Below are 217,325 nucleotides of genomic sequence, written 5' to 3'. Positions count from 1 at the left end.
AGGCCATGCTTATACTGGATAAAAGTAAAGTGTGCCTGGTTTAGAGTCTGACCCTGCCTCTGGATAGGCCCTCAGGACTATGCAGGTATAATACATGAAAGATCTGGTTCACTGAAAGTCGAATATACAATATTTCAGGCCCATCTACAGTCAGTGCATGGAGGACCACACAGTCACATTGAACTGTCTGCAACATTTGTGATTTGACAGGAAGACCAGCTTTCCCCTCTGAAATTGGGGGTGGGGGTGCAGGGGTGGGGCCTGGGAAGAGGGATGTGTCTCTGCCTTCCCTCCACCAAGCAAAGCCAAATCCTTCCCGCGACTTTGATGCTTGGTGCAGAAGAGAAGAGAGGGAAGTAACTAGAGAGTAAGAAGAACAAAAAGGATGGAAGAAATGAAAGCTTACTTTCTGCTGTACTCTTGGGGGTCAGGGAGGTGGGGAGGCCTTAGAAGGTGCCCGGGTGTTCCTAGGAGGCCCTGACTCAACACTGTCCACCAGCACCATTAAAGCTGTTGGCACCTTCTTCCCTTCAAAGGGTGGGGAGCAAAAAATTTGCCTCTCTCCGGTGCCCTGTGGCAACCATGGAGGAGAGGTGTTTTAAGAGGTTATCCCAAATGAGGACAATCAGGCACAGAAAGGCATAATAATGTATGCAAGATCACATAGTTTATAAAACTCAGATCTGTGATATTTTCAATTAGGTCAATAGAGGCCACAAAATTTTCAAAACAAACTTCATGTTAATTCACTCTACTTTGGGAAGTTGTGATAATACCTCTAGAATTACGAGGGGAGTAGAGGGCTGGGAGGGCATCTTTGGGGCCAGGGGTCATCAGAACAAATGAAGCCACAAGGTGGCGGTGTCTGGAGCTGGTAAATGCAGCCCACGATCCCACGCCCAGTTTTCATTCTTGAACGAGGGCCATTTGCACGGTCAAAGCCTGTCACAGTTTCCCTCAAATCATCAGAGTTTATCCTGCTTTTCCCCAGCGAAGTACAATCAATTCGGGATGTATTTGATTTTCATATAACAAATATAGGGTCTTCAAAGCAACCATCCTGCCTGTCTCGATTTTTGTCTGTTCATTTAATTACGCTGTCTAAAATTCCTGCAGCAGAAAGATGGCACCGTAGTTAAGACCATTCTGCTGAATTGCAAATGTCTTCCATTGCATTTGGCAGCTTCCACCCCTACCACATATCTTTAGCAAGGCACCATAAATCAGCATGTTCTAAACAACTGAACCAGAAATAACCGAAGAGGATGTTTGGACCAAATGGAGAGGGAGGCCAGGATGAAAGATTTAAACACTAAGGGAAAAAATGCACGATGAAGGAACAAAGAGATAGGAATTAAGCAGAAGCTGTTTTTACAGTACATGAATAAAATGATATCTTTGCAAAAAGCTTGATGAAGTCATGACTGATACTAATTTGTTTGTTCTCCCCCCTCTGACTCACCCAAATTACTATCCTCAGGGTCGCTGTAGCATTAGCCTAATTAGAGCCAGTGACAAAACCGATGTCTAGTGTAGAAAGGCCAGGCCACATTCTTGAGACCTAGTGCCTGATTCCATTGCTGGCTTCAAGAGGACTCTAAATGTCCCATGGAACAGAATGGGGGGAAATTGCCTCTGCAGGGGACAAAAGGAAGAGCTCTTACTTCTAGCCATTTCCAACCTTTTGCTTTTCATTGTTATGACTAAAAAAATTCTAAAATCATCTAATAGGTTTAAAGAGAAAATATATGCATCGTTCACTTGAACAGCTACCCTTTCATTCACTGAGCATCAACTACCTGCCAGGCACTGGGCTAAAATCTTTGTAACCATTCTGTTTTTAATCCTCAGAACAACCTGGTGTGGTGGGTTTTATTTTATCTGTGAGAGGACAGAGATTCAGTGAGATCTGGTCGGCTGTCCAATGGCCTACAGTTAACCACTGGGTCAAGTCTCAGACCCAGGTCAGTCTGATCCCAAAGACCAGGCTTTTCATCACTACCTTGTGCTTCCTCCTCACCACGTGATTAGAAGTAGTTCTTAGCTGTAAACAACAGAATCCAGCCTCCCAGCTGAATCTGGAAAGAAATGTCTTGAAGGATGCCCAGCGGAACTGAAAGTCTCTGGAAGGGGCAGAGCCCCAGGTCTGACTGCCACACAGTCAGGAATAATGCAGCCGGGATGGATGCCATCCAGCAGAAACACCACTGCTGCTCTGACCCGTGACTGACACAGATCATACCTGGGACTGGACACCAGATGCTCAACTAAAACTGCCCCAGAAGAGACAGAGGCCTCTGCCACCAAGCTTGACAAGAGATCAGTCTCCCTGTGTTGCCTGCCATCACCCACTTTCCATTCATGTCTTCTGTGAGCACTTCTAACTAACAGACTTTGAATCATGTGGCCACACCAACATGGAAAAGGGGAGTCTGAGAGATGTAGTCTGGGGGTGTTTTTCTTGGGAAGGAGAGACTCACAGTATGGAAACTAGGAAAATAAGAGGGTAAAAAAAAGATAGAGGCCCACTAAAAATAACCTTAAATAAACAGTTACTGAGGGCCTACTATGTGCAGAACAGGACACTAGACTCAAGGCTTTCAAGGATGAAGAAATCTGGTCCAAAATCTGGTCCTTGGAGGAATAGAATCTGTTCGGTTAATGTAAGTGACCAACCACCCAAGGCAGCCACCCATGGAAGAGCCAAATAGGCAGAGAGCTGTGTGCAATTTCTGTGAGCTGGGGCATTAAGATGTAATGGATGAAAAGAAATATCCAGAGGATTTTAATTTGAAAGGACAGATGTCATCCACAAAGAGGAGTAATGGGTAAAGATATTGGCCCTCTTCTCCATGCTAGGCTTAAGGTGTATGGGGCCGGGAAGAATGACTACAACCCCTGGAAGGGTAGGCGGATCTAAGGTCTCACTTTGGTTAGACAGTGGTGGATCCACGAGTGCAGGAACTCACTTATCAGGACATAGTGTTTCTTTAGGGATCACTGAGCTGGGTGGTGAGGGGAGAAGGAGGCCACCAATGGGGAGAAAAAACACAGGACACTGTGATCATGCAAGCATGGAAGAGGACAGAGGTCCAAAGGGTCCTGCATTTTGGACAGTCACTTAAGGATGATAGACTGTAAGTCTACACCAGGCAGGGTTATGAATGACAAACAACAGTGCCCACTCTGGCTTGTTTAAATGGCCAGGATTTGTGCAAGAAATTAGTTTGCTCACCAAATCTCTGGGAGTACGGAAGGGTCAGGTTGGAGGTTATGCAGCCAGGAGCCAAGCCCAGACTCCAAACCTGAGACAATTTCAGCAAAGACTCTCTGCTGCTGAGAGATAACCTCACAGTCCCTCAATGTTTACAGTGCTGTCTCCACAGCCAGACCACCTTTCTTTCCAGAAAATGGATTCTACAAGTACCATCTTCCTCACATGCTCTGATATTGGCACATCTCTCTGTGGGTGCCTTTTTCACATTCCTATGCCCTCATTTTCAGGCTGGGGAAAGGAGTTCACCCTTCTCCCTTGGAGAAGAATATTATTCAAGGATATGGGAGGCCACATTTATAACAAATGTTTGTGGCAGAGGCACAGTGTGAGCTGACCTCTTGTGTCAGCTGAGGGCCTCACTAGACTTGGCTTTGCATCTCCTGACCAGAAGGGAGTATCTCCTGCAGCCACAGAGAGAGTTCAAGGGTCTTGGGCTCTACATGGGGTACTTCTGGGCAACCAGACATTGAGGGAAACTAAAAATCTATAAGTTTTCTCACCCTGAAATATAAATGTCCAAGAACACTTATATGCTACCTTCCCAAGGATTCTGGTGTTTTTTTTTTAACAGAAAATAATACTTTAAGTAAAAAAGACAATATAATAATTGGGCCAATTTTTGAGAGCAGGCAGCCAGTGGAGCAACTATTTTCTAGTTGGCAAGAGAGGAGGCTGTGGTGAACAGTTGCATTAGGCGATAGACATTGGATTGTCTATCTAATATCCAATCTCATTTTTTTCTTGTTAACAGCATTGCAGTTTTGGGAGAAGGGGCTCTTTAAAATTAGTCACCAACAGCAACAAATCATCTAACAAGGAAATCAGTAAAACAATCCCATTTACAATAGCATCAAAAATAATAAAATGCTTAGGAACAAATTTGACCAAAGAGTTAAAAAATCTCTATCCTGAAAACCATTAGATACGGATGAAAAAAACTGAAGACACAAACAAATGGAAAGATATCCCATGTTCATGAACTGAAAGAAATAGTATTGTTAAAATGTCCATATGTTCCAAAGCCATCTACAGATTCAATGCAATCCCCAGCAAGAGTCCAATGTCACTTTTACAGAAGTAGTATAAACAATCCAAAAAAGGTGGGGGGACAAAAGACCTTGAATAGCCAAAGAAATCCTGAAAAAGAAGAAGAAATGGTGGCATCACACATCTGATTTCAAATGATAACAGGGAATTTATCAAAACAGTATGTTCCTGGCATAAAAACAAACATACCAACTGAACAGACTCAAGAGCTCAGAAATAAATCCATGCATATAGTCAACTAATATTTGACAAGGGAGCCATGCATATACAAATGGAGAAAAGATAGTCTCTTCAATAAATGATGCTGGGAAAAAAATGATTATTTAAATGTAAAAAAGTAAAGCTAGACCCAGACCCCTATTTTAAACCACTCACAAAAATTAACTTGGAATGGATTAAAGACTTCAATATAAGACCTGAAGCCATTAAAACTCCTAGAAGAAAACATAGGGGAAAAGCTTCTTGACATGAGTTTTGGCAAAGATTTTTTTTTTTTTTTTGGCTAGAATACCTAAATCATGAGCAACAAAATCAAAAATAAGCAAGTGAGACCACATCAAACTAAAGAACTTCTACACAGCAAAAGAAATGATAACAAAATAAAAAGACAACCTTGAATGAAAGAAAATATTTGCAAATCATATATCTGGTAAAGGGTTAATATCTAAAATATATAAGGAACTTCTACAACTCAGTAGCAAACAAACAAAAAAAATGAAACAAATAACTCAATTTAAAAATGGGCAAAAGATCTGAAAAGACACTTTTCCAAAGAAGACATTCAAATGTCCAACAGGTACATGAAAAGGAGCTCAACATTGCTAATCAAGGAAATGAAAATCAAAAATCACAATGAGATCACCTCATACATGTTAGAGTGACTATTATCAAAAAGACAAGAAATAACAAATACTGGTAAGGATGTAGAGAAAGGAACTCTTGTACCCTACTGATGGGAAGGTAAATCAGTCCAACCACTATGGAAAACAGAATGGAGGTTCCACAGAAATAAAAATGAAACTACCATATGATCTAGAAATTCTACTTCTGGTTATATATCCAAAGGAAATGAAATCACTATGCCAAAGAGATATCTGAATCCCCAGGTTTATATAGCCAAGACACGGAAACATCCAAAGTATCCATTACCTGATGAATGGATGAAGATATTATATATATCTTCATATATATATATATATATATATATATGTGTGTGTGTGTGTATACACACACATATATGTGTGTATATACATACACATATACATACATATATATATTATATAATAATCTACAGTGGAATATTAGTCAGCCATAAAAAGGAAGGAAATTCTGCTATTAGCCACAACACTGACAGACCTCAAGGATATTATGCTAAGTGAAATAAGTGAGAGAAAGAAATACTGCAGGATCTCACTTATATGTGAAATCTTTTTAAAATTTTTATTTATTTTTGAACAATTTTTAATTTTAATTTATTTTTAATTTTTAAATTTTTTTTTAAATTTTTTATTATTAACATATGCCATTCATTTCAGGGGTACAGGTCTGTGATTCATCAGCCTTACACAACTCCACGCTCACCACAACACACACCCTTCCCAAGGTCCATTACCCTGCCTCCCCATCCCCCCACTCACTCCCTTCCCCTCCAGCAACCCTCAGTTTGGTTCCTGAGATTAAGTGAAATCTTAAAAACAAAAACAAAAGGAACTCAGAAAAAGAGGTCAGATTTGTGGTTACCAGAGGTGGTGGGGGAAGGGGTGGGGGTAGAAAGTTAGAAGAAAGTGATCCAAAGGTACAAACTTCTAGTAAATATGTACTGGGAATATAACATACATGAAGACTATAATTAACACTGCTGTATGGCATGTGTGAAAGTTGTTAAGAGTGTAAATACCAAAGTTTCTCATCACTAGGAAAAAAAATTACCCCATGAGGAGATGAGTGTTAACTGAACATAATGTATTCATTTATAACATTTATATTAAGTCATTATGCAGTATACCTTGAACTCATACAGAATTGTAGGTCAATTACATCTCAATAAAACTGGAAGGAGAAAAACGTACATTAACGAATTAACTAATTATAAAATAATCACTCCCTGGCAACCTGGGATAGTCATGTGACCCAGTCTGGGCCAATGAGAGACAAACAGAAGACTCCTAGGTGGGGTTTCTAAAGAAGTTATTACTTTGCTGATGAGAAGGGACAGACTCAACTGGCCTTTTTTTTTTTTTTTAAAGCAGATTTTTAGAGCAATTTTAGCTTCACAGCAAATTGAGCAGAAAGTACAGAGTTGCCACACACCCCCGGCCCTTGCTCATGAACGTGTGCCAGAATATGGTACAGTTCTTAAAACTGATGAAGGTACATGGATACATCATTAGCCTCTGAAGTCTGTAGTTTAAACACCCTGTAGATTTTGGCAAATATACAATGACACGTATTCACCATTATCAGATCACACGGCATAGTTTCACTGCTCTAAAACTCCTATCATCTGCCTATACATCCTTCTCACCCCTCTGTCCTCTGGCAACCTCTGACCTTCTTACTGTCTCCATAGTCTTGCCTCTTCTAGAATATCATATAGCAGAATCATACAGTATATGCAGCCTTCTCAGACCAACATCTTTCACTTGGCAATATGCATTTAAAGTTCCATCAAGACATGAAAAGACATGTCTTTTCATGTCTTGATGGCTCACTTCTTAGCATTGAATAATATTTCATCCTCTGGATGTATCACCGTCTGTTTACCCAATCACCTGCTAAAGGGCCTCTTGGTTGCTTCCAGTGGCAACTATGAATAAAGCTGCCACAAAAATCTGGGTGCAAGTTTTTGTGTGAATGTAAATTTGTAACTCATCTGTGTAAATAGCAAGAAACATAAAACCTGGATCATGACCCATCATTTTGGACTTTGCCTGTTGCCCTTCTTCTTGTCTGCAACTCGAGGGCAATGCCCAGAGGAAGGGCAGCCATTTGGCTACACATGTTCCAAGTAGAGGCAGGCCATGCTAAAGAAGGAGCTGGAAACTAGATGGGATCTGGGTCCATGGTAGCTTTGTTGAGTAGCTAGATCAGCCCTGGAATGTCTACACCATAAATTTCTTTACTTGAGGAAAAACAGATCCCATTTGGTTATGCTACTGTATCAGCCAAGCTCAGTCCTCACCAGTACAGAAGTCTTCCCAGTGTTCCTGAAATCACCTGGAATTGGCATCTTACAGACAATAGGCTTGGTTCTTAAAATATTGTCAGCTGGGAAACAACTATGCAGCTTCCTTCCCAGCCAGCCCCCCCCCCAATCTAAATTCCATCTAAATCTCTAATCTTTTACCTTTGTTTAAAATAGAGTTTTCTCCTTCCAGTCAATCTCCAAGAACAGAGGAAGTGCATTGCCAGTGTCAATGGCAGGGAGAGGGGAGGAAAGCTAGACCCCTTTCCTTCTTCATTAAATACCCAGTTGGGAATGTAAAACACCATCTGCAAGTCAGTCCCTGCTGGGCAGAAGATGTGCATTCCGAGCAGAGAATCCATTTGCTTTTATGAGAGGGTTTCTTCTTCTCCTGTGAAAGTCCTATTATAAAAACAATTAGTCTCGTTAAAGGATTCTGTTCTGCAAAAGAACTAATTCTCTGCACAGCTGCTCATCCTTAGAAATGGCCAAGCCTAAGTACTAGAGGGAGGGGGATCCTGACACTGCGGTAGAATCTGCTTCTGGAGCCAGAACCAGCTTAGTCAGGCCAGAGTCTGCCCCCGGCCTGAGTCCAGCCAAGGCCTCTAAGCCCATCAGCACAGGTTCGTGGTGGAGAGGCCACAGCAGCTAAATCTAAGGGGTGAAAAGGACTTGAGACCAACTAGATCATGCTGGGGAACAATTCTCGAAGACCTTAACACTTTATCATGTTCAACAGCTCTTGATTTAAGTGGGTCCTTTTTAAAACCTATCATTGTGCCGAGATCTACAACTTGATGGTGGGGCTTCAATTTATGAAATGCAGACATGGCACAGATTGTTTTTCTAATAAACCATTATTCTTTGCCAAAATCTACTCTTCTACTGGGTAGTTGTCTCTCTGAGGACCTTTCAGACCCATTCACAGCTGTTCAATCACTTTCTGTTATTAACATAGTCTCATTTGGGTCACTCCGCCTTAGCCTGGTCCATTTTCAAATCAGAATTTCATTTTTGCCTTACCTGCTTCCCTGCCACCCCATGTAAGGTTCCTGGTCCCAAAGACTTGGAGTTGGTAATATGCTGCTTGGTATTAGATACCCTAACACCCATCTCAACTTGGAAGAAAGGGGAGAATCATCGATTCTTTGCTTTTGCTGTTCTGGTGGTGTAAACAGTTCCACCAGGTAGGCAGATGTGAAACTACCAAGGTGAGATCACTGAACACACAGTCATTGCAAGTTAAGCAGCCCTGTGTAGAGTTAACAAAGGGATTTATGTGGCCCCCATGCCATTCCCCTTTGCTGGGCCTGCTTTCTTGGTGTTGGAGTAGGAAGGAGCGTAAGAGGGCCAAAGGACATTGCCTTAGCAATTGCTGGTGGTAGGACTGAAGTCACTCTCCACCTTTTATTGGTCATTCTCACCCATCTAATTTGTGGTCGCCAAACCTTGCTGGCCAGGGACACATCCCCGGGCAGCTCCCCACAACTATGCACAGCAACATGACCCAGGAGCCTGGTTGCCCCTAGTCTGTGACTACACAGCATCAGGTGAGCCTCTTTGCCCCATGCTGCTGCCTGGCAAACATACAGACCCCAGTTTTGTCTGGCTTCCTAGGTCAGAACACCTGGGCAGGTGACATCTTCTATATACCCAAGAACGGGGACATCAAGAGGGTACCAGTGGCTCCCTCCAAGCCTCCTCCCTCTGTCACATAGACTGGACCTAGTCAGCAGGTGACATGGAAGAGCAGATACCCAGCCAGGGAACAAGGGGATACCTTCTCCCATACACCTCCCTCATCCTCCCCCACCTGCTCCAACCACACTCAGCACCCCCAGAAAATGTGATCTCTCACTCCCTTCTTCCAAGCTTCTTCTATCCTGGGGGTTGTTCTGGGTGGTTCTTTGCAATCCCAGTGGGGGAGCTGGCTTGCCTGATGGTGGGCGGCTTTCGAGACTTAGAACATAAGGTACTCAGAGCCTTTTTTTCTTTGTGGGTTGTAGCCACAATTTTGGAAAAACAAAGCATACAAGAGGGAATATCTTATTATTAATGTCACCTGTAACACTCTTTATGGCACATAAGGCTTTCATGTGCATTATCTCACTTGATCCTCCCCATCGGTAGTCTTTAAACTAGAGTACATGTATCACTGGGGAATCTCCAAGGACTTTCCAAGAGGAACACTGAGCACAGATGATTTTAAGAGACTCAATTTTTAGCTCTCAACTTTCTCTGCCCTCTTCCAATAACTGATCTGCTGATCATTGATCTCCCTTTTGTGGAGGTGTTAGAAGGAACCACTTTCCACCTATCTTTCTCCTGCATGCCTCGCACCCATCTGGAACCTTGTATTTAATTTTTATTATAGATCCCCCAAGGGGATTTTTAGCACAGAACTCAGAAAGGTCCAAAGAACCACCTGAGCTTGCAGTTATAAAATGCTTTCCATTTCCATCAACTTATTTAATGAGCGAGGTTACTCGACACCTAAATCCACAAAAACACGAAAATTAGAAAGCAGTTGGATCTAAACTCTCTCCCATTCCAGAAATAAAAGACACTCTTCTGCTGTGTGTGTTTTAATAGCATTAAGAAATACATTGCCGGGCGCCTGGGTGGCTCAGTGGGTTAAGCCACTGCCTTTGGCTCAGGTCATGATCTCAGGGTCCTGGGATTGAGGCCCGCATCGGGCTCTCTGCTCAGCGGGGAGCCTGCTTCCTCCTCTCTCTCTGCCTGCCTCTCTGCCTGCTTGTGATCTCTCTCTGTCAAATAAATGAAATAAAATCTTTTAAAAAAAAAAAAAAGAAATACATTGCCGATAAAACGGCATTATTACCAAACTTTTTGTACTATATGTTGTTTTGGTCAGTTGTGTTCTGGCCAGTAAATCTTAACGATTCAAAAGAAATGTTTGTAACCAGACTTATGCCACAAGAAATAAATTTTTTATATTTCAAGTTACAGTCACATTCTTGCTTCAGGAGAGTACATGAGGCTCTTGGATCAAACATTCAACTGCCTGCCTCCAGTCATCCCTGCTCCCCACTTAGGTAGCATAAATAGAGTTTCTCTTCCACAGCAGAGTCTCATGTTCCCAGGCAACTTACAGCTAAGGCATAGGCATGTAATTCAGTCAGGCCAAAGAGACATGAGGAAAGTCTGCCAAGAGGTTCTAAGAAAGATTTTCCTCCTTGGTTTAAAAAAAAAAAAAAAAAAAAAAGATACCTCTTCCCTTCTCACATTTGGATAGATGAGAGGGTATGAAGTCTATAACTATAGGGGACAAGCCAAGAGAATTAAAGCAAAGGCAAGCCAGAATCTTGACATTGTTGAACTGCTAAACTCACCTGGAAACACCTTCCTCCAGATTTCCTGTTATGAGAGAAGACCAAAGGCCTAAATTTACTTTTTTTAATTTTTAAATTCTTTTAAATTATTTTTAGTCAGGAATTCGATTTTCAGCCAAAACAAATACTGATATAGCTTCTACCCTATGCTAAGGGTTTGGGATTTTTAAGTGTCTAAGAGCTAGCAGATTTTAAGATTTGAAACAGCAGAATGGCCTTTCAATGACAGCCATTTGAAGAATGGGTTGGTAAAAAGAGAGAATGAAGACAAGGGACCATTTACAATCACTTGTCACTGTAATTTCTACCTTCACACAGAGTACTTATATGGTAATTTAGCATATTCTGTAATCCTGGTCCTCATTTTTAACATTTTTATTAAAGAACAGTCCAAGCTTCATAGGAAACACTACAGTCCACTGGTGAGTGGTCTGGGGGAATTGGAAAGGGGCATATGGGGTAGTTCACAACCCTTGGTATATGGCTTACAAGGTTACTCCTGTCTTTGCCCTTTCTCGGTGCTAGGAAGAGGAAAGAGAAGCCAGAGCAGACTTTTTTTTTTTTTTTTAAGATTTTATTTATTTATTTGACAGAGAGAGATTACAAGTAGGCAGAGAGGCAGGCAGAGAGAGAGAGGAGGAAGCAGGCTCCCTGCCGAGCAGAGAGCCCGATGTGGGACTCGATCCCAGGACCCTGAAATCATGACCTGAGCTGAAGGCAGTGGCCTAACCCACTGAGCCACCCAGGCGCCCGACAGAGCAGACTTTTTAAATAGAAACCCTGAAGCCGTATACATTATTCCCAGTCATATCCATTCACCCTATGGCCTATCACTGCAAAGAGGCTGACAATTACAGTTTAGAGCTGGAGGGTATCTAGTGTAGGACCTGTGCCAAAATTCACCTAGCTCCATTACCAAAAGAAGGCAGCAAAATGGATATCAAAGAACATTTTATTTTAAGACTATCCACAAGTATAATTTAAAGTGTTTCTTGAGATTGGGCATCAGATTTCCTTAAAGTTAATCGATCTTTTAAGAACAGGTGACGTAACCCTTTAAGTACTTATTTGAAGTAATTCTCAATTCATTGAATAATTACTAGTATCACTAATTCAACAACATATCGCTGAATTGGCCTCTGAATGTAAGGCCAGGGGTCAAGAATAGAAACAAAGTGTGGCTCAGGGTCAGGACCCAAAATAAGAGACAAGAAACATGAGCAGACCCAGCAACTGATGGTGTTTCAATCTGATGGTGCTTTCAATCTCTACTAAACCATGAGGACATTAAAAAAAAAAAAAAAAAAAAAGCCAGAAAAAGATGTAACTTAACAGGAAGGAAAACAGAGTTCCCCAAACGCAATGAAATTCAGAAATGGTGGCTGTGGAAGTCGGATATCCTATGGCAGGCACATCCTTCCAGCAGGTATCTGACTTACTATGCTCTCATATGTATCTGAAGTGAAAAGCCATTTACTTGAGGCTTCAAAATGAAAAAAAGAATAAGAAATTGAGGCAGGAAATCCCAAAGACAGAGAAAGGACAGCTTGTGAAAGAGCTATCGCTTTAAGCTCTGTTCTTCTAGCTGCAAGAAATCATGAGCATATCAAGGGAAAACTTTGAAAGAGCCCATGAGTTGTCTTCTTTTAGCAAAATAATGCTGTGCTTCCCAGCATGAATCAGTGGTCCTCCTTGAAGCTAAAAGTCTGCTGGTGTCCAGGTTTTAAGTAAAGGATCCAATTTAACAGAGGAAGCAATCCTAGTGCTATTAAACCCAATTTAATATTTATTTATACCCCCCAGGGAGCAGAAGCACTAAGTAGTTTCCTCTCCTTGAGAGGATATATTTGTAAGAGTGTTTTGTAAATTATAAATCATTCAAATGCTATAGAGAAGTATGCATACATACCACATACATATTAATGTGTATTAATACTCCCCAGGAGCACTGAGTAGTTTCCTCTACTTAAAGGGTCTCTTGGAGATATTATATATAATGGTGCTTTGTAAATGCTAAAACCCAACACACATGTAACCAACTGGTAGTCTTCTATTTAATTTTTTTTTTTAATCAAGAAAGACAGTATATCCTACCTCTGGCCTCTGCACCCAGACCTGCCCATCAGAGGCACCATGCAAGAAAGGGACAAACCAATGCCCACATACCAAGGACTCTGAGATCCTGATGAAAACCAGGATCTTTAACTATTTGATAAATAAGACTCTTATATATCCTAAGAAGCTATGATTTGCTCCTTTTTGTGCTCTGACAGGCACAAGGATAGTAAGGTTTTCTTCTCTGTTTAATGAGGTATTACATTTACCTCCAAATTTAATTGAACAATTAAAGCATTTAGCATCTTAGACTCCTGGAGATCAATGGCGAATTAAATAATCCAAGATAATCACACTTGATTAAACTGACTTACTGTTTCTAAGTCCAGGGGCACCTACCCTGCTACCAAAGCTGTGAAATATAAGAGAAGGAAAAAAGCTAGGAGACACATAATGAAGCACTTAAAGCACACTGTCACTAGACTGTCTCAGAAGTGACAGATACTGCAATGAAAAAAGGAGTATAGGTTCAAAGCATCCTTGTAAACAGTCTTTCCCATAAAAATAATTATAGTGAAAAGTTATGAGTAGCCAAAAATGTCAACACCAGCCAGCAGTCCACTCATGTCAATCAGTATTAAATGCCACCTGGTTCAGGTGTAACCAAAAGTACAAACCACCCATTGGAATTTGCTGGGATAGCCCTTGACCCTGAACTCTATCACACTTCACAGTGGCAGGCCTTATTTGTAAGGGCTGCACAAGGGCAGCTCCCTTGGGCGGCTCACTGAAGCCAGCTGTCCCTTCGGGTTATGAGAGTATATGTAGCCAAGTCACCATATAAAGGGTCTGGCCCCTCAGCCATCCCTCCGGGATCACTGAGACCCTGCCAGGCCCTCAAATTCTATATGTTTGACTCCTATCCAAGTCAAACTTTTTCACACTCTAACCTGAGACTCCTAAGCCCAGTTCCTAGGCCTGATTTGGCCTTTGAGTCATTCTTGGAGCTTTTACCAGCAGTTCTAAGCCACAACCATTCAATCCAGCCAAACATCACCTTGGAACTCAAAAGACTGCATAATTATTGGATGTGTCATTGCATTCTGCCTTTATCTTATATAAGTTACTGGAACATAAGAATTTAAATGTTGATATTGTGCCATAGGAATGACCTTCACCAATATTGATGCTGGGGCCTTTTCCTTTAACACTGCTTCCTCTGCTCCCCCTCCCCATGTCATTTCTTTTGTTGAGGGGTCCTGACAGTATCCTGGGTCGTTAGAAAAGCTGTGGTCACATATGGAAGTCAAAATAGAATATGGCTCTCAGGGCCAGAGCAGATGTAACTTAACAGCAAAGGAATCACATCTACCTCATCACTAATGGGAAGGACAATCATTACCTCTCCCTCAGCACAGGAGACATGTAAGTCTCCCTCAAAAGTTGGTGGAGACCTACATGTATGGGGATAAATGTGAATTCTCTGTAGTTTCTGTCCAGAGTTTTGCATAAATCTAAGATGCTTCAAGGAAATAAAGTTGGTTAATTTTTTTAAATGTCACCAGAGATTCTATAGGCACTGGCTTGGCTCATATGGCTTCCCAGTGTGCATATTGTGCCAGACTGGGATCATCCCTCAATGCTAGCCACCTTCTCTGCTCCTCACATGGCTCCCTCGGTTTTGGTTCTCTCCGTTTAGACTCTATAGACCCCTAAAATTATGCCACTGATGTTAGGCTGAAAAATGATCCCCAAAGATGTCCTAATCTCTGGACCCAGTGAATATGCTGGGTTACATGCAAAAGGGAATTAAGGTTGCAGCTGGAGGTAAGGTTGGAAACCAAATGATTTTAATACTGGGATGAGCCCAATGTAGTCATGATAGGCCTTAAAAGTGGAAGAAGGAGGGAGAGAACCAGAGGAAAAGTTGATGGCAGAAACAACGTCAGAGATATGCTATGTTACTGGCTTTGAAGATGAAGGAAGGGGACCCATGAGTCAAAAGGGGGACAAAGGGACAGCTGGAAAGAAAACAGATTCTCTCCTAGAGCCTTCAGAGAGGAATACAGTCCTGACAACACCTTGACTTTAGCCCAGTGAGACCTATGTCAGACTCCTGAATTACAAAACTGTAAGAAAATAAGTTTATTGTTTCAAGCTGCTAAGTCTGTGATGTTATAGCAACAATAGGACACTAATATGCCATCATTCAATCATTCCTCTGCTCCTTTGCAACCATCACTTTCACTTTGATAATAATCCTTCTGAGTAATATGCATGCTTCTGACCAACTGGTTGGGAGAGGCAGGTGGGTCACAGTAAGTAATACATAAAGGGATTCTCTTGGTTCTCTAGCGATATAAAGTAGAGACATCATAAGTTTAATACACCTGGAAGGTTTGCCATGTCAAAACTGGTAAATGAAGAATTGATTCAAATCAGGTGTCTCAGTCAAATGTTTAGTCACTCTAATACACAGCCAGGCTGTATATTTTGTCAGTGCTTACTATTGATATAAAACCTTCATTACTTAAAGAAATAGATATATACTTCTTTAAGGTAATAAAAGAACCCCTTCTTCTCTTTCCCTTTCCACTTTCTCCCTCCCTTCGTGGGTCTAAAAGCCAGCTTAATTAGTAAATACTAGAAGAATGCTCATAAAGATCAGAAACAAAACAACAAGATTATCCACTATAAACTTAATTATTTATCTAACATTGTTCTGGGGCACTAGTTAATACAATCAACTAGTAGAAGAAAAATTAGAGGTATAAAAATTGAAATGGAGAAAATAACTATTGGCAGATTATAAGATTGTTCACATGAGAAAAACTAAAAGAACCAAAACTGTTATAAACAAAAAGAATTCAGAGGTTCCAGTCCAAGATGGCAACATAGAAAGCTCCTGAACTCACCTCTTCCCATGGACACATCAAATCTACAGCTACACATTGAACAATTCCATCTGTAAGAATCCAGAATAAAGAAACTAGCTGAGTGACTCCTACACATTCAGTGAACAAGAAAAACCCAGACTGTCAGGAGTAGGGAACACGGAGACACACTTTCACCATAAACCCCACTCCTGGCACAACAACATATAATTAGGAGAGAACCCACAACTCCAGGCTTCTTCCTGAGCAAAGGATTTGGACTCACATTTAGTCCCTTGGTCTTAAAAAGACTTCTACCTGAGGAATGGGGCCCCAAAACCTCTAGTTCTGAAAACCAACACAATTTGCATCCATAGACTGCAGCAAACAAACAGTTAATAAGCTTGAAAGAACTTGCCATGCTTATCCCACACCCCAGGGCTCAGGGTAGTGACAGAAGACAGAAATGCCCATCTCTCAATCTTGCCCAGAAATAAGACTACTTTTTTACTTTAAAAGCTGCTGACTGAGGGTCAGGCATATATCCAGTGACAGTCTGCAATTCTCTCTGGAAACTGAGGAGGCTGGCAGAAACCATCTTCATATACTCTCTCTGCCCAGTTCTAGATTGCTGGTGTCATCCTGAAAGGAACTTGTAAACACACTTGCTTGCCCTTTTGCGGCCACTGCCTAGAAAGTGCATCTCTTTATAACTTGGCTCTGGTGGCCAGTGGGACCAGAGTTCCAGGTCCAACAAAATAGTAACACGCAAACAAAGAAATACTTTTTAATCAGCTATACAATGCTCAGTACAAAGGGAACATACAGATATACCCAACCTGCCTTTCCCTAAAAGAGGTCTATTTGCACACTTTAAAAGTTGCTGCCTGGAGGTCTGGCTTCCAATCAAACTGCCTCTAACTGTTAAGTGAGATCCTCCTCTTGGAATACCAGCCAACCTTGGAATAGCCTCAACTATTGGGAACCACTATGAACAAAGAGGCAGCTTGGATAATCACAAAGTTTTGAGGGGAAAAAAAAGACAAGACATAAATCCAGTTCATCTCCCACACAAGACATAGTTCATCTTGGTGTTCCCCCTTGGAGGAAGGGAATGAAACTTTTAAGACACCAAGACACCATCAATTGAAAGCATCCCTAATGTCTTATTTTTCCACTTCCCTTTATTCTTCATATAACCCGAAGAGCATTGTGTTAATCTGATTTTTAAAGATCTTTTTATGTGTTATGTGTTAAGAGTTTGTTTGGTATCTCACTGAAATGTACAATGCAGACGAAACTCTGCTTATGTCAGGGGGATGGGAAAATTGCATCGTTAGCCGTTGTCAAAAAAATACGTGGAGTGGTAATTTAAAATGTAAAGTTGTAACATATGTATGTTTAAAATAAATGCAAACCGAAAAGCTGTGAAATGTCTTGTGTCTTTCGTTCTCTGTATTTATGCAGTTGTTTTATCAGTCTGTTACTGAAGCATGGGTTCAAGGACTCATCTCCAGCCTGTTGGCATCTGTAATCCACCAAGACTCTGGTATCTGCCACTTCCCTCTTCTCTGTATTATCAGTTTGGTTTCAATAAACTATCCAGTAACAATGAAGACCAAAAAAAAAAAAAAAAAAAAAGTCTCAAGACCTGTTTTATGTAATGCACAGAAACCAAGAGTGAGAGTTAAGAAAAATGAAGAAACAGAAGAATAGGTTACAAACAAACAAAGAAAGAAACAAACAAAAAAAACCTCAATAAACAGACCTTAATGAAATGGAGACAAGTTATTTACCTGATGAAGAATTCAAAATAATGATAAGAGTGAGGTCAAGAGAACAATGAGCAAAGTGAAAATTTCAGCAAATAAATAGAAAAGGTAAGTAATATCAGTATCAATGGAAAATAAGGAGATGAAGAGTATAACAGCTGAACTGAAAAATTCAATGGAGAGGTTCAACAGCAGACTAGATCAAGGAGAAAAAAGAATCAGTGAACTCGAAGATAGGACAGTGTAATCCATCCAATCAGAGGAGCAAAAAGAAAAAAGAATGAAAAAGAATGAAGATATGTTAAGAGACTAGGGACACCATTAAGCAGCCCAATATTCTCATTACAGGGATCCCAAAAGGAGGGAAAGAGGAAAGAGCAAAAACGTTATCTGAAGGAATAATGGCTACATCATTCCTGACCTGGGGAAAGAAAGAGACACCCAGATATGAGAAAGCTCTAAATAAGAGGAAGCTTAAAACATCCACAAGAAACATTATAATTCAACTGTCAAAAGTTAAAGACAAAGAATCTTAAAAGGTGTGAGAGAAAAACAATGTGTTACCTACAATGGAGCCCCATAAGATTATCAGCAGCAGATTTTTCAGCAGAAACTTTTCATGCCAGAAGAGAGTGGTACAATGTGTTCAAATGTTGAAAGAAAAACCCTGTCAATCAGCAATACTCCATCCAGCCGAACTGTTCACCAGAATTGAAGGAGAGTTTCAAGACAAGCAGAAGTTGAAGGAGTTTGTCACCACTATGCCAGTCTTGCTAGAAATGTTAAAGGGACTTCAAGCAAATACAAAAGAATGCTGATTAGTAACCAAAAAAATATGAAAGTATAAATCTTAACAACAAAGGTAAATATATAGTTAAATTCATAATACCCTAAGGTTGTAATGGTGGTGGGTAAATCTCTTATAAAACTAGTTTGAAGGATAAAAGACAAGAGTAGTTAAAGAAGTATAATTACAATATTGAAAGTATACACAAGGTAAAACAATGTAAATTGTGACAACAATAACATAAGACATGAGGGGAGAGTGAATATATATGCTTTAGTATGCATTTGAACTTAAGTTGTTAATCACCTTAACATATACCATTATAAATATGCTAAATATAAGCTTTATGACAACCACAAAGCAAAATTCTATGATAGATACACAAAAGAGAAAGAGAAAAGAAGTTAAGCATACCACTACAGAAAATAATAAAATCACAAAAGAAGATACAAAAGAATAGAGGAGAAATGAAGAAATTAAAAATGGCCAGAAAGCAATTAACAAAATGGCAAGAGTAAGTCCTTACCTATCAATAATTATTTTAATTGTAAAATAAACTAAATTCTCCAGCCAAAAGATGCAGATTGGCTGACCTAATCTTTAAGAAAACAAAACAAAACAAAAAAATCAAACAAACAAACAAAACAACAACAAAAACCAAACAGGTAACCATACATTGCTTATAAGAGATTCACTTCAGGTTTAAGGCCACATATTGACTGAAAGTGAAGGGATGAAAAAAGATATTCCATGCATACAGAAACCAAAAGAAAGCAGGGTTGGGCATACTTATATCAGACAAAATAGACTTTAAGACAGAGTATAATAAGAGACAAAGGTCATTATACAATGATATTATATAACATTATACAATTATACAATGATATAATTATACAATTATAAAATGATATACAATATATATGTCATTATACAATGATAAAGAGGTCAAAACAATGGGAGGACAACATTAGTAAATATTTAACATCCAAAAGAAGAACACCTAAATACAAAAAGCCAATAGTAACAGACCAGAAGGGAGAAATAAACAGCTGTACAATAATAGAGGACTTTGATACCTCATTTTCAACAATAGACAAATCATCCAGACAAAGAAATTAATAAGGAAACATTGGAATTAAACTATACTTTAGAGCAGATGGACCTAACAGATGTTTATGAAACATTCCATCCAATAGCAACAGAATAATTCATTCTTCTCAAGCGCACATGAAATATTCCCTAGGATAGATCATATGTTAGGCCACAAAACAAGTCCCAATAAATTTAGAAGACTGAAATCATTTTAAGCATTTTTCTCCAACCACAATGGTATGAAACTAGAAATCAATTACAAGAAGATTGAAAAATTCACAAATTAGTGAAGATTAAAAAGCATGCTACTAAACAACCAATAAATCAAAGAAGTAGTCAAACAGATAATTTAAAAAAATACCTTGAGACAAATGAAAATGGAAATATAACATATCAAAACTATGGAAGACTGCAAAAGCAGTTCTAAGAGGAAAGTTCATAGCAATAAATACCTACCTTAAGTTAAAAAAAAAAAAAAAAGCTCAGGACACGTGGGTGGTTCAGTCAGTTAAGCATCTGCCTTAGGCTCAGGTCATGATCCCAGAGTCCTGGGATCAAGTCCCCCATCGGGATCCCTTTGGCAGGTGGGCTGCTTCTCCCTCTACCTGCTGCTCCTCCTGCTTCTGCACTCTTTCTCTCTGGCAAATAAATAAAATCTTGAAAGTAAAGAAAAGGAAAGGGAAGAAAAGAAAAGAGGAAGAGCGAGCTCAAACAAGAAACTGAATTTTATAACTTTACACTTAACTTTATACCTAGTCATACCTTTACAAGGACAAACTAACAACAAAATTAGAAGGAAGGAAATAACAAAAATCAGAGCACAAATAAATAAGATATAGACTGAAAGACAAAAAACAAATCACTGAAACTAAGAGCTTGTTTTTTAAAAGATAAGAAAAGGGACAAATCTTTAACTAAATTTAAAAAATGAAAAGACTAAAACTCAAATTAGAGAAGAAACATTACAACTGATACATAGATACAAAGGATATAAAGTTACATAAAAGACAAGGAAAAAGTATATGCCAACAATTAGTACAACCTAGAAGAAAGGGATAAATTCCAAGAAATATAAAGTCTACCAAGACTGTACCAGAAAGAAATAGAAAATATAAACAGACTGATTACTAGTAAAGTGATTGAGTCAGTCATCAAAAACCTCCCAACAAATAAAAGTCCAGGACAAGGTCGCTTTTGTTAAAATGTCAATACTACCAAAAGTCATCTACAGATTTAAATGAAATCTCTATTAGGTTTCCAAAGGCATTTTTTATAGAAGTAGAAAAAAAAATCATAAAATTTTCTTGGAACCACAAAATAACCCAAACAGCCAAAAAAATCCTGAGAAACAAGAACAAACCCAGAGGCACCACACTTCATTTCAAGCTAAACTATAAAGCTACAGTAATCAAAACAGTACACTCTTGGCATAAAACATATACATACACATAGACATAGACCAGTAGAAGAAAACAGAGAGCCCAGAAATTAGCCCAAGCATATATAGTTAACTAGTTTTTGCCAAGGAAGCCAAGAATTCTTTATGAAGAAAGGACAGTCTCTTCTTCATGGTGCTGGAAAAAACTGGATATCGACATATAAAAGAATGATACTAGACTCCTACCTTATACCACTCAAAAAAAAAAAAAAGACTCAAATTGTATTAAATTAAATAACTTAAGTGGTAAGACCTAAAATCATGAAACTCCTAAAAGAAAACATAAGGGAAAAAAGCTACTTGACATGGCTGTTGGCACTGATTTTTTTTTCTGGATATGAAAATTAAACTACAAGCAACAGAAGCAAAAATAAAGGAGTAGGGGGGCGCCTGGGTGGCTCAGTTGGTTAAAAGTCTGCCTTTAGCTCAGGTCATGATCACAGCATTCATGGATTGTGCCCTGCATTAGGAATCCCTGCTCACCAGGGAGTCTGTTTCTCCCTCTGCCTCTCTCCCTGGCTCATGTTCCCTCCCTGTCAAATAAATAAATAAAAATTTTTTAAAAAAATAAAATAAACAAGTGGGGCCACATCACACTAAAAAGCTTCTGCACAACAAAAGAAATGGCCAATAAAAATGAAAGACAACCTATAGAATGGGGAAAAAAAATACTTGGAAGCCATTTATCTGATAAGGGGTTAGTATCCAAAGTACACAGAAAACTCCTATAATTCAATGACCAAAAAAAAGGACAAAAAACTCAAATAATGCAATTTTAAAACAGGCAAAGGGCCTAAACTGATATCTGTCCAAAGAGGATATATGAATAGCTAACAGGTACATGAAAAGATGCTCAAAATCACTGTTCACACAAATGCAAGTCAAAACCACAATAAAACACCATCTCACATCTGTTAGTATGGCCGTCATCAAAAAAACAAGAGATAACAAATCCTGGTATGGATGTGGAGGAAAGAGAACCCTTGTGCACCACTGGTTGGATTTTAAATTTGTACAGCCACTATGGAAAACCATATTGAGATTACTTAAAAAATTAAAGAAAACTACCATATGATCCAACAATCCCACTTAAAAGAATACATTCAAAGGAAATGAAAGCACTCTATCAGAGATAACTGTACCTCCATGTTCACAGCAGCATTATTTACAATAGTCAAGGCATGTAAGCAAATTAAGGGCTCATCAACAGATGAAGGGACTACAAAGTTGTGGTATATACTAATACATACACACAATGGACTATTATTTCACCATTTCAAAAAAAGGAAATTCTGCCTTGGTGACAATATAGATGGATCCTAAGGGTAACATGCTTAATGAAATAAGCCATACAGAGAAGCCAAAAACTATATGATCTCATTTACACATGGAATCTGAATTAAAAATATAACAAAACAAAATCCATAGAGATGAGACTTTTGGTTACCAGAGGCAGAGGGTGTAGGGAGGGAAAAGTGAGTGAAGGTGGTCAAAATTTGCAGAGTTACAGTTATAAGTACTTGGGATGTAATATACAACGTGATGGCTATATTAATGCTGTTTGTAGTATATGTGAAAGTTAAGAGAGTGGATCCTAAGAGTTCTCATCATCAGGTTTTTTTTTTCTTTTTCTTTAATTCATATCTGAATAAGATAGAGGTTAATTAAACTTACTGTGATAATCATTTCATGATATATGTAAATCAAATCAGTATTCAGTATTCCTGTATTCCTTAAACTTCTGCTATATTAAAACTGGGGGGGGAGGAACCACAGTGAGATATCACCTTATACCTGTTAGAATAACTATCTTCAAAAAAGACAATAGATAACAAGTACCAGCAAGGACATGGAGAAATGGGAACCATTGTGCATTATCAGTAGGAATATAAATTGATGCAGCTACTATGAGAACTATTTGATGGCTGCTTAAAAAATTAAAAATAGGTTTTGGGTTGAGATGGGGAGGTAGGAAGACTGTAAATGCACTAGCTCCACAGACACACCATATCTACAACTATTCATAGAGTAATTCCTTCTGAAGAACTGAAGGCTGACTGAACAGCTTCTACACACCAATAGACTACATAGAGAGCAGTAAGAGAGTCAGAGACACAGTAATGAAGGGAACCTCTGCCCCAAGGCTGGATACTGAGGGACCGTAAACAGATTATCTGCTTTGGAGCACAGAATCTGCCATGGGGCACAGAAGAAAAGCTACAGTTTAAAAGAGCAAATATAGAGGCACCTGGGTGGCTCAGTGGATTAAGCCACTGCCTTTGGTTCAGGTCATGATCTCAGAGTCCTGGCATCAAGCCCCATGTCGGGGTCTCTGCTTGGCAGAGAGCCTGCTTCCCCCTCTGTCTCTACCTGCCTCTCTGCCTACTTGTGATCTCTGTCAAATAAATAAAATCTTTAAAAGAGCAAATATAGGGCAAATATAGGGTGGCTAAGTCAGTTAAGCGTCCAACTCTTGATTTTGGCTCAGGTCATGATCTCAGTGTTGTGAGATCAAGCTCTGGGCTGGGCCCCGCACTCAGCAGGGAATCTGCTTGAGATTCTCTCTCCCCCTCTGCCCCTCCTTTCTCTCATGCACTCATGCATTCTCTCTCTCTAATAAATTATATATTATATCTACATATATGGACAATTAGACTATAAAAGATCCAGCCTAAGAACCCAGTCAAATGGAGGGGAGCTGTTTGTGCTCTCTCCAGATGTGAGGAGCTGGTGAGCGTCATAATTTATGTCTTCCCTCCACCTTGATAAAATTCACAGGAGCAGGGTCTGGGTGCCCTAGAGGGCCGAACACCTCAGTGAGCCCCAGACCCATAGCCCACACCAATTCCAGACATCCTACCAGAGTGGCCCCAGTATAGTGCACACCAGGGCACCCTTGGTCAGCACTAATTACAGTTCCAGCCATCTTGCCAACATGATACAGGTGCAAAGCAGCTTGCAACACTCCAAGCCCATACATTTCAGCTTCAGATGACTTGTCAGGACACCCCCAGTAGAGAATGCCCAAGACCTCATGGCTCCCATCTTGGCTCCAATTGCCCCACCAAGGTGCTCTGCATGGAGTCCCCTGGGACCTCCGGGCCTGCACCCACTCCAGCTTCAGCTGTCCAGCCAGGGTGTCCTCTATATGGAGAATCCCAGGAACTCCTCAGTCTATCCCACTTCAGCTTCAGCAGCCTGCTAGGCCACCCTCTGCATAGAGAGCCCGAGGATTCCCTGGCTTGCAGCTACTTCAGCTTCAGCTGTCCTGCCAGGGTGCTCTCCATGCAGAGAGCTCTGAGACCACCCTGGCCCACACCCACTTCCCCTCCAGCCATCCCACCAGGGCAGTCCCAGCACATAATACCCCAAGGCCCCCAGTCCACATCACCCACAGCTCCAACTCCCCAATCAAAGCAACCAGATACACATAGCTTACATAGGAGATGATTATAGGCAAGACTATTTCTCCAGTTTAGGAGAAGTAGTTGTTCTGCTTAATTCATAGGAACAAACACAAAAATCAAGCAAAATGAGACAAAGGAATATAGTCCAAATGAAGTAATAAGAAAAGAACCTTACGGGGGAGGAGTCAAGATGGCGGAGAAGTAGCAGGCTGAGACTACCTCAGCTAGCAGGAGATCAGCTAGAGAGCTTATCTAAAGATTGCAAACACCTGCAAATCCATCGGCAGATCGAAGAGAAGAACAGCAATTCTAGAAACAGAAAAACAACCACTTTCTGAAAGGTAGGACTGGCGGAGAAGTGAATCCAAAGCGACGGGAAGATAGACCCCGGGGGGAGGGGCCGGCTCCCGGCAAGCGGCGGAGCAACGGAGCACAAAATCAGGACTTTTAAAAGTCTGTTCCGCTGAGGGACATCGCTCCGGAGGCTAAACCGGGGCGAAGCCCACACGGGGTCGGCGTGACCTCAGGTCCCGCGGGGTCACAGAAGGATTGGGGGTGTCTGAGTGTCGCAGAGCTTGCGGATATTGGAATGGGAAAGCCGGCTGCAGAGACAGAGCCGACAGTAAGCTCGCAGCTCGGAGTTGCCTTGAACCAGTCGCAAGCTCGGTGAGCTCGGAGCGCGGCCGAAGGTTAGGCAGACGCGAGTTACTGGGAGCTGTTCGCTGAGGGCGCACTGGGGAGCGGGGCCCCGGGCTCTCGGCTCCTCCGGGCCGGAGACCAGGAGGCCGCCATTTGAATTCCCGTCCTCCGGAACTCTACGGAAAGCGCTCAGGGAACAAAAGCTCCTGAAAGCAAAGCCGAGCAGATCACTCAGCCCGGCCCCTGGTAAGGGCGGTGTAATTCCGCTGGGGAAAAGACACTTGAGAATCACTACACCAGGCCCCTCCCCCAGAAGATCAATAAGAAATCCAGGCAAGACCAAGTTCACCTACCAAGGAGTGCAGTTTCAATACCAAGGAGAGAGCAGCAGAATTCCAGAGGAGGAGAAAACAAACCACGGAACTCATGGCTTTCTGCCTGTGATTTTTTAGTCTTGCAGTTAATTTAATTTTTTTCTTTTTCATTTTTTTTTCTCTTCTTCTGCTAAAATTTTTTATAACTTTTACCCTTTTCTTTTTTAACGTTTTTTAACTAGATTATCTAATATATATATTTTTTCTTTTTTATACTTTTCTTTATTCATTTTCTTTTTTTTAATTCTTTTTTTTTTCTTTTTTTTTCTTTCTTTCTTTTTGAACCTCTTTTTATCCCCAAATCAGAAGAGAATCTAATCTCTTCAATCTTTTTTTTTCTTAATTCTTTTTTAAATTCTTGATTGAATTTTTAACTCAATCTCTTTTTTTTAATTCTTTTTTTTCTTTTTTTTCTTTCTTTCTTTTTGAACCTCTTTTTATCCCCAAATCAGAAGAGATCCCAATCAGAAGAGATTGGGAGATCCCAATCAAGGGAGATCCCAATCAGAGGAGATTGGGGATCTCTTCTGATTTGGTTAAAGCATATTTTCCTGGGATTGTTGCCACCCTTTTAGTATTTTACTTGCTCCTTCATATACTCTTAGCTGGACAAAACGACAAGGCGGAAAAATTCACAACAAAAAAAAGAACAAGAGGCAGTACCGAAGGCTAGGGACCTAATCAATACAGACATTGGTAATATGTCAGATCTAGAGTTCAAAATGACAGTTCTCAAGGTTCTAGCCGGTCTTGAAAAAGGCATGGAAGATATTAGAGAAACCCTCTCCAGAGATATGAAAGCCCTTTCTGGAGAAATAAAAGAACTAAAATCTAACCAAGTTGAAATCAAAAAAGCTATTAATGAAGTTCAATCAAAAATGGAGGCTCTCACTGCTAGGATAAATGAGGCAGAAGAAAGAATTAGCGATATAGAAGACCAAATGACAGAGAATAAAGAAGCTGAGCAAAAGAGGGACAAACAGCTACTGGACCATGAGGGGAGAATTCGAGAGATAAGTGACACCATAAGACGAAACAACATTAGAATAATTGGGATTCCAGAAGAAGAAGAAAGAGAGAGGGGAGCAGAAGGTATACTGGAGAGAATTATTAGGGAGAATTTCCCCAATATGGCAAAGGGAACGAGCATCAAAATTCAGGAGGTTCAGAGAACGCCCCTCAAAATCAATAAGAATAGGCCCACACCCCGTCACCTAATAGTAAAATTTACAAGCCTTAGTGACAAAGAGAAAATCCTGAAAGCAGCCCGGGAAAAGAAGTCTGTAACATACAATGGTAAAAGTATTAGATTGGCAGCTGACTTATCCACAGAGACCTGGCAGGCCAGAAAGAGCTGGCATGACATTTTCAGAGCACTAAACGAGAAAAACATGCAGCCAAGAATACTATATCCAGCTAGGCTATCATTGAAAATAGAAGGAGAGATTAAAAGCTTCCAGGACAAACAAAAACTGAAAGAATTTGCAAACACCAAACCAGCTCTACAGGAAATACTGAAAGGGGTCCTCTAAGCAAAGAGAGAGCCTACAAGTGGTAGATCAGAAAGGAACAAAGACAATATACAGTAACAGTCACCTTACAGGCAATACAATGGCACTAAAATCATATCTCTCAATAGTTACCCTGAATGTTAATGGGCTAAATGCCCCAATCAAAAGACACAGGGTATCAGAATGGATAAAAAAACAAAACCCATCTATATGTTGCCTCCAAGAAACTCATTTTAAACCCGAAGACACCTCCAGACTTAAACTGAGGGGGTGGAAAAGAATTTACCATGCTAATGGACATCAGAAAAAAGCAGGAGTGGCAATCCTTATATCAGATCAATTAGATTTTAAGCCAAAGACTATAATAAGAGATGAGGAAGGACACTATATCATACTCAAAGGGTCTGTCCAACAAGAAGATCTAACAATTTTAAATATCTATGCCCCCAACGTGGGCGCAGCAAACTATATAAACCAATTAATAACAAAATCAAAGAAACACATCAACAATAATACAATAATAGTAGGGGACTTTAACACTCCCCTCACTGAAATGGACAGATCATCCAAGCAAAAGATCAACAGGGAAATAAAGGCCTTAAATGATACACTGGATGAGATGGACATCACAGATATATTCAGAACATTTCATCCCAAAGCAACAGAATACACATTCTTCTCTAGTGCACATGGAACATTTTCCAGAATAGATCACATCCTCGGTCCTAAATCAGGACTCAACCGGTATCAAAAGATTGGGATCATTCCCTGCATATTTTCAGACCACAATGCTCTGAAGCTAGAACTCAACCACAAGAGGAAGTTTGGAAAGAACACAAATACATGGAGACTAAACAGCACCCTTCTAAAGAATGAATGGGTCAACCGGGAAATTAAAGAAGAATTGAAAAAAATCATAGAAACAAATGATAATGAAAATACAACGGTTCAAAATCTGTGGGACACAACAAAGGCAGTCCTGAGAGGAAAATATATAGCGGTACAAGCTTTTCTCAAGAAACAAGAAAGGTCTCAGGTACACAACCTAACCCTACACCTAAAGGAGCTGGAGAAAGAACAAGAAAGAAACCCTAAGCCCAGCAGGAGAAGAGAAATCATAAAGATCAGAGCAGAAATCACTGAAATAGAAACCAAAAAAACAATAGAACAAATCAACCAAACTAGGAGCTGGTTCTTTGAAAGAATTAATAAAATTGATAAACCCTTGGCCAGACTTATCAAAAAGAAAAGAGAAAGGACCCAAATAAATAAAATCATGAATGAAAGAGGAGAGATCACAACTAACACCAAAGAAATACAAACTATTATAAGAACATACTATGAGCAACTCTACGCCAACAAATTTGACAATCTGGAAGAAATGGATGCATTCCTAGAAACATATAAACTACCAAAATTGAACCAGGAAGAAATAGAAAGCCTGAACAGACCCATAACCAGTAAGGAGATTGAAACAGTCATTAAAAATCTCCAAACAAACAAAAGCCCAGGGCCAGATGGCTTCCCGGGGGAATTCTACCAAACATTTAAAGAAGAACTAATTCCTATTCTCCTGAAACTGTTCCAAAAAATAGAAATGGAAGGCAAACTCCCAAACTCATTTTATGAGGCCAGCATCACCTTGATCCCAAAACCAGACAAGGATCCCATCAAAAAAGAGAGCTATAGACCAATATCCTTGATGAACACAGATGCAAAAATTCTCACCAAAATACTAGCCAATAGGATTCAACAGTACATTAAAAGGATTATTCACCACGACCAAGTGGGATTTATCCCAGGGCTGCAAGGTTGGTTCAACATCCGCAAATCAGTCAATGTGATACAACACATCAATAAAAGAAAGAACAAGAACCATATGATACTCTCAATAGATGCTGAAAAAGCATTTGACAAAGTACAGCATCCCTTCCTGATCAAAACTCTTCAAAGTGTAGGGATAGAGGGCACATACCTCAATATCATCAAAGCCATCTATGAAAAACCCACTGCAAATATCATTCTCAATGGAGAAAAACTGAAAGCTTTTCCACTAAGGTCAGGAACACGGCAGGGATGTCCATTATCACTGCTATTCAACATAGTACTAGAAGTCCTAGCCTCAGCCATCAGACAACAAAAGGAAATTAAAGGCATACAAATCGGCAAAGAAGAAGTCAAATTATCACTCTTCGCAGATGATATGATACTCTATGTGGAAAACCCAAAAGACTCCACTCCAAAACTGCTAGAACTTATACAGGAATTCAGTAAAGTGTCAGGATATAAGATAAATGCACAGAAATCAGTTGCATTTCTCTACACCAACAACAAGACAGAAGAAAGAGAAATTAAGGAGTCAATCCCATTTACAATTGCACCCCAAACCATAAGATACCTAGGAATAAACCTAACCAAAGAGGCTAAGAATCTATACTCAGAAAACTATAAAGTACTCATGAAAGAAATTGAGGAAGACACAAAGAAATGGAAAAGTGTTCCATGCTCCTGGATTGGAAGAATAAATATTGTGAAAATGTCTATGGTACCTAAAGCAATCTACACATTTAATGCAATTCCTATCAAAGTACCATCCATCTTTTTCAAAGAAATGGAACAAATAATTTTAAAATTTATATGGAACCAGAAAAGACCTCGAATAGCCAAAGGGATATTGAAAAACAAAGCCAAAGTTGGTGGCATCACAATTCCGGACTTCAAGCTTTATTACAAAGCTGTCATCATCAAGACAGCATGGTACTGGCACAAAAACAGACACATAGACCAATGGAACAGAGTAGAGAGCCCAGAAATAGTCCCTCAACTCTATGGTCAACTAATCTTCGACAAAACAGGAAAGAATGTCCAATGGAAAAAAGACAGCCTCTTCAATAAATGGTGTTGGGAAAATTGGACAGCCACGTGCAGAAAAATGAAATTGGACCATTTCCTTACACCACACACAAAAATAGATTCAAAATGGATTAAGGACCTCACTGTGAGAAAGGAATCCATCAGAATCCTTGAGGAGAACACAGGCAGCAACCTCTTCGACCTCAGCCGCAGCAACATCTTCCTAGGAACATCGCCAAAGGCAAGGGAAGCAAGGGCAAAAATGAACTTTTGGGATTTCATCAAAATCAAAAGCTTTTGCACAGCAAAGGAAACAGTTAACAAAACCAAAAGACAACTGACAGAATGGGAGAAGATATTTGCAAACGACATATCAGATAAAGGACTAGTGTCCAAAATCTATAAAGAACTTAACAAACTCAACACCCAAAGAACAAATAATCCAATCAAGAAATGGGCAGAGGACATGAACAGACGTTTCTGCCAAGAAGACATCCAGATGGCCAACAGACACATGAAAAAGTGCTCTATATCACTCGGCATCAGGGAAATACAAATCAAAACCACAATGAGATATCACCTCACACCAGTCAGAATGGCTAAAATCAACAAGTCAGGAAATGACAGATGCTGGCGAGGATGCGGAGAAAGGGGAACCCTCCTACACTGTTGGTGGGAATGCAAGCTGGTGCAACCACTCTGGAAAACAGCATGGAGGTTCCTCAAAATGTTGAAAATAGAACTGCCCTATGACCCAGCAATTGCACTACTGGGAATTTACCCTAAAGATACAAACGTAGTGATCCAAAGGGGCACGTGCACCCGAATGTTTATAGCAGCAATGTCCACAATAGCCAAACTATGGAAAGAACCTAGATGTCCATCAACAGATGAATGGATCAAGAAGATGTGGTATATATACACAATGGAATACTATGCAGCCATCAAAAGAAACGAAATCTTGCCATTTGCGACAACATGGATGGAACTAGAGCATATCATGCTTAGCGAAATAAGTCAAGCGGAGAAAGACAACTATCATATGATCTCCCTGATATGAGGGAGTGGTGATGCAACATGGGGGCTTAAGTGGGTAGGAGAAGAATCCATGAAACAAGATGGGATAGGGAGGGAGACAAACCATAAGTGACTCTTAATCTCACGAAACAAACTGTGGGTTGCTGGGGGGAGGGGGTTGGGAGAAGGGGGGTAGGGTTATGGACATTGGGGAGGGTATGTGCTTTTGGGTAAATTGGAAGGGGAGATGAACCATGAGAGACTATGGACTCTGAAAAACAATCTGAGGGGTTTGAAGTGGCGGGGGGGTGGGAGGTTGGGGTACCAGGTGGTGGGTATTATAGAGGGCACAGCTTGCATGGAGCACTGGGTGTGGTGAAAAAATAATGAATACTGTTTTTCTGAAAATAAATAAATTGGAAAAAAAAAAAAAGAAAAGAACCTTACAAAAAGAACAAAATGTGGGGTGCCTGGGTGGCTCAGTGGCTCAGGTCATGATCTCAGTGTCCTGGGATCGAGCCCTGCAAGGAGCCTGCTTCCCCTTCTCTCTCTGCCTGACTCTCTGCCTACTTGTGATCTCTCTCTCTGTCAAATAAATAAATAAAATCTAAAAAAAAAAAAAAGAACAAAATGAAACAGATAAACAATATTCTGATAAAGAACTCAACATAATGGTTATAAAGATGCTTACTAGACTGTAGAGAACAGTGGATGAATCCCATGAGAATTTTAATAATGAGATAGAATATATAGAAAGGAACAAAATGAAGTTGAAGAATATAATAATTGAAATGAAAATAGACCAGAAGGAATCATAGTAGATTAGAAGCCACAGAACTGATTAGCAATTTATAAGATAGGAAAATAGAAAGCACCCAGTCTGAACAACAAAATTAAAAGAACTTTAAAAAATTAGGAGGGACACCTGGGTGGTTCAGTGGGTCAAGTCTCTGCCTCTGGCTCAGGTCATGATCTCAGGGTCCTGGGATCAAGCCCCACATCTGGCTTTCTGCTCAGCAGGGTGCCTTCCGCCTCTCTCTCCCTGCCTGCTTCTCTGCATCCTTGTGATATCTCTCTCTCTGTCAAATAAATACAATCTTTTTAAAAATTTAGGAATAAGAGTAAGTTAAGGGATCTTTTGAACAACATCAAGCAGACATTTACATTATAGGGGGTCCCAAAAGGAGAAAAGAGAAAGAAGGGGGCAGAAAACTTATATGAAGAAATAATACCTGAAAACCTTCCTAACCTGGGAAAGGAATCAGACATCTAGGTTCAAAACACCGAGTTCCAAACAAGATAAACCCAAGGAGGTCCACACCATAACACACAATAAGTAAAATATCAAAAACTTAAAGATAGAGAATTTTGAAAGCAACAGGAGAGAAGCAATTAGTTACATACAAGGGAAACCCATAAGGCTCTCAGCTACTTTCAGCAGAAAATTTGTAAGCCAGAAGACAGTGGTATGCTACACTCAAAGTGCTGAAAGGAAAAAGCCTACAACCAAGAACACTTTACCCAGCAAGAGCATCATTCAGAATTGAAGATAAAGAATCTCCCAGACAAACAGAAGTTAAAGGAGTTCATCACCACTAAACAGGCCTTATGAGAAATCATAAAAGGACTCCTTTAAGTGCAAAAGAAACAGCCATACTTAGAAGAAAATTATGAAAAGAAAAAATTACATGAGTAAAAGCAAATAGATAAAAAACCAAAAAGGTAGTAGAGAAATCACTTATTAAGCTAGTGTGAAAGTTAAAGACCAAAGTAGTAAAATCAATTATATATAACAAAATGAACTAAGCAACTCACAAAATAAAAGATGTAAAATATGATGGCATACACACAAAATGTAGAGTGGGGAGTAAAACGGAGTGGTTTCAAAATGTATTAGAACCTAATACCATCAACTTATTTTGACCATCAACTTATTTTAGACTGCTATATACTTAAAATGTTATATATGAATCTCATAGCCATACACATACTACACAAAAAAAATGTATAGCAGATACACAAAAATAAAGAGAAAGGCAAGCATAACACTACAGAAATGCAAGTGTAAGAAAAGAGACCAAGAAGAAAAAACAAAAAGAGAGAACCATATAAACAATTAGCAAATTAGCAATAAGTACATACCTTCAATAATCACTTCGTATGTAAATGGCTCCAATTAAAATCACAAGGTGGCAGAATGGATTAAAAAAAAACAAGACCCATATATATATATATATATATATATATATATATATATATATGGTCTATATATTGCCTACAACAGACCCACTTCAGACTTAAAGACATACATAGACTGAAAGTGAGAGGATGGAAAAAGATATTCCATGCATATGGAAGTGGAAAAAAAAGCCAATACTTATATCAGACAAAAAAGGAGTTTAAAACAAAAACTAAAATAAGAGACAAAGTAGGACATTACATAATGATAAAGGAATCAATCCAACAAAAGGATATAAGAATTGTAAATATCTATGCACCCAAAGTGGAAACACTTAAATAAATAATGCAAATATTAACAGACATAAATGGAGAAATTGATAGTAGCAGATTAATAGCAAGGGACTTTAACACCCCACTTATATCAACTAATAGATCATCCAGGCAGAAAATCCATAACAGAACAGTGTGTTTGAATGACATGTTAGACCAGATGCTCTTAATAGATACACACAGAACATTCCATCTCAAAACAACAAAATACACATTCTTCTCAAGGGCACATGGAACATTCTCCAGGGTCTATCACATATTAGGCCACAAAATAAGTCTCAATGAATTTAAGAAGACTGAAATTATATAAAGCATCTTTTTCAGCCACATCAGTAAGAAGCTAGAAATCAATTACAAGAAATAAAACTGGAAAACACACAAACACATGGAGGCCAAACAGCACACAATTAAACAACCAGTAGGTCAATAAAAAAAATCAAAGGGAATTTTTTCAAAAATATAAGGAGACAAATGAAAATGAAAACCCAGTGGTACAGAATATTTGCGACAGAGCAAAAGCCATTCTAAGAGGGAAGCTTACAGCAATACAGGCTTATCTCAAGAAACAAAGAACCCAATCTAAGTTTATACCTAAATGAACTAGAAAAAGAACAAAACCCAAAGTTAGAAAGAAATAAGATCAGAGCAGAAATTTAAAAAAGAGACTTTAAAAAAATAGAAAAAATCAATAAATGTAAGATCTGGTTCTTTGAAAAGATAAAGAAAATTGTTAAACTTTTACCAGACTCTCCAAGAAAAAGAGAGAAAGGACTCAAATAATAGCAAAATGAAAGACGAGAGGCAACAACTAATACCACAGAAATACAAAGCATATGAACAAATGATATGCCAACAAGTTGGACAACCTAGAAGAAATGAATAAATTCCTAAAAACATATAACCTTCCAAAACTGAATCAGGAAGAAATAGAAAACCTAAACAGACCAATTAGTAACAAAAGGGAAACTGTAATCAAAACTCACAACAAGCAAAAATCCAGGACAGGGTCTATCAAACATTAAAGGAAAAGTTAATACCCGTCTTCTCAAACTATTCCCAAAAAATAGAAGAGGAAAAAAAACTTCCAAATACATTCTACAAGGCAGCATTACCCTGATATCAAACCAAAAACTACAAAAAAGAAAACAAAAGACCAATATCCCTGATGAACAGAATATAAAAATCCTCAACAAAGTATTAGCAAACTGCATTCAGCAATATATTAAAAGGATTATTTGCCATGATCAAGTGGGATTTACTCCAGGGATGCAAGGACAGCTCAGTATCCACAAACTCAATTGGCATGATTTACTACATTAACAAAACTAAGGATAAAGATAATGATTATCTCAATAGATGCAGAAAAAACATTTGACAAAGAACATCCATTCATGACAATAGCTTAGAAAGAATATACCACAATATAATAAAGGCCATATATGACAAACCCACAGCTAACATCATACTTACTGGTGAAAAACTATGGGCTTTACCCTGGAGATCAGGAACAAGATAAGGATGTCAAATTCTCATGACTTTTATTCAACATAATACTGGAAGTCCCAGCCATAGCAATCAGATTTTTTTTTTAAGTGTATCCACATTGGTAAGGAAGAAGTAAAACTGTCACTATTTATAGATGACCTGATACTATCCATAGAAAACCCTAGATGTTTAAAAAATCTTTTTATTTTATTTATTTGACAGACAGATCACAAGCAGGCAGAGAGAGAGAGGGAAGCAGGCTCCCCACCGAGCAGAGAGCCCGATGTGGGACTCGAATCCAGGACCCCGAGATCACGACCTGAGCCGAAGGCAGAGGCCCAACCCACTGAACCACCCAGGCGCCCCAACCCTAGATGTTTAAAAAAAAAAAGAAAAGAAAGAAAGGAATAACAAATGAGGTGCCTGTGTGGCTCAGTCAGCTAACTGTCTGACTTCAGCTCAGGTCATGGTCTCTGGGTCCTGGGATCAAGACGGTAGAGGTTCCAGATCAGCAGGGAGTCTGCTTCTTTCTCTCCCTCTGCCCCTTCCCCCATTTGTGCACACACTCTCACTCTTGCTCTCTCAAATAAAATCTTCCCAAAAAAGAATAAATGAATTCAGTAAAGTTGCAGAATAAAAAATTAATATACAGAAGTTGGTTGTGTTTCTGTACACTAATAACATAACAGCAGAAAGAGATTAAGGTGAAAACTGTACCAAAATGAATAAAATACGTAGGAATAACCTTAACCAAGGAGGTAGAAGATGTTACTCTGAAAACTATAAAATACTGATGAAAGAAATTGACGAGGACACAAAACAAATAGAAGGCCATTCCATGCTCATGGAATAGAAGGTTAAAATTTCTAAAATGTCCATACTGGGACACCTGGGAGGCTCAGTCTGTTAAGCTTCTGCCTTCAGCTCAGGTCATGATCCCAGGATCCTGGGATCCCCACATCAGGATCCCTGCTTTGCCAGGGAGCCTGCTTCTCCCTCTCCCTCTGTCCCTGCTTGTGCTCGCTCATGCTCTCAAATAAATAAATACAATTTTTTTATTTATTTAAGAGAGAGAGAGAATGAGAGAAAGTGAGCATGATTGGGGAAGGTCAGAGGGAGAAGCAGACCCCCTGCTGAGCAGGGAGCCCGATGCGGGACTCAGTCCCAGGACTCCAGACCATGACCTGAGCCAAAGGCAGTCACTCTAAAATCTTTCAAATCTTTAAAATCTTTAAAAACAAAGATTTAAAATCACCCTAAAATCTTTAAAAATAAATAAATAAAGTGTCCATACTACCCATTTCAATCTACAGATTCGACGCAATCCCTATCAAAATAACAACAGTATTATTCACAGAACTAGAATACTAAAATTTGTATGGAACCACAAAAGACCCTGAGTAGCCAAAGCAACTTGAGAAAGAGCAACAAAGCTGGAGGTATCACAATTTCAGATTTCAAGATATATGACAAAGCTGTGGTAATCAAAACAGTTTGGTTCTGGCACAAAAACAGACACACAGATCAGTGGAACTGAATAGCCAATGCAGAAATAAACCCATGCCTATCTGGTCAATTAATCTATGACAAAGAAAAAAAAAAGACTCTATAATGGGGAAAAGACCATCTTTTCAACAAATGATGCTTGGACAGCTACAGGCAAAAGAATGAAACAGGACCACTTCTTACACCACACGCAAAAATAAACTCAAAATGGGTTAAGAACCTAAATGTGAGACCTGAAACCATAAAACTCCTAGAAGAAAATTTAGGCAGTAATATCCTGGGCATGGACCTCAGCAACATTTTTCTAGAAATGTCTTCTCAGGCAAGGGAAACATAAGCAAAGCAAAACAAAACAAACAAACAAACAAAAAAAAAAAAAAAACTATTGGGACTACACCAAAATACCAAATACAAAGCTTTTGCACAAGGAAATCATCAACAAAATGAAGGGGCAACACACCAAATGAGAGAAGACATCTGCAAATGATAAATCCAATAAGGGGATAATAACCACAATACATAAAAAGAACTGAATACACACACACACACACACACACACACACATACACACACACACCAAATTATCTGCTTAAAATAGGGGCAGAGGACCTGAATAGACATTTTACCAAAGACGACATCCAGATGGCCAACAGACACAGGAAAAAATGTTCAGCATGACTAGCCATCAGGGACATGCAAATCAAAGCTACAGGAGATACCACCTCACACCTGACACACAGAATCGCTACTATCAAAAAGGTCAGAGGGGCGCCTGGGTGGCTCAGTGGGTTAAGCCTCTTCCTTTGGCTCAGGTCATGATCTTGGGGTCCTAGGATCGAGCCACGAGTCAGGCTCTCTGCTCTGCAGGGAGCCTGCTTCCACCTCTCTCTCTGCCTGCCTCTCTGCCTGCTTGTGATCTCTGTCAAATAGATAAATAAAATCTTTAAAAAAAAAAAAAAAGGTCAGAAATAACCAGTGTGAGCAAGAATGTGGAGAAAAATGAACCCTTGTGCGCTGTCAATAAATGTAAACTTGTGTAGCCACAGTGGAAAACAGTATTGAAGTGCCTCAAAAAATTAAAAATGGAAATAGCACATGATCTAGAAATTGCACTACTGGGTATTTCTCTAAGGAAAACAAAAACACTAATTGAAAAAGATATATGCACCCCTATGTTTAATGTACCACTATTTAGCCAAGGTATGAAAGCAAAGTGAATGTGCAAAAAATAAATGGATAAGAGGTCTTTCTCATGCTCCATCCTCTCTCCCTCCCTGCCTCTCTCTCTCTCTTTCTCTCTCTCTCTCTTACACACACACACAAACACACACACAAATATTACTCAGCCATAAAAATGAAAGAGATCTTGTCATTTACAACAACAGCATAAGAAAATTATGCTAAAAATATAGCATAAAAATATTATGCTAATGAAATAAGACAGAGAAAGACAAATGCCATATAATTTCACTTATATATGGAATCTACAAAACAAATGAACACACAGGCCAAAAAAAAAAAAAAAAAAAGCAGAAACAGGCCCATAACTACAGAGAACAAACTTGTAGTTGTGGGGGTGGGGTGGGGTGATGGGCAAAAGAGGTGAAAGGAAGTGGGAGATACAGGCTTCCAGTTAAGGAATGAATAAGTCATGGAGATCAAAGATAGAGCATAGGGAATGTAGTCAATGGTCCTGTAATAGCCTGGTATGGTGATGGGCAGGAGGTACACCTATGGTGAGCATAACATACAGAGGTGTCAGATCACTACACTGTACACCTGAAACTAACGTAACACTGTACATCAACTATACTGCAATAAAATGAAAACTTGAACTACCGTGTGATCCAGCCAAACCATTTCTGGAGATTCATGTGTATATATGGAAATGAAATTACTATCTCAAAGAGTTATCTATACCCCCAAGTTCAGTAGAGCATTATTTAAAATAGCCAAGACACTAAAAAAATCCTCAGCTTCCAAACTCACAGAAACTAAGACTAGTTTAGTGGCTGCCATAGTGGCTGGAAGGGCAGGAGGGGGGTTAGGGGACAACAGGTAGAGGTATAGGTGAAGGTGGTCAAAAGGTACAAACTAGGGGCACCTGTGTGGCTCAGTTGGTTAAGTATCTGCTGCCTTCAGCCCAGGTCATAATCCCAGAGTCCTGGGATTGAGCTCCATGTAGGTCTCCCCACTCAGCAAATAGCCTGCTTCCCCCTCCCCTTCTGACCCACACCCTACCTACACCACCACCACCCCCGCCCCCTCTCTTGCTGTCTCAAATGAATAAATGCAAAAAAAAAAAAAACTTTTTAAAAAAATAATAAAAAAAGTAAAAACTTCTAGTTATTAGAGAAATAATTTCCAGGGACATCATGTAAAGCGTGGTAATAATAGTTGACAATACTGTACTGTATATTGAAAGTTGCTAAGAAGAATAGATCTTAAAAGTTAATACATGAAAAAATTTTAACTACGTGAGGTGATAGATGTGTTAATTAATCTTATTCTGGTGATCATTTCACAACATATACATATATCAAATCATAATGCTCTATACCTTAATACAATGTTTTATGTCAATCATAGCTCAATAAAACCAGAAAAAAAGAATTCAGTAACGTGACTGGCTTAATATTTATATATAGGAATTTCTATCTATAATGTAGATATAGTAATCAGCAATATTTATAGGTAGCCTTCATGTATACAACCAACAATGAGAAGGTAAAAATGGAAGACAAATCCTATTTCCAACAGCAATAAAAATTCCTAGAAATAAGTTTAACAGAATTGTAAGATATAAAAAAAACTTTAAATCACAGAAAAGACTTGAACAGATGGAAAAGCCTAATATGTTCTTGGAGAGGAAATCTCTATATCATAAGGATATCATAAGTTAAGTTCTCCTGGTGTTAGTCCATAAATTTAACATGATTTCAGTTAAATAGCAGTAGTAGTTTTTAAGTGAACAGCCAATTCTAAAATTTATATGGAAAAGCAAACAAGAATGACCAGGAAAATAATGAGGGGAAGTCATCCCTATTAGATAATTTGAACATAAGGCTACTAAATAGTGTGATATTAGTGCATAAACAACCAACAGATCAAGACACTAAACTGAAATTAACCCAAATAACATAGAATTATTTTATAACAACAAAAATGAATCTCAAATCAATGTGGAAAAGATAATGGTAAATTAACTGCGTGGTCATCTGGGGGAAAAAAAGTTGGAGCCATTTATTCATTTTACACCAAAACAAATTCTAGGTGGTTAAAGTACTTAAATGTAAAAATAAAATAAACTATCACAAAAGCAGAAGAAATCACAGGAGAATTCTTTTGTAACCTCAGAACAAGGACGGAGTATGGCCAAACAACAACAACAAAAACAAACAAACAAAAAAAAACAAACCCAGAGCCAAAAAGAAAAAGCAAATAAATCCTATCATCTAAATTTAAGAGTTTTCGAGACAAGAGTAAGGGAAGTCATATGACAAGCTATGGGAAGGGCAAGAACCATCAGTAATTCATACCTCAAACAAAGGGCTAATTTTCCTAATACACAAAGAACTCCTACATGTCAATAACAAAAAAATCACTAGAGCAAATGTAACAATATAACATATGAGAAGGAGCCCAAATCACAACAGAATTGAAGTTGCTTATCAGCTGACCTTAAAATTCGGGTGGGCCCAACCAATCACAAGGATCTTTAAAGGTGGAAGGAGGGGGCAGAAGAGAAAGTGACAGGGCGCCTGGGTGGCTCACTGGATTAAGCCGCTGCCTTCGGCTTAGGTCATGATCTCGGGGTCCTGGAATCGAGTCCCGCATCGGACTCTCTGCTCAGCAGGGAGCCTGCTTCCCCCTCTCTCTCCCTGCCTGCCTCTCTATCTACTTGTGATCTCTCTCTGTCAAATAAATAAATAAATAATCTTTAAAAAAAAAAAAAGAGAGAGAGAGAGAAAGTGACAATAAAAAACAGGGTCAAAATGATACATTCATAATAAAATAGCTACAGTCATAATAAATGCATACCAAAACCACACTCCAAAATTATTTTTATCAGATTGGTAAAGATCAAAAAGTTTTAAGACGGTTTTTGCTGGCAAGGAAGGGAACAAAGAGGCATCATCGTATCCAGAAGGCAAGGGGACTAGTACAACTTCTGGGAATGACAGCTTGGGGATGACATTTCATAAAGTCTTCCTGTATTTAATGCTATTAAATAGCAATTATGATTCAAAGAAGTTATCCTATAGGCATTTTTGCACATAGGAGAAATAATGTATGCATTGAAACATTGTTTATAACAGAAAAAAATGAATCGAGCGTCCATTAATTGGGTAGGAGTTAAATGAATTCTGACAGTGTAATATTCTGCAGCTGTAAGAAGGTATAAGGAAGATTTTACGGATATGGAACACTTTGTGAGATACTGTCTTAAATGAAAAAGCATGGGACAAAATAGGGCCAGTGGTAGGTTTGCATTTATTTTTTTAAAAGGGGGAAGGGGCACCTGGGTGGCTCAGTCTATTACTAGTCTGCCTTTAGCCCAGGTCAAGATCCTGGGGTCCTGGGATCCCTCACAGTGGCTCCCTGCTCAGTAGGGAGCCTGCTTCTCCCTCTTCCTCTGCCCTTCCCCCCACTCATGCTCTTCCAGAAAATAAAATCTTTTTTAAAAAGGGGGGGAGATGACTATAACATACATACATGTAAAGTAAAAAAATTAAAAATATGAGTATGATTACATATACATATAATTGTTGGCTAACTAGAACTGAAACACTAGAGACCAGTACTATCGTGCCTCAGGAAAAATCTACCTCAGGAAAGCAGATTTGGGTGTTGGGGACACAGGAATGGGACTGTATTTTGCATATATTAACTTTTGTGATTGTGCAACCTTATAATACCTTTTCTAAAAATAAAATATAAAATTAAATATTGTGCCTAAAAAGAGAATATATCACTTGAGATTTTATTATTCTTGAGTCTAAAATCAGAATACCTCCTCTGCCCTTAGATCTCCAAGGACTGCTGTTAATTTTCTCACATTCAATATTTTAGCAAGATTAACAAAGGAACATCTTCTATGAATGGGGCATAGCCCACGCATTAGTTTCTCAGATTTGAGTCTCATTTCAAAAACACAGGCATTTCCCCTTTGACAGAGAAATTTCCCTAAGCCCTTCCCAAAGACAGATTGACGGAAAAGCACTCCTCATTTATATGGGCCCTTTGCCAGCAGCATGGGCACCGGTCAGAAACTTGGATATATTTGTCAAAGTAAGCTATTTTAACCACAAGTTGTTAATTAACATGAATGTCTCCTTCAACAGCAATTTCCCCCTCATTCATTTCCCTGACTGGGCAACTGAAAAGGCTACAAGTATTTCTGGGGATAACTCTACTGGGGAGTTAAACGGAGGGCACATTTCATTTGGGATTCATAGGTTGGACTCGGGTGGTGTTTCTCCATCCCTTCCGTGTCTAGTTAAGTCCTGGTTGCTGGTACAGTGGGGAGAATGGCTTCCAGAAAGGCCCCTATCAACCTACAGGGCAAGGGGTCATATTGGCATTGGAATTTTCTTTGGAACCCAATACCACAAACATTTGTGGGGTAGGGAGGAAACAAGATTTGAAAGGTTTCCTAGCCAGAAGCTTGTCAGGGGGGAAATTCTTCCAATCCCCAGACATGGAAATTCTCTGGAAGCAGAGAATTCGGTTCGCAGATGCTTCATCAATAGAGAAGTTCTCTCATAAGGCTTATACTCAATAACACTATATATGTGTATACATATGTAAAATTATGACTATACCACACTCTTCTTACCTATGGGAATTCTAGGAAAAAGAATTCGTTAGAATGTCTGTAACACACTTATAGAAATAACACAAATACTTCGTACTTTAATACAGGAGGCCACGTTTTATATATCCCAATCATCAATTAAAATTGAATTTTATAGGTCGACATCAATAAAACTGGGGGAATAATGTTTTGATCAAGCATGTCAGAGGAAAGTCTAAATTATCTTTCTTAAGTATAAAGGATAATATGATTTAGCAAGATCTTACAAAATCACTGTTACAAGAGGTGGACTAAAGTATGCAACCAAAAAACATGGGATAAATTATTACAGGAAAAAAATGTAGAATAAAGTCTTCTAGAGGGTGCATCAAGTACTTAGCTCATTAAAACATTACTTTTCTGCATTTTGTGATTTGTCCAATATTTCCATTTTAGAATTTGTTGTCATTCCTTTATCCTAAGTATTCATTTGATCACCTCATTTGTTTCCAATATTTTCTATTCTTTTTCTAAAAGGGGTCCCTACAGATTATGTAAGCTTCAGGCCCCAGAAAACCTGGACTCACACCTGGTATTCACAGTAATTTAAAATTTTAATTTGCCCATCTGCCGCCGAATGGTTAGAATAGCGGGACGGCTCCTGTTTTTTATCCCAGAGACTCCCACATCCAGATCAGAAAATTCTGGAAACAAAGCCCAGGTCTTTAAATCCTCCATTAACTCCCTTCTCCGCCTTTGTCTCTTTGGGGCATAGGAAACAAAATAGGTTTCCCCTCAAATCGGCATCCCCCTCCCTCTGTTAATCCTCGAGTGCGATCACTCTCCCAACATGCCCGAGGCCTCCCTGCACTCCTCATTGCATATCTTAAAAGTGGAGAATTAATTATAAGACTTAATTCTCTCAGTGATAGAACTTCAGCAAAGTGACACACTTTGCAGTCTCAACTGTAGGACTTGACATTAACCCAGCTTCTGCCAGGCAGCCTCCTATTCCCAGACCGCTGTGCTGCCTTAAATGTTTTCACATGAGAGGCTTTTTCTACCTACTGGCTATTATGCAAAATCTAATCTTTCCTAGCAGGACGTTCCATTGGTTTGTCCTATTCAGCTACTGAAGGTTTGATTCTAGCTATAACCTGAAATCTGTGAGAGGCCCTCAACAAATTTGTTTTTTTGGTTTTTTGGGGGGTTTTTTTGTTTGTTTGTTTGTTTGTTTCCCTGTGCATTTGGAGGGAATGGGGATTCTCTATATGGCTGACAATTACGGGAATGCACCATTCAGTTCCCCCTTCCAGAGAGCTGCTGCCACAGCAGGCAACATAGTTGGCTGTCAGCTGCTGGTTCAGGATACAAAGCAGTTCACAGGAAGCTAGGCTGCTCTCAGACAAAGCCTGGGCCCCCCTCCCCATCACAGGATCTTCTATTGGGCAATCACTGCTCTGGGGCTCCCTGTTGACTGGCAAAGACTTTCTTAGAGCTGCTGCAAACTGTAAAGCTCTCATCTCCTCTGTTCTTCTCCCAGGTGTCAGACCAGCATCCCAGTCCCAGGAGAGCTCTCCAACCTCCACTTCCTTTCCCCTTTATCCTTCATGGGTACTTCCTCCCAATGAGTCTTCTACAAATCCAACTCATCTTAGCATCTCTTTCTCAAGGATTGATACACTACCCTAGAACACTTAAATCATGTAAGTAAGAAGGAAAGAAATTAATGCCATTTTGTTTTTGCAAACAAAGAAGGAAAATAATATTTATGGGGCATCAACTAAGTATCAGATACTGCGAGGCATTTTAAAATACATTGTCTCATTAGTTTATAAACTAAGTATCATTATTCTCAGGTCTTAAAAAAAAATCTAAGTGAAATTCTGGTTGGTAAAGTGCCTGCTGATATGCTCAGTATTTACAGCCAGCTCTGCTTCGGTTTCTAGAATTCTAGATTTGGAGGATGCACATAGGTCACATATAATTTTCATTAGCCTAGGGTAAGGGGTAATAAATGCCTCATGTCCTAGGTTGAATGGGATGAGCACTATTACCTGCACTGGTCTCACATGCTTCTATCATCAAAAGACCCAGCTGGGCTTTTCCTCATTGATACAGCCACACTCTTGTTCTAAGAGTTCTCTGCCAAAGTTCAGACTGCATCTGAATCCACATGAGGGAGTTTCAATCTTCATATCAGGCAGCAAAAGTCCTATCCAATGGTAACTATAGAATATCATGAATGTGTCTCAAAAATTATTAAAGCTCCCTAGACTTTTCATTTAAAAAGAATATACCAAAAAAATCTAAAACTCTGAACAAAATCAATTAGAAGGAACATACCTCGACATAAAAAAGACCATATACAACAAGCCCACAGCTTATATCACTCTCAGTGGTGAAAAGTTGAAAGCTTTTCCTCTAAGATCCAAAATGAGACAAGGATTCCCACTATAACCACTTTTATTTATTTATTTATTTATTTATTTATTTAGACGGGGGAGGTAGGAGGAACAGAGAGAGAATCTTAAGCAGGATCCATGCCCAGTGTGGAGACCAACTTGGGGATTGATCCCACAACCCCAAGATTATGACCTGAGTGGAAGTCAAAAGTCAGATGCTCAAATGCCCAAGCGACCCATGATTCCCACTGTTGCCACTTTAATTCAACACAGTACTGGAAGTCCCAGCCAGAGCAATTAAGCAAGAAAAAGATAAAAGTCACCAAATTGGAAAGAAAGAAAGAAAATTGTCACTGTTTACAGAGGACATATTACATGTAGAAAACCTTATTAGGACTAATAAATTCAGTAAATTTGCAGGCTACAAAATATGCAAAAAATCTGTTGCATTTTTATACACCAATAATGAACTATTAGAAAGAGAAATTAATAGTCTCATTTTGTGATTGCATCAAAAGGAATGAAATACCTAGGAATAAATTTAACCAAGAAGGTGAAAGAATTATATATTGAAATCTATAAAACATTAATGAAAGAACTTGAAGAAGACACAAATAAATGGAAGATATTCTGTACTCATGGATTAGAATAATTGTTCAAATGTCCATTTCACTCAAAGCAATCTACAGATTCAATATAATCTATGAAAATCCCAGTGGCATTTTTAACAGAAATATAACTCACAATCTTAAAATTAGTATGGAACCATAAAAGACCCTGAATAGCCAAAGCAATCTTGAAAGAAGAACAAAGCTGATGACGACATGCTCCCTGATTTCCAACCATATTACAAGTCTATAGAAATTGAAACAGTATTGTACTGGCATTAAAAACAAACACATTAATGGCACAGAACTGAAAGCCCAGAAATAAACCCATGCATATATGGTCAATTAATTATCAGCAGTGGAGCCAAGAATATACAATGGGGAAAAGACAGTCTCTAATAAATTGTGCTGGGAGAGACACAAACCAAGAAACAGACTCTTAGCATAGAGAACTGATGGTTCTCACCACCAGAGGGCAGGTGGGTGGAGGAATGGGTGAAACAGGTGAAGGGGATTAAGAGTACACTTGCCATAATGCGCACTGAGAAATATATTGAATTGTTGAATCATCATATTGCATAATTGAAACTAATATAACAGTAGGGAATTCAAATAAAATTTAAATAAAAACTGAAATTTAAATTAAAAACTTAAAAATAATAAATTGTATTGGGAGAATTGGACAGCCACACATAAATGAATGAAACTGGATGGCTATCTTTCACCATACACAAAGATAAGCTCAAAATGGATTAAAGACAGAAGCATAAGTCCTGAAACCATAAAACCCCTAGAAGAAAGCACAGACAGTAAGCTTCTTGACATAGGTCTAGGCAACGATTTTTTTTAATCCAACACCAAAAGCAGTAAGAATAAAAATAAGTAAATGGGACTACATCAAACCAAAAGACTTCTGCACAGTGAAGGAATCCCATTTAAATGGGAGAAAATATTTGCAAATCACCTATCTGATAAGGGTCAAATATCCAAAGTATATGTAGAACTCATAAAACTCAATAGAAAAAAAATCTGATTAAAAAATGGACAGGGGCGCCTGGGTGTCTCAGTGGGTTAAAGCCTCTGTCTTCAGCTCAGGGTCCTGGGATCTAGCCCCGCATTGGGCTCTCTGCTCAGCAAGGAGCCTGCTTCCTCCTCTCTCTCTGCCTGCCTCTCTGCCTACTTGTGATCTCTAATAAATAAATAAAATCCTTTTTAAAAAAAAAATAATAAATAAATAAATAAAGGACAGAAGATTTAAAGAGACATTTTTCCAAAGAAGACGTCAGGCCAATAGGCACATAAAAAGATGCTCAACATTAATCATCAAGGAAATGCAAATCAAAACCACCATGAGATAACACCCCACACCTGTCAGAATGACTATTATCAAAAAGACTAGAAATAACAAGTATTGATGAGGACGTGGAAGAAAGGGAACTCTCACACAGTGTTGGTAGAATGAAAATCGATGCAGCTACTATGGAAAACAGTATGGAGTTTCCTCAAAAAAATAAAAAAATAGAACCACAGTATGATCCAGCATTTCCACTTCTAGGTATTCATCCAAAAAAAAACAAAAACAAAAACAAAAAAAAACCCTTATGAAACTCACAGAGGTATATAGAACCCCATGTTTACTGAAGTATTATTTATAGTGGCCAAGATACAGAAATAACCTAAGTGTTCATCAATGAGTGGATGGATAAACTGTGGTATTAATACATCCAATGGGGGGTTCCCCGGGTGGCTCAGTCATTAAGCAGCTGCCTTTGGCAGGGTCCTGGGATCGAGCCCCACATCGGGCTCCCTGTTTCTGCCTCTCCTGCTCCCCCTGCTTGTGTTCCCTCTCTGTTTCCCTCTCTGTGTCTCTGTCAAATAAAGATTTTATTTAAAATCTTTTAAAAAAATACATCCAATGGAATATTATTAAGCCATAAAAGAATGAAATCTTGCCCTTTGTAACAACATGTATGGACCTCAAGGGCATTACACTAAGTGAAATAAGTCAAACAGGGAAAGCTAAATACTATATGATCTCACTAATATGTGGTATGGAAATAAATAGCCAAGCTCACTGATAGAGATAACAAGTTGGAGAGGCAGGAGGTGGGGGATGAGAGAATGGGTAAACTTTTTTTTTTAGTGGGGAAGGGGGTTAAAGTCCTTTATAAAATGAATACATAAGTAAAATGGCTATATATATATATATATATGTGTGTGTGTGTGTGTGTGTATGTATACACACACACACACCTTAAAATGTGGGATGAATATATAAATTATGATAGCACCAATGCTGGAACCATGAAACCTCACTGGCTTAACCCAATAGAAGCTTGGGTCCTGCTTATATAAAGCTCCCCCGCAGGGGTGGCAAAGTGGGTGTGAGGGGTGTTAGCCTCATGTAGTCGATCACTAACCCAGGTCATGTAGCTGTGCCATCTTCAATACATGGCATCTCCAAGGTTGCCTTGGGTATCATCAGCCAGGTAATATAAGAAATGAAGGTAGAGAAGCCCTTGCTTCAGCATCAGTCCTGGTCACATTACAGCCATTGATGAGCAGGAATCCTGGGGCTGCTGCCCCTGAACGCAAGGGAGGCTGGGAATGCGTCCCTGGCTGGGCAATAATGTGATACTATGGAAGGAATGTGTGGGAGCAAGCCGGCCATCTCTGCCCCAGCGAGTGTCACTAGCTAGGGTGACTACCACCCATTAGTCTGGGACTCTCCTAAGTTTAGCACAAAGAGTCCCATGTCCCAGAAAAATTCTCACTCCCACACAACCTGGGACAGCTATCACCTTATTAAAAATTCATTAACCATTTAAAATAGTATCAGCTTAGAAAATGGTAAACAATTGTTTTTATATCCATTCAAGAGTTTTATGGATGGAACAGAAACCTGAGCAGCCGATCAGAAGCAGTTTTTTGCTAGTTTTAGCTGTTAGAATTCACTATCAGCAAAAAACACAGAACTGTATGAATTTGTGAAAACACTGGCTAGTAATTAAGAGTCATAATTGCCTGAAAAGTTCACTGGAAATAAAATACCACAAAAACAAAATCCAAAGCAATTGAAAAATCTTTAACATTCTATGAGTGGCATGCTTAGTAACACATAAAATATTGCCCCTTTGGTGAATAAAATTATCAAGGTCAAGGGAGGAAAAAAAAGGGGGGGCAATATTTTTATTAATTCACCATTTTCGCCAATGTGTCGTTCTAAACAAGTTTCAGCCACTGTTGCCACATGTAGGTCTCACACCACATCAGGAATCACTGCAGAGAAGCCTTCTCAAACCGACCCGCCACAGGTGATCTGTGCCTTAGCTCGTCCCCAGCTCCTTTTCGTTTTAACATCTGACCAGGTTTTGTTCTGGTCTGCATTAGCATTTCCCTCAAGTTCGGAGGCAAGGGGTTTTCCTTCTGCCACACTCAGCTCTCCTGGCCTCCCTAATCTCTCCATCCAAAGGGCAACTCAAAGCAATGAAAGACATAAAGTCCGAGAAGACCCACTTCCCCATCCTCCCCAGAAGGAAATGATGCTTCAAATTATTACCCCCACGGACGTATCCCCAGAAGGAAATGATGGGGGATATTACCCCCATGGACGGATCAGTGCATCACTCCCTCCCACACACTTGGGTCCTATTTCATTCAGCTGCTCCTGGGAGAGCTTTTCACGGCCACCCTGACTCCCTTAAGGAACTCCTTAGGAAGTCCACACTGCATCTTACTCTTCTTTAGGAGCACAAAAAGTGTGTAGCACCAATGTTTAATGTGAATAATATATTACAGGAAGAGGGAGGCCTGGCTGGCTCAGGTGGTAGAGCGTGCGACTCTTGATCTCGGGGTCATGAGTTGGAGCCCCACATTGGGTAGAGCCCCACATTGGGTATACTTAAAGTTTTTGAAAAAATATTACAGGAAGAATAGATCTGCAAAGTTAGTCTCTTAATAAAGGTGGAATTCTCTAATGAGACGAACACAATGGCATTCGCATTTAAACAATTTTGAATAGCCATTTCCGTGAGCAGTTTGAGCCCTGGAGGGCTAGACAGACAAAAATCAAGAGATTCCGGCTTCCGGCTTTAGCTTTTGGGAACCATCAACTTTTCAATTTTGTCCGATGCCTGTCAGTTTTCAGAGCACTGACTCCAGCTAAATTTCCTGGGCGTTTGGGGTTAGTTTGTTGAGGTCATTGCTGATTTAAAGAAAGTGAATGGGGCTGAAGCAGCTTTTCACAGCTGTGAATCCCAGCTGTGAATCCCCAGGGGCCTGAGAGAACAGTACTAGGAGCTAATCCAATCTGCGCTTTCCCCTGGGTCTGTCATTACTGCAAAATGAGGTGAACTTGGAGGATGAAAGGCACCAAGGCGGCTCCAAGGCTGTGGAGTGAGCAGTGATGCAAAAATCACATCCAGGGCATAATGAGGGGTTGTGATCTGACAAGAGGGTAACTACGGGGGCCTGGCGGCCATTCCAGGTCTACAAACATCCATCACCCCTGCTCATCTTAGGGCCCCAGCTCAAATGTGACTCCCGTGGAGAAGGCTGACCTCTCAGATTAGGTCAAGTCCCCATCCTAAGCTATACTCTCCCTGCACAGCAGGCTTCACTGTTTATTCTGTACTGGGTTATTATTTTGAAATCATATAGGTCCTCCCCAATAGACTGAATTCCACAAGGAAAGGGACCTTGTCTGATTTGCTCACCTTTGCATCTCTGAAGCCTGCCTATGGCCAGGTAGGTGAACATACCTAGCCATACCAAGCCATAGTAAAGGCCCGATTAAGACTGATTGCATGGATGCATCTGGGTTTCATAATAAACCCAGGAAGACACGATGTTGGTGGAGGAAAGGAGCAGACTCCTGCAGTGCAGAATTCTTCCAGGTGCCATGGATGGACCTCTTGTCCTCAAGCCTGAAGAAGAATCCCCTGGAGAACTTGTGACAATGCAGATTGCTGGGTGCCAGCCCCAGAGCTTCTACTTCCATCAGTCTGGACTGGAAATTTCCATTTCCAACAGGTTTCCAGGTGAAGTTGAGACTCCTGGTTCTGGGACTGCATTTTAAGAACCACTGTTCTAAGACACTGAGCAATTTCCATATACACAGCCTGCTAGAAGCAACCTGACCACTCCCACGCTCTTCTAGAAGGTGCTCCTGGGGTAACCAGCACAACAGCTCTTGGCAATCTCACTCTTGTTAGATCAGTGGTTCTCGACCTTTAGTGGGCTGCAGAATTACCTGCGGAGATCCCCCAAGCTCAAAACTCAAAGATTAAGTGTCCATTGATTTGTGTGGAAGCCCAACACCAAGAGTTACACATTTTCCTCAGGTGGTTTTTAAGTATAGCCAGGACTGAGAACCACTGATTGAGATCATGGCTGGTAAATTCAACCAAAAATTACAATTGTTACAGATGTCTAATAACCACTGAGGTTTTCCCAAGAACTAGATTGTGCCCCCTCGCTAGACTAGAGCCTAGCACCATTACTATGAGTAAAAGAGAAGCCTACCTCTTACTCCAAAAACAGTGAAGGAAACTGTGCTTGGAGACAGACAGGAGAGGGTAGGAGATCATTCATTCCTTCAATTCTATACCAGGGGATGACTATGCCAAGTAACATATTAGGTGCTGGGAACATAATGATGGATGGAACTTATAGTATCAGGCAAAGTTGCTGGAAAATTTCCAGGGAAGGATCCAGAAGACAGAGGCTGAGGACTGTGAACATCAGAAGGATACCGAGATGAATGAGAACAGGAGCCCATTTGGTTCAGAGAGGCAATCAGAATGGAGAGCACCTGCCTGGTGGTCTCCATGGCTTGGGGTATCCACTATGGTCGCAGGAAAGCCTAGATGCTGACTACAGGAACAGATACATCAGAGGCCTGAACACAAACCTGGAAACAGAAAAGACTCGACTGAGCATGCCTGAGCGACCTTGTTTGGAAGTCTGAGATACTGCGTTTCTAGGGTTAGAAGTGAAGTTTTGGTCTATTACCACTGGATTGCATCTTTTTTTTTTTTTTTTTTTTTTTGACAGACGGAGATCATAAGCAGACAGAGAGGCAGGCAGAGAAAGAGAGAGGGAAGCAGGCTCCTGGCTGAGCAGAGAGCCTGATGTGGGGCTCGATCCCAGGACCCTGGGATCATGACCTGAGCCGAAGGCAGAGGCTTTAACCCACTGAGCCACCCAGGTGCCCCACCACTGGATTGCATCTTGGTGGAGAATCACCTATGCCCTGGGATCTCCCCTCAACTAGGGGATTCCACCCATTAGAGAAAATGTACATACACGAACATCATGCTAGCAAAACTGGAACAAAAATGTCACTAGTGTGTGGGCAAGTCCCCATACCTTTAACAGGCAGGGCCCTCCGGAAGGAGCTGATTGACAGACTTCAGGCCAAATTGGAGCCTCCTGCTCCCCTATGAAGTTCTACCTTCGGGTAGCTCTAGATCCTGGACACTTGGAGGTCTGAGAGCAGGCCAGCATTCCCCAGGAGCTCAGCCCAGTGCTGCTGAATGGGAATCTGGTAGCCAAGAACAGCCCAGGGGATTCGCAAGCTGCTGAAGTGTGAGGAGCCTGATCTCTCCCACTGAGAATCACCTGAGAATCACTGAGGACTGGGGAAGCCCAGGTCCCACCTGAGACCCCTTTACCCAAAGCTGTCAGGGTGGGGCCACACGTGGGTTTTCTGAGCCTGTGGAATTTTCCCAGGCTGGTGCCTCACTCCTTGGGAGAGGGGGTGCAGGAGAGCCAGCCTTTCCTATTGCCCCGGGAGGCAGGCAGGTGTACATCTTGGCTCTTAAAGTCAACTTATTCATTCCTATTCCTGCCGAGTGGAGAAAGACAGGAGTGTTGGATCCCCTACCTTGCCTTAGGACAGGCAAAGCCCCTCCCCTCCTCTCCGGTAAATGTTGCCCTTCATATATTTATCCAGCAAACATTTGCGGGAGAAGAACGCTAACATTTACTGAGCACTTACCTGGTCAGGCCAAGATTTGGGGCTGAGACAGCAGGGAACAAGTGGGTGTACCCATAGAAAACTTATTCTAGAGCTGAGAAACACACACAAATGTATAAACGAATAAACGCACATTTCAGAGAAGTGCCCCAGGGACGCGGGGCGTTACTCTAGTGACTGGAATCATTTGAAGGAAAGAGTTTCTCGGGTTGGGTGGTCAGTAAAGGCCTTTTTTCTCACAACATGACATTTGAAGAGAAACCGGAATTGTAAGACACTGACCACCCTGAGGCCGAGAGTCCCAGGCAGGGGAAATAGCAGGACACAGGAAGATGCCAAGGTGGAAATAGCTTGTATCCATGGAGCACAAAGAAGGCAAGGTCAAGGAGAAGGTAGGGGTCTGATCATCCACCGGTAGTAGGAAGCCACAGAAGAATGGACGGCATAGGATTTGTACCTTTTAAAGGTCACCCTGGCTGCTGTGCCAAGAACGGAATACAAAGGACCAAGGGAGGAAGCAAAGGGACCTGCACAACTGTCTGGTCCAGGGGTAGCAGGCAGTGGCCCGTGTGTGTGGTGTCAGCAGCCTGATGCTGTGTGCACCCACGGAGGCCTTCATCGGACACCATGCAGAGATCTGGGGCCTTATTCCTGGCTCCATACCCAGCCTGGTTCTCTGGCCCTCCTGAGGATTTTGGGAGCTACCAATATCCTTTATATAAATTCTATCTCTGCTCAAAGGAGCCAGGATTCGTTTCTGTTGCTTGCAACAAAGGACTCCAATATGGCTAAGCATATATTTTTTTTCTTCTTTTATTAACATATAATGTATTATTTGCTTCAGAGGAGCAGGTCTGTGAATCAACAGTCTTAGCAATTCACAGCACTCACCATAGCACAGACCCTCCCCAATGTCCATCACCTAGACACCCTATCTAAGCATATCTTGAGGTCAGTAGGAAATCAGAAGTTCTTGTGTGTTAAATGTCAAGTGACACATGGACATAACTCAATGCAGGATTTTGGAGAGCAGAAATGTATGGTAACAGGACTTTTTAATAAGTTTGCCGGACAATACTGGTCTATTCTTGTTGATACCATAAGATTATTAAGCCCTCTTTCAGTCTCAAAGCGGTCTGATTTGGAAGATAAGAATCCTCTTACTTATTAAGTCCTGGGGCATAACTTTGATTCTAGGCCACCCCCAAATCAAAGTTTATTGAGAGTCCTCTATCTTAGATCCCACCCATGAGAAACAAGCTCCTTTTACAAGCAAATGTCACAGTGGTAACTACTGCGGGGTGGGGGGGTACATCTGTGATAAGCCCTTTTTGGTAACCATTCCAATGATTTCATTGTTGTGGGGCTGAAGTACGTCCCTCCAAAATTCATATGCCAAAGTCCTAACCCCAGGACCTTAGAACATGTTGGAGGTAATGAAGTTAAAATGAGGTCATTAGGGTACTGACAAATAAATAAATAAATAAATCTCTTTTTCTTTTAAATTAAAAAAAATAAAATGAGGTCATTAGGGTAGACCCTAATCCAGCCTGACTGGTGCCCTCATTAGAAGAGATCAGACACACAGAGATACACACAGAGGAGAGACCATTTGAAGACTCGGAAAACAACCATCTGCAAGCCAAAGAGAAAGGCCTCAGGAGAAATCAACCAAGACCTTGATCTCAGACTTCAGGCCTCCACAACTGGGGGAAAAGTAAATTATTGTTGTTCATGTAGGACTTTCATTATGGCTGTCGGGACACACGAATACACTCATGTAACGCAACACAGAGCAGAATCCTCTCCAGACCTCGACCTTGTACAAGACTTTCCACTGCCCTGACCTACAGTTAGCTCCACTCAGCTGAGGGACCCTCAGCTGCTCCAACTTGGGTCAGTTAATCTGCCCAGGCAGATAATCCAGACCAGTTAATCTTCAGTACCTGGCAGCTCACTTCTGTGCAATGACCAAGTAGGAAGAGTGAGGGGTTAATTGGGCTCCTTTAATCCATGCTGACTGCCTGTCTGTGTGTACAGGGCATAGGAAGGTTAAAAAGTATTAAGAACTTTAGCCATGAACTTGACTCATGCTCACTGTTACTGGAAAAGCAGGTTTCCAGGGCTACAGACTTGATGCCCAATCCTGTCCTCAAACATAATACTTGCTTTCATCTCCATGGCCTGGAGCCAACTCGTGGATATGAAGTTTCTCAAAGAGAAAGGCTGGTCATGAGACCAGTCAGCTGTCTGATATCAATCAACAGCCATTTATCAGTGACTCCTGGCACTGTGGGAATTTCGAAGAAAATTGAATATTATATTTGGTTTCTGCCCTCAAAACAGTGACTGTATCGTTGGGATGGATGTGGCTTAAGAAGTTCAAAAGTTAAGTAAACAAGAAAGAACTAAGAAAGCAGAGACCAGAACATATTCCTGAGTCTGCCCCCAGCTAGCTGCCAGACTGAGGCAAACCCCTCAACCGGAGTCTCAGGGGTCTTCTTTGCCAAATGGGAAGAAGAGTCCCTTCTTCACAGGGTTCTTGGAGAAGGACCCTGAACAGGAGATGTGGAAAGCTTCCAGACAAGTACCCAGTACCCAGTACCCAGTAGGAGCTCCTTTTTAAAGGGGAAATCAACAAGTATTGGCCATACTTGCTAGGATAGCAAGAGTATGTTCACAGGGAGCTAACATGATTAAGACCTATGTTCTTACATTTGCACAGTATTTACTGAGCACCTACTAGGTGCCGGAAACCCCACTGTATGTTGGGAACACAAGACCAGGTCCCAGGATGCCCCCAGCCAGCTGAACAATCTATAACCAGACACATGTGCAAGGGTAAGGGGTATGGGAGGGTAAGCTCACCTGAGCTCCTGGGATGCCGACTGATCAGACAGTGACCTGAAAAGAACAATCAGGCCACATGTCCTTTCAACACACACACCCTGCAAAGATTTTTTTGAAGTTCTCGCTTCATTTTGAAATTCACCGTTTTGCCTGTAATGGCACCAAGAGACCCACGTAGATTTATATCCACTTTTCAGTTTCTGTAACAAGATGGGTTTTTTCCTTCTCTCTCCTGCTCTACCAAAAATGAAAAGTGGGAGGTCAAGGAGGAGTCAACACGTGAAACTGTTACAGATGGGTCGTCTGTCGTTTCCTGAATACCAGCATCCTAAAGCAGCGAGTAAGGGGTCACAGGGTCTGTTGAGGTCCCAGTGGCTGACCAGGGTTGGGGGGCGAGGAGGACGGTAGGTCTCAACCAGATCCAGCTGGAGTCAGAGTGGACATCACTAACCAAAGCAGGGAGAGAATTCAGTTCCATCACCACGGTCCTGCTTCTGAGCAGTCCAGTCTGGACAGGCGAAATACCTCAAGTCACATGGGGGTGACACGGTAGCTCTCTGGAGCCTCCCCAAGTTCAGGAAAGGCCCCAGGCAGATACGAAGTGAAGGGTCATCACTCAGCCCCAGCAGAGGCAAGATCCAGATATAGCACTGGCTGTGGGGGGCGGGGGGCACCTGGGCCAGAAGTTGTTAGCACAGGGGGGCACATCACAAGAAGGGGGGGGTGTTAAAGGTGACAGTAGCCCCCATTAGTCTGGGGCTTATTTTGTGCCAAGTGCTTGCTGCAAAGCATCTCACGTGAGCCTCGCAGCGACCTCGAGAGGTAGCTCTTCCTTAACCTTTGTTCTGTGGGCGAGACACGAGGCTTGCAGGTCAAGAAGCAGCCCAAGATCTCAGTCAAGGGGTAGAAAACAGCAACCCAGACCAGGACTGACTCCAAGGGTCCACAGTCCACCCCCTTGAAGCCAAGCCCCTGGGCTTTCAGAAAACGAGGGGTCATAGAAGCAACAGCGTCAAGCTCCAGGGAGTAAGCTGAACTCCAGGCCACACCCACTTGGGGGGAGGGGGCAGGAGAGAGAGAGAGAGAGAGAGATTCTTCCTATTTATTGGCCCGGCCAACATCGGCTTAACAACCAGGTGGGGCCACGTCCACCTGTGCCTCACCTCAATGACTCCAGCTGATGAGGGTTGGGGCAGGCAGGGGTGAGGCGCTAAGAGCAAAATCAGGTAAAAAGTGAAAAATTCAGGGCCTTTACATTTCTTCTACCGCAAATATATAAAATAAACATTAGGATGGCAGGCCAAATTTTCTACTATCTCCCTGGGTGTTTTGGCAAACAGATTACAGACGATCTCATTTTTGCGGGGACGGCATCTGTGAGGGTTGCCACCTGGTTCGGGCGCATCCGAATGTGATTCCAAAGCACCTCCAGCAGTGGGCACCCCCAGACCTAGGGTGCTGCTGCCGTGTCTTAGAGTCCTGGGACCGCCAGAGCAAAGCACAAGTGGGTGGATCAGGACAGCAGAAATGCATGGTCTCACGGTCATGCAGGCCAGGAGGCCCAGCGTGGATTCCGTCAGAGAGCTGAGAGGGAGCTGGTCTGCTTCTGTTGGTCTCCCCGCAATCCCTGGCGTTCTGTGGCTTGTGGAAGCATCAGCCCCATCTCTGCTTCATCTTCATATGGCATTCTCCCTGGGCATGCTGTCCCTAAATACCCCCCCTTTTATAAGGATACCAGTCAGATTAGATTAGGGAGCACCATAATGACCTCGTTTTTGCTTCACGACATCTGCCAAGACCTTCACATTCGAGTTCACATTCTGAGACAACAGGGGTTAGGACTTCAATGTACCTCTTGGGAGGGACACCGTTCAACCTCTGACACCACTTTTTCCCAGAATTTTGAGAAGTCCATGCTTCTTGGACTCAGTTGCCCATTAGGTATTAAAGAATATCAACTACATCCCTTGGCTAATTGAATTTCAATTTAAAAAAATTAAACAAAAAAACAAAACCAGCATCTGTGGGCACCCGGGTGGCTCGGTCAGTTGAGCATTCAACTCTTGGTTTCAGCTCAGGTCGTGATTTCAGGATCTGGAGATCCAGCCCCATGTGGGGCTCCCTGCTCAGCGGGGAGTCTGCTTGAGATTCTCTCTCCTTCCCCCTCTGCCCCTCCCCCTGCTCATGTGCTCACCCCTGCTCTCTCTCTCTAAAATAAATAAATAAAATCTTTAAAAAAAAAAAAAAACACCCACCCCCTAGACTCCACCCCCAGGGAGTCTGATGCACGTGTGCTGACCAGGAGCCCAGGCCTCTACTTTCCACGAGCACTTCCAGGTGGTCTAAAAGCACGGCCAGCTTAGAGCACTTCTCTCCTGGGGGTAAAGCCAGGCAAGGAGCCCGAGACACGAGGGCCCTCCTGCGCCTGGGTGAGGCCTGCAGCTGTCTCTCTGGCGGGAGCACCGTGCCCACGATGGTCGTGCTGGGGAGCGCAAGCAGCGCAAGGAGAGCCCTGCGTTGAAAACATCAGCGTGCTTTCCAACGACCAGAGAGAAAAGGCATAACTTAATCTTTCTTCTATTTGCCTCGGCCTCCCCAAAGGATAGTCCACTACTGGGTATTCACCCAAAGGATACAAAAATAATGATGATTTCTAGAGCAAGAAGATTGCCTGGCTGGCCAAAAAGCTGGGGGGGTTTCAGTGAAACAGAATATGATAGAGAACATTAAGGCTGACTCACCTTTGCTGCAGGGCAAAACGGGAGATCACAGCCACGTTCCCGGGACAGAGAAAAGCAATGAAATCTAGATTACTGTGACAAGCTGCTTGAACACCTTCAGGCCTGATTGTATGCTAGTCAAAGTAATTTTGCTCTATTTTTAAACACCGGTGACATCAAAACTAAATTAATATGGACTCAAATTTGAAGAGGGAAAAGGCACCAACAACCATAATGAACTGACAAGCTAATTAATGTATCCGAATAGAGTAAGGAAACCATAGAAACAGATTGAAAATCATGAGGATTTCATTCATATGAGGGACAAGGCAGTGAAATATTCTCAGGCAAATTAATTAAATTTATAATGCGTCCAGCATGCACATTGTTCCGGCTTCCGACTGAGTTCTATGGTAGAGGCTTACGTTGCCTTCTGACCAATACGAATTTCTAAAATGCATTAAGAATTTCTAAAATGCTGCAAATGTGTTTTAGAAGCAAGGCAAGAAGACAAGCACACAACTGGATCTTTGTTACCTGGCCTGAGTATATACAAGATCTTCAAATTCAGGTCCTGGCAGGGTCTAGGTCACACTCACGGAGAGCTGGTCCCCCTGATGAGGAGCAGACCCACACTGGCTGCTGCTTTCTCCTTATGCCCTCCACCAACCACTGGCCGTGCAGGCTCACACCGGACCCTGGGAGTAACCAGGCCCCACTGATGCTGAGGCCAGGACACCTGGCCCCTGGCCAAGCAGGAGCCCCCCATCCATTCTGAAAGTTTGCCCATGTCCAAGCTGAGGTTAGCAGGTGATCTTGGAAGAACGGCAGATTTTGTAAGACCAGGGAGTTAGACAGAATTTGGCTAACCCAACTTTTAGACAAAGGCGTCTGAAATTGACTTTGGAAAGTCTATTATTTTTGCTTTGCAAATTCACCTTGGCCAGTGAGTACTAGTTAATGTTATTTTGGTTATAAATAACAAAAACCTGCTTTAGGGGAAAAAAAGAATTTCTTGGAAGAATAATCTCAGAGAATTTTAAGGGGAGTTGAATAACAGGGATTTTAAAAAGAGAGCCATGACCACTCCAGACCCAGAGCAGGACATTGGAAATCTTCACTTCAAAGTTCTGCCCCATATGGGGCTCAGCTCCCACCCCCAGCCTTTGAGTCTCCGGGTCCACATCACAGAAAGACAAACGGACAGGCCAGTGTGGGTCAGATGTGCGCCCTTGGCTCTCACATGGTTCAAACCTGGCTCCCAGGGTCCTGTCCCCGTGAAGCTGGACAGGCTCTGGAGGGGGCTCCCTGACCATCCCAGCCACTGTCTGCAGAGTGCACCAAAGGTGTTCACGCAGGGGGTCATACGTGACTGCCCCCGTGTCTGGTGTGTGCATGCCCACGCCCCCAAAGCCCAGCCTTCCCAGCAGCTTGGGGTGGCCGGGAAGGGGGGATGCGAGGCGGGGGGGCGCCTGGACCCATCCCTCTGAGGCAAAACCAAGTGCTCCTCCCGCTGGCTCCCCCAGGGCCTCGCTCCTGTCCCAGTTATCACTGTGTTCAGCCCCCAGCTGTCCTCCTAGGGAGTCACCCTCAACCCAGCTTCACAGTAGCCTAGGTCTGATCAAGCTGCTCCATCCCTCTGCCCAAAACGCGCCGGGCCTTGTCTACCACCACTTTCCTGCCCAGTGCCCTGGCCACAGCCTAAAAATGGGGCACGGGCACTGCCTCCCTCCCCCTCCAGCTCCCCCAGACGGACCAGATTTGCATTCCTCTCCAACACCTAACCTGGCGCCTTAGCCTCAAACTGATGCTCAAAAGATAGTATCCGGAGAATAGGTAAGTGAGTGGAAGCTTTGTTACAGTCAACTCATTCCAGGTCTTTCTTTTTTTTTTTTTTTTTCTCCCAATTTATTTATTTTCAGAAAAACAGTATTCATTATTTTTTCACCACACCCAGTGCTCCATGCAAGCTGTGCCCTCTATAATACCCACCACCTGGTACCCCAACCTCCCACCCCCCCGCCACTTCAAACCCCTCAGACTGTTTTCCAGGTCTTTCTTTTGCACAAAATGCTAGGCTTTTGTGATAGGAGAGGGTGTCCTGGTCAATTCATTTTCAGCATACGGGCACAGAGGAGTGTGGTGTGGAGGCCTGCAGCTCTCAGGACACACTGAGAGAAAGGACACACTCGGAGCAGGTGCAGGCATGGCTGCATCCCTGAGGCTCTGTCCTGGGAGCCCCTCCGCTAAGGCCCGCTAACAGCAACCTACACTCTGGTATTAAATTGCTCCTGCTGTTCAGCTGGAGATTGTCCTACAGTCACAGCCCTGGCTCTGGGACACGGTGGCCTCCGCAAGTACCTGGTTACAACTGGGGTCGGTGGCAGGGGGGCAGGAGGGGGGGTAGTTACTGTCTCCTTTCTCCCTGCCTAGCAGGCAAGACCCAAGACTCATGAGTCAAACAAGGGCTTTGATCCTCCCCAGCTAAGTGACCTTGGTCAACACCCCATACTGGGCGAGAGCCCCCCTCCCAGTTAATGCTCTCGTTGTACCCTCTACTTTACCTACCATAATTAGTAATTATATTAGTTTTGATGCTGTTTGTGTTCTGAGTGTCCCCTCACTGGGCTGTAAATCCCTCAGTGACAAGGGCTCACTGCTAACTCCTAGCACCCAGTAGGGTGCCTGGCCTGTGGGAGGTGCTCAGTAAATATTTGTTTACTGTAAGAACTAAAAAGAGGAAGGAAAGAGAGAAAGGCCCTTGGGGTGGAGGGAGGGGAGAGACAGAGACAGAAAGCAGATTAGAAGGGAGGAAGGTGGAGAGGAAGGAAATTTCTCTAAGTTCTGTCTCCTCATCTGTAAAAATGGGCCAGTAATTCCTATCTCCCAACGTTGTTGCAGGGATCAGTAACTATTTGTTCTCTCATTTGTCTTCCAGTGGTTTTTGTACACAGTCCTATTCTAGAACTTACCATGCGTTTTTATTTGCATGTCTGTTTCCCCTTAACCCATGTACCTCCCTGGGACATAGGCTGTTCCCTTCCCCATGTGATCCCGCACCAGGCCTGTTGGGGTCTGGCAGGTGGCCAGTGTTTCACACCGGCCCGCAGCATCCCGCCCTGTCCAGGCAGGCAGAGGCCCGTTGCACCCTAACTGGCAGGGGACCCTTGCGGGGGTGACAGCCCACGTGTCCACACCCATCATCACCCAGTTTTGCAGCCACTTCTGGGCAGCCCCAGCTGCCTCCCTGAACAAGACTAAATGAATGCTCTGCTCAGGCCACAGAGGGAAGCACACAGGGAGAAGCAGAAGCAGAGACTAGTGAGGAACCAGAACACTGTTGCTCTGGTGGTAGGAGGAAAAGGCCAGGACTCAAGGGCCCACCTGTTAGTTTGCATAAATTTGCATCCCAGACTGAGCTGGTCCTCCCCCTCAAGGGCATTGCACGGTCTATGCAGCTCTCCTATTTGTTGAGCTTGGTTGGCCTCACTCTTCCAAGAGCTGGGGGCCTGGCCGCCACCACTGGAGTTCACCCCACTCAGCCCAAGAGCTGTGGATACCATTGTCCCTAATGAGTGGAGAGATTACCTGTACTTCCCTATCTATGGCAGGTTTTGCCCTTGTCCAAAATAGCTTACTTTCTCAGCCTTTATAGTGGCTAACAGAGGGTCAGCTGGTCCCCTCACAGACATGGGTTAAGATCTGGACATTTCAGAAATTGAGATTCATTGCTGTGCCATTTCCTGCAGGGGTGTTCATTTTGTGTATCAACGTGACTGGGCTGTGGGATACCCAAATATTCGGTCAAACTTTCCAGGTGTCTGTTTTGGATAAGATTAGCATGTGAATGGGTAGACTGAGTAAGGCCATTTGCCCTCCCCAACGTGGGTGGGCCTCCTCCAAAAGTTGAAGGCCTGAATAGAAGAAAAAGGCTGAAAAAGCAAGATCTCCTCCTGCCTGGCTGCTTGAGGTGGTCTTTCCTAGCCTTTGGATTAACCCTGAAGCATCAGGAGTATTGGGGTCTCAGGCCTGCCAGGCTTCAGACAGGAATCTACCTTATCAGCTCTCCTTGTTCTCAGGCCTCCAGACTAAGACTAGAACCACACATTGGCCCTCCTGGGCTTCCCGCTTGCCAATTGCAGATCTGGGGACTTGCCAGCCCCCATAAGTGTGTGAGCCAATTTCTCAGAATGATTTTACACACATATACACACATCCTGTCGGTTCTGTTTCTCTGGGAACCCAGGCTAGTGCACCTGCCTAGGACAACAGAGTGGAGAATGTAGACAGCAGACTCAAGCCCTTCATCCTGCCCTTCTGCAGGACAGCCTCCTGTCCTGGAGGCTGCTTGCACCCTCCTGAGTCCCAGTGTCCACATCCCCATGCTTGTCCCCTCCTTACGCAACCTGCTCTCTGGAAACAGCCTCATACAGACTACTTTTGTAGATTTCCTCCTGCCTCTTCTCACTCCAGATGTGCACATTTTACCATCCTCTGCCATGCCGGGCACCCTGCCAGGAATGCCCTTCTCTTTTCCTTTGAGCCTTGCAGAAGCAGCCTTTTTCAGGCCACTCTTCATTCCCCCAGCAGGGTATGTTCCTCCCATGGGGACCTTGGCCTCTCTGGTCTCCCAGCTCCCTGCACAGGCCATGTGGTATCACATTATTTAAAATCTGATTTTTCAGGGGCGCCTGGGGGGCTCAGTCAATTAAGCACCTGCCTTCAGCTCGGGTCATGGTCTCAAGGTCCTGAGATTGAGTTCTACATCTGGCTCCCTGCTCAGCGGGGGTCTGCTTCTCCCTCTCTGTCTGAGCTCGCTCTTCTCTCTCTCTCTCTCAAATAAATTAACAAAATATTTTAAAAAATAAAGTCTAGGTCTTTACCTGGCTCCCCGCAACCAGGCCCAGCTACAAGCCAAGGATGGGCCTTATTTAACTCTGTATCCCATGTCCAACCATGGTGTCTTGCACAAAGTAGACTTCAATGTCTACTCAGTCATTGAAACAACGACTGAACTCTTTAACAATGAAGTGAGAACCACGGATAATACAGCACACCCCTTCTACCCAGAACATTTCTATCTTGACTAAAGATAAAGCAGCATAGCCAAAGAAATTAACTCACCTGTGCTTTGGGGGGATTCCGTAACCAGCTCTTAGAAAAAAATGGCAAAAAAGAATGAACTGAAACATGCAGGTTCTCTAACATAAATGAGGGACATGGATATTGTGCGTTGAACTGCAGGCCCCCCAAAAAGATATGTTGGAGCTCTAATCTCCAGTACCTGTTGAGTGTGACCTTGCTTGGAAGTAGGGTCATTGCAGATGTAATCAAGGTCAAATGAGATGATACTTGATCAGGATGGGCCCTAAATCCAATATGACTCGTGTCTTTACAAGTAGACCATGTGATGACAGAGGCAGAAACTGGAGTGATATGTCTATAAGCATAGGGGTGACAAGGGAGGCTGCCAACCACCAGAATCAAGGAGACAGAGTGTGGGACAGATTCTCCCCCAGAGACTTTACAAGGAACCAAGCTTACCAAATGCTTGATTTCTGACTTCCAGCCTCCAAAACTGCGAGACAATACATTTCTGTTATTCTAAGCCACAGAATGTGTGACATTTTCTTACACCAGCCCTAGGAAGTGAATACTGTGTGGGTAGTAATTTTTTGAGTGTGTACATGGAGGGAGGGTGGGTTAATGATTTGTCCACGTCTCAAAATAATAGCAATTATTATTATAACTAACCCTTATTGAGCACATTCTGTGTATTAAGCACTAGACGTACCTGACCTCATATAATGCTTCTTTTTTTTTTTTTTTTCATATAATGCTTCTATTAATTCTTCCCACCTGTCTGGGAGGTGGACACCATTATAAGCTCCATCTTCCAGATTGAGGAAACTAAGGCCTAGCAAGGTGAGTACTTCGCCCGAGCCTGGAGATCAGGTTTGCTGACTCCAGCACCTAATTCCCCCACCTCCTCTTCCCAATTTTCCAAAATATTCATGCAGTTGGTGACTGCCTTCCCCACCAGCCCGCCTTGGAATGCATCCTGTGGGACTGTTTATTTCAGCTGGAATGAAATGGAAGAAAGAGCAGTTGCTGGCTGCCACCGGCCACATCGCCCAGGGCCCTGGAGGTCGTCCATTCAGCACTCAAAGGAGCTGACTTCTACTCCTGGGTATTTACCCCAAAGATACAGATGTCGTGAAAAGAAGGGCCATCTGTACCCCAATGTTTATAGCAGCAATGGCCACAGTCGCCAAACTATGGAAAGAACCAAGATGCCCTTCAACGGATGAATGGATAAGGAAGATGTGGTCCATATACACTATGGAGTATTATGCCTCCATCAGAAAGGACGAATATCCAACTTTTGTAGCAACATGGACGGGACTGGAAGAGATTATGCTGAGTGAAATCAGTCAAGCAGAGAGAGTCAATTATCATATGGTTTCACTCATTTGTGGAGCATAACAAATAGCATGGAGGACAAGGGGCGTTAGAGAGGAGTAGGGAATTTGGGTAAATTGGAAGGGGAGGTGAACCATGAGAGACTATAGACTCTGAAAAACAGTCTGAGGGGTTTGAAGTGGCGGGGGGGTGGGAGGTTGGGGTACCAGGTGGTGGGTATTATAGAGGGCACAGCTTGCATGGAGCACTGGGTGTGGTGAAAAAATAATGAATACTGTTTTTTCTGAAAATAAATAAATTGGGGAAAAAAAAAAAAAGGAGCTGACTTCTAAAATGTACCCTCTTTGGACAAAAGTACTTGAAACCACATAACCCAACATAAGTCCCTGCTGGCAAGTAGCAAATGTACATGATTTCTGTATTCAGGGGCCTCTGGCTGCCCAGGAAACAGTGATCTACCAGTGGTGTTAGACACACCTTTTTCCTTCTGGCTGCAAACAATCCCCTCATGAAGAGAGATATCCCACTAGACTGGCTGCACAGACCCCTCATGAAGAGAGATATCCCACTAGACTGGTGGCAAATGCAGATTTTAATGGGCCACTCTTCTTGAGAGACATAAAGGTTGTCAGGGTCTTTCTGTCAGAGTCTGGTGAGGTTTAAACCTGGGTACTGATACTTTACAGAAGGTTCTGAGGGCAAATAACCTCTCTATGCCTCCATCTCTGGTCTGCAAAGTGGGCATCAGAGCTGACATCTGCCTTCTAGATATTGTGAGGATTCATGAGATACAGGCAAGGCTCTCCCCCAGGGCCTGGAACATGGTAGGAGCTAAATAATGGGAACTCCTTTCTTTTTTTGAATACTCCCCCTCTCCTGGGCTTGGAGGACACCAAGTCTTGCTTGATCTTTTTCCTGTTTTGATTGCCAGCGCCTGGCAAACCTCAGGGTAGAGGACATGATAGCTCCTCATCCCTGCCACCCACCCCCTCAATTGCCTCTAGAGTCCGTGGCCAGCGTGCAGACCTTGAGCACAAAGGCCTTTCCCGAGCCCCTCTTCCTGACCTCCCCAGCATCAGCATTCCAGAGGAAGGAAGGAAAATTGAAACATCACTGGGTCAGGGGAATCACAAGTGTTTTTAGTTCCCTTCTTGACATTTTTCTGTTTTATTAAAATATTCCACCATGACCAAGCAGCTGACAAGATGATCATAAAGATTAGATGAGATGATGCTTGTAAAAGGCTCAGCACAGCACCTGTCTATAAAAGTTGGTTCTCATTTTTAAAAAGTCTTAGCTAAAAGCAATAGTATATTTGTATAGGACTTCATGATTTACAGACTCCTCTCATATACTTTATTTCACTTAGAAAATCACACCTCACTTGATTTATTATTTCTGCTTTACAGATTGGGAAACTGAGGCTCAGCCACATTAGAAAGCTGGGCCCCAAGTGACCTACTGAGTAGCAGCGTGGCAGAGTCATGGCATGCTGCCGTGCTGTGGGACCACGGCAGTTATCCTGCTCATGGACTCAGTATGGTGGGCCATAGTGCAAAACTCCTGCTCTTGGGGTCATGGCTCCTATCCCTTTGGCTCACAGATAGCTCCCTGGGTCTCTCGGAGAAAGAAGTCCAGCATTGCCTGGCCCTGATCCCTGATGCTGGGCTCCCTGTTTGTTCCCGAGTCTATAAACCAGACGTCAGTCCCTGATCCCAGCAAGCCCCTCTCCACCTGCGGAATCAGGACAAGCCACAGGCCTGAGGGGAACAGGAGGACCTGGTTTCCCCAACGTGGTTGGCAGAACGCTGAACCCTAGAGCTGGCCTGCTAGGAGAGACTGCCTCTGGCAGGCAGGCTGCAGCTCACAGCTTCCCTCCCAGGCTGTGTGGGCCAGCAACGTGGAGCATGGGAGGAGGAGCCAGGAGATCCCACGTGACCACAAACCCACCTGGGAAACCAAAGGCAGATTTTTTTTTTTTAAGATTTTATTTATTTATTTGACAGAGAGAGAGATCACAAGTAGGCAGAGAGGGGGGGGGGAAGCAGGCTCCCCGCTGAGCAGAGAGCCAGATGCGGGGCTCGATCCCAGGACCCTGAGATCATGAACTGAGCCGAAGGCAGAGGCTTAACCCACTGAGCCACCCAGGCACCCCCAAAGGCAGATTTTTAAAATATTTCTTTCTTCTTATTTGTATAATGCCTAAAACACGTGTTCTTCCTATCTCATGAAAAATAAGTTTTTGAGTAAAAGGTGAGATTTTATGTAGTATTTGGAACTCCTGAACAGTGGGGGGGTGGGAATGGGCAAGGTGTCTGTTCAAAGAGTCGTTCTTCCAACCATTCATCCATTCAACCATCCATGCATTCATTCATTCAACAAATATGTACTGAGCACTTTCAAGATGCCGGAGGCTATTCTCCGAATCAGGAATATAGTGTGGAAAAAAAAAAAGAACTTCTCCCATCCCCACGGAGCACAGTGTCCAGAAAACCCACACCCAAACCACTAGTACCCAAAACAATCAGTTCACCATTATTCTCCTAAGTATTTTTGGTACCATGTCCCATGACTTGTTCCCAAATGAAAGTGGCATCGTGCTGCTTCTAGGATGAGAAGGTGGGTGTACTGGAAAATGCAAATGAATACATATAAAGGCAAATAATAGGCAGTGAGGATAATCCACTGCCTGGTCTGGGAAATGGGAAAGGATATCTCGTCCTATATTTTAGCAGGCCTAGACAAAAACCTGTTTCCTGTGTTTAATACTGATAAACAAGCTTTTCTACCAAAACATGATTCCTTTGCTTGTAAACATGCTTATCTCAAAAGCAGTTAGAGTTGTGAACATCCCTACTCCATTACAAATAATCATATGGCTACCTCCTTCCAGGGAGATAAACATCTGTTGTACCCCAAAGTCATAAACGTGGATCAGATAGTACAGAAAAGTTATGGAATATACTAGGAAGTTGAATCAACTTGGAAACGATGTCCTGGCTTATGTCATCTGGGGTATGACCAATACAGCCGACGTAACTGCAAACTAACAGACCACAAAGTGAGCCCAGTGTCTCCAGGCTCCCCAGCTGGCATACAGTCCCGGCCACCAAACCATGTGAGTGCCGACAACTCCCTGCCTCTCCTTGGCATGATCTGAGATGGTGGACCGTAGGGGACCATGAAGGACTTCTGCTTCAAGGGAAGATGGAGACCAAAACCTCTGATGGAGACCACCAGATGGGCTGGCTGAGATTCAATGGTGGCCAAAGAAGAGACTAAGACGGGCCAATCCAGGACATGCCCTCCACCCCTACCTCTCTTGCTGGTCCACAGGGTCCGCTGAGCTTATGGAAGAAAATCAATGCATGAACCCTATTGAGGCTACGTGGTATATGTTTAGGATGGCTCCTTCTCCTTGACCTCCAGAACCTAGGTTCCTGTTTTGACTTGAGGTGTAATTCCTCAGAATAAATCACCAGCCACATTATTATATATATCTTCAAACCCAACAAAGAAGTTGCAGGGAACCTCCTGGGTGTGACATTCCCCCCTTCTTCATCAACAACCGGCTTTGAGCGCTGATAGAGTGAGGGCATTCCCAGGGACGATGCACTGGGCTTTTAACGAGCTTTATTGTTTCCAAGGTGTGTGACCTTCTGATCCACCTGACTTGGCCACTGACACCCGGACGCCTCACACCCTCAGCTAAGGGACCATCATCCAAAAGACTAGCCCATCAGTCTCCCACAAAGGCCACCGCCGGGTTCGCCTTGTGTCCAAAGCCCACCACCACTGCCAGCCCCATGTGCTGACCATAAGGTTTCCCTGTCAGTTGGCTGGCTGGCATCAGAGCACTGGGGGCTGAATCTGAGCTTTTTTTGTCATTGCTATTCATACAAACATTACATCTCTGGCTTGTGTGTCCAGAAACATTCCAGAACTGTGCCAGCATTTGAAGTTTCTTCGGTCTGCCTCCCCGCCTCGCCCCCCCAGCACTCACAGGCTCTCCCGTCCTCTGCTCTGCGGCCAACCAAACCACATCACCGCTACCGCCGTGATCACTGTTGTGTTGGAAATAGAAATAATACTTTCAAATCTCACTCCCACATCCCCACCTCTTCTCACCTCCTGATCCCCTGAAGGGGCGCATTAACTGAATGTGTGTGCTGGGAATTCTGCCTCTGCTTTTAAAATCCCCTCCTCGCACTGCCACTTCAGGGCCTCTGCAGCATCTCGGCAGCAGGCTGGAAGGAGGAGGGTGACCTCCTGGGGTACCCACAGTGGGGGCGGTTCTGAGAGCTGAACCCCCAAGTGTAGGACACAGACCCCACATGCCGCTGTGCCAAGGGCTGCTTTTGATGGTTGAGCTTTGACAAAATGCTTGAAAACTGGTTTTATTGTTGTTCTCTCCACCCTTCACCCCTACATCTTCTTTCTTCTCTTCCCACCCCCCCAAAAGCTGATAATTTGCTTTAATGTGCAATTTGAACATAAAATTATAATTGATTATATTGATGTATCCCTGTGGCATTCTGATCCCAGGCTCTTCCTTGGAATCCTCAGGGTCTGCCCAGGAATCCCACCACCCTCTCCTTCAGCCCCAACCCCTGGCCCCCTCTCAGGCAGAATTTATCTAAAGCCACAACTTAGAAGACTTGTGCAACTCCCCCAGCCTGGCCGTTCTCGCTCTTGGCACAACATTTCAGGGGCTCATGATTTTCTTTCTCAGATGGCAGCTTCCGTGTGAGCAGCAGGGGACATTTCTGCTGTGCTTGGCTCAGGCCTCGAGGTCGATGTGCAGGGAACAATGAGATCACGACTGCGCAGCCTCCCTAGGAATCCCAGCTCCTGCAGTGGCCAGCCAGGGCCAAGGCTCCCTCTCCGGAGCTCCCTCTCCTGGTCATGGGTTTCAGGGCCACCCAAGGGTGCCTGCGACCCACCGGAGTGTCTCCGGTGTACAGTGATTGTGCGTAGGCAGCTTGCCCACACACCTGTCTGGCCACGTCATCCAGTGGCCAGCAGAGTCCTGAGCTGCGTGGGCAGGTTGACAGGAGATCATCGGGTTCTCAGAGCCAAGCCAAAGGGTCCTTTTGAGACCCTTCAGAAGTGACCAATATGTTTCTTCTCGTCCTCTATCAGGGACTGAATGTTAATCCCGCTCAAACGCATTCGCCGCAGCCTCGATTCCCACTCTGATGGTACTGGAGGTGGGGCTCTGGGGAGGTAATTAGGTCACAAGGGGGGTGCCTTCAAGAATGGGCTGTAAGAAGAGAAACTACAGAGATGATCTCTCTCCGCTGTGTGAGGGTCCAAGAAGAAGGCGACCACCTGCAAACTAGAATATAACCTCTCACCAGACACCAGATCTGCTGGTACCTTGATCTGGAACTTCACAGCCTCCAGAACTATGAGAAATAGATGTCTGCTGTTTGTTTAAGCCACTCGGTGTGTGGTATTCCGTCACAGCAGCCCACGCTGACTAAGACATGGACCAACGACAATAAATTAGAAGTGGCTCCGTCAAGTCCTACTCTGAGAAGACTTGTAGGTCAAGGCCAAGTGCATGGAAGACTGCTGTAATAAGTCAGTGACGCCCACGGCTCCCTGGGTGAAGGAGGAGAGGTTAATTTTTCCTACTCACTACACCTACCAATTCCCCAGCAGTCAATCAAGCTGACTCCATGGGAAACAGCTTCACCTGTCTAGTGATCCTAGCCTGAGTGCTAGAAAGGAAGACATGGACGGATCCCAGGTCTCCCTTCCTTCCCCTAATTTCTAAATCCAACCATACAAAAATTGCCAAAATTTTAATTATACTGAAATGTATGAGAAAGTAACACTGAAAGCAAGATATAAAGAACCAGAACAGCCACAGTTTGATGTGTTTTTTTGTTTTTTGTTTTTTGTTTTCTATTCTCAACCTTAGTTACTCTTGGCTTAATTTGCTCTGTTTCTAGGGTTTTTATCCGAGCTAAGTAATAATTGCTCTTAGCTCATCCTAAAATCTTATCTGGAACCAGTTTTTGAAGCAGAATTACTATTCACTCTGGTGCTGCTATCAAACTGAACTACACAGCAGCTGGGCTGGGCCTTCGTGCTCGTCGTAGGCACAAACCCACAACAGGCTCTGAGCGCATAGCCCCAGCATCGCTTATGTCCCCAAACCCCTGCCACCCCCTTGTCCTATCACTCAGTCCCTTACTTCCAATATACAGCCCATGGCTTCCTGCACCATATCTACACTTTGAACTTCTTATAACCACCAATGTCATTCTTTCCAATCAGAACCAAAGTTCTGGTTCTGGTAAGAAAAACTCACCAGGAATCCCTCTAACACATGCCCGGCCCAGTGCTGCCTCTTATTCAGTGACATCCATCTTCCATTACAACGGGCAAGACTGTGCCAACCACGCATTGATCACATCATCTGCTTCTTTTTGACCCTTGAACACATTTACCATTTGCATTCTATAGATTTTTTCAAGGAGAAAAAGTTGAAAAGCAAGCCATAAATGGGGAGAAAATATTTGAAGAACATAGCCAAGTAAAGGACTTGTACACAAGAGATACAAAGAAAGCTTAACACTCAACGGTAAGAAAACAGACACACTGACAACACCAAATGCTGGCAAGGTTGTGGAGCAACCAGAATGTTCATGCATTGCTGGTAGGGAGACTGGGGGTTCAAATGGTACAGTCACTTTCGAAGACAGCTTGGTGGTTTCTTACAAAACTAGATAGGCTCTTTCCATATAATCCAGTGTTCATGCTCTCAAGCATTTACTCAGCTGAGTTGAAAAATTATGTCCACACCAATACCCACACATGAATGTTTATAGCAAATTTGGCACAACTGTCAAAAATTGGGAGCAATGAATACATAAGTGAATGGATACATAACTGTGGTACAACCATACAGTGGGAGATTATTCATCAATAAAAAGAAAAGAGCTATGAAGCCTCAAAAAGACATGGAGGAATCTTAAATGCAGACTGCTAATGAAAGAAGTAGTCTGAAAAGGGTATGAACTATCTGATTCTACCTCCATGACCTTCTGGAAAAGGCAAAACAATAGAGACGGTGAAAAGATCAGTGGCTATCAGGGGTTGGGGGTGGGAGATGCAGAGGAAAGGACACATAGGCAGGGGGGTTTTAGGGCAATGAAACTATTCTGGGGGCAGGTGGCTGGCTAGTCAGTACAGCATGCCACTCTTGATCTCTGGGTCGTGAACTGGAGACCTAGCATAAAGTTTAGTTTAAAAAAAAGAAAGAAAAATTATTCTGCATGTTACTATAATAGCAGACACCCAACATTATGCATTTGACAAAAGTCCTAGAACTATACAGCACAAAGAGGAAATCTTGACATAAACCATGGACTTTAGTTCATGTATCACACCTATGTAGTATATTAGTAAGTAAAGAAGCTGGGACAGAGGGCAGGAAGTCAGTAGTGGTGGGGAAAGGAGGGGGGAAGAGTGGTGTGTGTAGGGGGAAGGCTGTGGAGTGGAGGAGCTATTTGGTAAAGGACTTTATGAGAACTCTTTTGTACTTTCCATTCAATTTTTCTGGAAACCTAAACCTGATTTAAAAATAGCCTGTTATTTTTTTTTTAATGGCAGTAAAGTATAACCTGGGAATTTAATCAAGAATTATGTACAAGATCTCTATTTTTGAAACTTTAAGGTTTTGTTAAAACAGTCTATTATAGAAGATAATTTTAATAAATGAAAAGACCACAGTCTTGGATGGGATGATTTAATATTGTTAAGGCATTTATTCTTTCCAGATTAATCTATAGATTCAGTGCCATCATGATCAAATTTTAGTTGGGTATTTTGAGGTAGTTAATAAACTTACTTTAATATTGATTTGGAGGAATAAAGATGGAAAGTTGACTCAACCCTTAAAAAGAATAATGAGAAGAAGGACCTTTCCCTATCACATAATAGATGCATTTTAAAGCCATATCATTGAAAACAGTTTGATAAAGACAAATATACCAAAAAGAAAGGAGTAGGGAGCTCAGAGATACACCCATGTGTATATGGGGATCTAATATACGAGAAAATGGGCACAAAAAGCGAGTGGGGGAAATGATTTGAACCCATCAAAATTAAGGATTTTGTTTCAACAAAAGACATCCAGGAAATAGTTAATGCTTGGCAGAAAGGGAGAAGGTATTTATAATACTAATATTAACAAGGGATTTATACTATCTATGTAAACTGCAAATCAACAAGAAAAAAACCCACTATATAGAAAAAAAATGGATAAAGGTTACAAGTAGATAATTCTGGAAGAGAAAACAGATAAAAGTAACAAGCATACAGGCAGGTACTCAAATCATCGGTGATCGCGCCCTAATGCAAATTAACAAAATGAGATACAATTTTGCACCTATTACACTAGGAAATAAGGGGAGCTGGGAAGTATCAAGGTAGTGGCAGGGATGTAGGGTGGTGGGGTATGGAGGGGTGCTACCTCCCACAGCTTGGCCGGGAACTGTGTTGCTAAAGGAGAGGCATGCACATCTTAAGGCACAGAAATTCGCTTTCCGCACAGTCCACAAGAGCGCATGCGTAGTAGGCCGTCAAGGGCTGTCGGTGCGGAGGAGGACGGGAAATGGCCTGAACCTCATCTCCAAGAAATGGGTAAACCAAATGCGGTAGTTGCACATGGGGTGTTACCAGCAGCTGGAAGCAAGGGTCAGATCTATGCCTAGAACCACGTGGACAGATCTTAAAAAGATAGTGTCTGTTGAAATACATCAGGGAACATGAAATATGGAACGTATAACCAAGTGTGTAAATCTAAAATGCATGTACACAAAACAACAATACATAATTTTCAAGAGCACATTCCTAAAAGGAAACAAAATAACAAAGGGAGGCCTTACATGGACAGGCAGGAAGGAAGGACTAGCCAGCCTTCCCCCTCTAAGGTCACGACCCCGAATGACTTCGTTTTTACAAGTTGGATAAAAATGAGCTTGGAATTTAAGTTCATTGTCCCTTGTTAAAGTCTCCAAACTTTTTCTTACAAGACATCAAAAAAGATATTTTGGGATTAAACAGCATAGATTCACCCCTAGCCAATTACATGGTGATTCTCAAAGCCCCTTCCTGTGTGAGCACCAATGTCACTTCAAAGGTCCTTTCTTTAGATAAGGGAGGGGGGGGGTAGTTGGGCACATAATCCAAAGAACCTGGTTTTTTCTGCTTATCAGGGACCATGCTGGGTGCTTTATAGACTCTCTCATTTAATGTTCACAGTGAGAGGTTGGTATTATAATGCCATTTTGCAGAATCAGTAACTAAAGTTCAGGGCAGTTCAGTAATGTGCTGAATGTCTATAGTTAGTAAGAAGCAATTCTTTATTTTTTATTTTATTTTATTTTTTTTTTTAAGTAGACTCCATACCCAGTGTGGGGTTTGAACTCACAACCCCAAGATCAAGAGTCACAGGCTCTGCTGGCTGAGCCAGCCAGGTGCCCCAGGGAGCAATTACTTGCCGTCAGGCCTTTGTGCCGTCTGCACCACTCCCATACTGAAAGGTGCTGGAAGGTGGGAAGGTCCAGTGGCTCATTTTGAGTCCATGCACTGGGTACCTGTGAAGAACTTGAGGGCTGGGTGTCCGCTGTCACCGGTGATTGGGGGAGCCAACACAGCACCCTGCACTGTCTCCTTCCTGGAGGGGACAGGCAGGGCCACCTGCCCAGTTTCCCAGGAAAGACTTGCCGGTTTTGTCCAAGTCTGTGGCAGTGGGTGCTGGGTTCCCTCGAGTTCCCCGGGTTGACTCTAGCAGTGTCTGAGATTTCATTATTGTACCCCTGGGTCTCAATTTGGTCACAGTGCTCTCTCGCCTTGGCAAACTCCTCAAGGACAGAGGAGTACAAATGGGGACTGTCTCTATACAACCCCAGACAAGCAGCCCAGCCACCAGGAGGAGATGTCCTTGTATTAATTATGTTCTCACAGGATTAAAATGCAGTACTCCTCTCCACCACATTAGTTTGGTAGACCCCTGGGTTCAAAAGCAATTTGTTGATGTCTGTAAGAAATCAGGTTGGGAAAATATAAAAATTATAATCAAAGACGCTGCCCCTCATGCAGTCTCTCTACAGGCGATTCACCGTAGCCTTCCCAGTGAATGTGGGCAGAGTGCACGAGACATCGGAGTCGGGGCTGGCCACCCAATGTCCCGGAACCCCCTAGCCAAGAGGGATTTCAAGAGCCCTGGCAGACACCAACGAGACTGTGGCAAAGAGCACAAGCCTTGGAGTCAAGGATCCCTGGTTCAAACCCAGCTTGGCCTCTGACTGCAGGAACTTGGGCAAGTGTCTTGAATTCTTGAAGCCTTACTTTTGCTATCTGCAGAAGGGTATAATAATACATTCCTCCTAGCAGTGTTATAAGGACTCACTGCAACTGTAGATGTAAGGCATATAACAAAATATCTGGAACACAGTAAGTGCTCAACAATGCTCACTATATTTGTTGTCATAATGAATAAATATCTCCAAGGATGGAGGCTCCCTTATCAGGGTCACCAACATCCTGCAAGGTAGAAATGAGCATGATTACCTTTCTTACAGTGGGCAGGAAACACTGCGGCTGACCCAGGTGCACAGCTGAGCCCACAAAAGAAAGATCAGTTGCAGTTCATCTTTTGTTCATCCCCCCCTTTAAAATGTTTAGCACATATAGGAGATATACTTGTATGCTAAGTTTCCCTAGCATTTTGCCTTGAGAACATTTTTTAAAAGCAATTTAGAATGATACACTGTTAGAGTTAGGAAGGGAAATGTTAATAGAAGTCACGCGGCCGGACCTTTTTGAAATTTGGGAAATCTTATAAGCATCCCCTGAAGCCCACCACTGGTAAATAGTGAATCAGCTTATGCTCAGGTAACTCAGCTACGAGGAACTCACGCCATTGGGAGACAGCCCTTGCCATGACCATCAGCCTCCTTATCATCAACTCTTTCCTCCTTAATTCTTTTTAACTTTTTAAGTTCTTCTTAATTTAGCCTAGAGCCAAGCATCTGGGTCCCGTGAGAGCTGAGCCCGGGTTGCTGGTTCACTGCTTCACCCACAGGAACTAACCCAGTGCCTTGGAACCTCGCAGGTAAGCAAGAGATAGTTGTTGGATGTATGGAGGGAAGGATGGGAGGAAGCAAGCAAGCCAGCCAGCCAGCCCTCTCTGAGTGCTATAGAATGGGAGATATATATATATATATATATTCCACTGTTGTTCTATGGCTTAGAATCCAAAACATGCAAACAATACACTTCATCTCAATTCAAAATTTGGGAAGATTTCTAGTAGAGCAATTATAGAACTGCAACTACCCTAAGACCTAAAAATTACCCCAGGCTTGAGTGTCAGCAATAAAACTGCTTTGAAGTGAATTGCCAACTACAGGCACCAGAGTGGCTCAGTTGGTTAAGCGTCTGACTCATAATTCCAGCTCAGGTCCTGATCTCAGGGTTGTGGGATTGAGCCCCACATGGACCTCTGCACTGGACATGGAGCCTGCTTGGAATTCTCTCTCTCCCTCTTCCTCTGCCCCTACGACCCCACTAAAAAAAGAAAGAAAGACAAGAAAGAAAGAAACCATTTAAAAAAAATTAAAGTGAATTGCCCACTAAAATAAATAAACAAATAATAAACAAATTGGCCACTGATTATGAAGTTATGAGTAGTGGTCAGATGGAAAACAGCCTCATGGGTTTTCAAATAGGAATGCTTAATGCATGCCTGAGAGATAATTACAAAGAATTTCATTCATTTCCGAAGGTCTTTTTCTTTCCTTTACATTGTAATAATTTATAGCCTATCATCTATTTTGAACTTAATACAGTGCTGAAGACCTTAATAGAAATGTATGGAATTCTGAACTGGTCACAAGGACAGACTTCTGACAGAATCTGCTTACACTTTCCCCAAAGGCGCATTTACTCATGGGCAACATAGTCTCTTTCTCAAATTAAGTCATCGGATTTATTAACTATTGTATCTAAGAAAAACAAGATGGTTATTAGTGTCTGTATTACATATAAATACATGCGTTCACTTTTACTAGTAATAAACAAGGCAAGTGGCCCTGTCTCAATCTTATTATGCTCTATCTTGGATTGTTTTTCCTTTCTCTTCTGCAGAATCTCATTTGCTCCAAGTTTCAAGTGCCCAATGACTGATTTATTGTTTCTTTCACAGGAGGAGGGGAGTAGCATTAGGTACCTGGTACCCAGCAGAAGCCGGGTCGGCAGTTATCAGTGGAATTCCTCAAAGTGACAAAGGGCTGGATGAGGGGTTCCTTGCTGGTACAACCAGGTCACAAGCCTAAGAAGGCTTGACGGGTGTGGCTGGCTCCCTCCCCACGACCTGCTCTGTTTCGGATCTGGGCTTTGCCACCCCGGGCAGTGCTCCTGCTCCTGGCTTTCTGCAGGACCTCAGGCTCCAGGAATTTGGACCGAGTGGTAGAGACATCGCCGGCAGAGACGGCCACTGCCAGGTTCCTCCCTGCGCTGTCTTGTGATTCAAAGCAGACTCTGCTCCACTTTTTAAAAAGGGGAGCCCGTTAATGCTGGAGACACACAAGAACAGAATCAAGTAAGAAGACACCACAGTCTGAGGCAAGAGTCCGTGAGTAAGCAGCTCATCCGTGGTGAACCGTGGTGGGGACGTGGCCACAGGGAGCCCCGGGGCACTGGAGACTGATTACTGAGAGTCCTTGTGGGAGGTCACAGGAGCTTCAAGTACACTGGGACTTGGTCATTGCACAGATGACCCGGGGCTGGGACCTGCTCCCTCCAAACACACAGAAAGACACCCCCCCCCACACACACACCATCCACCCCTCCAGTATGAAGCCATCCAGACCCTGCATTTGTGTCTGGCTGAGAAAAGGTGCTTTTCCATCTTGCACCTTCATCTGAAGTAAACACCGTTGAGCCTGGTGGCATTATTTGCCAACTCCTCATAGGACGTGACTTTGGACTGGGCCTCTCTCACGGCCATCCTGTCTGACACCAAAGTTAGATAAGGGAGCAGAGACTGCTGTGGGCCGTCTGTGAGGCAGAGTCATTGACTACACCTTGGCCTTTCTGTTCTCTGCATTAATTTCCAGCTAGAGCTCTCTCTTCCTTGGAGGGGTACCATTCTTTTGTAGGAGCGATACTGGTCTAAGTCTACTATCTATGGGGTGCCTGGGTGGCTCAGTGGGTTAAAGCCTCTGCCTTTGTCTCAGGTCATGATTTCAGGGTCCTGGGATCAAGCCCCACATCGGGCTCTCTGCTCAGCAGGGAGCCTGCTTCCTCCCTGCCTCTCTGTCTATCTGTGATTTCTGTCTGTCAAATAAATACATACAATCTTAAAAAAAAAAAAAAAGTCTACTGTCTGTGACAGTGCTTTTTTTATGAGAATAGTTCACATCACAAGAATTCTGGTATTCTAGTTACAATTAGCTCATTTATCAATATTCTCAGGTGTATTTCTATCTTTAGTGTTTTATATTCCACTCATGGAAGACCAGGGCTTGCATCACATGTCTTCTTTCTTTTATCTACATGTATACTGATTCAGCACTTCCATCCATCACCCGGTGCCCATCGCAAGTGCCCTCCTTAATCCCCATCACCTGTTTCACTCATTCCCCCAACCACCTCCCCCCTGGTAACCGTCAGTTGTCTGTATTAAAAAAAAAAAGCCTGTTTCTTGATTTGTCTTTCTCTCTCTTCTATTCCCCTTTCTGTTTTGTTTCTGAAATTCCACATGAGTGAACTTGTATGATATTTGTCTTTCTCTGACTGACTTCTTTTGCTTAGCGTCATACCCTCTAGCTCCATCCTCTTCAATGCCAATGGAAAAAGTCTCATTCTTTGTATTGCTGAATAATGTTCCATTGTATAAAGATACCACCTCTTCCTTATCCATTCATCAATTGATGGACACTAGCCCCTGTATTTTCTTTTTTTTTTTTTTAAGATTATTTATCTATTTATTTGGGAGAGATAGTGCACATGAGCAGGGGGACAGGCAGAGGGAGAGAGAGAATCAACTCCCCACTGGAAAGAGAGGCTGCCCGACCAACCATGGGGTTTGATCTCAGGACTCTGGGATCATGATCTGAGCCGAAGGCAGACACTTAACCAACTGATCCACTCAGGTGCCCCAAGCCCATGTATTTTCTTAAATGATTCACCAAGTACCCTAAATCTCATTCTCTTTGTATTGGAAATACAGCTACCTTGTAAGACTGCTGCAATGATTAACTGAGAAAATACAAAGTCTTCTGTAATGTACTATATAATGTATTATTATTATTATTATTATTATTATTCATGACAGACATAGCGCAGCTACAAGCTGGCTAAATACCAAGAAATATGAGTAGAAGGTACTTCTTACATTTCTTTTCCAACGCTATGGTTTACTTCTGACCAGACCAGAGCCTTGGCCAAGGTCATACATTTAGTAAGTGACAAAGCAGCCTAAAAGCCTTCCAGCTCACAGTGTGGCTTCATGGTATGTGTTTCTAATGCAGAGACAACAGGGTGCAGCAGAGCAGCGAGTGTGGGATGAGGCTGGGGACAGGGAAGGAGCAGGACCCCGGGAACACCTCCCTCGGCCATTGTCAGCCCTGAACACAGACCAGTTCTCTGCAGGAGGGAACTGTCTGCCTCACCCTGCATCTCCTCCTTCTCAGCTGCAGGCAGCCTGCCAGCCTCCATGTGGCCGGCCCTGGTTACGCTCCTCCTGCTTCACTCCTGCCTCCATGGACAGGGCGACCTCCGCGAGGACCTGACCTTGCTGAAGACCGAGTTTGCGCTTCGCCTCTACCGGGACGCTGCAGACCCTAGAAATGAAACCAATGTTGTCATTTCTCCTGCCGGTGTGTCCCTCCCTCTGGAGATCCTGCAGTTTGGAGCCCAAGGGAACACTGGCCGGCAGCTGGCACAGGTGCTGGGCTACACCGTCCATGGTAAGAGGGCTGCTCACGCTCCCGTTCACTCTGCTGCTCCCACTCCCCCTCCCGCTCAGGCTGCCTCAGGAGGTGGGGTATCTCTGAATCCAGCGGCTGGCACCAGATGACCAGACTTTAAACTTTGAATCACGATCCCCTTGATGATCTTTGAGTTTCCCTTCTAACCTCAGGTTTCATGGCAATTTTTCAATTTCATTTTACTGACCCTTCTGCAAAGCCTACCAGGTACCAGGAAGTGTCCAATCACCTTGTAATTTAATGTGATTTAATTAATTTTCACAACAACATAATTGTTGTCATGGGTTCTGATGCTCAGAGTAGCCATATACAATTGCTAAGACTTGAGAGAAATTATAAATCATCCCTATTTGAGAGTTGAGCAAACAGACACCGAGAGCTTCAGCCACTTGCCCAAGGTCACACATCTAGTAAGTAGCACACTTGAGACTCAAGCCCAAGTTGTCTGGTTCCAGAGCCCCTGCCCTTGACCCGGCTGCTTTCATAAACCTGTGATTTCTAGCCAGTGCCACCGCTGCCAACATACCTCTGTGATTACATAGTTTGGAGCAGCTCTGTCGGCAGTGGCCCAAGGCTTGTGAACGCCTGGTCAACCACAGCTAGCCTACACTCAGCTCCTCTGACTGCATGGCTGGCCCCAGGGCCCAGCCAGCAGCCCCATGCTAAACACAGACACCCATGCACATAGCTTTGGTTTCCCCATCTTGCAATAAGGTAGCAATAAAAAAGGATGGGGGTTGCAACTGCATAAATTAACATGTTCCAGAGAGTATAAGAACAAATACCCACACAGCCTGGGTGAGAGCTTCCCTGGAGCTCGAATCTCGAGGTGGCAAGTGAAGGTTAACCCTGAAGGTATCAGGCACAAGGCACCAGCTGTACATCCCGTCCCCCTTCATCCATGCCCTGTCCCCTGCCAAAACCACTCTCATGATGCTGCCGGCCAGCTTCATTTTTCTCAGCGAGAGTATCACAGAAATGTACGTCCCCACGGACCATTCTTCAACCACATTAGATTCAGTACAAGGCAATCCCTGAGCGTCTGTTGCGGGTGCTGTGCTAGGATCTCAGCATCCAGAAACACAAGGAAAACTCTGAACACAAGTGGCTCAGTCTCATAGGAAGGACGCACACAGAAACACTGCTCTATGCGATGCAATGAATGTATTTATCTGAAGTAAGTTAGTACAGGGGAGGGAAGCATTTATCCCACTGGCAGGTCAGGAAGCCCCCCTCCCACTCCCGAGAAGACATGGAATCTGAGCGGATTTATGCAGAATAAATAGGCATGTGTAAGAGAGACAGGCATTTCAGCCTTAAACAGAGCCTCACGGGGTGCCTGGGTGGCTCAGTGTGTTAAGCCTCTGCTTTCAGCTCAGGTCATGATCTCAGGGTCCTGGGATCAAGCCCCACATCGGTCTCTCTGCTCAGCGGGGAGCCTGCATCTCCCTTTCTCTCTGACTGCCTCTCAGCCTATGTGTGATCTCTGTCTGTCAAATAAATAAATAAATAATCTGGGGAAAAAAAAAACAAAACCAGAGCCTCCCAAAAGTCAGGATTCAGGGACAGAGAGAAATCCAAGTGTAGGTCTCCTGCAGGGAAAGGGAACTGATTACAGTTCTTTCTCTGTTATCAGGTACAGTCAGGGTCCCTGGCTAATCAAATATGATGATTAATAGGGTTTCCGTAGACACCATTCGAGAATTATCAAATGTCAGGAACACTTAATGGTCAAACCCTGTGGACCGTCAACGCACCCTTTTTCTTACTCATAAACTCCTTTATTATCTTACAGATTCATGGTTAATTATGAACAGGGATGTGCCACTTCTAGGGTTGCAGTTAATCAAATACCCCTGTGTTTTGGTTTGTCCCAACCTAGCTCAGAGAACCATGTGCACTGTTTAAAATAACCTGTCAGTGCCCGGACCCAGGTTTCCTTTTAAAAGTCAAGGCAGACCCAAAAAATGTATAAAAAGCAGCATCAAGCACATTCCAGGGTCATTTCATTGTTCCTGTTTAATCAACAGAAATACCTCTCCACCTTTGCAGTGGGGCACGTCAGCATTGTCTTGTTCTCACTGCATTTCCAGCCAATACGTGACCACCAGGAGCTTTGCTAAGATTCCCACCTGCTGGTCAGACAGCACAGCGTGAGACCAGAATGGACACCAGCGGTATCCCTAAAGACCACCTTAGTTTCCGCTACACAAAACACACAATTTCCTAGTGTTCCAAGTTCGAGGGGGTTCTGGTGCTTTTCTAGGTAAATTGATAAAGGATACTTGACAGCTTTCCATTAAGCACAAGAATAATGCCCAGAACAGAAGCCTCAGAAATGAAGGTGGCCTGGCTCTTGGGAAAAAAATTCTGTGTGATGATGGTATGGATTTCACTTTTCCAGTCATTATACCGTTTGATCCCCATAGAAACCGCAAAGATTAATAATCCCCTTCTTACAAATGAAACAGGGGTTAGTGATCTGGCAAGCCTCGGCAGGTGGCAGAGCCAGAATTCAACTCCCAGCGTCTCCGACCCCAAATCCTATGTTCTTGCCCCAGATGCACGAAGACATAAGTGCCTGGCCTTTTCTATTTTTAACCAGCGATATCCCCATTATTCTCTCACCCAACCAAACCTTTTGACTCCGCTCTTAACTTAGCCCTCTTGTAATTCTCTAGCACGTAAAACATTAGCATCACTAAGTTTGTAGTTTGAGAATTTTATATTCATTAACCTTACAGAGTCAGGTCCCACCAGATTCCGTGTCACCTTCGGGAAGTTCAGTTCAGCAAATTGACTCAAAAGGAAGGCATTCTCCGCCCTGGTCTCGCAAATGAGCTAAAATGCTCATCCGTAGCAAGAGAAATTCACGAGAATATACCATGTGTTCTTCTAGCATGTTCCTCCCACTCTGTGTCCGTCTGAGAGCCCCTCTCTTCAATCGCGCCTCCCTCGCTCCATTCCTGATCTAAGGCTGTGCCCAAAGCTTTCCTTCCTTCAGCCCTCTCCCCTCCCACATCCTTCTGTGGGATCTCCCTAGCCTGCCCTCCAGCAAGAAGGATGCTCTCTGGAGGGGGAGGGAGAGGGAGAGGGAGAGGGAGAGGGATAAAGCCAGCAGTAACGCAATCTTCTCTCAAAGGCTACCAGGGAGGAGCAGCTCCTCATGGCTCACATCTTTAGTCCTTCTGGCCCTGTCATGGCCAAGGGCGTGGGAAACTCACAGTAACAGCCAACCAGGAGTCTCTGTGCTGCAGAGCGCCATAGAGAAAGGGGCTCTCTGGAGCAGAGCAGAGGGTCCTGTCCCTCACCAACGGGCAGCAGGGTGGTGAAGGGCCCCCTCCCACCACACAGTGACACTGAGCAAGCTTATCCGTTTGTCTGGGCCCAGCTCCTTCGTCTAGAAATGGGGGTCACAATAGCAGTGAAGTCACAGGCTTGCTGAGAGGATTCAGTGGGATGGTGAATGTAGCCCGAGTCTGTGAACACCGTCAGCAGTTCTCACACTGGAGACGTATATTCCAGCAACATCTAGAAAAGCCCTCCTCATGTGCAAACGGGCAGGCTCAGGTGGAGAAAAGCTTTCTCCAGCCAATTTGCATTGCTCCTTTAACGTTTCCGGATAAAAGAACAGCTGGTCGCCAGACCCAGATTGGGTGAGAGGACAGAGAGGAGGTCACACGACACTGTGGACCAGGGAAGTGTTCCACACTGTCTCACATTGTCCCTGCAGAACAACGTTTTACAGGGACATGGTTTTATAAATACACATGACCTCCTTCAGTGAGGAAAATCTGGCCGGAAGTATTTTTTCCATTCATTTCTTTATTAATTAAAATAAGAAGCCTGTGGGGCTCCTGGGTGGCTTAGTTGGTTAAGCGACTGCCTTCAGCTCAGGTCGTGATCTTGGAGTCCCAGGATCAAGTCCCGCATCGGACTCCTGCTTGGCAGGGAGTCTGCTTCTCCCTCCGACCCTCCCCCTTCTCATGCTCTCTCTCTCTCTCTCTCATTCTCTGTCTCTCAAATAAATAAATAAAATATTTTTAAAATTAAAATAATATAAGAGCCCTGGAGTTAGGCTGCAATTCACAAGATATATAAGTCAAGTCACAGTTGCAGATTCTAAGAAGTAGCTTTGCTCATGAAAGTTTTCTGGGTGAGATCTGTCCCCAGCTGTGATCTTTAGACCTGAGGCAGAGGCCCTGGCTAGGGTGTATTCTGGGTGCCTGTGCCCCTCCAGAGAACTTTGGCCAAGCAACCTGAGGAGTTTGCTGCCCTCCCCTGGCCTGGCCTCTGACACGTAGCAGGTGTTGCAGTGGAGGGACCCCAAGCCACGTCAGAGACTCCTTCCAACACGTGCCCTAGGGGAGCCAGGACAGGGCAGTGTAGGAGGAAGGGGCAAAGTATGTGTCTCCCAGGGCCAGTTTGTGAATAGCCACACGGCTGTGCCTAAGAAGAAGGGAAGGAAAATGAGACAAGGAAAGGGCTTTGTTCCAGAAGCAGCCTCAGGTGGAGACCTGACAGCTGGCAAAGCCCAGCTTCCATGTGTCTGGGACAGCCCCGGATACTCAGCTGTGCCCTGACTCACCAGTGGGTAAGATGCCCTGCTCCAGCTCCAGAGTCTCTCCTACAGGAGACTAAAAACCACAGCCAGGGAATAATATCGAGAAAAAGAAATCCGCTATTGGTTATGGAGAGAAGGAAGCAATCTCCTGTGTAAATCATAAATAAATAGAAGTCCAGCCACCATCCAAGAGGGTGGAAACTATCGACTCTCGGCGAATGCTTATCATTTCCTAAATGTTCTTGCAGGTTCTGGCACATTAATAGCTCCAGCTGTCTGCTGGCTCTTAGGGAGATGGGGGATGGGAGGCGTTCTTAGTTTTCCGCTGTGTTTCTCACATCGAAAACATCGTTCTAAAAGAGGCCACATCGGGCGCCTGGGTGGCTCAGTGGGTTGAGCTGCTGCCTTCGGCTCAGGTCATGATCTCGGGGTCCTGGGATCGAGTCCTGCATCGGGCTCTCTGCTCGGCAGGGAGCCTGCTTCCTCCTCTCCCTCTGCCTGCCTCTCTGCCTACTTGTGATCTCTCTCTGTCAAATAAATAAATAAAATCTTTAAAAAAAAAAAAAAAGAGGCCACATCTAAACATCCCTTGGACTTATGACATGCAGTCGTGAGAATGGATGTAAGGCCCTGTACGAGGTACACGAACAATTCGACACCGTGGCCACCATCTGTCATTGTTATTTATGACACTCCTCGTTAATCGACTGACTTCTTAAATATTCGAAGCCCCATCGCCCTGCACATCAGACCAGCAGCTTTCCCAGCCCTCTGGACTCTCATGAAGTCTGCTCAACATGTCTGACTCAAAAAGTTAGGGCGGGAGAGTCTCTGGGGTGTTGGTAGTGATTTTCTGTTTGACTTCATCCCGGTTTGATTTCTCACACATCTTGCGTGGCTTCCCACCCCCCACCCCCAGCTTTTCGTCTGCAGATCCAGGCCAATTCCTGGGCAATTTAGTCATGACTTATGCAAATAGACTGTAACCGGTAGAGGAGCCTGTGAGACGAGAGTGGAGTTACTGAGGCCCCACTTCCGTGCACTGCATAAAGACAGATGGTGTAACTCCTTACCTACACTCACCGCTGTCCATTTATCCCAACACCTTTTTCCCAGACCGAAGGGTGAAAGAGATCTTACGCACTGCTTACACCACGCCGCCCAACTCCGGCCAAGGCACCAGGATGGAGCTGGCCTGCACCCTTTTTGTGCAAGCTGGAACGCCACTCTCCCCCTGCTTTGTGGAGCAGCTCTCCCGGTGGGCCAACAGCAGCGTGGAGCCAGCCCACCTCAGTGAACCCAGCGGCCCCAGCATGCAGGCCAAGGAATGGGCCTCCTGGAAGATCGCAGGTAAAAGAAACCATTCACCTCGGTGAGGCTGATGTCGGAGGGCTATGAACACAGGTACCGGGCCTTGCCGGTCAGAAGCCACATGGATGGATACTCAGGTCACCCTCGATTGCAACAGAAGTTTGTTCTCCTGGGAGACTCTACCCTTAAATGACATGCTCTATGAAGCAAGCAAGCTCACATTTGGCCTCCTTCTGCCCATCTTCCCACACGCACACGCAGAAGGGAGCTCTTCAGAGCCTCCTACCTCCAGGAGAGCCCTGCAGGCTTTGCTGTAGGTGAATCCTGGACCATCTCCGCCTCCCCAGCTCTGCTGTCATCTACAATTAATTTCTGTGACAGCAAAATAAAGTAGGAGTCAAAAAAGTTCTTGGAATTCAAGCGGAGAAAAAGTTACATGTAATAAGACATTGGGCCCCAATGTCTTTGATAAATGTTATCGAAGAAAAACACTTAGAAATAACCTAACTGCCCAGAATTCCATGAATTATAGGACCTACATGTCATGCAATTGGAATTAGTAAAGATGGTGAAAATTAGTACACTTACTGAGGATCCGTTTACTGATTTAATTCTTTTCTAAGTGCACTGTGTTCGTTATCTCTGTTTATCCTTATAGCAATCCCAGGAGCTAGGTGCTGTTCTTGCCTCCAGTTTACAGGTAGAGGAACTGAGGCATAGAGCCAGGATCCCAGCCCAGGCAATCTGCCTCTAGCATTCCTGATAATTACAAGGGTTACACAAAAATAGGGAGAATATTCAAGATATATCAATTTATCAATAACCCCCCCTCTGTCGGTTTTCTTCAATGCTTCCCAACATCTTTTCAGTGTACTTAAAAGTGTTTAATTCACTATGCTGTGGGGTGGGGGTGGCACAAGGCCACACAGCTGCGGTCAGGCACCCCCCCACCCCGGTGATCATCCTCCATGGAAGAGGGGCGGCCAGGGAAGAGCCTGGAGTCTGGGGCCGGGCTACTTGTGTTCAAATCCAAGGTCTCTGTCTTGAGCAGCTGGGTGGTCTGTGGCTTGATCACTCACACATATGTGACCTGGGACAACTTCTCCAGGCTTTGGTGCCCTCTCTGTAAAACTGGGAATAACAATTGAACTGATGGGAGGTGTCGGTGAGGGTTTGTTAAAGCATTTCAAACAGAGCACAGTATCTGTTTTTATTAATAAAGGGCCGAGGCAACAACCATCGCGGAGCCTGCTGTCTTCTCTCCAGTAATGCATGGAGTTTGAAGACTGTGCCCTGGATGTTACTGTCTAAGCAAAGACTCTGCCAGGGATGAGTCCCAATAGCGGGCGTTTGGGGGGGGGGTGAGGTGGGCGGGAAAAGGAGGGGGTACACCATGCAACAGCCCAGCCACAGCACCCAGTGCGCCTCCCAGGCCCACCGGACAGTATGTACCTAAGGCCCCTGGGAAATGCCCAGCCAGGACCAACGGGAGCCTCCCAACCTGTTTTGCAAAGGATGAAAGCATGGTCTTCAGCAACAGCTAGTTACACCTCCTATAATTCCCCAACTAATGCACTGACAAGCAGGCCACAAACCCAAGCTCAGGGATGCCCTGGAACCCTCCAGGACAGGTACGCCGATCTCAGCAACCCCATCGTTCTCTCACTTGCAGGTGACGACCCGGGTGGTCCAACGTGGGAGCATGGTGGCGGGGCAGGCCTGGCCCAGCTGGCACTAGTGAGCATCATGTCCTTCCAAAGCACTTGGCGGCAGAAATTCTCCTCTAGGGACACCCAGCTCCTGCCTTTCACCAGCGCCCAGGGCCTCATCCTCCAGGTCCCCATGATGTACCAAATGGCCGAGGTCAACTACGGTGAGCTCCTTCCCCACCAGCGGAGCCGTCTTCCATGAGAGGAACACAGGAGTGATATGGGCAGGGAGAGGAGGGCAGTGGGCGATCTAGAAGGAGCCACAGTGTTTCTCTGCCTTCCCTCCGCTGTGAGATGTGTGCGGAGTGAGGAGAGCCCAGAGCGCCAGAAAACCCAGAGAGGACAGTGAGGAGAGGGGGTGGTGGGGGAGAAACCTAATTTCGCGCTTGACATTTCCCTCTGCACCTACTAAGAGGCGTTAGTGTAAAACCAAAAATGTTTGGACCAAACCACCCCCACCCCGGCAGGCACCCCCATAAAATGAACAGCCGCTTCACGGTTTGGTGCTGACATAGCGCAAAAGATTGAGAGTCCAGTCTAGAAAGCTCTCGAGAGCGCCCCACCGTGGACCTGACATCCGTCATCCCGCCCTGCCAGGGTGGTCACTCATCCCAGCCCATGGGGGTGCAGGTGCCAGGTCAGTGCCAGGAGACCCCGCCCTGCAGGCTGGCTCGTGGTGTGGACACCCCCGTGGAGTCCCAGCAAGGCAAGAGCAGAAGAGAAGGGACCCAGTTGCCTGTCCCCACACCTCCCTCTCCCAGCCCTCGTTTGCAGGCTCAGCCCTTCCAGCTCTGGGACTAATTCTGTTCCCATTCAGGGAAAAGCCAGTGAGACAGTGTTTTAGGAACGCTGGCATTTAGAAAACTTGCTGTCGTCCTGCTTTAATCATTTGTTGATTCATCCAGTAATTATTAACTGAGGTCAAGTAAGGTGAGAGCGGGAAGAACGTCAACCAGATAAGTGAATATGTATTTATGACTTTTATAGTTCTTGTTCCCAAAGTTTTCCCCATTGCTGCTGTGACCCATGCTGGTTGATCTGATTGTCTGCTGCATAAAATTTCCCAATTTTATGGGTTTAGAACTTTTGTTGAAAGAACGATCTAGCACGAAGAGCCTGGGTCCCCACATGGCCACAAATGGCCAGGATTGGAATGGCTTCTCCTTTAAGACAGGGCACCTGGGTGGCACAGTTGGTTAAGCATCTGCCTTTAACTCAGGTCATGATCCCCAGGTTCTGGGATCAACCCCCACATCAGGCTCCCTGCTGGGGAGTGTTTCTCCCTCTCTCTTCCCCGTTCATGCTCTCTCTCATTTTTTCTCTCCCTCAAATAAATAAAGTCTTAAAAAATAATAATAATTTAAAAAACCAACAAACAAAAAAGACAGTAGATGGCCTTCCCATGTGCCATCATCCTCACTGTACCTAGACACTGAAGACCCTGTGACTCAAGACCTACAAGGGTATCTTAGAAATCCTAGGTCTTAAGATCAGAAAGGGTGACAGTCTTTGGCCTCAATGGCTTTCGAAAGATGAGACAGACACCTATTAGTAAAATGTATTGTTTCCCGTTCTGCGAGATGGCCCTTCCCCAGCTCCTGGGACTGAACTAATCCCCTCCTCTACTGAATCCCTAGGTCAGTTCCAGGACCCTGCAGGCCATCAGGTGAGGGTGCTAGAGCTGCCTTACCTGGGAAGTACAGTGAGTCTGCTCCTGGTTCTGCCACGTGACAAAGACACCCCACTGAGCCTCATTGAGTCACACCTCACAGCCAGCATTCTCCACGTCTGGACCTCCAGCCTCAGGAGAGCCAGAATGGATGTGTTCCTGCCCAGGTGAGTGGCCGCCTCATCCTTACAGGGTGCTCTGCATTAGAGAACCCAGGTGGTCTGACTCTAGAGTCTGTCCTTATCCACTGGGCCCACTTGTCTAATGTACCCCTAGAGGTTAGGAACAAGGAGGAGCGACCCTAGAGTTGGGGTCCAGGTCAGAGTTTCTGCTGACTAGCTCATGATGCGGATAGAACAGACTTAATTTCCTGGAGTCTTCTCAAGAGAAGATACTCTGCCTTCACTGGGCCAGACTGGAGGCCCCAGGCTTCATGCTACAACCAGTTCTCTGAGCAGGGAAAGAAGAGCAGTATAGTTACCTTGGAGGAATGTGCCCCAAATCTTAGCACATCCTAAGAGTATACAACTGTCATTTTTTTCCAAAACCAAAGACACAAGATAATTTATGTCATTGAGCAAATGCCAATATAATTCTGATCAGAAGGCAAATTAAGTTAAAAAATTCAAGACTTGTAGTCTCTGTGCTGAAGGTTCTCCTTCTCTCTCAATAGAGTTGAGCTTTTCTTTAAGAAAACCCAATAGGTACAAATACAAATTGTTAAAAAGTGAAGGTTCTAGATTTTGCTTTTCCAAAGCAAAATTTATTTGCAAAGCTCATTACTTGACAAAGAATTCCGTATTGAAATTCTTTAAATGATAAGCTTCTCTCGTACATTTGAAATCAAAGTGAACTTGTAATTAGTTTGTAGACCAGTATCAAACAAGGACTGTTGTCCGAGGGCTTGGGATACGGATTCCTCATGCTCCTTCCTGCTGGCCACTTTGGCCTTCTCTGCTGTCCAGGCCCTCAGCACCACTGGGCCAGTGGTCTTGGCAGTGCTCCTTCGAGGAGTTAAAAATAAGCCCAGACTCTGAAATAAAAACACACAAAGAGAGATCCAGTGAGTTAAGGCCAAGGTCTAAAGTGGGATGTGGCATAACCAGGGCAGAAGGTGAACATAAATCTAAGAGAAAGCCTGTGTCTCTCCAAACCAAATATCTGGACCCCAAATAAAAGCGGAAAGACAGGATGCCAGCAGATCTCTAGCAGGGAACAGAAGCAACCCTAGTCTTCCTTTTCTGTTTGAGAGAAGCCCAGAGAAGGAAGAGGCGCTTTTGATGTGAAAAGTAGACAGAGAGTGCAACCCGGTGCAGGAATCTGTCAGTCTCTTCAGAATGAGGGGACAGATGGCTGTCCTCATCCTGGAGCAGCTGCTGTGAGGAAGAAGCCCCAGCAAGATGCCCAGCTCCTTCGAGAGGCCTCCACTGTCTAATTCCACCTTCAGAATGATCTGAAACACCCCAAAGACAGGGACAGGATGGGGCTGCAGAGATCATAACAACACACAGTATGAATTAACACTTGACCTTGTCCCGATATATTTCTTTTTTATCTCCCTTAGACTATGGAGTCTACCATCCAGAAGGTTTTAGGAAAATGAGGCTGTTTCACAAGCAAAATTCACCAAGTAAAGAAACAGCTTCAAACCCTTGAAGGAATACATAGAGAAAGAATTAAAATGAGGTTTTAGGTCTAAATTTGGGTAAAAACGTTGGACCATGGTAGACACAAGTCATTTTTGGACAAGAACTTATCTCTAGTTCTGCAGATCATTAATTCATCATTTAACATGATCTGCTTTATAGCCAGCCTGCATTTTTCATGTAGCAAGAGCAAAAACTTCTGCACCCTGTGGGTAGCAATACAAAAATTGTGTGGCGTTGAGGTGTGCCTTGGGGTTAAACATCCCCAAATAGTATATTAGTAGATTCTGGATGAATGATGATGTCTAGCTTCCAAAGTAATATTTTATTTATGAAGACATAAAATAAAATGTATAGGGACAATTAGTCTTCAATAGGGATATTAGTTAACCAAAAGAATAATCAAGAAAGCCAACAAGTGCTAACAAAGGTCATTTATATCCATAATAATGTAATACCCCACAAAAAAGACTAATAATGTCAAATATATATTAGTTTAATGAGTAAGACATTTGGTTATTAGATTGACATAGTAGGAAGCTAAACATGAGCATTTCTTTTCTGACAATAGAAGTGACATAGTGGTTTTTTTATTGAATATAATTAACATACAGTGCTACAGTTTCAGGTGTACAGTGTAATGAATCACAAATTCTATACATTATTCAGTGTTCATCATACTAAATGTACTTTTTTTTTAAAGATTTTATTTATTTATTTATTTATTTTTAAAGATTTTATTTATTTATTTATTTGACAGACAGAGATCACAAGTAGGCAGAGAGGCAGGCAGAGAGAGAGGAGGAAGCAGGCTCCCCGCTGAGCAGACAACCCGATTCGGGACTTGATCCCTGGACCCTGAGATCATGACCTGAGCCGAAGGCAGTGGCTTAACTCACTGAGCCACCCAGGCACCCATGATTTTTTTATTTATTTGACAGACAGAGAGAGGGATCACAAGTAGGCAGAGAGGCAGGCAGAGAGAAAGGAAGAAGCAGGCTCCCTGCTGAGCAGAGTGCCCGATACGGGGATCGATCCCAGGATCCTGAGATCATGACCTGAGCTAAAGGCAGAGGCTTAACCCACTGAGCCAACCAGGCGCCCCAATAAATGTACTTTAATCCCCATCACCTATTTCACCCACCTTCCACCCACCTCCCCTCTGGCAACCACCAGTTTTTTCTCTGTATTTAAGAGTCTGGGTTTTTTTGTATGTGTCTCTTTTTCTCTTTGTTTCTTATAAGTATTTTAAAAATCCACCAGATCTTATATATTCGGAAGTTTTGGCCTTCCTTTCAAAGGGCTGCTAATCATCGTCATGTGTGGATAATGTTTTTCTATGGGCATTTTCTTTTTTCTTTTTTTGGTTTTTTTTTTTTTCTTTTAAGGTTTATTTATTTATTTATTTGACACAGAGAGAGAGAGATCATAAGCAGGCAGAGAGGCAGGCAGAGGGGGAAAGGGAGAAGCAGGCTCCCCGCTGAGCAGAGAGCTGAATGAGGGGCTCGATCCCAGGACCCAGGCTCATGACCTGAGCCGAAGGCAGAGGCTTAACCCACTGAGCCATGCAGGTGTCCTCTTTCTTTTTTAACAAATTAAGATATAATTCACCTAACCATAAAATTCATTCTTTTAAAGCATACAATTCAGAGGTTTTTAGTATATTGGCAAAGTTGTGCAACCATCAGCACTATTTAATTTCAGAACATTTTCATCACCTCTAAAGGAAACTCTGTGCCCATTAGTAGTCCCTCCACATTCCTTCTCCTCACTAGTGTCCTAGGCAACCACTAATCTACTTCCATTCTCAATGGACTTGTCTGTACCATACATTTCATATAAATGAAATTGTACAACATGTAGCCTTCTACATCTGGCTGCTCTCACTGAGTATAACGTTTTCAAGGTTCATCCTTGTCGCAGTGGTACATCAATACTTCATTCTTTTTTATGGTGGAATAATTTCCTATCATATGGATATTCTACATTTTGCTTTATCCATTCATTGGTCTATAGACATGTAAGTGCCAGGAAACTTTTTGGCCTGTTTTTACATTTTGGCTCCTGAAATACATTGATGTGCACATTTTTGTGTGGGTATAAGTTTCTTGGTTATATACCTAGGAATGGAAATACTGAGTCTTGAGTTAACTCTACATTTTACACCTTGAGGACCTACCAGTTTTCCAAGGAGCTATACCACTTTACATTCCCACCAGCAATCTATGAGGTTCCAGTTTCTCCATACTCTTGTCAATACTTGTTATCATCCATCTTTTTTGATAAGTCCCTCTTCATGTGGGATGTGTGGTGGTACAGAGGTTTCACTTTGGTTTGATGAAAGTTTCCAGAGTGGATAGTGGTGGTTGGATAGCAATGTGAATATACTTCATGCTACCGAATAATGTCCTTAAAATGGTAAAATTCTATGTGGTGTATATTTTATTACTGTTTTGGTTTTCTTTTTTTTTTTTTAAGTTCCTCTGAATGGAGGGAAGGATTAAAAAGTAGGGATTTTATAGTGTTTACATTCAGAAACTACATAGTTTTCCTTAGTTACATTGGTAGGATTCACCAATCCCCTTGCCTTCCAGCAATGCCCTTCTCTGTGTTTTGGCTTCTCCCTCAGGTTGAAGGCAAGCTGGCTGCAACCTGTCTAACCTCACAACAGTGTGTAACAACAGCTTTGGAAAAGAAAACCCCCATTTTTTCTTGTAGCCATCCTAGTTGGTGTGAGGTGGTTTCTATGGTGACTTTCATTTGCATTTCCCTAATAACCGATGATTTCAAGCATATTTTCATGAGCTTTCTGGCCATTTACACATCTTTTTTGAAGAAATAGCTATTTGAATTTCCTCTCCCCTTCTAAATTGGTTGTCTTTACTGCTGACTTGTGATAGTGCTTTATATATTCTGGATGCTAGTCCCTTATTAGATTTATAATTTGCAAATATTTACTCCCATTTTGCGGGTTGTCTTTTCACTTTCTTGACGGTGTCATTTGAAGCATTTTAATGAGGATCAGTTAATTTATTTTTTCTTTTATTTCTTGTGCTTCTTTGATGTCATTTCTAAGAAACCATTGCCTAACCCAGGTTACAAAGACCTATGTCTATGTTTTTCTAGGAATTTTTAGTTTTAGCTCTTATATTTTAAATTAATTTTTGTATGTATTATGAGGTAGAGGTCCAATTTCATTCTTTGCATGTGGTTATCCAGTTGTCCCAGCACCATTAATTGAGAAGACTATTCTTTCTCCCATTGAATTTTCTGGGTACCTTTGTTTAAATTAATTGACTATAAGTTAATGGGTTTATTTCAATGGATTTAGTTTCAGTTCTAGTCTATAGGCACAAATGTCTATACTTTAGCCAGTATGACACCATCTTGATTACTATAATGTTTAGAATGCAGGAAGTGTTAGCCTTTCGACTTAGTTCTTCTTTTTTCAAGATTGTTTTGGCTAATCTGAGTCCCACACATTTTCATATGAATTTTAGGATCAGCTCATTGGTTTCTGCAAAAAAGGCAGTTGAAATTTTGATGATGATTGTGTTTAATATGTATATCTATTTGGGAATACTGCTAACAATATTAACTATTCCAATCTGTGAACACAGGACTGTTCTCATTTTATTTATGTGCTCCCTAGTTTCCTTCTATTATGATTTTTTAATTTTCAGTTTACAAGTTTTGTAATTTTTTTGTTAAAATTATTTCTAAGTATTTTATTCCTTTTGATGCTATTATAAATGGAATTTTATTTGCAGATTATTCATTGATAGTATAAAAAAGGTTGACTTTTGTACCCTGGTCTCATATCCTGCCACTCTGATTAACTCATTTATTCTAAGAATTTTTTCACTCTGTGTATGTATTCCTTAAGATTATATATGTACAAGATCAAGTTATTTGTGAGTAGAGACAGGTGTACTTCTTTCTTTCTAATCTGGATGCATTTTATTTCTTTTTCTTTTTTTTTTTTTAAAGATTTTATTTATTTGACAGAGAGAAATCACAAGTAGGAAGAGAGGCAGGCAGAGAGAGAGAGGGGAGAAAGCAGGTTCCCTGCGGAGCAGAGAGCCCAATGTGGGGCTCGATCCCAGAACCCTGGGATCATGACCTGAGCCGAAGGCAGAGGCTTTAACCCACTGAGCCACCCAAGTGCCCCTATTTCTTTTTCTTGCATAATTGCCCTCCATGCCCTTCAGGACAATGTTAAATAGAAATAGTGGACATCTTTCTCTTATATCTGATCTTAGGCAGAAAGCATTCAGTCTTCACCATTAAGTATGATGTTAGCTGTAGGTTTTCTGTAGAGGCCCTTTTAGAGACTGAAAAATTTCCCTTCTGTCCCAAGTTTATTGAGTAATTTTTGTTTTCATGAAAGGGTATTGGATTTTTTTTCCACATGCTTTTCTACATTTATTGAGATGATCATGTGGCCTTTGTCCTTTATTCTGTTAATCTGGTCTTTTACACTGATTTTCATATGTTGAACACACCTTGCATTCCTGGGATAAATCCCACTTGGTCATGGTGGTATTTATATCTTGCTGCATTCAATTCACTAATATTTGGTTGAGGATTTTGTGTCTATATTCATAAAGGGTATTAGTTTGTAGTTTTCTTTTCTCGTGATATCATTGTCTGGATTTGGTAAAGGGCAATTTTTTTTACTCAAGATATTTTTGTAGCATTTCTTCTGGGCTGGCCTTCATAGCCATACAAGAAAAAAAAAAAAAATCACTCTCACTGTTTATGGTCATGCCTCACTTTTACTATTATCTTTAGTTACTAAAAAATATTACCCAGTTTTATCACCTACCATAATCACTGTATTTGGCTTCAAACATCCCCGAGCTTTTTCTCAATATCCCTGAGAAACACTAAAACCACAGTGAGAACAATAAAGTGCGTGAGTTATGTTGGGCATTGTTTAGCACTTTACAAGAATTATTTCACTTAATCTTACAAATCTAATAACTAAACACTATTATTATGCTCATTTCACAAATAAGGAATTGGAGGCAAAGAGAAGTAAAGTAACTTGCCCCAGTTCCCTCAGCCAGTAAGAGGCTGTGCCAAGATTCAAACCCTGGCATTGGACTCCCAAATTCATGCTCTTAACCAATATGTTTCAGCATTGAGAGTTTTCAAAATGGATGTGTTTTAAGTATTTAAGAAAATTTCAGAAGAGGTGATCAAAATTTTTTGAGAATGTCAGCATAGTTGGAGGAAACATGTGTACCTTTTTGGAAAACTATTCTAAAGATCCAAAACATATATTTATGAGAAAATACGATACTTCTGTTTAAAATATTGGTCACCTTGTCTTGTATGGCAATGAAGATCTTGTCCAGTATTTTTACTTTCCTACAAGTTCTGCATAGTTTATAGAAAAAGATCATCTAAATTCTATTTCAATTTTTTTTTATTTTCAAAGAAAAATAACATGAGCAATCCTTTCAAAGGATCCTTCAACAGTAAAATTTTCAATGCCTTGCCCTTGGAGAAATATTACAAAGTTGGTGTGTTGATTCTTCCTGCTCTCAGGACTTAATAGGAAAACCAAAATTTTTACTTGCATTTCTTCCCTCCTGTGCATCAAAGACACACAATGAACACAGCAAACACAAAAATATGGCTTATCAAATATGAACATATTCAGTGACACACTCTATTAATTGTTAATCAACAGCTGCTTTTCTGCACCTACTATGTGAGATGTCTCACGACATGGGAGGTAGCAAAGGGTAGACGCCAAGAGCACAGGCTCTGCATGCAGACAGCCTTGCTTTGAGTTGAGTTCCACCACGTATTCATTACATCATCTTGGGCAAGTGTCCTAATCTTTTAGGCTTCAGTTTTCTTATCTGTAAAATGAGGATAATAATAACATAGTTATGTGAAGATGAAATTAGATAATCTACATAAAACACTTGTCATAGTATCTAGTACATTGTAAGCAGTCATTAATTAGTTACTGTTAGGAAATAAAGAATTGACTGGGATATCCTCTCTTCTCAAGTAGTTCATAATATCATAAATAACAGTAATAGGAAGGAGAATAGTACATACACCAAAAGAGCAGAACAAATGAAGTGTTAATGGGGACTTAGCAACCAAAGGACACAAAACAGCTGGAGAAGAGAGGAGGGGATAACAACTGAATGGAGCTTAGAGGAAATGGAGGTAACTCAAAAGCCATCAAAGGAGATGGGGTGGAAAGAAAGCAAAAACAAAGGTATAGAAGTGGAAGAGAGCCCTGTGTGGTCAGAGTAGTCAGTGGGTAGGGTTTAGAAGGAACACTGAAAATTAAAGCTGAAAATGAGGCTGGAGATCCCTGACTTCCAAGTTAGGGAGTTTGGCAGTCATGTGGTGTGTACGAAAATATTTTGAATGAGATTTTTAAATGAAAGTTGATGGTTTGTTTTTGTTTTTTAGATTCAGGATCCAAAATCATTTCAATTTAAAAAGCATTTTAAATTCTTGGGGAGTCACCGATCTTTTTGATCCACTCAAAGCTAACTTGAAAGGAATTTCAGGTAACATTTCTTCTTTCAAAATTTTTGGCATTGTGCTTGGGGGCAGCTTTGTCATACTTTGATTAAGGAATTTTCATCTACCAAGGCTTCAATGGTACAGTCAGTTAACATTATTTAAAAGAGGAAAGAAAGCTTTGCTTTATATAAATTCTTATATAAACATATAAGACGTATAAGCATATTCTATTGCTCCGGATAACAGCCAAATTTGGGTTGGACTTTGTGGGAGAGGAGTGTTTCTTGAGACCTCTAAGCCCTGTTTTGGAGACCACCTTCAGAGTGAGGTCAGTGGCCAGAGAACACAACACAACTCAACCTCCCTCTGCCTGTCATGACTGAGAGCATGCCAGAGACAGCAGGGCAGCAACAGAACTCTTTGTCCTGCCCTCCCACTGTCATGCTAGCCTCATGGTTGCCCTTTGTTTCTACCTCTTCCCTCTCCTGCCCTCATTGTGCCATTTCTGTTCTCTTCTCATAAACTAACCTTGAAACTCTCTCGTCCATCCAACTTCCTTTCTTCAAATTACTCACGTCCCTGTAATCTTGCCCTAAAGTTGTTCTCCTTTCCCAAGTCCATATTAAATTTCTTTGTCCCTAGTAGATGCGCTGCTACTAATCAATAGGAGCTGTATTTGCTTATGATCTGACAGGGAACTTACACCAAATATTAAAAAAAGAATGGAATGCCAAAACCTTATGTTCCAGAATCTTCTATTAGATTAGCCTTCTAATTAATCTTCTATTAGCCTTCCATTAGATAAACTATTGCTAACTCCAAAGGCTCAGGTTTGTTTCCGCTCTGGATAGTAATAAATTATTTGTATGAAGATGATGCTGTAGCGGGTATTTTCATTGGCCCTAATACTTTCTTTGCCTGATAAGCTTCAGAATCTCCATTTTAAAGGCTAGAACCTCATCACACAGAGTTTTCTAAAGCTTGCTCAAAATCTTATTAAGCAATCACACACATAAACACACACAAACAACACAGGAATTTGGTCCATAAAAGCAGTCTTGGCTTGTGTGTTAAATGTAACTAGACAAGCTAAAAGGCAGTTACTTATCAAATAAAGCATAGGAGGAAAGATCTATTCTAGATTTTTTAAAACCCACCAGCACTGTTCTCATTACCTAAACATGCAAAGAGATAAGCATAAGCAAAGCAATAGTCAAGTTTGGGCATAGTGCCCCCAACAATGCTTGATGCACAATGGATAGCCAATAAATATTGTTGACTTGGTTGAATGACACAACCAGGAATTTTCCCTGGTGACACAGGCATAATCTGATACTGTAGGGAAAAGAGAAAGCCTAGAGTGAAAGAATCAGAGGTCAAGGAAAGGGGAAGGGATAATGAACTTGAGTGTACTCTATCTTTAATAATGTGCAAAATCCAATCACAGTGTCTGTGACTCCAGAACTAGCTAGGGCATTCCTTTTGTTGATGATGATACCATTCTTCCTTTGATCATTCTAGTTCAAAACTTTGGGACCATTCTTAACCTTTTCTTCCACACCAATACACTCAATTGATCACTGTGACTCACTGATTGTTTCTTCATAGTTCTTAATCTCTCTGCCTTTATGTCCTAGAAGTACATCTCCAAGTACCATTAATCCTATGTCCTCAAATAGGACTGTGCTTAACCCACCCACAGCATCATGCAGCTCCCCTACTGATAAAGACTTCCAAGGCCCATAAGCTCTCTGGACAAGATATAACAAGCAACCTAGTTTAGAAAGAACAATTTTTCATGCCTTTTTTATGATGTAGTTAAAGTCTATGTAGATTTGTTCAAACCAGCAGAAATACAGGCCCATGGATCTAACTTGTTAAATAATTACCGAGCAGTTAGCATGTGCCAAATGTGAAGCTTAAATTAATGTCTGTTATTGATAAAACACATCAGCCTTATCTTCTCCCATAAAGTTTTGTTCCTCTAACACGGGCTCACCAAAAAATGATCCAATCCCTGTTTTTATAAATAAAGTTTTAATGAAACAGCCACTCCCATTTACGTACAGATCATCTGTGGCTGATTTCCTGCTACAATGGCAGAATTAGGCAGTTGCAACAGACTGCATATGGACTGCAATTGCTAAAATATTTAATATCTTGGCCTTTACAGATAAAGTTTGCCAACTACAGTATTGCTTTCCAATACCATTCTTTAAACATAATCAAGAGACTAGTCACTTCATTGCCTAAGTGAGCTATTGACTTAGTTACAGAGATATGGTGACTGAATCTTTCTAACAAATAGTTTCATCATTCCTAAAATGAGGTAGCTACCACCCACTTCACATCTTACTTATGGAAATAAAATTCTTTAACATATAGCAAAGCATCAGCTTTCCAGAAAATAAGTCATCTGAAAATGCTGGTCTCCCTTCTTATAACTAATGAGGCTATGAAGCAGTTTTGTGCTATTGGTAGAAGCTCAAACCACAGGGAATATTTGGCCTTTTCTTTCTATTTCGTTCCAGTGCCCAGAATCATTTTACTTAAGCTCTCCTTCCCCATTTAAGTTCTCCTTCCCATTTAAAAGTGACTTGTCTCTTCCTTCATGGCATCAAATCCTTTCCTGTTGCCTAAAAAAAAAACCTTGTTCAGTATGATCTCAAGGCCCAGCTGAGCCCAGGTTATAATTTTTCTCCCTAGACATCCTTGACACTACATGTTATAAAGCTTTTAAGAGTAATTCTAGTTTCACTTACACAAAAGGTACCAGCTGGATATATACTTCTTAAGCAATCAAAAGGATCAGCAGGCTTTGATACAAACCCATGCTTCCTAATCCAAGAAATACTACTTTTGCATAAAGTTAAAACTTCAAAGAAACATCTTTTTCTTGACTTTTATAAGTGAATAATTAGTTTCCAATGTCTGCTCAGTGAGAACTACAAGCTCCATGTTACTACAACTTAAATGAGAAAACCACTCATAGTTGTTTGGATACATACTAAAGTTAACTTATAGCACACCAGATGACTGATCAGAACTGCAATAGGGCATCAAGATGGTGAGATAGATCATTTCCAACTTCAGTCCCCCTCCTAAGAAGACCAACTAGCCACTGTCCATAGACAAGTCACCACTGTGTAAATCCCAGCACCCATATGTGAAGCTGAAGCACCACTCTGAACCACAGAGACTGAGAAGACCACATTATATTGGTAAATGGAGCAGCTACACTTGGTCTGTATCACTCCTCCTCCAGGCAGGCACAGCACTCACCAAGAGTGCCCTCTCAGGCCTAATATAATTTCTCCAGTGAGAAAAGAAAACCAAGGTGGACATCCAACTCTTCCAGTGTTGCAGGACACTTTCTGGAAAATCCATTCAAGTCTTGCCTCCTGGGGAAGACTTAGGAATCAGATAGAGAAGGAGAATGTGGGAGGCAAGACTTACACTAGTCAGCATTCAGACCTTGGCAGACCATATTCCTGCCTGTAGCAGTACCCAAGCAAAGACTCCAGCCATCAAGAATGCCCATCTGCAAGGCCAGGCTGGTAGCCCCAACTGGCCAGAAAGCATGGCTGGCAGTTCTGCCTGATTTGGACCCCTAGTCAATGGACCATACTACCACTCTACCTTGCAGGAAAGCAAATTCACAGCCCTACTCAACTGCTAGGAACAGTCTCAAGTCCCATCCATCAAGGAAGCCTGACAAGAGAACCAGTTAGTTGAGAAGCCCATCCTACAGCTCTGCTTGGGCAGAGAGCTTGGCCAGCAGTCCTTCCCAACTGTTGAGCATATCCCCTACCTCCACATAACCAGGGAGTTTGAAGAATGACCTTGGGGAGCCTTGTAGCCCAATCCACAGTGCTACTAAGTCACAGAGCCCAGCTTGTAGCCCCACCCAACTTCAGGACACAGATGGCAGCCCCACCTGAACGTGGAGCCCAACCAGCAGCACCATCCAGTTGGGAAGCACAGCATAAGACCATCTGACCAGGAAAGATTGTAGAGTCCCTCTCAGAGTTACCCAATTATGGTGTCCAACCAGTGGCACCACCCTGTCAGGGAACACAGCTACAACTTCATTGACTAAGAGTTGATTGTAGACTTAGGGACTCAACCTCACTGTGAGAGGATTGAGCCACTAACTCTGACATAGCCAGAAGTGCCACCCGAACAGCAAGCCCACCCAGCAGCACTGCTTGAATACAAACCCAACCAGCAGTCCCACCCAGCCACAGAATTCAGGCAGCAGCAGCCCCCTGCAAACTCAAAGCATATGGCGAGGTTTTGCCCACACAGGGATGATGACATTAAGCCCTAACCTGCCCACAAATTCTTCTACCAGCTGATTGGTAAATATCTTTCCTTACCAAAGCAATCCTGTAAAGCCTGGAAAAGGAGACCCCTTACTGAAATGCACAGATACCAATACAAAGAAGCAAGGACCATGAAAAATGAGAAAAATATACCATTCAAAGGAATTAATAAAGCTCCAATAGCTACCCTAAAAATGTGGAGATGTTTGAACTGTCTGACAAAGAATTCAGAACAATCCTCTTGAAGAAATTCAGCAGACTACAAGAACACAGAGACAACTAACAATATTAGGAAAACAATGCACAAAACAAAAAGTCCAAGAAAGAAATAGAAACCATCAAACAAAACAAAACCAAGAAAACCAAACAAATGGAAATCCTAAAGCTAAAGAATAAAATGACCGCACTGAAGAATTCAATAGAGAGCCTCAACAAGACTCAGCCAAACAGAGTAAACCATCAGCTGGAAGATAAATCATTTGAAATTACCTAGTCAGAGGAACAAAAAGAAAAAAAGAAGAAAGCCAATGGAAATTGGGGACTTCACAAAAGAAAAAATATACTCATTATGGGAATCCCAAAAGATGAAAGGAAAAAAAAAGGAAAGTCTACTTAAAGCAATAATGGCCAAAAATGGGGAGAGAAATGGGCTTGCATATTCACAAGGCCCAATGAATCCTAATAGGTTGAACCCAAAAAGGGCTACACCTAGACACATTACAATTAAATTGTCAGAAGTCAAAGGCAAAGAATTTTAAAAGCAGCAAGAAAGAAGAAACAAGCTAACTAACAAGGGAACCCATTTAAGATGATCAATGGATTTCTCAACAGAAACTGTAGGTCAGGATAGAGTGGAATGACATATACAAAATTTTGAAAGAAAAAAAATTGTCAATTAGGAATATTATACTACCTGGTAAAGTTGTTCCTCAAGTGAAGCAGAGATAAATCTTTTCCAAACAAAAAAGAAGCTAAGGAAATTTATCACCACTAAACCTGCCTTACAAGATATGCTAAAGGACATTTTTAAAGCTGGAATAAGGGTGCTAATTAACACTATAAAAAAGTATGAAAATGTAAAAATCACTAATAATGGTAAGTATATAGTCAAAATTAGATTCTGTAATATTGTAATAGTGGGTACAACTAGTCAACTAGTCAACGAATTCAGTAAAGTTGTAGGATAAAAAATGAAATACAAATATGCATTGTGTTTCTTTAAACTAACAACAAACTACCTGAAAAAGAAATAAAGAAAACAATTCCACTTACAGTTGCATCAGAAACAATAAAATGCTTGGGAATAAATTCAACCAAGTGAGGTGAAATATCTCTACATTGAAAACTATAACACACTCATGAAAGAAACTGAAAAAGGACACACATAAATGGGAAAACATCCTCTGTTCATGGATTGGGAGAACTAATATTGTTGAAGTGTCTGTACTACCGAAACCAATCTTCAAACTCAATGCACTCCCTATCAAAATTCCAATGGCATTTCCCACAGAAATAGAAAAAAAAATTCTAAAATTAGTGTGAAACCACAAAAGATCCCAAATAGCCAAAGCAACCCTGAGAAAGAACAAAGCTGGAGGCGTCACACTTCCTGAGCTCAAACTCTATTATAAATCTATAGTAATCAAAACAGTATGGTACTGGCACAAAAAGAGACATGTAGACAAATGGGGTAGAATCAAGACCCCAGAACTAAATCCGTGCATATAGTCAACTAATACTCAACAAAGAAGCCCATAATACCCCATAGGGAAAAGATAGTCTTTTCAATGAATGGTGCTGAGAAAACTGGATATTCACATGCAAAAGAATGAAACTGGACCCCATATCTTACAACACTCACAAAAATCAACTCAAAATGGATTAAAGACTTAAAATATCTGAAGCCATAAACTCTTAGAAGAAAGCATAGGGGAAAAACTCCTTGAAATTAGTCTTGGCAATGATTTTTTGGATCTGACACCAAAAGTATTAGCAACAAAAGTAAAAAGAAACAAGTGGGACTACATCAAACTAAACATGTATTCATATCAAAAGAAATAACAAAATGGGAAGGAAATTCTGCAGAATGGGAGAAAAGTTTTGTAAAACCACATACCTAAGGGATTAATATCCAAAATATATAAGGAACTCATATAACCTAATTACAAATAATAACAATCTGATTTTTAAATGGAAAAAGGATCTGAATAAACATTTTTCCAAATAAGATATTCAAATAACTAACAGGTACATGAAAATGTGCTGATTATCACTAATCATCGGGGAAATGCAAATCAAAACCACAGTGAGCTATTACCTCATATCTCTTAGAATGGCTAATATCAAAAAAATAAGAGATAACAAATGCTGGCAAGGATATGGAGAAAAGGAACTTTGTACACTGTTCACAGGAATTTAAATCAGTCCAACCATATGGAAAGTCCTATGGAGGTTTCTCAAAAAATAAAAGTAGAACTACCACATTATCCAGCAATTCTACTTCTGAATATGTGCCCAATGGAACTTAAATCACTAGCAAAGAAGTAACTCCACCTCATGTTGATAGCAGCATTATGTACAATAGCCAAGATAAGGAAAAAAACAATCTAAGTGTCCATCAGCAGATGAATGGATAGAGCTTTGGTATATATATTTTGATGGAATATTATTAGCCATAAAAAAGAAGGAAATTCTGCTATTTGCAACAACCTAGAAAAACCTAGAGGGCATTATGCTAAATCAGAAAGACACTGTATGATCTCACATGTGGATTCTAAAAAATATCAAAGTCACAGAAACACGGAGTAGAGTGAAGGTTGCCCAGGGCAGGGATAGGTAGGAGTTGGGGGGTTGGGTGAAGGTGGTCAGAGGGTACAAACTTCCAGTTATAATTCTAGGGATGTAATGTACAGCATAGTGACTATAGTTAACAATGCTGTATTATATATTTGAAAGTTGTGAAGACAATAGATCTTACAAAAATTGTAATTATGTGAGGTGATGGAGGTGTTAACTAATTTTACTGTGATGATCATTTTGCAATAGATACATATATGAAATCATCACATTATATACCTTAAACTTACACAATGTTATATCAATTATATCTCAAAAAGCTGGGTGGCAGGGAGAAGTAGGCTTGAGGAGAATAGAGAAAGCAACTGACCATAGCTTGGCTTCAGAGGCCATTTCAAATTCTTTTTAGCACTCTCTCTATATATCCGGGGCTGGGAGCTATATGACACATTCCACCTGTTACAACTAAGTGATAAGAAGATGAGAAAGATAAACTAGCAGCAAAATAAATGTTTCAATGCCACGAAATTTGCCAATAGTAAATAGTAATAATTGGAAGGACAAATGACACAGAAAATGATGTTTATCCTACATTTTGAGAACCTGAGGTTCCAATGTTGGGACATCAATTTACATTTTGCAATTCTTGTGTTTACACAGTGTCGTTATGAAGACTCTTAAACCCTTTGAGAGTATGATCAACCACACACAAAAAAATGATGGTCCCCACTAACAAAGGGGAAAGAGGCACCGAAACAATCATTTGGATGAAACTTGCCTAAGACCCATTCTGTGGTTTACCCCTATGATTCTATAGATACCAACCAACACTTCCTTACAAGTGACATCCAATTAGAGAACATTAAGGCAGCTGTTTTTATGGGGAAATGAAACAAATGTACGTGAGGAGTGTCTATCATTCATTCATCCAACAATTACTAAACACAATTATGTACCAAGCATTATTATGTTAGTTAAGTGAATTTAAAAATATTTAAAATTAATGAAACAACTTCTGCCTTCTAGGAGCTAACAATCTAAAAAGAAAGGTTGACATGAATACTTGTAGATAGTATAGAATAGTGGAGAGTATGCCAGGAAGGAGGGTAAAAAGAATCTTAAAACACTTGACTTTGGATATTGAAATGTAATATAGGAGTAAATGGGTTTGGGATGGACGACAGTTTTCCAGAACACTAATCTAGTAAATCTAGAGACAGGAGATGATGCAGGTCATTCCGTGGCTAAACATTACATATTATAGTTCTCCTGCAGAGATTCACCACAAACATCAGCAAATAGGCAGCTCTAAGAAGTTCACTACTAAAAACAAAAACACAAAACTATTCAACCTGCATTCCCTGTTTTAATTAATCGTGGATCCCTTTTAATAGCATAGCATCTATTAAAAATCTTGGGAACAAATTTGGGGATAACATGTTGCATGAACATGGCACTAAATAGCCACGAGCACTCGAGAAGATGAATGCAAAGCGGGAGAATGCCTTTGTGTCTGGATTCTTCTGCATTGCTTTCATTAGCTGCATAAAATAGTTACTTGACAGAAATAAGCAAATAGAGATCTGTCATACAAGATGAAGCAAGAAGAGAAACACAAACCTACAATGACTCCTGAATTCTTATTTTGATCACAAATGTTTATGATCTGAAATGTTTAATGCTTCCTAGAGAGAAAATTTAAGAGAGGTGTGGATGCTGGGGCAAGACAGGCCATGGGTCTTGGCTCAGTGTCTGTGCAAACATGTGACTGTCAACTATTGGACCACTCCTATTGTGATGGAGAAAAGCAATGCTATTTAATTGAAACTCAAGAAATTTTAATAGCCAAGCCTATCTAACTAAAGACTCATTCATACCAATTGGTCCTATTTTTCACATTGTGTCAAGGTGCCTGGACTCTATCACAACCACATTTACTGTATCTTAGTTGGTAGAGTTTCATAGTGAACCTCTGTTGACTTCATGGACGCTGATGAAATGTTCAGGTACCACAACACTATAATGAGGTCACAGGTAAGTAAAACCTCATGAGCATCAAAGAACCATTATTTAGCCAAAAAATTCTAATTTTGACACTGTATTTCAGTTTGCTCAATGAGCAAGTGAAAGAACTATGAATTAGAGAGAAATATCTTTTCTAAAAGATCCTACAGAAAAAGACCAACTGCTAAAATCAATCAGATTCTTCACTGGTTTTAGGACAAATGATACCAGTGAATGCTTCCATTGATTTTTCCCTTCCTCTGACTTTTGTCTGGTCCCCTTCAATGATGCTGGAAAATAACTGTTTCTTACAACAAATATAGCCAACTCACAATTTCCTGTGTATACCTTATTTAGAAGATGGATTAATTGCTGCATATCCTATACTCGGCTGGTTTTATTCTCTCACGACATTCATTTGCATCTCCTTGTATGTGCATGAAAAATGCAAAACAATTTAATTAGTCTAAGATGAAACAAAGAAGCTCTCTCAAAATACAATATGTAGATTGAAATGATTATTTTAAGACTCATGCCACAGATCCCTTCCCAGTGGCACGCTGGAGTTGACTAGAGTACTTCTTGCAAGGTGGTATTTTTTTGTGTGTGGGGGGGTGGAAATGGGTTCTGCACTGTCAGAAAACCTGCCCAATTTCTACTTCTTATCAAGTGTGTGACCTCAGTTCACTTAACAGCGCATTCTCAAATGAAAGTGTAGGTACTAACTAGAGTTTCTGCTATTTCTAAACATTCTTATATACCTTCGTTATGTCAAGTACAACATCACTGCAGGGAGTTGTTTAAAATGCTTAATGGTTAACTTGCAAAAAGCTATCAATTTCTCTAACTTAATCATTCATATCCCTGTTTGTGAAGCTTCTTCGAAACTGTTAGCACACAACTATTACAGTTCTAACCTCTTATTATCTTTGCAGATTCTAGACCATGGGGCAAATTATTGCATGACTGCATTCAGTATACTGAATGTATTCTGTACACTTAGTATACTGAATGTAGTCATGCAGCTTTTAGACATATTTTTAATACATTGAGTTATGACTTTTAAGATCCATTGAACAAACCTGTTACTGTCATTTAAAGGTGGCTCTTAAAACGCAGTCCAAGAAAACATTCAAGGGAAATCATCTCAGAGGTTGGCTGAAAATGCAGATTCTTGGACGCCAGAATCCATTTTAACACGTACTCTGGCAATTCTTATATGAAGTTTAAAAAGTACTGGCTGAAGTAAAGATTTCAGTATTAACTAGTAATTATTTTTGAAAACTATTTTAAAAACAGGGCACAGCTCTATATATTAATTTGGGAGGGATTATTTATTAAATTCACCAAATCTGAGGTCTTAGAAGTCACAAAAAATATTGCAGCTTAAGAATTTTCCAGACAAATCTCTCCCTAGCTATAGTAAGCAGCATGACACTCTAATTAAGTACATTCTTTAAAAATACACTCAAATCCTTAAGCTAAATGCATTAAAGATGGAAATAAGCAATTCACATTTTTATTTCCCGGGATTAGGCCAAGATGACTTTTATGTTTCTGAAGCAATCCACAAAGCCAAGATTGAGGTTTCAGAGGAAGGCACCGAGGCATCAACAGCCGCAGGTATGTTCAGAAAGGGGTTGGCAGCACTCAGTCACACTGCTTGCCCTTATCTGCCTTAGTCACATTGATCCAGTTCAATCTTCACATTTCTAAACCTTCCCACTGAAAAACCCCAAGTCCAGATGTGGTAGCATTTTCAAAAAAAAAAGAAATTTAATACAGAGCAAGGGCTTGAAAAATGATGGGAGAAAAGGATTGAAATCCTTGAAAATCCTTGAAAAGGATTTGTCCCAGGGTGCCTGGGTGGCTCAGTGGGTTAAAGCCTCTGCCTTCGGCTCAGGTCATGATCTCAGGGTTCTGGGATTGAGCCCCGCATGGGACTCTGCTCAGCAGGGAGCCTGCTTCCTCCTCTCTCTCTGCCTGTCTCTCTGCCTACTTGTGATCTCTGTCTGTCAAATAAATAAATAAAATCTTTGGAAAAAAAATGCTTTCCTTTAGGAAAAAAAAAAAGAAAGAAAAGGATTTGTCCCATCATCCCCATCAATAAGGAATGAAGTCATTCTGAAAAATTAACTTTAGTAAGGAATTTATTCCAAGGAGTACTTTGAAAATGGGACACAAGGTTGGCTAAATGTCTTAATTTTCCCATTAATTTCCCTTAATTTTCTGACATCTTAACTTTCCCATTTGTACCCCCAGCATAACACTAAACAATGAAATGTTATCATTAGGATGTTTTTATTTCTTCAAAAATCAAGGGATATAACTGACTTCATATCCAATTTTCATAGTGACTTTCCTCAAATGAATAGAAAATGCAATGGGATTCTTCTATTCTCTCTCTCTCCTGCAGCTCTGTTGTTACTGAAAAGGTCTCGGATTCCTTTTTTTAAAGCAGATCGGCCATTCTTCTTTTTCCTGAGAGAACCCACCACAGGTAGGACAGTATTTTTTGACAGAATTCAAATATATATCAACATCTCTCTAGCAACAAGCGCCCATTTGTCCGCTGTGGCCTAGAACAAGCATTCCTTCTAGCTAGTTTCTATGGTTTCATAATCTTCCCAGTTTCTTGTCGCGTATCCTGAGAAAGGGGTGTTCTATAACTACAAAGGAAAATTAATATCCTCCATGTTGTTTTTTACTTCTCCTTCAGCTCATTTTTAGTTGACATGGGTTTTTTAAAAATTCAGGTTTCTGCTTCTGGGGAGACTTAGATCATCAAAGTAAAATAAATGTAAATCTTGATTTTTCCCCCCCAAGTTGTTGCCTTGCTTTCTCATCTCTGTAGGACAAAATAGTTCCTTCAGGGGACTAGCATCTCCAAGGAGCCTTCTGACTCAGCAACCCCAGTATTCTAGTGAATGCACCAGGATTTCTAGTTTTTGTTGATCTTTCTCATGCTTGCTGAAATGCCACAAAAATCAAGTGTTTGCCCTAGTACTCCTAAGTCCCACTATACAATCTTGTCTTAAGCCAAAGATGGTATGGTACCGGCAAAGCCTTAGCACATCAGAAGGACAAGCAGAGGTCCTTTCAACTTCAACAATGAACAAATTATTCCTCTCAATGTTCCCCCTCCCCCGACAATTATTTATCAGCCTGGGAAGGAAAAGAGATTCTCAGTAAAGAGTTGTTGGCAAGTTGAAACAATGTGTTAAAAAGAAATAGGATGGAACAAGACTAACAAAATCAAGCAAAAGTGGATCTACTTTAACTAAACATCAGGCATTATTTTTATTTATGGAGAGAAAAAAGTCAAAAGTTAGAATGAGAATTACGCATAGGTTTTACACAAATTGTTAAGGAAATACTGTCAACATCATTTTATCTGAGAATCATTTGCATACTGCTGTAACTTGTGCTAGAAATCAAAGGAACACTTTTGTGACAAAAAGGATGAAGATAATCATTCACTAGGAAATAATCTATTTGGGGAGAAAAAGTCCATCAACAGAATATAATCCTCCTAGGATTTCACCATGATCATTCCAACCCCATATTTATTAGATGAAATTGTCTCTTATCACTCAGAACAGGCAATAGAGAGCCCTCTCTTAAGAAAGGATACATGTCAAAAAAATGAAAGATGAAAAAAATGACAGGTTCTACTTCCTCAAGAAACAGAGACAGGACTAAACGTGAACAGAAAGATCATTGTCAAAAGCTGATCGCCAATAAAAGTTGATGACAGTTAAAAGAGAACAATTTCTCTTTTGGAATTCAACTGCATAAAAATGACGTAAAACCTTTGAACTAGTGAAAGGACACACCACTATTTCAATGATAGGAGTTTTCACAACTGCCTCAATAAACAATGGAAATAAAAGCCTAATCCAAAACCAATTCCATAATCCACCGCACATCTACATATAGTCCTTGTGAGTTTATTTACTCTTTCTGGGAGGTATCTGCCCACATGATTCAAGGCAAAGTGACTATTCTTCTGGTGAGAGGGGGGGTATTAAAGAGATAGGAATCAGTCTCAACATTCAGTACACCAAACTGATAAATCTTACTGATTAGGGCAAATAATGAATCCACTGACAATACCCATATGGGAACATTAAGAAGAATGATCTTAATCTCAAGATTAAACTGTTGGAGAATATCCTTTGTCCAGCCTAAAGCCAACTGGTGATCTACAGGGCCTAAGAGGCATGATATTCCCCTGAAATATACTCCCTCCCTCCCCTTTGCTCACAATTCTATAGTATTTTACTAATTTAACTAATATGCCCAGTTTCTTAAAATTTAAAAAACCTTCAAGATGGGATATTAAGCTTGAGTTTCTCGAATGGTTTCAAATCTTGTGACTAGGTTTTGGATGAGGCAGGCTATAGAGTATGATGGCAGAGAGATTAAGGACAGAAAGAGGAGACAGAAGAAAACGTTTTCTTCCCAACTCCCTCTAGGGTTCATCCCAAAAAAATGTATAAGGTGAAGGTTTAGAGGATTATTACTTAATGAGCAATCTCTAAAATGGAAGTAAGAACTTCCTGATAAGGAAAGCTGCTAAACATTGGGAAAGACTGAATCCCTTTCCTAAATATTCTCAAGTATAAACTTTTATCTGAATGACTTGTAATCCCTTCTATTAATCACAGAATCAAAATATACATAAAGACAATTTAAGACCACACAGTGTATTCTGGATTTTGTGTAGCTCCTGAATTTAGCAGTGACTCAGGTAATTACCTTAACAATTCCATCTATTAAATGATATCCTGCTTTAAAGGTGTTTGTAGAGGTAAAAAAGGTTTAAAGAATTGCATATGAAAATACTATGTAACATTACATTAAATGCCTCTTTTTCTTGACAGGATTTGTCTTCAGCATTGGGAGAGTTTCAAATCCCCTAAATTAAGAGATCTCAAGCATATTCTCCACTTTCATCTATGCTTTTCTTCATAAAAAGTTACAATTGCATTCTGCTATACCCTTGAAATCTTAAAAATGTTCTGCTAAAGTGTAAAAAGATAAGGGTATGTGATTTTCAAATATTATGAAACTAAAATTCCATCAATTTTACTATAATTTTATAAATTTATTTTGCCCTCTTTTAATCTAATCTAAATGTATTTTAACCTTCCTTTCTATTGGTTACCCCAAAAGCACTACAAGGCACAGCAGTGATCTATGAAAGGTGAATGAGTGAGGCTGGTCATAGGGTCACATCCTCAGTGAAGACACATGAGGTCATGTTGGACTGAGCGTGGACAGTGAACAGTGTTGGTTTTTCCTTATCCTGGGTAATTCAGGGGGAATGCACAATGAGGAAAGTCATCTGAAATGTTTGCTTTCCATTTAGCCTCTAAATAAAATGGAGAGTTTATATATAAGAATAGCAGAGAAAAAAAAAAAAAAGAATAGCAGAGGAGAACAAAGAGATCCTCTTTGAACCCCCAATTTGTTGTGGGACTTTTGTAAGCATGGCATCAAGCTGCTAAAGACTAGACATTTCAGAGTATGTGATGTACCTCAAACTTACAACTTCCTAACTAACAGCTTCAACTTATTGCCATCCATAATCCTAGTGAGAAAGGAAAAAGGTGTTGGGACTAAAGAAACCAGTATTAAAGATGTCTGCTTTTAAACAGCTTTTAAAGTGTCTGCCTATTTGCCCCAGATACCATCATTTCTATTACCTAGGCAGAAATGGGAGGATGTTGGTGTGGCCAACAAAATCTAAGAACACAGAGTAAAAAGACAATGCAGGTTATGTAACAGGTAATTACAGTTAGCTTTAACAAATACGAACTTCAAGTGGTGTATTTTTCCAATGCTTAAAAAGCAAGGCCTTTAAAATTCCATTATCCTTAAGATGGTTTTAAATGATTACTTTAAATGTGATTATTTCCTAAACCACACAAGAGTAAAATAGAGCATTTATTGATGGAATAACAAAAGTGCTTTTCTTAAATATTCTTCAAAATACATTTGTACAACTTACAATAATATATCCAAAATAACTGTATATACAAAACATTACCTAGTTTTAATGTATGTGCTTTTTTCCCCAAAAATTACAAAGTAACTTCTTTTTTATTTTTTTTGGCAAAGTTCAACCTTAACAGAGGTGACAATTTTAAAGGTTGGTTTAAGAAAATAGAACCTGAGGGAAATTGACACGCAAGAGTCAATGACAAGCAAGAGATTTGGAGGAATATTTTTAGTTTGTTAAATAAAAATGTGTTTTAGAGTGATATTTTTCACATTACAAAAATAAACCAAAATGAAGAAAAGGTCACTGTAAAATGATGGAAAAAGGATCTGTAGACTTGCTCTTAGTATTTCAAATAGCCAACAATGCATGTCAAAAAATGAATGCAAGATCACAACAGTCTTGTATTTACTTTGTATTTGGAGAAGATAGTGAAACAAGTGGCCACATTCTGTTTTCTTTTAATTGCTATTAATATGGTTGATCTGATTGGCTCTTCGATGAATTTCATCCAAGAAGTTCTCCAGTTGTTCTATTAGCATTCGTTTTTTAAACCTGTATAAAAAAAAATAAGTAATAGCACTCTCAATTTCTTTTTAATGGATACAGATCAGTATAATTTGTTTTGTTTTGTTTTTAAGACAGCAACTGTCTTGGGAAGATTTTTCAAAGGAAAATGAAAATGGAAAAAAACAACTTAATGATATATAAAATTCACTTGAAGATAAGCAAATTATTTTATCAGTGCAGAATTACAGTTTGTTCCTGAAACAAATAATCTAGGCCCAGGTATAATGGAAGCAGGCTATTTGTTCTACATCCAAAAAGAAAAATAAAAAACCCCTAACATTTACAGGGTTATAAATATTCCACAAAATTTGGACTCCCAAAGCAACGACTCCCATAGCTTCTGATGCTCTTTAAAGTTGAATGTCTTGAAAGGAATGTGAAAAAAGTAGGAGTATAACCCCCACAAAACCAAAGAAGAAATGAATAGTTGGATGGACATTAAAAAACCCTTGGGTTCCACTATTAAATTTGAGAGCTAACAAATAAAGAATAATTAGGTATCTGTGGCTACAGGATATAGCAAACATTTAACATTCAAGGGGCAATTTGAAATTTTTTTCACTAATACAGTAGACTAAAATTGCATTCTCCCACATAAGTACTAATACTGCTGCTGCTCACTGTCCAATCTATACCCACTTCCTTTCTATTTGTAAATCCATATGCATAGCCACCATAATATTACCAATCTCCCTAAAAGGGGGCAGAAGTAGAGGGCAAGCACTAGGAACATAGCTAGATCCATGATGAAGTCTGAGTTGATAAAACATTACATAAAGAAAAGAATAGGTTAAATATTCAAAATAAATAACATGAAAAGTTATGGCCTTATCTTGAACCTTCAAAGTGGCCTATGCTCTAGCCACTCCAAAAAAAGAAAAAAATTAACTGCTCTATCTAAAAATACCTTTATGCGTACCATGGAAGAAACTGGGCAACCATTAAAGGGTGGGTATATTTAGAAGGTCAGATAACACTAAGTTTTCTTAAAATACTAAAGAAGTATTAGAAGAAAAATAAATGTTTTTTGTACTCCCTAAACTCACAACTACGATTTCTAGTTAACTGCACTTCATAGTTACCATTTATAATCTTGATCCACATTCTTTGTATTAAAGTACATAATCCTGGGCTACTGAAGCAATTAGAATAAGGCCCATTTGTCCAACTCTGCTCCCCTTAATTACACGTTTTCCCGTGTACAAATGAACTGCATCCAAATATTGTCTTTCAGGGTTATTTCTAATCACTGATTAATATTAACTATAATCCAAATATACAAAGGAGAAAAAAAGGCTAAAAAATACAGAGACCCCAAAAAGTCAGAGTAGGATAAATGAGAATTATGCAAGTATCTGTAATCTATAGGGAGAAAAAGTCCAAAATTGGCAAAGAATTCTGTGGCTGTTTTTAGTTTATTGAACTTCTTTCAATAAACTAAAAAAGAAGAACTTCTATACACATGAGTGTGTCATATATATGCATAATACCACAAGTACAGAATAGGTATTATTAAAATATTGACTGTAAGCTGGAGACTCATTTCATAATCATTTCAAAATGTGCAATAAATTCTTTACCTTGATGCTTCTTTAATGACATTTTGTAAAAATATTAGTCTTGTTTGTAAACTGCCTTGCACATGCTTCAGTAACGTGAAGATTCTTTCATATTCTTAAAATGAGAAGCAAAAAGAAAAATTTAAGTGGCTTTTCTACACACTCTTATTCAATATTTTTCTACTGCAGTTTCTGTATCAAGATATACTACACGAAACCAAGACATTCCACATAAAACTTTCACCACTAAGAATCGTGTGTGTGTGTGTGTGTGTGTGTGTGTGTATTTCCATCATATATCAGCAAAGATAAAATAACTTGTTAAGCTGTGTTCTTGGTAAAAGTTCCCATGAAGATATCAAACACAAAGCTTAGAAAAATAAGTGAAGAGCTTCCTGATAGTGAGTGCCACTGAAAAAGAAGCAAGGTACCTCCATCCTTGTAATTCAAATTCTAAAGTACAGTTCCATGGTAGGGAGGGGCAAATAGAGAGGTTGGAGAAACAGGTAAAAGTGCTATTTCGGTTTCCAATTTTCAAAATTTCAAAAACTCTGCCAAGGACTATAAGCAAGGATTGTGTTACCCACTTCTGAACCACCCGTGGGTCACTATGTCATTATAGTAGGTGGTCTGTCAACATCTTTTGAATGAAAGTTCCCATGAAGATATCAAACACAAAGCTTAGAAAAATAAGTGAAGAGCTTCCTGATAGTGAGTGCCACTGAAAAAGAAGCAAGGTACCTCCATCCTTGTAATTCAAATTCTAAAGTACAGTTCCATGGTAGGGAGGGGCAAATAGAGAGGTTGGAGAAACAGGTAAAAGTGCTATTTCGGTTTCCAATTTTCAAAATTTCAAAAACTCTGCCAAGGACTATAAGCAAGGATTGTGTTACCCACTTCTGAACCACCCGTGGGTCACTATGTCATTATAGTAGGTGGTCTGTCAACATCTTTTGAATGAATGCCAATAATATTGAAATTTTATCCCACAAAGTTCTTTAATATTCATGGAACAGACAGCTTTTATAACTTCTGTTTTTGTTTATTTGTTTGTTTGTTTTTGCTTAAACATATCCCTGGTCATTCTCATAGTTTAAATCTTAAAGGCAGTAGTAGATACTATGCCAGGAACTTCACAGTCCTGAAGTCATCCAATATTCACTCCATCTTTTTGGGTTTGCTGTTACATTTAATTGCAGCTGCTATGTAGAAAAATACTCAGGACTCCAGGTCCCTGTCATGGTAGGAACTGTGTGCAATTTATCTGTGTGTTCTTTAAGCTCTGCTCTCAGTCCCTCCTGCTTACCATATCTACACCATAATACTTTGGATATAGCAAATATTTAGTGTTTGTAGGTTGAATAAAGAACTAAATCTTTTATATCTATGTATCTATATCTCATACGTTGTTCGTCACTGATCTAGAATCAATCTATGTTTTTAGTTAATCTGACTCTTCTCTGAGCACAAACAGAAATCAAATATGAGGTTTGCCTCTAATTATACATACTTCTTCCTGGCTTTCGGATCTCTTTCATTATTTGTGCTTTTAGCTCAGTGTTGACTTCTTCATGGCTTCTGCAATGCATCAATTTCTTTCCTTTGTTGAGTGAAGATGCTGGTATATTCTCTTCAGGACACTGTTCCTTATCTCTTGGTTCCTCATGATTTTCTAAAAATCCACCAACGGTGAGGTCATTAGTTCCTAAATGGTCATGACCAAGAGCCTCTGTATGATTGGTTGGTCGTTCCAGTAAATTGGCTGGAGAAGGTGAAAATTCAGCATCCATAGCATTTGGTGTAATATCTGATGAAAGTTGGTCTGCAACATGATTTTCAACCACATCATCTATTGTCGAATCATTAGTGGCCTCTGAAACTAAAAACAAAGGTAAGGAAAAAATGATATGAGCCAACTGCAAAGAACACAGTAAAAAAAGCTACAAATAATATTACAGCAAATCACAATTAATCTCCTTGATGGATGCAAATTAACAAATATTACATGTTCTTAATAAGCTCTGCCAAAGAGATGGCAGAATTTAACATGAAACATTTATACTAGTTACAAATTCTGTATAACTTTTGCCCTTAGGAAAAAAAATAAAAGACAACTTCAAGCCAACTTTTAGTTCTCTGCTTTATTCTATGGTGATTTTACTGAACAAGCAGATTTCTTTTTTTTTTTTTTAAGATTTTATTTATTTATTTGACAGAGATCACAAGTAGGCAGAGAGGCACGCAGAGAGAGAGAGGAGGAAGCAGGCTCCCTGCTGAGCAGAGAGCCTGATGCGGGACTCGATCCCAGGACCCTGAGATCATGACCTGAGCCGAAGGCAGCGGCTTAACCCACTGAGCCACCCAGGTGCCCCAACAAGTAGATTTCTAATGCTTTAGAGAAATATACAGAGAGCCTTAGCTCATTCCAACCAACCTCTGCCTTATACACATACTATTATTCAGAGGCAAAAGTAAACACAGCAAGTCCAAACTTTTCAACACTCTGCAGGGAACATACCACCAAACAGGTCACTTTACAGTATACTCTTCTTATAACCAACCATCCAGTCTCTGTTACTCGAGCAACACAGAAGAGCCTGGTGCCCACAGCAGCCCATCAGATTACTTACTAGACTTAAAAAAAAAAAAAAAAAAAAAACCTTGCAAATTCCACTTCCCCCTCCAGAAAGCTGCTGAATTAGAAGTTCTCTAACTACTCACCAAACTTCCAGGACACTAGCTAAAGTCACCTCTACTTCCCTCATTTACTGTCCATTTCCACAAAAATCCCTTAAGACTTCTGACTCCCTCTCTAAATCCCCTCCCATGATTTGCATATTTTCCTGAATATTCTCTACAACTCCTGCTTTAACTAAAACCCAGCTCTCTGGCCAAGACACTGCTCTTCTTTTCAGACCTGAAATAGAAATTACTTTCTCTCAAACACTCTCCACAGACTTAAAATAAGGATGTGGAGTCACCTACTCCTTCACCTTCTAGTGCCACTTCAAGGTCCTTTCTCCATGCACTCTTACAACACTCTGGCTCTTTAGAGGCTCAACTATGCCACTCTGCTCATCCTCTCTCTTCTTATCACTAGCTTCATTGACCTCCAAGGCACACCTCTGTGGTCAACTTGGCTCAGGCTTCCTTCTACCCCCCATCCCTTGGGCATTCTCCTAGATCATTACTACACAAAGTATGGTCTAATACAAGCAGTATTAGCCCCAGAGAGTTTGCTAGAAATGCTCATCTTGAACCCTACTCTAAACAAGGAATTAGAATCTGCAGTTTAACTAGATTCCCCTAGTGATTCAATTACACACTAAAGTTTGGGAAGTACTGTAATATATGACTTCAGCGTCTACGCAGATCAGCTGCCAAGAACATGGCCTCTCAATTCTTTAATTTCTCATCTCGTTTGTCTCACAAATCAAACACAAATCCATGGATAGAGGAGTATAAGCCATCTCTTAGCAGGACTCCTGCTATTTTACTATAACTCAGCCAGACTCTTACTCCAACAACTCCTCCACTTTCTCCCTCCTATTCATCGATCCTACCTTCTTAAATGCCTTTTTCTAATCTATTCAACTTACACCCCATAATGTATTACTTTTTTATCAGCATCCTTAATTCTCTCATTCTGTTGTTCTCCCATGATACCTGCCAGGCAAAACTCCAAACCTGATGACTCTATCTGCTTGCCCTAGACCTGCATTTGGAATGATGAGCACCACTGGAGAAATATGATCCAGCTCTGCAGAGTGATCACCATACCCAGCCAAGTGTCACTGGATTTTAGCACTACCTAGCAGTCTTATTACCACCTTTTCTCCCTCTCCCACAAAAGACCATTCTAACCTTCTCCACTCTCTTAACATCTCTGACTTTCCCAATCTCTCCTCTCCATAGTATATGTCACCTTCAACTTCACAGAGGAAAGAAAAGGAGAGCTGTGAATAGGAACTTCTCTACTTCCCACTTGTGCCCACACTCATCTGCTTCAGTAGAAGCAACATTCTTTCATATGGGCTTTGAACCATTCCCTTCTGCCTTCCCAATGATTTTATGCTGATTATGCTTTCTCTTGTCTTCATTTTCAACCCCTACCTCCTGGTTCCATCGTACCAGCATTTAAACAAGCTCAACTCTGTCATTTTTAAGACAAAGCAAAGTCACTATTTTTAACCTGACTTCTTCCAGCTATCATTCATTTCCCATCTCCCCCATGCTGCATTTTAAACTTCTTTGTTTTTTTGCAACTATATATACGTAAAATTTTTATTTTATTTTTTTACGTTATGTTAGTCACCATACAGTCATCATTAGTTTTTGATGTAGTGCTCCATGATTCATTATTTGCATATGACACCCAGTGCTCATTATAACACCTGCCCTCCTTAATACTCATCACCAGGCTAACCCATCCCCCAATTCCTCTCCCCTCTGAAACCCTCAGATTGTTTCCTGGAGTCTCTAGTTTCTCATGATTCGTCTCTTCCTCTGATTCCCTCCCTTCAGCTCCCCTTCCTTCTCCTATGTCATATAATGTCAAGGATCTAGAATCAAGATGGCTTCATCTGATTCATCTCATATGTGGAATATGAGGAACATATGAGTGAAATCATATGAGAACTCTTTCTTTGTTTGACTTATTTCACTTAGCATAATCCCCTCCAGTTCCACGCATGTTGAGGCACATGGTGGGTCTTCATCCTTTCTGTTGGCTGAGTAATATTCCATTGTATAGATGAACCATATCTTCTTTATCCATTCATCTACTGAAGGGCATCTGGATCCTTTCACAGTTTGGCTATTGTGGACATTGCTACTATTAACACTGGGGTGCATGTTCCCCTTCTTTTCACTACATCTGTATCTTTGGGTAAAATACCCAGTTGTGCTATTGCTGGGTCATAGGGTAGCTCTATTTCTCAACTTTTTGAGGAACCTCCATACTGTTTTTCAGAGTGGCTGCACCAACTTGCATTCCCACCAACAGTATTAAGAGGATTCCCTTTCTCTGCATCCTCACCAACATTTGTTGTTTCCTGTCTTGTTAATTTTTGCCATGCTAACTCGTGGTATCTCAAGGTGGTTTTGATTTGCATTTCCCTGATGGCTAATGATGAACATTTTTTCATGTGTCTGTTAGCCATTTGTATATCTTCTTTGGAGAAGTGTCTGTTTGTATCTTCTGCCCATTTGTTGACTCAATTGTTTTTTGGATGTTGAGTTTGAGAATTCTTTATAGATCTTGGATACCAGTCCTTTATTTGTAATGTCATTTGCAAATATCTTCTCCAATTCTGTGGGTTGCCTCTTAGTTTTGTTGACTGTTTCCTTTGCTGTGCAGAAGATTTTTATCTTGATAAAGTCCCAAAAGTTCATTTTTGCTTTTGCTTCCCTTGCCCTTGGAGACATGTCATAAAAGAAGTTGCTGTGGCCGATGCCAAAGAGGTTACTGCCTTTATTCTCCTCTAGGATTTTGATAGATTCCTCCCTCACATTGAGATCTTTTATCCATTTAGAGTTTATCTTTGTATATGGTGTTAAGAGAATGGTCAAGCTTCCTTTTTCTATATATAGCTGTCCAATTTTCCCCACAGCTAAACTTCTTAAATGGGTTGTCTTACATTCATTGTCTCCATTTTCTCATCTTTCACTCCTCAAACCACTTCGTCAGTGTTTTGTCCTCTTTACTCCATCAGAATTGCTCGTGCTAAGGTGACTAAAGGCCATCAGAGCCTTTCCAATCCTCTGGACCAATCCATGTAAGTATTTGAGACTGCTAACCACTCAATTCTCTTTCCCTTTAGCTTTCATGATGCCACATTCTTCTCATCTCCTTATTTCTTGGATTCTTCCCTCTTAATCTCCTTTTTTGCACCTTATTTCTCTCCTTAACTTTGGCATTTTCAAAGTTCTGCTCTAGGCTGCTGCTTCTCATTGTTTCCCTTGCTGTGATTTAATTCACTCCAAGGAGGTTAAGACTGCCTCCTGCACCTCTCTCTTTTTCCCTGTCTCTTCTTCTGAAGTCTAAACTAAAATACCATCTTCTACCTAAGGATCTCCACATGGCTATTTAGTGGGTGCCTCTAAACTCACTCATCCTCTCTCCTTCCACTCCACTCTTTCATCCTTATCTACCCAGCATCTCTCAACCCCTCTCTTGCCCTGGCTCCAATATCCGGTCCATCACCACAGTCTTTACTGGTACATCCAAGTATTTCTCAAATACATGTTCTTCTTGAAACTCCACTGCCAAGTCATTAGCTCTTCCCTGGGTTTCCTAACTAGTTTCTGTGCAACCATAATAATTATTTAAGAACATAAAATATCCTATCAATGTCCCTAATCTAATTACCTTGCACATTTTCTATTTGTAGGGAAACTTTGATTTTATTTGTTTCAGGGTCCAAATCAGGCCCTGTACATTGTAATTAGTTTATATGTCTTCTAACTACCATTTAATCTGTAAGATCCTTCTGTAACCTCTCTTTTTGCCATGCATTTTTTTCTGGAAACATACAGACCCCATATTCTTTGTCCTATAGTCTTCCACAATCCAAATTATGCTAATTATTTCCCTGTTTTGTCATTTGTTTCTCTATCCTTTGTATTTCCTATAAATTGGTAGTTAGATCTAGAAGTTTGATCAGATTAATAAGGTTCAGGGTCTTTCTCCCTTTTTTTTTTTTTTTTTTTTTTTTGGTAAGAGTACTTCAAAAGTAGTACTGTATAATTCCATCAGGAGGTTTAGAATATTTGGTTTCTCTCCAGTTAAGATGTTATAAACTACAAATGATCAGTACCAATAATTAGTGCAATCATTAATTCATTAAGAGTTCCCCTAAATCCACTCTTGTTCTTCCCTAATAATATTTCACACAGTACAGTTGGCCTGGTCTTTGTAAAATGCTAATCAGATCAGGTCACTGGCTCTTCAAAACCTTTCAAAGATTTTCATTGTCCTTAAAGTCTACAATCTTTACAATGGCCTCCAGGGCCCTCCATGCTCTCGCCTCAGCCTATCTTTAATTTCTTACCATATCTCATTCCCAATATCTTTGCTATACGAAGATTCTTTCAGTTCCCTTAATACCTTCTTTTTAGTGTATACATTTGCACATATTCTTCTTACACTACTACTGTAGCATATAGTAGCACGTAGCAAAACTGCTTAGCACTACTACTAAATGCACGGCTTTTGCAAAACAATTCCCATTCATCCTTCAAATGTTGGCTTAAACCTAACTTCCTCAGTAAAGGGTCTTGACCTCACAAACTAAGATAAATCCTTTTACCACATGCTTCCAAAACATACCTGGACTTCCCTTTTATAATATGCTTCCCTTTTATAATATGCACCACACTTCTAATGAACCCTTCAATGACTGTCTTTCCTTACTCATTATCAATGAAGGCAGAGATCACTATTGTCTCACTGCTATACCTCAATGCCTAGCACTGTTTACAATAGTATATGTATGTGTGTGTGTGTGTGTGTGTGTGTATATATATATATATATATATATATATATATATATATAATTCGTGGCTGAATTAACCTGAAACTGAAAACTATCTTTCTATGGGTATTGATAATCTCCCTTTAATACTGTTATTCTGAAATATTTCAGACTTATGATATTTAGATCATGCTAGCTATAATCAAGCATAATAAATATACGAAATATCCAACAACTGTTCTTTAAAAAGACATAAAATGATTACATGCTAATTTAGAAGAAACAAGTATCTTTTCTAGACACTCAGTATTTTCTATGAGTAAAAAATCCCTTCCCCACGAAGAGACAAAAAGCAGCACTAATGTTTTTTGTAAAAACTCTTACTTTTATGAAGAGGAAGGGGTTTTATAAGATCTGGCTGTGCTTGAGTCATAGGTACAGGTGGTCCTTTCCCTCCAATATGATTATTCACAACTGGATTCTGTTGTCTGCCTCTTAGTAATGGAGACATACAGCGACGTCTTTTAGGGATCCCTTGCATATTTGGTTCTCCAGGTCGTTTATGTTTATTTTGAGGTCCAGCCACAAATTCATCTGCTTCATCTATCATCATACCCTATAACAAAAAAGAATATAATTTCCCTCGGTTTACATACAGTCTTTAAATGGTATAACTAATTCCAATCCCCATTAGAGCAACTATAATTATGTTGGTATTTATTAGTCTACCAAGAAAAGTAGCTTTCTTTAGTTAAATTAAGAACTGTTAAATCTACAAATGAATTATACAGTGGAACATTTCAAGTTTACCTTTTTATCTAGCTTAAAGGGGTTGCCAAATGTATGCAACCTCCGAGGCTGATCAGGATCAAGTTCTCTTAGTGGAGAAGGTACTTGCTTGAGGTATTCCTGGTAATTCCCCATTTGTGCTATAGGAACACTGTGCACTTGATCTTTTCAAATAGGAGAGAGCAACAATGAAAGTTAGCCTCACTAAAAACCACCGTTTAATTATCAAATAATATCCTCTTATATATGAATGCTACCTGGTGTTATTCTAGGAAGTCTCCCCTTACCATATATGTTAAATTAGTGTGTTGTCACTACAAATATTATGACAAAAATGAAGTCTTTTTAAAATTTTAAAATAAGGGGCGCCTGGGTGGCTCAGTGGGTTAAGCCGCTGCCTTTGGCTCAGGTCATGATCTCGGAGTCCCGGGGTTGAGTCCCACATCGGGCTCTCTGCTCAGCAGGGAGCCTGCTTCCTCCTCTCTCTCTCTCTGCCTGCCTCTCTGCCTACTTGTGATCTCTGTCTGTCAAATAAATAAATAAAATCTTAAAAAAAATTTTTTTTTAAATAAAATTTTAAAGAATTGATTTTATCTTCTAAACAAAGCAAAAATATTGCAGTTAACTTGAGTGTGCAAAATAAGCAATACGTGTTAACATTGCCATGAAAAAGAATTATTCTTCTCTATTCCAATTAAGAATTTAAATATAGGAAAATTTACAAAGAAGATGTATCACACATAACCTTTTTATATAAAGCTATAGTTGGAATGCTTACATCAGAGATGGCCAAGAGTTAAATTCTCACCTGACTTGATTTGTAGTACATGCCATGGAAACAGCTAAAGAAATAGAACATGTACGGACCAACTGAGTCAAACCACCAGATACCAGTGTATCACAAGAAAATGATTCTGTGTGTTAATGCATGAACAAAAAGTCTTTAAAGAGAAACGAAGCTGCTAACAAAGGTTGTCACCCCCGGGAGAAAGAATTTGGGACAACAGTGATGATAGAAAAAAATGTCAAGAATCAGGGATGACTTAGTTCTTATTTCATTTGTTTGAATTTACAAAGAAAATAATATATATATAATATAATACTACTATAGAAATTCTTTAAAAGCTAGATTAATATACCATGTTTTTTCAACATAAAGAAAGAAATTCACAAAAGAAATACCATTATTTAAAACCATGATCTAACCTTCATCCTGTCCTTTAAGAAATCTGCGGGTGCTCTTCAAAAGATTAGATCTCATTCTTGTTAAGTGATCCAAAAGATTCCGCCTTGGTATGTCATACGCATTTCTAAATGTCTGCGGTTTCAAATCCTGTTGAAAAACAAAGACAAATTTATTTTTATTTTTAAATATAAAATTAAAAGAGACTAAAGTCTCTAGCCTGCAGTATAGGTTTGGAAATAAGATATACAAGTCTCATTAGTTTTAAATATAATAAAGAATTATGATGCAATCTTAATGTATTATTTTGGGAACCAGAAGATCCAAACTGGTAGTTAAGTTCAATCAAATAAATTCACATCTTTCAAGATTTTGCTATATATTCTGGCTAAGGGAAGTAAACATAAAACGGATTTCCAAGAAACATAGCTTTGATGTATAATTCACATAAAATAAATTAACCCATTTTAGGTATACAGTTTGACGAGTGTCAGTAAATTTACAATTGTGAAACCATCACCACAATCCAGTTTAAGAACGCTTCCATCACCCCAGAAAAGTTGTTCGTGTCCATTTGTTATCAATCAATTTTCCTATCCCCAGGCATCCACTGATCTACTTCCTGTCACCCTACATTCCATTTTACAAATGGATTTGCTGTATCTATCTGGCTTTTTTCACTAAGGATAATGCTTTGAGATTCATCTACGGTTATTAATGTATAAGTAGTCTGTTCTTTTTTACTGCAGAGTAGTAATCCATTCTGTGGATATAGTCTATCTTTATCCATTTCCCAATGGATGAACAGTTTCCTTTTCAGTTTTTGGTGATTATGAATAATGCTGTTATGAACAGCATTTGCATACAAAGCCTTTATATGGATAAGTATCTTCACTTCTTTCATAGATACCTTTGAGTAGAACTGCTGGTTATATATCAAATATAGCCATTCTAGTGGGTGGGAAGTGGGATCTCATCATAGTTTTAATTTGCATTTCCCTAATGGCCATTAAGGTACAGCAACATTTTACGTGTGTTTGAATTCATATATCTTATTTGGTGAAGTAACTGCTCAAAGATTTTGCCCACTTTTTATTAGATGTTTATTTTTTTATCACTAAGTTGTAGTTCTTTACATATTGTGCTACAAATACTTTGTTCTATATATACTCTTCTCCCAGGCTGTAGCTTGCCTGTTCATTTTACAAAGTTTCTTTTGTAGACAAAAATTTAGTGTATGTGCTGCCGAAGCGAGCACTGTAGACAAAAATTTAAATTTTAATGAACTTTATCAAGTTTTTTTTGTGTGCTTTTGTGCTATATTTGAGAAATCTTTGATGACTCCTGACCCAATGTCATAAAATTTTCTCTTGTTTTCGTCTAGAAGTTTAGTTTTAGTTTTTACATTTAAGACCATAAGCACTTCAAGTAATGTGAGATAATGGTCAAATTTATTATTTTGAATATGGGTATCCAACTCTTCCAGCACTATTTCTGAAGAGATTATCTTCTGACCCACTGAATTGTTTTGGCACCTCTGTTAAAAAATTAATTGACTACATATGTGAGTGTCTACTTCAAGACTCTCTTCTGTTCCACTGATTTATATGTTTACCCATATACCAACAATACAACATGCTGATGATTACTACAACTTTATAGTAAGTTTCAAAATTAGACTGTACAAGTATTCTAAATTCATTATTTTGCAAAACTGTTTTAAGCTATTCTAGGAGCTTTAAAATTTCCATATAATTTTAGATCAGCTTATCTCTTTCTTCCAAAAAGGATACTGGGATGAAGATCTTTTTAATAATGAATATTCATAAAGCATTTTAGGACCATGCTATGTACCCAAGGTCATCAATATAAGTACCAAACTTCAGCAAACTGTAAGACTAGCTAAGTAACTTCAGGCAATCTTTAAGCCTCTGTATTCTTTCTTGCCCTTTTTTTTTTTTTTTTGCTTAAGTAATCTTTACACTCAAAATGGGGCATGCTCTACCAACTGACTGAGCCAGGCACCCCATTTGTTTTCTCATCTATAAAATGAATGTGTTGGTTTACTCATCAGTCCACCTATTCATCCACTCAGCATGCACAATGTCTTAATTCTAAAACTCTATGATTCAGTAATAGTATTAATGATCATTATTCTTCAGAGGTACAGAAGTACTTCTGAAGTTTGGACAAACTAAGTTATCAATTAATGGATAATCTGATTTATTTAACAATACCACAGAATATAACTAGAGCAGTGCTAAAAATTCACATAACTATTACCTTATTGAGCAAAGCAACCTGGAAGCCAGTGTATTCTTTCATGTTAAGGTCTAGCAGTCTGTGAGGAACATCTTCTGAAATCCCCTGGAGCAACTGTTGAAAATCTTTCCTATAAGCCATTGATAAGCCATGTGATCGGCTTCGGACTTTAATTCCAGTTTCCTGTACTACTTTTTTGCCTACAGATCCGATGACTCGATCAGATTCTATTTTGGCCTAAAAGTAAAAATAGTAAGATTTAGTTTTGACATAATCTAAATTAGTAAATTAAATACTAATAGTTTTGGTCTTCTATAAATTAAGTATTTATGTTATAAAAAGTATGTATGTAATTATAAACTCAAGTAGCATAGGTTATGTCAAGTTCTTGGTAAACTAAAGAAAGTTTAAATAAAAATGTCTTACAGTTTTAAATCATTACAATTATAACCTTTTGGAGAAGGGCAAACAAAAACAACTTCAATTTATTTTTATGTACTAGTACCCACTACACTTAAACCATGAAATGTAAGTGAACCCTAAATAAAAATATGGATTTCCAATTCAGAAGTCATATAAAATCAGAAAAAATAACTCATCAGTATTTATTTAAAGACACTATCATTAGCACGTAACTAAATGTTCACAGGTATAACAAACATGATGTAGCTTTTCACTGGAAAGCAAGTAGCAATATTTTGACTCTATCCAACCTACATCTCCATGAGCAGTTAAAGTAAAGGTGGTAGAAGTACTAGAAAAATAATGTACTTTATATGATCTTAATATCTTGGCAGTCTAACTGTATACTGCTTGACTACCAGAGTATCTATTAATGTGATTTATATTCAAAATGACTATAAAATACATTGCTTTTCACAAATACTTCAAAAGAAACTTCCATTTTTGAAAGAAAAAGAACTATAGGTTTTAAAACATAAAGCAAAAGAAACTGATTTTTGTCTAAGAAAAACAGCTTTCTAACACAAATTTCTCAAAAGAAAACATGAATTTTCAGTGGTAGAAAATCCAGGACCACAATAATAAAGCCATTTCCATAAATTAGGAATTATTTTTTCAAATTAACCTTCCAAAACACAGCACACCATGTGACTGAATTATGTTAATATATGATATATGTGGCTTTAAAACATAATATATTAATACAACCTAATTCCATTAGGACCACCTGTTAAGCATCTTAGCCAAAACCATTCAAAATACTTAATAGCTCTACTTCTTAACATTACCTGTTGACTCAATTTTTTGAGGTATGAAATGACACTGTAACTAAGTCCATATTCCATACTGTCTGCTATTAGGTTAGGTGCTCCCATCATTCTAACAGCTTTCTTCAAAGGCTATAGGAAAAGAGAAAACATCACTCAATCCTAAACTTGTCAAAAAGGTTAAGACTACATGTATTGTCAGTTTTGAAGATTTCTTCAAAAAAAATTCTTTTTTTCAATAAGAGAGTAACATAATCATATTTGTTCAATAAAATGTTTGCTAGTGGTACAAAAGGTAGCTTGAAATACTTAAAAAGGAATAGAGGCTATATTTTAACAAAACCTGGGACAGGAAAGGTAAAGTCCTAGACTCCTTAGTATCACTGGAGATACTAAGTTTGGAAGAAATGGGCAGGAGACTCAACACAGAGGGAGATTTGGTAGAAATTAAGACATGAAAAGGACACAAGAGAAATGGAAGATTTCTACCTTGGGTAACTATGTGGGTTATGGCTCAACCATTCACTAGCTCTGTGACCCCAGACCAGGTTATATATCCTCTCTGGGTCTAAACTATCTCATTTGAAAAGGACGATAGTATCTACTTCATAGGGTTGTCATGGGATTAAATGAATTAATACATGTAAAGCAACATACAGAAGCATCTGGTACACAGCAGGTATTCAGTAAGTGTTAATCACTATTAGCTGAACTGAAAAAATAGAAACAAGCTCTGAAGGAAAAAACAGTCTAATATTTACTGTGGATGTGGTATAGTAAAATAATTTTCAACTGTAAGGACAGCCTACCACTTTTGCTAAGAAAAATGTCACTAGCAGGACAGTCTAGTATGTGTGAGTGGGATGCAGTCAGAAAAGGATGACAGCTGGGTCGCTTGGGTGGCTCAGTCGTTAAACATCTCTCTTCGGCTCAGATCATGACCCCAGGGTCCTAGGATGGAGCCCTGCATCAGGCTGCCTGCTTAGCGGGAAACCTGCTTCTCCCTCTCCCACTAATCCCTGCCTGTATTCCCTCTCTCACTATGTCTCTCTTTGTCAAATAAATAAATAAACATTTTTTTAAATAAAAAAAGTAATCTTTTTTATGTTAAAAAATTTTTTTTAATTTTTTTTTAATATTTTATTTATTTGACAGAGAGAAATCACAACTAGGCAGAGAGTCAGGCAGAGAGAGAGGAGGAAGCAGGCTCCCCGCTGAGTCGAGAGCCCGATGCGGGGCTCGATCCCAGGACCCTGGGATCATGACCTGAGCTGAAGGCAGAGGCTTTAACCCACTGAGCCACCCAGGTGCCCCTTTTTAAAATTTTTTAATTAAAAAGAAGAAAAAGAAAAGGATGAGAGCCATTCACTGACATCAGAAAGTTTATAAGCAGTGGTGTCAAACTGCAATCAAATCCCAGCTCTGATATTTAAAATCCACGTAGCTTTGCCTAAATCCTGCAGGTTGCTATGAAACGTAAATGAGTTAACATATGTAAGAGTTCATATTCTGTGTTCCTTCCTTTTCACTCTTACATGGCAGGCACTATGTGCTAGACACAAAACTTATCTCTTACAACTCTAAAATATGATTTTCAAAGCTCAAGAGGCGCTTTGGGAGCCTGGGTGGCTCAGTGGGTTTAGCCGCTGTCTTCAACTAAGGTCATGATCTCAGGGTCCTGGGATCGAGTCCCGCATCGGCTCTCTGCTCAGCAGGGAGCCTGCTTCCCTTCCTTTCTCTCTGCCTGCCTCTTGCCTACTTGTGATCTCTCTGTCAAATAAAGAAATAAAATCTTTAAAAAAAAAAAAAGAAATTAATGCTTTTAGTAGAAACCATTTAGAAAGATTAGTTATTGTCAAATGCTATAGTATTCCTACATTAAAAGTAAAAATAATGGTTAAAAGTGCTTTTAACACTGGTCTCCTTAAGAAGTTACTTTTCATACAATAGATAATGCATTTAATAATATATACATTATTGGTCTTAGCTACTATGATACATGAGGTGTTAAGTACAGGTGACCTCTGAACCACATGAGGGCTAGAAGTGCCGACCCCACACAATCGAACATCCATGTACAACTTTTGACTCCCCCAAAACTTGACTAATAGCCTGCTATTGACTGAAAGCCTAGTAACATCATTAATTTTTGTATGTAATATGTATTTTATATATACTATATTCTCACAATAACCTAGGTTTTTCTTGATAATTTTTTTTTTTTTAGTATTTATAGGCTATATGGTTCATCTGTGACTTCTCCAAATTGCCAAAAATCTCAAAGAAAAACTTCTTTATATCTATCGGAAAAAATTCACATATAAGTGAACCGGTGCACTTCAAACCTGTGTTGTTCAAGGGTCAACTGTAATCATAAAGTTCTGGTTCTAAAAATGTATGATTCTCTGAAAATATATACTTATCTACCTAAAAACACGTTTCTGGAGACGTAGGGAATAAAGCAACAAAAATTACTCTGTACCCTTAAAGAAAAATAGTTTTAAAACTGCAATTTAACAAGGGAGTACAACAATTGGAGCTATTCTAAAAGCCAAGCTGCCTGGGATTAAATTCTAGTCTCCCACACATTGGCTATGCAGCCTTGGACAAATTATTTAATCAGTTAGTACCTTAGTTTCCTCATCTGTGAAACAGAAATAATGATTTCTACCTCATAGGGTTACTATATAAATTAAATAAGATTAATAGAACATTGTATCAAAAACTAATGAGGTTAATAAATGTAAAATGCTTAGCATAATATCAGGCCTAATGTACGCATTATATATATGTTATCATGATCATTATCATTGTCATCATTATTATACAAATCACCGAAACCTTTCTTTTCCATTATATCTGCATTGGTCATTGACATTGGTCAATGTTCAAAACATTTGTATATTCTGTACATTCTATAATAGCAACAAATAAGAATTTTAATACCTACAGTAAACCATAACCATAATGTAAAATTTTATAACAAGTTCTATTTTTAACAATAACATTCTTACCCCAAGATAGTAGGGAGGCATTGTCTTCAAATAACTTTCAAACGACTGTCTCCATTTCAATGTTGGTTTTGCTTTATGTACTTTAAACAAGTCATCTATAAATGTATAATGTGAACAAACTATCATCATCAATTGTTTTCACACATGAAAATCAAGTTAAATACATTTCTTTTTTTTTTTTTTTTTTTAGATTTTATTTCTTTATTTGACAGAGAGAGATCACAAGTAGGCAGAAAGGCAGGCAGAGAGAGAGAGGAGGAAGCAGGCTCCCTGCTGAGCAGAGAGCCGATGCGGGACTCGATCCCAGGACCCTGAGATCATGACCTGAGCCGAAGGTAGCGGCTTAACCCACTGAGCCACCCAGGCGCCCCTAAATACATTTCATTTTTAAAGTCCACTTTCTTATTTGTAAGACAGTAACATCAGACATCAAGTTTTTAACAAAATTAAAAGGGGCACAATTTTTAGTTCTGCCATTTTGAGTAGTAATATCATTTTAAACATAAAAAGATGCCAGTCGGGCGCCTGGGTGGCTCAGTGGGTTAAAGCCTCTGCCTTTGGCTCAGGTCATGATCCCAGGGTCCTGGGATCAAGCCCTACATCAGGCTCTCTGCTCAGCAGCGAGCCTGCTTCCCCCATCTCACTCTGCCTGCCTCTCTGCCTACTTGTTATCTCTGTCAAATAGATAAATAAAATCTTTAAAAAAAAAAAAAAAGATGCCAATCATGTATTTCATGTAACAATAAAGGCAGAATCAGAAAATACACAAGAAAATCTATACACTATCTACACTTAGACACAAAATAGATTTGAGGACAGAAGCAAAGTATGCACAAAATTTTCTATAAAATATACCTAATATTTTGACTATAACTTAAATCTGATGTGGTTCCATGGAGGAAAATTAGTCTTCTCCAACAGTACTGCTCAAAAATTATAGCCAGAGGATCCCCAGAAACTAACTTTAGGCTTTTATTACAATGTTTTAGAATAAATTCATTCATTTAGAAAAATTTTTGCCAAATGAAAATTAAAGTACAGGTAAATTCTTAGAAAGAAAATACACTCAGATTTATAAATATATGCTTCTACAAAATGTCTTGTTCACCAAATACAAAGCCTGTATTACCAATTCTAACCATGTAAGAAATTAACTTGCAGAAAACTTAGAATATTTAAAATTTAAAACATAGTATCTTCAACAATTTATAAAACCAGGTGTTTTGACAATGACTTTTAATTTACCACAGACAGACACAGGTTGCTTTAAAACCACCTTGGATAGTAGGTTCAATATTTCAGAGTTAAAAACAGTTCCATTAATTTTCACAAGACAGCAGAGCTTACAAAGAGATATTCCCAAACTCTGTTTTGAGGAAAGTTTGTATGTATGCTGAGCCACAGAAAACAGAACAAGAATACTTACCTAAAAGAGGAAGGAGGACTGGATAATTGTAAGGCATCACAAATAAGTTGACACAGTTCAGTGCTGTACTGGCTTTCAAGTAACCAAAGGGATGACCAAGTTCACTATACTTTGCACTATTGCTCACATATACCTGTTAAAAGGGAATGGTAAAGACAACATATTTAACGACCTTTACAAAATGTTTTATAAATCACAGATTCAATTTAACTTTTTAAAAGCACATTCAACTTTTAAGTCACTATAGTTTTTTGGCTCACCTGCCAACATGTTTGAGGAGATTTCCTTTCCAAGATAAATTGAGTCAGTGGTGAAGGTTCCAACTCGTATTTGTCAAAAGGCAATTTGTCAATAACCATCGGTTCACAGTCCGTACAGGAAAACTTCACTACCGGGTGAGACGTGCGAGGTGGCTGGAGGGGAAAGTCTTATTATTACTATTCACACAAAATGCAAGAAACAAACTAATTTTCAGTATCCCTCACTATCAGAATTTACTCATTTCCTCGATTTTGCTAGGTAAAAAGTTTAATTTACTACTGAAAGCACTATTAAAGCTGAAAGAAAATACTTAAAAATGTAATGCTTAAATTTTATATTCACAAGAAAAAGCCAAAGCATTTTTAAAATGTACATAGAATAAAAATCTTTTTAGATCTTAAAATTTATAGATCTTAAAGATCTGTAAGATTTTAAGATCTTAAAGATCTTAAGATTTTAGATCTTAAAATTTGCACTTTGAAGTGCAAAATTTTGAAATTAAGTAAGTAATCATTAATTGTTACATCTAAGAAATAACTAATACAGAAACCTTCCTAACTTCTCAGTTGTGGCAATTTAATTTCTTATAATGGAGTAGTAACTTCCAAACTGATTACATACCTTATTTAGTAAAAGTTTTTGAATACACAATATATTAGGACATATATACATTTATTTATAAATTATTTGTAAGTTAATTTATAGGTATATAATAAAATGTAAAATAAAATAATATTAAAAATAGGAGAAAAAGATAAACATAAATAGAAATTCTAATGTTTTCCTTCAGTTATTTCTGTGATAAATACATAAGACTTTGGACAACCTGATCCAAAGATAGAAAAACACAGTAATGTAAGGGGGAGAAAAAAGGCATGTTAATCTAGTCCCAGCTCTCCCCTCCCAATAGCCTCCTTCCTAAAAATCTCATGATTGAAGACTGATGAAGGAAATAAGAGCTATGAAGAAATAATTTGAAATTTTGCTGCTATAAAAGGCTCTTATTACTTTATCACTACCTATATACTCTCAAATCCAGTGTTGAGACCAAATCTCCCTCACTTCTTTTATGTTTCATCTGTCTACTAGATAGAACCAGAATCTTCTATAAATCCCTCCAACACGTTATTATACAATTCATTATTTCTCCCCCAAACTACAAAACCTGTTTTACAAACATAGGTGTTGGGGGAGCTGGGTGGCTCTGTTAAGCATCTGCCTTCAGCTCAGGTCATGATCTTAAGAGTCCTGGAATGGGGCCCCGCATCGGGCCCTCTGCTCAGGGAGTCTGCTTCTCCCACTGCCCTTCATCCTGCTCCTGCACACTCACTTGCGTGTGCTCCCTCCCTCTCTCTCTCGCTTTCTCAAATAAATAAATAAAATCTTTAAAAATAAAAACAATCTGCGTGTTATCCTTACTATCTCCTCCTTATCCTCATTATTTAACTGTCACAAAGAGCCAAATAAAATCCCACAAATTCTAAGCTAGTAGGCAGAACACAAAAACTTGGCAGGTGCTCAGTATTTAGTTACTGCCTTCTGTCAATAAATCCTCATCTCTCTAAAAACTTCTATCTTCTCTTTCTTAGTACTCTAATTTATTCCTTCATCATTTCTCAGACTAGACTAGTACAACTGCTTATTTTTAATTAACCTCTCTAATTAGCTCCCTCCAATCAATCCCATAGCCACAAAATATAAATATGATCATGTAATTTCCCTATCTAAAATTATTTGGTAAAAGTAGCAACCAATCACCTAAAAATAGGACCCAGACTCTTTTCTTTTTTTTTTTTTTAAAGATTTTATTTATTTATTTGACAGAGAGAGACCACAAGTAGGCAGAGAGGCAGGCAGAGAGAGAGAGAGGAGGAAGCAGGCTCCCTGCCGAGCAGAGAGCCCGATGTGGGACTCGATCCCAGGACCCTGAGATCATGACCTGAGCCGAAGGCAGCGGCTTAACCCACTGAGCCACCCAGGCGCCTTTAAATATATAAAGATCCTTGATGATCTGGTCCCTATCTCTTTCAACCACCACACCATGTATACCCTGTGCTCCAGCCATGCCTAACCACTTGCAGTTATCCAAGCAGATCAGCATCTTTTCATGCCCCTGGTTATTCCTGACTGCTCTATTATTTTCTCCCTTGCATATTACAAACAAACAAAGTTTTAAAGTCTGAATTGGCAAGTAAGACATCTAAGAGATTTCCTCCCTGGCACCCTTTCTTGCCCTGTCCTCCAAATACATACAGGCAGTTAGGCACCACATCCTCTGGGCTCTGCTCCATGCACCTCGTACAGTCAGCACACTGTTCTGTATTATGTTTACTGGTCTGACCTTCCTGTAGAATGGTAAGATTTCAGAAGGGAAGCACCATGTTTTACTCCATATTGTGCTCCTTCATTTCATATGTACCTGACACCTACCTTATTGAAACAGTCCATGAAACTCAATTTTATTTTTGAATGAAAATACTGAGATCCAAGGGGGAAAATGTGTACTAGCAAGAGAGGATGTCTTCTAGAACTTGGCAAAGAAAATTTTGCATTTATGACTTCATTTAATCTCCCAATCTCATGAGATAGCAGTTATCTCCATTTAACTGATGGGAAATTGAGTGGAGAAGAGAGCTGACCAAAACACAGCTAATAACTGGTGGAGCCATGATCTAATAAATTCAGAACCAGTCTCTTAACAAATCACATTTAATTTCAGTATCAATACATCTTATTTGAATACTATTATTTTTAAAAACTTCATTTCCCCTCTAATATCCTTCAGTTAACTTTGCCAGTTCTTTCCAATATTGTCTCTTTCTTATGATTCTCTCTTCAATCATCTTTTTTTTTTTTTAATTTATTTATTTGACAGAGAGAGAGATCACAAGTAGGCAGAAAGGCAGGCAGAGAGAGAGGAAGGGAAGCAGGCCCCCTGCTGAGCAGAGAGCCCGATGCGGGCCTCGATCCCAGGACCCTGAGATCATGACCTGAGCCGAAGGCAGCGGCTTAACCCACTGAGCCACCCAGGTGCCCCGATTCTCTCTTCAATCATCTTAATTCATTCTCTTAAAATCTCTTACATGAATCCTAGCAATAGCCATCTAGATAACCTGCTTACCATCCAACTCATCTCCTAATTCTGCTGCAGATAAAAACAACTGGATTAAATTTCCTAAAGCAGCACGCTTTTAAAAACATCTTCACTTATTCTGTGAACTCCACTGAAGTGAGAAAAGCTCAAATCCCCTAACCTTGCATTTAAAGTCATGAGCCAATTGGTTTATGTAATACTCTCAATGTCCAACACACATGTTATGATCCACCTATACTCAGCTATTTCTCCTTCCTCTAAATACACTTTAATCTTTTTGACTTCCACACTTGTTTTTTTAGGATTTTATTTCTTTACTTGACAGAGAAACAGAGAGCACAAGCAGGGAGAGCAGCTGGGAGACGAAGAAGCAGGTTTCTCACTAAGCAGGAAGCCCAGTGCAGGGCTCGATGCTAGGATCCCAGGACCACCACCCAAGCCAAAAGCTGACATCTAACTGACTGAGCCACCCAGAAGCCCTCATACTCTTTCCTCCCCCAACTGAAATCCCACACTTCAAAATCTAACAATTTGCAAAAGACCACTAGAGCAATATTAACAGATAATGCTTGTGACACTGGTTTTAGATTTCCTTCTATTAGGACTCAACAAATACTACACATACTCCTATAGGTGTTAAAATACAACAGAATGAACAACCAACAAGACAATATTTCATATAAATAAGGTATCTGTTCTATAAAAGGTGTAAGGGCTCTAGAAGAGAAAGTAAAATGACTAAAGAAATTAAGAGCTTCTCTAGAAAGGCCAGATTTTAAAACTATGATGATTCAATCAGAAAAAAAGAAAAGGAATAGAAGAACACTTCTTACAAAGCCTTAATTTTACGTACCACTTCACTAAATCCCTAATAAATAGAGGAAATATGTATAGAGTACAAATAAATAAATATTGCCCTGAAGAGCTGATATAGGTTTAAAGGTTTCAACTCATGCACTACAGGTGGGAATGCAAACTGGTATAGACACTGTGGAAAATGGTATGGAGGTTCCTCAAAAAGTTAAAGATAGAACTCCTCTACCATGCAGCAATCACATGGGTATTTATCCAAAGAATACAAAAACACTAATTCTAAGGGATACATGATACTCCTAGGTTTACAGCAGCATTATTTATAATAGCCAAGATACAGAAGTAGTCCCAGTGCCAGTTGATTAATGAATGGATATAGAAGATAAGGTATATGTATATTATAACGGAGTATTATTCAGTCATAAAGAAAATGAAATCTTGCCATGTGAATAACATGGATGTAGCTAAGAGTGAATGCTGAGCAAAGTAAGTCATTCAGAGAAAGACAAATACCACATGATTTCACCTGTATGTGGAATTTAAGAAACAAAACAAATGAACAAAGGGGAAAATGAGAGAGAGAATACAAGAAACACTCTTTAACCACAGAGAACACACTGATGGCCAGAGGGGAGGTGGATGAGGGGATGGGTGAAATAGGTGATGGGGATTAAAGAGTGCAGTTTTATGATCAGCACTGGATGTTGTATGGACGTGTTAAATCACTATATCCTATATCTGAAATTAATATAATACCATATGTTTACTGGAATTAAAATAAAAACTTAACAAAAATAATAATGAAAAAAAGTTTCAGAAAGGTTTCAGTTTAATTAAAAAATGGTATCTGCATGAAACTTTATTAAAACTGCTTCATGGGGGGCACCTGGGTGGCTCAGTGGGTTAAAGCCTCTGCTTTCAGCTCAGATCTTGGTCCCAGAGTCCTGGGATGGAGCCCCGCATCAAGCTCTCTGTTCAGCAGGGAGCCTGCTTCCCTTCCTCTCTCTGCCTGCCTCTCTGCCTACTTGTAATCTCTCTCTGTCAAAGAAATAAATAAAATCTTAAAAAAAAAAAAACTGCTTCATGGATCTCTGAAATATCATTATTATCTTCTAAGGGTAATATCAAAAGAACTACTAACATGTTCTGCCACAAAGTATGCCTAGATACTAGAAACTAGAAAAAAAAGCTCAGATACTACGAAAAAAGCTATTCTGAAAAAAGCATATTAATATCACTGGCTAGATACTAATTTGTATGAATTTATCCTTTAGTGTAAGAACCATAGAGTGAATACTGTTAATTCACAATAATCATTCAATAAACCTCACAATTTCTAAAAATAATTCATATAAACAAGACTAGAAAGTCGTTTCTAGAATGAAAACACTGGACATAACCTAAAACCATGGAAGTCAACATAGATTTCTAAGACTAAATCCTAAAAGATTATAAACAAATGGAATTATTTTCTAAACTTTCACTTAAATTCTAAATTGTATCCTAGAGACAAATCCTTATGTTACATTAATATTTAGAGACCAAAGAGAAACTCTTCTTACATTATGATTCTGCACCCAAATGCCAATAATAAAAACATAAACATAACAGATTCTAAAGGAGGGGGCACCTGGGTGGCTCAGTGGGTTAAGCCTCTGCCTTCGGCTCAGGTCATGATCCCAGGTGAGATCGAGCCCTGCATGGGGCTCTCTGCTCAGCAGGGAACCTGCTATCCGCCCCCCACCCCCTCTCTCTGCCTGACTCTGCCTACTTGTGATCTCTCTCTCTGTCAGATAAAGATATAAATTCTTAAAAAACAAAAATAGATTCTAAAGGAAACCAACACCTTTTTTCTACTACTTTATAATGAATGATACAGTATACTAAATCATGTAATAGCTTACCAGAGCACTTTGAACATCTGTCTAATTCCTGTAAATTAGCCACATCCTTAGTAACAGTACTTCAAACTACTATGAAAAGCAGTTAAATGGTGACTAATACAAAGTCATGGTCATTTTGGTACTTACTAGTGTTGGAGAATTCTGATCTGGCCAAAAAGATTCTGGAACAGGCCAATGGCCTATAGGAACCCCAGTTTTAGGATTTGGTCTGACATATATGAGTTTGTGACAGCTATGCCAAGGCTGCGATCCAAAAGGTCTTGATATATCTGGCTGACCATCTGTAGCAAAGAAATTAAAACAAAGAAAGTAAGTATCATTAAGGAAAAAAAGCCATAAAAAGTTAAATTATATCCATTGTTACTTAACCTAGTAAAAATGTCTGAATCTTGCTCAATTCTAAATTTTCCTGTTTCTTTTGAATGGTTCTACTATGACAACTTAACACCTAGATTAAAATTCACGAAACAGTAAAGGCTATAAATTCCAACTATGAATTCAACAGTTGAAAGGAGGTCCCACAGTATCCTTTACTTGCCAGTTCTGAATAAGTAAAACCTACTTTATGGTAGATACTTGTTTAATGAATGGTATTCTTCCCTATTATTAGATGATAGGGGAGAAAACCCAATCTCTTCATCATCCATTGGCTAAGTAAATACTAGGTAAGTATTGCTAAATTAAGATTTCTTTAAAATCATTTTTAACTGAAGCCTAAATATCAAAAAAATTTTATATGCAAATCAAACTCGAGGTATCTACCTTCAATCTAAAATAATTCTAGCAAAATAGCAATGGTCTTCAACAGTTTATTTAACATTTACTTGGTGCCTTACTCTAAGCCAAATATTAAAATAATTTAAAAATAAATACATTCTGTGTCTGAGTCAATTAAAGAAGCTTATTTTTTTTAAAGACACAGTGACACAATTTATATAACTTTGCCATTTTCTGTTCCTTCCCTATTATACCTCTCTGAGAGTAACCAGTTTTTTTTTCCTTATGACCTTTCTGTTCTCCCAATTTACCCACTCAATGGATCACTTCTGCCAAATGTCATTAATAACTCTGTAATTTTGTTATAAGCTATGCCATACTACACAGAGGATCACAGATATATAAGCTGTCCATTGGTTCTAGTGTAACGCCTCTAGCTAATATAAATAGTTCATGATCACAGAATATTAAAATAAAGTCAGGTGGAACTTAACTAAAATAGAATCCAGCTTAATGGCAAAGGCTGGTGGTTCCTCTTTTTTGTAACCACACAAACCATTTGTTTTTGATCAGACTGATCCTTAGAAAAAATGTAGCTAAGGAATTAAACACCTAGGATTAAACATTCTTGTTCAATTAAGGGATACAGGATAAACACATATACTGAAGAGAGGCAAAGTGGCCTTTTTTTTTTTAAAGGGAAGTATGAGGCTGCTAATTAATAAATGCCTAATAAGGTTTTGACTCCTATATGATTATGAACAATCAGTATAAAAAAAGTGATGCTAGTGAATCACTATCAGTTTATCTTCACTTTCCTGTTTAATCTTCCCTCTTTACCAATAGCCATTTTGTCATCTTAATAATTTGACCTTGTCAATCTTAAAGCCAAACCATAGTAATTTTTCAGTTCTAGTTCAACAATAAAGTTTAGAATGTCTATAAGAAAAGTACAATAATACCTTCTACAGGTGAAGGATCTGGTCCTGCTTTTTCAAAGTTTATTACCACCCCACTTTGCACTTTCTGCACCAAAGACTCCAGACACTGATTAAGCATTCTTGGAGAACATACAGAGTATGAGCGGCCTGAGATAAAAAGAATAAAGTTAGTTGCAGAAATTTCTACCTTTAGCAAGCCAGAACCCAAGCCAGTTGTGTTTCTGACACTATTAACAAAAGTTCAATGGCAAAGTTTGACTTTATTTCATTATCTTATGGAAAAATGAAAAAAAAAAAGTCATTTAACCCAAGCCAGTTGTGTTTCTGACACTATTAACAAAAGTTCATCGGCAAAGTTGGACTTTATTTCATTATCTTATGGAAAAATGAAAAAAAAAAGTCATTTTCAATCAACTAACAATTCCATCTTATGACAATATGTACAATTTTTCTTCTAAATGTAGATACACAGAAAACAGAAATTTGATCTGAAAAAAACAATAAGGAAAAAAATCACATTATACATATACTTATATATGTATATTATATAAAATATAAATTAAATATATATAAATAAAATTATCTTCAACTATTACCCAGTATAGTTTATCTTTAATACATATACCTAACATCTAATAACTAACCTTCAAGATCTTACTCCTAATAAATGAAAGTATTATCACTATGAGTAATGCTAAGCACATACTAATGCTAATGCTAAGCAATTATTTAATTGGAAATCAATCAATTAATTAATTAATTAGAAATTACTGCATATTTGACATATTGCACTTTAAGATAGATGGTAGCATGTGCTTTTCCTGAATTTCCTTTGGCTTATGTATTTGGGAATTAAACCTATCTTAAATGAATTTTCCTTTTGTATATTTTAACCTACAGAATTTTTAGTACAGAGCAATAAAATGTTAGTGGTTAAAAAAACTTAAGATCTCTTAAACAGGGATTTTCCATAAATGTATCTAGACCTGTGCTGTCCCATACTGTAATCACTGACCACATATGGATACTGAGATAGCTAGTCCATCTAATGGCTAGTCCAAATTGATATGTATAATAACTATAAAATATATAACTTATTTTGTAACATTAATACAAAAAATATAAACTATTTCAATTTTTAAATGTCAGTTTCATGTTGAAATAGTTTGTACTTACTGACTTAAAAGATACTGAGGTTAGTTTCACCTTTTTAATGTGACTACTATGATAATTATAATTATGTATGTAACTTGTGTCATATTTCTATCACATGTGCTGATCCAAGCCAATGCTGAGAACTAAAAGTCTAATCAAACATCTTAACAATGTCATTTGCAATAAGCTCAATATGGAAAAGTCCTACATTGTTTTTTCTGATTTTACCAGTTATTTCCAAACACAGCTATGTATCATTATATTTGACATATCAAATTACTCATATCAGTTTATACCTGACATGTGATTGTTAAAGGCTATTCAGAATAGAAAACATTAGGCAGTAGTGTGATTCAAATTGACCATCAGCTACACTTAGAAAAACAAGTATCAGATAACAACCTACCTACCTGTATACAGTAACAGTAGTCATAATCATAAAAATACCTACCAATTATTGAATGTCTACATGCCTGGCACTATTCCAACCACTTTATCATATTAATTTATTTAATCCTAGTAACAACTGTACGGCTTACTTTCTCCAGGTTATAAATAAGAAAACTAAAACATGGAGAGGTTAATTTATCCAAGTTAATACGCCCAAGATTCAAACCTTTACAGGACATTAGAAACTTTAATCTGGGTATACTTTGTTCCCTGGAAATTATGATGTTAATTTGAAATCAGTATTTAAAACAGAATGCCTATATGGAATCATACTTATTTGAAAGAATTGATAAATTAAAATACTTTTTCTGAGTCACAATACATATAAAGATTGATCATCTTGATACACAAAGTATCTAGAAGATTATATAAAGGTTGAATTATCTTATTTCTTGAAATTAAAGCATATTCCCAAGAAGTCATTAAAAAACAAAAAATTTGAAAGTATAAAATTGTAGCAATTCTCTCTGCTCCTCTATCCTGTGTCATCATCAATGATTAGGAAATCAATCATCAATCGATTAGGAAAATAGGAGTATAGGAGTTATAATCTTAGTATAAAAAAGAATTACAAAGATGCTTTATAAAAACTAAAGAAAGGGACACCTGGGTGGCTCAGTTGGTTAAGCAGCTGCCTTCGGCTCAGTTCATGATCCCAGCGTCCTGGGATGGAGTCCCACATCGGGCTCCTTGCTCGGCAGGGAGCCTGCTTCTCCCTCTGCCTGCCTCTCTGTCTGCCTGTGCTCGCTCTCTCTCCCTCTCTCTCTGACAAATAAATAAATAAGATCTTAAAAAAAAAAAAAACTAAACTAAAGAAAAAGTTAATAAACTTGAGTCACTTAAATAATAAATACCCATTCTTTTGAAGGTAAAGAGGAAATAGCAAATTTTGCCATCTTTACAAAGTAAACCTATACCCTATGTAATATTTCTTCTATTCTCTCAATCAAAACTCATCCCTTATAATGTACAACTCTCTGTACTGAAGCACAGTTTCTACAATCATGGCTTACAAGCACACACTTTCAAGTCAAGGAGCTGGCTTACTTACTATTATGTAGAGTCCACAAAAAAATCGAACTAAATACAGTGAATCTAAAGGCAGAAGTGGAAAAAAAAATTTCCCACAGAAGTCTACTACACCAGCATTTTAGTAAAATGGAGAAGAAGCAAAAAGAATATTTGTAATAAACTGGGCAACAATCCTTATAGAGGCTAAGAAAGTTAAATTTATTTACTCTAGATGTCTTACAATTCTCATAAAGTGCTTTTTATCTTCAGGACTTCCACCATCATATCAATTGGGCATTTTTTGCTTTGATATCCCTTCACCTCCTTCAAACCTGCATCTCCAGAGTGTCCCCATCTCAGTCCATGTCACAGCCGTTCATCTCCAGTATTCAGGCCAAGTGAGTCATCTAAGAATCATTCTTGATTCATTCTGCTCTCATTGCCCTCATCCTCAAGGTCTCCCTTACATCAGACCACCTCTCACCATCCCCCCAAATCCAACACTTTAAACCAAAGTGCTATCATCGCTTACTAGCCTTTCTGCCTCTATTCTTGCTACTTTACAGTATAGTCTATCCAGCACCTGAAGTGATCGTTCAGAAAAAGAAACAGATGTCACCCCCTAGAAAAAGCCCTCTAGTGGTTCCTCATCACACTTGGAAAATAAAAAATATTTATTATAGCCTAAAAGGCTATTCAATATTCAACCTTCCCCTACCGCTCTAAACCTATTACCTTCTACTCCTCCCTTAGGTAAGCCCCAGCCATATCAGCCTTCCTGTTGCTCACAAAAATATATACTGTGTTCCTTCCCTTACTATTTCCTTTGTATAGATCTTCCTATAGTTTACTCCATTATTCAGATCTCTGCTTGTATGTTAGGAAGACTTATTGTGGTGATCATGTCACAATATGCACAAATACCAAATCATTATGATATACACCTGCAACTAGTATGTTTTAGGTCAGTCCCACCACAATAAAGACTCAGTAAACACAATGTAACAATGATTTTAGAGGGATTAATATTTTTAAGACACAACTAAAAATGATTAAGCCCTGTTAAAACAAGAGTCCTTAACTTCAATATTAGAGGTATAGAATTTATAAAAGAATAAATGTTTTATTTCTTTAAACAAATATGATAATCTCCAAGGATAAGGAGCGCATTGATTCGAACCAGTATAGTTCAAACTTTTAGGTTCATGGTTTTAAAAAAAGTCACCTCCTCAAAGACCTTCCAAGAATATTCATTCTCTGCTTCAAGTTACTCTCTACATCCTTACCCTGCTTCTTCCTTAGAGTAAGTAGCACTCTCTAAAATACTAATACTTATTCATTTTGTGATTTTATCTGTCACATAGTCCAAAAAGTGATCTTTGTTTATTGTTCCTGCTGTTATTTCCAGCATTAAAAACAGTTACATAGAATGGACACTCACTAATTACCTAATAAATGAAAAATGCTTGCAATGACAATTTTACAATATTTTTAGAGTATACCTAGAAAATATAACAACTTATTAATGATTGTGACAACACAGGTACATTTCTTTCCAACTTTTCCTTAGTGACATAAATTACTCTATCATGGGAAAAATAAATGTACACACACATTAAGTTAAAAAATGCACATGAAATGTTAGTAGAAATTACTTATTTGGAAAGTGCAATGCCAGTGGATATTAGCTTTCCTGTTTTTTTCTATTTTTCTAGTGTTTTATCCTCAAAACTTTCTTTAGGAAATAGTCTTAAAATAATAAAAAAAAGAAAATATTATTCAGATCTATGAAAAGGTGAGTGGCATTTGAACAGCTTCTCAATATTCTTAGAGCAAGAGTAAGAAAGAGTCAAATAAACCACTACATCAAGGAGAGATTCAGGATGTGTATTCGGGGGAGCTTCCTAATTTCTTGACCAAAGTTTCTGGGTGATTGAAAGATATTACCAAGGGTCACTTCAGAATCTTCTCCTCTGGAGATGTTCCTTTCCAAGAATAAACAAAATAGCTTTAGTACATTCCTGCCCAAAGACAAGGATATTAACCACTACATGATGTCTCAGGTTCACTGCGGACCCTCTCTGATTATACCACTCACTTCATTTCCCACTCGGAATATTCTTGATCCTAGAAGCAAAAGTTATAGCACATATAGTCCTATAACTTTATCATAATTCTGATCTCAAACTAAGCATGTATAATAAAAAAATTTCCAAGGCAAGAGTGTAAATAAATTACAACTTTAAGGCCTTGCATCTGTTAATAAAAACCCTAGAGCTTTAAAAAAAAAAAAAAAAAAAAATCAGGATTTTAGCAAGTGGGTCCGTCCAAGTCTGAAAACTAAAATTTTCTGAATACAAATGTGAATCTACCCACAGAAACAATGAGGACTGTCACTGAAAAATATCATTCATGCACAAGGAAACAAGGCATTGTTAACAGTGGATTTTCAAATTTAGATAGATAGCTTTTCCCTTTAAAAATATATGTATATACCTTTTTAAGTAAACTGTGAAGGAATGACAAGAGTTCACCAGAAAGTACTTCTATAAATACAAACATTTAATAATGTGAAGAATAACCTCTTAATTTATTTACTTCATATACCTGTGTAGGGTACCCTTTCTGTCTGAGAATTTTAGAAGAAAGGCACCTAAAATATTAATTGAACCTTAGATTCTCCTTTAACTTATGAGCCTGTCTATCATGGAATCTCAATAAGGAGCACTGCCTGTGTCTAGAGACTAAGGCCACCGGCCCCTGACACAGGTGAAATAGTGGTATGTCAGATTTGGACATTGAGTGAGTACTAAATTAAATTTGTTACGTGAAAACTAAAATGCTCCGTGAAAGCAAGAATACCACTGCCTGTCATATCCACTACTGCAGTCTTAAAGCATAGAATAGACACTCAATACATAGCCGTATGAATTAAACACATCTGCTGACCAATTCCAGATTACAGAAGTTCTGAGTCTATTCACATATTATTTTTCCAGAGTATCCTTATTGTTCACTTAACAAAGTGACTACCTGATATAGCTGCATAAGACCTCACTACCTGTTCCTCTAACCTACTACATAGCTTCCTCTTTGCCTCTAGGGAAAACTGTACTTAACCAAGGAATCAATATTACATAGTTAATGGGATGATTTTCAAAATTCTGTTTATTTTCAGAGAAAATAGTTTTACTGCATTCATGAACCATTGGTTCATGAGGTAAGACATAGGTAAGACATAGGTAAGACAGAAGTTTAACAACTTCAAATACCAGCACTTTCTATATGGGTAGAAAGAAATACCATTCATTTCAGATCCAATCGTATTAAATCCCATTCAAATCAGATCACAGAAGTTCACTGATAAAGTTGTAATAGTTTTAATTCCTAACATTAACTCGTTGATCAAAAACAAACATGGAATTTTTGAAATGTACATTTAAAACATTCAGATAAACTCTGCCTTAAGTCACTGAATTACTGCCAGCAAAGAAACTTACCGCCTGTTACTTCACACATTGGTGTGATCGCAGAGTCATCTAAAGGCACACCTGTCAACTGTTCTGTTTCTACTGACATGGTGCCAGGCAACCGCAACACTAGTGCAAAGAGTCTCTGATCCCAACGAAAAGGTTCCTTGGTCAATTCACTTCCAGGCAAAGGAGAATTAAGAGGTAAATGGAGCTGAAAATAAGGGGGAAAAAATAAGATTCCACAGGCTGTTTTTCCCAAAAGGCCACATTAATTACACATATATTAAAACTAAATATCATCAGTCTCCTATCACTCAAAAAACAAATGCTTATAAAGAAAAGATACGGCAAAAATAAGCACGTGAGAGGCTGTTACATCAATTTTCTTAAGCTTTTCCTCTAAAGACCTCAACTGAAAAACATCTATTATTGTAATGCTTTTTAGGTTTCCATTCAACTAACCACCAGGTGCTGGACTGCTTCCAAATAAATTATTTCATTTAATCATTAAAACAAGCCTCTAATAAATATCTTACTATTCCTATTTTCTAGATTAAAAAATGTCTCAGAAAGAATAAGTGATCTGGCCTCCTAGGATCAAGTCAGTACTTTTTCTAGTATACCACGGCAGCCACAAACGTTTCCAGTTAATAATTTTAATTAGGCTTAATTTTTTGACAAAACATTTATTCCCAAAGCATCTGCATAAAAGAAAATTTGTCACTCTAATTACATATTAAATGTATTAAAAATAATGATTCTTACCACATCTGAGTAAAGGAAGAGGGCTTTTATTTTTCCATGTGTTTTTTAACAGCTATCTTTCCCCAATCCCAACAGACCTGCTAAATTTGGATCTTGGATTCTTAAGAATCTTCAGAGTTTGAAGTGATTCTAATGGGTATCTCTGCACCAAGTAAGTAACAGAGGACCAAGAGAATCCACACACAAATCTTAGCGTAACTAAATGGCGATAACCAGAAAGAATGTGTATCAAGAAGTGATGCAACAGCAGATGCGGAGTACTGAAAGGAAAAAGGGGAAAGGGAAGTAAAGGTTGAACTAAACCTCACCACGCCTTTTATTCTAGCTGCCAGTTTACAGGGACTGCTAGGGACACGGAATCAAGTTAAATACCACCACAAGAGGCAACAAGTCAAATCCAGCAAGCGGGAGACATCCTATAGGACAGATGATCTGCCTTCTCCAATAAATCAACAGCATGAAAAAGCAAAGACTGGGGAGTGAGGAGGGTGGTGGAACATTACACAAGAAAAGACAAAGAAATCAAAAGCCAAGATTTTTTGAGAAAATATGGAATATACATTACTGCAATTATTAATATTTTATGTGTGATAATGACATGGTGCCCAGGAAAACAAAAAACTTCATCACATATATAATTCTTAAAAATAAAAATAAAGCCCAGGATTACCATACTTGCGGATTTATTTAGAGTTTTCTCTAAAATACAGAAAATACTTTAAAACATCACTTCCAAATTAATTGCCAAAGTTCAGACTGCTTTGGTCATTCAGCAAACATAACTATTGTTTATGGCCTTTCTATTTCTCACCTCAAAGATTTCTGCACTTGATAAATTAGGGATTGAAGTCATTCTACACTGACTTAAGACTCAATTTTTTTTACGAGTTACCTTAAACCATTAAAAAAAAATCAAATTCTATTCTCAGAAGAGGATTCCTAGTGAAGCTCTTGCTAAGCTGGCATCTCTCTGAAAGCTTCATGCCAAGAGAATACGCTGCAAGATCCAAATCAGTCAAGGTTTTGTGACCATGGCCAGGAGTCTTGAGCCTTTCCTCTGGCACTGATCCTACTCAAGGCAGAAGTCAGAGGCAGTAGAACGGAATGTTGAAGAAATCTGGGCCAGGATGTTCTGTGAGGAAGGTTTTCTCTAACCTCTCTCTGTGACACTTGGAAAACAGCTGAGGAACTCCAAGCTCTTGCTAATATTACCACACCTTGCCAGAAGAGAAAGAGGAAAACACTGTTTCCATCATCTCCTTTACTCCAGACCAGTCACCTCTGCACCTGGGAAGCACAACCACCGAGTGTTCGGTCATTTTCTAAGATCACAATAACATGAGGGCACAAGTAGCAATGGAGGAAGGAGGAGGAATAGTTACTCTGGGATATAATCAATACATGGAACTGTCTCAAGAGTCCACAGGATAACAGCACTGCAAAGACCTCAGACATAAGCAGTGCATAGGACAATGACAGTTTCCGAACTGTATACACATACACACACAGCTAATCAGATTAATTCTCTCTCTCTCTTGCTTCTCCACACTCACAGACAGAAAGGCATACACATACACATGCACACACACAAATCAAATAATTTAATGATAAGCATCCACAAGGGAGACAATATAAAACAAAATAACTGGCCTTTGTGGAATGCCAGATCTGGAAAATATTTCAAGCAAAATAAACAAAACAACCAAGAATGGTCACAAACATATTTCATACACAGCTATATCACTTTTATAAAACTTGTCAAATTTTTATTTAGTTTTCTATCATTGCCCCTTCCCCATATCCCCTCTCACCAACAGAGGAGGGGGAAAAAAAAACCCTATAGTTGAAATGTGCCAGTAATATTGGAAGGAGCAATGGTAGGCAAACAGAGACAGTAAAAACACAAAGAGCCTGAAAGAAAAATATTCTTAAGAAGGTTCAATTATTCCAAATCTAAAGTCTACAACTGAAATTCTAGCAGCATGTTAAAATCAGAAATGGAGGCCTTTCCGAATATATGGACTCTGAGAATCAAGGCAAACTGCACATAAATCAAGAAATAAATATAAAATTAACCATAAGAAAAATGTACAAAAACACAAATGGGTAATTCTCAATAGTGAAAAATGGGAGAAAAAAATACTTAAAGGAAATCCATATGGCCAGACAATACAAATTAAAAATATGAGGGAGGGCATCTGGGTGGCTCAGTCGTTAATCATCTGCCTTTGGCTCAGGTCATGATCCCAGGGTCCCAGGATCAAGCCCCGCATCAAACTCCCTGCTCAACAGGAAGCCTGCTTCTCCCTCTCTCACTCCCCCTGCTTGTGTTCCCTCTCTCGCTGTGTCTCTATCAAATAAGTAGATAAAATCTTAAAAAAATATATGAGGGATATATCATTTTGCACCCATCACATGAGCAAAATTTTAAGGGTTGACAAAAGTGATGAGAAGTGTGTGTGTGTATCTCAATGGAAACTTTCCATCACTCATATATAACCATTTTAAAAAACAATTTGGTAAGATCTGATAAGCTGAAGATTAGCATACATCAGGAACCAGCAATGCCATCTCTAGTTATACATCTTAAAGAAACTCTCATATATGTTTACAGGAAGCCAGGTAAAATACTGTCTACAGCATTATTTGAAACAGGAACACAGGAAACAACCTAGAAGTCCAATAAGGGAATCAATAAACAAACTGTGGTCTGTTTATAAATCAGAGTTTAAATGAATAAACTCAACCTCTAAGATCCAACACGGATACATCTCAAAACAGTATTTTTTTAATATAACATACATACAATTCATGCATCCATACATAAAAGAACATAAATCACGAGTGTACAGCTTGGTGAACTTTCACAAGATGAATGTCCTCGTGTAATGAACATTTTTATCAAGAAACAGAAACTTAGTAATTTATGCCCCTCCAGTCATTCTCTCTCCAACTGACGTTTTCCTTGATTTTGAACTTTATATAAATGGAATTACAGAATATGGTCTCTTTGGCTTATGGCTTCTTCCATTTAATATTATGGGATTGAGATTCATACTGTTGCATATTTAAGTGTAGGTCATTCATTCCCATTGCCACATAGCATCTGAGTATAAAAGACAGAGAGAGGGAAAGAGAGAGAGAGACAACAAAGGAATAGAGAGAGAACATGTACTAGAGTTTATCTATTTTTTTTTTGTTGATAAGCATCTGGGTTGTTTCCAGTTTCTAGTATGAATAGTACAACTATGAAATTACGCCATGTCTTTTTATGAAAAACCTAGACACGCGCTTCTGTTGATATACACTGAGGAGCAAAAATGCTCAGGTCAAGTGCCTGCTAAAGGCTTCTGCCTGCTTTTTAAAAAACTGAGTTAACATTTTTTATTGATTTGAAAAATTAGTAATATATTCTGGATGAGTCCCTTGTTAGATATGCATACTATAAATATCTTCTCCCATTTTGTGACCTCTTTTACTATTTTAGTGGTATCTTTTGATAAACTGAATTTCTTATCTTAACACATTTTTTCTTCCGTGGTTAGTACTTTCTGTGCCCTCAAAGGTCCTAACAATTTCTTCTATATTCTTCTAAAAGTTTTACTATTTTACCACTTACATTTAAATCTGAAATTGAGTTTGTTCTGTGAGTAGTAGAGGTAGATTTTTTTCTCAAACATACTGACATACTATTAAAAAAACATCCTTGGGGCACCTGGGTGGCTCATTGGGTTGAGCCGCTGCCTTCGGCTCGGGTCATGATCCCAGGGTCCTGGGATTGAGTCCCGCATCAGGCTCTCTGCTCAGCGGGGAGCCTGCTTCCCCCTTTCTCTCTGCCTGCCTCTCTGCCTACTTGTGATCTCTGTCTGTCAAATAAATAAATTAATTAAAAAAAAAACCAAAACATCCTTTCTCCATACTGACATACTATTAAAAAAACATCCTTTTCTCCACTGTTCTAGAATACCACCTTTTTTCTTATATTGGGGGACAACTATAAGTGTGAGTCTATTTGTGAATCAAAACAGTATCAGATGAAAAGAAAGCAAGATGAAAAATGACACAGATAAGCATCTGCGTGCACTGTTAAATTATTACTTAATATAGTTTTATATATGTATAACATGTACATGTAGTAGAAGTGAGAAAGGTAAACTAAAAAGCTACATACCAAATTCATGATGGGGTGAGGTGGGGAAGAGGGAAGAAAGTTAACACTGAGTAGGGGAACAAAGGAAACTACAGCTTAACGATCTGCAGTGTTCTGTTTCATTTACTAAAATTTTAAAAATCTACAACAAAAAAGAACAAAATTTCGCAAATATGCTGAAATTTTTTATCATTTATCCTTATCTATCCAGAATACCTGAATATGTTAATATGAAGATAAGTGTCAAAAGCAGATAAAGTGTTCATTCAAGTAGTCAACTATTATGTTTTATACAAAATCAAAGACAAGAAAATTTCATACATGCCTCAACTTAAAGTAGATTAGATTATAATCACAAACCCAAAGGTCCCACATTTTTAAGGACTTCAACAAAGAGTTCTCCTTGATCAGTTATTGCAAGAGAGCAAAATACTCCCTGAAAATTATGCATGCTTCTTTCAGTCATCATTTTTTATTCACCTACCAAATATTAAGCATCTTTTAGGTTCTGGGTATTTAAAGATGCATAATAAAATGAGGTCCCATCACTCAAAGAGTTCAGAGGAAAGGGATCATGTTCCTAAAGGAATTTTTTAAGAGGTGTGTTGGGAGGATAAGCTAACCAGAAAACTACAATACTGGTTAGGAAGATATTTATTAGCTTATTTCTGAAAACTTGGCAGGAAAAGAGTTTCATAAAACTTAATTGCAAGAAACTTTACTATAAGAGTATTTAAAGTTAAGTGTCTACACTGAGGATGCTAAAAAGAATTGGTCATTAACAACACTTATAGAGTAGTTATTACTATACGGCAAACATCGTTCTAAACCATATATATGGCTCATATATATATAAAATATATATACATATATTAATTCATTATATATTAACATTTATATACATTAATTCATTGAACCCACAAAAATAAACAAATAAGATAAGCACCATACAATTCCTATTTACAAATGATAAAAACGCCTGTTTTTGCACAAAGAATTCCAATAACTTTCTGGAAAGTACACAGTAAATAGTAAGGAGACAGAGTTCAAACCCAGCCGGTCTGGCCCTTGATTCTGTGCTCTTAACCACTTCATTATACTGCCTAACCACTAGTGAAACCATTACCTATATTTTTAAAAAAATCAAGTGGTAAGATAACCACATGAAAAAAAACAACAACTTATTAAATAGAAAAAAGGAAAGTTTAATTATGAAAAATAACTACTTTTAGAAGCAAATTTTAAATCACCCCTTTAAAAATCTAGTGATTTTAAGCCACTAATTAGTAATATTTTATAAATAATTTAGATTGTTTTATGAAATGTTCTATGCTTTCCCCCCAAGTTACTCCTTTATCCAATGTAAAGATGCAGTAATATATTTTCTCCCTCCTACTGTTCTCTCCCAATTCCTAAGTACATGACTAATAACAATAATAAAAGCAAGCAAGAATAATAGCTAGGATATTGAGCACTTACTATGGGCCAAGCAAAATTCTATGAGCTTTTCATATATTTAATAACAAACCAGTACGGGTACTATTATTATCCCCATTTTAGAGAGAAGTTGTAATGTAAGATTCCATGTCAGAAGATACATATTTGGAGGATATATACTCAAATAATCCCTGCTATATAATCAAGTTTAGACCATGTAAGGACCGCAAATTTTAAGAACTGGCTTTCATATGCAATTCAAGAATAAACTCCCCATAATCATGACATTACTGGTCTTTATTAGGGTCTTCATTAGACTGTATTTGGCAAAACCTCAGTCTAATGGACTTATTAATAAGCAAAGAAAATTATTGTTTATAATAACAAAGTTTTATTTTTACTTGTATACAATTGAAGTTTTCTATATTATTTAATTTTTTTAAAGATTTTATTTATTTTAGATAGATGAGTGCAAAGAGGGTGAGGAGCAGAGGGAGAGAATCTCCAGCAGACTCCACACTCCACACTGAGCACAAACAAGGTCTGAATCGGGGTTTGATCCCACCACCCTAAGATTCATGACCTAAGCTGAAACCGAGTTGGATGCTCAACAACCTGAGCCACCCAGATGCCCCTCTATATTATTTTAAATGATTCATTTCACTGATACCACCATTCCAGATAACTTATGTAATTATCCTGGTAGTTGACAGAAAAGGAAATGTAACTCCCGCTTAAATTTAGGAAAACTGTCCTATTTCTCCTTCTTTCCTTTGGAGATCTATCTTACTGACTTTTTACCTTTGAGTCTTTCCTGAACTTCTTATTAAAAAGGAATAAATTTATTTTTCCACAGGTATCAAAAGTAAAGGGCAGATTAGGTAGGTAGGTCTGATGACAGTCTTATCATTAGGCTTGCTCAACCTTTGTTATAAAAGTGCAATCTCTCCTTCATTCAACCTTTTTGTTTTTGATTACGGTTCAAATCCTAATTATTTGTGACTGTGCTAAGAACGGACTAAGGCTCAACTTAAATTTTAATTATTCTATTATTCATTGAGCACCTACTAAAGCATGGCATTATGTTAAGATTTAATAAGGACTATACCAAGCCAAATAATATGAGATGTTTTAGTTAGCTCACTTTAAGAGAAACTATAAAACCTTAGATAACCAGAATTTATAAACTTATAAACTTATAAAACCTTAGATAACCAGAATTCTTACACATTAACTACTTATTTTTAGACCCACAGAATGTAAAAAATAAGTCAGCAAATAGTAAAAAAAAAAAAAAAAAAAGAAAAGAAATTTATTTTTAAAACATCTTTAATTCAGAAATCAAGCAGATTTCTCCTCGTATACAACCACCTAACTGGCTCCTGGATAATGTCCGCACCAGAGCCAACCATAAGAGTCAAGACTGACTGATCTGTACCAACACTTAGGAGGTTTCCCTTACACTTAGATATTCTGCCAACTGGTTCTATTACAGAAGTAACTCAAATAGTAAGTCCTTTAATAATCATACTTCCTACCTCATTTTTTTTTTAAGATTTTATTTATTTATTTGACAGAGAGAGATTACAAGTAGGCAGAGAGGCAGGCAGAGAGAGAGGAGGAAGCAGGCTCCCTGCTGAGCAGAAAGCCCGATGCGGGACTCGATCCCAGGACCCTGAGATCATGACCTGAGCCGAAGGCAGCGGCCTAACCCACTGAGCCACCCAGGCGCCCCCTACCTTATGTTTTAATGACCGATTTACCTGGCACCTATTTACCTATCCCACTAGTTTGAGGGAGGGCAAAGAGAAGGATCTTACTCTTTTCTGTGCCCCACCTCCCATCACAGTACTTGTCAAATGAAATAAATGAGGTCTTCCCCATTCCCACAGCAGAAGAAAAGTACCAGAGTAAGAGGGGTAGAGTGAGAGCTGTAGTCAGAACACAAGCACCTCTCAGTCCTGCCAATAAGACCTGTGCTCTCCCCATCCCAAAACACACACAGATGTGGATGCAAACACACAAACACAGAATCTGTGGTAATGTTTATGGAAGGTCACAAAACCAGGTAGTCTTATCTTCAAGAGCTGGGAGGATTACTCTCTTACTATGTATGTACTTGATCTCTATGCCCCTTGTATGTACCCACATAGGACACAAAAACATGAGCTGCAAAAACCTGACACCTAGAGCAAGGGGTGGAGAAACAGTCATTCCATATGTTGAAGCCATAACAAGTTCTTGGCCTTATATATAACTTCAATTTTACTTTGATCTACGTGACATTTTTATTAATGTTTGTCTTCTCAACTAGATCAATGGTGGTAGAGCTCCTATTTGTTTTTACTCACCATTTGAGACTCAGAGCCTAGCACAGTGTCTGATTCACAGAAGAAACTCAATAAATATGGCTGAATGAATAAATGATGTATGGATAAATAAGGTGACTGACTAAGTTGTGAAGGCCACTAAGGAATCTAGTGAACAATGGAAAGCAATCAAACATTTTTAACAGCAGAATAACACTCAAGTGGTGTGCTTTAGAATCGTTATTGCCGTGATATGACAGGCTCAAAGTACTTGATGATATAACATGTGTGAGTACAGGAGTAAGTGATTATCTGGTGGCTGAACCAGGGAAGGCTCACAGAAAAGCAGCATCTGAGTAAGTTAGGAAAATGAAAAGTTGACTAAAAATCTAGAACCTTTTGTAGATTGGGTGATGGCATGTACAGGGTGAAGATCATCATCAAAAATATAGGAGGCAAGAAATAAAAAAAATACTAGGATGAAAAACAAATTAAAATTCAAAGGTGCTGGACAGTAAAGTAGAAAGGAGAAACTGAAGATTTTAAGAAGGCCTTTAAGAGTATGGTAACGTTTTAAGGGCGCCTGGGTAGCTCAGTCGGTTAAGCATTGGACTCTTCATTTTGGCTCAGGTCATGATCTCAGGGTCATGAGAGAGACTGAGCCCCACTCTGGACTCTGCGCTCAGCAGGGAGTCTGACTCTCCTTTTCCCTCTGCCCCCTGCTCATGTACTCTGTCACACAAATAAATAAATAAATCTTTAAAAAAAAAAAAAAAGGAATGGGTAAGGTTTTAATATGGGGGAGACAGAGGAACAACATTCAGAGAAAGGGAATATATGAAGGAAAAAACCAGAAGTATTCAGGCATTTAGTAGCCTATTGAGTCAAGTTTAGAGAAAATAAAAAAGAATGACAAGAATTTTTTTCTTCACCTACTAGCCATTCCCTAGTCTTTTCAGTCCACTAAAACAACTCCCACACAAAGTCACCCATGATTTTTTTTGGTCATTGTGATAAATGACAAGTATGGAAAATGTTCCCGGCCTAAGTCTTAACAGGCCTCACAACTTCATTATCGCCAGCTCCCTCGTAAGGAAGATTGAACTTGACCACTGACTGATCAGACATCATATGGAGACAGAAGCCACAGGGACAAGCAGCAAAGTGCCCAGGCAACAACGAGTACCAAAGCCCCAGATTATAAAAAAGGCCATCTTCAATGTGCCAGCCGCAGGTTATGAAAAAGTCCACCTTCAATGTTCCAGCCCCAGTTAAGCAGCCAGCTGAATGACCTTCAACCCACAGAATCCTGAGAAATAATACAGGGTTTCAAGCCTCTAAGATTTATGATGATGTATTACACAGAAATAGATAATGGTGCCATTAAATCTAGAGGAGATTTTTCATAGTTAACTTCCCAGCAGTATTCAAATTACCACTCTTTAGACACTTCTCCTTTAGCTTTCACATTGGAATATTCTCATGGTTTTCCCTCCTCTTCTCTGGCTGTTCTGTCTTCTACCCTCAACACACAACCCAGACTCAACCTTCAATACCATTAAATGCTACAGATCCTCAAGGCTTAGTTTTAAGTCTTGGCCAATCTACATTTTAAACCTTCAACGCCTGCCCACAGCTTCATTTACTACCTATACTCAGATAAAATTAAACATTTTTATATATCCAGCCTAGGTCTTTCTTCTGAGCATTCTTCTGCCTACTTGATATTTCCCTTGAATGGCTCAAAGGTACCTTAAACTCAACCTTCAAAACTGAAGTCATGGGGCGCCTGAGTGGCTTAGTGGGTTGGGCCTCTAACTTCGGCTAGGGTCGTGGTCCCAGGGTCCTGGGATCGAGCCCCACGTGGGGCTCTCTGCTCGGCAGGGAGCCTGCTTCCCTGTCTCTCTGCCTGCCTCTCTGTCTACTTGTGATCCCTGTCTGTCAAATGGATAAATAGACTCTTTAAAAAAAAAAAAAAAAAAAAAAACTTATATGAGTTTAAAAAAAAAAAAAAACTGAAGTCATGATTTTCCTCCACCCAAAATGATACTCTTTCAACATTTTCTAGCTCAGTGAATGGTATCATAATCTCTCCAGCACTGCAAGAAGCCATCTCCCTCTTCTTACTTCTTCCTTATTATACCCTTCCTACCTCTTCCTTATTATACTCCAAATGTAATATAATGTATGTCACCAAATTTGGTTGATTTGACCTTACAAATATCTCTTAGGGCGCCTGGGTGGCTCAGTGGGTTAAGCCTCTGCCTTCGGCTAAGGTCATGATCTCAGGGTCCTGGGATTGAGTTCCACATCAGGCTCTCAGGCTCTCTGCTCATCAGGGAGCCTGCTTCCTCCTCTCTCTCTGCCTGCCTCTCTGCCTACTTGTGATCTCTCTCTGTCAAATAAACAAATAAAATCTTTAAAAAAAAAAAAATATATATATATATATATATATATCTTAAAATGACTACTTCTCTACCATCACCAAACTCCTCAGCCAATCCATTAGCAGAACTAATGCAACAATGCCTAACTGGTCTTCCAACATCCATTAGTCTCCCCTCCTCCACCAAGTATCTCCAAATAAAACTCTTGGATGGCCTCCTATTGCTTTTATTTTAATAACAACATGACTTGGCATTGCTTCGAGTCCCTTATGTGGTCAAGCCAACCTTCCATTTTATACAATGATCTCTTTTCTTTTAATGCACTAAGTCACATGAGCTTGTTTCTAGTCTTGTTCTCAAAACATACTCCTTTTGGTGGGGGTGGGGGAGCCTGGATGGCTTAGTCGGTTAAGTGTCTGCTTTCTGCTCAGGTCATGATCTCAGGGTCCTGGAACTGAACCCCACCTTGGGCTCCCCACTCAACAGGAAGCCTGCTTCTCCCTCTCCCCCTGCTTGTGCACTTTCTCTGTGTCAAATAAGTAAATAAATAAATCTTTAAAAAAAAAACAAAAACTCCCAATGGGAAGATTCTTTGCACAGTCTGATATGATCATATTTCCCACTTTCTGTGTAGTAAATCTTACTCATTTCTTCAGATCTTAGCTTTCTCTGAGCTCCCCGATTAGATCTAATGTGCCCTTATTGTAAGCTCTTATAGCACATACTCCTCCTTCTGCAGGATATATGGTAATTGCAATTTTACTTTGATCTATGTAACTTTTTATTTTTTTTAAAGATTTTATTTGTTTATTTGAAAGAGAGATCACAAATAGGCAGAGAGGCAGACAGAGAGAGAGGGGGAAGCAGGCTCCCCGCTGAGCAGAGAGCCCGATGTGGGGCTTGATCCCAGGACCCTGAGATCATGACCCAAGCCAAAGGCAGAGGCTTAACCCACTGAGCCACCCAGGCGCCCTATGTGACGTTTTTATTTAATGTTTGTCTTCTCAACTAAACCAATGGTGGTAGAGCTCCTGTTTGTTTTTACTCACAATTTGAGACTCAGAGCCTAGCACAGTGTCTGATTCACAGAAGAAACTCAATAAATATGGCTGAATGAATAAATAATGTATGGATGATGTATGGATAAATAAGGTGACTGGCTAAGTTGTGAAGGCCGCTAAGGAATCTAGTGAATGATGGAAAGCAAGCAAACATTTTTAACAGCAGAATAACACTCAAGTGGTGTGCTTTAGAATCATTATTGCCATGATATGACAGGCTGAAAAAAAAACAAGGCAAGTTAAGGAGTTAATGTAATAGTTAAGAAAAGCAGCAGGGTGACTGATGGCAAAGGGAATAGGAATGAGAGGAAGAAACAGGTTAATGAGAGCAAAAAGCAAAGGACTAATACCAAAAACAATTACAGACAAATAGAATATGCTATGTCCAGGCCCTAACACTTTCTCTACCTCTATTAAAGTGATGATATAACATGCTCAAAACAGAGTACTTTATATATGAAACATAATTTTTTGTAAAAGCCACAAAACTAAGTTTTAAATACGCACACACAACCAAAAAAGAGTATTTTTCTCAAAAGATGTACAATAACATGTAACTACTCACAATTATTAATATTAAAAATATCTCAAAAAAATAAAAAATAAAAAAATCTCAAAGTATAAAGAATACAACATTAAAACTATAATAAATTATAAAGTATTAGGTCAGAAGTTTAGTTTAAAGCATGTTGAAAAAAAAAAACTTTAGAAATGAATAGCAGGACGCCTGAGTGGCTCAGCTGGTTAACCATCTGCGTTTGGCTCATGTCATGATCTCAGGGTCCTGGGATCAAATGCCACATTAGGCTCCTCACTCAGTAGGAAGTCTGCTTCTCCCTCTGCCTGCAGCTTCCCCTGCTTATGCTTTCTTTCTGGCAAATAAATAAATAAAAACAAAACAAAATAAAAACTAAAAAATAGTAAGAGCTTTCTGAGTCATTTTGAGAGCTACTATTTTCTAGGTAGTCATTTTGAGAGCTACTACTATTTTCTAGGTAGTTTTAGTAACAAGTACGAAAACTTACCAAAAAACTTCCCACAGCATGTTTTATGTGTCCCTATCCTCTGGCAACAGACTGTACCCCCTAAAAATAATAAGCTTTTCTTGGTAATTCCAAGAAGCAGAGAAAGACAAACCTTAAAGATCTCTTGTTCATACCAAATATTGCCCCAAATCACAAAGCAAGTTAACAAGCTGACAATTCATTATTTGTTGAACTTTGTACTAGGGTTTCAATTAAACATCCTGTTTGGATCATCATTTAATCTTCCTACATACCTATTACTTATTATAACTTATGGTTCTAAAGCATATTATCAATTTAACATATTTCTTTGGTTCTCCAAAATTTAACATTAAATGTATATAAAAAGTTCTCCAACAACAGCACACAATTATCCATGCAGCTTCAGATCCTTCTTTCTCTCCTACCACCGAGTTTGAATTTGAGTATCATAGACTTTTAAGTGTTCTCCACACTGGGTCTAGAGGTTCTTCTGAATCCCTTTTGGCCTTCAGAAGTTAAGAACATCAGAGTTATAATTTATAACTTGTGCTTATGAACTTTACCTCACTAGCACCTTCAGTTTGAAAAGTGTAATTTCAAGGTATATTAAAGACTAGCAGTGCATTTGCATTTCCAATTAATTAACCTTAGAATATTTTTGTATTATTTTTACTTCAATTACAAATTACTAAATGATACAATGCTTCACTTTCAAAGGTTGCCTTTGGCCAGATGTTTGATTTCTCAGTAACAACTCTTCATAATCACAGAAGAGTTTTACTTCTCAGAAATTTGGCAATTTCTTAACTGCCTTTATTTGCACTACCTATCGTTCAGTAGGTAATCTATTGTATTGTCATATTATTAAAATTTCATTATTAATTCACTATACAGTAGTAAGTTCTTTAAAAATTTTCAAGCAAGAATTAGGAATCCAAATTTCTGTTAAACTTCTATGAAACTTCTAGTTAAAAATACATAGCAATTGGATGATCAGATATAATGTATGAACCATGTTTAGATTCTGGTTCAAATAACTGTCGACATTTCTGAGATGATTAGGGAGACTGGAATAAAGACCAGATATTAGACCACTATTTATTTAACACCTTAAAAATTCTGTGAAGCTATAACGATAAATTAAAAATAAAATTAACTTATTTAAAAATTAAATTTAGCGGCAGCTGGTTGGCCCAGTGGATCAAGCATGTGACTATTGTTCTCAGGGTTGTTGAGTTCAAGCTCCAAATGGGGCAAAGAATTTATTTTTAAAAAATTAAATTTAGGGGTGCCTGGGTGGCTCTGTCCTTTAGTGTCTGCCTTTGGCTCAGATCACGATCCCACGGTCCTGGAATTAAGCCCCGCATTTGGGATCCCTGCTCAGAAGGAAGCCTGCATCTCCCTCTACCACTCCCTCTGCTTGTGTTCCCTCTCTCTTGCTATCTCTGTCAAATAAATAAATAAATAAATCTTTATAAAAATTTTTAATTTAAATTTAACAAAATGTTAAAATATATTAAAGTTTCATTAGGCTATAGAACACTGCTGATGTAGACAGATAGATATAGATGTCCTTAAATGTCAAAGACACATACAGAAATATTTATGAGTGAAATGATACAGTGTTTGTAATTTGCTATTAAAATATTCCCAGGGCACCTGGGTGGCTCAGCCAGTTAAGCGTCCAAATCTTGGCTTCAGCTCAGGTCATGATCTCAGGGTTGTGAGATCAAGCACCATGTGAATGCAACTCTGTACTCCATGAGGGGTCTACTTGAGATTCTTTTCTCCTCCTTCTCCCTCCCATTATGCTCCTTCATCTGCTCACACATGTGGGGTCTCTTTCTCTCTCTGTAGGACAAATAAAATCCTTCAAAATAAATAAATATAATAAAATGTTCCTGCTAAAAATGGCAGTAGGGACAGAACAGATAAAAACAAGATCAACAAAATGTGTGTAAGAGTTGAAGCTGAATAAGGGTTCTTGAGGTTTATTAATTTACTTTCCCTACTTCTGTATATATTTGAAAGCTCCATAATATATGTTTTTAAAAACTGGATATATGTGAGTAGACACAATTAAAAATGCAAGTAATTAAAAACCTTTGTGAAAAGAAAATGAGAATGGGAAGGAAATCTTGCCTTTATTACTAGCTTTTCTGTAAATGCAGTTATTAGCCAAAGGAAGGAAATCTTGCCTTTATTACTAGCTTTTCTGTAAATGCAGTTATTAGCCAAATGTTCACATTAAACTGAAACATTTTAGCTCTATAAAATAGAATATAAAAATTTCACCTGACATGAGGTGCTAGCAAAGCAAACAGTTCAGCCTGAGTGAGAGCTTAATGACTCACGCCCCTGCCTAAAATCTGCACTGACAGACACTACCAGATAGAAGTCCATCACAGGTTACCTCCTTGCTGAGAGCTAATACAACTCTCCTGATTTCAGAAAAGTTGAGGAGGGTAGAGAATAGGCAAACTTTCTTAGAATCAAATAAACAGAATCATTTGTGGGTAGAAGGAGGGTAAAGAAACCTTTACACAAAGAACTGATACATTAGTCCAAATTACTGCAGGTTTAGGAAAAAACAAGATTTAAACCTCCCATTTTGCTACATTCTGTTACTTACCTGGATTCCCGTCTAATGTTTACACTGTGCCATATAAAGTCACCTTACTAAAATCTATTTTTCTGCTTGACTTTATAGCAAATAATTCAGACTACTGCTTTCTGGGTTCCTATTGTTTGCTTTCTTATATCACAACTTTTATGTATCAGCTTCCTCATCTACAGAATATGTAACAAGGACATACACACAACTATGCATATATATATGCGTGTGTGTGTGTGTGTGTAAACACACACATGTTGGTCTACATCAAAAATCAATTAATTCACTATATCAACAAGATTAAAAAAGAAAAGTCATGATGATCTGAACATATGCATTAAAAACATCTGACATTTCACTAGCCATTCATGATTTAAAAAAAAAAAAAGCCTCAGCAAAATGGGAACAAAAGAGAATTTTCACAATCCAATAAAAAGAGTATACAAAAAAACCTACAGTTAACATCACACTTACATGGTTAAAGTTTTCACTCCCAATCCCATCCCCCAAGATTAGGAACAAGGCAAAGATGTCCATTCTAACCACTTTTCCAAGCACATTAAGGCAAGAAAAGGAGGGGCGAAAAAAAAAAAAGGAGGGGCGCCTGGGTGGCTCAGTCGTTAAGGGTCTGCCTTTGGCTTAGATCATGATCCCAGGGTCCTGGGATCAAGCCCCACATCGGGTTTCCTGCTCAGAAGGGAGCTTGCTTCTCCCTCTCCCACTCTCCCTACTTGTGTTCCCTCTCTCGTTGTCTCTGTCAAATAAATAAATAAAACCTTAAAAAAAAAAAAAAGGCAAGAAAAGGAAATGAAAAACAGACAGATACTGAAAACGTGTAAGTAAACTCTCTACATTTACAAACACGATCCTGTATGCAAAAAATTCCCAAAAATCTATAAAAAGCTACTACAGGATAAAGTGAATTTAAGAAGATCAGAGATTATGAGGTAAAAATACAGAAATCAACTCTATTTCTATGTGCAAGCAAAAATCAGAAATTGAAAGTAAAAAGACCAATTTATGATAGCATCAAAATATATGTGCAAAACATACAGTAAAAACTACAAACACCACTGAGAAAAGCTAAATTTAAAAAATCTGAGATTAGAGGGCACCTGGGTGGCTCAGTGGGTTGGGCCGCTGCCTTCGGCTCAGGTCATGATCTCGGGGTCCTGGGATCGAGTCCCACATCGGGCTCTTTGCTCAGCGGAGAGCCTGCTTCCTCCTCTCTCTCTCTGCCTGCCTCTCTGCCTACTTGTGATCTCTCTCTGTCAAATAAATAAATAAAATCTTTTAAAAAAAAAAATCTGAGATTACCATCTCCATGGGATTAAAATAACTAATAATGTGAGGTGTTGACTTTTCCCAAATTAACTTAAAGATTCAATGTAATTCCAATTAAAATTGCAGTAGGTGGGGCGCCTTGGCTAGCTCAGTCAGGAGAGTATGCGAATCTTGATCTTGGGGTCATATATTCAAACCCCTGTGGGCTTAGAGCTTACTTAAAACTGTAGTGGGCTTTCTTGCAAAAAATTATCAAGCTAATTCTAAAATATTATGGCTAAACAAACTAAAAAGACGTAGGAGAGACAAAACAATTTTGGAGAACAAGTTGGAAACTTTAACTGACTTCAAGACATATTAAATTAATAGGACTAGATACTGCTGTCTTGGCAAAAGACAGCCATAGAAATCAACAAAACAGAATAGAAAGCCCAGGAATAGACACAAGTGGCCAACTGACCTTCAACAAAGATGCCACAGCAATGCAATGGGGAAAGGATTATCTTTTTAACAATAGCACTGATAAGATTAGTTAATGATGTTTCAAAAAATGAATCTCAATACTTTCCTCCCATGAGACATAAAAATTCTAACAAGGGGCGCCTGGGTGGCTCAGTGGGTTAAAGCCTCTACATTCGGCTCAGGTCATGGTCTCAGAGTCCTGGGATTGAGCCCCACATCAGGCTCTCTGCTCAGCAGGGAGCCTGCTTTCCCCCTTTCTCTGCCTGCCTCTCTGCCTACTTGTGATCTCCGTCTGTCAAATAAATAAATAAAATCTTTTTAAAAAAAAATTCTAACGAATCATGATCCTAAGAGAGCTCACGCTATATAAAACTCCCTGAAGAAAATATAGGAGAAAAATCTTAGTAACATTAGGCTAGGCAAAAATTTCTGAAATAGGATACAGAAAGCACAAATCATAAAAGAAGAAAATTAATTTAAAGCATTTGCTCTTCAAAAGACATTGTAAAGAAGGAAAAGGCAAATCATAGACTGAGAGAAAATATCTGAAAAACATGTATCCAATAAAGGACTTGTATCCAGAATATGTAAAAGATTCTTTTTTTTTTTTTTTAAAGATTTTATTTATTTACTTGACAGACAGAGATCACAAGCAGGCAGAGAGGCAGGCGGAGAGAGAGGAGGAAGCACGCTCCCCGCTGAGCAGAGAGCCCGATGCGGGACTCGATCCCAGGACCCCGAGATCATGACCTGAGCCGAAGGCAGCGGCTCAACCCACTGAGCCACCCAGGCGCCCTGTAAAAGATTCTTAAAACCCAGTAATAACAAGACAATCCAATAAAAAATGGGCAACATATAAGAACACTCACTTCACCAAAGAGGACATACAGATGGCATACAAATACATGAAAAGATGTTCAACACCATTAGTCATTAGGAATGCAAACTAAAACCAAAAGATACCACCACACACCCACTATGTTGTCTAAAATTTAAAAGACTGAAAAAACTCAAGTGTTGGAAGGATGTAGAGAACTATAACTCTCATATATACCTGGTGGGAATGCAAAACTAGTAGAGCCACCCTAATGAACAGTTTGGCAGTTTCTTATATAGTTAGATACTCACCCTACCACCAACTGCACTCCTATGCATATGCTGCCCAAGAGAAATGAAAACTTATGTCCACAAAAGGACCTGTTTGCCAATGTACACAGTGACATTTTTCATAATGGTTAAAAAATAAATAAATAAAAGGAAGGGCGCCTAGGTGGCTCAGTCGTTAAGCCTCTGCCTTCAGCTCAGGTCATGATCTCAGAGTCATGGGATCAAGCCCTGCATCAGGCTCTCTGCTCAGCGGGAAGCCTGCTTCCCCCTCTCTCTCTGCCTGCCTCTCTGGCTGCCTCTCTGCCTACTTGTGATCTCAGTCTATCAAATAAATAAAATCTTTTAAAATACAAAAAACTTACTGGTTTTAAAGAAACTAGGTCAGTTGGTAATTCCTAAGGTATAGCGAACTAGGGATAAGGTAACACTTAGGAAGTAACTTCAGAAAAATAATTTATGTATATAATCAAATGCTAAATTTTTTGTTATTTATAAATGCTGTAAAAATTCATTCATAGTGTGAGTATCAACTGAGTGACTATTCTCTGTCAGGCACTGAGGTTACAGTGCATAAACCAGATAGGTACACAGATTACTATGCAATAGACATTATGCTAAATGCTATGAAGGAAAAGGGCTTTTTTTCTTTTCTTTCTTTTTTTAAAGGTCAAAACAAAATCCTATGCTCCAGTTTTAACCAATGGCGATCACACTCCCTGGCTAGTCTCTGGTTGTCCTGATACTTCCACAAAAACTTGTATATCCCACTAAAATCCTATCTTTCCTGAAAGCATCATTGTTGCCTTCATGAGCAAGTCTTCTCTGATCCCTACAAGAATTAGAATTTTCTCCTTTTTGTAAAGTGATAGACAATAATAAAAACAGCAAAATCTCTTAAGCCTTTATTATCTCATTTAGTCATTACAACAACCATGATATATAGACAGATATAGCTATTACTATCCCCATTTTAGAGTTGAGGAAACTAAGGCTTCAAACAAGAAAGAATTAGCTGCATTAATTAAGAAAATTAAGGCTTCAAACAAGAAAGAATTAACACCTCTAATTAGCTGCAAAGCTAGGAATCAAACTTGGATCTTTATAACATAATCATACTCTTTAACAAATACCTACCTTAAATTTTAATCGGAAATACTAGTATGAATTCAGGACACACTTTCTCTTTCAGGAAAAAAAAATGTATTTCCTAACTGTCCACTGAAAAGGCCTCAAAACAATGACAAATTCAACAGCCCACTTTGAAAACCCAGGTTATGATCTCCATATACATATACCATTTCTTAATACACAGAACTTGGTATGTTCCAGGTCTGGGGCAGAAATGAACAAGATAAACTTAGAACAAGTAATGAGTCATATTAGAAAGTGGTTTCCAAAGCTTTTAAAATAAAATTAATTTTTTTACATTTTATTTCAGAAACTGCTCATTGCTTCTTAAAATCTAATCTCTCTTCTCACTAATCAAAAGCCCCAAATTTTAGCTAGACACACAGCCACCCAAGCAGACTTTACATTTCCCTCTCTGCCTCACAGTAAGTGTGGTCAAATTCTAGTTGATGTACTCCCACTGGAGTTGCCATATTAGGTCAGGCTCATATCAGGTGGCTGCCTGCCCTCCACATTCTTTACTCTTCCCACAGGCTGAAATTCAGTTATAGTGTTGAACTAGGTAGAGTGTATTGTAAAGCCAGTATCAACCATCCAAATAAAGGCGGACAAAGCGACAAAGTAGAAGGAAGCTGGGGCACAAGTAAGCAACAGTTTGGAGCAGAACCACCCTATCTCCAGACCACTAACCAATTCAGTCTCTGATATAAGAGAAAAACCTTTCCATCTTTTTAAGCCACTATTACTTTTGTCCAATTACAGCAGCAGAACCAATACCTTAAAAAATAATCCTGCCAGAAGATTTTCAGAATCCTTGGAAGTTTACAATTAGATGCTTGTCAATCTGTTTGCTCTGTTGCATTAAGTACGCATTCAAAGGCACTAAAGGCAGGGAAGCACACATTCTAAATCAAACTAATTCTAAACACCTTTGTGATTTAAGAAATAGAAAGCTGGCACCTCCAGGATCAAGTCCCCGCTCTAGCCCCAATTAGTCAATTTGCTTAGATAATGTAGATGGGACAAAAGCTTCATATAAAATGTTAACATTTTTGGTGAAACTGAGTATTTCTTAAATCTCCTTTCTCAAATGTAACAGAAGCTCCTCCTCAGAACAACAACAACAAACCCACATAACTAGGATCAAGCCCTTAGATTCATTTTGATTTCCTCCTTCCCGGTAAATATAAGAATAGTTCAACAACTCAAGATTTAGTCCTTCAACTTCCTTTCTCTCCCTAAGGTTTTATCCTTCAACAATCACAATCCTCAGTTATTTTCCTGATTATTTCCCAGAACAGTTTAAAATCCCAAAATACCAAAACTGAAATTATCTGGTTGAAAAAAAGTGTATGAAAGAAAGCTACCTATCCTAGCATTTGCTAGGATAAAGAACCAATGCAGTCTGTTAACAGCATCTTTGGATTTCTTTCTGATATGAGTTTTGTTAAAAAGGAAAGGTTTACTAAATGCCACTAAATTGGTCATTTTAAAATGATTAATTTTTATGTTATGTGAATTTCACCTCAATAAAACAATATAAAAACCTTAGCAAAAGCCAAGCCCTTTACCAATCCAGTAAAGGAAAACTCCAAGAAAGAATAACAAAGACAAAGATGGAAGCAGGACAGAAAGATAAAATGATTAAGAATGATGATAATGATGGTAACAGTAACGGATACATTCAGAAGTCAGAATAGAGACACAGATGGGGGAAAAAATTGCTGAAGAAGTAACTTAAAGGGTAGGAGTTTCTAAACTGAAGGGCTTGCCAGAGGCCACAACATGTAGAGGAAGTGAGAAAAGTTAACAAGTAAAAGAATGAATATAAATTGGGATAAAATACAGAGAAGAAAATATAACTAAATGCCTAAAAGCTTTACAGGAGGTAGTCTTAACAAATACTGAGGTTCTAGGAAGAGCAAGGTAGGAGGAGATAGAAGCATCCCAGAATTATGCAACAGGTGCCAGTAAGTAAGACTGTGGATGGACTCAATGAACAACAGGGACACTCTGCTGTTGGTGAAGCACTCAGTTGCAATGTAAACCGAATAAACCATGGGAAAGGGGCCTTTTATGCCTACTAAGGGGAGTATAGATACCCTGAGGTAGGAAATAAAGGCAAAAGGGAGAATGCCTAAGTAGCATCAAAACTCAGTAAGAAAGATAAAGGCAAGTGGGAATAAGTAAAATGAGAGAAGGGGGTCAACAGGTACAAACTTCCAGTATAAAACAAAGAAGTCATGGGGATGTCATGGACAGCACGGTGACTGCCATTAATACCATATTGTGTATTTGAAAGTTGCTAAGAGAAAAGATCTTAAAAGTTCTCATCACAGGAAGAAAAGTTTTCTGTGTAGTAATCAATGTTAACTAGACTTCATTGCAGGCATCATTTCATAATATATACAAAATATCAAATCATTATGTTGTACATCCCAAACTAGTATGTTATATGTCAATTGTATCTCAATAAAATATATACATGTCCCCCAAGCAGTGCTCTAACACTTTATACAATAATATCATTTGCATGCCTAACAATTACTGAGGACCCTAAAGAGCTTTTGTTTATGAGGGTTTTGTCTATCTACTGATGCTTACCGTATCAAAATTAAAAGAAAGTTAAAAGATAATGGCTAACAAAACAAATTTTAGAAATCTCTTTATAGATGGAAATCTATATTTACTGATGGATGAAACTGTGGGAATAAATGAAATTGCCTAAAAGGAGCATAGCAAATATAAAGGCAAAATAGCGCCTGGGTGGCTCAGTGGGTTAGGCTGCTGCCTTCGGCTCAGGTCATGATCTCAGGGTCCTGGGATCGGGTCCCGCATCGGGCTCTCTGCTTGGCGGGGAGCCTGCTTCCCTCTCTCTCTCTGCCTGCCTCTCTGTCTACTTGTGATTTCTCTCTGTCAAAATGAATAAATGAAATCTTAAAAAAAATAAAATAAAATAAAATCTAAGATTAAAGCAGGTTAAAGAAAGATCAAGGATTAAATGAAACCAAAAGCCAAATGAAAACCAGGAGAGTGTAAGCCCAGAAGCCACTTTTTTTTTTTTTTAAAGATTTTATTTATTTATTTGACAGAGAGATTACAAGTAGGCAGAGAGGCAGGCAGAGAGAGAAGGGGAAGCAGGCTCCCCGCTGAGCAGAGAGCCCGATGCGGGACTCGACCCCAGGACCCTGAGATCATGACCTGAGCCGAAGGCAGCGGCTTAACCCACTGAGCCACCCAGGCGCCCCCCAGAAGCCACTTTTAAGAAAGTGTTCAATAATGTTGGCAAAGGCTCAAAGAAGAGAAAAATTAAAAACCAATGACTGAATCTGATGATTAAGTCATTAGTGACCTTATTAAGAATGGCACAATCAGAAGCTAGACTGTAACAGATTAAGGGAACAAAAAAAGAGGTGGGGAAGCTAAGGAGAATCAGAAATAATTTCTAAATTTGCCAAGAAAGGGATAAGGAAATTTAAGAAAGTTAGTAGAGAGGGAAATAATATGTACGGGTAAAGATATGAGTTTCTCCATTTCATTTTTTTGGAATGGCTGAACTAGGGAGGCAGAGTTACACAACCACCACCGCTAATTTCAGAACATTTCCATCACCCAAAAGAGAAACCCCATTCGCATTAGCATCAACTCTTACCCTCAAGCCCTAGCAACCACTTTATTTTTCTGTTTCCATGGATTTGCCTATTCTGAGGATTTCCTATGAAGGGAATCATGCAGTGACTGGCCTTTTGTATCTGGCTTATTTCATTTAGCGTGTTTTTCAAGCTTCAGCCATGTTGTAGTGTCAGAATTTCATTCCCTTTTAAGCTAAGTAACATTCCCGTGTGTGATATACTACATTTTCTTCATCCATTCACCAGTTTCTACTTTTAGTTATTATAAATAATGCTGATAAAGACATTTTATATGGATATATTATAATTACTGTTGGGTACATACCAAGAAGTAGAATTTGGGTGTCATTGGGTAACTCTTGTGTTCAACTTCTTGAGGAACTGCCAAACTATCTCCATAGTTGCTGCATCACTTTACATTACCACTGGTAATGTATGAGGGTTCTAGTTTTCCTGCATTCTCACCAACATTTGTTATTAACCATCTTTTTTATTATAACCATTACAATAGTTATAAAGTAGTATCCCATTATGGTTTTGATTTGCATTTCCCTAATGAGTCATGATGGTAAACACCTTTTCGTGTGTTTACAGGTCATTTGCATATCTGTAGAGAAATATTTCAAATCCACTGCATATATTTTAATTGGGCTGTCTTTTTGTGTTTTAACAATTCTTTTTATAATCTGGATAGTAGGCCCTTATGAGATATATGATTTACAAATATTGTCTCCTATTCTGTTATAATCTTTTCTTGATATCACAAATGATATCTTAAATAACAAATGTTTTTAATTTTGATGAAGTCAAATTTTTCTAATTTTTTTTTGGATGTGCTTCTGTCAAATCAAAGAAACTATTGCCTAATCCAAAGCCATGAGGATTTAGTCTGTATGTTTTCTTCCAAAAGTTTCAGCTCTCACATTTACATTGGCCCATCCATTTTTATTTCATTTTTGTATACGGTGTCAGGTAAGAGTCTAACTTCACTCTCCTGCATAAGGATATTTAGTTGTCCAGTACCACTTGTTGAAAACATTATTCTTTCCCCTATTAAATTCTTGGTTCTCTTGTTGAAGAGCAAATGACCATAAATGTATAAATGACCATAATTTCTGAACTCTCAATTTATCCACTGATCTAGATGTCTATCCTTATGCAGTACTATATGGTTTTTTGTTGTTTTTAAATTCCACATTACAGCGTGAGAAGCAATAAACCTGAAGTTAAAAAAAAAAAAAAAAAAAAAAACAGACTAGTCTTAGCCATGCTCTCAATTGAGAATCAGCTATCCCAGGACTCATTTTCCTCACTCTCACAGAATTGGGAATTAAGTGAGATGTGAAATTAAGCAAGTAAGAAAATTAAGTCTTATTTATTACTTCTCTTTTTAATGCTTACTTTCAACCTCACAAATTATTTTGGCAGCCAATAATAAAAGAAACACAGAAAAAATCTGCTTCTAAGAAACAGTGCCTAGCATATAGTAAGCCCTCAATAAATTACTGTAATTAATCATTTTCCAGTTGCTTTGTATTCTTTTCATTCATTTTCAATGACTGTTAGTATGGAAAAGCAACTGATTTTTAGAATCATCATACTTCAAGTTCTTTTTTTAGCAATTATTTCCTTGAAAAAAAAAATCAAGTACATATCCCTTAAGATATTTCTAGTTTTTTAATATTATTATCCAATACAAGCAGCATTTAAGAGGGTTCTCTTCATGATACTGAATAAGGAATGGAAAATTTAAAAATTATTAAACTCAAAGCGAATTCTCTAAAATTTGGTAATAATCTGCTTTATTTAGTTGGTAGTTCTTACAGTTCCGTAGTTACAGTGTCTATCCTTTAAATTTAAAAAAAAAAAAAAAAAAGGTTTTTTGGTTCTAGTAGTTTAACAGCAAAATCTGTTCAGAGAAAAGAGCAACTAAATTACTTAGCAGTCAATGATACAAAAATAATTTCTTTCACAAAGTTTTACTCCAGTAAATTTTAATGTTAAGGTCTAATTTTTTAACTACTATATTGAAAAATACACCCGTTTTAAAAGTGCCCAATTTAATTATTTTTAGTAAATTTAGAGAGTTGCACAACAATCACCACCATTCAGTTTTAGAACATTTCCAAACCTCAGAGAGATCCCTTCTGCCCATCTGTAGTCAGTCCCCCATCGACCCCAGGCAACTAGTAATCTACTTTATGGATGATGCATAAAAATGAAACCAAACAATATGTGGTCTTTTGTACCTAGCATGATGTTTTGAAGACTCATTCATGTTATAGCATGTCAGTAGTCCATTTCCTTTTCTTGTTATATAGTATTTCAAGTTTCTGTATTTTGTATCTGGTGTTAAAACGACCCACAAACAATTTTATCCTCTTTTATGAGGTTAAAAAAAAAAAAAAGTTGCCAAAATTACCTAACTCCTCGCATATTCCACACTGTCACTACTATCTTTCTAAAATCCAAATCTGATCACTTTCTCCCATACTACAATCTCTTCAATGGTTATTACCATCAACCTCTAAGACACCTTAAATCCCCTGGCAGGGCATACACAGGGATCCAGGTCGTCCGCCCAATCTTACTTCCTCGCTCTTTACTAAACACTGCCAACTATCAGTACTATCCCCCACTCTCTCTTCTATGACTTTTATACCTTTGCACTCATCTACTTCCCAAACTAAATTAATCTTTCAAAGTCCAACTTCTGTCTGAACATCACTGGTTTTCAGTATTTGTTCAATTAAACTGAATACATGCTGACCACTAGCAATTCTTCTGCTCACTTCATTAAGGAAGACCAACTGCACTCTAAAATTCATAGTGAAAAGGACCTGAAAACAGTCTAATACAATTCAAGTTCTAGGGTACTGGTCTCCATATAGGGTATACTTCAGAGGTCAGCAAGCCCAGCAGCCAAATCCAGCCTCTGGCTTGTTTTGATAAATAAAATTTTATTGACAACAGCCACACTCATTCATTTAACACATTGTTCATGGCTGCTTCTGCCCTACAGCAGTAGAACGGAGCAGTTCTTATCTGACCAGGTTAGCTGAAAAGCCTGCAATATTTACTACCTGGTCCTTTAAGTCTGCCTACTCCTGGCATACATCATGATGTGAGGGAAGAAAGTTAACAGACTTTCCTTTAAGTTTTTCATCTCATCTTTTAAAATTTCTATTTTTGTAGATGTTTTCTAATACTAATATACATATATGTGCATGTACATAATTATATATACATAATATCTAAACATAAAAATGGACAAAAATTGGGGATAGTGCATGCCCATATTATATTTTTTTTCTAACACAGGAGACTCAACAACAGCAACAAAATAAACAAATAAATAAAACCTATGATGTTTTCAAGTAAATTTTAGAATTTACTTGAAAATTTGGCAACCAAGATTATATGAACAGTTCTGTAAATGCTTCAAAGCACAGAGGGAAAAAGCCTAGAATAAAGCTTTTTCCAAAGCAAAATTCTCAAAATATCTCTAAAAAGTCTTTTTATGGAGCTAAAAATGTTATTCAAGTAATGAAACAGTCCTAATATTAAGTTGAATGTAATAAAAAATGAGCTACATAAATAAACTGCTTCACAGGTGGTTATGTTTTTTTAAAAATTACTTTAACTGACAAATCAAATGCAAATTTGTCCTTCAGAATCCTGAAGCCCAATTGCCTGATAAACAATCAATACATGATAAATATATAAACTAAGAGAATACCTAATTTTTTTTTAACCCATCGTACTTATAATGCAATTCTATAACCAAAATGTTCCTTGGCTATGAAAGTAGGTTGTTTCCCTTTAAGACAAAAGATCCTAGTCTAAGGTTTGAAGGGCCCAGGAAATACTAAATTCCCCCCTTACACATCTTAAGGTTAAGAGGTTATTAGTTTGTAATAACTCAAAAGTTGGGGTCTGATCATCACCATCAACAAATTTATGAACTAATTTACCAAACTGAACCTGGGATTTGTCAGGTTAGGGTTATCATTCTACGTTGAATCATATTCTCCAACAAATAGTCACAGCCCCCAGAGAGAACTACACTCTACTCTGCTCACCTTTAAGGCTTTTTCTGAGGCCTTCCGAGATGACTAGCATCAGACTTTTGAGGAAGGCTAGCCATTAGACAAGGCTTTTCCCCACGATCTGACTGCTTGAAGTGACATCCAGGATCAGGTCGATCCTGTATCCAGGAATCATGACCCTCCCTGAGGCACCAGTCATCATGAGACAGTCAGTGCACTTTGGCACTTCTTGAAAACCACTGGGCTGCTCCTTTAGCTGAAAGGAAAAAAAACATCAAAACCACAACAAACAAAACAAAGGGGGAAAAATCAGTAATTCAACCTGAAAAGACAGAGCGTGGGGAAAAATAAACCAAAACAGCCTTGTCTAGAACAAAATGTAGCCTTGCCTTGATGTAAAGATCATAGTTCCAGTCACTGCACAAAGTTTATTCCTATTACACAAATCTAAAAATTTTTAAATCTATTTTATTACATCAAGAGAAAAACCGAGAATGGAAGTTTATATTAAAAAACCCATTTATGGAATACAGCTATATAAGTAGTATTCGTGAAAAACTAGCCACCTACAGCTTACATGAGTGCACCTCACCAGGAGTGCAAGTACCCCACTTTCCATGCTCTCAAACTATAATCTGATCTAGAGAGACGTAAAATATATCTGACGGGCTGACTTTCACTGAGTTTAACTGGCAGAAAACTGCTAGTGCAGTTAAAGCTGATCTACAACTGTTCTTAAATTACATACAGATGAACAGAAAAGAAACTGGGCTGGCATCCTCCTTAACTGACTTATCGCTAGCACCAAGAGTCCCCCCACACACAATGCTCTTGTCCCAGCATTCTGAATTTCAATGATCATGCTTACTTGAGAGGAACAATTTTAAATGTTCACATCACTATGGCTTTAAATTTAAAAAGCTTAAAGACTTGTGCTCGCTTCGGCAGCACATATACTAAAAAGCTTAAAGACCTGATAAATAAGTAGTAAGATGACTTAAGGCTTATTTATTTAATCTGCTTCAAAATAAACACTTTTAACTATCAATATCCAGAGATAAAATTCTGCTTATTTCTGTTTTTAAGTACAAAATACTTTTCCTAGGACATAATTCTAAAAGGCAAGAAAAAGTCTTTGAGCTATTGTTTTAAAAATTAGGCTCATAATTCCTTTAAAACACTGGTACGCTAATGATGATACTTTATCAAAGAATTATTTTATATTCTTTTCTACTATGTATCCAATATCCCCATTTCAGATATCAGGTTGGAATCTTCAAAATATTACTAATCTGTCCTTCTCTTTTTTACTTGCTTGAGAATATGATTAAAGCGACAGACCTCCGTCCCCCAGATAAATGTGCATAACTGCACAAATGGGCAATGTCTAGATTAAATTTTCAGGGAATTCACAAAACCCTCTGAAACTCAAGCCTGGACCCTGGTGTAGGGTCCTTTCCCCCACTTCCCCCACTTCCACCTTACCATCTCTAAAGACCTGATTAGTTAGCATACCTATCAAATCTCTCACATTTCTCCATCTCTGTCCAGCACTGGCTGATTTAGACATCCCGTGTTTTTCCTGGATTATTCCATGTTGTTTGTGAATTCTTCCCAGTTAACCATCCTTCAACCTGTTTTCTTTCACCCTTGGTTGCAGAGTAAGCTTACTAATGCATATCTGATCATGTGACTTGCCTGATTACCAAGCACCTTCAGTATCTCCTTTGCAAATGTTAACAGAATGATGTCCATTCTGTTTAGGGTGATTATCTTCCGGCTTCTAGCTAAATTTCAAGCACTCACTTCCCCTGCCTATGCTTTCTATACTCCACTCATTTAATTTATAGTCTCCCCATACACTGCTTTTATGACTTCATACTTTTGTATGCTATTCCCTTCTCTCTGAAATGTCATGGCTCAATTTCTTATTCATCTCTCAAAACTTATCTCCCCTGGTTATGCTCTCTCAAGAGCTTCTATTTATTTTTGGCATGAGATTTATCTCACGTATACAAATGCTTATTAAAACTTGCCTGTCTTCAAGTACATTTTCTAGGGGCAAGAGCCTTACTTGATTTCACCATTGGTGTCCCCAGCACCTAGAACATAGTAGTACTAATAAAAATGTATGGTGTGCCACTATTCTTGTACACAACCAAAGTTACTATGCCTCACCAAAAAAAAAAAAAAAAAAAGACTGATGAATTAATCTAAAATATACATTATGAATTCAAAATCAAAACAATTCATTACAGAAGGGTATTTCAGCAGTAACTCTCTAGAAAGCAAAAATTAAGTATAACTATCACCAGTTCTTTATAAATTGCCATCATCTGAGTCAAGTATGTTGTATGTATATATATGAGTGTGTGTATATATGTTAAGTATATATAAAAAAAAATCTTTTTAAGTAAGACTAGTTATGGACATCCAAACCAGGAATTAAGCACAATAAGGGGGTGCCTGGGTGGCTCAGTCAGTTAAACGTTCGACTTTTGATTTCAGCTCAGGTCGTGATCTCAGGCTTGTGAAATTCGGCCCCACATCTCAGGCTCCATGCCCAGCCTTAGATTCTCTCTCCCTCCCAATACCCTCCCCTCCACCCACTCTCTCAATCCCTCTCTTAAAAAAAAAAAAAAAAAAGGCACAATAAGGATAACAGAATACTATGCCATCCTTTGGGTAAAACCTCCTTAAGCCAGGGACAGCAAGCACATGACAAAAAATTTGAATTAATTACTCCCCTTTTCTTACCCTTTCCTCTACCTCATCTCATACTCAGGGCCAAAGAGTCCTCCATAAAAGCAATAAATACAGACTAACTGCAGGTGGCACAGAAGTTAGTATTTCAGGGCTATCCAATAATCTCAATCCTAAACCAAATCAAACACAATATTCACAGAAGACTTACTCCATGTTCCTTGGAAACCCATTCCCAAGTTTAACAATTCCAAAGATTATTTTATCTTATATAAAATATTTTGCTAGCATTAAAAGTCAAAATGATTCTTTTGCTACAGTTGCTCATTTTCAAATGCATATTTTATTGTTTAAAAATACATATATTTACAGTTACACTGTATTCAAATCTGTGTATCAGAATCAACTGGGACATTTTCAAAAATACAGATTCCTAGGTCCTTGTCCAGATCAACTGAATTTCAGACTTAGAACTGAATTCCAGAATTAGAACTGGGCCATATATATTTTATAAAACACCCAAGATGATTTTGATGCAACCATTTGAAAACTAATGTTCTAAACATCATAGTAGTCTACATATGGAAGAGCTACAATAAGAAGATAAAAGAAACAACTCTAAATAAAATTTTCCATACATGTATAATGTCTCTGATTACTTATTGGTTCTGACAGGCTAATAAAGGAAGGGTGAAATTCCTTCAGCCTCTAAATAAAAACTGCTTCAGTATTTCTTAACACAGAATTCTAGATAATAGATTAATTATTGCAGACATACAGTTTCACTAAAGAGTGGTCACCTAGCATTTTTAAAATATTACTCTATTGTAGTGCTTGGCTAGAGGCAATCCTTAAAGAGTTTTTCTTTCCACATGACCTTGAAAAAAGATATATTCAATAAGAGTATTGCAAATGTGTTGCTGAAATTCACTATAGTTATTAAATTTGAAACATTTATCATCTTCTTTATTATAATTTACAAATTTTCAATATCTAATAATTGTAGATGTATACATTTCTATAGCACACCAGGAATAATAAATCCAGGTGTTGAGAGAACAAGGCCCATCAGAATGGGTATAAAATAGAAAATGCAATCAAGAAATTCTTACTAAGTGTTCTGGAAAGTTGAATGGACAGAAACTGACATATACAGTAACGCTGTACGTACATATAGAACATTTTAACCACAAATTAGTAAGACAGGAGCTATTGTTACTGAGCCCCTAGTAATATCAATATGAAAAGGCACCAGTGCTAAGGGATAAACATGACAACTCAAAAATGCATTTACACACATATCTGTTTGATACATTCTATCATACTACAATGACATTCCTCAAGATTTCTCAGAGGTCTTTTTAAAAAAGAGAAAAAGTTGCTCCAAAATTCTAATTGTACTGGGAAAAAAAACAGCTATTTTAAACATGTATTTAAAAGTCTTGAGTGTCATACACATATTTTTGGTGACTTTACTAAAACAAAATCATTTTCTGGAGGGAGAGATGAGGTTCTGAATTATTTCAGGTACTGGAAACCCAACTCAAAAAAACCTGGACTGCATGATCATACAGATCACAAAGATTAAATATAAACTATAATTATAGGTCTTACAGATTATCCTTATAAAAGGTAAAACCATTTACATTGCAAAAAATGATCCAGAAAAATCACTAATACCAATCCACATCTCAAAGACTGATAGGACTTCTACATCAACTTTAAGAGCTCACAAATTGAAATAGAAGACCCTAATCTGTAGCCACTTGAACACATAGCTGAGATTACTCTGACATTTTGTTTCTACAAACACATACCCTTTCTGAACATTTGCCAAGACGTTATAAACGTAGTTGTCCTAATTTGTCTTAAAAGGCTGGGAAAGTTCATAGGAAGGCAAAACTTTTAATGTCAAAAGCCAACATTTTATTTTTTATTGAAAGTATCTTCTCTAAAATGTTAGCCTCCAGGGAAATCATAACGTTGATAGAGAGACACAGAAACATTCTTCAGCATATAGAAATCTCAATATTTGAAAGATAATACTACTATTAGCACTTTCAAGGAAGAGAAAAATAACTGCTACACTATCCTGGAATGTCATTCATAGCCAAGAAGGTACTGGCAGGGTATCTTCTGGCTACTTTATTGAGTAATATAGTTAGCTATGTGTTCCTGGAATCATATTAAGATAGTTTTCCATTGCAAAACAGTGCTAGAAAGGAACTTTGCAGAGAATTAAAACCAGAAAATTTTTTTTTAGTAACTCTAATGACAATTTTGTGATTCTACCAAAACACCTGATACATCAGTACAATAACATGATGAATGGTACCATGAGTAATTGGCCACAGCGTGCTTATCAACATCAAGGACTACTACTATGAGGGTAAGCAATGTAATTTTCTAGTGTATCAGAATTCAAAGTCCCATCTAACTCACACCTCAAACATGAAAATATTGCAAAAAATCGGTGTTCTCAAATAGCTACATTTAAAAAGAAAAAAAAAATAAGAGGCAAAAAATACACACATACTCTTCTAACACAGCAGTTACCAAAAGTCCTAGAGAGTTGTCCAAAAATACAACACTAGAAGCAAACTCATGACACCTCAGACAGTTGCCTTGACTTTCATTAAATGAAGCCAAAAAAGATAATTAAAGTTATGAAATAAGGTAAAAAGATGACATACAGCTTAAGATTTTTGCCTACAATACAAAGCTATTACTCTCATATCTCCTAACATACTGCTAAGTGATGAGCTGTCAGGGAGGAAATGGTATCCCCATCTTATTTTGACAAATAAGTTATAAGAAACTGGGTCATTCTGTCCTGAAGAGACTTAGCCAGGTCAAGAGACAATATGGCAAAGTTTTTCCATGAACTATTTTCTAGGCTCAAAACAATTTTACACGAGGCTTCTTTATAAATTTCACAGATACAGGCTAAGAGCCACATCCCAATGCTAAATAATCCACAAGTCCTTGAATGTAATCAAAATTAAAATGACCATAAAAATTCACATTACACAGGATCTCACACAGACACAGAACAGGTAACAGCCCCTCCCTCTTCAGTGCTTCCCATACACTTAGTATGTATCTCTATTTTATCATTTATAAAACCATTTAATAGGCAATCTCCCCATAAAGACTGTGAACTTAAGAACAAGAAATCTACTCTATTCATCTTTGTTACCCTCATTGACTAGAGATGAATGCCCTGGTCATAATAGTCATTCAGTGAACACTGAGTGAACAAGAACGGAACACCTACATCACAATTGTATAGAAAGCTGAAGGAGATAAACAGGGAATCAGGTAAACAGAGGATAAACTTAAGACAACAAAAAAACCAGAATCTAATATAGAGGCATGAGATACAACAGGAAAAAAAAAAACACAGGTCTGGAGATGCTGGATGTCTTTTGGATTTTACATCAATTCTAATCCAGATTTTGGCAATAAAAAATGCTATAACCTTGAGCAAATCACTTTCCTCCCTGGGTCTCAATATCTTCATTTGTAAAAATAAAAAGTAAGACTACATGAGTTCTATGTTGCCTTATGCACCATAAGGATGATTTTAAAGCAGCAGAAACACATATTCCTGAAAAACAGCACTAACAGATCAGATATAATACCCCATGTGAAATAGTGTAACTCTTAAGCAAAGGTTATCATTCAGGTAGGATGCACAATTCCATAAATATTAGTAATAGGTCACATCAATAGGAGCCAGGGCCAATGAAAAATTATATACATACAAACCTAATGTAGAAATTACTGATACATTCACTCATTCAATAAATCTAAAAAAGAATAAAGTTTTGCCAAAGGCAGGGTTAAGAGATTTGAAGAAAAAGAGACAAAATGCAAAATTCTGTTATTCCCTAGAAATTATAACAACATAGATCATAGGTAGCATGCATGTGCACACACACACACATATATACAAGAGCAAAACAAAAAGCATCTTTACATTTTTTATGATTTGAAAGACTCCTTAAAATGAATCACATAACTTAATTATTTGGGCTATAACAGTCCAACATTTCCCAGTACTTTAGCAAAAAGTAAGCTTCCAACTATATGCACATCTGGGGTGCATTCTCTACCCCACAAGAGAAGTCTGGTTGGGACATTAAGAACCAAACATTCAAAGGATCAAAGACATTCTTAACCTTGAAAAATACAACAGCTCACAGACCTTCCAACTACATTACCATATCAAAGCTTTACCTTAAAACAAATCAATCTTCTACCACAGATAAGTAACAGTAATCAATTTTCATCTTGATGACTACCAAACTCAATACAATAGTATCTATAATCAAGATTTTTATTATAAGCTCTGTTCTCAGTACTAGGCTAACTATCACAGAAGACAAAAGAGAACCAAAAGGTAAAGATGCTTTCCCCAAGAAAATCCCAATCTTACTTGCAAGGTAGTTATAGATTACTGTAAGCACACAGTCCCACTTCTCCAATATCCCTCCCAAAAACCTGGGAAGAAAGGTGAACAATTCCAATATCCACTTATATTTCAAAATATGTTTAAAAGTTAAAGGAATTCCTACAAGCCAAATATTACCAACAAAACAGATGCAGATATATGGGAACAAAATATATTGTACCCCAAAGGAAATTTCTATAAAGGCAGTAAGACAAAGCACCCTGAATAATCTCACAAGTAGGAATACTTTACAACAAAAAATAGAATACTTTTTCAGTCATCATAACTACAAATCAGAATCATTAAGGATAAAAAAAAAATCAAAAAGACTTCATTTATATAAAAAAAGGTTAAAGTAATTAATATATGTTCTATTAATAATACTTTATCAAAAAAAATACTTTATCAATACCCCAATTTTCCTGTCAAATTTTTCAAAAAGGAAGGTAAAGTGGGAAAAATCAACTTCAAAGTTTCAAATTTAAACTGAAGCAACATTTCTACTGCTTGTTCATATATATAATTAATGTCTATCTGTTCCTAATAGCAGCAGGACATAACTGGCTATTCCTTCCAACCTAATTCAAGGAAGTCCAGAAATCCCTCAGGTTTAGCTATGTAGCATTCCAATGCTACTAATTACATACAGACTATAAATTAATTATGAATTTTAATCTGCCTAAATTTTTCAGATCTATCTCCATGAACCAAACTCTAAATTCCCTTTAATAACAATTGATCAAATAAAAACAATTCTGGTTCTCTTCCAACAAATCAAGATCAGGTAATGACAACTCTACTGGTTCCACTGCTTCATGATAGAACAATACTATGCTCATTTCTTTACAGCCTAGCAAGCACTTTGACACACATTACTTCATTTCAGTCTTCCAACAACGCTATGAGGAAAGACCAGAATTACCATTTTGTCTCAAGGATAAGGAAAGAAATTTGGGGAAGTTAGGTAACTGGTACAAAGTTCACTGCTGGAAAGGAGGTGAACAAAGACCAGAACCCACATGTCCTGACTCCATGTCCAAGTGACTTTCCACAACATCATACAAATGAAAGTCTTTCTAAAAATCACTGAACTTAGAAACTATACTTCTCCTACTTAATCAAACCCTTTGTAAATATAAGAATTAAGATTCTAAAGCAAATGCAAACAGTAAAAAGGGTAGTCTAAACCACCTCCTATCTATATAAACACATTTTGAAAAACAAATACAGTTGATCCTTCAACACCCTGAGTGTGAACTGCACAGGTCCATACATGAAAATTATTTTCAATAAATAGAATATAGTACTATAAACTGTTATTTTTCCTTTCCTTATGATTTTCCCAACAGCTTTTCTCTAGCTTACTTTATATAATGCATGTAACATACAAATATGTATTAATTGACTGTTCATGCTACTGGTAAAGCTTCCCATCAACAGCAGACTATTGAGTAGCTAAGTCTGGGGACAGTCAAAAGTTACACACAAAGTTTAAACTACAAAAGCACCCCTACCCCCACAGAGTTCAAGGGTCAACTGTATAAGGCTTAAGAGCAGTTCAAATATTACAGTAAAAAGAGCTTAAAGTTAAAATAAATCTACTATATTTACCCTATCACACCACACGCAACAAACTCTGCAACTGCATGCTAGCAAAGAATAGGTGAGGTTAGCTAGATACTATTTACTATAAAGACTTACATAAAAATGTCTAAAAACCTTCGCTTTTCCTGTTAACCTTCTCTTGGCTTTGCTCTAGTCTAGTCCAGTCGTCTCTACAGCAGACTGACAATCCACTGAAATATGGGAATTATTAAGAGCACTGTGCCCATTTTTTCAACCTGAAAATAAATTTCCTTTTCACTAAATAATGTACTATATGAACTGACACTATCACCCTCACATGAACTCAAAAATACACATACAACTGGAAACTGGAGGTAGGCTCAAAAGTTTTTCACAGAAGGGATTCCTATTCAAGAAAATCTGGCGATCAGTGCTACAAACAGAGAAGTCGGTAAGTCCTGGGAGATAGGTGACTCTCAACTGCATCAAATAATCAAATCTACTGAAGATGTTCAATATCCTACAATATACACAAATAACAATTTTTCACCTGCTACTGCATAATCTATGCTGATAGGAATAAAACTTACCTCATCCTGGACTCCACTCGTAGTAGTCAGCTTGCTCCCATCAGTAATTGTAATAATTATTGCTGGCTCCAAGAAAAAAGGGTTTCGTCCCTAAAGTCAAAAAACACATCAATCATATTAAGGTCTGGACATCAGCTCAATTTTTCTGAGTAAAAAACCAATTCTTAGAACACTGTATAAATTTATCTTTCTTGTCAAGTTTTATGCATAGTATATACTTTTGTACATTAAAAAAATATTCCAAGAGAAACGAACAAATAACAGAAGTTAAAGGAATAGGATTAGGTAGAGGAAAAGACAGTATTTTCACACTTGTTTATACACTTTTGTATTGTTCTAATTTTTACAGTGAGCATTTACATTTATGTAACTAAAAGTACTTAATTTGTTAATAGGGACCTTACATTCAATTCTAATAATTTGACAAACTGAGATATTAAAAATTAAAATAGTATTTTTATGAGAAACTTTTTAGAAAGGCCAAAATAGTAGGTGAACATTACAAGAAAATAAATTTATGCTTGTAATTGAAGTGTCTAACCAAGTGACTGGATATATGGATGAAGAACTCTAAAATCAGTTCCATGGGAACAGTATGGCTCTTCTAAGCTTAGGAAAAAGTAATGAGAGGCCAACTTGAAAAATTAAAAAGGATGGTTACTTAAACTGCTCAGCAAGAGAAGGTACAAAAACAATAGCAGAGGCAATCGAAGACAGTAGCACAAAACTCTAACCGCTCTACACGCAGGGTGAAATAGCCTCAGTAACTCCCATTCAAATCTCTGGCCACATTACTCTGAGTACTATGGTCAATTCTAGGGGATGCATTTTGTGAGGGAATCAAATAAACATAAGCTTATCTATTACATACAAATGGCTCTCATTTATGATATGAAGCATTAAGCAACAGCACCTCCACCCCCATGGAGTTCAAGGGTCAACTGTATAAACAAGCACATTTAAGACAAACAAGGAGCAAAACAATACCCCATTTAAGCACATTTAAGATAAAATTATGACCAAAGGAAAGAAGTTCAAGAGGGTCAACCTTGTGTTTGAAATCCAAGGTATCAAAAACTCTTTTCTACTAACTCTGTTCAAGAAAGGAAAGAATGAAGTTTTGCTGGATACAATGTAGAACAGCATATGACAAATTTTAATGTGCACACAGATCACTTGGAAATCTTGATAAAATAAAGGTTCTGATTCAGCAGATCTGGAATGAACACTAAGGTTCCACATTTCTAACACAATTGCAGCCTAGGAGATGCTAATATCCACAGACCATTTTTGGAATAGCAAGGATATGGAAGGGTTATATGCATGTAATACTCTATGGTTCAATAACTTCCCTTACATTTATACAACTCTCAATCACTAGCATATCACAGCACATACCTACTCATGGACCTAGAGACAGGCAATGTTCATTCTCACCTCTGAGCTTCGCCGGGCTCCCTCAAAGAGAATGTCTTTCCTTTTCTCTGCCCACAACCCATCCAATTCCTAAGCATTGAAGGCCCAATTTAAGTCCCTTTCCATGAAGCCTTCCCTGATTAGCCTGCCCTTAATTAGTTCTTCCTCATCAAATTCTAATAGTGACAATTTTCAGACTCAGTAAAAATACAGATACAATAGAATATTTCTTCAAATAAAGTTGGATTTGAAGTGGTTTCATGGAGTACATTTTTTTTGGTAAAGATTTTATTTGACAGACAGAGATCACAAGAAGGCACAGAGGCAGGCAGAGAGAGAGGGGAGAAGCTCGGTAGGCTCCCTACCGAGCAGAGAGCCCGATGAGGGGCCCGATCCCAGGACCCTGAGACCATGATCCGAGCCAAAGGCAGAGGCTCAACCCACTGAGCCACGCAGGTGTCCCACATGGAGTACATTTTGAATATTACTCCCTACAGCATTTATCTTCTCTCCTTCTCAAATTATTTTTAATATGTAACACCTTGCACAACAATGTGAATATACTCAACACTACTGAATACTCTCAAAAGCGGTTAAGATGGTTGAACTGCTATGTGTTTTTTACCACAAAAAAAAAAAAAACGGCTATGCATTTTTTAAAAATACACTAACTTGTATTATTTGCTATGGTTTCATGTGTTTAAATCAACTGAAGGCAAGGATCATGTTATATTTCTTCCTCAGTACTGAGCATAAAATATTTGCACACTGAGCACTTAAATAATCACCGATTCACCAATCATAGTTTAATACAAACCTACTCAAGTTCGCAGAACCATTTAGAATTACTCAAACTACAACAAGCTTCGAAAAAATATATAGATATATTACTTTACCTCAATATAAATACCTTCTCTAACTTGTGAATTTGCTAGGATGCCTTCTCTATCTGTCTTGTCATCCACTGTCCATTTATTCATGTTGGTCATTCGAGTATTTACTGAATGGCAAATCATGTATCAGGCATTGTGTTAGGTGTAATGATACATAATCTCAAATCTCACAAATGATAAGTGTACATTTAACAAAAACTCTCTTCTGATCTCTACAAATATGACTATTGATCAAAAATAGGCAAAGGGAGATAAAAAAGATCAAGACATCCTCCTACCTTCAGTATTATTGTATCTTGCTTCCACCCTTAAGCTAAAATTAGTTTGTATGACTTGCTGCCTTTCAAAAACAAATCAGTAAAATCTCTTAAAGCCACCACAACATGGACCAAATACTTTCAACAGTGTTTCTGTATCACCTCTACATTTTAACCTAACTCCAAATTTTCTTCCATATTTTCTGAATAAAAGTATAACATCCATCAATTCTTATTCCTATGTAAGTACATTGAGAATTATTCTCTGGAGGCCAGAAAGTTAGTTATATCTATAAGTAAAGAACAATGATCTATGACATATTAAGAACTTTATGGATGTGGGCGCCTGGCTGGCTTAGTAGGTTAAGCATCTGCCTTCGGCTCTGGTCATGATCCCAGGGCCCCGGGATGGAGCCCAACTTTGGGCTTCCTGCTCAGCGGGGAGTCTACTTCTCCCTCTCTCTTCCTGCCACATCCCCTGCCTGTGTGCAGAAGCACTCTCATCTCTCTGTGAAATAAATAAATTAAATTAAATTAGGAGGAAATAAAAAGAAGAACTTTATGGATGATGATGTCCATCCAAAAACTAATACACACTTTCTTAAGGACTGTAATATCTAAAAATCAAGTTAAAATGAATTAAAATTTAGCCAAGTCTTTAAGGTATTAAAATTTAAGCTAAACTCAAACATCAAAATAAAAGTTATTTTCTTGACAGTAAGCTTTTAGCTGAAACTTTACTGAAGTCATCCACATAATACTTTCCACAGAGGCCAGGCCTGAAATTACTAGAATAATCAGGTACTTGATAACAATAATAAAACAGATGTATTATCTCATTTAACCCTAAAAACTTGGTGAGGTAAAATATTCACTGAGATTAAATAACATAATCCAAAATCACCCAACCGGTAATTGGCACAGCCAAAATCTTAATCCAACTCTAAACACAATCATCTAAAAGTCCTGTTGGATACCAATAAATTCCCTTGAATACAATTCTATACCAACCTGGATTGTGGCATATTTACCCAGCAGTGAACGGTGTTACCATTAGTTTGCTTTTATTTAATATATTCTATCTGCAGCAAAATTAACTACAGAAGAATTATTGCTTTCCTTAGTTTCCTGTTGTTCTGTGATTTCTTACCCAATTTTTCTATATATAAATCAATACACCTCCCCTCCAAAAAAACACACTGAAAACAGAATACAATATATATAATAAACATCTACTTTTGAAAACTTAGTAATTTCAGCCTATTTTTAAAAAGCATATACAAAAGCAAGATAAAACAACATTCAGTTCTTTGAGGCTTTAAATTTTGAAAAATTCAGATAGAGATCAAAAGTAGAGAAGAGTAAAGAGAAAAATGACCACCCTTATTTCACCTGTTATTTAACCCTAACATGCTTAAGGTCTCTTCCTCTCTGAAATGAGTTTAGTCAAGAACCACACAAAGAAAAGCAACAGGATTAGTCACGATAAAAATTAGAATAATGGCTTAATGAATATATATACAAAAGGACTTTTTTTATTTCTTCAGGAATAAATTATCCCTACCTCTATATGTGTTAGAATTAATCAATTTAAGCATAAGTTTCTGAATCAACTGCAGAAAATGACCAGATGAATGTTGCTGCAGCAAAGTCTTCTTAGATTCAGTTTTATGCTAGTCCTCCCCTGCCTTTGGTAGTGCACTTACTCTTGGCAGAAGCACAAAAAATAACTGGCATCTTTCTCTCACAACAGTTTTACCCAACAAGTTAAAACACATTTCTGGTTGTCTACCAGTATCACGAGATTGGGTTTTTTTTTCATGTTTTATAAGAAATTATTTAAAATTTCAAAGGTCTGAAAGTTGTGATTTTTTTTTGACTTTTTTTGACATTTTCCAGATAAGTTGTGATTTAATCATTGCAAATATAATGTCATTAGCCATTTGGTGCCAAATCAACACAGTTTAATGATTCCCAAATCTTTATATTTAAGAATTACTACTTTACATTTTTATTCCCGGCAAGTATGTTTATGAAGTCACTCAATTTGGGGATGACTGTCCATATTAGAATATCCTCAAAATTCACCTTGATCATAAAGTTATAAACAGCCTCTTAGTTATAAAATCTCCCCCCAAAAATAATATTAAGCTCTGCTACGACAAAGGCAACCAGTAGAGGGACTAAAAGTTTACTTTTGCCATTAGCAGAATTAAAATTAAGGTAGTTCTCTCAGAGCTGTGGCTCTTCGGCATAAAGAAAGCTAAACATGTCCCTTGAGAATATAGTGCAGGGTATAATATTCTACCTCTAGAGCTATTGACTAATGGAAATCTTTTCATTTAGAAAAGTGATTTTAAAAAAAGAAAATTGATGTTAATATTGGCCAAAAACCTCACGTAAAATTTTTTCTAAAGATAACATAAAGCAAAATATGTTCAATAATACTCAATACTCAATAATTTAGTATTATCATGGTGTTGGAACACTTAAGGTATAAAATATCAATAAGAAAATTTAAAGAATTAAAGTAGACCTTATCTACTGCAATCTATTATTGCATTCTTGCAAAAAAGAATACTTTTTGAAAATTTTTAAATTTTCCAAAAAGTTTTGAAAATATAAAAATAATGTTAATTTTCCCCCAAATACAAACTAACCTGGTTCTCAGAATCAGCATTTTTACTTTTGCCCAATTAATCTAAAATGTAGTAGGGAATGGGGTATAGGAATTTTACTGTACCCTTAAACAGGTCTTAACTATTATCTTCTGAAGCAAAAGCAAGGCATCCCTGACATTCAGTAAAAACCTTCCGTGTCTACCTCTGCTGTAGTACAAATGAACTCGTCTTCTTTTGGTGCCACCATGTTACCAGTCCTTTGAACAACCTCATAAAGATAGCCAAGTGCCAGTCAAAGCTACTTTTCCAATGAGCTAAAGGGTCTACTGAAGGGAACATGTGTACCCACGATCAGCCCTCCAGTTCTCCTCCTGTCTAGTTACTCTGCCATATTCCAGGAAAGGTCCAGGCAAAGAAGTCAACAAAAATGTTAAGATGTATAACATCTTATGCAACTAGGCTAAAAGCTATCACCTAGCAAGAAAATAAAAAACTTCCAGAAATAGCCTGTGCTTTTTTTTTACAATCTAAAACTTCCTTTCAAGTTAAGTAACAGCAACAACAAGCAAATATGTTAAAAGAAGGAAAGAGTTCCCCTGAGAAATAATTACTACATTAGTAAAAGTTCTCATGCATACACTGGACAAATACTAACTAGGACTTCTGTTAAAAATTTTGTAATGATACTTAAAAGTTGCTAAACTGGACCTTTAGGTCTCCTATTTACATCTTTGTAAAATCTACATAAATAAAAACAAGAAGCTGACATCATCTATCCTATTTTCCTCTATTAACATATCTAATAAACAGTTACAATGCATGTACCTCTGAAATATAACAAACCACTTTCATTTAGAAATTTTGAAACTCCCTATATAATGTCAAAATTCAGATTCTATAGAGAAAATACAAAATACAGAAACAACATTAAGGATAATATTCACCTACTTTAAGCTTCTTTCTAAAAGAAAAGTAGCTTAGGATGCAATTCACATCCAAAGACTTCTTAGTCATAAGACTGATAAACTGATAATAAACACAATTACAACTATATACAACTGAGAAAAGTTCAACTTCAGGCAACTGCATAACACAATCAGAATTTTTTCAGTATCTGCTTATTACCTGTACTAATATTTATATACTTAATATTTTTCCTTAAGTCAATTCCATTTTTTTTTTACTTTTGCCTCAAACTATTGCAATAAGATCTATGAAATCAGTTTTGATATCCTAAGGATATCTTCTATTGAATAATTTATTGTCATTAATATGATTTAGCTTTTTTAAAGGGTGGGGAGGTTCATTACAGGGATGAATACTCAACTGGTTATTTAAACATTCCAAACAAAATATAATAATTATTTAAGTCAATAAAGGCCTGACAGGCTTACATTTAAATCAATATTCCAAGGCCAGAATTATAAGTTTTATGTTTGTTTTAGAATTCATTAAGATTATTACTTTTATAGTTACTATCTCAAGTGGAATGGCATAAATGAATCTTTGATGAAAAAAGTCTAAAATATTCATCTTAGGAAATTAGTGCTTATAAAAAAGAGTACCTTTGAATATATGGGAAAGATCTCTGAAAGATTCAAAATAAACTGATTAACCATGGTTGCCTCTGAAGAATGGAAGTGAGCAACTGTATAACCTCTAATACTTGAACTTTTTAACCATGTGCATTTATTACATATTTAAAACAAGTACTCTTCAAAATTAAAATGTGTATATCCAAAAATAAAACTTTAAAAATAAGCGAGTATATAAAAACCTAGCATTTGAGAATACATTAAGGTCTAGAACTACAGAAAAACATGTTAAAATTCCACATTAAAAGATATATATTTTTAGTTTCAAGTAATTCTATTATACAATTGTGTACAGATATAGTTCTTTTATCTAACCATGTAATTCCTTCTGTTAAAAATACTAACAGCATTAAAAACAGATGGAATAAGACTTAAGCAAAAGTAGAGGGGAATTCCATATATTTATTGTAATAAAATGACTAAGGAGCAATATCCTGCTATTTGATTTAAATAATAAGCCAAACAGTAATCATGTAAGAAATACTGTAAGAACTGAAGAATAACATGACTTAATGAAAAAAATTAATATTAAGGAAACTCAGTAACATATAGGGCTAAGAATTACTGCATCAAAAGTAACAAATTCAATATATTCAAAATAGTAAATATTTAGTAATTTCACAGATTTTGAGTTTTACATTTGAATAGGAGCCTAAGTTTGAATAAAGTATCCTAACAAATAAATATTTTTGGCAATATTTAAAAATTAATAGCAGTAGTGTTTATACTGGCATAAACAGAGTAATGACAGTGTATCAGAAATATCATCTTACTTAAGAAATACTAACATTCAGGATAAAGAACCTAACATACCTATTATGTTGAAATGGACTGGATAATAATAATTTGGGAAAAATTATTCCAGCAAAGCATGTAATAGTAAACATGTTGCAAACATGGCAGTAAAAGTAAAAAATAAAGGCCAAGATGAAAACATATTTTCAAAGACAGATTAAGTTTCGACCTCATTAAATCACACAAATCTACCTATACCACTTAAACTAACCATCTTCTTAGGGTATTGACTACCACCAAATCTATAGATATTACCTTTGCAAAAGTCTAGTTAAATCATATCTTTGACCATTAGGGCTAATTCCTTCTAAACAGCTACATATATGGTCTCAAAAGAATCATTCACACATACAACAGCCCTCCTACAAACCAGATGTACTTCAACCATAGTGTGGCACGTATCTTCACAACTACAACTGAAAATGAAGAGGAATAGCCTAATAAATGTTTCATGTCAGTAAAGTTAGCAATAGAGCATTACAGTTAATAAAGGAAAAAAATATTGTGATAAGCACTAAGAAAAACTGACCATTTTTTCCCATGTGCTATAGCTGAAAGGCAACTTGAAAATAATTGGATAAATCGTAATTCAAGATTAGTTTTAAGGGGTCCTGCTTTGTAAAAAATATGATTTTTCATTTTCTATGAAGAATTGGTGATACCCCAATTTCAGGTTTTTTAGAAGGAAACATTAAAATTTCTCAAAATCCATTACATAGGTATTTATACTTGAGTAAAAACAGCTTCTAGAAATCTATTCTTCCTAGATTGTGACTCACTTATTGATGCTTGTGCTAAGTCCCTTCCCAAATGTTTACAGGTTTAAAATTATCAAAATAAATGACATTTTTAGGAAACAAAAAACTAACCCCATAATATTTGGGCCTCCTGTCAAAAAGTTTTTTATAAGCCCCTCTAACTATACATACAAACCCACCAAGCTTTTCTTAGCAATGAGCCTCATAAAAAAGCAGATGTCATGTATGGATGACTGACAGTTGTTACGTATTTTTGATAGTTGCTATAAGCTCACTAAAATGGAAGCTCTATGAATAACTCTTCTTTTATTATATTAAAGATTTACATTCAGGGCGCCTGGGAGGCTCAGCTATTAAGCGTCTGCTTAGGTCATGACCCAAGGGTCCTAGGATAGAGCCCCGCATCAGGCTCCCTGCTCATCGGGAAGCGTACTTCTCCCAATCCCTCTGCTTGTGTTTCCTCTCTCTGTGTGTCAAATAAATAAATAAAATCTTAAAAAAAAAAGATTTACAGTATAATGTTGTGTGGGATTAGACACTGTCCATTCTGGGTTAACAATAAAGTTTTACTTTACTTTATAAAGTTTTACAATAAAGACCTTCTACTCTTTCTATTACCTGATTTAGGCCCTGATTTCTGGAGGTAATCTGTTGGTTGTTCTTTCTAACTTACTGCTTTGAGAAAGAGACTGACAAATAAAACTGTGCAACAAAAATTCAAAATTTTACATTAGTTGTTACCTGCTGAAGTACATAAATGACCAGGAACTATTACAACTCGGACACTATCAGAGGCCACAAAGACATTGTTTTGCTTATTCCTGATAATCCCAAAGTACTGTATAGCGTATCATCGTCTTGTAGATGGAGCCTTTGTAACATCACTTACTGGAGTCTGCAGCCTAACCTTTCACAGAACACTACATACTCAATCATCTTCAATTCCTATGACTAAAAATAATCTGGTTTTTATAATAATATAATAATCTGTTTCAGAATTGTTGGGATGCTCCTAGTGTTCAAACTCCAAAATAACTGGAAGACTTTGTTGATCTTACCTAATATCTAACTAGATTCACTAGTTTTAAGGCAAAGGAAAGGTTTTCCTTTAACATGCCACCATCAACACTGCCATTTACTAGTTAAAAAGTACATTACTAATAGCTAATGCTACAATTTCTTTTTCTCACATACTCAGAACTGTTTTCATTTCTGCAACGGGTTTTAGATGACATAAACCTTCCAAGGACCTGTACCATGAGTCCCTCAGCTTATCTAGGCAAAACTAAGGGTAGGAAAATGTTTAAATGCCATACCCGGTTTTGGTTTTTGTTTTTCAAGATTTTATTTATTTTATTTATTTATTTGAGAGAGAAAGAGAATGAGAGCAAGTGAGCAAGACAGGGGGAAGGTTTGAGGAAGAAGCAGACCTCCTGCTATGCAGGGAGCCCGTTCCCGGGACTCCAGGATCATGACCTGAGCTGAAGGCAGTCACTTCAACAACTGAGCCACCCAGGCGCCCATGCCATACCCTTTTAAGGCACAGGTTAAAAAAGCAAGAGTGTGTAGGGACTAAAATAAATCTTGATAAGAAATTATTAGGCTGATATAAATTTGTCCTTTGGTTATAACTAATCCTCTTAATTATAAGATTCTTAAGTTATTTTTTTATGTGCAACTATCTCTCGCTATACCAATAACTGAATTTCAAATTGCACATGATCTAAAAAAGAACTATTATCACATTAAAAAAAAAAACCTCCCTAATCTTTTCCTGTTTTTCCCTACATTACAAATAATAAAAGGGATCATACATTTCACATTTGACCTTTCTTCTGCACAAGAACATCCTCCAACCTCTATCCCAAACATCACCAACTTGAACACTAAAATATACAAAGCCCTAGAAATGGACTCAGATCTATATGTCCTCAAAGATTAAAAACTTGCTTTGAAAATCAAAACATTTCTGGTTTACTAAACTACTCATGTTACCATACTGCTTTTGAATAATAGATTTTGGGGGGCCCCTGTGTGGCGCAGTTGGTAAAGCGTCCAACTCTTGGTTTCAGCTCAGGTCCTATCTCAGGGTCATGAGATCGAGCCCCACATCAGCTTGAAGTCTGCTGGAAAGTCTCTCCCTCTCCCTCTGGCCTTCCCCCTCATGCTCTCCTTCTAAATAAACAAATGTTAAGAAAGAAAGAAAGAAAGATAGATAGACAGACAAACACATAGATTTTGGAGAAAAGACTTTTTAACACCAGGGGGAAATATTTCTGGAGCCATCTACAGAGCTTCAATTCAAAGTCAAAAAACCATTACGTTCCTTGTGGCACAAAATTTTACTTTCACTAGAATGACTAGATAGCTAATTCTAGCTTCTTATATTGGAAATATGTTGGCATACAGAACTTTTCTCAAAGGTTTTAGATTAGAAAGCTTTTATCCTGTTATGTGTTTAACGTAACATTGGGGATGACAATAATCATCATCTGAGTTTTTACCATGAGCCAAACTGGCATTTTGCTAGCTGATGAACAAATACTTCTAGTTCTTATAAAAATTCTTTAGATTGCTACTATCATCATTTTGAGGATAAGAAATCTGAAGCTCAGTGAGATTAAGGGGACTTGTCAATACAACCTAAGCTAGTAAGCAGCAGAGCCAGGCACAGCCAGTTCTAATAAAGCAGTTCTTTCCATAGGGCAACACTGCTTGTTCTGAAAAAAGCTAGATAAAATACTCTTATGGGTGGGGCGCCTGGGTGGCTCAGTGGCTTAAAGCCTCTGCTTTCGGCTCAGGTCATGATCCCAGGGTCCTGGGATTGAGCCCCACATCAGGCTCTCTGCTCAGCAGGGAGCCTGCTTCCTCCTCTCTCTGCCTGCCTCTCTGCCTACTTGTGATCTCTGTCTGTCAAATAAATAAATAAAATCTTTAAAAAAAAATACTCTTATGGGCCCACAATTCCCATTTTTAAAATTCAAAACAAGGAAATTCACAAAAATGGTAATAGATGTTATAGTAAATTATGCTGTGTGTCACTTAATCTTCACCATAATCCTGAGCACAGATCCTTTCATCTCATTTTCTTAATGGGGTAACTGAGGCAGAGGTATTCCATGGAACTCATAGGTAGAGTGGGAACCAACAGAACCAAAGAGTTTTCTGAATCTTGAAACACAAAGCTTAGAGGTTTTCAAAATTATCTTACATCAAAGGAAACATGATGGGTAACTTATTACAAATCTTATAAACCAGATAAAAAATTATAATTGTAACACACATACTGGCTGGCATACACTGGAAAAGCCAACTAATCAACTGACTAGGTTTTAACTCTATATGAACAAACTGTATCAGAAACTTAATAAACTAGGAAATACAAAATCAAGAAGTACCATTAAGTATATACATCTATTAGTATCTAGGCCTTAAAATAATAGTGGTGTAAAATCCTGTCAACTAATCTCCCACATTCATATTCTTATTTTTTTCCAAACAGGTGAGTAGGAAGAAAATCCAACTGCATGTAACAGTATTTCCATACAGTATGACAAGAAAGGCTAAACATAACACACTGACAAAATGAAATGCCTGGTTTTCACAGAGGAATTGAAAGAAACTATATTCCATTAGAGAACTACAGACATACCCCCAAAAGGGATTCAGATATACTGGTTATACTTTTAAATAAAACTCGTTCTTAAATAACATACAAGTTACTAATAAAATATGCATAATTGTTCCACAACCAATTTCAATCTTTTAAAATACTTTGTACGTGTGAAGAAATTAAACATTTTAAACCTTTCTGGCCTTTACGTATAAAATGAGGAAGATGGAGTAAACTTCTAACATGACTTTCAATTCTAAAGTCCCATAAAATAAGTCACAGTAAAAGACATATAAAGGCTCAATGAAAACTTCTGTCAGCAGATGCAAAAGTTCAATTTTATTCTCAAGAGTGTATATAAAACTTCACTAAGCTTCCCATTTAGAATTTATGCATGTAAGTTATACCTCAATAAAAAGGCTGGAGGACAAAGAACCAGGGAATAAAGACAAATTAAAAAAGAAACAAACAACAACAAAAAAAACTTCAAGGATGCCTGGGTGGCTCAGTGGGTAAAGCCTCTGCCTTGGCTCAGGTCTTGATCCCAGGGTCCTGGGATCAAGGGTAAACCCTCTGCCTTGGCTCAGGTCCTGATCCCAGGGTCCTGGAATAGAGCCCCGCATCCAGCTCTCTTCTCAGCGGGGAACCTGCTTCCTCCTCTCTCTCTGCCTCTCTGCCTACTTGTGATCTCTGTCAAATAAATAAATACTTTAAAAAAAAAAAAAAAGGTATTTCATTTATGGTCTGGGGACCATGCTTAAATTAAGAAAATTAATAATATGGCTAAACAAAAATTAAGTTTATATAAGAACAATACTTTTTTTAAATGAAAGAAAACAGGATTGGTATACGTAGGCACTGATCAACCAACCAAACAAACAAACAAAAAAAGCCCACCAATATGATTTTATATAGATTAAAAACTTGAGCGAAGGGTTAATATTGGCTAAAAATAGTTTTTAAATATCTAAGAAAATTTCAAGTTATAAAATATTGTACAATGTCTCCATAGAAATCCATGAAATGATTATGGCTAAATAATCCTTTCACCAATTTAACCACAAACGACCTTAAACCAACTTAAAATACTTGAATAAGTGAATTTCTTTCATTCAAATATTACATTTGTTCCTGGCCTTTTAATTTTCAGTTATAGATAATTTAATATATAGTTGTTACCATTCTCTTGCATGAAGACAAAATAAAATTCTCTTTGAAGAAGTAAAACCTTTTATTTTTTGCCTTTTATACTTATTACTTCTTTTCAATAATTTGTAATTAAGAATGCAATAATGTCCTTTGGATATTCTTTTTCATTTTCTTTTGAAAAATCATGGCAGAGTAGTTTTTTGATCCTTTAGAAAACAGAGACTTAGAGTATAAAACTATGAAGAAAAAATGACAGCAAGTGTTTTCAAAGAAAGTAAAATGTGGGTCTTCAAATTTTTCATTTACATTACCAACTTTAAAACTAATACTCAATAGCAAATAAATCATACCCATCTTTATCTACTTTGAGCTCAGTCAAATCTTATTAAAACATCCCTTGATATACCCAACAGATGCACTCCTCAAAGGTCCCTTGCAAACAAACTTGTGTAAATCTCATCTTAAACACACTAGGGGGAGCTCCCCATTTAAAAGAATCCTAAAACATGTGCTTTTTGTCCTCTGTGAAGGTTCCTTCTCTAACTTGTACTCCTGCAAAAAAAATGACTTTCTGACTTATCTGAAACTTACATCTAGTTTTCATTTAATGCAGTTTTAAAAAACATCATCCCTATACTTTGTCATATTTACCGACTGCCATTAAGACAACTCTGGCCAAGTTATAGTATTTACTTTTCACACTGCATCCTCAGGAAGCAATACAAAGCCCAAGGGAAAAAAATATATACGGAATATGCTGTAAGATTTCAAAGCCTATGATAAAAATCTGCTTTAAGGATCTCTAAATTCTTATAACTTCACATTTAAAGCTGAAAAATAGTAACTAGAGATAAATAAAAACTAATCCACTGAGGGGGAAAAGTATGCCCTGTGTCTCCTGGGCACGTCACAATTTTGAAAGTAATTTTAATATATCATCCCATTTAAACCTCTAATCAATTCTATAATAAGAGTACAATGGCTTCATTATTAGCAATCCAGAATATGAAGAAGCAGAGGCACAGGATGGTCAAGTGACTACACTACATTACATAGTGATTTAATATTAAAGTTAGGACTGGGATTCCAATTTTCACATTTCTGGCTATTGCACTGCTTTTACACAGTTTAAGATGGGGAAAAAAAAACTCTTCATCAAGTTTGACTATAGAGTCTTCTATCTACCAGTAAGAATTATTGGCCAATAAAAATTACAGAAGATAATTTTAACAGGTTTTTTAAGTTCAAGGACTGGCCAAGGCCTTGCAACGGGGAAAGGACAGTCTCTTCAACAAAAGGTGTTAGGAATACTAGATGTTCACAGGCAAAAGAATGAACGTGGACCCTTACTACACCACATACAAAAATTAATTCAAAATGGATTAAAGACTTAAATGCAAGACTAAACTAAAACTCTTTTAAAAAATGTATAGGGGGAAGGCTTCAGAGACAATGGGTATGGCAATCTCTTGCATATGACACCAAAAGTACAGGCAATGAAAGAAAAAAATAAAACTGGACTACATCAGTAATTAAAACTTCTGTCATCAAAGGACATTAAGAGTGAAAAGGCAACCCACGAACTGGGAGAAAATTTGCAAATCATGTATCTGGTAAGGGGTTAATATCCAAAATACTTAAACCAAATAACTCAATTTAAAAAAGAGCAAAGGACTTAAACAGACATTTTGCCAAAGCCAATATATAAAAGGGCAACCAGCATATAAAAGATGCTCAATATAAGTAACTAGGCAAATGTAAATAAACCAGTGAGGTATCACCTCACACCTCTTATGATGGCGAAAAACAGAAAATAGCACGGACAAGGACGTAGAGAAATTGGAATTCTTGTTCACTGTTAGTGGGAATATAAAACAGTCCAACTACTATGGAAAATAGGAATTTTTCAAAAATTTTTTAAAAAATTACATGATCCAGCAATCCCACTATATACCCCTAGGGTACATAGTCAAAAGAAATGAAAGCAGGATCTCAAAGAGACATTGCACACCATGTACACAGCAGCGTTATTCATTCACAATAGCCAAGAGGTAGAGGCAATCCAAGTGACCATCATGGATGAATGGATATGCAAAATGTGGTATATACACAGAAGGGAATATTATTCAGTCTTAAAAGGGAATGAAATCCTGGCATAAATTAACATAGGAATGAAAGGAGAGGACATTTATGTTACATGAAATAAGCCAGTCACAAAAAGACAAACACTGTAGGATTTCATTTATGTGTGGTTATCTCTAGAGCATTCAAATTCATAGAGATAAAAGATACAATGGTGGTTGTTAAGGGCTAGGGAAAGGAAAAATGAGTTATGTTTAACAGGTTAAAGTTGCAGATATGAAAAAGTTCTGGTGATTGGTTGCAAAAAAAATGTGAATATACTTAATACTATCAAATCATACACTTAAAAACGGCTAAAATGGAGGTCACGTGACTGGCTCAGTCAGAAGACCATGCAACTCTTGATCACTCTGGGTTGTGAGTTCAAGCCCCACACTCGGTGTAGGGATTACTTAAATAATTTTTTTCCAAAAAAAGGATTAGGTGGTAAATTTGGTATTATGTATTCTTTAGCACAATTTAAAAATCATAAAAAAAAAAGTTCAGGGACTTCAAAAATTTACAAAATACCGCTCACCACTGTTTCCAGTTAATACTCAGCACACTAGTATGTTCAAGTATAATAAGCTACTTTCTTCTGAAAAGACGTGTGTAGGTCAATAAATATAAAACTACTGTTAATACATTTGTTGATAGCCTAAGGGATACAAAAAACCCAAACAGGAGTCAAGTTTTCATTACTTCACCTACCAACATTAAAAGAAAGCCTGCATTCTGTACTACTTGAGTATTAAATAGATACTGCTTGGGTAAAAGGAACAAACTAGCTCTATTAAAACTCTACCTGAGTTTGCTAAATTCACAAATACTTCTTTATACTGAAGAATAAAGTTGGTTAAAATGATTCTCCCTAAGATTCATTCAACTTGATCCTGTCTTAAAAGCCACTATGTTTTAATGAAGTAAAATTTGGCACTGAAAATTCTTAAAAAATTAAACACATAATGTAACTCCTTTTAGGTACTGCTCAAGGACTATCTTCATCAAGGGCTCAGGGTAGTAGGCTAGTTACAGTTCTAAGTCCTATGCAATTTAATCAGTGGTATATTGGGTAGTAGGAGTACAGAAATCAGCCACTGACAAAAAACAAACAAAGAATTGTAGGCTGGAGTAATACTTAGCAGCTACATCTAACCAGAACCTAACTTAAAAAGAAAAAAAAAAAAGATGTTGAAAACATCCACAGAAAATAAAACAATTTGGAAAAATAAGAAAAAAATAAATCTAACTAAATATATGACTTTAATCAGATCTCTAAAACTTTATACATGTCCTAATTTTAGATATTAAGGCTGGTTCAGATTTTCAGTGGTTCTCAAAAGATCAGCACTACTTGAAACCTTGTTGAACACATGTGAAAAATACATGTGTCACATTTTGATGCAATGATATGCAATTTAATGAGGTATTGCTATAATTTCTAAGGAAATAATTAACTAGAAGCTATATGTTGTTCCATGATTGTAGAAATACCAGCAAACGGTACTGATTATCAAAATTAAATATTTAGAAGGATTTCTATATGCAACGGCAAGGAATTTTTTACTGGGATGTCCAAAGTGCTTGAAGAAAATGTTCACCAACAGTCATCTTTTCTCAGCTACTTTCACCTTACGGACACCCTGCAAATTCTGATAGTAACCTAATTACTAATACCTCAAAGATGTTTTATTTGTAGGTATACCAACTAAATTAACACATGCAACACAGACATTAAAAATACTCGATATTAGTTATGGAAAACCACACGTGTGTATGTATGTGCAAAGAGTAGGTATGGGGGTATCTAAACAAATATATATGTACCCACATTTAGAGATTAAAGAAAATTATTTGGAAACTTACATGTTTTAGATGCCCTATAAAAATATCCTCTGTCCCTTTCATCTAGCTCACCTTATCTCATTTCTATCAGTAATAAGATTATAATACAAATATTTAATATTCTGGGTTCTCTACAGGTTCTTGTATAGAGTATGTAAGGAGAAGTATTTATGTAAAAACACTGATGTTACAGAATAAAGGTATTTCACAGAAAACAGGCAAACACAAAGTACTCTCAGAAAGAAAATACATGAACTATATTTAGTATTAAATATTTCAGGCATTCGAAATCCTTAATAATCTATCCTTTTTTGAACAGGAAACATATATTTAAATAAGCAAGATAAAGTCCTATGATGAAAAATATCTGTGGGCAAATGTTTTCTTCTAATTAAACACTTTACTCAATTATTTTCATTTGAAAATAGTGGCTTCCTCAATTATTTTAATGCTAGTGTCATTTTTATGTGCCAATTCAGGACATAAACATGCATCCTTGCTTATTCATCAAAAGAACTGAGAAGCATTATCCCTCCCTCTTCTTGAATTAATAAATCCTAACATGCAAAACAGCCTAATCCCCAGGCTCTTCTCTTGGTCAAAGTGGTAACAGCACAGCAGGACCACCTTCAACCTCAACCATTTTGTAAAAAAAACTTAAGCATTCTCTGGTGGAAGATGGCAACTGGGAAAAGGGAAATACAGGTTTAAATTACAAATGTCCTTAGTCTCTCCATGAAAATCAGCTTTTCTAAGGAAGCATGCTAAGAAATATTTTTGATAGGTGGTAAGACGTAAACGTGTGTAAATGCCTCGCCCACTCATGAAATGTGATGCAGAGAAACAGGAAATTAGTAGTTCTTCTATACACTGACAACCTGGCAACCAAATAATAACCAAAAAATGCAAGTTTCAAATTTGTCTTGGAACTCAAAGATGATTAGATCAAAACCTTACCAATAAGCCTATATAGCACTACATATAACAAAGGAACATAAAAGGAAAAGAAATCCGTTTTGTAGGAATAAACTGAAAAGTTCCTGGCAAACCTACCTAAATAACCAATGTTGCAAAATTATTAAACAGAGAAAACAAAAATTTATGTAGTAAGAAAATACATACTTACTGAATTAAGCAATGGAGGTACAATTCAGTAGAAAAAGAACAAAGTGAATCTGAATTGCACGTATACTTTAAGAGCCATGGGATTATATTTAACAACTTTCAAAAAAGTGTAGGTGCCAAATAGTTAGCACTAAGTAAAGCATAAACATTTCTAAAAGAAGCGAACAATTCTTCTTTCTATATAGTGCAACCGAAAGTTGTAGACACAGGAAGGATTTCCCTGAAATTTGTCAAACTCATGAAAATTGTGACTCATGGAGCTTGGGAAAAGCACAAAATGTATTCCTAAATGTATCCTTATGGCAATAATGTTTCTGAACTACAACCAAAATTGAACCTAGGTTTAATACTCCTTTGTTATGTGTAACATTACACATTTATCAGTATCTTTTATTTTCCTGGCCAGCAATCTTGAAAGTTATAATGGACTACCTTGCATTATTTCATAGTGAACCATAATGGGGGGGAGGAGGGGACAGAAGGATAAAGAGAATTCTTTTCCAAAAGTCTGGTGTTCAAAAATAATAACCTCTGGACCTTTAATTTAATTCAGAAATGAATTCAGAATTCTTTCTGCATAGTTGCTTTCTGTAGATGCTTCAACAGCTGAGAAGTCTTAATGTACTCAGTTATTTGCACTCCAGTGAAAATCTTACCTTCCAGAATAGCTATAAAATATGGTTAAAATAAACCCTGATAAAACAAATGGAAAATTTTCTTTTGACGTTTTTAGTAATATAGGAATGAAGATAACTAATCAACTAGTGTCTGTAAGTCAGTCACTGCAGTAGTTGCACAATTGCCTGTGGGTAGAGTATCACAGAAACTGAGTGTGGTGAAGCAGGATGTTTCCCCCTTTTATAACATGAGTGAACTTCAAGGGATTAAAACCAAATTCATGTCAATCCTATAGCACAAAATTCAGACTCTTAATTCTGAGTACGTATATATTTTAAGGAGAAAAAAAGAGGGCTTTAAAACCATATACCATATGGTCAGTTTCACTTTTGTATTATGTGCATATTGTACTTGAATCTGAAATGTTTCGTACTTGTTATTTCATGTTATATAGCTTTTGGCCTTGATTGTGTTTTTTCACAGAAAGAAAAATCAACTGTTTTTCCACCTTAATATTCAACCTACCTGCCCATAGTTGTCTATGCCAGTTACTAATCTATTTAAATTTAATAAATCAAAAGCTGTCCTTAAGGATTGGCCAAGAGTCGTAAGTCCTTCAGCCTGAAGGTTTTTCAGTTCATTCATAAACGTCGCATGGTTTTCTTTCCATCCGGCCTGAAAAGAAAAACGTGAGAGTTTTTCATCCTTTAAAGCCATGTACACATGGACAGCCGTTACAATCTGCTGTTCACCAAGGAGCTGCTTCACTTTACAGTGTGGTTTGCTTAACGTGTTAATACCGTATCACTGCCAAGAAAAACTCTCTTCAAAGGTGGCCAAGAAAAAACCCTGCTTGCTTACAGCTTTTGGTGGGTAACAGCCTTAATACTTTATAACTTCCCCGGGAACTGTACTCCCTAACTTACTACCCAAAATTCGGGCATGCAAAGGTACTAGTGGAAAGGAGAAGTGAGCAGGACTTCTGAAGTTAACCTACGGCTGTCCCACTGCCCCCCGGCCCAGTGAGGAAGAATCCCGAGCGCCTAACCCACCCCGCAGCCGCCCACCCGGCTCACTCGCCACCCCGGGCGAGCGCGGCCGAGCCCCGGGCCGAGTCCCCTTTAATGCAAACCCGGGCTCGGCGCGGCCGGGCCCGGCTGTCACTCGGGCTAACTTGAATAAATATCCCCCACAGTTCATTGCTGCCGCTCACGCCGCGGAGGGGAAATGTCGGCCATGTTGATCGCAGCGCTGCCGCCGCCGCCGCCGCCGCCGCCGCCGCCGGGCCGGGCTGGGGAGGGGACGGCGGTGACCCAGCGACTCCGCGCCGCGCCAGGACGCTCCGGAGCGGGGGAGGGGGTGGGAGCCCGCAGGGGAAAAGACCTCAGCGCCTGGAGCACAGCGGGTGGGGGAGGGGAGCATAATGAAGGGTGAATGGGGGGGCGGGGAGGGCGAGCGAGGAAGGAACAGGGAAGGGAAGGGGGAGGGCGAGGGCTGTTACCTTGATAGCATAGGGTGGCTCTTCGAAAGTGACCAGCATATACCTGTCTCCTCTGCTGGCAGGGTCCCGGGCACGGAGCTGTGGGAGAGCGGGTGGGGGACGGGAGGAGGAACAGGGCGGGCGAAAGGGAAGCACAGAGGCGAGGTTACGAGGCGAAGGGGCGCCCAGCAGCCCCGCCGTCCCCCCCCCCACAGTACCGCACACGCAGCGGCCACCCCTCCACACCGCCCCCCACACACAGATCGGCCCCCACACACCGCCTGGAGCCCGGGCCCGGGCCGAGCCCGGCTTGCAGCGCCTGCCCGCCCGCCCGCCCGCGCGGTGGGGGAGGGGGTCCCCGAGCCCGGCAGCTCCCGCAGTCAGGTCCCCGACACCTCCGCCTCGCCGCCCCCGGCCGCCCTCCCCCCCCACCCCTGCCGCCCGCGGGCCGCCGGCCCCCGGTCTCCGCCCGGGCTCGGTCAATCGGTACCTTCATGAAGGTCTCTACCGCGCCTTTGGCCGTGTCCAGGTAGGTGGTGCCCAGATGGCTGCGCTGGTTCATAGAGGCAGACGTGTCTATCAGGAACAGTAAGATGGGCATAGTGCTGGCCGGGGACACCGGGGCCCGAGGTGGTGGAGAAAGAGGAGATGGTAGAGGTGGAGGCGCCGGTGGCGGCGGCGGCTACCGCCGCTACGCGGGGCGGGGGAGCGCGGCCCCGGGGAGGAAAACACCGTCTGGGTCTTTCCTCCGGCTGCGGGGAGTTTCTCCCCCGATAGTTGAGAGGAAACTCCCCAGACCCAGTCCTCCCCGTCGTACCCCCGCCTCCGCCTCCTCCTGCCTGCCTGCCCGCTGGGGCGGGCGCCCGGCCGTCTGTCTGTCGGTCGGTCCGTCCGTCCCCCCCCGCCTCGGGGGTCCCGTCCCCGCTCCCGGCCCCTGTGTGTGTCCCAGCGGGAGACGGGCCCGGCTCCCCACCCCACCCCCGGTGCAGGGAGTGGGGACCTGGGAGCTGGCGAAGAGGGGAGTGGGCTGAGGGGAGATTGGCCCTGGGGCTGTTGGGAGAAGTTTCAGGGACTCCCTCCGCACCCCGGCGGTGTCACCACTTTCTCAGCCCCTCTCGCTACTGAAGCGCTTTTCTCTCTCACACTCCGGTTTTAACTCGGGCAGGGTCTGCAGAGGCTCCGCCCCCTGACACGTCCTCGAGCCACGTGATGCACCGCCCCGCTGTTCTATTGGCTAAACCCAAGCCTCTTATTAGCATATTCAAACAGCTCGGGGGAGGGGGAAGCTTGTAGGCCAGCTCCGGGAACAGTTATTGAGCACGCGCGGAGGCGGGGCGTCGGGTGCGCGCGCGAGCGAGCGCCTGGGACGAGCAGGCGGGCCAGCAGACGCGGAGGCGGGCTCCGGGAAGGGGCGGGGACCGACCGCGGAAAGACCGCGGGGTGGGGGCGGGGGACGCGGCGGCGCGCGCAGGACGGCCGCGGCTTTGAGTCTGCGCGTCAGTGCCGCTGGCGTCTCCTTGGCTGTTGGAGGTGATAGGGGTCGGGGGAAGGGAAATGGAGGCTGGTCTCAGCTCCCCTCGTGAGGTCGCTTTCTCGAACCGCCTCCCCGATGGACGAGTGAGGAGGGGATGAGTAAAGTAGTCAAACACCCGATCAGAAGGGGTCAGGCCCTGCGGTCTTGCTTTCGCGGAGAGCTCCGAGCCCGCGGTCGCCGGAGGAGGTTCCTTGAGCCTGGGAGGGCCGGTCCCACCACGGGCGGGCCCGCGGCGGGGGGAAGGGAAGTGAGAGGTTGTTTATGACCAGGGACTAATCTCCACCAGTCCCACCGCTCCCGGTGGGGAGTGAGGTCGGGTCAGAGCTTCGCCTGTAGTCTCTCTCGGATTTGGGGAGCAACCTAGGGTGAGGGCTGGCCCCAGAGCCGACCAAGAGTTCTCCGGGTGAAAGACCAACAAAAAGAGAACTAACCCTGTTTTCCTAACTCAGCCCTAAGAGCGCATGGGGGAAGACTCCCAATATGGATAACAGTTTGTTGTCCTTGTTATTCTCAGGGAAAAAGAACCGATCGTATCCAAAGAAACACCTCTCTTAAGCCTTTTTTTTTTTTTTTTTAGGGCCAAAGAATGTCAATTTCAGAACTAAAAGGGATCTTAGAAAACGGTAGAGCACTAACTTGTTTTTATATGGAAAAACTGATCAGCTTGCCCAGGTGAGACACACGGAGGGGTTCCCCGTAAACCCTGCCAGTGCTCGCTCTTTCACTATATGCTGTTTCCAAATACTGTATGAAAGACGTTCTTGGTTAAAAGAAGTCCCTGTCACCATGCCCGAAGTAATGAATCCTCTCCTAAAGGTCCAAGGAAAACCGTCCACTCGAACATACTTGTTGAAAAACTGAAGACAGTACCTGAGCTACAAGTTGTATTAAGAGACATACAACCCTTATAAAGACTATGGAGATAGCCGTAGGGCCTCTCCTGCTAGCCTTGCATTTCGATTTTATTTTTTTATCCTGAAATTCTTAAATTATTTACTGCCTGATCATTTAATGAAATTGTTCCTACTAACCTTAACACCAAAGCGACATGTTTTGTGGCACTTTTTTAAAATCTTGAGTTTATATTTCATAACATGTATGTTTCCTAATACTTAGGACAACCTCTGAACTTCTTGTTAATTTATAATGGGGCTATTTCAGTTATGCTGTTCTGTTAGTATGAACCATAGAAGAAAGATATTTTTAAGAGAGCTGGACTACAAAATAAGATGGAATACGGGTCTTATATCCAATATTTGCTGAGAACTGGTGGAATTAAATGATTAAAATATGTATCCTGCCTTCAAAGAGCTTATGGTTTTTTTAGAAGAATATTACATACATATTATTAGCTACTACAAGGCAGAGAGTGATTAGATACTAAATAATTCAGAAAAGAGAAAAATGTATTACCCTTGGGTTATGGACGTTCTCCAGGGACAATATATTCATATGTTCCTTAATGCTGAGTTTCTGAAACTGAGCTTCTAGATCTGGAGATAAGATCAGAGTTCTTTGATATTTGAAAATTTGTGTTTTCATTTTAATGACTATACCAGTTGTCATAGATAAAGACAAAATTTTTCTTTAAAAGTTATAATTTGCAACTGAAAGATTTTCATGGAATTGGTCTTCAGTTTTCTGTATCCGTGCTTTTCAGACCGGTTCACAGACCCCTGCCTATCCAAACGTGTATTCTCTAGAATGACAAGAATTTCCTTTGCATTACTCAGGTTTAAGAAACACTGCTTCAAAGGACTAGTAGGATTTGGATATGTGAGTAAAGGAAGAGGAAGCTGCTGGTGAAAAATTCCTTTTAAGACATTGAAAATATAGTGAAGAAAGGAAGTTAGCATTGCCAATGGCTTCCTGGGGAACAGTGAAGTTCGGCTAGGCTGGAGCACTAGGAACGTGAGAATAGAGTAAGATCCTTCAGAAAGGTAAGTCAGATCTAGACAGTAGAGGGCCTTTATTCCAGACTTAAGAATTTTTTCCCGTATAAATTAGTTTTTAGCTAGGGTTTTAAGTACAAAGCAGTGTTTGAAGGAATCAAACTTGACTACTGAATGACTACTATCATGCATGAATTAAGACCGACCTTATTACAGTTATTTGAAATAATTTCCAGTGGAGATGATATGGCTCTTCCCTGACTCAGTGGAGTTGGCAGATTGTCATAAGTGGCGGTGTATGGTAGAGACAGGGCTAGATGCAAAAAGCCAGGGGAGCCAAGTCCAGTGAGCCAACCTGGAGTATATAACCAGAACCTGTGCTTATTACGGCACCTGAGATCAAAGGCCAGGTTTCCTGTTCAGAAGCCCGGAAATACTCGGAAATACTCGAAGGTATCGCCCTGAGGCAGAAGAGGAGAGAAATCAGGACATACAAAGGCAGCAAATCAAGAGGCAATCAGAAACCAGGAAGAATTGACGAGTGGTCCCTAGACAAAATTGTGAAATAGGCCAAGTTTATTCTTAGTAACTCTGGTTGACAATGAAGCTATTGGTTGATGATGGCTTAAAGCAGTATTTCTGGACCAGGAGATGCATATCAGTATTGCCTACAGAGTTTGAAAAATAATAGTAAATGTACCAAGTCCTCATAGCCAGAGGAAAGGGATTCAGTAGAATTGGGATGGGCCCTGGTCATCTCATTTTATAAAAACGCTCTTCAGGTGAATCTTAGAAATTTATGTGATTCAGAACTATATACTTAAAGTATAAAACTAATGTTTTATATCTGCATCTAGTAGTACTCAATAAATAACTTTAAAAATTCACATAGCCTAAGAGATACTGCATTTCTTAAAAGAACTTCTAAAATAAATCTGCAAACTAAAGCAGAAGAAAACTATAGATGTGACACCACTATAGATAATAGTGGATTTGTATCATATGCTTATTTAAATTGCTTGAATTCAACCCTGTTTGACAAAAAGAAAACTAAAGAGGATGAGAGATTTCCACTGTTCTTCTGTGAGTTTAGGCCTCAGAATACGCATGAGATGGAAAATAAGAATCTCCATTCAATCTCTGTTGATTCTAGAAAGATTCTGGTTATAGGCAGGCTTATTTTTCTGAAACATGGCCCCTAAATGCAGGCCAACTATTTCATCAGACTCAACTGAAAAAACAGCGAGCCCTTGCAATGCTAGAGGGAAAATGAGTTGAAGTAGTGTGGGCTAAACCCTGGGCTGCTGTGCAGTCCAGGGGATTAGGGAAGATTTTGCTGGAAGGACATTGGTCAGAAGAGGTATGTGGGAGAAAATTTGCTCTTTGTTGCTGGATTTAAAGGAGCTCTGCCTTAATGCTATGACTCCAATCTAAAAGAGAATGAATAAGTTCTATGAAAGCCTCTGAAGGAGTAGTGACTCTGGCTTAAACAATAGCCTAAATTGTGGAAATGGGGCTATTTTAACAATTAAGAACTGATGAATTAGATTCATTTGTAGGAGCCAACCAGAGTCCTTTTAAATTATTTTAAACCAATTAAGGAGGATAATACGGTTTAAAAATAATTATGTGCCAAGGACTTGGCTTATGGTATCTGGATGTGCCATCTGAACAGAGTAATCAGATGAACCCAATGTTCCTCATGTGTAACCTAACAAAGTTTTTTTGGCTGTTTTACTATTTCCTCAGCTCTCTGCTTTACTCTCTGAGATCACAGTAGCCAATGATGCTGACAGGTTGCCAACATTTAAAAAAAAAAAAAGGCAGCATAAAAATTTAGATGTGAAATTATGTACCAGAATGTATTTGGATATAACATAAATAAAGAGATTGAATTTTGGTCATCATATTGTATCTCATTAGTCCTCGGGAAAAAATGCTACTAAGGGAGTACTATTAAAAGGATATTAGACCTCTCTCCCACAAGCATTATTTCACAGTAATAGTTGAAGTCTCAGATGATTCAAGATCAGTCCTGAAAATGGACGCATACAAATTGAGAATTAGAATCACAGTGGAACAGTTTCTCCAGCTAAAGAACATGAACATTAACATTGCAGTAATTCGATAAATGTTCATTGCATACCTACTACGTGACAGGCACTAGCGTAGGTCATAGAGAGTTTGTAATCTAATGGAAACACAGAAGACAGATAAACATGATGAGACTGTGTAATTATGATAAGTCAGCAAACACCGGGCATGATAAGACCAGGATGGCTTTGAAAATGCAAGGTTATATACGTTATTTCATCAATTCTGAGACACCATGGGTTCTAAGAAATGCCATTATTTCTGGACCACTGAAATGAAAAAAGTGCTAATTAAACTATGACAATGATTTTGTCAATTAGAATTTTTCCACAATGTATTAAATTCTACCAACCAGGGGATTTAATAATGGAACACATTTTAAAAGAATACTCCACTATTAGAAAAGTAATGTCAAATGTAAATAAGTTGTTTAAAAAAAATAAATAAAAGTACTCCACTACAGTATTTTCTTCCAAACTACCAACTTTTAATCTACAAGTGGTTTTTTTAAGGGGGGGAGGGGCTAACAGAGAGGGAGTGAATCCCAAGCAAGCTCCACGCCCAGCGATTGTTCAGTCTCACAACCCTGATATCAAGACCTGAGCCAAACATTTAACCAGCTGAGCCACCCAGGCATCCTAATATACAAATTTTGATGCTCATGCTTTCTTGATCCAACTAGAAGATGTCAGGGAAAAAGTTTTCAGACCACAACCAGGATTTACATCCTCTCTTTAAATGGCTGGTTGCCTGAAATGTCTAGGGTTTGCAATTTTCTAGGCATGCTACCAGGAATAACCATGAAGTTTGCACAAGTACAGCTACATCACAACTGCCTTCTGGTGACAGCATTGTAAGATCCCATTATTGCAAGTTGAATTCCAATTTTAGAGATGTTAAAGTAGAAAGAAATGCACATTTTAGAATCAGGAAGATGCCCTTTTAGTGCTGGTAGCTCTTAAAATAAGTATCATTAGAATATACAAAGAGCTCTGTGAGCACGGAAGATAGACCAGCTAATCTCACAAAGTAAGAGATAGTTGAGCAAACAGAACTCATATGGGGTTAGGATGTGTGTGTGGAAGAGTGGTGTGAGGCTGGGCCACATCAGGGAGGGTTTCACATGTCCAACTAAGAAATTTTGAATTCTATCTTTGGGTGATAGGGAAACAGTTTTGGGATAAGGGAGCAAGATACTCAAATTCTCATTTCAGGAAATAATTCCAGTAACAATTGGAAAGAACGATTAGAATGGGAAGGCAGTGGGAAAGGAGACCAATTGGGCAATTTCTGCATTAACTGAGGGAAGAAATAGGAAGTACTACGGAAGTGGTGCCAGGAAAGTAAGGAGAGGGTTCGAAAGACACTGAGGTGCTATTACTAGGTATTTACCCCAAAGACACAAATGTAGTGATCCTAAGGGGCACCTGCACCCCAATGTTTATAGCAGCAATGTCCACAATAGTCAAACTATGGAAAGAACCCAGATGTCCATCAACAGATGAATAGATAAGGATATACACACACAAGGGAACTACTCAGCCATCAAAAAAATGAAAGCTTGCCATTTGCAATGACATGGATGGAACTAGAGGGTGTTATGGTAAGTGAAATAATCAGAGAAAGTCAATTAGCATATGGTCTCACTCATACGTGGAATTTAAGAAAACAGGATCATCAGGGAAGGGAGGGAAAAATAAGACAAAATCAGGGAGACAAACCACAAGACACTCTTAACCATAGAAAACAAACTAAGGGTTGCTGGAGAGGAGAGAGTTGCTGGAGAGGAGAGGAATGGAGTGATGGGGTAACTGGGTGATGGACATTAAGAAGAGCTCGTGATGTAATGAGCACTGGGTGTTACATAAGACTGATGAATCACTGAACTCAACCTCTGAAACTAATAATATACTATATGTTAATTAATTGAATTTAAATTTAAAAAAAAAGACATTGAGGTGCTAGAATTGACAGAACTTGGTGAACTGGAGTAGATACAGGCAGCAACATCCTTTGTGAGATTAAATCCACCTTGTGTCATGGATACTGAATATTCTCAAACTACTGGTAACTGTAGATTCCAATAAGAACCAACTGCTTTTTCAGTCATTTGTCCAGCAAATATTTCTTGACTCTCTAGGATGTGCAGGAGCTGGGAATTTAGCAGTAAATAAGCAGGGGGAAATGCTTGTCCTTATGAAGTTCACATTCTAGTGGGAGAGGTAGACAATAAACAAGGTAAATAACTAATCATATGCTATGTTCACTGCAAGTGCTAAGGAGGAAGAATAAAGCAGAGAAAGGAACAAAGTGTTACAGAGGGAAGAGGGTTGCAGTTTTAGATATGGACAGCAGGAAAGACTTCATTGAGGGAATGACCTTTGAGTAGAAACCTGAAAGGAAAGGGAGACAGAGCTGATTGGATCTCTAGGGGATGACAGATTTTCCCATTTACTGAAGTCTAGGGAAACATTTGTGGTTTGAAATGCTGATACATACTAAAGTCTTATCTGTTCATAAGTATTCTTTGCTGATGCTTAGTATTGTTACTCATAACAAGTGCTAAAATAATTTGCTGACTTAATATGTATTCTTATTAATAGCAGTATTCTATTAAGTATTCTTCACCAATATAGTTTCAGTTATTCATGAAATATTATGAAGAAGCCTATTTATCTTTTTTTTTTAAAGATTTTATTTATTTGAGAGAGAGAGAGCATGAGAAGGGGTAGGGTCAGAGGGAGAAGCAGACTCCCTGCAGAGCAGGGAGCCCGATGTGGGACTTGATTCCGGGACTCCAGGATCATGATCTGAGCTGAAGGCAGTCGCTTAACCAACTTAGCCACCCGTGCACCTGAGACTTATTTATCTTAAAGTCAATAGGTACTGTTTTAGATTCTTGGGATTCAGTGTTAAATGAGATAGACCTAATCCCTATCCCCACAGTTTTGCCAGATAATACATAGGACTCACAATTAGTTCAGAATCACAGATAATGCATAACTGTTTAATAATATCACAAATATTATTACAAATTAGATGGAACACGTAATTACAAATATTACATAGAACATGTATTGAAAAGTTATGTGTTATCTACCTGAAGTTCAAATTGAACTGGTATCCTGTATTTTTATTTGCTGAATCTGGCAATTCTGTGACCTCACTGAACTTAAAACCTAAGTACCAGAGGCAGAGATTAGTAAATACAATTAGCATCCAGTAGACATGTGGAACCTATGATGCCATAAAATGGAAGACACTGTGACTCTAAATATGTGGAGAAAAACCTGACTGTGAACCGATTGCCCACCCTTAAGAGCAAGAAATAAACTTGTATTTGAACCATGTGCTTGGATCCTTTTGTATCATTCTGTCTTCGTTATACCAACCTAGCCTAACTGAATTAATGTGGCAGTCTCTGATATCTATGATCATGCCCACATTTACTCCAGAATCAAAAGTTTTCATGTAAAGTACAACAAAGAATACGTAAATAAAAGCAGGGTGCTTGGATGGCTCAGTTGTTAAGCATCTGCCTTCAGGTCAGGTCATGATCCCAGATCCTGGGATCAGGCTCCCTGCTTAGCAGGAAGCCTGCTTCTCCTTCTCCCACTCCCCTTGTTCGTGTTCCCTCTCCCTCTGTCAAATAAATAAAATCTTTTTAAAAATAAATAAATTAAAGCAACAGAGAGGTAGACCAAACCCTAAAATTGCTTGTACTATATATAGTTCTCATTCTAACATAGATTTAAACCTGAGTGTCTGGGGGCACCTGGGTGGCTCAGTTTGTTAAGTATCTGCCTTCAGCTTAGGTCATGATCTCAGAGTTCTGGGATCAAGCCCAGCATTGGGCTCCCTGCTTGGCAGGGAGCCTGCTTCTCCCTCTCTGCCTGCTGCTCCCCCTGCTTGTGTGCTCACGCACTCTCTCTCTCTCTGTGTCAGGTAAGTAAATAAAATTTTTAAAAAGAAAAAAAAAAAACACCTGAGTGTTTTGAAGGCAGACTTCATGAAGGACATCAGAGCATTATTTAAAAATTATGTAATTTGATGGTTTCCCTAAGCAACTAACACTACATATTATTTCTGGCTATTAAAACATTTTAAATTATTTTCTTCTTTCAGTTATTGAATGTAGACAGGTGTTGTAGGCATTGAAAATTATAAATAAGACATGTTTTTGACTTTAGAAAGTTTAGGGCCTAGTAGAGGACATAAAGATATATAATAGTAGGGAAAATATAATCAGTGCCAAAAGATAAGTGCATATTGTATCTCTAATTGAAGTGAGAAGTTCAGACTAGAGAAGAATAGAATATAGCAACTGAATGAGGAAGCATATTTTCTTCAAAGCTTTCCTGCTTTCTATCTTCAAATTTTATTTAAAAGAATGTGTCAAAAATGTACAAAATACAAAAATAACAGAAAAAAATCACTTTAATCTCACTACCCAGACATAGTCACTGGTAACACTTTAGTATCTATCTCCTCCTTTTATATTTTATTTTATTTTTTAAAGATTTTATTTATTTATTTGACAGAGCGAGAGAGCACCAGCAGGCAGAACAACAGAGGGAGAGGGGGAAGCAGGCTTCCCACTGAGCAGGGAGCCCGATGCAGGGCTCGATCCCAGGACCTTGGGATCATGACCTGAGCTGAAGGCAGCTACTTAACCAACTGAGCCACCCAGGTGCCCCTTTCCTTTATATTTTAAATAAAATTGAGGTCTTTTTATACATGCTTTTCTATCCTTTTTTTCTACTTAATATAATGTGAGCATTTTTCATTAAATAAATTTTAAATAAGACGTTTAACAAATGTACGATATTGATGCCATGGATGAACTTGTTGTCTTGACTTATTTTCCTCTTATTAGTAGATACTTTATTTCCAGGATGTTTTACTTTTGTCAATAATGATGCATTGAATATCCTTATATCTGAATCTTTATAATAATTCAACAACAATTGTTCAAACACTCCCTACTTCTCTGGATGTTGGGAGATATATTAGTGAACAAATAGTCCCAAATCTCTGCCCTTATGGGGAAGGAGAGAGAAATGATAAATGTGTAAATATGTAAACTTTAGGTTATATCAGATAGTGATAAATGCTCTGAAGAGAAATAAAGCAGGGAAGAGGAGTAAGTGGTAGGACTAGATGTTTCTTTTTTTTTTTTTTTTAAGATTTTATTTATTTATTTGACAGATCAGAAGCAGGCAGAGAGGCAGACAGAAAGAGAGGGGTGGGGGAAGCAGGCTCCCTGCTGAGCAGAGAGCCCGATGCGGGGCTTGATCCCAGGACCCTGAGATCATGACCTGAGCCGAAGGCAGAGGCTTTAACCCACTGAGCCACCCAGGCGCCCCTAGATGTTTCCTTTTAAACCTATGCTATAGAAAATAATTAAAACAGTGAAATTTGATAAATGCCCAAAATAGAAGTTCAGAATGCTATGAGGGGCCCTTGGGGTGGCTCAGTCCGTTGAGTCCCAAGATCAAGTCCTACATCAGGCTCGCAGCTCAGCGGGGAATCTGTTTCTCCCTCTGGCCCTCCCTGCCCTCGTGCTTTCTCTCTCACACATAAAATGCTTTTTTTTTTTTAAAAAAAAATGCTATGAGGAGCATTTACCTGAGAGGATAGGTCAAAAAAGAGAAACGCTTAGCAGGAAAGAAGGTAGACAACAAGGAACTCGACTTGGCCAAAGTAAAAAGAACAGAGAATTTCAGAAAGGAGAGTATGTTTCTTTAAAAGTTACTGAAACATCAGATAAAGTGGAGACTGAACAGAAACCATTAGACTTGAGAAAGTCATTGTTGACTTTTATAGGTTCTTATTAAAGGAATATTAGAGACAGAGAAATAAGGTAAATTAGATCACCAGGGATTTTAGTCAATTGAAGGCAGAAAATATAAACTTCACTGTTGCACTAAAAAAGAGGATGGGATGGTAGCTCAAAGGACCAAAGAGAACCTTTATTTTAAGGTAAAGGAAAAACCCAGAATGTTTTTAAGTAAAGAGCAGAGGAAAACTGAAGGCGTGAGAGACATAGGGTGGGTCTTAGGATCAGGACAGACAGGGTCAAGAGCATAGCTGGGACATTGGGATGTATAAGAAAGGGCACTGACTTCTTCAAGATCAGAAATAATGACAAGAATATGAACAATGCCTAGCACAGTGCCCAGTGCAATTATTAATTTTATGGGTCAACTTGACTGGGTCCTGGGGTGCCCAGATACTTGGTCAAAGGTTATTCTGGGTATGTCTGTGAGGGTGTTTTTGGATGATACTAACATTCAAATGCGAGACCAAGTAAAGCAGATGGACTTCCGTAAAGTAGGTGGGCCTCATCCAGTGGAAGACATGACTAGAACAGAGACTTACCCTCCCATGACTAAAAGGGCACTCTTCCTGCCTGACCGTCCAACTGAGACTTTGGTCCTTTCCATCTTCAGTCAGATTTCACACTGAAACATTTGCTCTTCTTGGGTCTTGAGCTTGCCATCTTCTGGACTAGAACTATACCAGCAGCTCTCTCAAGGTCTCCAGTTTGGTGGCTAAAAGATCTCAGGACTTCTCAGCCTCCATAATTATGTGAGCCAGTTCTTTATTCTGTCTCTGTCTCTGTCTCTCCATTTCTCCCCACACCCCGTCCGGTTTTTTTGGTCCTTTTTCTCTGGAGAACCCTAACATGCATAGTACTAAAAGTTTAGTGTGTATATGCTGGAAGACAGAATCAATTATAGAGAAATTTAGAGGTGAAGAGGATGGATGGTGAGGGAGTTATGGGAAGAGGATGGTCACCAAATCTGACCAGTGAGACCCAGAGCTAAGCTGAATGCCCCAGGGAAATGCCTTTAGTGCTAATAGGGAACAGTATGGACAAGCAAAAAGGTCATCTGGGCTCTTAACAGGCAAAGATCCTGGCTGGCAGGTGAGAGACCTCTTACAGATTGAAGAAGCATTCCTGTAGGGGTCAGAGCTCATAGGAAGGTGATGCGAATAGGCAAAGAACAAATGTTCTTGGCATCAAGGAAATGGGAAGAAAATAAAAGTTTCATTGTCTACCTGCACCAGCCACTCTGCTAGAGCTCCCCATGATCATTTAACCTCCAAACAAACCTGCCAGCTAAGTGTTCTTACTTTTTCAGAGAAGGAATTAGGAGACCAAGAAATATTAATGAACCAAGTTCAAAGTCATAAAGCAGGAGAAAACGAGAACCTGGATCTGAATTCGGAGGCGTAATTTTGGGCAAGTCTGGCAGGAGTTTTCGTTGACCCATCCGTGGGAAATGGTACTTAGGGACAGAGCTCCAATCCCTGTGAAGACCAGAGGAACTGAGTTAACCAGCAGGAAACCAGGATGGAGACTCAGGCACAGGGGAAAATGACAAGGAGATAATCAACCAAATCTCTTAAGAGGGAGGAATTTGCTCATAAGAACAAGGAGGTTGGGGTGTCTGGGGGGCTCAGTCAGTTAAGTGTCTGCCTTTGGCTTAGGTCATGATCCCAGAGTTGGGCTCCCTGATCAGTGGGGAGTCTGCTTCTTCCTCTGCCTCTGCTCTTCCTACCACTTGTCCTCTCTCAATCTCTCTCAAATAAATAAAATCTTAAAAAAGATGGAAAGGATAAAGGGGTGAGAGCTTCTAGGATATTAGTGAGAATGTCATTTTAATATTCAGTTCACTGGTCTCCAAAGACCCATGTTCTAAAACAGTGAATAAAATACCTTAACATCTTATTATGCAATATCTATCATTGATGATGGGCACATAGGAGCTCTCATGACATCTACTTAATTTGCAGATTAAATGATGCTTCTTGTTCCATCTTTAAAACATGCCCACAGCATGGTATATGCTCAGAAGTAGTAGAATTCCCTTTAATATAATTGTGAACTTCTGCTCTCCCTGCAAGTTCCACACTTGTGTGGTTGCCTTCGTCCCTCAAACCCCTCTACACCAGTTGAACTTGTCATTGTAGTCACGTTAATTAATTAAATATTATGTAAACCAGGGGAATGTAAACAAGTCACTGACGAAATGGCCGTCAAATTAGATGTAAGCAAGAAAACTTGCAAAAGCACAGAAAAAAGTAAAAATTTACAAGTATTGTCACTTCAAAAGATCGACAAAGGAAATGTAGTTCAGGTTAAAATAAAAAGGTTAAGGTATGTAGCATCATTTCTTCTTTTCTGTGCTTTCATTGACTCTTGCAATGCACCAGCACTACCCATGTTGGATGAGAATGCTTTTACTCTATTCTGTTTTGTATTTGTATAGCACCTTTGTTCATTTTTTCTAAAAAAGCACAGTCTCTAGAAAAGCAAAATAACTGTGTTCTTTCAGTGACCATTCAGCACTTTGACGTGAAACCTCAGTACAAAGAATAATACTACCTATCATGAGGGTAGTCCTCTAAGTCTTGGTGATCATATGACTCCTACATGTTCTATTTTGCACTGTGAACCCTTATGCCTCACTACTATTCAGAAGATTACTGGGAATTATGCATTTGGGGGCCAGATCGTTGTTGTTGCTTTATTATAGGCCAACATGTACAGCATCTTAATAGTTCTGCCCATAAGGAATCTTAGAAATAATCTAGCACAATTCTGTTGTACTAAAGATAAGTAAACCAAGGACTAGGGTTAAAGACACTTGCCCAAGGTAAAACAATTATTAAAATAAAATTACAGGACATGTTTAAATAGCCCCTTACTTTGTATCTTCCCCATGATATACAGCACTTTTAATCCGAAGCTCTAAAAGCACCTTCAGAAGAGATCATTAATGATTCTGATACCTATGCATCCAATTATTATCCTATTTTCCACCAGCTGGGTTACCTCCTTTCAGACACTGGAAGGTCAACATTTTCTTTGCAGATGAAATCAGTTGAGGGTTGCATTCACCCATAAATAAGAAACCTGAAACACAAAGGTTATTTTTACCACATATACCAATAGTAGACTGCTCAGGCCGGCCTCATTTGTCCATTCTAAGGTTTATAATGTCATTAAGAACATGAGGCTTTCTGTGTGTTCTTGTTCAGCCAATCTTAATGTGTGCTTGTCAACTGGTAATTAGCTATTTCACCTCAAGTATTGTAGGTTTGCATTGGCAGAAGTAATGGGAAGAAGAAAAGAAAGCACGTCAGCTGAGCTGGACTTGCTTTAAAAAGAGATTTTCTGGCACCGCTCCTAATAATTTCCTCTTAGATCTGATTGGTCAGCTGTGTTACTTGGCCCCTCTTATCTGCATAGCCAGCTGCCCTTCGTGTTGGGAGGGCAACCAGCAGTCCTATCACTGCAGGACCGTTGCCAAGATTAAGAAGAAGGTATGTGTGGTACTTAGCATGTGCCTGGCGTCTAGTAGATGCTGGAAAACTGGTGGCTCTTATTTTGTTAGAAAAACATGAAACTAGTGGGGACATCTCCAAATTTCCTCCATTGTAATTATGAAGAAGTGCTTTTAGACTTGTAAAGAATCTAGTATGGTAATAAAATAATTTTTAGTAGAAAAACAAGTTTTTTACTAAGCTTCCATTGGACACTAAAATATTGGTTAAATAAATAAATAAATAAATAAATAAATAAAAGAAATATTGGTATGGCAACTTTTAAAAACTCATTTGATTGGGGTGCCTGGATGGCTCAGTGGGTTAACCCTCTGCCTTCAGCTCAGGTCATGATCTCAGGGTCATGGGCCCGAGCCCCACATCAGGCTCTCTGCTCAGCATGGAGCCTCTTTCCCCGTCTCTCTCTGCCTGCCTCTCTGCCTCTTGTGACACCTCTCTTTTTCTCTCTCTCTCTCTCTCTCTGTTAAATAGATAAATAAAATCTTTTTAAAAAAAACTCATTTGATTAACCAGATCATCATTTTAGACAGGGTCAACAGTTTTTAATGTTCACTGTGGTCTCAAAAATTTAAATATAAATGACACTATTTCTCCTTGCATTTTATGAGTTAGAAAAT

General features: G+C 39.2%; 2 protein-coding genes and 1 long non-coding RNA gene across 6 annotated transcripts; 2 read left to right on the top strand and 1 right to left on the bottom strand.

Annotated features, from left to right (window-relative positions):
* Positions 1-76,455: 76,455 nt before the first annotated feature.
* On the top strand, positions 76,456-110,466 carry SERPINE3 (serpin family E member 3). 2 transcript variants are annotated; one of them, XM_044249666.1, is made up of 9 exons: positions 76,456-76,622; positions 78,681-78,956; positions 84,658-84,891; positions 86,525-86,725; positions 88,199-88,397; positions 96,324-96,424; positions 107,042-107,128; positions 107,922-108,005; positions 110,392-110,466. In XM_044249666.1, exons 2-9 carry the CDS (start codon positions 78,704-78,706, stop codon positions 110,433-110,435), a joined length of 1,203 nt encoding a protein of 400 aa, XP_044105601.1. In that variant the 5' UTR covers positions 76,456-76,622; positions 78,681-78,703; the 3' UTR covers positions 110,436-110,466. The 2 variants fall into 2 exon arrangements, with proteins under 2 accessions (XP_044105601.1, XP_044105600.1); XM_044249665.1 differs by lacking the exon at positions 110,392-110,466 and having other exon boundaries at positions 107,922-108,140.
* A 978-nt stretch (positions 110,467-111,444) lies between these two features.
* INTS6 (integrator complex subunit 6) lies at positions 111,445-202,520 on the bottom strand. Of its 2 annotated transcripts, XM_044249663.1 has the most exons (18): positions 202,322-202,520; positions 201,853-201,930; positions 200,877-201,026; positions 181,546-181,635; positions 144,866-145,049; positions 138,771-138,896; positions 137,218-137,372; positions 131,280-131,432; positions 131,020-131,152; positions 129,594-129,688; positions 126,601-126,711; positions 125,372-125,587; positions 123,112-123,238; positions 121,927-122,069; positions 121,501-121,732; positions 115,152-115,520; positions 113,663-113,756; positions 111,445-112,067 (listed from the first exon to the last, which is right to left on the bottom strand). In XM_044249663.1, the coding sequence occupies exons 1-18, from the start codon at positions 202,430-202,432 to the stop codon at positions 111,974-111,976; spliced, it is 2,661 nt and encodes an 886-aa protein (XP_044105598.1). In that variant the 5' UTR covers positions 202,433-202,520; the 3' UTR covers positions 111,445-111,973. The 2 variants fall into 2 exon arrangements, with proteins under 2 accessions (XP_044105598.1, XP_044105599.1); XM_044249664.1 differs by lacking the exons at positions 181,546-181,635; positions 200,877-201,026; positions 201,853-201,930; positions 202,322-202,520 and adding an exon at positions 172,264-172,322.
* Positions 202,310-207,162, top strand: LOC122907058. Of its 2 annotated transcripts, none has more exons than XR_006384675.1 (2): positions 202,310-202,360; positions 203,943-207,162. It is a non-coding gene; the product is annotated as an uncharacterized LOC122907058 (long non-coding RNA). The 2 variants fall into 2 exon arrangements; XR_006384674.1 differs by lacking the exon at positions 202,310-202,360 and adding an exon at positions 203,298-203,361.
* Positions 207,163-217,325: the final 10,163 nt, after the last annotated feature.

Source organism: Neovison vison, chromosome 5 (assembly GCF_020171115.1).
Source record: "Neovison vison isolate M4711 chromosome 5, ASM_NN_V1, whole genome shotgun sequence".
In the NCBI taxonomy this organism is placed as follows: Eukaryota; Metazoa; Chordata; class Mammalia; order Carnivora; family Mustelidae; genus Neogale; species Neogale vison.
The sequence above is the reverse complement of the archived record's forward strand: the minus strand, read 5'-3'. Positions and strand labels throughout refer to the sequence as shown.

Bases quoted from the DNA above. Each gene is read 5' to 3' on its own strand.
- SERPINE3 (XM_044249665.1), top strand. From the start codon at position 78,704: ATGTGGCCGGCCCTGGTTACGCTCCTCCTGCTTCACTCCTGCCTCCAT. The intron at 86,726-88,198 runs GTGAGCTCCTTC...CTGAATCCCTAG, and splicing joins AATGGCCGAGGTCAACTACG to GTCAGTTCCAGGACCCTGCA. The intron at 88,398-96,323 runs GTGAGTGGCCGC...TTTGTTTTTTAG, and splicing joins ATGGATGTGTTCCTGCCCAG to ATTCAGGATCCAAAATCATT.
- INTS6 (XM_044249663.1), bottom strand. From the start codon at position 202,432: ATGCCCATCTTACTGTTCCTGATAGACACGTCTGCCTCTATGAACCAG. The intron at 138,897-144,865 runs GTAAGTTTCTTT...TTTTTATCTCAG, and splicing joins AATGTGTGAAGTAACAGGCG to GCCGCTCATACTCTGTATGT. The intron at 115,521-121,500 runs GTAAGAGTTTTT...CTTTGTTTTTAG, and splicing joins ACCCCTTCCTCTTCATAAAA to TTTCAGAGGCCACTAATGAT.